The sequence below is a fragment of the Zonotrichia leucophrys genome, chromosome 19 (assembly GCF_028769735.1).
Source record: "Zonotrichia leucophrys gambelii isolate GWCS_2022_RI chromosome 19, RI_Zleu_2.0, whole genome shotgun sequence".
Lineage (NCBI taxonomy): Eukaryota > Metazoa > Chordata > Aves > Passeriformes > Passerellidae > Zonotrichia > Zonotrichia leucophrys.
The window spans coordinates 3245506-3525677 of NC_088188.1; the positions used below are offsets into that span (position 1 = coordinate 3245506).

At 51.6% G+C, this 280172-nt stretch overlaps 10 protein-coding genes and 1 non-coding gene across 16 annotated transcripts; 4 read left to right on the plus strand and 7 right to left on the minus strand.

Moving 5' to 3' along the window:
* Positions 1 to 14523: 14523 nt before the first annotated feature.
* GTF2IRD1 (GTF2I repeat domain containing 1) lies at positions 14524 to 84498 on the minus strand. 4 transcript variants are annotated; one of them, XM_064729044.1, is made up of 28 exons: positions 84366 to 84498; positions 63645 to 63773; positions 61475 to 61616; positions 58447 to 58593; positions 54723 to 54906; positions 52908 to 53224; positions 51727 to 51816; positions 50813 to 50896; positions 49278 to 49461; positions 48061 to 48086; positions 45390 to 45510; positions 42671 to 42708; positions 40995 to 41075; positions 39228 to 39317; positions 38608 to 38667; positions 38082 to 38147; positions 37295 to 37478; positions 36136 to 36194; positions 35135 to 35200; positions 34096 to 34179; positions 29092 to 29275; positions 28957 to 28985; positions 22918 to 22965; positions 18951 to 19028; positions 16768 to 16960; positions 16296 to 16333; positions 15485 to 15621; positions 14524 to 14774 (listed from the first exon to the last, which is right to left on the minus strand). In XM_064729044.1, exons 2-28 carry the CDS (start codon positions 63765 to 63767, stop codon positions 14700 to 14702), a joined length of 2928 nt encoding a protein of 975 aa, XP_064585114.1. In that variant the 5' UTR covers positions 63768 to 63773; positions 84366 to 84498; the 3' UTR covers positions 14524 to 14699. The 4 variants fall into 4 exon arrangements, with proteins under 4 accessions (XP_064585114.1, XP_064585117.1, XP_064585118.1 ...); XM_064729047.1 differs by having other exon boundaries at positions 14525 to 14774; positions 15566 to 15621; XM_064729048.1 differs by lacking the exon at positions 40995 to 41075 and having other exon boundaries at positions 14578 to 14774.
* A 12781-nt stretch (positions 84499 to 97279) lies between these two features.
* On the plus strand, positions 97280 to 109605 carry MKS1 (MKS transition zone complex subunit 1). The gene is made up of 17 exons (XM_064729319.1): positions 97280 to 97377; positions 97450 to 97663; positions 98460 to 98615; positions 99008 to 99105; positions 99270 to 99398; positions 99717 to 99821; positions 100490 to 100598; positions 101474 to 101530; positions 102426 to 102468; positions 102951 to 103013; positions 104068 to 104138; positions 104920 to 104983; positions 106450 to 106557; positions 107076 to 107209; positions 108284 to 108366; positions 108474 to 108571; positions 109001 to 109605. Exons 1-17 carry the CDS (start codon positions 97280 to 97282, stop codon positions 109105 to 109107), a joined length of 1737 nt encoding a protein of 578 aa, XP_064585389.1. The 3' UTR covers positions 109108 to 109605.
* Positions 109606 to 118084: 8479 nt separating this feature from the next.
* STX1A (syntaxin 1A) lies at positions 118085 to 189803 on the plus strand. Its single transcript, XM_064729446.1, has 10 exons — positions 118085 to 118173; positions 137898 to 137975; positions 139272 to 139371; positions 173486 to 173560; positions 177246 to 177319; positions 178041 to 178149; positions 183120 to 183193; positions 183518 to 183655; positions 185291 to 185401; positions 186805 to 189803. Exons 1-10 carry the CDS (start codon positions 118144 to 118146, stop codon positions 186880 to 186882), a joined length of 867 nt encoding a protein of 288 aa, XP_064585516.1. The 5' UTR covers positions 118085 to 118143; the 3' UTR covers positions 186883 to 189803.
* A 358-nt stretch (positions 189804 to 190161) lies between these two features.
* On the minus strand, positions 190162 to 196525 carry BUD23 (BUD23 rRNA methyltransferase and ribosome maturation factor). The gene is made up of 12 exons (XM_064729447.1): positions 196408 to 196525; positions 196162 to 196199; positions 195827 to 195922; positions 195555 to 195637; positions 195379 to 195475; positions 194277 to 194373; positions 193475 to 193525; positions 192584 to 192669; positions 192318 to 192363; positions 191738 to 191796; positions 190666 to 190755; positions 190162 to 190533 (listed from the first exon to the last, which is right to left on the minus strand). Exons 1-12 carry the CDS (start codon positions 196453 to 196455, stop codon positions 190479 to 190481), a joined length of 846 nt encoding a protein of 281 aa, XP_064585517.1. The 5' UTR covers positions 196456 to 196525; the 3' UTR covers positions 190162 to 190478.
* LOC135456025 (small Cajal body-specific RNA 20) lies at positions 191158 to 191291 on the minus strand. Its single transcript, XR_010442455.1, has one exon. It is a non-coding gene; the product is annotated as a small Cajal body-specific RNA 20 (non-coding RNA).
* A 45-nt stretch (positions 196526 to 196570) lies between the features above and the next one.
* Positions 196571 to 199303, plus strand: DNAJC30 (DnaJ heat shock protein family (Hsp40) member C30). The gene has a single exon (XM_064729448.1). It carries the CDS (start codon positions 196602 to 196604, stop codon positions 197241 to 197243), a length of 642 nt encoding a protein of 213 aa, XP_064585518.1. The 5' UTR covers positions 196571 to 196601; the 3' UTR covers positions 197244 to 199303.
* A 5049-nt stretch (positions 199304 to 204352) lies between these two features.
* On the minus strand, positions 204353 to 207086 carry VPS37D (VPS37D subunit of ESCRT-I). 2 transcript variants are annotated; one of them, XM_064729179.1, is made up of 5 exons: positions 206884 to 207086; positions 205870 to 206041; positions 205301 to 205383; positions 205018 to 205167; positions 204353 to 204942 (listed from the first exon to the last, which is right to left on the minus strand). In XM_064729179.1, the coding sequence occupies exons 1-5, from the start codon at positions 207004 to 207006 to the stop codon at positions 204697 to 204699; spliced, it is 774 nt and encodes a 257-aa protein (XP_064585249.1). In that variant the 5' UTR covers positions 207007 to 207086; the 3' UTR covers positions 204353 to 204696. The 2 variants fall into 2 exon arrangements, with proteins under 2 accessions (XP_064585249.1, XP_064585250.1); XM_064729180.1 differs by having other exon boundaries at positions 204353 to 205167; positions 206884 to 207066.
* Positions 207087 to 208508: 1422 nt separating this feature from the next.
* LOC135455852 (fibrinogen-like protein 1-like protein) lies at positions 208509 to 215967 on the minus strand. Its single transcript, XM_064729382.1, has 4 exons — positions 215842 to 215967; positions 213542 to 213685; positions 211139 to 211201; positions 208509 to 209559 (listed from the first exon to the last, which is right to left on the minus strand). Exons 1-4 carry the CDS (start codon positions 215843 to 215845, stop codon positions 208925 to 208927), a joined length of 846 nt encoding a protein of 281 aa, XP_064585452.1. The 5' UTR covers positions 215846 to 215967; the 3' UTR covers positions 208509 to 208924.
* Positions 215968 to 219818: 3851 nt separating this feature from the next.
* Positions 219819 to 221932, plus strand: LOC135455895 (fibrinogen-like protein 1-like protein). The gene is made up of 2 exons (XM_064729433.1): positions 219819 to 219932; positions 221292 to 221932. The coding sequence occupies exons 1-2, from the start codon at positions 219875 to 219877 to the stop codon at positions 221930 to 221932; spliced, it is 699 nt and encodes a 232-aa protein (XP_064585503.1). The 5' UTR covers positions 219819 to 219874.
* Positions 221933 to 223902: 1970 nt separating this feature from the next.
* LOC135455803 (fibrinogen-like protein 1-like protein) lies at positions 223903 to 229388 on the minus strand. 2 transcript variants are annotated; one of them, XM_064729280.1, is made up of 5 exons: positions 229230 to 229346; positions 229003 to 229147; positions 226189 to 226339; positions 225567 to 225695; positions 223903 to 225000 (listed from the first exon to the last, which is right to left on the minus strand). In XM_064729280.1, exons 3-5 carry the CDS (start codon positions 226190 to 226192, stop codon positions 224372 to 224374), a joined length of 762 nt encoding a protein of 253 aa, XP_064585350.1. In that variant the 5' UTR covers positions 226193 to 226339; positions 229003 to 229147; positions 229230 to 229346; the 3' UTR covers positions 223903 to 224371. The 2 variants fall into 2 exon arrangements, with proteins under 2 accessions (XP_064585350.1, XP_064585349.1); XM_064729279.1 differs by having other exon boundaries at positions 229003 to 229388.
* On the minus strand, positions 228750 to 233330 carry SPACA6 (sperm acrosome associated 6). The gene is made up of 9 exons (XM_064729571.1): positions 233105 to 233330; positions 232511 to 232582; positions 232127 to 232195; positions 231959 to 231982; positions 231795 to 231872; positions 231234 to 231337; positions 229857 to 230010; positions 229003 to 229147; positions 228750 to 228771 (listed from the first exon to the last, which is right to left on the minus strand). The coding sequence occupies exons 1-9, from the start codon at positions 233328 to 233330 to the stop codon at positions 228750 to 228752; spliced, it is 894 nt and encodes a 297-aa protein (XP_064585641.1).
* Between the last annotated feature and the right edge of the window lie 46842 nt (positions 233331 to 280172).

Consider the following 280172-nt stretch of genomic DNA (forward strand, 5'->3'; position numbering starts at 1 on the left):
CCTCCACCCTTCCATCCTTGAGAGCTTTCTCACCCCCATCTCTGTCCAGGCCCCGGGCCTACCGCATGGCTGCCCCTCCCCCACCCAGCAGCAAGGCTGGACAGGGGAGGGTGATCTGACCTCTTCGCAGCGACGTCCCAAGAGAGCCTGCCAAGGGCAGTGCCCTGCTTTTTAACCCCTGTGTATTCTCGGAGGTGTGTCCAAACTTCACTGGCTACACCAGGTGTCAGTATGAAACTCAGAACATCCATTGGTTTGACCACAGCATCCCAGAATTCCCACTCCTTCCTGGTCAAACCACCACAATCCATTTTGAAGATGAGCCACGTGGCTGGTAGTCATGGGAGAGGACTCCCAGTGCTGTAATTTTTCCTTATTTGGTCTTTTTGTTGTATTTTTTATTTGTATTTTTAAAATTTTCAAAAGTGAGCAGTTGTTTCTCACAAGGGGCAGGCAGCAACACCTGTAAATCTGAGCGTGAGACAGCTGGGCTGTACATTGAACAAAAGACTTTGGTACTCCACTGGCTGCTTCTCCATGAAGCCAGTGTCCATAAAGGAGACAGAGGTGTCCTGCAACTTTATTCAAATAAAGGGAGAGAGGCCTTGGGCCCTTTCTCACTTGCGGTCTTGGAGGGCACAGCCTCCTTTTATCCTAAACTCCCAGCGCCTTCTTCCTTTCCCTATTGGCCGAGGTATTAGGAAGATACAACCTTCCTGAACCATCTACCATATATGCCTCCTTGAATCTGTCATTTTTCCCCAAAATTCAGAAACTCAAGCTTGTGCAGACCCACTTGACTGTTTCAGGAGTCAGGCTGTCTGGGCTTTGCAACAGTCCTGCTGCTTGAAGTTGGTAGAGACATTAAGACCCTTTTCAAAGCCGTTAACACCCATGCCTTCACCCACAGAATTGTTTGTAAAGACAGCACACATCTTCCCCAGCAGGGTTGTCCTCAAGGGCAGCACTGAACCCTGGATGGAGCTGCCTGGGAGTTTCCAGGGCAGCCAAGCCTTGCCACAACTGGGATGGAGTCTCTCACAACCCTTCAGCCTCCATTCCATAAGCTTTAGCCTTGGATAAGCAACTTGCTTTAAGCTGTGTAGGCTACAAAGATCTACAGGTAATATCTGTGCAGCCATGCTTGCTTGTGCACTGCTGGAAGGGTCTGGATACTGCAGGAAGGAATGGGTTGTAATGACTGCTGGAAAACAGTCCAAAACTGCATTCTTCTTTGCTGCTAAGACATAGTCTTACTTTGGCAACAGCTGAACTCTCCAAAAATAAAAATAAACATTTAAAAAAACCCCAAAACTACCCAAAGAGGGAAGCAAGACCTCACTCTTGACTGCATCATTACTTTTCGAGCCTTTCCCTAAAGCCAGAGGAAATAAGATCCTGTGGAGACACCCTCTGGCCATGCTGCCCGCCGAGCTGCATCTCACAACCTGGGACTGCTCTGAAAGATGTTGCAAAGGGATTCCTCAAAAATGCATTCAGTCTTCTGAATAAAAGCACAGATGCTGTTTATGCTGTTCTTTAGCGTCGTGGTGCACTACATTTTTAAAAAATTATTTGAATCAAAGCTCTCATTCTTTAATTAAACTTCATTTAGTTGCCATCTGCCTGGGATCAAAATGGCTTCGTGTTTTGCAGCTCTTAATGAGGATTGTTATTGGATTTGTAAACACATAAACACCATCCCCAGCCCCCTCCGAAATACCAAAGAGTTTGAAAGGTGATAAATCAGAAACACGGCTCAAGCGTTAGGAGCTGTATCTTCACTCATCTAATTGTAATTGCCAGGAAAATTAATCCACAAACACCAGAGGTCTATGTCATAAAAGGAGACAGAAGAGTGCTCTCACCTGTGTTCAGCTGTCTCGATGGTTGTTTCTGTGGTCAGTAACACCTGGAAAGGTCCACGCCACTTCACCACCAGGGGTGCTTCATTCTACTCCTTAACTAGGACTAAATCCCTGGTTCGATGCTATGAACAGCAAAGTCCAGAGGCAGCATCTGTGCTAACTGGGCTTCCTGTCAATGAGATTTCACAAGAGACAGGATGCTGGCCACATATTGTTTTAAATACACATCACTTATTTCCGCACACCCCCCCTCCCCTGCACCATGTTGAGAATTAAAGAGGTAAGGAATTACAAACATCAATTCAAAGGGAGATAATTGAATATCTTCTCTGAGTGGCCCTTATTCTTGCCAAAGCTAATGGCAAAAGCCACCCCCATGGCATCTTCGTTTCTATCACCAGCTTCTAAAGATGTTTCTTTATTTCTCCATTAATCTGTTCTAATTGCCCTGAATTCTCAGGGTGCCACGGCTATGGAGATCCCACTGAAGTCTCAAAGCAGCCATAATCCCTTGAAGGCTCCCCCTATAAAATGAGTTCCCCTGTCCAAGTCCGCTGCCTTCACAATCCCGTATTCAGAAATCATTTGTTAATTGATCAAAAAGTTACTGAAGTCACTGGACACTCCCCTGGCCCCCCTGCCAGCCGGCACATAACTACCACTATCTAAGCCCTCTTGCCTGGAGCATCTCAGCAAAATACACCATCCCCGAGAGGACATACCGCCCAAGGTCATTTCCCCTGCCTTGCAGTCTCCTCTGCAGGCTGGCGTTGTTGGCATCCCTCAACAGCTCATTTTGCTAAAACAAAAACACTCACAGTAGTCCTGGAGAGTCCCAACGACTCCTCCCATTGAGCTATATCAATATTTGCAGTCTCAAAGTTCTCGGCATCTACTGTTTACTCTGCTTTGTAAATCAATTCTCCCCACTTTCTCCTGCTCTACCACCTTTAATTATCTCTGACTCCTCTGGTGGAAAAGACACCACCACCACTTCCCCCTCCCCGTGGCAACAGCGGAGCCACAGGAAGCAAAGGGAGGATCCCAGGGAGGATCACTCTGGCATAAGTGCTGCTATTTGAACATTTCCATTGACCAGCTGATTACCCACTGTCTCTTCTGAGCACTCTGCCTGATGTCACTTAACAGCTCTTACTTCTGCCCCTTATGGGAAATTCACCACCTCTAACAAGTCACTGATTGAGGTCTCATGAGCAGAGTTTTCCCTGCAAGTTAAACCTCTTTCCTCCCACTTTCCAAACTCACGTACTACTCCACATGCACTCATAAGACCTCTAGGCACACCATTTTTCAGTAAAAAGACAAAACAAGTTAGACAAAAATGAAACTCACTAATTTGCAGGATACTTTAACTAATATTTGATCTCTCACCAAGCCACTCGAACTGAAAACACAAATTACAAACATAAACAAACTGAAAATGCAAACACTTATGGTTTTAAATTTCATTGGTTTTCACACAGCTCCATCTCATGGATTGGTAGGTTCCTATTTAAAAAAAAAAAAAAGTGAAAATTTGGCCTACTAGACAGATTAATAAAAAGGAAAAAACCTCTTGTGGCTTACATAAAGTGACAGAGTCCCCCTGAAGAAATGGTTATCACATTTATGTGAGATTTTGCTGCTTGCAGTTTCTCTGCTTTCAAACAGTTTTTCTTATCTTTAATGCAGGGATGTTTGACATTCCTAGAAAAGATAAAAGAAACAAACTCCCTGGCAGGATATGCCTGAGTGAAACAGTTAATTGCAATAACTTATTCAGGTGGAGTTTTACTTTTTATTCTATGAAGTGCTTGTTGCATCACTTCTGTTGCTTCCCACAGGTCTTCAGTGAGGTTTCCTGTCAGGATCATTATCTTATCAGAGTGACCCCGAGAAAAGCTGGAAAGGCTCTTTTCCCAGTGCCTGAAGAAGGAGTCAGAGCTCTTCATTTCTTGGTCTCAAGGTTGTTTATTGTTCCTTATCTATAAAAAATTTTCTCCTGCCCTGCCCAGGTCCATCCAGCAGGACAGTTCCAGGCACTCTGCCTGCCCCCAGGGCAGTGTTATGTCTTTATACTAAAAACTACATGTACAATGTTTACAATTACTTTCCAATACCCATCACCTATGTTAGATAGTGAGCTTCTACTCTAAACCAATCTGTAAGTGCCAACATCACAGCAGAAGATGGAGGCCAAGAAGAAGGAGAAAGGCTGGACACCCCCAGATCCCTCCATCTTGCCCCCTGAACCCCCATACCAAAAACCCCAAAATCTACTTTTCCAAATGGTGATAACTTCACTTTTATTCTGCCTGAACTCTTGTGGCTTGCTGATCTTCATACAAGGTTGGTAATTTGCTCCATGGGTCATAATCAAACCCATAGGGGCATTTGGGGCTCTGTGCCGGGGTCTCTGAGCCCCCTGGCAGGGTCCTGGCTGCTCAGGATGTTGCCTGATAGATGAAGGACACAAAACTCGGGTAAGTTTTGTGCGGTGCTTTATTCAAGGGCCCGGGAGCCTGCGGACTAACGTCCCAAATCAGAGCCCCAATTTCACGTACAGGTGCTTCCCTTTTATATACATGCAATTCACAACAAAGTCTCCAAGAAACAGTGCCCCTTGCCAAGCGACAGACCCTTGTAATACATTCCTTAGTTCACAAACAAAATAATAAATCTTCTGCTTGTCTTATTGTATGCTGCCTCCAAACAGGTTAGCATTCTTACTTTCCTACACTGGTTTAAATGTTTATTAAGTTTCTAAGACTACCTGCTAAGTTACACACAGAACTCAACACATACTATCAACGGCTACAAAACTGTTTTTAACAAACCAATTCACACACAACTCATAGCTAAACTGTAATTAAACATTTTGCTAAATTTCATTTCTTTTTCCAACAAGGACAGCCAGAGGGATGCACTGGGTCCTGACAGTTTCCTCTTGAAAGGAATGAGGGACTTGTCTGTAGAAACAAACTGTGGGTCTGCTGAGAAATAAAGCCAGATACTGAGAGAGAAAAGAAACAATGGGAAGGATTCCACGGATTGATAAATGGAATGAGAGATTTACCTTTACAAAGAAACTGTAGGTCTGCTGAGAAATAAAACTGGATACTGAGAGATGAAAGAAACAATGGGAAGAACCATAAATACCATTAGGAATTCCACTGAGTGACACAAGGAAAAGACAAAGACATTAGAAGAGGGTCTTAGGTGTTTCCAGAGGTCTGTACCTCAGGCAATGGGGATAGAGAGAGGGACATGTGGCCAGGAAATTAGGAGAAAAATGAAGCTGCATGCACGAAAAATTTTGAGATATCCCATGGTGGAAATATACCAGATGAGACCCCAAATTTTCAGATGATTAATGTTGTTAATTTACAAATTAATCCACCAACACTAGAGGTTTGTGTCCAAAAAGGAGACAGAAGAGTCCTGTGACTTTATTCAAATAAAGGGAGAGGACATGGGGCATTTCCCCTGGGGTCTCTCAAATTTTTGGAGGATGCAGCCTCCTTTGTATCCTAATTTCCTGAGCATGTCCCTCTATCTTTCCCCATTGCCTGAGGTACTTGAGAGGTACAGACTTCCTGAAACACCTAAGACCCCCTTCTAATGTAAACCCCCCCACTTTGTCTTTTCCTCCTGTCACTCAGTGGAATTCCTTATGGTATTTATGGTTTTTCGCATTGTTTCTTTCATCTCTCAGTATCCAGTTTTATTTCTCAGCAGACCTACAGTTTCTTTGTAAAGGCAAATCTCTCTTTCCATTTATCAATCAGTGGAATCCCTCCCATTGTTTCTTTTCTCTCTCAGTATCTGGCTTTATTTACCAGCAGACCCATAGTTTGTTTCTAAAGACAAGTCCCTCATTCCTTCCATCATGGAGTGGCTCCAATTCAGCAATTCCCATAATCACATCATACACAAAACCCATGTGTAGAAACACTCTACCACTTCAGGATCAAGATTAGGGAGGCTGTGAGAATTAAAGCTGAGGGAGACCAGTAATGAAGTGCAATCTGACTTTTTTTCAAAGTAGGTCAGTATTTCTGGGTCACAATGTTACTGTTAAGCTTTGATTCATTCTTTCAACTTCCCTGCTCCACTTAGGTCTCCATAGAGTGTGCAAGTCTCACTTCACCCCTACCGTTTTATTTGGCCTTTGCTCTATTTCAGCAATGAAGTGTGAACCTCTGTCTGATGACATTCCCACTGCTAGTCCAGACCTCAGGATAATTTCTTTGAACAAAATCTTTACCACCTTGCCAGCTTTGTTGGTGCGACAAGGAAAAGCTTCTCTCCATCCTGAAAAAGCATCTGCTGGTACCCATTTTGTGCAGAAACCTCTGCAAAGTCTATTTGCCAATAGTCTCCAGCTCAATTTCCTTTCTGGACACAGTCCCAAGTGCAGGGTGCCCAATCTAATGTGCCTTCTTTAAACAGGTTGGACACTTTATAACAATGCTTTCATAGTGCCAGTCATTCATATGCTCAAAACTTGAGGTTTCAATACTTCTACCATAGAGTCTATTCCCCAGTGAGCAACCTTCTGTTGTTTCTCCACCATTTTATTCATGTGTTGGGGAATTATTATGTGTTTGCTGGGTGTAATTCACCGTCCTTCAGTACTCTTTTCAGCATCTAACAATTTTGCCAATTTCTCATCCTCAGCCTGGTAATCAGCAGCCTCCTTGTCCAAATCCTGGTAATTCTTAGGTGAGAAAAACAGGACGTCCCCACTGGCAGCCTCCTTGGCTGGTTTGTCTGCCAGGGCATTTCCAATATTTACTGGGATCTCTCTGAATTGATGAGCTTTACAATGCATTACTGCCACCTTTTGAGGTACCTGCCCCCCTTCTAACAACCTCTGTATTATTTTTCTATGTTTCACAGGTAATCCCTGAGAAGTTCATAGCTCCCTCTCTTTCCACGAGTTCATGTGGACCTCTCCAAAAGTAAATTTCGAAGCAGTCCGTATAATTACAGTCTGATCCTGTGAGAGACGTAATGCTCTTGTCAAATGCAATCAGTTCTGCTCTCTGGGCTGACATGTTGGGGTAACAGAGCCTTGGCCTCTGTTACCTTGTGCTGAGTTACCACCACATTCTCAGCTTTTCAGATTCCATTTTTCACACAGCTGGCCCATGAAGCTTCTTCTTCCATGAAGAGTTCCCAATTGTATGGAAAATCATGCTTTGAAAACCCAGTGTTCATTAAGGAGACAAGGAGACGGACAAGTCCTGCTACTTTATTTGAATAAAGGGAGAGAGGCCACCGAGGCACACACCCACTGGATTCTCTCTCTCGGGTTTCTGGCACACACCCTCCTTTTATCCCAAACTCCCGGCCGCATGTTGCCTTCTTCCTTTCCCCATTGGCCAACACACTAGGAAGGTACAGCCTTCCCAAACTGCTTACCACATGTCCCCCCTTTGAGCCTGATTTTACCCCAAAGTTCAGAACCTCAAGTTTGTGCAGACCCACTTGATTGTTTCAGGAGTCAGGCTGTCTGGGCTCTGCAACAAACCTGCTGCTTGAAGTTAGTAGAGACATTAAGACATTTCAAAGCCATTAACACCCACAGAATTGTTTGTAAAGAGGTTAGCACACATCTTCCCTATCAACCCCTCCTCTTAGTATTTCTCAATTTTTCTTTACAAACCCTAGACATTATTAACTTAAACTTTTTTAACAACCTGACATGGTATAAAGATTAACATTTCTAACATCCCTCCCAACTTTTCTGCATCGGGCCCCTGCAAGAGATGGGGCAAGTAGATACAGAGAAACAGAAAACAGTAAATACAGTGAATAAAGACATTAACAGCTCATATCAGCCCACTAATCACTAGAGCTCCTTGTAGATGATCCATGGCTACTGATAGCCAAGGACTCCCATCCTTTTCCTCCTGCTGAGAAGTCAAGATCTCTGGGGTTTTAGAGACCTTGACTCAAATATGATGGGCCCACCCCTGTTCAGCTCTCCTGACTGCTGTTCCTGCGGTCCTGGTTGGATGTTATCAACAGCAAGGTCCAAAGGCAGCATCTGTGCTAACTGGGCTTTCTGTCAATGAGATTTCAAGAGACACAGTGTCCTGGACATGTGCTGGTATACATCTTCCCTCTCCCTGACTCATTGAAAATTAATTCCAAGGGGAATGATTTCCTCAGTGTTTGGCTCTCACTTTTGCCCCAGCTAATGGCAAAAGCCATGCCCATGGCTTAGTTTCTGTCACCAGCTTCAAAGGTGTTTCTTTATTTGTCCATTCATCCTTTCTACTTGACCTGAATTCTCGGGGTGCCAGGGGGTATGGGGGTCGCACTGAAGTCTCAAAGCAGCCATAATTCCTTGAAGGGTCCCCCTGTAAAATCCAGCTCAGTCCATTGCCCCCACAATCTCGTCCCCTGGAATTACTTGTTCCAAAAAATACTTTAATAACCGACACAGTAGTTGCTGAAGTCACCAGAAATGCCTCTGGTCACCCTGCCAGCTGGCATACTGTTATGAGTGGAAAAGTTGCCCATTTTTTAAAGGCTGCAGAGTTCACAGGTTGAGCCAGCTGCTGCCAAGGTGGAGTTCTAACTGTTGGTTGTTGTAATCACCTGTTGTTAATAGTTTTGCATTAACTACCTGTTGCTGATGGTTGGGAATTTCCCTTTTTGTCGAGTATCCCCCTGCTGTTTCCTGGAGGATGGCACCCGGATGGTGAAGAGGAGGGGACATTGGGGTTGGCATGCAAATGAAGAAACCCCTCACCAAACCTAGCAAAAACCCCTAAAAACAATGAGCCAACACGGAATTGAGGGATCAAAGTGATGTCTAGATGTGAGGAACAGAATCCAGTGTCCACTAAGACCCTTTTTACCCCCACCATAACCTAAAAGATGTCGGCTGGAAAGAGGATCTCAAATGTCAAACCAAAAAATGGGGAATCTCCTGATGCTCCGGTGAGGATGGCAGCCCCAGCTCTGCCCACAGACCAGCAGACACAGCTGCATTTTCCTCCTTCTCTGTGCCACACCTGGGAGCAGCGGCGGTGTGTGTGTCACCCATCAGTTCTTCCCACCCGAACTGATTTTTAATAAAAGCATTAAAAAGGAGAAAGATCTCCTGCCCTGTTTATTTCAATACCACTACCAGAAGATATTTAAGCCCTGTTGTCCGGGGCATCTCAGCAGAATACAGCTTGCATCCTTGCACACATAGCCCAAGGTCACTCCCCCGCCTTGCACTCCCCTTTGCAGTCTGGCTATCAGCTTTAGCTGGGCAGCTCTCCTTAGCTTGTTTTGCTAAAACAAAAAGACCCAAGGTAGTACATCTTGAGGAAGGTCTCTGCCAATCTTCATTGACTCCCTCCGTGGATTTGTTTTAACATTTGCAGGGTCAAAGCTCCTGGCAACCCACTGGTTACTGTCCTTTATATAAATTCTCCCCTCTTTCTTCTGCCCCACCACTTTTCATTATCTCCAACACCTCTGGTGGAAAAGACAGCACCACTTCCCCCTCCCCTGTCCCCCCAGCAATGATTGGGGAGCAAAGGGAGGATCCCAGAGACCTCTGGCAAAAGTGCTGCTTTTTGAACATCTCCATTGGGCAGCTGATCACCTAGAGAGCCCAGACAGCCTGAATCCTGAAACAGACAAGTGGGTCTGCACAAGCTTGAGTTTCTGAATTTTCAGCTAAAATGACAGGTCCAATGGGGGGATATGGGGTGGGCAGTTTGGGAAGGCTGTACCTTCCTTGTACCTCAGCCAAAGGGGAAAGGAAGAGGGCAACATGCAGGCAGGGGTTTAGGATAAAAGGGGGCTGTGTCCTCCAAACCCTCCAGAGAGAAAACCCTGCAGGCCAAGTGACCTCTCTCCCTTAATTTGAATAAAATTGCAGAACTCCTTTGTCAGGAAAATTAATCCACGAGCACCAGAGGTTTATGTCCAAAAAGGAGACAGAGGAGTCCTGTAACTTTATTCTAATAAAGGGAGAGGTCATGGGGCATTCCCTGTGGGATAGCTCAAAATTTTTAGATGATGCAGCCTCATTTTTCTCCTAATTTCCTGGCTGCATTTCCCTCTCTCTTTCTCCATTGCCTGAGGTACCTGAGAGGTAGAGTTCCTGAAATGCCCAATACCCCCTTCTAGTGAATACCCCTCTTGTTTTTCTTTTTCCTTGTTTTTCCTTGTGTCCCTGTTCTTTTTCTCTAAATCCAAAGATGTAGCACAGTCTTGAGTCAGTAACAGTCCATGTCAATTAGGGGAATTCCTATGGAATTTATGGTTCTCCCCATTGCTTCTTTCACCTCTCCATTTTTGGCCTTATCTACCATCAGGCCCTCAGTGTGTTTGTAAAAACACCTCCCTCTCATTGCTTTCACCTTTACAGACACTGGCTTTTCATAGCCTGATTTTCTGCACACCTGCAGCTGGGAGAAAGTCTGTCACCCCCTCTCAGCCCCTTTTGAATGTTTTTTTATTCTTTTAACACCATGCATATATTTGTTCTGCAACTCAGGATTATTCTGCAAATCAAAAAAATGAATCAACATACACCTCCATTCCACTCCTTCTACAAAACAGCATTAGGTGCAAAATGGTCAGTCCCATTAATACGCCCCTTTTTGTGATAATTTAACTCATACAAGAGCCACCAAGGATGATAATATTAAACAAGTTGTTTTCATGTCAGGGGATCACATACACATCCCCCACCCCACACCTTTTCCAGTTCCTTAAAACACAACTCAAGGGGAGATTTGAGGAGTTCCTTCTCCCAGGAGCTATGAAGACAGTCCCACACCACATTTACCACCTTACGAAAAAAGCTTTCTACACCTTTAAAATATTTTTAAAAGCTCTTACATTTTTTTAAAATAACCTTTTACAACCTTTTAGTAACTTTTTACAACCTTTCCCAAGACTGAAATTGTGATATGGGCATTCCTGTGTTAGCTAGTGCATGATCTTACACAAGCCAGTACAGTTACAAAAACCTCTGAGCCCTGCAGTGCTTCTGTTAACCACTTACAGTTTTCCAATGAGCTGGGGACTTGTACTCCCTTAAAATACACTTTTCTAATTAGCTGGGGACTTGAAAACTTTTGATACACACTTATATAGTTTTACAATAATTTTTAATAGAAAATAACAAATTATATCATTACTTTTATAACCCAATTGTATTACAGAGCTCAATTTCTGGAGAGATTCTCTGCTGCAGCTTATGGTTAGATATAATTTTATACCCTCAATAATGCCTTAATAAAACCCAGAGGTTTTGCCTTGAATTCATTGGATTATAGGATCAAAGGATTTCCCTGAAAAAAGCTTTTGAGTCCTCCATCCTGTAAATCCACGGAGCGTCAAAAGCATTGTCGCATCTGGAGTCACAAGTAAATTGTTGTCAAAATCATCAGGATAAATCAAAAATCAATCAGGATAAATAAGACTCTCTAACACTTTCTTTTCAGTGTTAGGGAGTAAGGCATTACTTTATTCTTGGCCCAGAGGTGTGTGTGTGGCTGACAAAGTTCCAGCCTCCACACAGATGCTGATATGAGTTCTTTTCATTTATTTTTTATATTTTTAGCAAACAAAGATATTAATATTCCTAGGTTGTAAGTTACGTAATTATTTTCATTAATTAGCATTCTATCCTTTATTGCTTATTGATTTTGTACTCTTCATGCTAATTTGAGCCACATTCTTTAGTCCTCTTATCATCTTTTTCTAAGATAGGGGGTGTCCAACTTTGCAGGCCTTAATCTCTTCTGTATCTTCTGGTTACTCCAAGGTCCTAGAAGGGTTATAAATTTAAGATCCCATGTGTCCAATCTTCAGCTCCCTTTGGCTTTGTTTATTGAAGCTTGTCAGGGTTAGTTTTAGCAAACTTAACGTTTCAGTGATTTAATGATCAAAGTAACAATAAGAGCCTGTAAAGAAACTTAATTAGTGCTGGCTAAAAGTGGGCACTGCTTGGAGTTAATTAAAACAACTAATTAAATAAATAGGAAAGTTCTGTCTTCCAACAACAAGCAAGCACAGGCACCAGGGCAGGAGTTTCCCACCCCAGCCACAGAAAATGGAAAGTGGATGTTGTGGCCCTGCAACTCCTCAAAATCCCAGCAGGAATTATTGCTATCACTGCTCAAAATGCCTCTGTGACCAGAACCAGCAGTGTCCAGACCCAGCTGGGGGCACTGGAGGTGCCAGGTGGATGCAGATCCTCCCAGCCAAGCAGATGGAGCAGGGCACGAGCTGCCTTTAGTGAGAGGGGCTCCATATCATGGATCAGGAAACTTGGGGAAGAAAACCTGAGCCCAGTGTGGTGACTCAGCCTCAGTGGCACAGCCAGCCCTCCCCTGCCCCATCTTCCTCACCAGCTGTGAGCTGGAGATGCTGGGGAGAGGGGGAGAGTCTTTGCTCAGGTTCCATTTACAGCCCTTATGATCCCATTCAGCTCTCTGAACTAAATCATGAGTCCCCAGCACAGTTCCCATGCCCTAATTTAACTCCAGTGCTTGCATTCACCTCTGCCTTTTGGCAGCATCATCAGAGCCTGTGTGGGTACAGCACTCCAGCCCCCAGGCTGGCAGAGCCTCCAGCAGCAGCCCCAAACATCCCTGTCATTGCTAAAGCATGCCAACACCTTCAGTGTTATGGCATTGATAAACCATGTTATGGCATCTGACTTTTATGTCCTTAACACAAAAAAATAAAATATAATAATAAGTGTGGCCTCTTATGGGACATCTACTTGATGGGGTATAACCTGTGAATAAGCCCCTTTCAGACATTTGGGAAGACAAAATGAGTTTTTATCTCTGAATCATGTTTCCTAACTGGAGATGCCCCAGGTTTGAGTATCAGGCAGAAACAAGAAAGTCTCAGATTTTGATGCAACTACTCAGATGTTAAACTGTATTTCTAACTGGGGTCACTGATACAGACTTCACCACTTTTGTGCCATATCCTACATTTACTTGGGATTTTGTTATCTCATGTGATCATTTACATCTAACTCCAGAACAAATTCAAGTCCAGATCCAGGAAACTACAGCTGCCTTAAAACAAGTCTACTCCCCATCAAATAACACTTCCATGCCCTGTCCAAAGCCTTCTCCTGGCCTGAAGAGACACAGACTCAAACAGAGCAAACACATGTAAAACAAACAGAGCAGCAGATTCCACTCAGACAAACTGCCAGGAGTGATTTTGACCCTCTGTCTGCCACCATCCACCCACCAGGAGCCCACAGCTGCTGCTGCTGGTGGGGCAGCTTTGCTGTGACAAGCCTGTGGTGACCCATCCTGGAGGGACACTCAGCAATGGGCACCTCACAGTGATGCCTCATATCATGTTTATAATGACTCCAAAGCCCCAGGGTTTTTCCTTCACTGGTGGCTCAGGCTGGGCTGCATTTACCTGCACACGAGCCAGGATGTTTCTTCTTCTTCTTCTTGGTTTCTCACACTGACATTCCCACAGTGTCTCACCATTGCAGGGCTCTCAGCAGGCACAAAACACAAGTTAAACACATGCAGGGGGAAGTAACAGCTTTTGCTTCTGCAAACTCCAGGAATGGAATGGAAATATAAGGGCAGGAATGTCAAATTATATCCCTCAATTTATTGATTTGTTTATTATTTGGGGGAAGGTGGTCCAGGGTACATGGAGGAGTCTGGACCACCCCTGCATGCACTCAGCATTGCCACCAGCAGTGATCCAGTGTTGTGGAGCATCAGTGTGATCAGAACAGAAGGCTCAGGGGAACCTTCTACTTAAAACCACCTGAAATGTTGTACCCAGGCAGGCAGTGGTCTCTTCTCACAGGTAACAAGTGATACAACAAGAGGAAATGGCCTCAAGTTTTCCCAGGGGATGTTTAGATTTGGTATTAGGAAAAATGTCTTTGACAAAAGGGAGGTGAGGCATTGAAATAAACTGTCCAGGAAAGTGCAAGCATCACCATCATCCTGCCACCATTCAAGAAATACAGGGATGTGGTCCTCAGGCATATGGTTTAGTGGAGAATATAGCAGTGCTGGGTTCATGGTTGGACTCAATCTTACAGATGTTTCCCAAATTAAACAATTCCACTATTCTGTTGTGGAACTTACCTTCCCCAAAAGACATCAAAGCCTCCCATAACATCATAGAATGATAATCATAAAACCATAAATTATAAAGGACTTCAGTGGCTGAAAGTTTTGCCTGGTTCAAATGCCAGTTAAATGCACACAATCCAATGTTTCTGGGCCTTTCCAAGTCTGGCAGACTTGACACAGGAGGGCTTGGGGGGTTCTCACCTCTTTGGGGGGCTGAAACCTCCTTCCCCCTTAATCCAAATGCACTTGGGCTTCAGAGGAACTCATGGGTGCAGGTGACTGATGCTTGGGAGGGCTGGCTCCCTCCTGTCACCACTGCAGTTTGGTACCACTCCTCTGGCAGCTCTGTACATGAATTTTTACACCTTTGAGCTAAATTAAATGAAGCATTAAAACATTTCAGACCTCTTGGCTTCAGGCACTGATGACACTAAGGATTCACTGAGCTGCCAAAGCCCAACAGGGCAAGTCCAAGGGGTGCCCTTCTGCCCTTATCCTTACCTATAAATGTTATTTATCAATAAGATATGCAATAAAATAAGTACTTTTAAGAGCAAGGCAACACTTTTTATTTTTATTTAAAAAGGCCTTGATGGCAGGAATATAGTGTAAAAATCATTGGAAAAACTAAAAGGCATCGATACATATTGGAATATACACTTTTTACATAAATTACATTTATTTATTTTTTCTTTCATTTGAGGTTCTTATTTGATATTGAGGTCTAATAGTTAATAGGTCCTGGGATCTGGACGTTTAGACCACCATAGTCTAACATGTACATGTTCATGGGCCATTGCTGAAAGAGAGGGAGAGAAAAAAAAGGCAAAAGTCTCCGTTAGGACACAACACAAAACCATGCAAACATCAAATCTCTGACACGTTCCAACAACTGGCTGTTGCACCCACTTTCCAAGTAAGAGAAAAGAACCAACCCCAAACCAAAACACCACTAGCAAACTTGACAAAAACCCTTGAAAGTTTTTATTTCTCTTGTGCATTTTTGGGGAATTTTATTTGGTATCATCCGCAACTGAAGCCAAGCCCTGACGGAGTGCAGCTGTATGCATCTCCCTGACTTTATGTCCTATTTTTCCTGGTTTGTGGCATTCTAGAACTGCTCCCAGAACTGAGCTAGAGGTACACCCAGGCACAGACCCAAGGTGATGTCACCAGCACTCGTGTTTGAGCCCCGGGGATGGAGGGATTTGCCTGAGCCTGTCTCAGATGCAGCACCCACCAAAGCTGAGGCACACACTGCAGCAATGCAGGAGAGCCCCTGGGGGTGTCAGGCTCGCTCTGCTGACCTCCCCCAGACAAACCCTGCAGAACAAGACAGCCCCACAGGTGTGTCTCCTGCTTTGCCAAACCTGCTCGTGCCATTTTACAGCACACTTTAGAGGGTTTGTCAGGTGCAGGGGGGTGGTGACAGCTCGAGCAGAACAGATCAGCATCCTGAAGCAGAAAGATAGGTAGGCAGTAACCCCCCTAATATCTGGAAGGCTTTACCACAAGCGAGATCTGATTTGTTGATGATGTAGACTCCATATTGGAAGAAGAGGAAGAGGAAGAAGAGGAAGAGGAAGATACCGAGTTCCCTTCGGAGATCCTCTTCCGCTTCCGTTTGGGAACACTGATGTCTTTGTCTGCAAGGAGAGAGGGAAGGCATGAGGTGTCCAAGCCCTGAGAGTGGTCCCTAAATGTGGGGGCTCATTTTGCCACTGTGACCTTGCCCTCCACAGAGCATCCCCAGCTGTGCTGCCACTGGTGGCACAGGCTTGGCCTCCATGAGGGGCACAGAGCTGCCAGCTTTGCTCACGCTCTGGCATGCTCTGCCTTGCCACATCTCCCTTCTCTATCCATCCACCTCTTTCCATTGTAGTTATCTCTAGGACTGCTAATTCTGACACATTTGATTAAAACTGTCTGAGTTTTATCAGGATGATGGGACAGAGAGAGAAACACATTCCCAGTGATGACAGAAAACTTTGTTGCCTTAGAAATTCAACTGCTAAATGATGGCTCAAATTAAGGGCTTTAACCAGGGAATAAATTGCTCATGGTGAGTAAATTGCTAATGGGAGAGGGATAATCACATCCTCCAGAACAAGCTGAAAGTTTGAGCCAAACAGCCCAGTCTTCCCACAGCTCACAGAAGTGGAATCCTCCAAGAGGACAGTTTACTCTGGAACCGATGCTGAGCCTAACTTTTTTTGTAAGTAGGATCTTCCCCCCATCCTGCCCTGGGGACACAACTCCCATCCATTTTCTCTCCCACAGTGCCAGAAAAGCCACAGTTATGTCCTATCCCCTCCCTTACCTGTTTGTTTGGCCTCGGTGCAGATTTCAGCAAATGGCCTGTGGAAGAGACAAGGTGTGAGTCAGTGGTTTCACCTTGTGTGCCTGCCTGTGCTGGACACAGCCCAGACCCTGACCCTGAGCTGACTCCTCCAACACCCCCTTGTGTGGAGAGGGGACTTGGAACATCCTGGAGAGAAGCAACCTGAAAGAGCTCAGCTGGATCTCTGAGTTATCAGCCCCCATGCACCTTCCCAGCATCACCATCCCAAATCACAGTAGAAAGAGGGGACAAATTGGCCCTGTAACCCTTCAGTGTGCCCATCCATGGGCAGGCACCTCCCTGCAGCACAGACAGTGGATGCCAGGGATGGAGCAGGTCCATGTGGTGGCTCTGGTGGCCTCAGGGTGAGCTGCTCTGCTTATGGCTGAAGGAGCAAGGGCAACACTTAACAAATAGAAGCATCCCCCACCACAAAGCTGGGAAAACTTACTGGAGCTGGTTTATAATCACTATTCGGATGCTCTCCCGTGCCTTCAGGATCTTCTCCAGCCGGTGAATGTCGTAGGTGTTGGGGTTTCTGAACGGGATGTCGTCCGGCAGCCCCGTAACCTCCACAGAGTCAGGACTGTCCCTGATGAGTTTATAGGGCACCATGACAGGCCTGTTCAAGCCCAGAGCCTCTCCTGTAAGGGCAGAACAGAGGACAGCACAACAGCTTTACCCTGCAGTGTCAGAACCCAGGACATCCCTCTGGCTGCCCTGGACGGCTCCAGCCCCTGCCAGGGGGCTCAGAGACCTTGACACGCAGCCAAACACACCTGTGCCTTTGATTTTAACCCATGGAAACAATTACCAACCTTATATGAAGATTTACAAGCCACAAGAGTTTGAAAAGAGTGTAGTTAATTGATCACAGAGTGAAAAGCAGAATTTTGGGTTTTTAGAATGGGGGTTCAGAAGCCAAGACAGAGGAATCTGGGTGTGCCTTGTCCTTCTTTCTTCTTCTTAGCCTCCATCTTCTGCTGTGATGGTGGCACTTTAGGATTGATTTAGAGTAGAGACAGACTGTCTAACATAGGTGATAGGTATTGGAAAATTATTGTAAATAAAGTACAGGTAGTTTTTAGTATAAAAAGATAACACCGCCCTGAGGGTGTCAGTGTGCCACGGACCGACTTGCTAGACAGATCTCAGCAGGTCAGAAAAAGAATGTAATAGATAACAGAAAATAAACAACCTTGAGAACCAGAACCAAGGAATCCTGACTCCTTCTTTGATTTCGGGGTTGGGAAAAAGAGACTTTCTGACACCTTGGGGTCATCTCGAGCACAGAAACCCCGAGACGGCAGGGCTCCAGAACCAACAAACTGAAGGACCAAGAGCCCTGGGGGACATTGGGATGCCATGGCTGCTGTGGTGCCCAACCTTTACTGCAGCCACATCCCACTCATTTTACATGTACCTGCCCAATTTATTGTCTGCTCTGTTAGTCTCCATTTAGAATTCTGCCAGGAGCCTCAGGTGAGTTCAGAACACACACACTGCCACACTTGCCCAAGCCCATGGCTGGACCAGCAGCAGCAGCAGCATGCAAGACAGCCCAGGACAGAAGGGAAATGGAAGAGATTTGCCCATTTCCTCTTGTCTCTGTACATCAGCAGGTCTGGGGGTCACTGGGGTGGAGATCAAAGCCATCCTCATCATCACAGCACATCATCACATCACTCCTGCCCATTTCTCGAATCAATTTATCTCTTTAGCCTCCACATCCTATGGCAGTGATACACCTCAGTTTAATTCCTTGCTGCATTAAAAGTCTAGGTTTACTTCCTTGTGTACAAGTAAACCTGCTGCTCACCTCTCTGGGTACCCCTTCATTTCCTGCTCACTGGGGAGCAGAGAACACCCCTCACTCCTGTGCTGTTCTGACTGGAAGAGCATGGTCCCACCTTGCACCTCTGCAGCCCCAAAACCTGAAGCTGTTAGGGCTGCACAGCCACATTTCTGGCTTTCCTCCCACAGAGTTTATCCCATCAAAGGCTGACATCAGACTGAACCAATCCTGCTGCTGTGCTGCATTTTGCCATAACCCCTTCACCTCTCCAAGGACAAGCTGTCAACAAGAAGATAATGGTCCCACCTGCCAAGAGTGAGACACAGGGACCAACCCCCTGAACCTGACCATGAACTTAAGCTTCTTTGACCAATTTTCAAGCCCATCCTTCCTAGGAATCCCATTAATCCTCATCTCAATAACATTCCCAGCTCTCCTACTACCACCCCTAGACAATTCCAAATTACTAACCAACTTTCAACCCTCCAACTATGATTCATTAACCTAATCACAAAACAACTAATAACACCCCTAAACAAAAAAGGGCACAAATGAGCACTAATCCTAACATCCCTTATAACCTTCCTTCTACTCATCAACCTCCTGGGACTACTACCCTACACCTTCACCCCAACCACCCAACTATCCATAAACCTAGCCCTAGCCTTCCCCCTGTCCCTGGGGACAGGCTGTAACATGGAGCAGCAGGACAATATCTGTGCTGCAGCAGCTGCCATGGGCTTGGGCTATAAATAGAGGCCTTTGTGGAAATAATTTTAACTGCGGCTGCTCTCAGCAGAACCAGCCTCACCCTGAGATGCCTACAAGCAGAGACTCACCGTATTTTTCATTGAAAAGCTCCTTCACTTGCTCTCGCAGAATCACCTTCTCTCCAAGCCTGTTGGCATCATCCTCATCTGCAAAAGCAAGAAAGAACAGGGCTCAACTTCACTTGTTTCCTTCTGAGGCCCTGGAAAACCAATCTCACTGACACAGTGCAGGACAGCATCCCTGTCCCCCTGGGCCTGGGGACACCTCAGAGGTGCTGCTCTGTGCTTGCATCCTGCCACACCTTTCAGAGCTGGGCAAAGCAGCTCTAAAATGCTGCCAGGTCCCCTTTTGCCATGTGCTGCCACAGCTAAAAGCATTTTATATCCAATTTGCAGGGCTGTAAATGACTAGGAAAAATGCAAAGCAGTGAAGGCTCAAGCCCTCAGTGCCATGAATGCTCCCACAAGGGACATCAAGGAATGAGAGAGCACTTTTTTGGCTAAGCTCCTAAGTGAAGTATTGTTTTATAACATGCTATATAATCAGCTTGGCTTTCCTAGCTTTTTAAATTATCCTCATTGTGCCAAACAGCTTCTCTTCCATTCTCTCATGTCAAACAATGTGCCTAAGTCAGTAGATTTTTACACTCAGCTGTTTAGCATCCTCAGGAGGCTCCAGGACAAATGACTGGGGTCATTACCTCAACCTCTGACCTCGGGTCCAATGACCCTAAAACCCTACCCTGTCCCTTTAATGTCTTTTTTTTTCCCCAGAGGTATAAAGCACCAAGTGAACACACCTTATCTGCCTCTTGCTATGCTCACCCCAGCAAGCTGGGATGCACAAGGCAGGACCAGCTCAGGAATGGACTCCCCACTTTGTCTCCTCCCAAAGATCCTCCCCGCACCCAAGGCAGGCACTGTCCCCCAGGCTGGAAGCCACTGGGTGAAAATCGTGGAACCACTGCATGGTTTGGGTTAAAAAGGACCCTCTAGGACCATCCAGTTCCAAGTTCCTGCCATGGCCAGACACAGCAAGGTGTGCTCTGTGCAAGTGCTGGCTCAGATGATGGTGGAGGGTGGCTCAAAAGGGTAGAAAGAGGTGCTGGGAGGTGCTGCCCAAATCCCATCTTTAGTATTGGCATGCTCAGGTGTCTCAAACAACATTTATTCAGTCTTTTTGTTAATGCTTTGAGCCAAGAGGTTTGAACCCAGCCCTCAGGACATTTTGGGGGCAGAGGCTGCATTGTTCAGGCCCTTGTTCAAAGTCCCTTTCCAGCTCTCCTGGAGCCTCTTTAGGCACTGGAAGGGGCTCTAAGAATCTAGATTAAACTCTAGCTACTCTCTCTAAAGCCTTTTCTTCTCCAGGTGAACACTTCCAGCTGTCCCAGCCTGGCTCCAGAGCAGGAGTCTCCAGCTCTTGGGTGACTTTGTGTCCTCCTCTGGACTCATTCCAGCAGGTTCAGCTCTTTCTTGTGCTGGAGGCCTCAGCCAGATGCAGTGCTTCAGGTGGGGCCTACAAGAGCTATTCACAGTGGGCTTTCACAGCATCATGGTGATCCCTGCAAACTTTGGCATGAGGATCAAGGCATCCTCTGCTCCCAGTCTGCAGCTATGCATTTTCATTTTGAGCAATTACATGATTATGATTTTTTATTATTTTGAGCATTCATATGATTTTTGTTTTGGTTTCAAGCAAACACATGGCTGGAAGTTTAGTTTTAAATGCAAGGTGAAAATCCACTGCAAGTCGCCTGCATGGGACTGATGTCAGTGCAGAAAGACCCCATCCCACATCTCAGCCACTCTGTTGCTGTGGAGAGAAGCTGGCAACCTCAAACCTCTGCACCCTGCTACTGCAGGGTACAGCCTCAAAAAAGCCTCTTCTCCACATGGAAAACAATTGCTTTGCCTGGATATTACACATACACACACAAAATAAAAAAAAAAAAAAACAAAACCAAAACTAAAACCAAAAAACCCAAAAACAAAACCAGAAACAACCCAAGAACTTTCTGCAAAGAGAGCTCAGGGGCGCTTCAAATCTGGAAATGGCAACAAAGCAGCTTGAATGGCATGGAGCAAAACATAAATACAACAGATGGAGATTTCTAAGTGATGCCTTGCAGTGCCACTCTGGAGGCCATGGAGCACCAGAGGGGACAGCCCTGAGGGCTCCCTCTGTGACTTCCTTGTCATCACTGCTCAGTTTCTGGGCTGTACATACGTACCCGTATGGATGTGTAGATGGTAGCAGACAAAGACACACCAAAATTCAGTGTTCTCACTCATTTAATTCTCTGGGACTGAAAAATGCAGCAGGTCTTTCCTTTCTGCTCCTGCCCCAAGTGACCCAAGTGCAAGAAAAAAAGATCCCAAGGGATTTTGTTTTTTCCACCTTGAGGTGAACATTACTCCCAAATTCCCATTCAAGGACACAAGTAAATGTCATGAAAATCCTGGAACTGAGCATGCATAACAGTGAAGCCAAAGAGGAGCCCCTGGCCAGTGGCACTGCTCCCCAGGGACTTACCCCTCTGTGCCCAGGCAAGAGGGATCTCCATCTCCCTTTGACTTTACCCATGTGGGTTTGGAATCAATCAACTCAGGGAGTAAACTGAAGGAAGAAGTAAATCAAGGAAGCCACTAATGCTTCTGAAATGTGCTGAGTCCTTCCCATAAAGCAGGTTTATCCATGCTGCTGCCTTCAGCTCTGTGTTATCTTTTTTTTTATTAATTAAAATAGTAGCTAGTTGATTTTTTTTTCCCAATTCTACTTGCCTGAAGTCAGCACCTCTGACTTACATACAAGTGGTCACATTTTTAAAGCACCACTTACTTTTTTTTCTATAGGACTTGTCAGAGCTTAACATTTCTTTGAGAGACATCAAGCTACTTTTAGTAATTATAAAAACTGAGGTTTAAGTGTCTGCTGTTGGGCAATAGAATCCAAACCACTGCTTATTTCTTCTTGTGACTCAAAAAAACCCACACAAAACTAAATCCAAGCTATCCCATGGATAAATAATGGTTCTGTGTTCATGATGTCATGTGCAGAACCTGGATCTCAGCAGTGAAGCCACAGCAGAGTTGGGCACGGTACCCAATGGAGCTTTCTTCCTTTCCATGCCCTCAAACACTGCTCAGGGGGATGCCTGTCCTCTGCTGAGCCACAGCTCATGGAGTAACAGCCTCCTGTTACCCAAAGACTTGTCCTGAAGCCTGTTTCACCAGCAAAACTGTCACTGCCCAACACATCTCACTGAAAATATGGCTCAGATCCTTTCTGCAGCCAATGCAAGACTCAGCAAAGAGATGCTCAGCTGGCAGGCGGAGGGCAGGCTCATTACAGCAGCCTGCCCTGAATCCTAAGAGGAGTCTTTCCCCTCCAAGCTTCCATGGCTGCAGTTCAGTTATACCCGTGTGCAAATCCAGAATAAACGTGCTGACTTTCCTGAGGCTATTCTGCAGTAACTCAGGTTTAAATGCAGTTTGAATGAGCTTAACATATGTATGTTTTCAAAGCAGAGCTATAAACTTGTGGCAGCAGCAATTAACACCCAGACCCCCAGCCAACATCCCAGCTGGATCTGCTGTAGCTGTGCCATGCCCAGGTCAGCTCTTCCTCACTCCTCTACATCAGTCTGTCTTACATTCCTGGAGCCTTCACCAGCCCTGACCCAGAGTCTGTGTTAAAGCAAAGCAAAAACAACCCCAACCCAAGCTCTCCTTATGAATGGCAAGCGGATTTGTAAGAAATTAATTGCTGGGACACGTGGATGAGGATGAGAAGAACGTGGCAGGTTGGTTTGGCTGGAGTGATGGCAGCGATGCTCAGGGACTACAGCAGCAGTGCTTAGAAATGCAGAAAGGATTAATAGCAACAATAAAACACTGTATCATTCACTTCTGCACACCACAGAAAAAACAATACCTGAAATTTGGGGGGTTTAGACATTTTCATTCCCATATTAAAACACAAGTAAGAGCATTTCTTGTCTGCTACCATCTACGATGCACCAACTGAGCTACGTACCATTGAGAGCAGCATAGGCTTTTTCCAAAGATGTTATCCGTCTAGGGGCTACAGCACAAGGTAATGGGAGACAAAAAACAAAAAAAGAGAAAGAAAAAGAGATCCATGAGTGCTGCAGCTTGGTTTCTTGGTCACAAACAAAAGCAAAACCCAGGATTAAAGTTCCTCTGGCCCTTGGCACAGTTTAGGTAGCTAATAACTGCCTGGTACGTTATTTACTGGTGAGCTGGGCTCTCCACCTCATACCAGGACCTGCTTTGCTGGAATGTGCTTAAGCCTGCAAGCATCCCTTTGGCTCTCCTGAGCAGCTCAAGGTCCACATGTGCATAAGGATGCATGGCAGCATCTATGGCATGTGCCAGAGCAGCAGCTGCCTTGCACAGCTGTTCCAGTGCCAGAGAAGAAAAAAAAATCTCAGGTTAAAGCAGATGAAAAGCAAACAGGGAGATCATGACAGTTCTGCATCAATAGGAGAAATGGGAGAGAAAGGAATCCCTAAGGAGAGACTGGTGCTTGCCACTGACTCCAAAGTGATCAGTGACATAAAAAGAAATTAACTTCCTCTGGAAAACCAGCCAGGGAAGGGACTATGGCCTGGATTTGCATGATGGGCAAAAGGAGGAATGAGGTGGCTCACCCAGACACAGGGAGAGCTGTGGGGGGGTCAGGGCTGCAGCACCAGGGCAAGGAAGGGGCTCACAGGGGAGGCTCTTGATGCCAAACTGCATGAGCTGACACCAGCAAACAGAAGGGCACTTGGGAGACGTGTCCAAATCTCCTAAGCAGAGGCATAAGCAATGTGAGGTAGCTCCAAGTACCTAGCTCAAAGTACGTGTTCCCCATTTCAAGCAGGCTCAGGAGAGCAGCCACTGCAGCACAGAGCTCTGCTGGTCCCTGCAGGGGGAGGAGAGCCCTTCAGTTCAGCAGCTCAGAGGAACAGAAAAAACCTGTGGCTCTGCCCAGGGCAGCTGCAGGCACTGAGATCTGGGTGCAGACCCACAGGAGCTGGGGCTCTTCACCCCTGAGCTGCAGGAAGACAAATTCTGCCAAAAGCAGCTGCAGCAGTGCCACTCACTGCCATGCTGCAGGATCTGCCCCAAAATAAGAAATGATCTCTGCAGCTTGGTGCCCTAAATCTCTGGTGACACCCTGTGGGCAGCACCTGCTGCACTAAATGTGTGGCAATGCACAAAATTAGAGGGAAAATTAGAGAGTTTTAGGGAAAGCTGCAAAAGGCAGGCCTCAGATAGAGCAGAACTGTGAGAAGGGCTAAACAGCAGCCATGAGATTGGTCAGCAGAAAAATTATTTAAACTCTAGAAAAAGCAAGGGCAAATAGAACAATGGCCTGTGTACTAACACTTGTCTGAATAGCTCTCTAAGCTGCAGAAAGTTTATCTAGCAAGATACTAGGAAGGTTAAAGCTTAATAATGGAGCTCTGTGCGTTGTGTTTTAAGGCTTACAAGCAGGTATTGTATCTGAAATAAGCAAGCATTGTTTAACCAAAGGTACGTGTGCTTATAGTGGTTGGATAGAACTACTGTCAATGTGCTTTTGCTTTGTGTGATTGGTCAAGAAGCTTATAAAGTGAGTTGTAACATTGAGTTCTTGGTCTGCTGCCTGGATTGTGAGCTGCTGGCACCTTCCCATTGCCATAACCATGGAATGAGACTGATGCTGACAAATAAACAGCTCGAGGTGCTTTCCACAGCAGCCCCGTCTTGTCTGTAAATAACCCCCAGCTGGTGTCACTTATGCAGAGGGGAGGAGATGCAGATGGGCCATGCTGGTGCTGGGAAAGCCAAGCTGGAGTCCAAGAGTCCAAGCCAAGAGGGAGCAAGGTCCTGGCATGGCTTCTGTGAAGGTGAAATGCAGGCAGGAGCACGGGCAGGCTGCAGGCAGCAAGGGAGAGAGAGAACATATGGCAGGATCTTTCCAGTATGGCTCAGAACTGGTTGAGAAAAGGCAGCATGGCATTTCCTCTGCTTGGCAGCAACTCAAAGGCTTTTGCAGCATTTCAAGGTGCTGTCATGAAACTACCTTAAGAAAGGTAATTCAAGTTTCTTGTCCTGCTAACTCAAAGGTGGCATTTAGCCCTGAACCATAGGAAGCATCCCACCAGGTTCAGGGCAACTGTCCTGCAGGGATGGAGGGCACCCCAATGTGCCGGGGTGAAATGGCAGCCATCTGACTGACCCTGAAAAATGAGGGGGGCTGGGGTCTCAAGGACACAACAGGATGTGAGGGAGGTGGAGAGCAGGACAAGGAAAGAGCAGAGTGAACACAAGGCCTTGGATGAGCTGGGCAATGGTGCTGCCCTCTGGACAGCGAGGATGCCACACACAGAGGCAAATGGGAAAAGGAGAGCAAAGCTAGGGAAAGAAAAAGGTGACTGGAATCACAAACATGCTTATAAACAGGCTTTGAAGCTCCACAGCTATTCACAACTGCTTGAATTTTAACCCTCATAATTATCCATATATAAAAATATATATTTTTATACACAAACACACACATGTATTCAACCTGCCTTAATTTTCACCTTAGCCTAGAAACAGTGACCAGTTGAACACTCAAAAATAATCACCCCAGGCCTGGCTGGTGGGTTAAAAAGGGTTGGGGGGTGAAGGGAGATGGATATGGACTTTGAAAAGCAACCTGGTGATGGAGCAAGATGTGCTCAGCCCTCATCACAGCTTTCCTCTTTTCTATTTTTCTTGCTAGGAGTTTCCAATGCGAGGCACATCTCATCAAAGTCTTGAGGAGGATTGTGCTCTTGTGATTAAAAAAAGAAATAAATATATATATATATAAAGGATGCCTGGATGTGTGGGTTTTTAAATTAAATAACACTGCCTGCCCTACTTTATTAATTGGAGTATGGAAAATAATCTATCATGATGGTAGGGAGCTTGGGGAATAGGACAGATGGAGCTGGTCTACATTTTCAATCAAAGCACATTAAAATTAACATACAGAAAGATTTTTTTGTGTGTGTATGTGTGTGTGTGTGCTAGATTACTTATGCTTGTTAGTATTTTTCAAAGGCTCATATTAAAGCCAGTTTTGTATCTGTGCCTCAGGAAAGAAAAAAACAAAAGGATGAGCGTAGTGTTTATAGCACTAGAGCTTCACCCCTGCTCACTCACTCCTGTTTCATGCTGAAAGATCATGCTGCTTTCAAAAAGGGGTTTTGAAAGTCTCTTTTGCAGAGCAGAGCCCAGCAGTGTGGAGAAGAGGCACTGGGAATCAAAAGGAAAACCTCTGGATGCCAGGAGGGTTTGTGCTCCTGGGCTGCAGGCCCTGGGGAAGCCATGCAGGTGAAGGGCTGGCACTGGTGGCCTCAGGGCCATTGTCCCATCTTTGAGAGGCTGCAAACCCGCACTGCTGAAGGGCTTTTTTCCAAAAACGAGCCTCATTCCCTGTAAAATCCACCTCCTTCTGCAAACAGCATCCCTGCAGGCACACAGCCCCCAGCTGCTTCTGCACTAGAACTCCCCCATCTCCCATTCAAGGAAAAATACCAACATACAAATTACACATTATCTTGAGAAAAAGGCACATGAGGTGCTTAGATTGTATTGAAATTCTTTAACCTGTTTCTGTTACACTTAAAAAATGGGTGTCCCCAAAAGAAAGAGATCTGTGGTCCTGCAGTTACCAGGAATGCTCTTTGCAATTGTGCTGGTTTTGCAGCACAGCAATGCAGGAGATGCACAGCTTTAAAACATATTAAACCCCATAAAAGTTTAACTTAAAAGGTTAAAGGTTTAACCTAGAGGCAACTAAAATCACTCCACAGTGATTTTATTTTAAAATTACATTACATTTCCCTTTTTCCTAAATATATGTACACTTCACGTAATTTTTTAGCCAAAATTATCCACAAAACCCATTAGCTCTCCTCACATTTATGATGTTACCTCCTGAGCTTTCCAGCTTTTAGAGACCTGTGCAATGCCATCCCTGGGAGTAACTACTGCTTTCATTTTAACCCTCCTCTGTGAAATAAAAGTGATTTTCATTGACTTTATTTTAATGCCAAGCATGCTGCTGCTCTTCATTTTACATTACAGGGCTTCACTACACAACACTGAAGACTCTTTAATTTAAATTTTTAGTGACCTATGGCTAGTTGGAAATCATTCATTTTGTTAAGGCAGATGAAAAGCAATCAAAGCCAAGGTAGTGACTGCATCACTGTACTGCCACCAACCACTTTGGTGTAGTGGGGTGGAAAATCAAACAATGGGTTAATTGTTGCCTGTGGGGATTAGGGAGGGGCAAAATACAATCAGCTCTTTTCTGGAAGAAACATTCCAGTTGTAATCTGACTACTAAAAAATACTTATGAGTCCTGAAACTGTCTCTGAAGATTTGGCAAATATGGGAAATCGTCTATAACAAATTAAGATGTTAAGTAAGAAAAAACCCTCACCTGTATCTGCTCTTATTTAAAACCTCAGTGGGAGGAGAGGGAGTGAAGCACCCAGCCTGGCAGGGATGCTGTGACCTGCTGAGCCCACTTGGGTGCAGAAATACACATAAAATATGTGTTTGGGTTTGTGCTGGAAGGCTGGTCTGTGAGGGGACCATTCAGCTGGAGGAGGAGGGAAAAAATATTGTGCATTGAAAAGAAAATAAATTTCCTCTCCATCTCTTTTTCTCAGGCTGTGTCTCCCAGCCAGATAGCAGCCTGAAGTATTTCCCTTCTGATGTGCTCCCTTGTTAATAGTGTGATTTGTGTCAGATCAACATCTCTTAATAGAATTTTACTGTTTAAAGCAGAGGAATGGAAAAACAAGACATGGCTGGAGGAATGCACATACAGCCATGGAATTCTGTGGAAAACCAAAGTTCTGCAAATCTTGTGCTTCAGTGAGGGCTCATTTTAGGTCCAGCTGATGTGAACTGGCACATTTGGACTAAAAGATACAAGTCTAAGGCCAAGTTCCACAGAGGTCTTGGGGGACCTTGCTGTCCTTGGCTGGGCCCTAAACAGGAACACAGAATTGAACACATGGACCATGCCTGAATCTCCTAGAACTGAACACATGGATCATGCCTGAATTTCCTAGAAGTGAACAAACATGGACCATGCCTGAATCTCCTAGAATTGAACACATGGACCATGCCTGAAGCTTCCTAGAAGTGAACACATGGACCATGCCTGAATTTTACTGACAGCTCACCTTTTGTTAGAGCTCTAACACCTTTCTGCTATTCCCAATAAGGGCATATAAATGTTTTCCTGTCTGTCATATTTGCCTTTCCTAAATTGTGCCATTGCCATGGAGGCTGGCCAAGGAAATGGGAAGCCATGAATAAAGATGACAAGGTTCTTTGCACCCATCTGTGCTCTTCCAACAGTTGTAATTACAGACATTTAAAATCAAGACAGGTTTTTACCCACATTTCTGACAGCAACTCTCTTTCCTTTGCAGCCAAGAAATGAGAGACAGCTACTGCAGGGACTGACAGTGAAGGACATGGCTCTGGGATGATGGTTTGAGCAGCTGGGTATGGAGTGCACCCTGGACACCCTGTCCTCTCCTCTGCCATGCTATTTCATGCTATATCCCTGCTGTATCTGCCTGTGGAATGTTCAGGAGCTGGAGTGGACCTTCACTGCCATGCTACTGCAGCCCAGCATGGATCCTTGTGGTTAATCAAAACCTTCCCTCTCCACCCAACCCACCAGCTCGTTACAACACTGATTTATTTAAAGAAAACACTTAAGGAACTGGGTGCTTTCCTAAATACAGAAAACAGATCCTTGCCCTAGATTAGCTCTTGGAAAATGCCATCATTTCAGGGCAATAGCAGCAGTACTGATGGGTGCTGCTGAGGCCAACTGTCTCAGGCAACAAATGCACCCAACAACAACAAAACCAAAGTGGGAAAGCCCAGGAAAGTGAAGTAGAACAACCTTCCTCCAGCTGATAAAATTATTGCTTGCCATCCACAGTTTACAACTCCCTGAGCACCACTTAACACCTAGTCAATGCATTGCTTAGGCAAAATGGTATCATCTCTTACCGGGTTTGGGGATGAGTCCTTGAAAGGGCCTGTGAAAAAGAAGGAAAAAAAGGAGATTTAAAATGAAATAGTACCAAGAAGCAAGCATGCCTCCTCTCCCCCTCTCTGCTCCACAGGATGGCTGACACCTCTCACCTTGTCACAGTGAACTTGATTTTATCAGCAACAGCCAGGATCCTCTCCAGGTTCTGGGAGCCAAAGGTGCAGGGCTTCCTGAAGGGGATCCCAGGAGGCAGTCCCTCTATGATCACCGACCCTGGGTTGCTCTTAATGCGTTTGTAGGGCACTTGCACAGGGTATTTAATCCCCAAGGCCTCACCTAGGAGAGAAGTGAGTGGTAACTGAGTAGTGAGAATGCCAGGGATGCCATTTCTGCTGCATCTCTGGCTTTACCAGAGCCCTACCAAGGCACAGCACAGTGTGAGCAGGCTGCTAAGGCACCAGGTCAGCATTAAATCAAGGACCAGCATTTTCAGGCTGCCTCCATGATGGCAGTGGAGGGGTCCAAACACAGGCACAGAGCTCATGGGGCTGTGGAGATAAACTGTCCTGCATCATGGTGCCCATGCACTGCAGTGGGAGGGATGGGAAGCAGCTGCTCTTTGTTTTCAGATGTTATTTGGAGATAACTCCACAGCTGTGATCCCTCTCTTAGACCTGGCTGTGGGATTGAGGTTACATATTTCCTTGCAAGAACCTGGACAAGTCTTACCCCTGCTGGAACTTCAGTACATTGGTGACATCAATGTGTGGGGCAACAGAGCAAAAGGTTTTGAGAAAGGGGAAAAAGTAACCCAAGTCCTCCTGAAGGCCAGCTTTGCCATAAAGCAAACTAAGATCAAGGGACCTGCCTAGGAAATTCAGTTTGTAGGAGCAAAATGGCAAGATGGATGTTGTCAGATTCCAATGGATTTGGTCAACAAAACAGCTCTGTCCTCAGCAAAAAGGAAACAGGCTTTCCTTAGGTGCTGTTGGGTTTTGGAGGATACATATTGCAGATTACAGTCAGATTGTAAACCTTCTCTATCACATGGCATGGAAGAAGAATGGTTTTAGGTGGGGTCCTGAGCAACAACACGTTTTTGAACAAATAACAGGAGATTGTTCATGCAGTAGCCCTTGGTCAATCAGGACAGGATGCAAAGGATGTGCTCTGCACCACAGCTGGGGAGAATGGGCCTTCCTGGAGCCTCTGGCAGAAGGTACCTGGAGAGATTCCAGAACAACCCCTGGGCTCTGGAGCTGGGAATATGAAATATCTGAGGCCAGCTACACTCCAACTGATAGAGACACTGCCTGCTTATGAAGGGGTTTGAGCTGCCTCAGAAGTGACTGGCACCACAGCAGAGCTGCTTTTGGCACCTCAGCTACCAGTGCTGGGCTGGGTGCTCAAAGGGAAAGGCCCTGCAGCACACACTGATACTACAGGGACTGTGTGGATAGCACTGATCACACAGAGAGCTTGAACAGGAAATCCCAACCACCCTGGGATCCTGGGAGTCACCATGGACTGGCATGATGGTGAAAATTTTCAACTGTTGTCATCATCTGTGACGGTGTTCACAAGGGTCTCAGGTTGAGGGAAGAGACAAGGATCTGACTCCATGTTTCAGAAGGCTGATTTATTATTTTATGATATATATTGCATTAAAACTATACTAAAAGAATAGAAGAAAAGGTTTCATCAGAGGGCTAGCTAAGCTAAGAATAGAAAAGCAACAACGATAACAAAGGCAGCTGTCTCGGACTCTCTCTCAGAGCCAGGTGACTGTGATTGGCCATTAACTACAAACAAGCACATGAGACCAATCACAGATGCACCTGTTGCATTCCACAGCAGCAGATAACCATTGTTTACATTTTGTTCCTGAGGCCTCCCAGCTTCTCAGGAGGAAAAATCCTAAAGAAAGGATTTTTCATAAAAAGATGTCTACGACAATCATCAGTGAATAGAAGGTGCTGAGGAGGCCCCACCATACAACCAGATACCAGAAAATGAAAAGCAATCCACTCTCTCCACTGACACTTCTTGTCGTATTGTAGGGACTCAGAGAAAATGGAAAGCTGCCATATGGAGTCACATGGTGTGGAGTCACATGGTGAGTCACAGAAGCTGTCAAGGAACACTGTGGATCAAGTCAGGTTGCTGACTGAGCTGAAAGTTGTCCAGCTGCCTCTAGATAGTGCTGAGCAAGAGGAATGGCAGTGCTCTACCTCTGCACTGACACATGGATGGCAGCAAATGCTCTGGGGGGGTGCCTGGAATGGAAAATGACCAGTGGGCAGTACAGAGGGAAACCCACCTGGGCTGCTCAAGTGTGACAAGATATTACTGCCCAGTTAGAGAAGTCAGCTGTAAAACCTGTCATTTTAGATACAGAAATACAGGAGTCAGGCTACTGAGGAGTATCACAACAATGGGCAGGTGGATTGGGCTGCCAAGGTAAAGTATTTCTGGCAGATCTGGCCTGGCGACATAAGGGTGAATTATTTCTAGCTCAGTGACACCTGACACCTCAGGTCATCAAGGAAAAGCTGCAGCACACAGATGATTTCGTGATGGAGGTGTGGACTCAACCATGGTCACCATCTGCCAGTTATCCAAGAATGTGAAACATGAGCTGAGATCAAAGCAAGCCAAGTGGGTAAAGCCCCTGTGGGGGGCAGTGGTCTAAATATAATCATGGGGAACCTGCCAGATTGATTGCATCACGCTGCCTGAACCTGCCAAGGCAAGCACTGCGTGCTCACAGTGCTAGAAGGCACCAGTGGATGCTTGAGGACCTACCCTGGGCCTCACACCACATCCTGTGCCTTGAAAAGCAGGTCTTGTGGCAACAGGGCACACTGAAAGAATTGGGCTGGGCAATGGGACTCATTTCAAAAATATCCTCATTGATACCTGGGCCAGAAAGCTTGGGATTGGGTGGGTGTATCACACTGCCTATTGTGGCAGCAGCTCTCTGGCCACAGAAAGAAACAGATAATCTCCCAGGCATAGTGCTGGGAAAGGCTGTGAAATGATCAGAGAAAAGAGTGAGAAACAATTCCTAACTTGCTACACCTGTTGTTGTGAACATGTGGAATGTGTTAAGGAGATTTGTTCACCAAAGGGTGGGTTCTTAATTAGCCAGTGGTGATGGTGTTTGGATTGGACCAATAAGGTCCAGCTGTATTGTAACTGTCTATAAATGAGTAATGGGTTTCTTAATAAAGGTTATTATTCAGCCTTCTGAAATACATGGAGTCTATGCCAATTATTACCCAGCCAATAAGGTAAGCTTGCTTGCTAAGATACCTGATCACAGATCAGAGAATTAAGATCTAGATCTGAAAAGATCTTTGAGATAATCAAGTCCAACCTATGACCTAACACCACCTTATCAACTACACCATGGCACTAAGGGCCACATCCAATCTTTTTTTAAACACATCCAGGAATGCTGACTCCACCACCTTCCTGGGCAGCTCATTCCAATGCCCAATCACTCTTTCTGTGAAGAATTTTTTCCTAATGTCCAGCCTAAACTTCCTCTGGTGAAGCTTAAGACTGTGTCCTCTCATTCCGTCAGTAGCCTGGGAGAAGAGACCAACCCCACCTGGCTGCACCCTCCTGGTCAGGGGTTGTAGAGAGTGATGGAGTTTTCCCTGAGCCTCCTCTTCTCCAGGCTAAATAACCCCAGCTCACTCAGCCTCTCCTCACAGGGATTGTGTTTTTGACCCTTCACCAGCCTTATTGCCCTTCTCTGGATGGATTCAAGCATCTCAATCTCCTGCCTGGGGGACCCAGAATGGGACACAACACTCAAGGTGTGGCCTAACCAGTGCTGAAAACATGCAGCAGCCTCTGGGAAAACAGAATGGTACAATGCACTGTTAAAATTGACACTGACAGCAATGCCTGGGGAAACCTTCAAACATTGGGATCTACATTTAGCAAAGGCCACCTGGTTAGTTAATACCAATCAGGCTGGGCCTGCCCAATCAAAACCTCCATGTGTTGTAGAAGAGGATGAAGTCCCCATGGTGCATACAGAAAATATTGGGGAAGACAGTTTGGATTAGTCCTGCCTCAAGCAAAGGTAAACCTATCCATAGGATTGTATTTGCCCAAGGACCTGTGTGGACTTGGTGGGTGATGCAGAGGGGCAGGAAAACGTGATATGTCCCTTCAGGGAATTTGATTTTCGGGTGAGAGCAGTTTGTAATGTTGAACTGTATAACATGTAATGTTGAACTTTATAATACTGGTTGCTGAGTAACACTGCAGCCCTGTGGAAGACCTCTAGGATGGATAGAACCCATAATCATGGACTAAATGAACTCAACAAACATCTTGGCGGGATGGCAGTGACTATAGAAATTATATCTGTCCTTGTGGATATACACACACAAATACGTATATATAGTTGGAAAGTGTAGAATTTTGGCATGACGTAAGTGGTATAGAATGAGGGGTTCTGGCCAGGACAGGGTTAATTTTTGCAGTAGCCAGAAGAGGGCAAGGATAGGAGCTAGAGCTTATTTTCCATCACCTCACATCATTTTCCAGGAACGAGGGAAGGGGTCCCTTCTAGTCAAGTAAGAGTGGCAGGGGGAGTGGTCAGGTAGTGCTGGTTCCCTCTTGTTACTGATATTGTTGCTGTTACTGTTTGTTTTCTTATTCCATGACTGTTTCCAGTAAACTCATATCTCAATAGGTGATTTTTACCCTCTGTGCCTCCAAGTCTCCTCTCCAACCCACAGCAAGGGAAGGGAGAGGTGGAAGCACAAGAGAATGAGCAGTGCATGCTCTGCAATGCTTCAGTGGGAACACTAAGCTGGGGTATAACATTCCTAAACCTCACCATGGGGAAAATAGCATTTCCTTCTCTAGGCACAGGAGGAGAAGCATTTTCCTGTCCCCCAGTGCTCCCCATGGCCTGTTCCTATTTCCTTCCCAACCTCCCACAGCTCCTGCAGCAAACAGGGCCAAATCCCAGACCTGCCATTCCCTCCTGGCCCTCCTAAGTACCAGCAGCTCAAGGGGGAGATGAGAAAAAGTACCTGACAAGAAGGAATCAGGGGCACAGGGGAGAGATAAAGAGCAAAAAATTAGGAGGGAGTAAGGGGGGGAATAAAACAAGCCTGGATTCTCACCATATTTCTTATTGAACAGGTCCTGGACTTGTTCCCGCAGTGTATTAGCAATGTCTATTCTGGAAAGCCTGGCATCATAATTTTCTGTAAAATAAAGAAACAATTATAGATTTCTGCTGGTATATTAAAAGGCACTCTATGACTTTTAAGTAATGCCATTTTCTAATTATAGGAAAGCCCTTATCTTGCAATTAGCTAATCTGTGGAGTGGGTCATTCAAAGTCCTTAAAAATAATCTAAACAGAAATATGTTGGGTTATTTTTCCCTTGCCTGTTTGCTAAGAATAAAAGCCACGTGAAATCGAAGATTCAGTTGTGATAATTACTGGCATTAAAATATAACACACTCCAAAGCCTCTCAGAGAAACCAAAGGCTTTGAAAAAGCTCTCCATCCTTGTGCAAACCCTCACAGGCCCCTAGAGCCCAAGTAGAGATGCGTGAGCAAGGCAGCACTTGCCTGTCCAGCCCACAGGCTTCTCCCCACCACTCTGTCCCCCAGGGGAGCCACCATGCTGCTGCCAGCTAAACTCGAGTGGCTTTTATACAAACATCACACAGGTGGAAAAAGCCCCAGAAAAGGCAAACCCCTAGGCCTGGAAACTTAATTATGCATCTCACAAGGTCAGACAGGGAAATAAGCCAAGCTGGTTAATTAGGGCACCATGCAGAGCGCTTCAAACCTCTCCTTAGACCTGTGGGACTGCCTGTCCTGGCTGTTCATCTTGTGTTGTAGTTTCCTGTGGTCAGGACAGGGTTAATTTTTGCAGTAGCCAGGAGAGGGCAAGGCTAGGACCTAGAGCTTATTCTGAATCACCTCACATCATTTTCCAGGAATGAGGGAAGGAGTCCTTTCTGGTCAAGTAAGTGTGGCCATCCTCTCATCCCACCTCCTTCTCTCCTCCTTCCCAGCCTCCTCTTGCTCCGCTGCCAACCCCCCGAGCCCCAACACCTGCAGCCCTCCCTTCCCACATGTGTCCCATGCACCCCCAGAGCAGGCAGGGGCTGTTCCTCAGCCCCCACGTGTCTGCAGCCCCACACCTTGGAATCCCTGTCTCTTCACAGCGTCCTCCAGCAGCGCCTCGCTCGAGTCCCTCTCATCGGCAGCTGAGACAGGGGACACAAGAGGAGTTAGGAATCACAGCTCTGCCAAGGGGGACGCATGGGAGGGGGTTTCCAGCCAAAAAACAAGGTGGGGAAGGTTATGATGCTTGTATCCCCATTCATGTGTTCTGTATATGCTGGATATTATGTTCTGTGCCTTCAGGAGTGGCTCTGAAGAGTGAAAGTTTTGTTTGGGTTTTCTTATCAGCCTGGTGGGACACAGAGACAGGGCAGTACATGGGTGCTGCTTTTGCTTTTCACTTTGCTCTCTCGCTCTTGCTTCTGCTCATTAGTTAGTTTAGCTAAACAGTCCAAATTTCTTCCTGGACTGTTTCTCCTTTCCTTTTTGTAACCAACTCGAGCCTGCTCCAAACTGGGCCCTGGGAACACCGAGAGTTTGCACCTTCTGGCTGCAGCAGCTGCCCCAGCACAGGAGGGACTGAGAACAGAGCAACCACCCCCAAGAGAGACTTTCTGAATTTGTCATCTTTTTCAGAGCGGTGTCATCTGGTATTGTTCATTTTGTGTGCTGGAGGTGCTGTGCCTGTTAAATAAACAGGTTCTTTCCACTTCTCTCTGAGGAATTCTTCCTGAACTGGTTGGGGGAAGGGGCAGTGTGGGTTTCCTTTCTGGAGGGGCCCCTTTGGAGATTCTCTGCCAAATTTGCCCTAAACCAGCACAAAATTTGGCACCCAACGTGGGGCGCGAGAGAGAGTGGAAAAACCCTGTTTTGACTGCATTTTGGTTGCCATTACTCTGTGCTTGTATAAAGCAGTTAATAGCCATGCTTTTTGAATTCATAATGTCTACTGGGGTGAAGGCTTGCATGCATTTCTGGTCCCTAGGGTTTTCTGAGATCTTAAGGCTGTAGGAAACCACTCTCACTCCTCTCCTACCCAGACCTCAACAGCCCAGCTGGTGGGTGTCTCTCAGCCTACCTTTGGCTGCTGGGCTGTCTGACACCGACTCCTTTGCGCCCTCCGCCAGCAGCTCCGGTCTGGAAAACAGGGAGAAGCAGAGGGCATGTGAGTGACCTCCCTGGCAGGGACAAACTGCTGCTCCAGCATCCTCAGGACACCTCTCCCACAGCCACAAACCATTCACTTAGTCTGGTTAATGCTGTTTAAAAGGTCCTGCAACACAGCAGGAGAACTTTGGACATCGTTTTCATGCTGACAGGCTCTTTAATGAGCTGATGTGTCACTCCTTGGGATGAGATTAAGCAGCTGATGACTGAGCAGCTTAAGTCAGCAGCTGCAGACTGTCAGTGGATATGGTCCTGAACACTTCTTAGGGATGGGAGAAGCTGTGCTTCTTTCAACATGAAACTGACCCCAAAAATTGCCATTTGGGTACCTGATACTAAAGCTACATAGTGAGGTGATAGTAGGGCTTGATAACAAGGTGCACTGAAGCTGAGTCACAAAGGAATGGATCTGAGATCAGGACAGGGGGAAACCCTAAAATATGATTGGGCTGACCTGAGAGCTGCTGTTCTGACACCACAAAATCTCCATGCTCCCAATATTTATTTTCTGTTTCAGTCAGCTGAAAACTTTTGGGTGGGAAACTGCCCCCAAAATACCCAAGACATCCTAAAATCCATCTCTGCTGGATCTGTTCCATCTATCAGGGCAATGTTCTTGCATTACATTGGTAGTGGCTTTTCACAGCCCTCCCACAGTTCTTATGGCTCCCCAGCACAGGGTCAGCATCTTTTCTTGTGTCTGCAGCATCTTAAGTGCACATATGCACATCTGGACCTCATCTGGAGCCACTTTCTGTAGGAAAACCCTCCAGGCTTCCCAGCCCCTGTCCTTGCTCCACATCAGGGCACCCTGAAGTTTAAAGGCCTCTTCACCCATCCTGCTGAGGTGGCCAAATCTTTGCCAAAGCAGGTTAAAAACCCAGAAGACATGAAGTGACAGATGACAACACCATTGCTGCCTCCAACAAGGCAAGAACCCTTATCTGCTTCTAATCAAGCAAATTTATTGATAGTGACCAAGTGACGTGTGCTCCCCAGGACCCTGCACAGCAGCAGGAGCTCTGAGCACAAACATCCTCCCCAAGGCTCAGCCACCCCACCCTCCTTACCTTTTAATGACAAACTGGATGTTGTTGCTGGCTTGCAGGATCTTCTTCAGCTTTGCGATGCCGAAGCAGTTGGGGCGGCGCAGCAGGATGCCTTCTGGCAAGCCCACAACAAACAGGTCCTCAGGGTACATCAGGAACTTGGAGTAGGGGACTTTGACTGGCTCTGATATTCCTATGGCTTTCGCTGCATGGGGACCCAAGCTCATTAGTTTGCTGGACCTCCATGTCAGGTCTAAGCAACAGCAGTATGATATGTTGTGGAGGGATTCAAGAGGGTTTTGGGGAGTTTGTGGTTGCTCTGTGCCTTGTGGGGATGTCCCTGACACTGGCAGACATGAGATGAGGGACAGAGCCATGCAGTCACTGTGGGCCAGCTCTCAAAAACATGTGTGACCTTGCTTGTATTTTTTTTTTGAAATAATGTCTCTAAGCAGAGCATGCTGAATGCCAACCCCCACCACCAAGGTGCCACCACCTTTCCTGAGCCATGCAATGATCATTGTGGGTGGAAACACTCTCTGAGACTTCAAACAAGTGATGGGGGAACCACTTTGGACCTTCCCTCTGCAGCATAAAGGCAGCAATTCCTGGGCTGCAGCCAGTGAAACAACTTTAAGGAAATCAAGGGGAAGACCTGCAAGGCCTAAGGAGGTTTCAAATGCATTTGTGAGCCCAGCAGACAGCAGATGAACAAATCAGATTGCACCTTCACTCAGCTGCTGATTTGGAAATGGCCAATGACAAAGCCAACAGCTGGCATGATAAACATGTGTTAATGTTATCTTACCGTATCGTGAGTTGAACAAAATTTCAACTTGTTTCCTCAAATGACTTAAAATGTCTCCTATACCATCTGCAAAAAAAATCAAAAAACGAACAACAGTACAGAGAAATGCTCTGAGCAACCAGCTGCTTGCAGGGCAAGCACTGTGCAGGTGAGCAGCCCCTGCCTGACCTCTGGCAGAGACAGCCATTCAATCTCCATGCCCCAAAATCAGTGCTAGTTCTCTGACAGCAGCTTCCAAACTGATCTCTTAATAAGCAAGGGCAAGCATGCACCTGCTACAGAGCCATGCTAGCAGTCAGGAGGAAAAAAAAAAAATATATATATATAAGGAAAAGTAAATTCAAGCACAAGAGGAGAGGACAGAGCCAAAGAACACAACGGTGCCCTTCTGTGGCAGAGGTTTTGGAGGCTAAAGGCTAAAAGCTTTGATACATAGGAAGCTCACAAAACCCAACCTAAAATACATCTGTGTGCATCCATCCTTCTAAAATCCTGCAATGATGCTCAGAGCTCACCAAACACTCACCTGATCCCTCCATCTGCTTTTCCTCGTGTCGAGACTCCTCGCTGGAGCCCTTCTCTGCCTCTGCCAGGGAAGAAGAGGGTTAGCAGCAGCAAAATCAGACAAGACCTGAGCAGGAGTTCTCCAGGTGCTCTGCAGCCCCTCAACTGCTCCCTCCCCTCACTGAGCTCTGAGCAAGTGTCCCAGCAGAGGCTGGGCTGGTACCAGCATGCCAAGAGCTGCCCTGGCAGGATAAACCCAGTGCTTCCATACAAGAGAGCTGCCCACCCTTTGGCATGGGCTCCCTGGGAGAGGAGAGACCCAGCAGGGGCAAGGGCAGCCACAGGGCCAGCACAGATCCCACAGGGAAATTCCAGGGGTGCACTGGGCAAAGGAGTGAAGGTTTGCAGCATGCTGGGGCTGGAGAGAGGATGGGAAGGAGCAGCAGTGCCAGGAAACCCATCAGTTTATGCAGAAAACCCACCAGTTAGTCTGTCAGAGCTCCCAGCCTCACTGAGGCCAAGACTCTGGAACTGGGTCTCGAACTCCACCACTTTGCATCATACATGGTATTTACTCATCTTTGACACTTGCATGAACACCCCTCCTACCCTGCAGTCTCCCAGATGCTTCACTTCTGGTACCTGCTCCTGTTTCCAGGATGTATCTTGGCTCCTCTGAAGCCACGTGCGTGGGCACTGGGTCATGCATTTCCACCAAGGCAGGGGATCGGTCTGCGGACAAAAACCCAGAGCACCCTTTGTTCTGACACCAGTGAGACACTGTCCCCAAAACAGCCTTCAGAGGGCCCCAGCCATCAGCAAGGACTGAGTAAAGGGTCCCCCACTCCCAGGAGCCCCACATACCACCAGGAGATGCTCTGGGGATGCATCTGACTTCTTCCTCCCAGAACCACCCAGCGCTCATCCCTGACACAGACCTGACCTCTTGAAAGAAGAAAAAATCTCTTCCTAACCTCCACAGAAGGTGAAGAGCAAAACTGGTTCAAATTATTTACTTGGTTTAATTCCATCTAGACACTCAATTTTGACTTAAAAAGAGAATGCTGCTTGATTTAGCTACTACATGGGGTAGGAAAGGGTTCCACTAATGCTGCCTTTCTCCACAAAATCAACCCTCTTTTGGTTTCCCTTACATTCAACCTGTCTCCCCAAGTGCTAGGCTGTCCAATGTCCTCAAAGAGCCACCCAAACTCAGCTTTAAATGAAATTTCAACTAGTTTATATACTTCAATCAGGTTGCTTCTGACCTCACCGGATAAATAATCCCAATTTCACCAATTTCTCCCTGTAGGTGAGCACCTCTATTCTATTAATCCTCCTCCTTGCCTTCAGCTGTATTCCCTCTGATTGAACTCAATCTTGAAATAAGGCAAGAAAAGGTGGACTCTCGACTTGAGGTATGATCTCCCTGGCAGTGGCCAAGTGGAAATTCTTCCCACTCCTCCCATAGACCTCCAGCTTACCACGTATCAACTTTCTTCTCTTTCTTTAGCTGCCAAGTTGAAAAAAAATGTTTGATCTACCACTATACCTTGCTCCTTCTCCTTTCCCTCTAGTAACCATAGACAAGTCTATTCTACACCAATCCTGGAGTGACTCCTCAACTATCACCTTACTAAGGGGACTGCTACAATTTAGGTGCAACAACTGGTGTGGTAGGGCCTGGTGTCACTGCTGTCCCCAGAATCACTCACCCTCAGGCATGTTAGAGTTCTGTTGCTGCCCTCATTCTGTGGAGCTTATTAATTAATGGTTGTAAAGCACACTGAAAATGCAAACTGCTAACAATCCATTCATTAAACCCTGAGGATCATCCTACCATTTGCTGCACTGTCCAGGACAGGTAAATGGAAAACTGACTCTCTCAGCTGCCCCTCAATCACATCATCTCCATCACAAACCATTGTCACTGACCTCTCCGGGCAAAAATTTGGGGAATTTTCCCCATCAGTGTCAGCAATTCCAACACATTTTTAGCATGTGCTTAATATTAAACCTGCCTACTATTAGTTTTTATGAACTCTTCAAAACCAGGCTGATTTTCTAAATGAAGGACCTCTTCAAAAGCATCCTGTACTCAATACCTGAGATCCTCCACATGAAGCAAAGCAGCAAACCAGGCTCACTTTCTCCAGGGAAAAGGCAAGATAGGACAGCAATGAAGGAGAGAAAAAAACAACAAAGAACCCTAAAAGACCTTCCAACACTCCCAGGAAACCTCAACATGATGCCAGCTAAGGAAGACCATTGCAGGTACGTGAGGGAACCTTACATACTGGGAAATACCCTGCAAAAGCCTCTTCTCAAAGCAAAATGCTGAAACGTGATGCTGAAACATGAACCCTGCGTGGGCAGCAGCACTGCACCCAGAGCTCCCCCAGCAGCTACCTGGTACGGTGATCTGGATGATGTTCAGCTCGTCTGGTTCGATTTTGATCTGCCTGATCCCACCTAGCTCTCCTGAGGTACCTATGGGGAAAGGCAAGGGAAGGTGATGGGGTCTCTGGTGTTGAGATGACCCCGAGGTGTTAGAAAGTCTCTTTTTCCCAGCCCCAAGAACAAAGAAGTCAGGATTCCTCAGCTCTGGTTCTTAAGGTTGTTTATTTTCTGTTATCTATTGCATTTTTCCTCTGACCTGCTGAGATCTGTCTGGCAGGTCAGTCCATGACACATTGACACCTTTGGGGTGGTGTTACCTTTTTATATTAAAAATTACATGTACTTTATTTACAATAATTTTCCAATACCTATCACCTATGTTAGACAGTCTGTCTCTACTCTAAACTAATCCAGAAGTGCCACCATCACAGCAGAAGATGGAGGCTAAGAAGAAGGGGAAAGACAGAACATGCCCAGATTCCTCCATCTTGCCTCTTGAACTCCCATTCTAAATCCCCAAAATTCTACTTTTTCACCCAGTGATAAATTCACTATCATTCTATTCAAACTCTTGTGGCTTGTACATCTACATACAAAGTTGGTAATTGTTTCCATGGGCTAAAATCAAAGGCACAGGTGTTTGTGACTCCATGCCAAAGTCTCTGAGCTCCCTGCCAGGGTCTCAAGTCCTCCAGAGCAGTCAGAGCAATGTCCTGGGTTCTGACAGGAAGGCAGTCACCAACAGGATCCAGCAATCTGCCCAACACAGCACCAGGGCAGGGAAAGTGTGGCCAGCTGTCACTTCAGTACCAGCTGAGCTTGCCACAACAACAAGGCTTCAGACAAGTGGCCCAGCAGCACCAAGCCCACAGCATGCAGGTACCCAAAGGGACACCTGTGGGCCTGGCTGGAGGAGCTGCTGGTGCCCACAAACTGGCAGCTGGACCTTGTGAAATGCTCATTTCCTGGCTTTATTCACTTAAAATGAACTGGGCCACCAATGGGCCCAGAGGAGCTGTCTCCAGTGGGTGGCTCCCAGCAATTTTAATGCTCCCAAACTCATGCCTGAAACTTGCCCCTGTTCTGACTGAAGCTGCATCACACCAAGATGAGACCAGCTGAACCCTGGTGAAGTTCAGTGTGGTTTGAACTCCAGTAGATGAAAGCCTGTGCTGACCAGCTGCCCCTGGAGTGTTCAGCCCAGCTTCCTCTTCTCTCAAGACAAATTTCCTCACTTTGGGTGGAATAGATCAACTGCAAGGCACTGAGTCCCAGCTTGCAGCTTGGAAAGGCAAGACAGCATGGCTTGGTGTGGTGTTTCAATGGGTTCAAGCCCCTAAATCTGTGGAAAAGCACTTCCTTTTCATCCATGATGCTCAGAATACCAACACTGCTGACTTCTCAGGGGTGGCTTTCAAAGGAATTCAGAAAGTGAAGACTTCTCTTAGCTTTGCATTTAAGCACATGCTTAAGTCTCATTATTTCAATTTGTGCATTTTTAGGCCCCAGCTGGAGGGTCAGAGGGTAAGAGGCTTCCCCTCTGCATCGATCAAATGGGGATAAAGTCCTTAGAGAACTGCACTGTGATGCAATCTAAAACTAAACATTCAAGTTCCTTTGCAGGCATCTTTCTCTAGTGTGCCCCCTATAACATATCTAGCAAGAGAAAATGAATTATTCCTCACCTGGTTCACAGCCTTCAGAAACATTACACTTCTCAGACCTGAAAGGGAAAGGCAGACAAGAAAGGTGGTCATGGTGTAAGAAAAGAGAGAGCTTAAAACCCAGTGGTGTGTGAACTGAGCCTGGCAGGAGGGAGAAATGCTGCCTGGCACCACAGAGGGTTGCAGGAGCTATAGAGGGGTCCCCAGGGCCACCACAGCCACAGCCCCAGCAGTGGCAGAGCATCCATGGCTGCAAGGTCTGTGAGCTTCTCTGCAAATGAGCCCTGCTCTCAAACCCACCCTGGTCCTGCACCCTTGCCTTGCTCTACACACCCATGGATGGAACTGCAGCAGAGAGCTCTGAAAACAAGAGAGGCTGTTTTTCAGCCCAAAACTTGGTTGGCTCTATCCCTTTGTGACAGAGAGCAGTGTATAAGTATTACTACAATGTGGTTACTCATGGAGGTAAAAAATAGGGAGAAAGGAAAAATCAATTGATTTGGTAAATATTTATTCTGTTCAAAGCTTTTCTTTACTGAAAAACTGGGCACTATCCCAAATTCCCATCTACAGTTAACTTCACATGCTCAGGAGTTTACACAACTTGTTCTGCATCCAAATGAGATTGTTTTGCATTCCCAGGATGCATGTGCTTTCCTGTCTCTCTCTTGAACAAGGACAACCACAGCTCTTTGGCAGTAAGGGACCTAAAGCACCACTCTGGAAAAAGCACTCCTGCATAATGTTGGTCCTTCAGGGGGAAGGAAAATCCTGGTGGCTCAGGAGGGATGTTCAAAAGCACTTCTCACTTGCCTAAACACACTCAGGAGCATCACCAGAACAAACCACAAAACAAGCCATGAGTGCTCCGGAAATGTTCTTCCTAAATGTGGGAAGGCAAAAGGGGTCATTGGTCTGGAAGGCATCTATACCACCTGGGAGCCTTGGGAAGGGCTTTAAACTCTCCCACTTCAGGTCAAAGCAAGGAAATGTGTGCATTTTCATCAAGGAAATCTGGGGGGAGGGCTCCTCTGGGGAGTGCACCACACCTCACAGTGTCTGGCTCTTCTGGAGCACTGGACACTGCACTTTCCCTGGAGCAGGACTCTGAGCTGGGGGGCCCATTCCTATGGACACACTCCTACTGAGGCACAGAGGTTCCTCATTTGCAGAAAGAAAATAAAACCAAGCTCCCACAAACCCTCCTTTGAAGATGAAGATACCCAGAGAGCTGGAGACAAACGCCAGCTCTGCAGACTGGGCAGCTCAAGAGGTCTCTGCCCTCTGAAGTTTTGTTATTTCATATTGGAGGCTCACTCATGGAGGTTCTGCTGTCCCAGACATGCTTTAGGGGCATGCAGCAGCCACAGCCAAGGGAGCAAACCTGAAACAGCACTGGGGAGAACCAGAAGAGACCCAACCTCAGGTTCATGTCATCAAAGAGCCAAGAAAGGACAGGAACCCAGGAGATGGCATGGATGGGACAAAGACAAGTTACCTTATTTCCCCATCCTCATCTGCACAGCTCAGCAACCACAGAGCTCTGTCTGAAGCCCAGCTGGTGGAGCTGTCAGTGCTGGGCAGTGAGGCTTTGTGCCAGAGAAGCTGAGGAGCATTCTTTACTCCACTTGTGTGAAGCAAGGCTGGGAGAAGGTTCCTTGTCTTATAGCAGTTCATAATGCTACAAACTGCTACCCTGCCTCTCTTCCTTTTAGAGGTTAAATTATACCTTGCTTCCACTGAGTTAAGAATGAAGGAAACTGGGCTATAAAGAGACAAACAGCTCCTGGATCTCCCAGTCTGGGTTGGAAAGCTGTATGCTATGTGATAATTGCTCCAGGTGCTGCCAGCATGTTTTGGACCTGTCTAGCTCATGGCACAGCTGTAACAGAAAGAGGTACTCTCATAAAACATCTCCTGCCCTGCTGGACTGCATAACCCCATCTTCATTAAATGTTAGGCTCCTTGTGAGCTTTCTAAACAAGCAACACTTAATGAGCAGGATGTTGTTACAGTGTGGGCTGAGGGTAAATCCTTTAGGTTATGCATTAACACCAGAGAGAATTCCAGCAGATAATCCCAGGCATGGCCCTCATTTCATCAGTTTTGCTCAAAATGAATGATTCCAAACTTTTGGCTTGCAAAAAGATGGGGCTGCTTGCCCTCCTCCTGTGCTGATCAAATGACTACCCCATTGCAGTGGGATTTTAGGCAGGTAGGAAAGCAGCACCAGTTTAGCTTCTCACCTTTCCATTATGGTCTTCCAACACCTCCCTGATGCTCCAGCTTACTGATCACACTCATGGCACCCTCCTGCACCCACTGTGTTATCTTATATATCAAGAGTTCTATTATCATTATAGTGCAAGGATTTCATATCACCAGAGCATCACACCTCCTCAAATGTTTCTCACAGGCATCTCCTCTAAGCACTGACTGTTCCTGGTCCTTGCACTTGTCATCTGACTTCAGATGCCACCAATCCACTCTTTTATACCACTGTTCTTATTGGCTACAGGTGTGGCCTGTTAACATCAGGCCTGCTCCTAATGTTTAGTGATTGGTCCAGCTGCAGCTTGTTGGGGAATAAGATTACAGTCTAAACCACCTTCATTTCCCACACTGTATCCCCCTACACCACTGGGCATTACTGATGAACACATCAGTGACCTGCTGTGCACATTAATGACTCTCTGAGGGATGTCACTTTACAGGGAACAGGGACAGAAGTCCCACTTACCTGCTGTTGGCCTGAGAGGTCCCCCCCAGTTCCAGCGTGGCCCCACGGTGAGGCTCGGGGGAGATCTCCCGGGGAGGGCTGGAGGGCTCCAGCTTGGTTGGATCTTTGGTAAATTTGCTTCCTGTTGCCAGGTGTGCAGAGTGGGTTTTGGGAGAAAAGCAAAACCAGGATTAGCAACTGGAGGTGCCAATGTTGCAGCTAGTTCCCCTCCTAGCCCCAGAGCTGAGGTCAGGGTAGGGGAGCAGGTTTTCAATTGTCACCTGCTTGCAAAGATGCTGATTCCACTGGGGTCACATGTTAAAATATTAGCAGGACATTTGTTTAAACCACTCCATAGCTATGAGTGTGCTGGGAAGGCCTGCCAAAAAAGAGCATCTCCAGAAAGGGCTGGCTGATAGGATAAGGATTCCAAGAGGTAGGAACTAAGGTCAGAAAACCCAGAAATATCCCACTGCTCTAGAAGCAAGCTCTGAAGTGGGGAGAGCCCTGCCCCAAGGGAGGGGATGTGCTGCACTGAATGCCAGCTTGGCAAAACACAGAGTAGCAGAGACACAGGCAGCCCTGTCTCACAGCTCCAAGCCCACCAAGCAGCAGGAGAAATCTCTGTCACAGTGATACAGAGAGGGACAGAAGCAACCTGCCACCATGAAAAACTTCCTCTCTCCCTTCCCTGCTCCTCAGCAGCCTGAAAGGAGCTGAAATGAAGCCTCATCAATGACCTTGGAGATGGTAAGAGTAATCTGAAGGCAGAGTAGGAAATAAAATCAGGCAGGGAAGTGAGCAAAGAGCTGAAGAATGAGAGAGTGAGACTCCATTGTGAGGCTGCAGAAACCACAAGGTGTCTTGTTAAACAGCTGTTATCAAAGCCCTTTGCTGGTCTCAAAGCACCATTAATGTATCCTCACCCTTCTAAAACATATTCCATCTATGGGAACCTGATACCACTTTCCTTTTTGTTCCAGCCTGTGAGAAAGGGCAGGGCTCTGGCAATAGGATCAGCAGAAACACAGAACCTTAAAAACACTATTTATCTACTGACAGTCCAAAAGGCTCCTTTTAATTTGTGCTTTCTATGAACCAAATCTTGTTCTTGCACCAGCACAGCCTGCCTGAAGCTGCTACCCAGGGGAGTAACAAAAATAGGTTTCCAAGCAGTGGTGGGTATTTTAATTAAAGGGTGAGCAAAACTTTATGGGGAAGCTTTGGGATACTTCACAAATGGCAACTTAAAATACAGCTCCACTCAGAAAAGAATGTCTTTGCAAAAATGGCACCTCCTGACTCAGCAGATGAGGGGTTTTTTTGCACAAGCTGATGTGCTGACACAAACCACAGAGTGCCAGGTTTAATGGGTTTTGCTTCTGGTAGCCCTGCAGGGAGCTGTCAGGAGAGTGGGGCTGTCACCCACCTCAGCTCTGCTGGGTTTGCTTCCTCATCTCCAAATATCCACTTGCATCTGCCTACCATGTAACCCACAAGCCCAGAGCACAGGTCTGGAGCTGCACATGTACATGATGCCTCCCCCAGACACCATGCAGGCATTATGCAGGAAAATTCAAGCACCCCAAAACACAGCTCAGTGCTCCATCCCTTGGGGATGGGCTAGAGCTTAAAGAAATCCTTTTCTTGAGGAAAAAAAAAAGCCATTTCCAGCTTTAGACGAAGAAATCCCCCATGTAGGTGGGACCCCCTCCAGGTTCTGCTGGTGGCTCCAGCCTGTTTTGGGTGGCCCCAATCTCACCAGGCTCAGGGAGGACTCTCAGGGCTGGGGCTGAGTGGGGCAAGAGTGATAACCTGGCTGGCAGAGATATCTGGGAAAAAGGTGTCTGGAGAGCTACCAGCATGTGCAGTTGGCAGCTTGGGGGGAAAAGGGGAAAAAACAAAACAACACCCCAAAACATGTCTGTACTCGTGAGCCAAGCCCAGGCAATCCAGGACCCAGGTGTGATAAATCTGGAGGCAATGCCATATTCCAGGTGTGTGTGAGGACACTGCTGCAGTGGGCTGAGTCTGACAGCATGGGTACCTGCCTCCTTGTATCTGCCAAGAAGCATTTATCATGGAAACACAGATTGGTTTGGGTTGAAAGAGACCTTAAACCACCTTGTTCCTCCCCTGCCATGGGCAGGGACACCTTCCACAATCTCAGATTGCTCCAAGCCCCATCCAGTCTGGCCTTGAACACTTTCAGGGATGGGGCAGCTGCAGCTTTTCTGGGAAATCTGTGCCAGGGCCTGCCCACCCTCACAGTAAAGAATTTGTCTGCCTTCTCCAGCTCAGAGAAAAAAGAAGTAAAAACACAGAGCAAAGAAAGTCAAAGAAAGAATAATTTACCAGTGAGGAACACAGCAGTAATTTTCTTCCTCTTGAAATTACAGATATTGCCTCTGCTGTGGCTCAGCCTGATTCAGGAGCCAGCCCAGCCTCACACACCAGGAATTCTCACTCAAACCTTCACAACTCAATTTTTCAGGGGAGTACAGAGCTTGCACTGATCCCAGGCAAAGGCAATCTCAGCATGTCCTGGTGTAGGGCACAGACAAGGCTTCTCCTTCTTCTAACTGCATGTGTCCTGCACTTCCTCTGCTTACAGTGACATTATTTCAACTCTGCTTCTCTGGATAACCTTTCAATTCTGTGGGCAATAAATCAAAGGATTTGGAGAACATACCTGTAAAAATTCTTTCGTCAAACATCCTAGGAGAGAAGGAAAAAAAAAGAATTAGAAATAGATGCTGCTAATGACTGAGTTGGAGGTTTAATTAATGAATAGCATTAAACCAAGTCAAACTAGTAATTTTTTTCATTCTCTAAAAATACTGAATGAATTTTTCAGCTAAAAAAAGGCCTTTTAGCCTGTTGTGCAGCCAAGCAGCCTTATGGCATATGCTTTTTAACTAAAGCACCTCTAAATCTGCTTATAAGTCATTGTCTTAATTTAACTTATTAAATGAAGCTGCAACTAAATCAGCTGGTTTTACAAAAAGAAACAGTGAGACCAAAGTAGCTGTTACTGGATCTTCAATTTCCAGTGCAGACTATTGGCCAGGGTGTCCCTTATCTCCTGAATATTTTATTTTGGTGCTACCCAAACTTTGCTCATAGGAGCAAAATACGTCCAAGCCACATCCCACAGCCTGATCCAGCCTGGACAAAGCAGGACAAAGTGGCTTCTCTACCAACTGACATCAGGAAAGCTAATCCCTTTCAGGATGCCTGAATTCCCTCAATGTTGCTGATTTTAGCCCCTTTGGGAGCCTTGTCTAGGATTTTTCTGTGCTGTAGTTTCACACCTGTAGGCATGGAACAACACAAGTGCTGCACAGGCAGGGACTGGATAAATCAATGTATTATAGAGCAGGTTTTCCTGACAGAGAAGCAAAGAGAGGTTGCACAGCACAGTGATAACTAGGAATATATCCACTCCTCCTACCCAGTGGAAAGGCAGACACCTGGATTCTTATCAGCAGATACAGAGGATGTGCACAAGTGATCAGTGAAAAACAAGGTGGATGGGAATCCCTGTGAGAGTATGACTGTTCCTCCCTCCACCCAGGGGCATTGCTCCCATCCACCAAACGTCACTGAAGGTGCTGTAACCACCTTCAAATGTTTGGGGTGGGTGGCACTGGCAAAGTTTGGTGCCCATGATCACTTAAAATGGTGGCAGAGCTTGGGGGTCATCATGGTACAGCCAGTTCTGCCACATCCTTGCAGAAAGGGAGAGAGATGAAAACTAGAGGTTTGCAGGGAGAAAGAGCTGTCTTATGGAATAGAGTGAAATGAGTTTTTGGTGTCAAAACAAACCCTGTGAGCATGGAGGGAGCACAGCTCAAACCCCTGACACCCTTGAGCCACACACTTCCTTTTGCTGTCCTTGCCACCCACCTTTTGATGACAAAATGGATGTTGTGCCTCTCCTCCAGGATCCTTTTGAGCTTGGGGACCCCATAGGTGCAAGGTCTTTTGAAAGGGATTTTGTCTGGGATGCCAATGATCTCCACAGCCTCGGGGTCACAGGCAATCTTCCTGTATGGCACAGGGACCATGTGGTCCAACCCCAAGGCTTCAGCTGCAAGATGAACACATGGCTTTCATTTACACCAGGGCTTTGTTTTCTACATATGCTAAAACAAAGGTGTGAGGGCTTGAACTCAAGCAGAGCAAATGCCTTTTTCCCTCTTCTCTGCTTGTCCCAGAAAGTGAGCTCCAGGAGCAGCTCTCCCATGGAAATGGGACAAAAAGGAAAGGAGCAGTAAACAGAGAAGTGTCTTCCAAAACTCCCAAACATACCCAGTGATGCTCAAACCAGGAGTGAGCTGGCCCAAATATCATTCCCAAACTCCTTGTGACCCACCCCAGCAGGTTTGTGAGCTCCATGATTCACAAGCTGCACAGCATGTGGAATCATAAAATTGTTAATGTTGGAAAAACCTTCTAAGATTGATTTCAGCTTTTAACCCAGCAGCAGCATGTTCACCAAACCATGTCCCCAAGTGCCAGGTCCATATGCTTTTTGGAACACTTCAAGGGATGGTGACTCCATCACTACCCTGGGCAGCCTGTGCCAGTGCATGACCATCCTTTCAGTGAAGAGATTTTCCCCAGTGTCCAATCTAAACCTTCCCTGGAGCAGCCTGAAGCAATTCCCTTTAATTCTATCACTTGTCACTTGGGAGAAGAAACTGAGTCCCACCTGGCTACAACCTCCTTCAGCTAATTGTAGGGAGTGGGAAGATCCCCCCTGAGCCTCCTTTTCTCCAGGCTGAGCCCCCACAGCTCCCTCAGCTGCTCCTCATCAGGCTCGTGCTGCAGACTCTTCCTAAGCTCTGTTACCTTTTGGACACACTCCAGCACATCTATAAATCACATGTTAAAGGCTTGTCTCCAGCCCATGCACAACTCACAGGTGACACAGCACTCATTTCCAGCCCATCTGTAACTCACAAATTACAGCCTGAGAGGGATGGCACAGCTGAAGGACCCAGCAGCCCCAAGTGATTTCCCAAGCTTCCACCTGCCCCACTGCCCATAGCAAAGGGAGCACCAACAACATAGGCAAGCCATGCAGATGGAGAAAAAAAGCAGCTGCAACAACAACCACCTTCTTTTTACCTGCCACATGTATGTAAAAGGGCCCCATGCCACCATTCCTGATGCCCGAGATTCAGCTTGCCACATTCCCAGACAGGGCTGTTTTACAGCCCAGTTATAAATTCCTTGACTATGGTGTGGGGCTCCAAACAGAAATATTGACATAACCTTCAGGAGACTGGAGCTGCTGAGCTAAATGTGTTAGGAAGAGCAGGGAGCTCTAGCATATGGCTTCTGCTGCTGTGTTAGGGAACAAAAATGATTGCTATATAATGATATGCAATCCACAAGCACTGCAGATGCATAATGGGATATTAACTCCTACTCACCATATCTGCTGTTAAAAAGAATTTGCACGCACTCCCTAAGGGTGTTGATGTCTTCAGTTTCTTTTATAAAACTGTCCCACTTATCTATCAAAACAAAATACAAGAAATAAGAAACTTCCATATGGTTCATACACAGCAGATGCACTTTTCTCCTGCAAAGTGCTGCGAAGCAGGAACAAGACTTCAAAAATTATTTCCCTGCTCCTGAGAGAATTTTGCCAGGCTAGTAGATAAGGTCTTGGTTTCTCCAACCCCTGACCTAAGCACTCTCCTTGGCACGTGCAGATTCCTAAGAAATGACCCCATAAAATTTCTCAGCCCTGGAATGAAAGACCCTCATGGACAGAGCCAACTTCACCTGGAATGAACCCTTGAAAGGTACAGACCTTTCACAAGTGCATCTTTTCTGTCTTCTCCTCTTTCCCAACCTTCCCACCCATATTTTTTTCTCCTCTTCAAAGCAGGCAGGGGATTTTAGGCTGCATTTCCCTTGGGTGCAGTGGAGGTGAGAAAATGGCAGTCTCCTCTCCACTGCTGATCCCCCCAGGCACTGCTGCAGAGTCCCACTGGGACTAGTGGCTTTCAGTAATTTGGAAATAATGCCAACTTTTCAGCAGGAATGTGCTGTTTGCAGCTGGGGCAAAACAGCCTTTCCCAAAGCCATGCCTTGGTCCCTGTGCAGGAAGCAGAGATGGGAATTCCCAGCCAGCCAGCAGTGCTAAATGACCACTAGCAGCATCTTGGCATGGCAGGGATGGACTGGAGCAGAGATGGTTCCAATGTGATTAATCCCCTCCAGCACTGCCAGGTCCCTGCAGAGCATGGAGAGGGCTGGGAGACTGCTGGAGAGAGATGTGGTGAGGGGAAACCTTGAATTCAGGAAAGCTGCCTTAGTGCTGGAGCAGGACACAGACCTGTCTTGTCATGGACGATGGAGAAGAGGATGCGCTTGGATGAGTGCACATTCTGGATCAGGGGACCCCCGGAGACTGATGATTTCTGTCCTGGACAAGAGGGGAGACAAGGAGAAAGGGCTGATGAGAGCCTGACCAGTGCTCCAGACACCACAAAAACACCCTGAGTGCTGTCCCCTGACACCCCTTCTGTGTCTCCTCTATGCACCCTGGCCTGTGACACCTGAGACAAGGAGAAAGGGCTGATGAGAGCCTGACCAGTGCTCCAGACACCACAGCAAGACCCTGAGTGCTGTCCCCTACCACCCCTTCTGTTTGTCCTCCATGCACCCTGGCCTGTGACACCTGGGTGTGGTGCTGGCCAGATCAACCCCTGCCATCCCCATTCCCTTTTGGGGAGATGCCCTTCTGGCCTGGTGGTGCAGCCCCTGTCATTTTGGGGCAAAACAGAGGTGTGCCTGCCATTTGGGGAAAAAAAAAAAGCCATTACCAGCTTCAGACAAAGAAATCTCCCACATAGGTGGGACCCCTTCTAGGTTCTCCTGGTTCTGCCAGAAACAGGCATACCTCTGTTTTTGCCCCAAATACAGAGGTGTGCCCTGACACTTAGGGCAAAATCAGAGGTGTGCCTGTCACTTGGGGCAAAACCAGAGGTGTGCCCTGCCACTTGCTGTAGGGGGATAGAACATAGAATGTAATCTTACCCCCTAAAGAGTTGCAGCTGAGCCAATTACTAAGGGTTAGGAGCAGGCCTGATGCTAACAGGCCACACCTGTAGCCAGTCAGAAGAGTGTTATAAAAGAGTAGACTGGTTGGCTGCTGTGAGGACAAGGAAGAGTCAGTGCCTAGAGGAGCTGCCTACAAGAAACATTAAGGAGGTACAAAGCTCTAGCAATATGGAACCCTTACAATGTAATGACAATAGAACTCTTGTACTATAAGACAACAACTTGGGGCAAAAACCAGAGGTGTGCCTGCCACTTGGGGCAAAATGAGAGGAGTATCCTGCTACAGGCACCCAGGGAAGGGCTGTGGCAGTGCAGCATGGCAGGGGCTCTGCTCACTCCCACACAGGCCAAGCTCTAGGCTGGTTTTCACCCCAGAAATTCCAACACCCCCAAGCAGGGCCAGGCGGGGCAGTGCCCCGGGCCCTGAGGGGAGAGCACACTCCAGGCTATTACCACAGCAGTCGCTGTACTCCTGTGAGGAAGGCACCTTCAGCTCTGCCGCCGGCCGGCCCAGCAGCGCCTCGCCCGCCGCCGCCGTGGGCCCGGGCAGGCCCGAGGACGCCTCCTGCTTGAGGTCGATGGCGACAGGGCCGGGCAGAGAGACGCCGTAGAGGAAGTTGGTGATGGCAATGGCTGAGGGGGCGTCCTGCGAGCTGGGTTTGGCCACGGGGCCGTTGTTGGCACCAGAGTCCCGGCTGCCCTTGGAGGCGAGGGAGGAACAAGTTAACTCGATGTTGGGGTTGGGCTCTCGGCTGGGCTCATCTGCTGGCCTGAGGGGAAGGAAGGGAGAAGAGGAGGGAAAAACAGGTTCCTTTGAGCCCACGGCAGTGCTAAGGTGCAACAAGAAAGGATGTGGGTGGGGAAGAAGAGCCATGCCTGGGAGGGTGGGACACCACCAGCTGCCAGGCTTCTTGTTGAGGAGCACCATTACAGGAGACCATTAGAGTACCTCTCCTATTTGGAGAGCTGAGAGAGTTGAGATTGTCCACTCTGAAGAAGAGAAGGCTCTAGGGAGAACATACTCTGGCCTCCCATTACCCAAAGGTACTGGAGAGCTGGAAAGGGACTTTTGACAAAGGCAGGGAGTTACAGGACAATGGGGAATGGTGTCAAACTGAAAGAGGGTTGGTTTGGATTGGATATTAGGAAGAAATTCTTCCCTGTGTGGGTGGTGAGGCCCTGTCACAGGTTGCCCAGGGAAGCTGGGGCTGCCCCATCCCTGGAAATGCTCAAGGCCAGGCTGGATGGGGCTTGGAGCAGCCTGGGATGGTGGAAGGCATCCCTGACCACAGCAAGGGCTTGGAACGAGATGATCTTTAAGGTCCCTTCCAACCCAAAACATTCTGTAGTTCTGTTCTGTGATTCACAAGTTACATCCATCACTCAAACTCCTGAGCATCTTCAGGCACCTAAATGGTTCTTGTCTTCTTAAAGTGGAGCTGGTTAGTCAAAGCTGGTTAGTTCAGAGCATTTTTTTTTAGCTAGGACCAAGCTGCACAGCTCCATGCCCGGTGCATTTAAGGGGTAAAACCTTTTATGACCACAAATCACTTGGCTCCATTGCCTATGCCAGCCCCCAGCACCCATGGCACATTCAAGGGGGAGCTCAGTCAGCCTGCAAATGAGTTTCAGACTGAAGAAACCAACGTGCTCCACATGAGACAGGGAGCCACAAGCTCACAGACAGCACAAATTCTGCGTGTCCTACTTTTAGCTGTCTCAGCCTGATTTTCCAGAAGCATCAAGCCTTTAGAGGAGGTATTTGGTCATGCTCAGCATTTTTCTGAATGGATCTGAGGTGCTGCCAGCAAGGCAAATGCAGGGGAAATGCACCTAAAACTACTGAACCCCTTGTATAAATGTGGCCAAAAGGGGGAGTTTGCTCTGCTGCAGTCCCCCACTTCCCTCCTTGCCTGGCATTAAAAAACCCATTTCAGCCTGGGAAGACACTTGCAGCATTTACCCTGGAAATCCCTCTGGAGACAGAAAGCACTTAGCTTACCGCAGTGGAAATTTTGGCAGAGACACATAAAAAGATGCAGTTAATGTGAATGTTTACACACACTTTTTATAGAAATGAGCCTGAAATGGACTCAAGCCCCCCAATACGAACAAATCTCTGTGCAAGGCTGCATTTGGCATGGCTGGACCCAGGTTTGTGGGTCCTGAGGAGAAGCTGGGACATGGGAGGGACCCTCCTGGCCTGTGCCACCATCCCAAGGGCTCGCTGCTCTCCTGCTCCTTGGAGGTCCCCAAAATTAAAATTACCTTTTTAGCCTGAAGCGGATGCTGTGGCTGTGCTCTAGGATGGCCATCAGGGATTTCACATCATACTCCAGGGGTTTCTTAAAGCTGATTCCCTCAGGCAAGCCAGTCACTGCCAGCGAGCCTGGCTCTTTCAGGAACCTCTCGTAGGGCAAAGGGACCACGCTGCTCTTCCCCATGGCTTCACCTGGGGAGGGGACAGAGTTACACACTGACAAACCCCCTGTGCCCCTCACCATGGCTGAGCTGGGCTGGAGCACTAAATGCAAGAGCAAGAAATACCAACAGGATCACTAGGAGAAAAAAACCCATTCCTACCTTCACACTTAGCATGCAAGGCACTCCAATTCCTTTCTAAAAGCACTAATTAATAAAAAGCTCATAAAAGCCAATAAACAGATGTCTCATCATTCAGGTTTCACAGTAGAATCCTCAGTTGGGGTCACTTGGCACAAGCCCACCCCTGGGACTGCCCAGCCATATGCCAGTGAGGTACATGGCCATCAGCAAGGTGGGAGGGAGCCAAGGGCTGACAAAGAAGGCAGACGAGCTCACAATGATTTTTATCTCATGCTTACTGAGATATTCTGGGAACCTCATTTCGAGTCAGTTTTCTTATTTTACCTCCTGGAAGAACGGAAAACAGTTTGATTGCTGTTGCTGTCAAGCAGCTTTGATTCACTTTGACAGACAAGGAAAAAAACCAAAACCAACAATCTCCCTCCATCCCACTATTCACAGACAGCTTGAACATTGATACATTTGACTGCACAGTCCCCTCCAGCTGCCCAGAACTCTCACTTGCTCCCTTCTACACTGGCAACACAGTCCCACCATGTGCCTCTGGCTCCATTTTACCTCTGCCACCAAAATCTCCCTAAGGAGTCAGGTACAAATTGCTTTTCCTTCCCTTGTAGCAGCATTGCCATTATATAGGGATTTTCTAAACCAGATAAATAGCCTGTGTGCCCAGACCAGGGCTGCTCTGCTATACTTTGCAGGCAAAACACCATCACAAAAACAGCCTGCTCTGAAGGATTTCAAAACCCTCAAGCCACTCTCTGGGGAAAAATTACTTTGGAAACCAACCCAAGCCACTGTGATCAATAAACATGGTGCTGAAAGCATGAAGCACAAGAAACAGCCATGCAGGAATGCAACCTGGCTGGCAAAGCAGTGTCCAGATGCAGAACATCTGGTGGGATGATACAGTGCCTGCACCTCCATCTCCAGGCTGAGGGGCAGGCAGAGGAGGTTATAGCACCTTTAAGTTATTGAGGGATTTTATACTGTGGATTTGCTTTCCAATCTTTTATTTTTTCCCCATCTTAAAAAAAAAAAAAAACCCAAAACCAAAAGATCTTACAGAAATACTGCAAATCTTGTGACACTGCCAGCAAGTCCTTGCTAAAAGTGATTTTTTTCACCATGTCCTTTGAAGGAATGCATTATAACTAACAATGTGCAACTTGCACAGGCCATTAAGGCTTCTTATAGGGAGGACTGATAATATTTTAATTAAGCAAATAACCAAAGTTTTAAAATAAGCCTCTGAACCATGACACCATGAGTTTACTTTCTGCAAGCTGACAGTTTCCCTGCCCCAATGTGCAGCTCTCCACCTCCCTTCATCACCTCTCTCCATGACTGGGAGAGGCTCCCAATGTCCACAGTGGCTCCTTATCAACCCAATGCTCAAGAAATCCCCAAACATATTTTTATGGGGACTGTGTTATTGTCAAGGTGACCTTCAGAAGCCTTGCACTGCTGCACAGAGACTCATGGTTTGGCCAAAGAGACAATAATCATCATTAATGCCTGTTTAATAGAAGCCACTGGTAATCAGTCATCCTGTTGGTGCAGAGATTACCAGGCTCTGGAGGGAATCTTTTTGACTGAGGATTTTAAAAGATTTTTTGTTTCCAATCCTTATTGATGAAAGGATAAAAAAAAAAAATCCTAAGAATTGCAATTGTTAAACTCTCACAGTCCTCTCAGTGTTACAAACAGAATCACCCTGGGGCATCTGCTGTCTCCTGTGTACTTCTCCCCACTCAACCAGGAGAAGCCTTTCCCAGTGGGAGTGAAGGGAGGGGAGCAGCAGCTTTGTCAGGTTTCACCACAGAGAGGCTCAAGGATGGAAACAGCTGACATTACTGAAGCAGCAGCAGAAAGAAAGGCAGAATTACGCCCAGTGCCAAAGCCAAAACTGCTGTCCCAAGGATGCTGGGCAGAGGACATGGCCAATGTGTCCCCACACACGTCCATACATCTTGAAACTGTAAAAAGCCATACTAATCATCCAATGGATGGGCTGCCTTGTTCATAAAGCCCATGCAGATGCACCTTGTTCAAGCTTTTCTAATGCAATTATATATTTATTGTGTGTCAGATTTTAATAATTCACATATTCCCAAGAGGACAGTGAAGTTTGGCACTGTACCTGCAGCAGGACAATGAGACCTGAAGCTTGGAGCAGCAAAAAACACCCTCCTCATTCTGTTCCCTTGGCTCTTCTGCACCATCCCTTCCTTCATCCTTGGGCCCAGCCTTTGGTAGGCAGCAATAGGATCTGATTGCTCCCATTAATGGGAATATTGCCTCTAAGTCCTTTAAGTGGCTTCAGAAAAATTCAGTGACTGCGTGTCCCAGGGGAGAAGGGATGCAAGCTCCCTTTTCCTGTCTGTGAAGCTTGTGGAAGATGCCAGCAACAGCCAGCAGCAGCAAATCCTGCATGTGAGCCCAGTGTGGCTGGTGGCAGCTCCTGTTGTGTGGGAATGCCCATTCCCAGGTCACATCCACAACCAGGGGCACTCAGGGAGCCCTGCACAGCCCCAGCAGGGCTCTACATGAATCTCAGATGGTGATGGGGAGCCAGAAACAAACAAACACCCAGTTCTGCAGCTGGTGCAGCCACAGGGCCTGCACTCCCTAAAGCATCACACAGAACTAACACAACCTCTCAGCAGTATGGGGGAATAACTGGGGCTCTGTTTACCCAAGCCAGATTTGCTTTTCCTACCCTGACTAGCACAGCTGTAGAGGTGCTGCCAGGGGATGAGCCAGCAGCATGGCCACTACTGCCAGCCACTCCATAGGGGTTCCAGTGCATCCTTGTCAGTGAGAAGGTGCTGCTGCTGCTCAAGCCACTGCAGATTGGGCCTGGAAGGAGCTCTGCAACCCACTGGGTTCCATACCAGCAGCCATATGGTCATCTATATTTAATTGCAAAAGCTTTATTGCTGGGGATGATGCATGTGCTGGAACGGCACCACCTCGTCTCTGGAAGTTGGGGCTGCTGGGCCACATGCTAGAAAATAATCTGTTTTCTTCTTAAATAGACTTGCCAGGGAAAAGAGAGAGTGAATCTGAAGATCTCCAACACAGGGCTATGAAAACTGCTGTGGATGCAGTGGCAGGGATAAAGGCATGCTTGGAAATCACATCAGAGGCTTCCCCTGGTCAGGGGACACAAAGGATGCTTCATTCAGCACAGGGATTTTTTTGGCTCAGTTTGGGGCACTGGAAAACGAAGAAGCAGTGGCCAAACCCCATCTCACTGCAGTGCTAACCCTGTACAGGAGCACATTTCACCATTTCACCAGGCACCTGCTCCCACACCGAGGAGCTGGCCTGGCATGAAAGCCACAGCTGGTGGCAGTGCTGGGCAGCTCAGCGAGCCCCAGGGACATTCCATATCCCCAAAGGGAAGCATGAAGGTTCTTACTATAAAGCACATCAAACACTTCCTCTACCATCTTCCTGAGGAGGTACACATCTGATCCCTGGTCCGGGGACACCCTGAGCACCCTTTGCCCGCACTCCTTTGCCTTCTTCTGCACCTCTGCGTCCTGCTCCTTCCTCTGCTGGATTCCTGAGGGGGAGAGGAGAAAACAGGAGTCACTGTGGTGACAATGCAAGTGTCCCAGCCCTCACACCCACCTCAGCCCCTAGCATGGATGATCCCAGCAGCCCCAACATGCAGGGAAAGGTACTGGCAATAGGCAGTGGTGCCAGCACTCATCCGGTGCCTGCCCCGTTTTCCCTGGCTTTTCCCACTCAGCCAGACTGAAACAGTTATGACTAATTGGGCAGTCCATTTCTAGTCTCTGGTTTCAATCTGCTTAGCCTTCAATCTCTCAGGAAAAGAAAATCCGCCTTTCTTGGAGGCTTTTTTACCCTTCAGCATCACATAGCTCAGTAATACCAGCTATTTCCTGCTAATTTCCCCCATTAAACCTCAAATAAAGCATATCTTCAGCATTGACTTCTTTGCATCTCTAAATGCACAGAAAATTAAACACTACAAATGCATTATTGCTGTTCTATCCACAGTAATTTGCAAGGGATTTTCGGTGACAAAGGACTAATTCCTTCATCATCCTCGACAGACTCCTACTGGCAGTCGGGCCTGGATGCTGCCTGGGTGCTCAAGGAGCTCACAGATCCTTCTGTGGAAAAAGTCCATGTCTGGGACAGCACAGGGAGTGCTCAAGAGCAACATGGGACACACACAGAACTGGACACAGCAAAGTAAACAGCCATGCCACCCCTGGAAAGCTCCACAGGACTCCCACAGCATGGCAAAACAGGCTCTGGTAAACTTTTTTGGGGTATTTTACCAAGGTTGTGAAATGCATCTACATCATCCAAGTGCTGCCTCTCCCTCCTGCACTGACATTAACTCTGATCACTGTCAGTTCCCCCCTGCATCATGAGAGGCAGGACCAGAGGCTCAGATAAAGGAGGGTGCTCTGTGTCCCAGAGAGATAAGAGGCTTCTTACATCTCCAAGTGATGTCTGCTTTAGATTAATTCCAATCTTTCAAAGAGGGCAGCAAGAAATCAGAGGCACTTCCAGGAATATTTTCCACTGTGTGCCAGTTGTAAGGGGTTTATAGAGTGGAGTTGAGTCTGGGCCTGTATAATTCAAGACAGAGTTATCACATTTCACCCTGTCTGCAGCATCATCCCCTTTACTCAAACCCCATCCTCAAGACTGCTGTTTTCAACCAGACATGACTATTTCTTTTTGACAAAAGTATAAATGAAACCAAAGAGAGGGGAATCAGGATCTAGTGCCAGGTGCTTTGCCCCTGGCACAGCAGTAGGACATCAACCAGGATATATCACAGAATCAGAGAACAAGTTTGGGTCAAAAGAGACTTTAAAGACCATCTGATTCCACCTTCCACTAGACCAGATTGCTCCAAGCCCTGTCCAGCTTGGCCTTGAACACTTCCAGAGATGGAGCAGCTGCAGCTTCTCTGGGCAACCAATCCAAATAGCTCCTAACACCCAAAAGAAGAATTCCTTACTAACACCTAACCTAAATCTCTCCCATTTTAGTTTAAAATTATTATTCTCCCTTGTTCTATTCATTATCTGCCTGGGCAAAAAGTCACTCTTCCTCTTTTTCATAAGTCCCCTTTAGTACTGGATGGGGCTCTCAGGATTCTCTTCTCCAGACTGAACAACCTCTCTCAGCCTGAGGAAACACAAGGGATTTCCCTCCCTTCGGCCACCCCACTGCCATCCACATCTTGAGGGTGGTTGCAGAGCTGCCCATGAATGAAGAAACATCTCCCAAATGCCTCCTGTCCTGCAGAACACAGTGGAGGATAACTAACCAGGATGTGAGAGGATGGAATGGTGGAGCTGGCCAGCAGCTGCCCAGGGCAGCAGGACGAGGGGCTGGGCAGAGCCATGGCAGAGAGCTGCTCCTGTAGAGCCCTGCACTGAACAACCCAGAGACCTGGGCAGCTTCAGGTGTCACCAGAGCAAACCCTTCCTGAACAATCTCTCCAATGGATTAAGCACCCATGTGGTTTCTGTCAACACCATGTATTTCTCATCACTGGCATCCCACTGCAGAACAGATCTGGGTCTGGTGTCCTCAGCACCACCAAAAACAGATCCCATTCCAGTTTCTACACTGAGTGAGGAAAGCAGAAGTTAGCATGCTGGGGATGATGCTGTCCAAGAAACAAAGTCCACATTCACAGAATGGCTCCTACCCTCCCTTCAGCTCCCAGACTGTTTTTTGGAAACTGGCAGAGGTACAGAGCTGGGACAGAAGGCCTGCAACACACAGGTATCCCTCAGATCCTTGGTGAATCTGATCTGACACTGGGGAAACACAGCTCCTGCTCAAGATATCCTGTCACCACTGCTCATCCCTCAAAAACACAAGCAACTCCACAACAACAACAACCAATCCATTCCTGTTTTTCCAACACCAAGAAAAAAGCCTTGGACCAAGAAAATCTTTCTGCTCCTGGGAGGATCTTCAGGACAAACTATTTCTGCTAAGTCCTCAAAAACCACTGCTGGAGGCTAACAGCAGCAGGGCAGCAGAGCCGCCATCCAGGCCTGAGCCACCTCAGGGATGCTTCAGGAGAGAAAATGAAGGGAAGGGAAGGGAAGGGAAGGGAAGGGAAGGGAAGGGAAGGGAAGGGAAGGGAAGGGAAGGGAAGGGAAGGGAAGGGAAGGGAAGGGAAGGGAAGGGAAGGGAAGGGAAGGGAAGGGAAGGGAAGGGAAGGGAAGGGAAGGGAAGGGAAGGGAAGGGAAGGGAAGGGAAGGGAAGGGACTCTGGCTGCAACTCCCTCCCAGTTCCTCCATCACTTCAAACACCCCTCATCCCCACGGACTGACAGACAGCACTGCGGTGCCCGCTCTGTGCTCAGCAGGAGTCACAGCTGGCACAGCTGGAGCGCCAACCTTGCCATGGAAGATGGAGCAGGTGCAGATACTCACTGCAAAACTTCTGGAAGTCAGCCTGGAGCTCCTTGCGGGCGCTGAGGAAGACCCTTCCCTTCTCAGTGCCCAGCACGAAGGCGCTCTCCTCGTGCACGGCGATGCAGGCGACCTCCGCGTTCAGCTTGGACAGAGCCGAGCACTGTTGGAGGCACCAGGTCAGCACAGCACAGCTGGGGCAGCTCCTTCCCACCCCTCCTTCCCACCCCTGCCATCTCCCAGTGGGTTTTATCCTTCCCATCAAAAGATTCTCCTATCAAAAGCAGTGTTCTGGTTTGTGTCAGAATTTCATGGGTTTACGGTGTCACCTAAAAAATTTCGGTGACTTTACAGCTCTACAAAAATACCCAGCTGGAAAACAAGAGCTATTTACCCATCGTTTTATTTCACTTTTTCCTAGCCTAAAAATAAACATTTTATTGCATTTCTTTAAAAGAAAACATTCCTGTAAAAAAAAAAAATCTAACAAAAAACCCACACCACAACCGATAACAATTTGCATTTTTCCACCAGCTCTAATGGAATAAGGAACACGGGAATCTTATTTCAGCTGCAGAACACTAATATGGTCAAAGTCCAGATTAGTGGAACGATTCTTCTTGTACAGTTATGCAAAACAACAAAGAGATGGAAAAAACTTCTTCCATTAATCCATTTTATGTAACATGCCCTTCCTGCTCTACATAATACACATGTATATGCATTTTTATTAGTATTTTTTATATTATAATAGTTACTCAGTGCTAGCAGCCTGAGTCATATTCCTATAGTTACAGCACTGGTGCTAGGTAGATGCTATCCCCAGGTCATCATTTAAATGGGTAAAAAAGTGGGAATTTTCCCAGCATTAGCCCTGGTTAGGCACACCAACAACCCCACAGAGGAGCTGGAGAATGCTGGCAGCCAGGGAGGGAGCAGGAGAGCAGGGGAGTTACATGGACCAACCCACCTAAGCTACCTCCAGCTCCCTGCACACACCTACAATGAGCTTCTCTTGTGTGGGCTTAAACCAGCTTCTCTGCTAGGTCATTTTACCTCCTGCTCACCTTCTTCAAGGAGGCATTGAATCAAATCCCACAAAACAGATATTTTTAAGAAGCCTCCTTTCAAAACCCAGTCACAAAGACAAATATTTTGCTCAAAAAGTCCAACACTCAAAAAATAAACACAAAAGCTAAGGTGTGTGAGATTTGGGTGCAGAACAAATCCAAACCCTAAGCCTGCTTGCTGACATGCATATGGCCCTGTGGTTTATTTACCAGGCAGCTCAGTGAGCACAGAGCCTGCCACTCTGAAGTGCTGGGATAAAGGCTGAATTTCAGGAGCAGCTTGGCTCCCTGGCCCCTGTGTAAGCTCCTAACAAGGACTGCATAATAATGAATATTCGTTAAGAAGCCAAACTATGGTAACATAATTTGTTGTACAGGATGGCAAGTATATAAATCATCAAAGCTGCTTGGGGTGTGTAGGCTCCAGGGAACCTGCTCCTTAGTGGGGTGGTGATGTCAAAGAGAAGGAAATTGGTATTAATGAAAAAACCTCTACCTGCATAGAGAGGAAAACATATCCCAGATAAATACATTACATATGACTTGACTTTAAAAAGAGAGAGCTATTTAGCACATCTCATTGCATTAGACATTTGTTACTACACATCCTCTTTCCCTTATTGATCACATTCACAGTTAAAAATAAGATTAGCTCTGGTCCATGAGACTTAATCCAGACAGTTATCTTGTTTATGTAAGCACGGCTGACTTAGGCAAGGCTTCCACTGGGAATTCTACGTCAAAAGACATGAAAGTTATTTTCTTTGTTCTCAGAGATAAAAAGCCATTGTTCTGCTGTTGTGTAAATGCTCACGGTAACATTGGTAAAACAGCAAGAAAAAAAAAAAGCCAACCACCCTTCAGCCAGTTGATACCAACATAAATATTAATGGGAAAACAATACACATCTGAGATTAACTTGTGCTGACTTTATGATCCTTATGGCTGTCAGGGCAGGAAAGGGTTTTTATTTCTCAGCAGTTCCCTGGGCTTTCCAGCAGCAGAGGAGAGCGGAATGAGCTCACCAGGCATCGTGTGCCAGCCCTGCACCCAGACAGCCTGGCTAAATGGAGGCCAAAGGAGGGAGGGGGATGGGGACAGGGGTGCCACCGGCCTCTTACCATGGAGTCTAAGGCAGACACTAAGCTGGTGATGATTTCGTCTCTCTGGGGAAAAACCATATTCCATTGGTCAGCTCTGGAGGTGGGGAGTGTCACATCTAAAGGCTTCCCTGCCAAGGCCATATTCACCTGAAAAGAGAAAAAAAAAAAATGAAAGAGCTGTGCATCACTGTTGCTAACAGAGAGCTGGAGCTGAGCACCACCACAGAAGCCTCAGTTCCATTGTGTGGTACAGGAGCAATGCTGGCACAGGAACACAGGGGAAACTGAGGCACGCAGAGAGGCCACAGCAGCCTGAGCCCCACAATCCCCATGAGTCCTCTGCTAAAGGCAGATAACTGCAGGAGCTGCTGAGCTGTAATCAAACCCTGGAGCCAATGCTGTGTGCACCAGCAGTGGCCAGATCACCTCTGCATTTGGAGCTCACCCTCGAGGAGATGCCACCACCACAGGGGCCACTGGAGCAGCTGCATGGTGGGACACCCCAGATTGCAGCCTGTGGCCATGCAAGCAGAGGATGTGGTGCTGAAGTGGGCACAGAGCACTCTGATGGCAGCTGTGAGCAGGGGTGATGGCTCTGTCCCCATGAAGACACCGTGCTGACTGTCCTTGTGCCTCCTGCTCTAAATCCTGGGCAAGAGGAGAGCCTGCCACCCAAAGTGTCCCTGAAACAGGTCAAAGTCACAGGGTGCTCTGAGATGCAGCTCATGGCAAGGGATTCCTTAATGAAATCACCCCACTCTGCAGCTCTTGTGTCAGGGGGAACAGGACAAGGTGCAGTGCAGAGACCACATACCTGAAAAAAGGCTCAGCCCAGAATCTCCATCCCCCACAGCCAAATGGGGAAAATGCTGTGACCCAGCCACAATGCAGCAGCAGCACCAGGTTCCTGCACCTCAGTGTTCATGTCTCATCTCAACTCATGGTAATGCCAGTGCTGCAGGAACACTGAGGCAAGGTGTCACCCCCAAAACACCCATGCTGGGACACCCACACTCGAGACAGCACCACCCCCAGCACCCAATACATCCCTCCCAGCTACCACCCCTCCATCTGCAGGGCACTGTTGCAGCACCCAGCCTTAATCCTGCCAATAAAGGGCAGCAAGTTAGCTCATAAACCACTTGAACCAGATCATAAATCATGTGCTCACAAATGGATGAAGGAGGCTAGAGAATCCCTAACAAGGCTGGATGGGCAGAAGGTGGGGAATATAGATGAAGCTGCCTGCACATAACTCAATTTACCACGCAGTCGATAACCACAGCTGCCCAGCCTCACTGAAAACATGGCTTAAAGGCACCAGCAAACCCCCAAATTCACCTTCCTGCCCTAGCTTGCACCTGTGTCCAAGCAGAAGGAATCTGAATGCAAAGTAGAGCTGTGCTGCCCCATGAAATTGGGGAAATGGTGGGGTTTGGCCCAAAATAACAAGCTCCCCCACACTGGCATCTCTGCAGGTGCCTGAGCACACACATGTTATGAAGAATCACAGAATGGTTTGGGTTGGAAGGGATTTAAAGCCCATCCCATTCCTACCCCCTGCCATGGCAGGGACACCCTCCACTGTCCCAGGTTGCTCCAAGCCCCATGCAATTTCCTTGAACACTTCCTGGATGGGACACACACAACTGCTCTGGACAAACTTCTATAAGGGTCTGCAACAAGCTAATGAAGAGGGGAGAGAAATCCCATTAAATAATAATGACCGAATTTCAGGAATTGCTCTGGATGAGCCCTCCAGGTTTTTCCCCATGTTGCCAGCTCTTGAAAGCAGCCAAGCAGTGCTGGGGCTCCACTGGCACCTGCAGATGGCAGAGCTGGAACCTCAGCCACACTAACAACCACCCAGGAAAATCCTTTTCCACCCATCTGACACTTTCTAACAAAGCTGATGGGCAACTCCTCCATGATAATCTTGGGAGGAAGGAACCTGGCCTGAATAGGCATCAGGAAATAAAGCAGGAAACCGAACATATGGTCCTGCAGCTGGGCACAGACCCCAGGTGTCCCCATGCTGGGGACAGGTCTGTGTCAGGCACCTCCAGCTTCACCATCACAGCAACACCAGGCAGCAATCTGCCCTAATCCAGCCCTGCAGCTTGTGCATGCAAGAATGGACAGACAGACAAGAGCCCATTTCATCTGCAAGCTCCCAAGCAGCTCTGCAGGAGCAGGGAACTTGGAATTCCCTATTTTCATGGATGCTGGGCTAATAAGAGATGCCCTGTTGCAGCTGGCAGGAAACAGGGAGGTGCTGGTGGTGCCACCAAGCTGAGCTGGGCACAGCCACTGCCCTGCTCCAGGGGGCATCACTCCCTTCCTCACTCCCCCGAGAATCTGCTTAGAAAACAGCACATTTTACTTTAAAAAACAGCAAAGTTTTGGATGCCTGTACACGTTTCTGAGTGCCCTATTTATTACTAAATATGGCTGTTGTCACATGGACATTCTGCTGCCTTCTAGCAGCATTTTGGAGCAGCAATCCCTGCCTTGGTGGGGCTGGTTGCATCCACTCAGAGAGCTGCACCAACCTGCTCAGCCATGGCCTCCCACAGGAATCAGCACTTCCAGGGAAGAGATGCTCCTCTCTTGGCTGCAAAAAGCAAAGCCACAAGCTGGGCCTGGCTGCAGAGAGGGAACCAATAGGAAATACAGGGATAACATCAATGGGAAATGGGGCAGGGTACCTGCATCCCCTTCCTGTCCTGCAGGAGATTGGGACAAAAAGAATCCCTTTCTCCTGGCTGATTGTTTAATAAGTAAAAGCAAGAATCACTCAACAAGAAAAAAAAATCCAAAACATAACAAAAAGATGACTCAAGTAACACAATGGGATTTTAAGGGATGGGGGGGACAATATTCCAGTAAAGCTTTTAATCATTTGTGGTCACAAAGAGCATGACAGCGGATTTAAGGAAGGGTGGAATAAAAGGGAGGAAAGAAAACTTCACCAGCAAGTGCTAGGCTTATTTAAATCAAATTAAGACACAGGGCTTGAAGTTGTTTGTCTAATTAAAGGGAAAGTCCTCTTTAGGAAAACTAGGGTAAACCATTCTTACAGCACTTCAGGCTGGCAGCAGGGAGCAGGGTGGGCAGGATGGGTGCAGAGCAGCCTGTCCCACTGAAACCCCACTCTGGGACACCCCCAAAGGGTTGGTGTCACCTTCCCCAGGGGTTCTGCTCCTGGGACAGCCCCATCACACCTCTGCAAACTGATCCTCAACCCCAGGAGCAATGGGGACCATTGCTCAAGGACCATCACACCACTGTCACAGGGCCAAAGCAAATATCTGCACATTGGTTTAACATTTTTTAGGTTTTTTTTTTAATTATCAAATTTTATTATTTTTTAAATTATTTCTCGTCCACAAAGTAATCTCAGGGGAACAGGGTGCTGTGTGCAACAGCTGGCACAGGATGTCATCTCCTGCTTGGCTCTTTCAACATCTCCCTTGATAATCCTGGGAAAGATTAGAAACTTGGCCCCGGGGTAGTTTCACTCATGAATCACCTGTGCTGCAGCAAAGGGAAAACCAGGCAGGCTCATGAACTGCTGAAAATGGGCCAGGGGCCCCCCAGCCCTGCACCCACAGCAGCCACATCCCCTCACCAGCCCCTCTAATGTTTCCATGGAGCAGCTGGGGAAAAAAAAAAAGGGGAAAGAAAAAACCTGACCACTGCACTGGTCCTGCCCACAGTTCCACACAATAGTGGCAGGAAATTATCCACTTATTCATTTTTCCAGGAAAATTCTAGCTGTTGCCTCAGTGGTTCTGATGAGATGGTGAGAGGCCCAAATGAACCAAACCCAGTTCCAGCAAAACAAAAAAAATAAAATACATATATACATGATTACTATATTATCTTAGGTGCCTGGTGAGCTGGAGCCATTTGAGCAAAAAGCTCTGGAAACCCCAGCAAGGGCAAAAGCCAGGGTAGGGACAGGCTTGAATTTCCATTTGTGCTTTTTTCTCATTGCTTAAGCAAGAACTGCTATCAGAGAGGCAGATGTGACCAAGGAGCACTGTGACAGGGTCCCATGTTTGCCAAACATCTGTCCTTGGGTTTTCTGCTGCAGCAGTGGGGATACCTGCTCCACATGGGCAATTTGCTTTAACCCACCTGTCCTGCCAGCTAAACCCTAAAATCCCTTACACCCAACTCAGTGCCAGCCTTCAGCCTCTGTGGCCACATCATCATCATCATCATCATCTCCATCTCGAGCAGATCATGCCCATGCCAGGATGGTTTGCTGTGTCCCTAAGAGGTAGCTGGTGAGGGCTCCATGAGCACCAATGGCGGTGGTACAGCAGATATAACTGTGCTCCAGGGCGCTCACAAAATGCCCAGAAATACTCTCAGCTGTCTGAACACCCTGAAAAGCCCAAAGCCATGCCCTGTGTGTGGGTGCCCTGCAGCACAGCCCTCCTGGGACAAGAAAGGAGCTCTGGATTTTGTGGGACCCCAGGTGCTGTGCTGGTGTGAGCAGCATCTGCTGAGGACACATGTGATCCCCTAAATGTGGGTGTCCATGCACCCCCAGCCCCAAACCTGGTCCAACTGCTGCCACATCTCTCCACACATCCAAAAATTCCCTTTTATTTTGCTATGTTTCACAGAATCACAGGATGAATTAGGTTGGAAAAGACCTTTAAGATCATGAAGTCCAACCTATGACTTAACACCTCCTCATCAACTAAACCATGGCACTGAGTGCCTTGTCCAGTCTTTTTTTAGACACATCCAGGGACAGTGACTCTACCACCTCCCCAGGCAGACAATTCCAGTATCCAATCACTCTCCTGCAAAGAATTTTTTCCAGATATCCAACCTAAACTTCCCCTGGTACAGCATAAGACTGTGTCCTCTCATTGTGTCAGTGCTGTCTGGAGAGAGACCAACCCCACCTGGGCACAGGCACCTTTCAGGGCGTTGTAGAGTGATGAGGGCAGCCCTGAGTCTCCTTTTGTCCAGGCTGAGCACCTCCAGCTCCCTCAGGGCTTCCTCACTGGGCCTGTCCCCAGCCCCTCTCCAGCCTTGTTGCCTCCTCTGGATGTGCTCCAGCCCCTCCATGTCCTTTCCAAGCTGAGGGGCCAGAGCTGGGCACAGCACTCAGGTGTGCCCTCAGCAGTGCCCAGTGCAGGGGCAGAATGAGCTCCCTGCTCCTGCTGGCCACACCATTCCTGATCCAGGCCAGGAGCCATTGGCCTTCTTGGCCACCAGGGCACTCTGCTGGCTCACGTTCAGTCACTGTTGAGCAGCACCCCCAGGTCCCTTTCTGCCTGGGCACTGTCCAGCCACAGCATCCCCAGCCTTGAGCATTGCAGGGGGTTATTGTGGCGAAAATGCAGGACTGGCACTTGGATTTGTTAAACTTTGTGTTGTTGGACTAAGCCCATCCATCCAGCCTGTTCAGATTCCTTTGCAGAGCCCTCCCATTCTCCAACAGATGGACACAGACTCTCAGCTTGGTGTCACCTGCAGATTTACTGGTGATGGACTCAATCCCCTCATCCAGATCATCAGTGAGGATGTTGAACACAGCTGGCCCCAGCACAGAGCCCTGAGGGACACCATTGGTGCCTGGCCCCAGCTGGATGCAGCACCATTCACCACCACTCTCTGGGCCCATCCAGCCAGGGCTGAACCCAGCACAGAGTGCTCCTGTCCCAGCTCTTCCAGGACTGAAAGGTGTCAAGCCTACATCAGCTTTTCAAGGTGATACCTTTCTCCAAAGACTGAAGGCAGCAGAGCTGGGGGACAAACACCCTCTGGGGCAGTCTGGGTCACTGATGCCAGCACAGTGAGGATGCAAGCACTGCTTTGTGCTGCATCCCCTCTGTGCTCACAGCTCTTACCTCACTGCCCATTGGCTCTCCCAAACCCTCTATCTCCCCTCCCTGTTTCTTTCCAAGTGGGTAGTACAGGGCAGAGCAAGCTCTCATGACCAAACACCTCCTCCCCTGTTTTATTTTACCCACAAATCCCAAGGCACCTGCTGGAAAAGCTCCTCACACACACACAGGCACTGCAACGTTCACCAGCATTGCTGCCTCAGCTCTGCTTTCCTGGATAATCTGGCACCTGCTGTGGTTTAGTCCCCCTTATAAAAGAAGCAAAGAGCAAACTGGGGGCTCCCACAGGGAAAAGTGTCTACCACAGGAATTTCACTTTCCATCTCCAACCAGGGCATAGCACTCTGCAGCCACCTTGATTTCCTTAAGCCCAGCCGAGGTGCATATCTTAATATAACATAATAAAATTATAGCAGGCTTCTGTCTAGTGCAAAGAGAGATAGAAGAGGATCAAGTGCCCTTCAGAAGCTGTATCTCATCTCCCCCAGGATAAACACTTCCATGGCATGGCAGCTGCAGGGGGATCACTGTGCCTGTGGAGCTCCAGCAGCACTGCTTTCAGCTCCACACAAGTTTCCATGCTGCAATCTCACAGCAGGCAGGCACAGAAGCTCTTGCTTCCAGCAACTGTTTCTTCATTTATTAAAGAAATTTTAAAGAAAAACAAGGCGGAAAAAAGTGTTAATTGGAGCATTCCCAGCATAGCAGGAAGGGATGCTGAAAACACTTTGCATGGAAGGCTGGACCCTGCCCCAGCAGCTCTGTGTGAATGGCTGGGGTCAGCAAGGCCAAGATGAGATCCAGGGTGGCTGGTGGGTGAGCAGAACCACCCAGCCTCAGGGACCTGGGTGCCTGCACAGCTCCCAGAGCTGAGCCTCCCTCCCCAAGGAGATGCCCAGCCCAAAATTCTGCCTGCACCAGGGAGCTCAGCACCCCTTCCCACAAAACCCCTCTGCCTGGCGGTTCCTAGAAGGAGAGACGCAGCTCCAGCACCTCCAACGCCAGGGCTCAGGTTGCACTTCCCAGAAGCAATGGGCATGGGGAAGCCAAAATTAGCAGGCTGATAATTCCAGCCCTTGGTACATCCCCTGGGCTGGTGGAAGGTGTCCCTGCCCATGCCGGGGGTGGGGTGGAACGAGGTGACCTTTAAGGTCCCTTTCAAACCACATGATTCCATGGATCTGGGAGGATCCCCAGCTCCTGCACCACCATCACTGCTGGTCATTGCAAGAAGATGATGGCAAACCATGCTCAGTGAAAAAAAATGAGGTGAAATGAATTCAGAAGTCATGGGACAACCTGCAAGGCTGGTTTTGGGATTGCACCAGCCTTCCCAGCCCTGTACCCCCCTGCACCCCTCCATGAGCACTTGGGCCCCACCTTGCATGCCTGAGTGGGTGCTGGAGCAGGGGAAGGCAAGCAGACTCTGCTCCCTGCTCTGGTTCAGCAGTGCACACACTAACACTGGGGTTATTTAAAGCCCAGTTTTAACAGCATTCAGCTCCTGGTTGCGTGATCAGGATAAAAAATCGCAATCCTAATTCCTGGCCCCCGGTGCCTATGGCAACTGGTATCCGTCTCCTTGGAAACTAATCTCGTGGTATTTGAACAATGTACCAAGGGCCTTTAATCTCCCAAAGACTGTAAATCTTTATTCTAGCCTGCTCTCTTCCTACCCCAAGAGCCAATATAAAAAGCCTGTTGTTTTCCATGAAATCACTAAGAGCCTAACTTGAATTTTTTATTACACAGACACATGCTTTTTGGCTTTTTAAAAATATTTTTTCTCCCCACTAAATTAAGGAAAAATCCCATATATATGATGCCCCTGGTATTGCAGCCCTGACCCCACACCCTGGCAGGGGGTTTGCTTTCTCTGAACAATGCCCAATGCCATATGCTGGCTCTTGCTCAACTGGCATGTCCACCCTGTCTATCTAACCAGACATTGCTCTAGATTATCATCATTACTATTATTATTATTATTAATTATTATCTAGCAAAAAGCTATTCAAACTGCAAGGCTACTCAAGCAGCACCAACTCATTGCTGGGGACAATGAGCCCACAAGAGGATGCTCCATCCCAGTCCCCCAAAAGCTGTTGGGCTCCTCATCTTGCTCCTCAGCACTCAACCCCAACGCTTTTTTCTTTTGCAAAGCTGCAGTTGATGGCACCAGCCCCTCCCCAGCTCCCAGACAGTGCTCATCACCCACTTTCTGCTCTGCACAGGCAATTAGTTTGCTCTGCATAAGGTGGTCCCTGACAGAGAGATGCCACATAATCTCATTATGTTTAATTTTATCTCTAGTATTTCTCTCTGGTTACTGGTGTCTCAGCACTGAGTATTCCGTGCGTTACAGGATGGGCTGTTTGCTAATCCAGGCTGGCTACATAAATAAACTCATTAAAAAAAAAAAAAAAGGCTTTTTAAAGGAGGATGAAAGGAGGCTCAGAGATGGGAGCATCCCATTCCCTGAGTTTCCCATTCCTGTCTGCTCCCCGCTCCTTTCTCCCTTATTTTATTTTATTTTAAGGGATGAGTCACAAAGGTGAGAGCAGGTCCTGGGTCACCCCAAGCCCAGAGCTGGGAGCACGTGTGCAGAGAGCTATTGCCACCCACAGCCTTGGTGCCTGCCCAGCGCCGGGCACCCTGCACAGGGCAGTGACTCACCCTGGCAGAGCAGCAGCCCTGGGTGAAGCCAAGCCTGCCCCCGCCCTGGTGTGACCCGTCGGGTGAGGCAGGCACTGACAGCGCTGCCTGGGAGCTGCAGCCAGCCAGGATCCCCATTTCCTGCCCAGGCAGCCTCTGGCCATGACAGCAGCCCCAAACCCTGCCCTTTCCCATGCAAACCCTGCCAGGGCTCCGTGCCACTGCTGCTGCCACAGCCAAACCCAGGCAGGGACATCACCTTCCATTGGGAGGCAAGAACAGGGGATGGCAGGGGGGCTGCCCAGCATCCCAGCTGGAGCAGCAACACCAGATCCTGCTCTGCAGCTGGTGAGCAAGGTGTCCCCACCAGTGTGGGGAGATTCTCCAATGGATGGAGGATAGATGTCACCCCCTCAGCTCCTGTGGGGAGATTCCCCAGTGTCCAATACATCTCGGGGGTACCCCACAAGATTATCCCCACATTCACAAAGGCTTGGCTTTTTTAACACTGAGCCCTGAGTGCCACAAGCCCAGCTGTGCTGATGGCAGCCAGCCAGGGACAGGGACAGATGGATGGGACAGACCCACACACAGAGAGCTGCTGTCCCAGCAACACCTCTGGCCCTGGGGGCTCTGAGGAACCAACACTGGCGCCTCCACCTGGGCAGGGCAGCCCTGGAGGGGTTTGCTGTGTGCCAGGGTCTCTCTGGTGCTCCCAGAGGGACTGGGCTGGCGAGTGTGCCAGCCTAGGGCAGATGCAGCAGGAGCGGCTCTGATGACAGCCCTGATCCCAGGGCTGGCCCCTGGGAGCCCTGTGGGGATGGCTCCAGGCTCTGGCCCCAAAACAAGCCAGGTCCTCTCCCACGTGTTCCTGCTGGGAGTCACGTCAGGACAAGGTGACCTGGCTGTTGATGCCTCCTCCTTCCAGGACTTGTCATCACTCAGGCTCGAGCCTGGGACAGCATTTGCCTTCCCTGACACCTCAACCCACCCCAGAGCCCTTCTTTCCCAGGGAGAAACTGGCCCAGACCAGCCCTGGTCCCCATAACCCCTGTTTGCCAGGGGGTCAGCTCAGCTCCCTGAACCTGCAGCCCCCAGCCCTGCCCCTGTCCTCTCACACTGCTTTGGAAAGGATTAGCCAGGGCAATCATTGGCAGAGGTGTCCCCCAACACCATGGGGCCAGCAGAGCCCAAGGTCTTGCAGAAACACATGTTCCCTCCTGCTAAATTCCAGCTTAATTCTCATTTCCATTGTGTTATGAAATACATTATCTATTGAAACTAAGTCAACAGTTGTTTGCATTTACGTGTAAACACAGTGAATATTAGGAGCGGGGCCAGCATTATATTTGCATCCAAAATGCTGCCTGCACTGCTCTCTCTCCCTGGCTCTTCTCCATTTTTGCAGCTAAAGACACAAGGATGCAGGAGATGGTGAAACCCAAGACCAGAGCAGCCCAAGAAGCAAGAAACCTCTTGTTTTCCTCTCTCTATTTTTATTTTTCTGCAGCAGGAGAAGAAACATCCTCTTAAGCCCCCATACCACATCGACACACACACCCCTTCATCTCAGGGCCAAGTTGAAACTGCTTCAAATTCCCAATGACACACATATCTTATCAGAGCTGCTTTGCATAATGCATAAATATTTATTTGCTTTTAATCCTGCAAAGCAAACCTGCCTTGTGGCACGTTTCCCTTAATCGGCAGCTCTGGCGCCCGACAAGAGAAGCATGTCCCAAATTCAGAGCCTACTTTGGATGCAGGGGCAGGGAAATAAGCACCCAAGGTCCAGTACCCACCACTCCTGGGGTGCCCAGGGCAGGATTGGGGTGCCAAAGCTGCCATAAAGCACCCTGGCTCCTTGCCTCCAGGCAAACGAAGAGCTTGGCTCAGGCACCTCATAAATAACAGAAAATAAATATATCTGCATCATGAAACCATGAGAGTGTGTGAGAGAGGTGGCTGGATGCTGACTGAGCTTCTGCATGGTGATGCTTCCAGGAGATGGAGCAGGGGGGGGTGGGTCTGGGCCCTCAAAAAAGAGATTTTGGGGGCTAGGTAAAGGAAAAGCACCTTGGGACAGGGAAGGTAGAGAGCATGTGGATTATTTTTGGGGTTCATGGCTTATATTTGGGGTTCATGGCTTATTTTGGGATTCACAGCTTAGTTTTTGTACAAGGGCTTGTTGAGTTGAAAAATGGGAACCCTTCAATGTGATCATCCATAGGGTGAGCAATGAGGGGATGAACCACCAGAAACCAACTCAGCCTCTCCATCACCCCAGTTCAGGACATTGCTGAGCACAGACCCAACCCCCATCAGGACTCACACAGCCTCACATGCCACAAAACTTGTAGGAACCAATAAAAAATGAGAATTCCCAAATATCAAATCACCCCAACACCAAAACTTGGCACAAGCACAGGAAGCAGCACACTCACCCTCATCCATCCCCACCCCACAGCAATCACAGCACTTGGACCCTTGGGATTGTGAATTCATTCCTCAATCAGCTCCTCTCAAATGGGTGGGAAGGAAAAGGCAAGAGGTGCAGCAAGGGGGTGAATTCTGTGCTCAGCTCTTCACTGCACATGCAGCCAGAGCAGGTAAACACAGAACTACTCCATAGTGGGCAGGTAAATATATAAATAGGATTTATTTCAGCCACTCTGCCTCATCCTCTGATAACCTGTTGACCCAGAGAGAGCCCCAAAAACTAATCCAAAGCAAAATGCTGTTTTTCCTCAAGATGGGAGGAAGCACCTTAACCTCTACCCAGGGTCAGTGATTTGGGACTGGGAGGAGAAACCAGCCCAGCCACCCTGAAGAGGCTTTGCCCAGGAGCTGAGGGTCATCTTGCATCTCTCCAGCAACTCCAAGGAGGGACACTGCTCCATCCCCATGAACACCTCCCCCAGACCCCACATCCACTGCCTTGCTACTGAGGACACAAAATCATCATTGGGAAGGCAGTTCCTGGCCTAAATGCCTATCACAGCATCACTGGAAAGGTGGGTTAGTAAAGGGGGAGGAGAGAAAACCCACACACAGAAAGGTTGAGAGGAATGGTGTTTGCAGGAAGGGTTTCCACAGGTATCACAATGGCTTCAGCACACACTGGGGGTACAGACTCAGCTTGGCACTCCCTGAACAGACCCAGGCACAAACAGCGTTGTGGGGAGGAGGAAGAAGACAGAGACCCCAGCAATGTGTCCTGGCTCACAGACAAGCAATGCTGTGTGCACCAGTGGTACAGTTTTGGTTTTGGGGAGTGTGGAGAATGGGGACATGGGGCAGCACATGAAGACAAGGAAGCCATCAGGCAGCACTAGAAAGAGTCACCCTCCTGCTGCTCTCCTCACCTGCACCCTGACAGGAGAATTTCCCCTTTTCCTCTCCTGGTCTTGCACCTCCAAAGTGCCAGCTCAAGCTGCCACCAGGCCCCAGCTTCCAGGGCCCATGGGGACAATGCCACAGCAAAGTCCATCCAGTCTGCACATGGACGAGACCCCCCACAAGATGCAAAAAGCCTCCTTGGATTCTGCAGCATCCACAGCAGCAGCTCCCCTGAGCAGAGACAATTCCACATTATTTTGAATGATCATGTTCAAAATAATAAAGGACGCCTACGTGCTCAGATGCATTGACAGCAATCCCAGCACCAGCCCAGGAGTTAAAAATAGCCCTTTGCAGGAGTGCCAGCCCTGACCACAGGCACCCCTGGCCCTGTGGGACACACACTCTCTCTGCTCTGCCCATTGGCATCACCACATCAGCTCCATGACACACTCAAAATCAGCAGGTCTTGAAATATTCATCTTGCTTTCAGGAAAAAGGAGAAAAAAATTAACCAAAAGGAGAAAAAAATACATTCAAGGACCCTATGCTGCTTGGGGAGAGAGAAGTAAATGAAGATGGGGAGAAAATTTATTGGGGTTTAAGCTCCAAACTGAGCAGGTGATGCTCAGAGAGCGCTGAGGTGCAGAGGGGAGCCAAGCATCACCCTTAACAGATGTGGAAACAGAGGAAACATCTGCATTACAGCAGTGGTACTGGAGCTGCCTTTTACCATGGAGAGCCTTGTGCAAGCAGCAATAGGGCTGGATCTCTGCAGGTGAAGTTCCCACAGAGATAAAGACTCTGGTTTCCAACAAGCAGTGGCATTGTACATAAATTACAACAGAAAATGTGGGGAAACAAAGAAGTTTCCAAGAGAGCGCACAACCCTCAGATGGGTGGCATAGGGAAAGCTGGGGGGAACTGTGGGAAGACAGTACCAGTGAGAAATGGGGCTGATCTCCCTCTCCCACCCTCCAAAGGAATAAACCTTTAGACAGGTGAGGGGGAAAATTAGCCCACCTACCCAATAAGTATTTGAGGGGCACAGATGGAGGTGGGGGCCATGGATGCAGCAGGAGCCTTGGGAAGGGCACAGGTGGGTGCTGGGTCCATCCCAGAGCCAGTTTTCACTTTGAGAGCTCATGTGGGACTGGATGCATCAGGCTGATCAGCTCATGACACCAGTCATGCTTGTCTCTCTTAAATGTCTTTTTTCTCCTCTCTCATTTTAAACAAACAAACAAAAAACCCCAAAACAGCCTGACACTAATTCTGGCAGGTTTAATAAATGTTTAATGTGCTGTTAAAGGTCACCACCCACTCACCTCTGCCTGTGGATCTGCAGTACCAGCACTGGGGCACTCTGCTCGGGCTATGCTGTTTTATAAGGGCAATAATGCCCTGATGCCCAGCCCAGCACCTCCCAAGGAGCTGTGGGGCAGGGCTGGCAGAGCTGGCACATGAGCCCCAGCTAACCCCCCACCTTTGATGGGACAGGGTGCCCAAAGCAGCTGTGGGTGCCCCAGGATCCCCTGGCTGTGCCCAAGGCCAGGTTGGAAATTGGGGCTTGGAGCAGCCTGGGACAGTGGAAGGTGTCCCTGCCATGGCAGGGGACTGGAACAAGATGATCTTTAATATTCCTTCCAACCCAAGCCATTCTATGGTTCCATGATTCAAGATCCTGGATGAACTTCATCTGAGGGCATGGAGGTGAACACATTTTGGGGGGCAAAAATTCCAAACTCTAGCTCAGGGTAAAATGCTGTCATTTCACTTAAAGGGTTTCTGGGCATTTTTCCCCAGGAAGACAAGATGAAATTACAGCCCAGCAGTTCCCCTAAAGGGTGCAGAACAATTTATTTCCAGTGATCCTCTCCTAATGAAGCCAATTTTTAACCTTGTCAGAAGGTGCATGCAGGCTGGGGGCAGTGGAGCAGCTCCCTTCCCCCCAGCCTGCCTTTCCCAGGATGAAATCCTCCAACCCAAACCCCAACTAGGATGTTTATTCAAGACCCAAACCCCAAAGGCATTTTAAACAAGCAAAGTTCCTCGCATATTTTGCTCACCAAGTGCAATCCTTCATGCCAGTGATTGCAAGTTTGCACCCAGGGGGGTTGGGGGGGTCACTGTTGTCACCAGGATGGTGTCCCACTGCTCAGGTGGGAGCAAGGATGACTCTGTGGGACCCAGGCACCTGGGGGCACCTTGTGGTGTCCTCAGAGCATTCCAACACCTCTGGGTCTCCACAGCTCAGCAGTGTGGTGGCCCAGTTTTTGGGAAGCTGGCCAATGACCCCCCATCACCCCAAGAGCCTCGCTGCACTCCAGTGGGAATTGGTCCTCACCAGCTGGAAGGGCTCAGCAGCTCACGTGCCAGCTGATTAAGAGGGAGGAAGCCATAAGAGAAAGTCCCTTCCCCATCCATAGCAGGCACTGGTGTTCCTCCTAGGACACATCTGACACAGGCAGCAGGAAGTGGCAGGGGAGCAGCAGTACAGCAGGCAGCTCCCACTGCTCCCTGCAGCAGCTCCTCAGCAGATGGTGGCTCATAACATCATTATGTTTACCTAACAAGATTGCTTTATTGTAGCCCTCCAACAATAAAGCCAGAGCATCTCAAAGCAGTGGCCAACGCCTGGGCTTTGACAATGCTGGTGCCAAAAAAATATATATGTAATTTTAGATCTTTATATAAATCGTGATTTTAGAGGTCACAGTAATACACTGATTTTTTTTTTCCCCATACTAAAACAGATGTGACTCACATGCAAGCAAAAAGACATACAATTCAATGCTTTAAATTCTTTTAAGTGCTGGGGTGGGGAGTTGCTGTAGCAATTTGGGTAATGCCAGGGGCACACAGAGCTCAACCCCCAATCCACCCAGAGCAGGACGCCAGAGACAGCGTTCCTCCTCCTGGCAAGGACTGTCATTCCCTGTCTGCACAGCAAACAGGGTCCCAGCCTCCTAAATAATAATGCAATACAAATAATAAAAGATAATTCCCACATATTTAATCATTACCAGAGCTCTGGGAAGAAATGATAATCAGGTCCCTACTAATTAGGGAGACATAATCCTGCCTTTCCTACAGGTTTTTCCATCCCTGTCTCCTACCCTGCAGTGAAACAAGGAGAAATCCAGCCCAGTGGGAAGGAGTGTAGCTTTGGTGGAAGCCTCAAAGAGATCCCAAAGCACAGCCACAGTGGGCACAGCCCCATCCTACCAATGCCAAAACACCCATCCCACTGGACTCAGTATCCACCCTACCATTTGTAAAGTTACAAATGCAACTTTATGGTATCTTTTGTGACTGTCCAAGAAGCAGCATCCATCCAGGGAAATCCCTTCCCTTGCCACCAACATCCCTGTGGGATCTCAGCCCTGCAGCAGGACAGCAGCTTGTCCCAAGCCTCACCCAAAAGCTTCCAGCCTCCTGCAGCACTCAGTGACAGTGGCAGCAGGGAGGGCAGTGCTGGCACTGGTGCCACCGACGAGCCTGGCACTGAGCCCTTATGAGGTGGACAGGGTTAATGGCTGGCATGAGATTGCTGCTCATTAGCAGCAGGGCTGGGTTTGTCCCTTTCATCTGTGCATCCTGTCAGCGTGGGAGCTCTGCCCAGCTCCAGGGAGCCACCTCCAGCTGGGTGAGATGGCCTGAGATGTCTGCACTGCCCAGGGCCACTCCTCTGGTGCTGCCAGGCTGGAGCCCAGCAGCAAACGAGCAGCCAGTGCCCCAAGGCAAGGTCACCTCTCACAGGTACTGAGCTGTAGGTGGCTTCCCAGGCAGGAGGCATCCACACAGACACAGCTGGAGCCAAAGACACAACGTGATCTCTGCCAAAACCTGGGCACAGAGAGGCACTCATCCCAGTAAAGGTGGGTGAAGCAACTTCCAGCACAGCAACCAGATAAAACCATGGGGATCTTTCTCACCCACTGGGGTGTTTTGTTTCCAGTGTCATCTTCTCTGGAAGACTCCCACTCTAAGTTTTCCCTAAGCCAGCTCAACTGCCCCTATGTTCTCCCAAACAACAGTTACCTGTGAAAAGCTTTGAAGGTTTTTAGCCAGGGAGAAGGAAGCCAAGGGCTCCTATAGAGCCACACCATGGCACAACCCATGGCAGGGACCCCATGGACCCATCCTGCTTCATCCAGGGAGCTGAACTGGGACTGAAAAGTGCTGCTGCCCATCAAGGCCCAGGTTCTATATTCTTCTCCCAGAAGCACATAAATCTGCAATCTCTGTGCATCCATTGCAGGGGGAGGTTTCTCCTCCAGAAGAAACCAAGCCAAGCAGGACACACAACTCTGGCAGCAACCAGCATCCACACATATCACCAAAAAGTTCAGTAAATTATCCAAAAATTAAAAATGGTTAAAACCATCCTGCCCAGCAGTTTTCTTCCCAGCCATCTCCACCAGGATCCACACCTCAAAGCACCTCTGGGCTCCCAGGTTTTAACTGTGGGGCTGTGGGAACAGATCAACAGCAGATCTGTGGTGCCCACCACAAGCCTTAGAGGCCACCTGGATGGCCCGGGGGCACTGCCAGACCCCAGCACACCCCATAGGGGATGTCACCCATGGCCAGGAGGCATCTGGGCTTGTCTCTTCCCTCTGCAGGCATGCAGGTGGGCTCTACACGGCACATTTCCAGGATCCGTCCTGGGTCCACACCAACCTACCCACTGGCATTTGCTCTGTTTAATGTCAGAGATGTAAAGAAAATGAAGATGGACATCTCAGCCCTCATATGAGAGGTGGAGATTGGCTTTGAGCAGGGACACGCTGGCAAAGGACAATGACATCCACGTGGTGATGCTCCTCACTGGTCCCCCACTTATTCCACCCAGATTAATTAATTACCTTTTTAAACCACTTAGACCAGCACAAAGCAGAGACAAGACAATGTAAAGCCAGAAAACTCCCACAGAAGCCGTTTGCATGGACAAATGTAAATACTGCTCAGCACCGTCAGCTCCTGAGGGGGGGTCCATGTGCCCAGTGCTTTTCTCCACAGCACCTCACTCAAGGGATGCTTTCCTTTGCTCCCACAGCAAGGAGAGCCTTGCTGTGCTCTGGGTGAGCTCCTAAGGTGGTGTTTGGCAGCAGCTCCTGGACCAGGATGGGACATGAGGTGGTCCCACATGTCCCAGCTGATTTGGGGGTCTCTGGCAGAAACATCCCAGCCCACTGCTCCACCACTCTTGGGATTGAAGCAAATTTAACCAAGGGAGCAGCACCAAGAAATGAAGCATCAAAACAGCGAGCCAGAAATCCCCATGACCACAATTCCTAAAGCCCACCTGGGGCCATTGCAGCTTCCTGCAGCTCTTGACTGCTTTTTAAAAACAACATTTCAAGAAATGCAAACTGAACATGCCCTGCGAAGGGACAGGGCTGCCACAGGGCAGAGCAGAGCCCTGGGAGGCTTCACTCCAGTCTCCAAAGAGCTGCCACCTCCTCTGCAAACCTCCAGCTGGGGCTGTCTCTACTCACAGCCCCACAGCTCTGGACACAACCCAGATGAACACCAGACCCCTTCCCCGGAGCTTCCAGCTGGGCTCTTCCCAATGAATGAGCCAAAAAACACATATTTAGCTCATGGATAGCTATCTCCATCTCGGGAGGGGCTCCCAGTAGGTCCTTCCCTGTCCTCAAGAAGGTCTCTGGTGGTGGCAAACCTCTGCTCCCCCTCAAAGCCCTGAAGAAGTTCTGTCATTACTGGCAAGGTGTTAACACAACCACACATGTGGCTAGAGGAGCAAAGCCAGAACAATTACACAGCCCGTCATCTGCCCATCATGCCCCTTCCCCAAACCATCACACACCCCTTGCACCTCAGCCCAGACATCCTGGAACAGCAGGATCCATTCACACATTTTCTTCCATGACAAACCATCATCATCTCCACTCACCACAGGCATCTGCAAATGGGCGCTGGCAGCACTCAGAATAACCAAACCATGCCCAACACCACTGCCCAAGATGGGGACAGCCAGCAGCAAGGCCAGGGGTCAGCCCTGCAGCCAACCTCCAGCTGGATCCCTGTGCATTCCCGCAGCCTGGCTGCTGGGGTGCTGCTGACAAAATTCCTGAAGGAAGTCCAGGGCATTGATAATTGCCAAAAAACATCTGAGCTATTTCCTGTGGGAGAAGCAGACGGGAATCCCCCATTAACTCCAGAGGCCAGAGGTTGTGTTTTGGCCTGGGACTTTGGGGGTTGGTGTTCTTCTCCTTCCTAGAAGCATCACTCCAGTTATATGTGATGCACACCATGTAGGACAACCAGACCTGTACCCTCTGTGCTGGCCCCAAAGCCCACCTTTCCTGTCACCTCCTGCCCCATGCAAGGTTCTTGTGAAAGGAAGGGCTGGGCTGCCAGTGTGGGCACTGTGTCTCAGCCAGGCAATAGAGACAGGTTGTTAAACGTGTCCTTGAGCAGCTTCCTGCTCATCTGCCCCAGCTCCTCATTAGCAAACCTGAACGAGCAGCCACAGCACCAGCAGCTCCTCCAGAGATGGGAAAGCCCTCTCAGGAGGGACAGCAGGAGCAGGCAGCAGCACCAGAGCAAATCCCTGGCATCATCCATTCATTCCTCAGCTTCTGCAAGCACCACGTGAGGGCAGCTGCCCGATCCCTTCTCCTGTCCAGAGTGCCAACACATCCCTGGCAGGCGGCACCCCAGAAATGTGGCTTTGAGAGGCTGTGCCAGCCTGGAGAGCCAGGGTGCAAGGGAAACCAGTGGCATGGCCCCAAAGCAGGGCACCCTGTCCCTCAGTGGCCACAGGGAGTCTGGCTCTGCAAGGAAGATTGGCTCTAAAGGGAACCAGTCTGGCTCTAAAGGGAGGAGAGCAGGGGACCCTCGGGTGCTGATAAAACCTGACACACTGCCCTGACACACAGCCCTGACACGCAGCTGCTGACACTGCTCCCATGGCAGCACGTGCTGCTGTGCCAGGCTTGCTGCTCTGCCTCAGGGGCTGCAGCACAGGCACAGGGACAGCCTTCGGCTGCCAGCAGGGTCAGCCCTCATCCTGGTGGTCCCATATTGCTGCAGCAGTTTCCACAGAAGGGGATTCTGCAGGCTCAGATGGGCAATGACCAGCTTAATGGGTCTGGGTGCATTGTGGGGGCCTCTGGAGAATTAAAGGCTCTCACATCCACAGGATTATTCCCCAGCTACAGCACTTCCAACAGCTCCTTCAGTGGGAGCAGCACCAAGAGCAGACACCCCGAAGCTCCCGTTATGCAAGGCCACCACTGATGTCCCCAGGTGCTCCAATGTCCACAGCATCACACTGACAGGTGACAGATGTGGCAGCAGGCTGGGTGACCAGCCTCAAAGTGCCCATAGCAGCTCTGCCATCGTGCTGAGTGGCACCATCACCTCCCGAAGTGCCCTTGCCTGGCAGTGCCCAGAGCCCACCAGGATTACCTGCACAGCACCGCCGGGTCCAAGCTCACTCCTGCACAAGGCACATTAATAGGATCACTCCAATTTACAGCTTATCCCAGATAAACCCACTGCCAGCCCCACACGCTGCAAGGACAAGGGCACCTGCTCCTCAGGGAGCAACTTTCTCCCTATCACAGCCATCCCTCAGCACCAAAAATCCTCCTCTCACCCTGCACAGGATGCCTGTTCCTTCAGGCCACGGTGCCCAGGCCAGTGACTGGTCTGGCCGAAGCCCCAAGTGCTCCACCAGCTCAGCACCGTTTCTATTTCCAGCAGCACTGCTGCCAATCCCCACACCAGCACAGAGGAGGCAGAGCCCTGCTTCCAGCTCCCCTCCTGCCTGGCACCGTCCAGCACAGCCAAGGCAGGAGGTGGTCACAGAAATGCCTTCAGGATGTGGGCCACCCCTGAGGGCCAGCCTGACATCCCTATCCCAGCTCCACTGCTCCCTGCACCCCCTCTGCAGCTCCTAATGCCCTCCCAGACTTGCTGCTTCCTGGCATCCCTTCACAGCCCCCACGGATCCCACCAACCCCAGGGCCCATCATCACCCCAGCATTCCCCCCACCAGCCCCAGTGACCCCACAGCTGCAATGAGCTCAACACCCCATCAGCTCCAATATCCCCAGCATCTCCAAGCCCTACAGATCTTCAGTATCCTTCCCAACCCTAATAACATCCAGAGCCCCTGACAAGCTCTACTGCCCTGCAGCACCCCCCAGCCTCACTGCCCCGCAGCATCCCCCAGCACCATCAGCTCCCAGTATTCCTACTGCCCCCCTGAACTCTCCGACACTGATGAGCCTGGCATTCCTCCCCCAGCATCCCTCCAGCCCCAATAATCTCAGCATCCCCTGCAGCAACCCCAACATCCCCCGTGCCTTGATGCCACACCGCATCCCCACAGCCCCATTAACCCCCACCTGCCCGAATGAATCCCCCAACCCTCAGCCCTAAAGAGCATCCCTCAGCCTTAAAGAGCCCAGCATGCCCCCCCACCCTAGTGCCGCCCCAACCCCGCAGCCCCATCATCTCCCCAGCAGTCCTGCTGCCCACTGACATCCCCCGAGGCTTGATGTGGTTCAGCAGCCCTGCAGCCGTACCCCCCTCCAGCAGTTCCGCTGCCCCTCTGCATCTCCCAGCGCTCACCCTACCCAATGTCCTGCGCTGCATCCTCAGCACCACCCTCCCCCCGGATCCCCAATGCTGCCCCGCACACCTCCTGCCCCACCACTCCCAACCACCCCCGAATCCTGCTGCCCCCCGCATCCCGCACCCCCAGCCCCACCGCTCCCCCATCGCACCGCGCACCCCCAGTGCCCCCGCCGCCGCTCCCCCCACAGGGCCGGCATTGGGGGTGGAGAGGGGACCCGTCAAGAGCGGAGGGGAGGCCAAAACTTTTCCTTACCGCGGGCGGTTGGGGCGCGGCGCCGCTGCCTCCCCCGGCGAGGCTGCGCGGGAGCGGCGGGAGCGGCGGGAGCGGCGGGGGCGGGCGGGCGGGGGCCGGGATGGAGCCGCCTCCCGCCGCCTCCCGCCGCTTCCCGGGCGGAGCCGGTACAACCCGACAGGGGCCTAGAGGAATGAAAAGAAGCCGAGAGGGGGGTGTTGGTTTTTTGGTGGTTTTTTTTTTCCTCTCCCCCCCCCCTCACCCCAAATCGGGCAGGGAGAGCAGTTCTTTGTTCTGTAATCCCAGTAAAAGTGCCAGCCATTCGCCCCGCCGCTAATCCCAACCCCGCGCAACGGCCGCATCCATTGGCTGCCCTTTCCACACGGGATTAACCAGCCCGAAATCGGGGAGGGGGGGCCGTGAAGGCCGGGGGAGCTCTGGAAGTCCTTTCATGCCGCGCCGGGGACGCGCACAGACCGTACCGGGCCACGCGGGCGCGGCCCCGGCGCGCCCCCGGCTCGGGGGTGCCGCGGGTGCGTGTCGCCACCTGTTGGTGCTGGCACGGCTGGGTTGGACCGGGTGCCGTGTGGATTGGCACCTCTTGGCACGGCTTGATCCGTGGGGACATGGTATAGAGTCATAGCATCGCATCATGGTTTGGGTTGGAAGGGACCTCAAAGATCATCTTGTTGCAAGCTCCCTGCCATGAGCAGGGACACCTTCCACTGTCCCAGGTTGCTCCAAGCCCCGTCCAACTTGGTCTTGAATACTTCTAGGGATGGGGCAGCTGCAGCTGCTCTGGGCAACCTGAGCCAGGGCCTCACTGCTCTCATAGGGAAGAAATTCTTCCCTGCCCTCTGGCAGTGTGAAGCCATACCCCTTTGTCCTTGCTCTCAAGCCCTTGCTCACAATCCCTCTCCAGCTCTCATGGAGCCCCTTTAGGCACTGTAAGGGTCTCTAAGTTCTCTAGGATCTCCCCAGAGCCTTCTCTTCTCCAGGCTGAACAACCCCAGCTCTCTCATCCTGTCTTCATTAGCAGAGGTGCTTCTGAGGCATGGCACAGCTCAGCTCAGCTCAGCTCAGTTCAGCTGCCTGGCCCTGCACAGCTCAGGTCTGCATGTCTTGGCTCAGCACAGCTCAGTTCAGCACAGTCTGGCCCTGCACAGCCCAGTTCAGCACAGCCTGACCCTGCACAGCTCAGTTCAGCACAGTCTGACCCTGCACAGCCCAGTTCAGCACAGCCTGGCCCTGCACAGCTCAGTTCAGCACAGCCTGGCCCTGCACAGCTCAGTTCAGCACAGCCTGGCCCTGCACAGCTCAGTTCAGCACAGCCTGGCCCTGCACAGCCCAGTTCAGCACAGCCTGGCCCTGCACAGCTCAGGTCTGCATGTTTTGGCTCAGCATAGCTTGGCATGGGGAAAGGAACCCACCAGGAGTGAGCGATGCTTCTCTGATTTCCTTGCTGCATGTTGACGAATGGCAAATTAAAATGAATGAAAAACTACTAAAAATAACTTGACATTATTTTAACCTCTGAAGTTTTAGAAGTACTTTTCCCTGGACGTATGTGTTAGGCAGCTGCTCCATTATCTGCCCTCTCCAGGGCCATGGGGAGAAGAAAGCATTTTAAGAGGAAACACTCTTTTTCCAGTTTCTGGAGGAGCATAGAAGGGGTTTTTCTGTGCTGTTGAGCAACATGCAAGCACCCAGCACCTCATGTGTCACTCCCCATGTCATCGAGTCTCAAACTCATTGCACTGGTAGCCATAGCCACAGGAGCCCAGCAAATCCCAGTAGGTTTCCAGTAGAATATTCAGGGCAAGACATGTGCCACTGGGTGGTCAGAGCTGGTCCCTAATTCATACCTGTGGTGCCTGGGACCATAAATGTGAGAACACACTTGCTGACAAATTAAACGACAGATCTTGCTGTGAAGAAAGAAATCAGGGCATCTTTTGGCTAATTAACTTTAAGCCAGCACCTCACCAGAAAAACAACCACCCAGCAAAATTAATTTAACTGGGTCACCAAGAACAGTATGTGGGAGCTGCCTGCACAGAACAGGCAGATTTCCGTGTCCTGCTTTTGCTGGTGCCCTCCAACACTTTCTCCAGTATACTGCCTACCCAAGCCTGTGGCCCTGAGTGGGGAAATCTGCATGATTAATGAAAAGAGGGTGAAAAAAGTATATTTTGATGCAACATCCCTGTGCTGTGGCTGCGCACATCCCCTGCTCTGTGCCCTCAAAGCACTGTGGCCCTACAGCAGCAGACAAAGGTTTGGGTAGCTTGGAGTTCCTGCCTTCAGCCACACTTGAGTCAGGGTAATGCCAGCATTTATAGGGAGCATTTGCAGATCAGTCAAAGGAACATGATTGGTGTCTGTATTGGGAGAATTTAGCATCCCCCAGCATGTGTTCAACTCATCCCCGCTGCAAATAGGCTGCAGCAACACTTTTCAGATCCTTTGAAAGGATGCTGCCCCTCAGACCTTGGCAAAGAGAGAGCCCAAGGTTCTTTGGCCAAAAGCAAGCAGCTGGCTTGCTGTAACATCCCAGGGAACCTTTTTGCCCTTTCCCTTCCTGCAGCAGAGCTGGTCCCAAGTCTGAGACCTGAATGCTGAGCATTGGGATATGGGTCTGTAACATCTGGCTTTGGGGTCTCATTTTTCTCCTCACCATTGGAGACCATGAGCTGAAATGAGGTTGGAGACCCATGGGTGCTACCTTTGGTCACCAGTGTATGAACAGGGAGCTCAGTCTATGTTCATACTCCTACCCGAGCAGGGGTAGGAGAGCTGGGGACAGGGAGAGGCCAAAATAATCCTGAAATTTAGAGAAGAAGCCTTGGAAGATGGTGGGAGGGAGAACAGGGCCACTTGAGGAGATCTTCTGGGGTTGTGGACTTCAGGGAGGAGGTGGACGATCCGGTGGGAGTACAAATGTTCCACAGGTGTTCCACTGAAACTGAATCCACTCAGGTTAGCTCAGCCCCCCATGCTGTGGGGATGCTCATGCTGATGAAAAGGAGACCTGGTCAGCTGGGGGACACATGCTATGGCTCAAATGTACTTTTGCATCTCTTTCCCACCAAGGAAGAAACCTGTCACAACAGGGTAAAAGTGGGAGCAGGATGTTTTATTTGGGGACCAAAAGAGCCCCAAAAAGCCATCCAGTGTGAGAGGGATGGTTTAATCTCCTCTATCTCAGCAATAAAAGACTTCCTTGTCACAGTGCCAACAAAAGAAAAGGCAACATCACCAGGAAACAATCCTATCTGCAGAACTCTTTTTTTATATAATTTGTTAATTAATGACTGCTGGGCATCACAAGGATTGTTGTTTTCTCTGATATGCTGATTTCTTCTGTCTCGGTGGAATTGGAGATCACAAAAATAAAATTAAAAAAGGAGAAAAGCTGCTTCTTCAGAAGCAGGAACAGGGGAAAAGTTTTAGTAAAGTCAGGAGAAATTTAATTGAAAGAATGAGTCTATTTCTTCTTCCTGAAGGGGTATTGTGTTCTTTTGCTATAGCAAATTGCTGGTTAAAGCGACCAAGACAAAACAAAATGGTTTTTAAATTATAGATCAAAGAGCAGGAAGTTTCTGGAAGCCTACCCCCACCTCATATTCCCAGGCAGGTCTCTGGTGAGCAGTGTGGCTGCAGGGGGCTGGCATCACCCAGAGTAGGGCTGGGAGATGCAAAAACCACATGAGGAAAAGCCTAGAGGAGAAAATACTGGGATCTGCATAACTGGGTGGGAGGCTTTGAGGTTTGTGGAGGGGGAAGGAGCTTCTCCAGCCATCATTTTCACTTGGAAGAGCAAGATTTTGCACTCAGAAATTGACCACCAGGTTTGGGGCTGTATTTGTAACAATTCCATCCTGTCCCAAGCCAGCTCCTACAAGGAGAGCCATGCTTCAAGGCAGCCCAGTGTAGTGTTAATTCTTTTGCAAGGTATATGCTACTGAGTAAAAATCAGCAAGGATTCCCTGCAAAACCCAAGCTGATATTTGTAGGTCCCAAATATATTTGTAGAAAGACCAGGAAAATGATTATCCTCTCTCCATTCCCTGCCCACTCTGGCTCAGTGATGGCTTACACTATTTGTTTTGCTCTGCCTTCCTGCACCTCACACACCTCATTGCCCACCAAGTGCCCACAGCCCTGCTGCTTTTTCAACCTGTAACTGCTCAAAGGGTTTGCTACACTGCAACAACAAAAAGGCTTTTCTAGCTGTCTTGTGGTCCATTGAATTATTTCCATGCTAGAGAGGCAGTGAAGTGCTACTGAACCAGAGCCTCTGAACAGTGTCCTGGGGAGCAGAGCAGGGAGATTTCCATGTTCTGACTTCCCCCATCCTTCTGACCCTCATGTCACCTGGCAGGAGTAAAGGGCCCTTTCCTAAGCTGATGTCACTGGGGTTGGTTTTGGCTCAGGAGTTCAGGGGATGGAGAATCCTGCACACACTCACCCAAGTACCAGCAAAATCCCAAGGGATTGGTTCTGGGTTCCTCTCTGCAGACTTCAGGCATTGTAAAGGGACAGGTGAGGCCCATCCCATGGAAATCCCACTCTGCCAGGCATCAGGGTTATCCACACACCATGTTTTGGCTGAGAGCATCACCTCCTCCTGACAGCAAGGGTCTAGGGGCTGTGCCTGCCTGCGTCCTGCCCAAGGTCAGGCTGTTCTTCATCCATTTTTAATCAAATCCGCAGCTGAGGTTACAGCCTCAGCCTTTGAAATCATGACAGAATTTCACAGTGTGGCTCCAGCTTTGCCTCTTGTCACCTTTCCCGTGGGACTGCAGCCCCAGCAAAGCTCCTTGCTCTCCCCTTCAAGGCTGCTTTCAGCCTTGGATTGCAACCCCCTGGCACTCTACCTGGCCAAGCCATCACACTGAAGGCCCACACCCCATTCCATGCTGGGAATGAACTAAGGGTGTCAGCTCTCTGCAGCCCTGGGGTGTTGGTGCTGGTGCCCCAGTGGTGCTGCTGGCCTGGCACAGCCCCCCCAGATTGGGGCTCCCACCCACCGGTGCCCTTGGAGCACTGATGCCAAGGGCAGGAGGCATTGACATTCCCCCAGGGTTCTCACTGTGCAAAAGTAAACTTAACGATGTTATCCACTGATCTGGTAATTAATACCCTGGATTCCTTTTGTTGGAATGAGCAAGGGCCAGGACATGCTGGGGGTTTTAATTAAGAGTTGGGCTGGAGAAGCACTTGCTCCCAGTTTTCCCTGGAAGGGGCTGTGCTGGGTGTGGGGTTGAGGTCTGGTGTGCATGGGGTGTCCAGTGCCCCATGTTGGGTGCCTCTGGAGTGGCCCCAGCCCTGCGCCCTCCATACCAACCCATACATCTGCTCGACATCTATGTGCCATGCCAGACCCCACTCGGTCTTTTTCTTAAGTGAAATGCTCTCAAGATCTTTAAATATTAGGCACAAAATGTTTTCCCTGTGCTGTGCTGTGCTCTGCAGCACCCATGCAGGGCAGGGAGCAGGCAGGAACGCTCTGCTCGGCAGAACCAAGGATGCCAGGGTCGTTTTGCTCCAAAACTGCTGTATCTGTAGTTGATCCCGCTGCTATTTTTAATACAGATGCCTTATTGAGATTCAAATGAATGTTTCAAATCCTTGCTCCTTTGCATAATTCTTTTTAATTAACACTTCAAAGGTTTGAACACAAGATCCATACTATTTCCCTAACGAAGTTGACTGAGCCTCCTTTCCCCCTAAGCCTCCTCGACACATTTCTGAGGGAGAAAGTCGGGGTTGGGGCTCTCTCCTGTGTCCCCTCTGCAGGGGCATGATGGTATTTGGGATCAGCCCCTGCAGAAACAGGAGCTAAAGGAGTAGAGGGGATCGATGGCTGCAGTGGCTGCCATCACTCACCCCTGCCACCAGCTTGACATACACTGGCAGCCTGAGCTTGGCACAGAAATCATGGTGTTTGAAGTGAAAATGGTCAAGCTCACTGCTCCACCATCCCCTGCCCCAGCCGGTGCTCTAAAATATTTTCACCCCACATCAAATAAAATCTCCCCAAAAGGAGCATCCATCTCCACAGTCACCTTTTGGTCACATTTTCAACCTTCCTGGCTCTCAAAAAACCCAGAGGCACCTTTCTTGCTTCTTAAATTGTACTTTGAAAATAAAATCTGGCATTGTCATACAATTGCATTCACTAGGAAGAGCTGTAGCTTTTCCTCAGCTATCCCCAGAGCTGGAAATGATAAAAGGTCCCAAGTGTGTAACAGAGACATAGGCACAAAAGAAAGAGCCCAGGTTCCATTCCCACCTTTTCCCCCACTGCTGTACCCACAGGGTCTCCCTTTCTTGAGTGGGAGCATCCTCACTTTGCAGGATTGAGACTCCAAGGAACAGCATGGTTTAACACATAGGAAAATAAGCTTCAGCTTTAATTTCTGCAAGTGCAGAAATGATTAGACACAACAAATGGTATAATTAGCAGGATTTAATAAGAGACTGTCCCTGACATGCAAAGGAAGTAGGCCTTTGTTCATCTACAAAAGACATTAATTTGCAAATACTCTCAATAATAATTTTTTGTTATTTAGACTGATATTTTGAAAGTCGCCAATAAAATGAGAAATCTGGACTAAGCATTCCAGTTGCCTTTCCAAGTGCAGGAATCCAGCTTTGATGTTCTTCTTGATAACATCTTTTTAGAGCCTTGACTGCATCAAATTAAATTCTGATTACTCTGATAGTGCAGTACAACTTCCAAATGTATTCAGGTAACTTTGTTCTGGAATGAAATAAGCTATTTTGACAAGGATGCTTGCTAGGCAGCAAAGAGATGGAGAGGAAAGAGCCACGTCAGGGATGCAGCACATCGTCAACCTCAATTTCAGCCCTGGGTCTGCTAGGCTGTGGTGCCGCAGCAAGCCAGGTCATTGGCACTGGGGGTTGTAGCAGGGAGGGGGGACACAGGCAGACTCTGCAGAAGCCAAATTACACCTTTGGTGGTTCACAAATCTGCCAGCACCAGAGCCCAGGGCTATTTGGCCCTTCCAGAGGTGATGCTCCTCAGAGCATGGACCATGGCTGGCCACAGGATATGTGTTGGTCCAGGACAGACACATCCCTGCAAAGATATCACCTCTGCATGCAGAAAGGCCACTTCATGTCTCTTGCTTACCTCAGTCCTGGTAAACTCAGCCTTAAATCACTGGTCCAGCTGTGGGCACAGGCACAGCATCCCAAGGATGTCCAAGGTGCAGGCTGGATCCCTGTGCAATCCTCACCCAGTCCATTAGCAGAAGTGCTGCTCCCTGGCCCAAGCTTCACTCCATGGCTGGATGTTAGGATGAAAATAAAGTGCAAATATTATTGTTGGCAGAGATTATTAGCTCCCCCACTGTGATTTAGGCATCTTTAAACTTCATGTTTTATTAATCCTCACTATACAATTAACGGCATCCAAATGTGATGTCTGCAAACAAAGGGATGCACTGCAGCATTATCTCTGTAAAATGCAGGGCTTGGCCACTTGATTGTAAATATTAAGGCATTATATAGTGGGGTTACACAAAAGATGGAGCTGGAGCCACCTGCCCTGAGCAGGGATGTGGTTCTGGTGACCTTTCCTTCCTGCCCATGAGTATTCCCCCCAGGGGAGGGCTGGCTCCATGGAAAACTCACTGTTTTCTTCCAGCTGTACCAGATAACACCTCCTGTCCCCAAAACCTGTCTTTTCAGATTGAGTGTTCCTGTAGGAGTTTTGGCTGCAAAAGGGAACTTTCTTGTTGTCCTGGAATCTGGTGTGGGGACAGCTCAGCAGCTGCTGCTGGAGTTATCCTCTCCCTCAGCAGCCAAGATGGAGCAGAGGGTCACAAACCTCCTTGAAGCCACTGTTCAGGGATGGGCTTTGTTAAGATCTGATAAGTGCCAGATGCCTCTGCCCAAATTAAGCTGCAAATGAGACCATATGTGAAAGTCATTAACATTGATTTTATTTAACAATAATTGTGAGGGAAAAAAACCAGAAAAGAGGAGTGGGAAAGAAAGGGGGGAGTGAGACATCAAGTAGAAGACAGTCACCACACATGGACCTTGCAGTATCTATTGGTCCTTCTTCACCCTGGGCTTCACTGCCCATCTGCAGCTCCTTAGGACCTCATGTGAGGGTAGCAGCCACCTCTGAAAAACAAGACAATGAATGTAGCACCATCATCAACCCTTGCCCCACACTAACATTGCCTGAGCCCCATGGGCTTTCTGCAGCTGGAAATTTCTTCCAAGCAAACTTCAACTGAATTCTTCTCCTTCCAGCTGCTGGAGGAGAGTGGAACCCATGGGAGCAGCCAGTGTCTTCAGCACCTACTGTAGAAATAAGCCACACAATGCCCCAGGGACCAGCCATTCTTGCACAGATATTTTAGATGCTGAGACCTTGCACTGCACAGGGCCCAAAAGCTGCTGGATAAATGGAAAGTCTCAAGTTTTTTATTCTTGGCAGAAATTTCTGCCCATCTTGAAAAAAGAAAACAGGAGGATATCATGGATCACACTGCACAGACACTGTTATAGCTTTGGAATAAGTCTGCAGTGGCCAATTTTCAGGGTGTTATTGTTAGTCACCTGTAATTTTCTTGGGGTCTCACTCTGGAATCAATCCATCTCCTGCAAACCTCACCAACTATTTGAAAAGAGTTTAAACCTTTCAGGTAATTCTGATTGTGGAGAATTTTATTTGAAGTCCAGAAAAAGGAGGAGCCAGGAAACAAGGAAGAAAGCATCCCAGGTTTTTCCCTATATCCTAAGACAGCTGGCAATGCATTTCTGAAAACACAGCAGGAGGAGATGGGTGTTTTGTTGCTGTGTGAGTGCTGCTGAGCAAGGGCATGGGCCACAGACAGTGAAGCACATTCCCAACTGAGAGAGGCTTTAGCATGGAAAAAGCACCAAGTGCCAACAGTGCTGCATATTTAATTCAGAGTAGTTCTACAGTTCTTATAAAGACTCAGAAGTTATAACATGGGGTCCTACTCATGTTCTCAGCTGAGAGGCACTTTCCTAGCTGGTAAGAAGAAGGAGCCAGAACTAGCATGTGCTCCTGCCACTGCCTTTCAATGCCTGCACAGGACCTTGAAGTGAAGGACAAAATTCAAGCAAAGCCATCTTGGTAATGTTTCTCAAGTCCTGACCCTGCAGCAGAAAGCCTGGAAGCTTCAAGATCCCCCCTTCTGCTCTGCATTTTGGCATGGGAGGTGGAATTAACCCCATCAGAGATGGTATTCTTATTTCTTTACAACCTGAAACACCTTGTGGGGCAGGAGATATGCCAGGAAGGAATCCCACTCCTCTGGCCCCAAAGCAGAGTTGTTCCTGGGGATCTCAGCAGCCCTGGCATTTAGGGAACACCGTGGCCTCTGCCCACAGAACCCTCACAGCCAGTGGGATGAGGAAATGGGATCCCAGCATTCAGCCAGTCACACTTGCTGCAGTGTAACCATACCTGGATTGGGGTCAGTAGCACCTCTGTAACCTTGTTTTCAGCTGTATTTATATCAATACCATTATGTGTGACAGTCCCTCCATCTGTCATGCTGCCATGATTGGTCACAGTGTCACCTGCTGTATCTGATTGTCACTGTGTAAAGGGAAATGTATCTGTGAATGTGCATGTGTCACAAGGAAATTGTGATGAAAAGTCATTGATATGGGGCTGACTAAAAGCATTTTATTAATGACCAAGTGATGATCTAATGGTAATTAATCAATGACTGAATGAAAATGAGAGAGTAATCAAATTATGAGCAATCAAGAATTGAATATTTGTTATACAGGGATTTGACCATGGTTTGAAGATTACTTAAATGATAGTGTAGACAATGGTTTAAATTATTATTTATGTGAAAATTTAGACAATGATTTAGTGCTCAAACACTCTGCTACCTACTCCAAATGTCATAATTAAGCTATAGCTGGTTATATAGAAGGTGCTGGCCCTGACAGCTGTGAGGACTTGCTCTTGAGAGGGCCCTGGAGACTCTCTGGTTGCCAGATGCATGAAAAAATCCACAGGACATCACTGAGGAGCAGGGCCCTCCATCCCACCACACCTCTGAGTCCCAGTGGGTGTGGCAGATGTGCAGCAGCCAAAGCTGGGCAAGCCAGAGCTCCCAGCACCGTGCTCTTCCCAGCCCCACAGAAAACACCGCCTCAGTCCCCTCCTGGGCTGCCCAGGTGACCCACAGAGAGGGCAGAGGGAAGGGCTGGTGCTGCAGCAGCACCTGGGTTTGTCAAGGCTGGACTGGGCACGTCCCAGTGCTAAGCCAGCCCTGCTGAAGGAGCACTCAGCACTGCCACGGTCTGCAGTGCTCTCTGGAGGAGATGTTCTCCATGCCTGGGCTTGGCAGCATCTTGGATGAGATGATCCACATTGCTCCAGGAGTGGCAGCTGCACAGGGTATTCAGGTCTGCTGTGGAGGACTTCTGCATTGATCCCTTGCTTTGAGTGAGGAGACCGGACCTTGCTCACCCTCAGGACTGTGCCTGCCTGCCCAGGACAACAGGCATGGTGTCCTCCCTGCCCTGACAGGTGGGGAAATACAGGCACAGAAAAGAGAGAGAGAGGGAGGAAAAAGTATATCACCAGTCTGTAGATCTTGCATTGGTCCTGCCACATGGTGTGTCCAGATCTGGGGCTGGGAGACAAAGAAAAGACAGAAGGAGAGGAAGGAGCAAGACAGGGTGGGGAGGGGGAAGGAGAGGATATCTACTGCCTTTATAATTCACCTGGGTTGCAAACTAGATTTTTCACCTGTTTTGTTGGTGCATGCACAGCCATTCTCCAGGTAGTGACTTGGGGTGGGGACTGAGCATGACTCTCGAGGCAGAGCAGGAAGCTGGCTCAGAACAGCGCTGCCCCACCTCTGCAGGATCCTCACTTTCCATCAGAACTTTCCTGTTTTAACAGGAAATATTTGAGATAAAACATGTTCAGGCCTGGTTGTCCACATTGCATCCAGATAGTTCTGGAATATTTCCAGTGAGGGACACTCCACATCCTCTTCTGAGCAGCCTGTTCAGTGCTTGGTGGCTCACACAGTGAAGTTCTGCCTCATGTGCAGGTGTAATTTCATGTGCATTGATTACTGCCCATTGCCTGTTTGCTTATTGCTCAGCACCACCAAGCAGAGGCAGACTCCATTCATCCTCTTTCCTTATCAAGAAAAATTTGCTCAAGATTAATTTCCTCCTCACTAATTTTTTTATAGTGGCTGTTTTCCAATGCCATTTGTGATAAATTCCTGTTGTCAATACACAGATTTCAATGGAAGAGTTTATTTCACAGCAGTAAAGTAACTGAATTCAAACAGAAAGGAATGAAAAAAACCCCAAAAGCTACCACTACTGCAGCCAAAAGTATGAGAGGTGTCCTCATGCATTTTTGTTTCTAATGTCAAATATCTTTGAAATCAACTAATCTCAAAAGCTTTTAAAGTTTTTATAGAAGGGGAAAGGGCTTGCTTCTGACACCATTTCTTTATGTTTGCAAGTCAGACTAATTAAAGGCTACTCACAGAAGGGATGATTTCTTAAGGGACAAAAGGATGCAAACAGCAAGGAAAACATGAATGGGACTGCAGTGGAACAGGAATATTTGAGACTGGGAAATACAAACATGTATATTCCTGACCCATGAAGCTTCAACACAAAGCCAAAAAGGTGTATAGATTTTATTACTAACATCTTTTGACAGATATTAGTTTCAACTGTCTGATATTAAATAGTATTAATTTTATACCTGTGCAGAAAAGGGGGTGTGAGGAAGCTGTATAGCCTGTATAGCTGGTGCACATGGATGAGATAACTTTTTACCCCTTGGTGTGCTTGGTTTGTGGAAACCACTCTGCATCCTGCAGAGAAGAAACAATGTCTTCTTTCTTAAAACAGACTGTCTGTGTTTAGAGAGCTCCTAAAATTGGCATGAGGGTACTGTTGGTGCCCATGAAGATGCAGGGACAGACCAGGAAGAGGGTCAGAAATACCCCAGAGAGGGGCAGGTTCAGGCGGCTCCTTACACACTGGTGTGGGCCTGGAGCTTGGATTGCTGGAGGTCCCTCAGCATTTCCTTGGGGCTGTTGGTTTGGGGGGGCTTTGTCCTGGGACCTCCTGTGGAGGGATGTGGCAGACCTCCCCTCACAGACAGGCTGTGTGTCCCTCACATGGAGGGATGCGGGAGACCCTTCCCTGGAGGCCCTGGGACACCCTGAGGGGCTGTGGGGACGCGCACACAGAAAGACATGGAGACCTCCATATGGAGGTCATGAGGACCCTCACATGGAGGCTGTGGGGAATCCCACCGGGGGCTGGGAGCCCTCATATGGTGAGGTGTGTGGGACCCTCCATTACCCAGAGTGATGTGTGGGACCCCCACTCACACAGAGTGGTGTATGGGACCCTCCATTATCCAGAGTAATGTGTGGGACCCTCCTTCACACATGGGGGTGTACGGGACCCTCCCTCACACAGAGTGATGTGTGGGACGCCCCCCCTCACACAGAAGGGTGTGTGGGACCCCCCCTCACACGAAGAGGTGTGTGGGAACCTCCCTCAGACAGAGGCTGGGGCAATGTTCCCAGGGGCTGGGAATCCTCACACAGAAGGATGTATGGGACCCTCCATTACCCAGAGTGGTGTGTGGGACCTTCTCTTACACAGTGATGTGTGGGACCCCCCTCACACAGAAGGGTGTGTGGGACCCCCCCTCACACGGAGAGATGCGTGGGACCCTCCCTCACCTGGAGGGGTGTGTGGGACTCTCCCTCACACGGAGGCTCTGGGGCGCCTCCCGGGCGGAGCTTTGCGGGCTCCGTGCGCGGAGCGGGCCCGGCTGTGCGGGAGGCTCCGGCCGCGCGGGGGCGCTGCCCGCCTGTGTACTCCGGTTTCCCCGGAGCGCGGCCATGGCGGGCGCGGCGCGGAGCGGGGGTAACGCCGTGTGCCGCTCCCGGGACCCCGCCGTATACCGCTCCCGGGACCCCGTCCGCAACCTGCGCCTACGGTGAGCGCCTGCCCGGCCCCAGCCCGGCTCCGGCGGCCCACACAGCCCTGACGCTCCGCTCCTTCCCCGCAGGGTCCGTATCCAGCGGGTCGCGCCGGCCGGGCCTCTCCTTCCGCGGGTGCCGCCGCTCGCCGGCCCCGAGCGGCCGGGCCGGGCCGACGGCGCCGGCGATGCGGGAGCGGTGCCGCTGCGGGTGACCGCGGCCTCTCGCGCAGGCGCCCCGAGACCCCCGGAGGACGAGGAGGAGGAGGTGGAGGTGGGGTGGCAGGAGAAGCTCTTCAGCCAGGTGGGTGCACGGACAGGGGGGCGGGAGGGACTTCGCGGAACGGGTCAGATCGGAGGGGATTACAGAGATATCCAGTCCGACTCCTCCGCTCAGGCAGGGACCCCACAGCACGCTGCTCAGGCTTGTGTCCTGAGCTGTGGCTTTGATATACCTCCCTGTGAGGGAGGCTCCACGCCCTCTTTGGTCAGCCTGGTCAGGGCTTGGTAACGGCACAGGGAAGAAGTTCTTCCTTGTGTTCAGGTGAACTTTCGGGTGAACATTAGTTCCTGCCCGTTCCACTTGTCCCATTGCTGATCCCCAAGGAGCAGAGCCTCGTCCATGCTCTGACCCCTCCTTGCAGACACTGACAGACAGGGATGAGGTACCCTCTCAATGTATTTTCTCGAGGCTGAACAGCCCCAGCTCCCTCAGCTTTTCATCGTAAGAAAGGTGTTCCTTGATGAGCTTTGTCACCCTCTGCTGAACCTGCTCCAGGAGCTCCATGTGTCTCCTGTCCTGCCCAGAACTGGACAGGCTGGGAAGAGTTTCCTGACACCCCTTTCTGTGCACCTCACTGTGGGGTTCCTTGTTCCAGGGTGAGCTACTGTGCCCAAAGCTTTCCAGGTGGGCATCAGTGCTGCTGCTGGCTGCCACATGCCTGAGCAGTGTTGGAGCTGCTCTGGAGCTTGGGTTGTATGCTAGGATTCCCAAAGAGTCTTGTCTCTGGTGTGGCTTTGGAAAAAAGCTGGAAAATACTTGTGGCTTTGCCAAAGCTGGTGAAAAGCAGCTGTTTGTGCCTTAACTGTGGTGCTGTCAGTTTGAGGTGGATCTGTACCTGAATGAGTCAGCCTGCCAGACTCCCCTGGACTGGCAGTACCATGAGGAGATCCGGAAGCTGGAGAAGGCTGGAGGTCGGAAGAACTCTCGCATCTTCACCTACACCGACCATGACCGATTCACCAACCTAGAGGAGGTACCAGCTCTTAGTTACTCTGTGTCTGTCACAACTTCCAGTCCTACTGCAGAGGGAGCATTTCTTGGTTCTCAGCTGGGCAGACACCCTGAGTGCAGGAGAACTGCTGCAAAGCAGTTTTCCCTGGTGCTCCAGACCTGGGGTGGGATGTCCTTGGTTCAGAGCGATGATCAGGACAGCCAGAGGGACTTGGCTCTGTAGGAGCACTGCTCTATAGGAACTTTGCTGGGTGGAGTGAGCTGTATTTTGTCACCAGAACAGTGAAGGAATTCTGCAGTCATTTACCAAGTTGTCCTTGCACATTGTTGTGTGCATATCTGTTCCCTCCTCTAAGAGGAGAGCTGTGTTTGGGAAACATGTCCAGTTCAGCTGGTTCCTGTCTGTTCTTCCAGCTCTGCCAGAAGGTAACTGACTTGGATCATGAAGAGCCATCGTATCTGGTCGAGAGGATGGCCAATGTGAGGAGGAGAAGACAGGACCGTAGGCCTGTGTGAGTTCAGATTCAGGCTTGGAGCTTGTTCATGCAGGTTTCATTGTGCCTGGTCCATGGGAGCTGGTGGCTTGTGCTGTGTCACACATATAATCCAGCACTATGACTCCTCATCATGGTGGGTTTGAGGTGAGCTGTGACTGGTGCTGTTCTCTCGTTGACAGAGAAGCAAGTTCTCTGAAGTCAAAAATCATCACCTGGGAACCTTCAGAAGAATTTATAAAGAACAATCATGTAATTAACACACCTGTCCAGACCATGTACATCATGGGGGACTTGGGACCTTATGGGAAGTAAGTAAAATCCTGAAGTGATCATAATTTTCCAAAAGAAAATCCATCTTTCCTCCTTACTCAAAACTGCTGTTTCTTTCATTAGTTAAGGGGGGAGAATTCCAAGAGCTCAGTTACATGGGCTGCAATTTCTTTCTGCCTCTTTCTTCAGTTGGGAGGTAGCTGTGGGTACATCCAAAAGGCTTCTAAACCAATGTAGGAAAGTGTGTATGTGTTCCCTTCTGTACCCCCAAGTTCCTTTACCAGCTCTGGTGTTCCAGAGCAAGAGAGTGTCCATGTTCTCTGTTCAGACTGTGTTTTCCTGCTGTCCCCCTTCAGGCTTGGTCAGAGGGAGTATGAAAATGTGCTTTGCACAATCAAGGTGGATGGCAATGGAGTGATCACAGTGAAGCCTGACTTCACTGGCACCAAAGGAGCCTACAGGTGAGTGGAGCAGGGCTGAGACCTCTCCTGGGACTGGGGGCTGAAGTGGCTGTTTCCTGCTCACCCTTTAGTGAAGTATTTCATTTATTTCAGAGATTTCTAGGGAAATATTATTGTGTGCTTACGCTCAGTATCACTGTGAGTGTGCTGTGTGGGGCTTTGTGGCAAATCTCTGGGGATGCAGGTTATCATGGAATGGTTTGGGTTGGATGGGGTCTCAAAGCCCATCTCATTCCACCCCCTGCCATGGGCAGGGACACTAAACCAGGCTGCTCCAAGCCCCATCCAGCCTTGGGCACTTGCAGGGATGGGGCAGCCACAGCTGCTCTGGGCACCCTGTGCCAGGGCCTCCCCACCCTAGGAGGGAAGAATTTCTTCCTAATACCCACCTAACCCTGCCCTCTGTCAGTTTGAAGCCATTCCCCCTTGTTCTATCACTACATCTCTTGTAAAATTACATTATGCATGTGATGGATGCAAGCAAGTTTTCCATTTTGAGGGAATGATGGTGGCAGGTCCTGGGAGTGAGGAGAGGGCTGTGAGTGCCCTTGTGTCACTGCACAGGCTGGGTAGAGGGGACACTGCTGGGTCAGGAGAGCCCCATTGGTACCTGTGCCTATTCTCTGCATAGTGGGGGAGTTTTTCCCTTGTGTTTTGGGGCTCTGCAGGATCGAGGTGGATGGAGAGAAGCGGGAGGTGTGGGAATACACCATTGAGAATGCATCTGCCCACGTGCAGCCAGAGGAGGAGGAGCGTGAGCAGCGTGTGTTCAGAGAAGTAAGTACTGCCCACAGAGCAATCACTGGTTCTGACAAACAGAGGCAGCTCAGATCATCATGGAGATGGAACTGCTGCTGCTCTGCACACCTGAAGGGACAACAGTGTCACTGCCCTGAGCCTCATCATCTCAGGGATCTGAGGGCTGCAGCAGATACTCTCTGCTTCGTGTCTTATTCCTTAAAGAGACCTTGTCTGTTGTTGTCCTGCCTCTGGCTGCAGTGCTTTAGGGAGTGAGAACTGATGCAAGAACCCACCCAACTCCATGCCTTCCTAGTGTCACCTGCCAGTGTTTTTCCTTCCCTTTTGAGCAGGAAAAACACTGCTCAATCTTCCTCTTGCTTAATCTTCCTCTTGCTGCCTGTATATTTATTAAATGATGTCTTGTTATCTGTAATGTCCCAGGATATTGGGATCCCATTTCACATCTTGGTTTTTCTAAATTGCCTTTTTGTCTCTTGACAGTTTATGAAAGTACTTTTTGGTTTAGATTTTTATTTGTGCATTTCGTTACTGGTTTTGTGGTCACCAAGGAAATCATGATTTCACTACACTGATCTCTGCCTGGCCATTTCCTTGGAATAGTCTGTACTTGTATTTTTCAGATATCATTTAAGATCTGATTCTTCAGAGCTTCTTTTCCCTTAAAACTGGCTTTGGAGAACCCAAGCTGAAGTTCTGTGCAGTGTTAGCAGTTATGCATCAGTGTTTTATTAGATACTTATATTCTCCATATGTGTTGTAAAAACCTCACATAAGCTAAGCCTGCTAATGACTTGAGTTTAAATGGTATACAGTTTAAGTTTTGCAGTACATAACAGCAGATATAATCAAAATGTCACTTTTGTTGTTGTTGTTGTTTTGTGTGTTCCCAGCTGTACGGGCGGCACAGGGATTACCTCAATGGGCTCGTGGGCTCAGACTTTGAAATGGTGAGTTCCAGAGGCACTGCCAGGGACTGCAGCTCTCTTGTCTTTGGGGTCTGCTGACCTGGCTCACACAGTTTGCACTTGCAGCACAGTCTCCAAAGAATGTTTTGCTCTGGAGCTTTTACCTTGTGGCTTCAAGCAGAAAATTGGGTCAGAAGGGACAAGTGGCAGAGGATTTGGGGTCTGCAGAGATCCAACCTGTCCGTTCAGGGCCTGCTGGACACTGCAGTCCCTGTGAGGCTGTGTGCAGTGTCTCAAGGCCTGTGATTCTGGTACTTTGAGAAGGAAGGAGGGTTTGTGTCTTCAGGGACAGTGATTGCTGTTAACTTCTTCAGTGTCAAACAGCTCTTTGTGCAAATAAACAGCCCCTCAGATTCTGACTCATGCAGTTTCCATTCTCACTGAGTTATCCAAACTGCAATCTCTTTTTGCTCAAATATTGTTTGACAATACAGTGAATACAAATCAGTGAAATACAATACAAAACAGGGAAAGTTGTGCTTTCCAGTGCTTTGATAGAGTGTCTCAGTGCTTCCCCCTGCTCCCTCATCTTGGTCAAATGCAGGAACATGACAGAAGCGGGACTGTGATTTCTGCAAGTGACTTCTCACTGTGTGTTTTATTGAGCTTGACATCTGTAAGAGATCTGTTTGCAGAACAGTAAATTCCTGCAGGCTGGGCTTTGGGGGGTTTGGTCTCTTAAGAGCCTCTTTCCAGAGGGACTGTTCACTTCTGGAAGGGATAGGACAAATCATGCCTTCTCCCTGGCCAGAACAGTAAATTATTCATGTCCAAAAACCCATTAAATGCCTATGTGAGATGCAGTTGGGAAGGAATTGCTGAGGTTTCACCAGTGGTTGGTGAGCTCTTTATCTTGTTTATCTGCTAATTTTTCCAGCCTCTTCCTGGTACTCTGAGACTTTTTGTGAATGGAGAAATAGGTGAGTCCTTATTCTAAACAGTAATGTGAGTGTGCTAGGATGGCTGAGGGTGTGATCCAAGGATTTTTGAATCCCTAGATTCAAGAGGCCCTAGAATCCTTTACTTCCTCCTTCTCCCTGTTTCCTGCAGACTAATCCCTTGAGAGGCATTTGCAGATTGGAGGTTACAAATGCTGTAGCTGTTCTAAGAAGGCATAGATCTCAAAAAAGGAGAGCAGATTGCTATAATATCTATTAATTTCCCAAAGAAGCCAATTAAATGTGTGAACTCCCTCATCTGGTTAGTGAAACAGAGACAGGGCAAGTCTGGAGGAGGAATCTTCTCTGTGGGTTATCTCCTGTTACTTTGAAGGCTTTTCCCAGCTTCCAGAAGTAGCTGATTTTCCTTGAGGTTATTGGTGGTGGCTCTCCCAAAAATCTACAGTGAATGCTGGTAGAATTTGTATGGAATCAAACAGCTGAAGTTCATTCTCTCTCCTCAGTTTCAGCTCAAGGCTATGAGTATGACAACCTTTATGTGCATTTCTTCCTGGAGCTGCCTGACCGTGAGTATTCACATTCCCAGCCACATCACAGCAGCTGAAGAGGTGAAACAGGCATCTGTTTCCCAGCTCTGCTGGGAGTCAGCAAAAATTAATGTTGAGGCTGGGATCTAGTCAGAGGCCTTGAGAGCTAAAATGGCAGAACTCAGCTCAGGCTGGGGTGTAGAGGTGGTGGTGACCAGTCTGTCCAAACTTCATTCCTTATCTTGCAGAGAGCAGCCTTCCTGTGCTCCCCACCACAGTGACCTTGGCTGATTTCAGTGCTTGCCATCATGCTTTGTGCTGATATTAACATATTAAATTTTGATGGATAAATAAGGCTCCCAGCACTTACATGCATATCCTGCTGCATGTTTAATTCTCCTGAAGCTATGGGTCTGCCTCCCCTCTCTGGGTATATCTGTCAAGATCCACTTCTGCTATTCAGTACATTTAGATAAGGCTCTGCTTTTCTCTTGACCTGAGTTGGTAATTTTCATGGTCAGGGTGTTCTAAAGAGCAGTGCTTGGAACAGGACAGGGAAAAGACATTTGAGGAACAGCTGAGAGAGCTGGGGGGGCTCAGCCTGGGGAAGAGGAGGCTCAGGGGGGACCTTCTCCCTCTACAACTCCCTGACAGGAGAGTGGAGCCAGCCACATATTTGTTAGTGGGATATAATTGATCTTTTTGGGCAGCATCACCTGCTTTCTCCCAGACAAGTAACAGGACAAGAGGAAACAGCCTCAAGTTGCACCAGGGAAAGTTCAGGCTGGACATGAGGAAGAAAGGGTGGTCAGGCATTGGAAGGAGCTGCCCAGGGCAGTTCCATCCCTGGAGGTGTCCAAGGAATGAGTGGATGTGGCACTCAATGCTCTGGCCTGGTAGACAAGGTGGGGATCAGTCACAGGTTGGATTTGATGATATTGGAGGGCTTTTCCAACCTTAATGATTCTGTGAATGTCAGGATGGGTGACCTTACCTTTTACCCCAGTCATCAGTCATCACATTCCCCTTTGAGCTGCTCTGGTTTGTGAGTTTGGCCTCACCCCAAGCCTTCACCTTCTCCTGTTCCCTGCAGAGTGGTCAAGCTCCCCGTTCCAGCAGCTCTCAGGAGTGACACAGACCTGTGCCACCAAGGCAGTGGGCTGGGTAAGGACACTTTCACACCTGCAGAGCAATTTGAACAGGCAGTTTCTGGAGTGGAACATGTGTAACAAACTACAGATTTATTCAGCAAATGTCCTGAGTTGGGGGCTCCTTTCAAGACCAGAGCATGTTTGGGATTCTCTTTATTCTTATTATGCTTGTCATTTTTTCAAGGGTCCAAATAAATTTTTTCACTCTCTCCAAATAAAACTGAACCAAATAAAACTACTCCCAAGCATTTTCTGGAATCTCACTTTTTTATTCATTCTTGCTGACTGATTGTCTTTGGAGCTTTGATTTTTGTGTTCTCCAATGCTCTGAGTTAACCAAGCATTGTTCCATCTTGCCTGGGGCAGGAATGTGCAGAGACTCTACGTTGATTTTGAATTTTATCAGCTTTTAAATGTATTTTATATGTTTTCATATTACAGAAATAGTTATCATACAACATTTTAGTAATACCATTGTTTGAGGTACTCTGCTTGGCTCAGCTCCTGTAAACTTTGAGGCTGCCCTGTAGTTATGCAATTGATTGAGTTTTCATTTGAGGTGTGTCACTCCCCTTTTCCATTATTCCCAACATCCTATTCCATCAGTGTGGCACTGGGGAATGTATGCAGGTCCATCCTGCAGTCACATGTTTGTTAGTGGGATGTAATTGATCTTTTTGGGCAGCATCACCTGCTTTCTACCACAAGTTCCTTTCTCCCAGCTCTCTATGCCCTCTGCAGTGCTGATAATGAAATTCTCCAGGAATCTGATCTTCTCCCTGTTCTTTCTCTAGGATAATGTGGCATACTTCTGCTACCCCTTCACTGTGGAGATGTTTTACACCCAAGAAGATGAAGGTGTGTTTCCCTGTTACTCTAAAATCCTTTGGTCCCACTGTAGCTGTCATGCTGTCTGTCCTGTTGGAGATGAAAGGATAGAGGGAAGTGTTTCTGGTTCAACAAAAGTTCACCCTGTCACCACGCAGCCCCTGGACACATCCTGAGTTTGCCCAGGAGTGCATTAGCATTTTTATGGATTCATTGATGTTGCCCTGTTCCTAGGCTGTAGGCAGCTTCAGCCACTTGGAAAACTGCTTGGATCTTGGCTTGTCTCTTTAAACCTGGAGTGCAGGGCTGTGGTGCTGTGCCTGCACAGAGCCCTGGGATGCTGCAGCTGGAGAACCAGGCAGCTTTTTTATACACAGCTAAAACTCTGTGCTGAGTCTTACATTTGTAGACGTGCTCAGTGACCTGTATAATCCCTAGATAGTTCATGTCACTTTGAAACTTCAGCTCTATTTTAAGCTGAGCTTCTGCCTGCTCCTGCTGCTTCTTCACCAATCCTATTGCTCTGTGGATGCAATTGCTGGGGACAGCACTGTGGCATGCCTTGCCACTTGAATCCAATGTACACTTTGGATCTGGGTATTCAACCAACACTAATGCATTTTCAGACTAGAAGAAACAAAATGATTTTGTTTCACTGTGAAAAAAAATGCTTGGAGAGATGTAGGAGAATCTAAGTTAATATTCCCCCAATAGCAGTGGGAAAGGTCAGAGATAAACAAGTTCTGCTGTTTGGCTTCAGATCATTCACAAAAGATTGTCTTGACTGCTCAAAGATAATTGACAGCCCAGTCTGGACTTGCTCTTAAAGAATTTTCCCCAATTTTTATCTTCAATAATTCTGTTTTCAGCCTCAAATCTGAGGGTTTAGCTTTTACAAGGGAAACTAATCGACCATAAATCTTTGTTAGTCATTGTAGAAGAATACAGAAAGGATTGTGGTGGAAGGGTGCTGGAGTGTGTTCAGAGAGGGAGCAGAACTGGGGGAAGGGTCTGGAGCACAAGGAATAGCTGAGGGAGCTGGGCAGACTCAGCCTGGAGAAAAGGAGGCTTGGGGAGGATCTTCTCACTCTCTGCAATTCCCTGACAGGAGGGTAGAGGGTTGGTCTCTACTCCCAGAGAGCAAGGGGCTGAGCAAGAGGAAACCTCAGGTTGCTCCAGGGGAGGTTCGGGCTGGACACTAGAAGGGATTTCTTCCCATAATGGGTGTCAGGCACTAAAAGGGGCTGCCCAGGGAGGTGATGGAGTCCCCATCTCTGGAGATGTCCAAGGAACAACTGGAAGTGGCACTCAGTGCTCTATACTGAGTGACAAGGTGGGGATTGGTCACAGATTGAACTCAATGATTTTGGAGGTCTTTTCCAAGCTAAATGATTCTCTGATTCTTTGGCTTCCTACCAGTGGGGTTGGGCATTTAGCATTCTTTTTCTCACTGATAGTCTCCTTCCCAAAGCTGTGACCTGCTCCCCATCTTGCAGACAGTCTCCCTCAGTGGCCTGTTCTCTACTTTGAGGTCCTCTCCCTGGATTTCTGGCAGAGGTATCGTGTGGAAGGATATGGCTCCTTGGTGCTGCCAACATCTCCAGGTAAAGCATCCTTGGGACACTGTGTTAATTGTCTGGGAGAATGAGCTGAGTGCTTCCTCTTGGGGAGTGATTCAGGCAGTCCCAGGGACTTGGTGTACTCAAGGGAGGATTCAGCTCTCTGGGGTACAGCAAGGAAGGATGTGAGGCACATCTGGAGCTGCTGCCCTTGATCTTTGATACTGCCATCTCAACATCTGGTGTGATAAAGCTCTGGTAATGCTGTGCATCCACCTGTACAATGGCAGTAATCCTCTGTGTCCCATGTGGGATCTGGGAGTGACCCCTGTGTGTTATGGGGAGATGCTGTTGGGCACAGGGTGCTTTCAGCACTGGCTGTGTGACTGGAAGGGGCTGACTCAATGGGAACATGCTTTTAGAACATTTCTGATACTGTGCAGTGTTTCCATTTCTAGACAGCTCTGGATTGGGTCAGCAGGTATCCACCTGCCTTTGCTGTCCTCTGTGACTGAATAAAGCACAGGTCACAGCTGCTAAGCTGTCCTCTTGTCCTGGGCCAGGTGTCCACATGCTCACCATCCCTACGTGGCGTCCCGTGGGTCTGGGACCTGTGGCTGAAATGAGGAGGTTTTTCATTGGGGGATCTCCTGAGCTGGAGGACTTGACCTACATCCGGATACCATCGACCTTCAAGGTGGGCTCAGCTGCAGGGGAGCCTCTTGCCAGGGTGGTGCATTTTGTTCTTGTGTTCAGGTGTCCCATGGTCAGCCTGGACCAGATTTGAGCAAAGATGAGCTGCTGGTCCTGTGCCTCTCACTAAAGAAATGTCTCCTCTGTGAGTCTTGTAATCCTGAGCAGAGGAATGAGCAAACACTGAGGCAGAGCTGTGCCTTCTGAGGGGTGAGCAGCTTAGAGAAGTAGGGGAGCATGGGCCAAAGCCTTGGCTTCCACTATCTGTTGTCAGGTCAGCATATGGTACCAGCTGTAGACTGCTCCTGGGTTTCTGTGAGGAATTTGGGTTGTTTTATGCCTGGAACAGCTTCCTGAAGCAAAAAGCTGATGGGTATGAGGCAGGTAGAAACTTCATTTTCTTGAGTAAGTTACAGAGGTGGCTGCTGGTGAATGAGCAGGGTGATGTTAGTGGCACCTTTATGTGGGAACAAGCCCTGAAGTGTGACACTGGTCACAGGGGTTCTTGGATGAGGGAAGAGACGAAAATGTTGACTCCCATGTTCAGAAGGCTTGATTTATTATTTTATGATATATATATATTACATTATAACTATACTAAAAAGAAATAGAAGGAAAAGGTTCACCTCTGAAGGCTAGCTAAGAATAGAATAGAAAAGAATGATAACAAAAGGCAGCTCACTCGGACTCTGTCTGAGATAGCTCGGCCTTGTTTAGCCATTAATTATAAACATCTAAGATGGGCCAATCAAAAATCCACCTGATGCATTCCACAGCAGCAGATAATCATTGTTTACCTTTTGTTTCTGAGGCCTCAGCTTCTCAGAATGGAAAAAATCCTAAGAAAGGATTTTCACAAAAAGATGTCTGCAACACTGAAGCAGTTGTTGAAACCCTGCCCCAGCACTGCACTGTCAGCTTGCAAGTGTTTAGGTCCTGCCCTCAACACAGCCTGGAACTGTGTGCCCTTCTTTCCAGCCTTGCAGGGAAGGGAGGGCTGTGCCCACAGGAGTTTGTGCTCTGGTGGAACACGCTTGTTTTCCCTGTGGGGTTGCTCTAACCTGTGCCATCCCTGCAGGGAAAGCGCTTGAGCCGCTTTGGTTTCCGGACAGAGACCACAGGGAGCGTCACCTTCCGCCTCTGCTGCCTGCAGCAGTCCAGGTGAGTGCAGCAGAGGGGTAAGAGCTCCATCAGCTCCATCAACTCCATCAGCTCCATCTCCTGTGCTGCTTTTGGCAGCCCTGAGCTGCTGGTGTGCTTCTGTGCAGAGCCTTCCTGGAGAACAGTGCCCTGAGACAGCGCATGCAGAGTGTCCTGGACCGAATGGGAGGCTTCAGCCAGCAGAGCTCTGTCTACAATGTTTTGGGTGAGGCCTTCAGTGTCATTGTGTCTTGGTGAGCTTTGGCTCCCTTTTTACAGAGTGGGCAGGGTATTTCAGGATAATCCATTACTGTGGGAGTGATAAAGTCCATGGCAGAGGGTAAATGTTTTGCTCTGAGCTGGAAGCTTCAGGAGGCATCAGCTCTGAGCGGGCAGGAGGGATAACCACTGTGTGAGGGCAGAGCCTGGCACTGGGCAGAGCTGGTGGCACCAAGGCACAGGCTCTCTCTGATTCCGTTGTGTGCAGAAATCAGAGAGCAGCAGGTGGAGCAGCACAGGTGCTTTGGTGGTGTAACCTATTCATAGAAAGGAGGATCCTGCAGCAGGAGAGATGATGTTCACTGAAAGGACACATCCCTCCCCTTCCCTGAGGCTGTCTCATGTGTTCTGGCCTGCTGTCACCTCTGTGTTGCAGAGGCTTTCCAGCGGGCGCGGCGCCGGATGCAGGAGGCGCGGGAGAGCCTTCCCCAGGACCTCATCAGCACCTCTGCCTCTGCTCTGCCCCAGCCACTGGAGCCATGAGCCTCACCTCTGCTGCTGCTTGGAGCACCTGGCATCCTCCCTCCAGCACAAGCTCCCAGCCCTCAGCAGGAGTCCCAGTGCTGGTGCCTGGAAGCTTCAGAAGCCCTTCCTTTGTTGCTTTCCTTGGATGAGGGAGAGAGCTTGTAACACCTCCAGACCCAGAATCTGCATTTCCACAGGTATCTGTGGAAGGAGCCCTGTTTTTTAAGGCCCTTTGTTACGAGGTTCTAACATACAGCCAGTTTTTCACCTTTCTTCGGAAATACTGGCATGGAACCTGTGAACCCTGTAGCACCTTTTCAGGGATTGAAAAGGAAATAATGAGAAAAATTGTAAATTTAGTTTTCTTCTTAGAGAAGAGGGTGATGTTGAAGGCCAAGGCATGGATGCTTTTTGAGATTAATGGAATGACTAGCTAACTTTTTGAGAAATGCTGATAATTGTTGTTAGCTGTTTTGTACAGGACAATCGATAGTAAAATTAATCTATCCACCTCTACCTTAAGACTGATTCATTCCTAGAGAGAGAGCTCTCTGCCACATGTAATACATGAAATTCAAGCAAAGGAAGACAAAAGGACAAAAGGATTACATTCTGCATTTTCTTGTGTGCCCATAAGGTCTGGCTCTGCAGTGGTGAGCAGGAGGTTTCTTTGTCCAGGAACACAATTGAAAACACACCTTCCCCTTAGCTCACCACAGAGCTTTGGGGGTTGGAAGGTTTGCAGACAGTGAGAGCAGTTGATAACATTTGCACAGCAGCTGAACTTTGAACTGTTCAAGCTGTTCATTTGAGGTTGATATTTGTTGGTGGTTCATTGTTGCATCTCTGATTGCAGAACACTGTGGTGCTTCCTGGGAAAGCTTGTATTTACCCACTCTTTACCAGTTTCTTCTGTTATTTTCTCTTTTTCTTTCCCTTATTTTTATTTCTGTCTCAAGTTCAGAGGAACATAGCTCCCTGCAGACTGACACTGCTGTGCTGGTTTGTGCACAAGTCACATTTCCATGTGTTTTCTGTTCCAAACAAACAATGGGAAGAGAAATCTCAAGCTCAGACCATGCAGGTTTGAATATGTCTGTGAATTTAGGATTCAGAGGCAGGATATGAAATATGAATTGGCCATCCTTCTTTTGCTCTGCATGTTCCTGCTTCACAGGGAACATGAGACACATGGTTGCAGCCACGTGTGTGGTTATTGGAACATCCCCTTATTCCCTGGTGTTCCATTATTTTCCTCACTCCCTTCTTGCCATTTTGAGGTTGTCCCAGTCTTCAGTGAGAAAACAAACTCCAAAAAGGAATCAGTAACTCTCAGAGTTTGTTGTAATTCCTTGACCTTTGCTGTAATTCCTAGATCTGTCTGGCAGCTTTAATCTATCTGGCAGTTGCAATTATAAGTGGATTTTTGTTCACCTTCCTTGCCTGTTGCCCCTCATTTTGATGGAGGAGGCTGCCAGGATGTGTTGGATGATGCTGGCCTGTGCAGCAGAGCAGTGTCCTTGGCTGGAGCTGGGTGATGTGCCTGGGGCTCATGTGAGCACTCTGCAGGTACCACATGTGGGGCTGGAGCAGCAGAACTGATCTCTGTGTTCTGTCATGGTCTGTGATGGCTGACCCAGGAGGAAAAGCATTCAGTGAGTATGCAGCACTTCTTATCTCTTCATTTTAATCATTATTCACATTGTGGCCTTGTGTGTTTATCACACTCTTCTGGGTGTTTTTGTGGTGCTGATCACCAACAGCTGAACTGCATTTCTCTGAAATGCTTCTCAGGATGGAGTTAAAATGTTACAAGAATAATTTTTTATCAATAAAGTAACAAAACACCTTTTTAATCAACATGATGCCAATGGCAAATCCTGTTAGAGTGGAATTTTCTGATTAGGTCAGGTTCCTGACTCATTGATCAGTTATTATGGCAGGATTTAGTGTCCTGAGTGTGAGATGCACTAACACGTACATAATTATATTATTTTGCTACTTAAAATTTTCCTCATGAGTTTCTTTATCCAGAGTTCTAAAATTCAAAATTACTAGAACCACGCAAGCAATTCTTCCAAAATAAGAGACTGCAGTTCCTGACTGTCATGGTTGCAGCTTCCTTGGCCTGGCAGAATGAAATGGTGCTGGTAAAAGCTGGTTTGAAGAGTCCCCTCAGCAAATGCCCTTTAAATTTGCACTTGTATAAATTAAACTAGCAAATTTCCATATACATGTACACATAGGAAAATGTCACTGATCTTTTAGTCACAGCTGGCATTTGTGCTCTGAGCCTGCCAAGGAATCTGGCTTGGAGAGGAGGGGTGCACAGCTGGAACTGGAGGTCACCAAATTGATTAGAGTGACGGAGGGAACACCTCTCCTATGAGGAGAGGTTGTGAGAATTGGAGTTGTTCAGCCTGGAAAAGACAAGAGTTTTGTTTCTTTAATTGGTGTTAGCTAATTGTGGCCTTCCAGTTCCTGAGAGGAGCTGACAAGAAGATGGGGAGAAACCATTCACAAGGGCCTGGAATGACAGGACAAGGGGGAATGGCTTCCCACTGACAGAGGGCAGGGTTAGGTGGGATATTGGGAAGAAATTCTTCCCTGTGAGGGTAGGGAGGCTTTGGCAGAGCATCTGTGGCTGCCCCATCCCTGCAAGAGGTCAAGGACAGCTTGAACAGGACTTGGAGCAACCTGGTCTAGTGGAAGGTGTCCCTGCCCATGGCAGGGGATTGGAATGAAGTGAATTTTAGTATCTCTTCCAATCCAAACTGTTCCATGAATCTATGATTTTATGACTGGAGTGGGGTTGTGCATTTACCAGGTGTGCACAGGGAGATTGAAGAGGAGATGGGCCCTGGGGACAGGCAGGAGGGGACACCAGTGTCCTCCCTGGAGCCATGAGGAGGTCACTGCTGGAACTGTCCCTACAGCTCTCACCAGAGGGGTGCTCATACAGGGAAACTCAACAGGAGAAGTGAGAGGAAGGACTGTTGTGGGGGCACAAGAGCTTGGGATGGGTGGGCACGAGTTAATGAGACAGGAGAGACCTGAACTGAAAGGGGATGGCAGGAGGAGCCTGCAGCAGGCACAGGCCAGGAATTGCTGCAGATTCTTGGGGGTCCCAGAGTGGGTCTGGCAGTGAGACTCGGGGGTCTGTGCATGGCTGGCAGCCCCCCAGCTCTGGCTACACCAGCTGCAGCAGCATAGCTGGGTTCTCTGGGGCTTTGTCTGCTTCTTCCTTTGAGCAGACTGGAGCTAGGATGGGTTTTTGAGAGCCAACTGAACTTCCAGCTGAATGGGCATCTGTCCAAGGCTGAACCCAGCAGTGCTTTGGGCTGCCTGGGGGCAGGACTCAGCCCAAAGGCCCTCAGGGCCTTCCAGGGTTGAATTGAATGAGCTGTGCAAACAAAAGGGAATGGCAGGAATGGTAGCTTGGTGAAGGAAAAGGATGTGGGCAGTTCACAGAGCCTGGGTGATGCAAATCAACATCCATTAGAAATTCCAGTGTAAATGTAACAGGAAAAAAAATCCTAGAGATGAGTCATTCACATGATTGGAACAGCTTCCCACCAAAGTCAGACTGCAGGAATGAGTTTTGGTCTCAGTGGAGGAAGGTTTGGGCTGTGATAACTCAAATCTGGGGACTTGCCAGGAAATCTCAAATGGTGCATTAGGCTTGGCCCCATCCCAGCACTGGGATGTGCACCAGGAGTTGCATCCTTCCTTTGTGAAGGACACTGGGATGTGGGGATGTGCACCAGGAGGGGATTTTGGGGAGGTCACTGGAATGTGCACCAGGAGGGGTGCTTGGGAAGGACCCTGGGTGTGCATCAAGAGGGATGTTTGGAGAGGATGGTGGGAATGTGCACCAGGACAGGTATTTGGGAAGGATGGTGGGAATGTGCACCAGGACAGGTATTTGGGAAGTCTGATGGGATGTGCACCAAGATGGGGGGGTTTGGGATGTGTGTAACTGCAGCAGGACCATGTGCCACAGAGATCCGTCCTGCCCCTGGCTGGTGTGGGAGGAGGGGAGGAGTATTTTATTTGCACCACAGGGTTTAAGTGGTCGTTATTAAATCCCCACTGGAGGTTGATTGTTGGATCAATATGTTTTAATTTTAGCCACGGGGTTGGAGTAGCAGAGGAAGGCTTCCAGCAGCAAAGGGAAGTTCTGGGCTGGTTTGCCTCTCACCCCCTGCTGCTGTTTTATTCATGCTCACTGTTCTCCCAAGGTGCAGCCCACATTCTCTGCAGTTAATGCCAATATTTCAATGCACAGCAGACTAAAGCTGACCTGAGCAAAATCCCACTTCATTGGATCAGTCAAGAAATAAATGTCCATGTGCCCTGGTCCTGCACTGAAATGATTGCTTTGGTTTGATTGAATATCCCTCACTGCTTTGGTTCGAGCGGGTTTTTAAGTGAACCCTAGTGCCGTGCAGGCTGAAGATGCTTCCCTTTCTCTCTCATCTGTCAAAATCATTTTCTAGAGTAACACAAAATATCAGAAGGGACTGACAGAATCAGACTTCTCTATAATTTATTCACAAGTTCTTGTACTAAAAATCATCTGACTTTCACAACAGTTGGCAGGATTTCTACAATGCGCGAAAGTGAAACTTGTCTTGGAGGTGTGTGATTCCAGGTTGTTTCAAGATTTCCAGATCTGAGAATGAGAGAATCAGCTTTTGGGAAGGTGGGGAAGGTGAGTTTCCCATGGCTTAATGTGACCTTAGAAATCCAGAAAGGTCAGGCTGAATATCAGGGTATAATGCACGAATTTCTTCAGGCAGTGTAACAGATGACAGATGCTCATCTGTGAAAAACCTGAGAAATGTTTTTCAACTTGTTCCTTACATAAAGGCAGAGAATACAGATCATCCCTATCACATGTTTTCTTTTTTCTGTAGGAAATTTTCCTGTGCAGGGCACTGGCAGTGGCAGCTTGCACCTGAGTGTGTTGTCAGGCTGCTGCTGGAGGCATGAGGAGGTGGAGGGAGCCTGTGATTCCTTTTAGGTGATTCTTGTTTCTCTGGGGTATTCCTGTCCCACTCTGCCACTCCCTGGGAAATCTTGTTCCCTCTGCTCATGTTCTTGTGAATGCCATGATGCTCTTACAGCTCTGGACATGGGATTGGGAATGAGAGATGAGACAAGCTGTAAAGAAGGGAATGTTCACTTTTCCTGCTGCTGCTGGAAATAATGAGCCCTTATAATGTCTGATTTTTTACACCACAGATGTGTTCAAAAGGCTGAATTGCCTCTCCTTCTCCTTGGTCACCTCTCTTTTTCCTTTGTTTACCATGTCCTGTCCCATTTTGACTTTTTCAGCCACTGCACACAGCTCTTCCCAATTTTCCACCCCCATCCAATGCCTTTCTGAATATCCTGCCTCAGCTTCTGCAAGTCATGGCACAGTTCCCCTTCCTCCCAACATCACCTCCCTGATTGCTGAGTGGGGACAGGAGTCCTGTCCCTGGAAAGACTCTAGTGCAGCATCTTCCCATCCTTGGACAAATGAGATTGCAGCCTGTGCTAGCTGTCCAAAAGCAACTTTTAATGTCTGTTGGCATGGAGACAAGCATTTGAGCAATTGGCACTGACATACCTGCTTCTCTTGAGCAGGGAGAGGGAACCTCCAGCTGGATCTACTTGCAACTATGGTCATATGGACCTTTCCCTGTGCTGCTCCTGCCCTCCCTGGCGTCTCCCTGTGGGCATTGAGTGGGATGGGGGGTGAGTCTTCCTTGCAGGGAGGTGTTGTGGAGTGGCCCATCCACCTCATCCCTTCCTTGCCTCTCAGATCCTCCTGAGCCACAGGACTTGGCCTGTGTTCTTGGCACAGAGAATGCCTCTCTGGCTCCCTCAGCACTGATGTGCTCTGTGACTCTGGTCGTCCATGAACGGCTTTCCAGCCTAATCCTCGACAAATAACTTCCAGCAGCTCTTCCAGGATCTCTGTCTTTTCCCTCCAAAGTGAATAGTGTCGCTGAAGTGCCAGCAGTGACTGAAAATGAATGAATGAGCAGCTTCAGGTGGTTTCTGATTCACAGCCAAGCTGCAGCTCAGGGCTGCACTCTGGATTTCCATCACGTTCACACTGTCAGCCTTACCCCAAGCCCAGCACTTGCTTTTCTCTGTGTTTCTGTTGAGGATTTATTCTGCACCCCCTTGTGTGTGTCTGAACTCTTCCATTGGCAGTTGTGGTTCTGTCTCTCCTGATAGAAGTCCTTGAGAATGACAGGATTGATTTTGGATCAGCTGCAGCTGCACCAGCCATCCTCTGCAGCCTCTGCTCAAAACACCTCTGTAATTCCTCATGTGTCTTTGGGTTTCTGTGCTGCATTTTGGGCTGCTTAACACCTGAAAGTCCATCCATACACCGAGTGCTGCAGGCACAGGCACTGTTCCAGCGAGCTGTGCCTCTGGCTCCCTGGATTTGCAAGCCTCTGTTGCCTGTAGCACAAGTGAGGAGCTGTGAACCCTCTCCATGAGCCCCTGCATGCCCAGGACTCTTGGCAGACCCATCACCCCACAGCCATGTCTCAACTCTTTGGGTCAGATCCTGCCACACTGAAGAGCCCTGCCTTGCAGAAGGCTGAGCTTGGAGAGCCAGAGCACGGAGAGTGTGGGACATTGGAACCATCTTGGGAGCAGCCTCTTCCCTCCACAGGTGCTGAGAGGCATTAGGGGAGGTGAAGCCCCATGGTGGGCACTGGAGGGCTGCTCTGACACCAGACAAGGTCTTTCCCTTGCAGTATGGTGGTGGCTTTGTACATCCTTCCATGGGTGAGACCATCCCTGGCGCTGGTGTGATTCACAGCAACAAGGTCTGTGTCAGTAAATCAGTGCAGCACCAGCAGGAGAAATGCTGTGCCATCACCTGAGCTGTGCCTTCACCTGAGCTGTGCCATCACCTGAGCTGTGCCCAGCACCTAAACTGTGCCCAGTGCTAAAGTTCCACCACTGAGACCTCTCAGCACAATGGGATCCTGCTCCTGCACTCCCAGCTGAGGTGCCCACAGGTATCCCTTGACATCAGGGCTCTTCAAAGGCACCTGGATGGTGGTGATCAAAAAAATCCTGTTCCTGTTCTACTTCTTGGCATGCACAGAGCAGGTTTTCAAGCTAATACATATATGGCTGGGAGCAGGAGTTTCAAATCTCTGGGAGGCAGATGGGCCCTTTCCCTGCAGGAAGCCTTGACCCCTGATGGTCCAAGGTCTCCAGGAAAGCCCAAGGACACAGAGTTTATTATGGGGATGTTTTAGAGAAAACCCCAAGGACACAGGGTTTATTATGGGGATGTTTTAGATTTATAAAGGGGATATTTTAGAGAGGAAGAAAAGGTGGTAAAGGGATGGATATAAGTAATTAGGGGAAGAACACACAAGGGATAATATGGGAATATTGGGGTGGCCCTGATGTAATGGGGTTGTGCTGGCCCAGGGGGATGAGCTCTTCCGGAGGAGCGGGAAGGGAGCCCGAACTCCGCCTCGGGGGTACCGGAGGTGCCGGGGGTGCCAGGGTTTCCGGGATACTGGGGGTACCGGGGCTACCGGGGGTGCCGGGGATACCGGAGCTGCCGGGGTTACCGGGGGTACCGGGGTTACTGGGGGTACCGGGGTTACCAGGAGTGCCGGGCGTACCGGAGGTGCTGGGGTTACCGGGGGTGCCGGAGACCGACTCCGCAGGTTCTGGCTGGAGCCGCCAGGGGGCGCCGCGCCCCAGAGGCGCGCTCGGAGCCCAGGCCGGGTTCACCTTTGGGGGAGAGAGGGGCAGTGCGGGGTAACCGGGGTTGTGAGGGCTAACCGGGGATGTGCGGCCTAACCAGAGCACTGCGGGGTAACCGGGGCTGTGCGGGAAAAACGGGGCACTGCGGGGGGAGCAGGGTTCTGTGGGGCGAGCGGGGCAGTGCGGGGTGAATTGGGTAGAGTGGAGCTGTGCAAGGGGGGCCGTGCGTGGTGTGTGGGACAGTGCACAGTGAGCGGGGCTGTGAGGGGTGAGCGGAGCCATGCGCGGTGAGTGAGGTGGTGTGTGGGGTGCTGTGTGGGGTGTGCGGGTCATGAGGCGTGAGTGGGGCTGGACACAGGGTGAGCTGCGTTGGGTTTTGCCATAACTCCCGCGGGGGCGACCCCAGCACCCCAGCCCCGGACACCTCAGGGATGCTGGACACTGTCGGACTGCGGGAACCGCGACCCGCGGCTGGATGCGACGGCTCCAGGACCTGCAGGGACCTGCAGGCCCCGGCTGTGGGAGATCCCGCAAACTGGCAGCATCTGTCTGAGCCCTGCTGGCACTTCTCTGCTCCCTGCGGGCCTGGTTTTGGGGTCCTCAGGATGGATCCCCCAACATGCCCTGCTTGTCCCCAGGCTGGGGGGCAGAGCCAGCCCGTCCTGTTGGTGCCACCAAACCTCGCTGTCTGCAGGAGCCCCAGCACCACTGCCACCGCCCCGGGGACACCCAGGGGTGACCCTGCTCTTGGGGCTGCCCTGCTGTGCATCCCTCCACACCCTTAAGAGCACGGCGATGTGATGTCCCACAGGTATGACCTCCCCAGGTGTGATCCCTCCCGATGTTATCCCCAGATGTGACTGTCTCCTGTGGCCCCCCAAGTGTGATGTCCCTTGGGTGTGACCTGTAGCTGCGACCTTCTCGCGTGGACCCCTCCCAATGTGACCCCTTCCCATAGACGAGACTCCCCCACGTCTGAGGTCCCCTGGGTGTGTGACCTGCAGCTGTGACACCTCATTTTCCCTCGGGCGCGACCCCCCCCCTCCGGGTGACATCCCCTTGTCACAGACGTGACCTTCCCAGCTGTGCCATCCCCTCCTCCGGTGGGCTCCCCGCGATGTGAGACCCCGCGTGCCGCCTCCCCTCAGTCTGACTAAGATGTGAGTGTCCCTGTGCCAGGTCCCCCTGCCGGTCCCCCCCGCCATGGCCGGGTCCCCGCCGTGTCCCCCGCCCCTCTCCGCAGCGCCGCACGCATGCTCGGCGCCCGCCCCTCCCCGCGCTCTGCCCGTTCCCAGCGGCAGCGGGGCAAGGATGAAGGACCGGACCGGGGAGCTGCGCGCGGTGAGTGCGGGGCGCAGCCGGGGCTCAGGGGGATGCGGGCAGCCCTCTGCCCCCATCGGGCACCGCCCGAAGCCGGCTGGGCCCCCCTCCCTGCGCAGGGGCCGCCCTGCCCTGAGCGGCGGCGGCGAGGGGGCTGGGCGGGGGCTGGCGGCAGGGGATGAGCCCCCCGGACATGGCCGGGATGTCGGGATTAGGGGTGGGGGGGTTCCCCCGGCTGCGCCGTCCGCACGCCGCGCACCGCTGCGGTTCTGCCCGGCTTCGGGCGCTGCGAGCGGCGATCTGCGCGGTGCCGGGGCCGCGGCGGCGGAGCAGCATCGCCGCTGGGAGGAGCGGATACGGACGTGTGTTTGTAGCGGTGCGGGCGGGGGCTGCCCGCGGGGCCGTGCCGTGCCGTGCCGTACTGTGCTTCCCGTGACCGTGCCGTGCCGTGTTCCCCGTGACCGTGCCGTGCTCCCCGGGACCGCGCCGCGCCCGCTCCCCTCCCGTTTTGCGTGCTCATCCTCCGGCGCAGCCGCTGCGGCGGGGCCGGGGGGCGCCTGCACCGCGCTGACCCCGGCGCCGTGACCCGGCCTGGCGGGGAGGCCTCGGGCTCCGTGTGCGGCCGGGGCCGGCCCTGTGCCCCGCTGAGGCCCCGAGGCCCCCGAGCCCGGGCCGCGGGCGGTGGGAGGCGGCGGCTGCGCGCACGGAGCATCGGTGGAAGGAGCCCCTGGTGCCCCTGGTGCCCATGGCCGGGCCCCTGCGGCACGCTCGGGGCTGCTGCCCACGCTGGGGCCGAGCCCTGGGCACAGCGGCAGGGGCCGGAGGGGCACAGCCCGAAATCCCGGAGCGCTGCTCCAGCCCCCGCCCCGTACCACCCCCGGTCCTCCCGCTAGTGCTTTTTCTTGTTTGTATGGTTTTTTCCTTTTTTTTTTTTTTTGGTGGATTATTTTTTACAATTACTTCACGGTTGGCGCTGCAGAGCCGCCTGGGATTGCAGGGGGTCTGTCCCGTGGGGAGGACTCTGCCATAGAGCGAGGGGCAGTGGGCACCACCGTGGTGCCCAGTCCGGTCGGGCATCAGAGCTGCCACCAGCATCACTTGGCTGCGAGTTTGGTTTGGTCTGAAAAACACCCGGAGGATGGGGCTGGGGTGATGCCAGCGAGGGGCTGAGGGGGCGATGTGCAGCTCTTGGGGTGACTGGGCAGCTCTGAATGCCCAGGGCTCGCTGTGGTTGCTGTGGATTCCGGAGGAGGAAGAGGCTCCCCCAAGAGCTGCCTCCCCACTCTGCCTGGAAAACACCCAAACATGGGGCTCTGTCTCCACCACCAGCACAGGCTGTGAAATGGGATTGGAAAGCAGGCTTTTTAATAATAATAGTAAAAAGAAGCCTCATGAATGTCCTTTTGGCAGCCGTTGCTGGCTGAGAAATGATGCCATGGAGTATTTTAAAATCTCTCTGTTCCTTTAAATACGCCTCAAGAAAAATAAAATGTGTTTTCGCCTCGCTCCTGCTGCTGCTCCTTATTCATCAGCCTCATGCTGAGGGTGCAGCATTCTTCCCGGGGACTCCTGGGGATGGAGCAATGCTTTTGAGCATCCAGTTACCCCGAATATGAGTGGGTGCCCCCTGGCAGCACTGCAGTGAGTGAGGCAGCGTGGATTTACACCCTTGGTGCTGGCAGACACCAGGGAGGAGCGAGATGCTGCAGTGGACACAGAGTCAGGAATGTTTGAACTTGTATCTGTTCTGCTTTGCCTCATTAATAGCCTGGATTGGTTCCCTCCATGTTAATACAGTGCTTAAATTCTGCCAGGGATGATAAAAAGGAAGGATTAATAAAAAAAGGGCTGGCATTGTTGGAGCAGAGGAGGGGATGCAGGGCGGTCACTGCTCTACAGAACAGCAACTCCATGTCTTAATGGGATTTTTAAAATGGTACTTGATATTCAAAATGCTAATCCCAGTTCTTTCCTGAGCCTCGGCTCTGGTTTGGATCAGACTTGCTGGAGCTTATTCAGTGCCCTTGTGGGAGCAGTGCCCCCAGCTGTGCTCTGGAGCAGGGATAGGAAATTTAACTTACAGATAAAACATGTCATCTTGTGGAAGGAGAGCTGCTGAGGATGGGCTGTGCAGGATGCCTTGGATGAGGCTGAGCAGAGCTTTGTTTACAGCTGTTTCTGTGCAGGTGTCACAGCTGTGGCTCTCAGTGGTGTTTCCTGCCCATCTGGGGTGAATCTGGAGCTGGTCCCGTTCCCCAGCACCCCCAGAAGCAGCCCTGGTGAGGTGGTGTGTGCTTGCAGGGCTGTGAGAGTCCTGTGGTGCTCCATCGTGCCAAAGAGCTGACAGCTCAGTCGGAGTGAGGCACTGGGATTTCCAGGATGTGACACAGGTCCAAATGGTTAAATAATTATGAATGGTGTTAGAGAGTGGGAGGAAGCAAGGGAGATGTGCCAGTGTTATAGGATCACAGAGAGGTTTAGGTTGGAAGGAACCATCCAGTTCCAACCCCCAGCCATGGGCAGGGCCCATTTTTTGGGGTGCACTTTCCCCCTGTGCCCGTTGTTCATCTCCACAGCAGTTTTGTGTGCATTTCTCCAGTGATGTTTGTGTGTTTGTGCCGTGCCACTGCCCTTCCCAGCTGGCTGAATCCTCACTCCTGACAGCCAAGTCCCTGCTCCCAGCGCTGCCTCCTGCCAGTGGGAGTAGTGGGAGATGGGAGTTAAAAATAAAAGGGGAGAGGAAGCGAGGTGGGCTCCAGGTTGGGCTCTGTGGGTGCACCCTGTCCCCTGCTGTGGCAGTGAAATCTGCAGCACTGCCCCAGGACTCACAGCCTGACCTCTCTCCATCCCTTCCTCTTCATTCCATCCTGTTCCTACTGAGGCTTTCTCTCCTGGGGGCAGGAATGTGAAGTCGAGCACAGTTGCTGTTTGCAGAGGTCAGGTCTTGTGTGACTCCATCTTTTCCAGAACCCCCCGGCTGCAGAAGTCCCTACAGACCTTGCAGATGAATACATTCACTGGTTCAGATGCCATCTTCCTTTCCCTTGTTAACCCTTTTCGTTGCCATAAGTGCTTTTGAGCTCTTCTGTTCATCCAGAAGGGCCACACTTGAATAATTCTGCTGTCCAGTGTATAATTCAGCTGTCCTGTGTCCCTGCCATTGGGAGTGGGGCTGTCACATGGCAGGTGACAGCCGGTGGCTGTGTCCCCAGCTCTGCCTCAGCTTGAGGGCTTTAGCATCACTGAAATGCTGGATTTTAGGGTGGGGAGGAGCAGAGCTGCCCTGGCAGGTCACACATCATGGCTGCCCTTGGAGCAGTCCTGATCCCACAAGCACTGTGGCAAGGAAGCTGCTGTGCCTGCTCCTGTGGGGTCCTGGAGCAGGGATGAGATGCTGCTGGACCTTCACTGCTCGGGTCTGCTGGGCAGCTGGGCAAGGAGGAACGTGACAGAGTGATGTAGATGAGCCCTGCATACTCCTGTGTGGGGTGTTCTTGTGTTCCTACATGCTCCTGTGTGAGATTTTGAGATGTTCTTGTGTTCCTGCATGTTCTTGTGTGGGATGTTCTTGTGTTCTTACATGCTCCACTGTGAGATGTTCTTGTGCCCCTTCATGGTCCTGTGTGGGATCTGCTTCTGTTCCTACATGATCCTGTGTGTGTGTGAGATGTTCTTGTGTTCCTACGTGCTCCTGTGTGGGATATTCTTGTGTTCCTACATGCTTCTGTGTTCCTACTTGCTCCTGTGTGAGATTTTGAGATGTTCTTGTGCTCCTACATGCTCCTCTGTGAGATGTTCTTGTTTTCCTACATGCTCCTGTGTGAGATGTTCGTGTTTTCCAACATGCTCCTGTGTGGGATGTTCTTGTGTTCCTCATTGCTCCTGTGTGGGATGTTCTTATGATCCTCCATGCTCCTGTGTGAGATGTTCCTACATCTCCTGCATGCTCCTGTGTGAAGTGTTGTGTTCCTACACGCTCCTGTGTGAGATGTTCTTGTCTTCCTACATGCTCCAGTATGATCTTCTTGTGTTCCTACATGCTCCTGTGTGGGGTGTTCTTGTGTTCCCACATGCTCCTGTATGGGATATTCCTGTGTTCCCCAGCAGTTGTGGGGTCCTGGGTGTCCCTGTGCCACAGGGACACTGTTGTCAGCAGTGGGTGCACACCATGGTAGGACAAGCCAAAAACTGGGAAAACCTTCTGTGCTTTAAACATAGCTGCAGACAAAGCCCAGGCTCTAGGTCACTCTCGGTGGTGTGTCTTGTCCCCAGCCTGGGGTGATGGACAGGGCTTGAGGGACAGACAGAGCTCAGAGGGGACACTGAGCCCCAGGGTCCCTTGGATGTGTTGGGGAGCCTCAGGTCTGGTGCATGGGGGTTTGGTGGTCCCACTGAAATCAACTTAAACACAGGAGTACTCTTGCCCCACTGAGACCTGGTGACAATCTGTGGGCACCAAAGAGTGATAAGAGTGCTGATAAGTGCAGCCAGATACATCAGCTGTGCCCTGAGTGTCTGGGAGGAGGGAGCCAAAAGGGTTCAGTCTCATTCCCACTGTTTTAATTCCAGTGTCTTTGTGTGTGAGCTGCTCGGAAGCTGTACAAATGTTTGTTTTGCCATGTATCTCCCCATTAACAAGATTTCTCAGGAAATATGCAAAATTATCACTACAGGCAGAACATGTACAGTAAGGCTCATTAAGCTAAGTACTGTGATAAATTGCTTCTTCCAGAAAATTATGTATATTAGCAAAAAAGGAGGAGAGTGAGCCCAGGTGGAAGGGCAGGAAGACAGAGTGTGTGGGATTGTTGTGGCTCCAGGTGACCTGGGCACACCTGCCTCAGGAGAGTGTCCTTGCACCATGGGATGATCCTGCAGGAGATGTGGGGAGGGGAGGGCAGGCAGAGGACAGCAGGGGAAATGGAGATGGAGCAGTGCTGTGTCAGGAGCAGAGCAGGCACAGAGCCAGAGAGGCTCTTTGCTCAGGGAAAATGTGAAACCAGGCGACTGTGGAAGCACAAGGAGTAGAAAGTTTTGCTGAACTGAGAGAAAAGGAGAGAGCAGGGGGGACATGTCACAGGCTGCACCTCTGCCTGTGCCCCTGCCTGCAGTGGCCAGAACCAGAGCTGCTCGTGGGAATGTGTGTCATGAACATCTTTTCATGAAAAATCCTTTCTTTAAGATTTTTCCTCCTGAGGAGCTGAGAGGCCTCAGGAACAAAAATGTAAACAATAATTATCTGCTGCTGTGGAATGCAACAGGTGCATCTGTGATTGGTCTCATGGGGTTGTTTGTAATTAATGGCCAATCACAGCCCAGTGGCTTGGACACAGAGCCTGAGCCACAAACCTTTGTTATTCATGCTTTCTTTTCTATTCTTAGCCAGCCTTCTGATGAGATCCTTTTCTTCTATTCTTTTAGTGTAGTTTTAATGTAATATATATCATAAAATAATAAATCAAGCCTTCTGAAACATGGAGTCAGATCCTCATCTCTTCCCTCATCCAAAAACCCCTGTGAACACCATCACAGAATGTGGGCACTGCTTTTGCCCCCCAGATCAGGGAGCAGACCTATGGCTGTGAGCAGGGGACAGGCTGTGGCATTGGGTGTGTCATGGGCTCACAGAGAGGTTTGGCTTGGAAAGGGCCTTCACAGAGCATGTGGTTCCATGAGCATGAACACCTTCACTAGACCAGATTGCTCTGAGCCTTCTTCCAGTCTGACCTTGAACACTTCCAGGGGTGGGGCTGACACAGCAGACAGACTTCAGGATCCTCAGGTCCCACATGAGAGATGTTCTGAAACACCTTTCACCCTTTTTCAGTGATACTCTGAGTATTTTCCGTAGTGATGCAGCTGCTCTCCCATTGCAGGAGTGGTGGAAGTAGTGAGGGCAGCCCAGGACATCTGCTGGCCAAAAGCTTGGGGACATCCAGAGGAGATCAGGAAGTCCTTCTGCTCCATCAGCCCTGGAGAGCTCAGGCTCAGGAAAAGATTCCCCTCAGTTGCCAAAGAACCTTCAAAGAACTATATCATCCAGTCCTACTGTCTGGGGTTGGGGTATCTTCCACTAGAGCGGCTCTGACTGGTTGTAGAATTCTAAATCTCCTGCCCAAATTGTGCTCATTTGCTCCCATGCCAGCATGTTCTTTGTACAGGAGAAAATTCTTCCTCCCTGCTGCCTCCTCCTCCTCAGGCATCCACAGGCCCCTCAGGATATACCTCAGCACAGGGGACAGACCTGGCTGTGCAGCATCAAATATTGCTGCAGGGTGGGTCTGAACTTTGTGTTAACAGTGCAGTTTTCCAGATTCTAGGAAATACTTAGAGACCCAGGTTTCTTTTCATGGGAAATAACTAAAAATAAAGTTTTCTGCTCAGTGTTCTGTGGCCACTTCTGTGCTGCTGTACTTCTGCAGATGTGTGCTACAGGTTTTCCAGTATGAGCTCTGCCTTTTTCTCTGCCATTTCTGGTCTTCCATCAGGTTCTGTCAGACTTTGGGTTTGGGTATGAAATGACTGTTTTGGTTTTCCAGAGGATCTTTGCCTTTTGGGAGGATCAGTGGCTCACTGGGATGGTGCTGAGGTTCTTTTACAGGGTCTAGGCAAGAGCACCAAAGGAATGTCATTGAGCTTTCATGAGCATGTGAGCAGCCTGGTTTGGTGAAAGTGTCCCTGCCCAGGCAGAGGGTTGGACTGGAGCATCCTTGAAGGTCCATTCCAGACCAGTATTCCATGAGTGCCTGTTTGTAGGTGAGGTGGTGGGGTTTGCAGGGTAACCATTGTGTGGCCTGTGTTGATCCCACAGCCACTGGAATTGTGGTGCTGTCCCTGTCACCTTCTCTGCCTGAGGCTTCCCTTATTTTTTCTCTGGCAGCTCTGGTCTGCACAGGAGCTGTAACCATGATGATGCCACTTAGAGGGTGTTAAAAATTAATTTCAGATTATTTAAGTCTGTTTTTAAGCAAATCATTCTCCAGCCATGACTGTAAATTTATAAAGTGCTGGCTGTAAAGTCTGGGTGCTTTTCCAGAAGGTGATAGTGCTGTCCATGTTTCAGGAGGAGGTCAGTGAGTTCAGAGTTCAGCTCATTGCCCTCTCCAGGACTGGTGTCACCTCTGGCACTTGCTCTTCAGAGTTAAGGAGAATTTTACCCAATTGCTTTTAAAACTGAGCTTAAGAGTGATCATGGTTCTGATAAAAGGCTTGGACTTTGTGCCAGAGGCTGGGAATTGTTTTTCAGGAATGCAAGCAAGCACCTAAGGACAAAACTATTGGAAGTCATGTTCTTCCTTGCACTGTTAGTGTTGGAAATTGGAAACACCACCTGACTCATGCAGTTGTTGCTGAATGCTGAAGTCTTCTGTACCTTGGACTTTTATTCATAAGAAAAAGTTGTTAATGGGAAGGTATGGGCTGGTTTTAGTGAATATTAGAATTACAGAATTGCTTAGGTTAGAAAACCCCTCTAAGATCCAACTGTTTCCCCAGCACTAACCCCAAGTGCCACAACTACACATCTGTTAAATCCATTTAGGGATGATGATTCCACCCCTGCCCTGTGCCTGGGCTGGACAGCCCTTTCCATGGAGAAATTTTCACCAGTATCCAACTGAATTTGCCCTGGCACAACTTGAGGGCATTTCCTCTTGTCCTGTCCCTTGTTCTCTGGGAGCAGAGCCTGATCCCCACCTGGTTCCACCCTCCTGTCAGGGCATTGTAGACAGTGAGGTCCCCCCTGAGCCTCCTTTTCTCCAGGCTGAGCCCCCCCAGCTGCTCCAGACCCTTCCCCAGCTCCATTCCTTTCCCTGAACACCCTCCAGCATCTCCATGACCTTCTTGTTGTGAGGGGCCCAGACTGACCCCAGGATTTGTGGTGCCCCAGCAGTGTCCAGCACAGGGGGACAATCCCTGCCCTGGTCCTGTGACACTTTATTTCTGATACAAACCAAGTGCCATTGGCCTCTTGCCCGCCTGGGCTTGTTGTCATCTTATTGCAGGGGTTCCATACTGTTGAGTCCTTATCACAACAGTTTCACACCTTGGTGTTTCTCATGGACAGCTCCTCAGAGCGCTGACTCTTCTTCACAAAGCCACCAATTTATCCCAGTTCCCTTCCCAACCAGCCACCCCACTCTTTTATAGCATCTTCTTCTCACTGGTTACAGCTGTGGCCTGGTAAAGTCAGGCCTGCTCCTAATCCTTGATAATTGGCCCAGCTGCAACTCCTTAGGGGTAAGATTACTTTCTACACCATCTTTATTTTCTTACATTCTATCCCCCTGCATGGGTTTATGTTCAGCTACTGCTGGCCAGCACCCCAAGGCCTTTCCTGTCTTTTCAGTGGCTCTGCTCCCAGCCTGGAGCACTCCATGGGTTGTTGTTACCGTAGTGTTGAATTTGGCCTCATTAAATGTCACAGAATTGGCTTTGGCCCTTTGATTCAGCCTGTCCATATCCCTCCTGCCCTCCAGCAGGTCAGCATCTCACCCAGCTGGGTGTCTTCTGCTGAGGGTGCCTCAATCCCCTTGTCCATGTCATTGATGAGGGATTGGCCCCAGCACTGATCCCTGGAGAACACCACTGGTGCCAGGCTGCCAGCTGGATTATTGCTGGAATAGGGCACAGCTGAGTTTGGGGCCTGTGTGCCATGGAATGGCCAATTTATCCTGGTGCTCAGCTGTATTAGATGGTCTGCAGAAAGGGCTGAGGTGGTTTCAGGCATGGTTTTGGGTGGTTCAGCTCTTCAGGGTTCTCTCCTGGGGGCACACCCTCTGGCTGTGCTTATCCTTATCCTCAGCCTTGGCACCACCTCCCTGGAAACCTTCAAGAACAGGACTTCAGCCCTGCTTGAAGGGCTTCTTTTGGCTGCTGCAGATGCCTAAAGCAAACCCTGAAATGTGGGGAGGTCAGGGTGATGCCTCAGGCTTTAGCTTTTCTATTTTTCACATTCTGTGCTGCTTTAGTGTGTGGGTCTGGGCTGCATAATAGGGGATGGTGAGCTCTGTGCACAGAGCAGGGAGACAAAACAATTCCTGCTCTAGCTGGGGACCAAGGACAAATGATCCAGATCTCAGGCCCAGGAGCATAAATAAGGTGGGCTAAAGAGAGAAAAACAATGAGGATGGGACTGGATGGGCTAAAGCTACAATAAGCAAATGGACCAAAACTTATAAACATGTGAGACCCCATACCGGTTGTGCGTTTTGTGAACATTTTGGGTTGTGCTGCCCAAGGTGGATCCATTGAGGCCTCCTAATAAATCCCTACTTTGTTCTTTGGCTCTGTCTAGCCCCTCTTCTAGGCCAGCCTTCCCAAGGCTTGAAGGGCAGCCCCAAGGTGAGGGACTCATTTGTTGGGTGGGAGATCTGTGGGTGCCCTGCTCCTTGTCCAGGTGGAGGTGTGCTGAGCTGCCCTTGTGTTCCCAGACATTTGAGCATCTGTACCTTCTCCTGTGTGTCCTTTGGGCTCTGTGAGATGCTGAGATGTCCGAGCTGCTCAGTTGTTGTGACCTTGTCCTTCCTTGCACAGCTGCATGCCAGAATGAGCTGCCCTGGCAGCTCTCAGTGTCAGTGCCACTGGCCTTGGGGGTTTTTATATAGGGGACAAAGTGACTGCTGCTGGGTGTTGAACCCCTGTGTGTTGAGTTTGCAGGGTCCCCAGGACGAGGGAGGAATTGATGAGTCTGACTCCATGTTCTTAGAAGGCTAATTTATTATGATATGATATGGTATTATGCATTATATTGTATTATACATTATATTGTATATTATAGAGTATATGATATATAATATATAAATTATTATAAAGTATATAATATATAATATAATAATTATATTATACATTGTATTATACAATATATATATCATATATTACATACTGTATTATATATCATATACTATATAATATTTCATATTATATTTTCTATTATATATTATATATAGTATGTAATATAATATTTTATACCTATATCATATAATATCATATATTATATTATATTATGCTATACTAAAACTATACTAAAGAATAGAGAAAGGATACATCAGAAGGCATAACAAGAATGATAATGAAAACTCGTGACTCGCCAGAGTCCTGACACAGCTGGCTGTGATTGGTCATTAAGAAAAAACAATTCACATGTTGGATAAACAATCTCCAGCCGCATTCCAAAGCAGCAAAACACAGGAGAAGCGAAATCAGATAATTATTTTCTTTTTTGTCTGAGGCTTCTCAGCTTCCCAGAAGAAGAATTGTGGGCAAAGAGGGATTTTCAGAAAATGTGACAGTGACACCCATGTGCCACTCTGTGTGGGGACACAATCCCAGCCATGACCCACAGCTGCTCGGAGGCAGCCCCAGGAGCAGCCCGTGCACCCTGCCATGGCACAAAAAGAACATAATTTCACAAAGCAAGCCAAGCCCAGATGGCTGGGATCTCTTCAGCTGGGCAGAGCAGCACGGAGGTGTTGGTAAATACAAACAAACAGATGCAGCCTGGGAGTGAAGGCGTGCAGCAGCCTCCTCATTCAGGGATGAGCCCTTTCTGTGCTTCACTGGGTGGTCCCTGGGAGGGGGGTGGCAGCTGGGGTGGCTTCTCCTGTCCCTGCTGCTTTTGTGAGGCTCTGCTAGGGTGGGAGGCAGGCAAGGGCTTGCTGCCTCTTTGGACACAGAAATTTCCCAGGAAAATGTGCCAGCAGGGCTTGGCAGAGGGCTGTGTTGGGTTCAGGTGTGCCCAGCAGGGACTGAGCCCCATTGTTCCTCTGCCCTGCCTGCACCAGCTCCCTGGGCATGGTCAGATCCACCTGCAGCACTCACAGGAGAGGACAGGAACCTTGGGGCTGTGTGTGTGACACTGCTGGGGTGACACAGAGCTGGTTGTGCCCCTCACTGCCCACCCTGACAGGAACCTGGAGCTGTGTGTGGCACTGCTGGGTGACAGAGACCTGGCTGTGTGTGACCGTGTTCACAGGGGTCTTAGGATGAGGGAAGAGACAAGGATCTGACTCTATATTTTAGAAGGCTTGATTGATTATTTTATGATATATATTACATTAAAACTATACTAAAAGAATAGAAGAAAGGATTTCTTCAGAAGGTTAGCTAAGAATAGAATAGCAAAGAATGATAACAAAAGCTTCTGTCTCAGACAGAGTCCGAGCCAGCTGACTGTGATTGGCCATTAATTACAAACAACCTCATGAGACCAATCCCAGATGCACCTGTTGCATTCCACAGCAGCAGATAATCATTGTTTACATTTTGTTCCTGAGGCCTCTCAGCTTCTCAGGAAGAAAAATCCTGAGAAAAAGATTTTCCATAAAAGATGTCTGCCACAGTTGTGCCCTCACAGCCCCCCTTACAGGAGAGGAACCTGGGGCTGCCTGTGACACTGCTGGGGTGACAGCTGAGTGTGCCCCTCACTGCCCACCCTGCCAGCTCTGCTGTTTGCAGGAGACCAAGCACCAATTCTTTTCAGGTGTTCTGTGCTCCTTTGCCTCTTTCAGAAAGTGCTTGGAGAGGGAATGGGCTGGAATGAATTTGTTAGCACGTGCTGGTTACAAAACCTCAAAGTAGAGCCGGGATGCTCCAGGGTTCTGGATGTCTTCCCATCTGCTGCTCCTTTTTGTTAGGGATGGTATCACAGTTTGCTTCTGCCTCCACTTGGGATTTTGGCCCTTGTGGAGGGCACTGTGAAGCCTGTGAGGCTCCAAAAGCTGCCAGAGTGTGGGAATCCACAAAATCAGAGGGTTTAGGGAAAGCTGCAAAAGGCAGGCTTCAGAGACAGCAGAACTATGGTTAGAGCTGAGCAGTAGCCATGAGATTGGTCAGCAGAAAAATTATTTTAAAAGTAGAAAAGCAAGGGCAAATAGAACAATGGTCTGTGTATTAATGCTTCTCTATAATAACTCCCTAAGCTACAGAAAAGTTTATCTAGTGAGATATTAGGAAGTTTGAAGCTTAATAATGGAGCTCTGTGCATTGTGTTTTAGGGCTCACAAGCAGGTATTGTATTCAAAATAAGCAAGCATTGTTTAACCAAAGGTACATGTGCTTATAGTGACTGGATGGAACTACTGTCAGTGTGCTTTTGCTTTGTGTGATTGGTCAAAAATCTTATAAAATAAGTTATAACATTGAGTTTTTTAGCCTGCTGTCTAGATTGTGAGCTGCTGGCATCTTCCCATTGTCATAACCATGTTGTTGTCTTATATATCAAGAGTTCTATTATCATTATAGTGCATGGGTTCCATAGCAGCAGAGTTTTGTGCCTCCTTGATGTTTCTCACAGGCAGCTCCTCTAAGCACTGACTGTTCCTGGTCCTCACAGCAGTCATCATCTACTCCAGATCCCGCCAATCCACTCTTTTATACCACTGTTCTTATTGGCTACAGGTGGAGCCTGTTAACATCAGGCCTGCTCCTAATCTTTAGTAATTGGTCCAGTTGCAACTCACTGGGGGATAAGATTACATTCTATACCACCTTCATATACCCATACTGTATTCCTCTACACCATGTAATGAGACTGATACTGGAAAATCAAACAGCTCAAGGCAGTTCCCAGCAGTGCCATCCCGTTGGTGATTTGTGCAGAGACCCCACCTGGTGATACTGGAGGAGCTCTGGGTGCCCTGCCCTCCCCATCCAGCCCCTGCTGCTCGATGGCACTGAAGGGCAGCAGCTCCCAGAGCCATTCCAGCTCCAGGACAGGGCCCACATGGTGCCACTGCTCAGCCTCTGGTGGACTGGAGAAATAAAAACCTTACAAAAGAAGGGTTATCCTCACCCACCCTGTGTGGGGGCAAAGCCTGGAAGCCCTGGGTCCTTGGTGCTGCCTGGCAGGGCCTGAGGCAGAGGTGAGGGGCACTGGGAGGATGCTGTGCCTGGCACTGTGAGTTCCCAGGCTGTCACAGACATCTTTTATCAAAAATCCTTTCCTTAGGATTTTTCCTCCTGAGAAGCTGAGAGGCCTCAGGAACAAAATGTAAACAATGATTATCTGCTGCTGTGGAATGCAACAGGTGCATCTGTGATTGGTCTTGTGTGGTTGTTTGTAATTAATGGCCAATCACAGTGAGCTGGCTCGGATACAGAGCCCGAGCCACAAACCTTTATCATTCTTTCTTTTTCTATTCTTAGCTAGCCTTCTGATGAAATCCTTTCTTCTATTCTTTTAGTATAGTTTTAGTGTAATATATATCATAAAATAATAAATCAGCCTTCTGAAACATGGAGTCAGATCCTCATCTCTTCCTTCAACCTGAGACCCCTGTGAACATGGTCACACCAGGCTGGGGAATTGTTTGCTGCTTGTGCTGAGCAGCACCTGCAGGTAGTTTTGACTGGGACAGGAGCTTTCTATGTGACTTTGGAAACCTGGGGTGCTCACAGCTGGGATGCATGAAGCCAAAACACTGTTATGTTTCCTTTCAAAACACGTTTCTTTTGTTGTTGTTTCTTTTTTTAAAGTTTTGGGCTCATTCCTACTTTTGTACTAGAATTAATCATGGGAGGACACCTTTTGGGGTAGAGCAGTGAGGGCCAGGGTGGAGGGAGCTGCAGGGAGCAGCTGATCCATCAGTGCTGCTCTTCCTGCATCCCCTCTGGCTCCAGTCCAAGGCACCCATCAGTGGATGTGGCTGCTGTGTGTGGCCCAGGGCTGGGGTGGTGGGGTGGGATGGGATGCTGTGCCTGACACAGGGGTGAGGATGGCACTGAGGGTGTTCCCAGTGACGTGGCTTGCACAGATGGTGCCCTTCTCCAGCCCGGAGTGACAAGTGACATGTGCCCTCCTGACCAGCAGGCTCCATCTGTGTAATTTCCTCTTCATGGGGCTTCTGGCTGGGCTCTGTGCTGCTCCCCCTGTCCAGTGCCTGCCCTAAATAACATCTCTGTGCCTGTCCCTCAGCCTCTGTGCTCCCAGGAGTGCTGTACCCTCAAGCATGAGTGCCTCTGGCAAGGCTGTGTGTCCCCTTCCTGCAGGATTTCGGTCCAGATAGGACCAGGCAGGGATGTGGCATCCTCTGTGCAATGAGGAAGGCCTGTTTTGGATGTGGAAGGGACAAGTAAGAGGTGACAGGGACAATAACATCTTGGCAGGCACTCTGCTCTCCTGCTGCTCTTCCTCTGCTGCCAGTCCCTGGCCTTCCTGGTTTCTGTGCAAGTCTTCATTTAAAATTAACAGTGGGAATACTCTGCTCATAGCCTTCAAAAAGGGGCTCAGAATTCTGGCAAATTGAGATCCTGCCAGAATGATGGCAAAAAATAAATGCTGGATAGGCTTGTGGGGAGGTTGTGTTGAAGGTTTTTCTGTACAAGGCTGCAGGGGCTGACTGGTGCTTCCCATCCAGTTCCACCCTCTGCATGGGCAGGGACACCTTTCACTGGTCCAGGTTGCTCCAAGCCCTGTCCAGCCTGGCTTTGGGCACTGCCAGGGATGGGGAAACCACGGCTTCTCTGGGCACCCTGTGCCAGCCCCTCTTGGTCTGATATTTTCCCCCATGTCCAGCCTCACTCCACCCTCAGACCAACACCATTGTCCTGTGCTGGGACAGAGCTGGAGGCAGCTCCAGGGTGACTCAGAGCAGAGGGGGAACATCCTCTCCTCTTGCACAGACTGCTGAGGATGAGCCCTGGGGATATTTGTCTTTCTGTGCTGCCAGTGCCCATGGCCAGGGCAAGCCCCATTTGTCACCCAGCAGAATCCCCCGATCCATGCTCCTTTCCTTTACTCCTTCCTGAGGATGCCCATCCTGTTGGGTGCATGGTGACGCAGCAGGAGCTGCAGGCAGGACAGGTGTCCCTCCATCTGGGAGTGGTGTGGATGTCCTTGTCCCTGACAGGGAGAGGCTTAGGAGATGAGGGAATAAAGATCCCCTGTCCTGTAAACACACATCCAGGATGTCACTCTGGTTTTTTAAGATTTTCTAAGCCTTCTGATGTTGACATTCTTGTAGCGAACTTTCTCACACACTTTCTGTAAATAACTCATTGTTTTGCATTCCTTTATGGAAGAAGAGAAAGTTGATGGACTGTTGGTTTGTCCAGTGTCATTGGAGAGGTGGCACTGTCACCCTCCAATGCACTGTCACTCTTGGAACACTATAAATGTTGGAGTCAGAAAATAAACTTCCCTTTTTCTTCACCTTGAGAACAGCAGTGTGTGCACTTGTGTTCTTTCGTGTCCTATAACAACACCAGGGTGGTGCTTGCATTGGCAGGTGCATCTTCCATCACTCCCAGTGTGTGTCCCCAGGGTCTGTTGGCATTTTCCAGCATCCTGGGGGGTGTAGGTGGGGGTCTGTGTGTTACTGCCCATCCAGTGGGCTCTCAGTACCACCCACCAGAGTGTGTGATGCTTCAGAGCTGTTGGTGCTTAAAATCAAGCACAGCACCAACCTGGCAGGCATGTGTGATGTGTAAGTGGAATGTGAACATGGGTGGTACTTGTGTCTCTGCAGCAGAGCTCTGTCCATGCATTCCTGGCTTTAGGATATGGCTCTTTGTGACCTCCTCGATGGTGAGCCCTCCTGCCATGTGCTGGGGGAATGCTTGGGATGCTCTGGGAGCAATGGAGCACATGTGGGCATTGCTCTGGAAGCAGCTTTTGACTCCAAGTGGAGCTGAGCTTACAGCCAGGCTTGGTGCTGGCTGAAGGGGTGGCACTGGGGCTGGGACAGTGACAGCTGTCACCGTGCTCAGATGGTTTGTGTAGGAGTAATGGGGGCAGGACGGTGGGGATGGATGGAGAGCAGAGATCTCTGCAGCCAGGTCTGGAACTTGGGGTTTATTGCAAAGGGCCTGGGTGCAGGGCCCTGCTGGGAGCTGCCAAACACAGCTCAGAGCAGGGCCCAGAGAAGAGAGGGGGAGAGAGGATGAGAGGGTGAGAGAGTAGGAGGGTAAGAGAGCAAAAGGGGTGAGAGAATAAACAGGGTAAGAGAGCGAGGTTCTCGTTACAATACCATAAATCTTCTTCTGTGCTGAATATTCTCATTCTTACTATCCAATCTAGTACAAGATACAAATCTTACAGCATGTACATACAGCCTATAAGAATCACTACATTATCACACTGTGTTACATTTTAAACCCTAAAAACTCCTCTTTGGGCCCCTTCTGCCAAGCTGCAGGGTCTGCTCTGACCCTTGGGCCTGTCTGCAAGCAGAGGGTGTTGTTCCATCAAAAGGGGATCACCTTCAGCAGCCACACCATTGTTTTCCAGTTGTTCAGTAACTGAGGGATCTCAAAGCTTGCTTTCATTTCAATCTCACTTATAGTTTCCATATTCTCAAAATCTTTTGCCAGACAATCATATTTATAAGGCTTTCCTGTTTCATCTTCCCCAGCAGTTTGGAGCAGTGGTGACACCGGCCAGGGGAGGGACTGGGCTGCCTGGTGGCACTGGCACACAGGAAGGATTTAAAAGAGCTCATGGCCAAACCCTGCCCCTGGCTCCAGGGAGGTGTGGGAGGGTTGGATGTGCTCCTGTACCCAGCTCTGCCCAAGCCTGAGCTGTGCTCTGGCTCTCCATGCTGCACTGACACTGCTGAAGGGATTGGGAGAGGCTGTGTGCACCTGCTGGGAGCAAACTGCAGAATTTTGGAAGCAAAAAGCTTCAAGTTAAAAATGCAGGGACTGTGCAGCCTCAGCCTGTCCCAGCACACAGGGAGCCAGTGGCACCAGTACAGTGACTGTCCCTGGGCTGGGCACTGCTGAGGCACCTCAAACCATGGGGCAGGAAGGTATTGAGGGGCTGGAGCATGTCCAGAGAAGGGAACAGAGCTGGGGAAGGGTCTGGAGCACCAGGAGGGGCTGAGGGAGCTGGGGCAGCTCAGCCTGGAGAAAAGGAGGCTCAGGAGGAACCTTCTTAACTCTCTACAGCTCCCTGACAGGAGGGTGGGGCCAGGTGAGGGTCACTCTTTTTTCCCAGGTTATCAAGTGGAAATGGCCTCGAGCTGCTCCAGGGAAGGTTTAGGTTGGATATTAAGCAAAATGTCTTCATGGAGGGGTTGTCACAGCCAGGAGCAGGCTGTGCAGGGCAGTGGTGGAGTCACCATCACTGGAGGGATTTAAATGGACCAGCCCATCCCCAGGCTGGAGCTTTGGCCATGCCCCAGCCTCACTGTGCCAGCAGCTCCTGGCCTCAGTGGCTGTGCCACAAAGGGGCACAATTTCAGACTTTAGGGCACAGTTTTCTGTGCCCATGGAGTGATGGGTAAGAGCAGCACCATGGCTGCTCTTCCTTGTTAGGGTGAGATTTTCACCAGAATTGGGGGAGCTCTCTGATCACAAAGGTAACCATGAATGGGATAACTGTGTGGGAGTGAGTTACCTGTTGTAGTGAGGTAGAAAAATCATAAAGAAAGGCTTCATAAAATCAAACCTTCCCTCCTAAAATCAGTGGCTGGCCTTGTCAGGCTCTTTCCAAGTTCCCATGTGAAAGCAATCCTGGTGTGAGCAGTTTGTTAACATAACAATCTGTTCCTGGGTGAAAGACAACTTGTACCTGTATAAACTGTTTTTACACCTTAGATAGAAAAATGAAAAGTATCTCTCACAAACTTTTCCTGTATGTACACGCTGGGGATTTGAGTGTGTTTGAGACCAATCAATAGAGGGTAACAATTTGTTACTGACCAATAATTAATTAACAAGAAAGCTACTGACCAATTGGAGTCACACACGAGGTCTGTAAAACTGTATATAAAGGAGTTATGTGAATAAAGAGGGGGATTTTTCCACCATGAAGAAAATGGAGTCCATGTGATTTATTCCATTAGTTACCCAGGCAAAAAGTGCCACAAGTGGTGGCAAGGCTGAAAGCTGAGTTCTGCAGATGATTCCACCCAAGTCAGTCACTGTAGGGTGGAAAGACAATTTTAGGGGGTAGGATGGATATTTTATCTGGCATATTTCTAAGTAAGAGGGCTCTCTCTGGAGTCTGTAGTGGCTGTCTCTCTGCAGAATGCAGAGGGGCCATGGGGTGGTGTGTAACTGCAATCATCATGAGATGAGCAGAGGCAGTCCAGTTTTAATAAATCTCCATTCCACTGGCTTCTTCTCTCTTGTAAAGATGGAGTGAGAGGAAACTTTCCCAACCTGTTAATTTTCCATTTCCCTCCGTCGTGTAACTGCTTTGGATGATAATCTTTTAAATGTCTCCTTATGTGCAGGACTGTAATTTTTCCTTCCCTTGAGAGCTTGCAGCCCCCGCCTTGCTGGGACAGGAGGTGTTTTCATCTCTGGTGACAATGACACACATGCTTCTGCAGACAAGGACAACCCCTCATTTGCCTGCTGTGACTTTACTAGTTCTGCTGTCTTATCTGTTTGCTCCCACCTTTCCTGCACTCTGCAGCACTCCTTTTATTTCCCCATCACAGCATCCCTTGTGTTTACCATCATGGCATCCCTTATGTTCTCCTGACATGGCATTCCTCATGTTTTTTCCCATTGCAGCATCTCTCACTTCCTAGTGCAGCTTTCCTCGTGTTTCCCACTGCAGCTTCCCTCCTGCTTTCTCCCGTGGCAGCATTCCTTGTGTTTCCTGTGACAGCATCCCTCATGTTTCCCATGACAGCATCCCTCGTGTTTTCCCATCATGGCATCGCCCAGGCTTTCTCCTGTGGCAGCATTCCTTGTGTTTCCCATGGCAGCATCCTTCATGTTTTCCTGTCACAGCATCCCTCGTGCTTTCCCATGGCAGCATCCCTCTTGTTTTCCTAGTCCAGCATTCCTTGTGTTTCCCATGGCAGCATCCTTCGTGTTTTCCTATCACAGCATCCCTCGTGCTTTCCCATCACAGCATCCCTCTTGTTTTCCCAGTCCAGCATTCTTTTTGCTTTCCCAGTCCAACATTCCTTGTGTTTCCCATGGCAGCATCCTTCGTGTTTTCCCATGGCAGCATTCCTTGTGTTTTCCCATCACAACATTCCTGGTGTTTTCCTATCACAGCATCCCTCATGTTTTCCCATCACAGCATCCCTCATTTTTCCCATTATAGCATCCCTCTTGTTTTCCCATCACAGCATCCCTCTTGTTTTCCCAGTCCAGCATTCATTGTGCTTTCCCAGTCTAATATTCCTTGTGTTTCCCAGTCCAATATTCCTTGGGTTTCCCCATGGCAGCATTCCTTTTGTTTTCCCATCACAGCATTCCTTGTGTTTCCCATCACAGAATCCCTCATTTTTCTCATGATAGCATCCCTCTTGTTTTCCCAGTCCAATATTCCTTGTGCTTTCCCATGGCAGCATTCCTTGTGTTTCCCATCACAGCATCCCTCATCTTTTCCCATCACAGCATTCCCTGTGTTTCCCAGTCCAGCATCCCTCATGTTTTCCATCATTTCCCTGCCTCGTGCTTTCCCACCCCACCCTGGTGTTTCCCATGGTGGAATCTGTGCTGTTTCCCATTCCTGCTCCTTGCAGAGCTGGTGAGCTCACACAGGGTGCCCTGGGAGCTCCCCCTCCTTGGCTGTGGGGTGTCCTTGGCTGTGTCCATGCTGTGCCATGGCTGCTGTGGTGTTTTGGCCATCCCTCCCAGCTGGATGTGGCTGTTCTCTGCTCTCCCAGAGTCCTGGGGGCTTGGAGTGGCAGTGCCTGGGGCGTTCCCCACTCTGCCCCAGCTCCTTGGAGCAGGTCAGCACAGGAGAAGGGGAAGGTTCCTCACAGGAGCTCTGAAATAGGGCTGGGAGCTCTGCAGGAAGCCCTGGCTGATGCCTCTCTCTCTCCGTGTTGTTTCAGGCCAAGGACAGTGATGATGATGATGAAGTCACCGTCAGTGTGGACCGGGACCGTTTCATGGATGAGTTCTTTGAGCAGGTGAGAGCTTTGTTCCTCCAGTGTGGCTTTGAGGCTGCTTCAGACCTTTCTGCTGGCACCAGGGTGGGTTGTGGATGCTCCAGGCTCCCTGTGCCCACTGGGGATGGGGATGAAGGTCCTGGTGCTGCTCAGCTGATGCTCAGGGTTGTGCTGAGTGCTGAACATCCTTGCACACCTGAGGCTGTGCTGCCCTGTGGATGTTTCCCTGCTCCTCCAGAACCCAGGCCATGGGAGCAGGGAAGCCTCACACCCAGCTCTCAGGCCTTTCCCCAGAGCACCTCTGCAGAGCAGAGCAGCAGTCTCTGCATGGATCATGGATTTAATTTTGTGCCTCCTGTTCCCAAACAAGAGGTTGTCTTCTGGCATGTGGGTGGCTGTAAGATCTGCTTGCTGATTTTTAGCACACCCTTAGCATGGCATGTGTGTGGGGGGTGTTAAAATGGATCTGTGCAGGCAATGGAGTGGGAACTGGGATAAATCTGATGTGCAGGTGGAGGAAGATGAGCAAAGGAGTGGTGTGAGCCCAAGGAGAAGGCTGAGTTAGAGGGTGAGCAGCCTGGCAGGTGGAGAGCACAGGAGAGGTTTCCCCTCTTGGGCAGTGCTGGTGTCTTGCTGTAGCACAGAAGGACAGGGAAAATGCCAAAATGGATCTTTGGGAAAATGTGGAATGGGGGGTGAGGATCAAATTGGGCATTTCTGGAGCTTTTTTGTGGAGCAAGGAGCCATGGGAGACTGAGCCATCACCAGCCTGGCTTGTGCAGTCTCAGCAGTGCTCTGCCAGTGGCACAGAGTCTGGGGATCATTCTGCTGCTGATTTATATAAATCCCAGAAGTTTCTCACAAATGAGAAAATGCCAGAATGGATCTTTTGGAAAATGTGGCCTTGTTGGAATGAGGGGTGAGGATCAAATTGGGCATTTCTGGAGCTTTTTTATGGAGAAGGAGCCATGGGGTCTGAGCACTACCTGGCTTGTGCAGTCTCAGCAGTGCTCTGCCAGTGGCACAGAGTCTGGGGATCATTCTGCTGCTGATTTATATAAATCCCAGAAGTTTCTCAGTGTATCACAAAGAATCCAGGACATACAGTCTGTATTACACTGCTGTGACTCAGAGCTGGCTGGTGGGATGAAGAAGGGCTGATTCCACAGTTCCAAACTGGAAAATATTTATCCAGGAGGATGTTTGCTGTGATTCAGACATGTCATGGCTGCTTTGGAATAGGGTATAATAATCCCTTCACTTTCCAAGAGTCCAGGTTCTGTCACAGACCACCTGTCTTGTTGTCTCACTTCACAGGTGGAAGAAATTCGAGGCTTCATTGATAAAATCTCGGAGAATGTGGAAGAAGTGAAAAGGAAGCACAGTGCCATTCTGGCTTCCCCCAACCCCGATGAAAGTGAGTGGGCCCCGTGTGTCCTGTGTGTCCTGTGTGCCCTGGTGGGTGGCTGGGGCCAGGCACAGTCCCCTGGGTCTGCAGGTGGTGCTGAGGGAGGGCTTGGGCTGGCCTGGTGACTGAGTGGTGGCTTTGAGAGCTGGAGAGGTGGTGAGAGCCCAGTGAGGGGATTTCTGCAAGGCTGGGGCAGTGTGGAGGCTGGCAAGAGCAGTGGCTGTTTCTGTGCTGGTTGTCTTGCCCTGGGCTGCCTGGGAAAGAGGAGTGGATCCTTATCCCAAAGAGTGGATAAAGCAGAACAGACCAAGTGTCACCTGCTTGGGCCCACAAATGTCACAGCTCCTGTTTGAGCCAGAGGTGGCAGCTGGAACCGTGCATCTCTGTCCTGGGGACAATTTATTGCTGTCTGGTCAAAGAGTTTATCCCTTCCAGATCTCTTCCTTCCAGAGAAAAGGTTTGCTGCCAGGAGCTGGAGTTGGGGATTTGAGCACCCAAAGGGTGTCAGCATTTGGGTGTCTGGGGGATCTGGCAGTGTTAGAACTGTGCATGCTGTGGTCCCCAGAGCTGGCTGGGGGGTGGTGAGGCCAGCAGAGGCTTTCCAGCTCCAGTGTCTGCACAGCCCTTACTGTGGAATGGCTGGATCTGAGGGCTGAGCCCTGCAGGGTGTGTTGGAGCCTGCCCAGGCTCACCTGCTGAGGGGCAGCCCTGGAACAGCTCTGTTGCCCCAAGCTCCACCCTCAGGGTGACACTGAGCCCAGGTGGGTCCCCTCTGTCCCCCTCCATCATCATGCTGGTGTCACTGGGGTGTTGGATGCTCCAGGCCACTGTAGCCCTCATTTTGGCAGAGGTGTTGCTTCCATGGGCTGAGCACTGCTTGTGTAATTTATAGAGGCTGGAAAGGTGAGACCAGGTCCCCTCTGCTCATCTACCCTCTTCCCATCCATTTCTCACTTGCCAGTGCAATTCCATGCCTGCTTGTGGAGTTCTGCTTGGAGGTCCCAGTAGGGTCCCCACACACACATTACCCTTCATCCATGTCAAATCAGTGGATTTTGTAATTACTTTAAAGGAATGGCTCTCCTAAATTATCTCAGGCTCCCCTCTCCTGGCAGCTGCTCCTCAGCTAAAATTTCCTTGGCCAAGCCTGGAATTGAGGGATTTTCTCAAGGGAGTTCCTATGTCTCAGGCTGTTGCTCAATCATCCTCCAGGCCCTGTGCTCTCACTGTGAGATGTTGCAGTGTTCCTGCTGCTCTGCTCCTGGCTGCTGCACTGGCATGGGGTTCACTTGGGGCTGCAAAGGCCACTCATGGCCTAAAAGCACAATCATCTATTTAAAAGTCTGAGATCTGCAGTGAACAAGATGTGCTGACATTCCCATGACTTCCAGAAGCATCCAGGACCTTGGAAGTGCTCCTGGTTTTACAGCATTCTTTTGCCTTGGTATTGTGGAGAATTGAGTTTGTTCATCAAGAATTGTTTGGACAGGAAGAGAGGAGCCACACATTGATCTGAAAGCAGTGATTTGTGGCATTGTGGTGTGCTCAGGAGGTGTGGTAGGGCTCAGCAGTGGACAGACTCAGAATCACAGAGTGCTTTGGGTTGGAAGAGAGCTTCAGAGATCATCCATGGGCAGGGACACCTTAAATCTACACCAGTGGACCATTTGCTCCAAGCCCTGTCCAATGTGCTCTTGAGCACTTCCACATCTTCTCTGGGCAGCCTTTGCCAGCCCCTCCTCACCCTCACAGTCTGACATTCCTTCCCCATGTCCAATCTGACCCCACTGCCCCTTGTCTCAGCCCTTGGACCATTCTGGTGGCCACCTCTGCTCTGCCAGGGCATTGTCTGTGCTGGCAGCCTCACCTCCACCCTCCTGTGCTCCTGAACCCACAGAGAACCTGCTCATTAATGCAGATTGGTAACCCAGGGCTGTGAATTTATTGAGATTAATTTGGAAATTCAGAAACACGTTCCCACAAGGCATGGCAGTGGGATGGAGACAAAGGACACCAAAATGTAGGTTGTGAGAGGCTAATTCTGGGATGTGCTCACTGGGGTTTGCTGTTTAACAGGGCAGGGAGTGACACCTGGGATGGACATCAGGGCAAGATGTTGCTCCCTGCAGGGATTTGGGATGCTGGAACAGCACCCTGCTTATTCTTAGTGATCTCCAAGTACTTTAGCATCATGTGGAAGATGCAATGAGGGGAAATGTTCCTACAGGAAATAAGAGAATGTCACGGACTTCTTATCCTTGTCTGGAGGCACATGTGCTGTGCAGCTTGGGTTGGTGTGGGTGTAGCTTTTCCATCACAGATAAAAACTCCTTCAACACCACCAGCAGGTCCCTCCTGGAGCTGGAGGACTTTGGGATGGGGCTTTAGATGGACCAGAGTGGGCTGGTGGTCTGGGAGATGTTTGGGCAGTGCTTGGGGTTGCTGTTGCAGGGATGGATGCAGAGGTGTGTGGTGGCTGCTGGTGAGTAGGTGCATTCTCAGGGTCAGTGATGGGAGAGAGGGACTCTGTGACCGTGTTCACAGGGGTCTCAGGTTGAGGGAAGAGATGAGGATCTGACTCCATGTTTCAGAAGGCTTGATTTATTATTTTATGATATATATTACATTAAAACTATACTAAAAGAATAGAAGAAAGGATTTCATCAGAAGGCTGGCTAAGAATAGAAAAGGAAAGAATGATAACAAAGGTTTGTGGCTCGGACTCTGTCCGAGACAGCCAGACTGTGAGTGGCCATTAATTGGAAACCTGCAACATGGGCCAATCACAGATGCACCTGTTGCATTCCACAGCAGCAGATAATCAATGTTTGCATTTGTTCCTGAGGCCTCTCAGCTTCTCAGGAGAAAAAACTCTAAGGAAAGGATTTTCCATAAAAGATGTCTGTGACAGGACTCCATGGGCACAATCCCACTGGAATCTGCTTTTTAGGTGGCTGTGCTCAGGCAGATGCAGCCCCTTGGTGTTCTTTGTTTGCAGGATCAGGTGAGGTCCAGTGTCTGTGTGAGACCTGGATTTGTGTCTGTGTGAGACCTGGACCTGCCCAGCGTGCGGAGGTGCAGGATCCATGGAGGGGCTCATCCTTCCCTTCCTGCTGATCCCTCTCCTGGCTGCACAGACTGCTTTTGGATCTGCCTTGCCCCTGCTGCCAGGGTTTATTTTGGAGCCCAGTGGGTGGGGAGCTGGCTGGCTTTGCTCTGAGGCAGGCAGGTGACAGCCTGTGGTTCCAGCAGGTTCAGTCTGGCTGAGGGGCACTGGAGGGTCTCCCCACCCAGTGGGCAGGGTCATGTTGGGACTGGGTGGGCTTGGAAACCTGAGGGGCTGTGTTCCTCCTTGGGCTGGGGCCATCACACCAGGTTTAAGTCACAGCTCCTGGTAAACCCATTCCTAAAATCCTTCCTGGTGAGTGCTGCGGCTGTTGCTGCTCCTGGCACTGCCATCAGCTGCTCCTGCTTGGTCCTTGGTGCAGGCCACATCCCAGAGGAGGTGGCCAATGCCACAAATCACTGATTTCAGATCAATGTGTGGCTCCTCTCTTCCTGTCCAAACAATTCTTGATGAACAAACTCAATTCTCCACAATACCAAGGCAAAGGAACACTGTAAAACAAAAGCAGGAGCACTTCCAAGGTCCTGGATGCTTCTGGAAGTCATGGGAATGTCAGCACATCTTGTTCGCTGCAGATCTCAGACTTTTTAAATAGATGATTGTGCTTTTAGGCCATGAGTGGCCTTTGCAGCCCCAAGTGGACCCCATGCCAGTGCAGCAGCCAGGAGCAGAGCAGCAGGAACACTGCAACATCTCACAGCCAGCAAGCAATGAAATCACATTTGCTGTTTCCCTGGAGTGGTCAGGAGGGGTTCTGTGCCATTCCTCTTCTCTGAGCACGGCATCCCTCCAGTGGCAGTGCTCCTGTGTCTCCAGCACTGGGTTATGTAACACAGCTGTCTGCTCCATGAATTGCCTCTGGGAACTGAAATCTTCAGATCCCAACTTGTGTCTCTCAGCCTGTCAGCTCAGCCCATCTCTGCAGGCTTTGGGAGGCCCAGTAAATACTTCAGACCTGGGAGCAGGTCCATTCCAGCTGCACCAGCACAGAAGGGGAGGTTCACTTCCATGGGGGCTTGACTTCCAGCTTCATCATTTTGGCTGTGCAGGCTCAGGGTGGTGGTGTTCAACACCAGGGCACAGGTGACTTTGTTCAGCCTTTCTGGCTGCTGGGAGCTCCTTGGAGAGTGGCCCCTGTTATTCCTAGCAGACCATTTTCTGGTGGAGAGATGTGTCAGGTAGGCAAGGAGACAAACTGTAGCTGCTCACCTCTGTCTGATGCTGTTGAGGTGTGGTGGTGTTCACAGGGGTCTGAGGATGAGGGAAGAGATGAGGATCTGACTCCATGTTTCAGAAAGCTGATTTATTATTTTATGATATATATTACATTAAAACTATACTAAAAGAATAGATGAAAGGATTTCATCAGAAGGGTGGCTAAGAATAGAAAAAGAATGATAACAAAGGCTTGTAGCTCAGACTCCCTGTCCAAGCCAGCTGACTGTGATTGGCCATTAATTAGAAACAACCACATGAGATGCCCCAGTCTGTGCTGGCCCTGGGAATTGCCCTGATCCATTTGCAGGACTTTGCCCTTGGCCTAGCTGGCTGTCAGGTTTTGGAGTGGCTTTGATGGACATTAAATTGTGAGGCCCAGGGAGGCTGGATGGTTCCCACAGCTCCTGCAGTGGGACTGAGGACACAGCAGTGCCCTGGTGATGTCCTGGTCCTCAGCAGGGTGGGCAGGGCATGGTGTGGCAGCAGAGCACAGCAGAGCAGCCACCCAAGGGACAGTGAGAGTGTGGCTCTCAGCATCTCTGTGTCCTGCTTCCCCTCTCCAGGCAGTCCCAAGGGAGTGTTCTCAGCTGTCCTGTGTGTGATGTAGAGACTGGAGGGGTGTTTGCTGCAGGTATGGGGGTTCCTCTGCCCACTGGGGGTGTCCAGGATCTCCCAAAGTGTCTGCCACCCCTCACTGGGCCTGGCCATCCCCAGCAGTGTGGTGCTGATGCCACCCCTGGCCCTTCTGGCAGTGCCTCACTGAGCTTGGGTTGCCTCAGGTGGCTCTGTCCTGCCCCTGTGTCACACAGATGCTTTGTCACCCTTGCAGACACTGCTCCAGCTCCTTCTTGGAGCAGTTTTGTCTCTCCTGCCTGTAATCCTTGTTGAAGGGCCTCTCTAGGACATACCCTCCAGTGACCTTCTCATTTCCAGCCTGAGTCTCTTTACAATCGATTTACACACCAATGTCAGCCCAGGAACAAATACATTTGCTTAAGGAGCTGTTTGCCCTTCTGGCTTCATCCTGGCAGGTCACCACAGCAGCTCAGGTGTTTTGTGTGGGCTTTGCACAACCCCAGCCTTCCCAGGCCCCTGCACCTGCCCCAGCTCTGGTTTTAATGAGGTGGATACCCCAGGTTTTGACCCAACTGCTGCTCAGTGTTTTTTGAGCTTTTCAGGCTGAGTTTCCCTTCACTTTCCCTGTGGGATCTGGGATCTGTCTGTGTGGGATGGGCTGGGGTCCCTTGTGTTTGGGTGTGGGTGCTGTGCTTGGGCAGCCTCAGGCAATGTGTGTTTGAGGGACATGGGCACAGCGAGGGCTGGCAGGTCCTGGTGACTCAGCTGTGCGTCACCCTGTGGGCACAGCTGTCCTGGGAGTGACCAGTCAGCCCTCCCCATGGTCTGTGGGAACAGGCTGGCAAAATGCCACCCTTCAGCCCTAAACCAGCCCAGTTCCTCCTGGCACTGCCCAGTGGGTGCCATGGGGTGCAGGGAGAATGGGGGTGAGCATGGGCTGGGAATGCTCAGGGCAGGGTGCCAGGGGTGCCTGGGCTGTGAATTTAGGGATGCTCATGCCATGGGTGTGTGGATGCTCAGGCCATGGTGCCAGGGATGCCTGGGCTGTGAATTTAGGGATGCTCTTGCAGTGGGTGCCAGGGATGCCTTGGCTGTGAATTTAGGGATGCTCATGCCATGGGTGTGGGGATGCTCAGGCCATGGTGCCAGGGATGCCTGGGCTGTGAGTTTGGGATGCTCAGGCCATGAGTGTGGGGATCTCATGCCATGGGGGTGCCAGAGGAGCCTGGGCCATGAATTTAGGGATGCTCAGGCCATGGGTGTCGGGATGTTCTTGCAATGGGTGCCAGGGATGCCTTGGCTGTGAATTTAGGGATGCTCAGGGCATGGGTGTGGGGATGCTGGTGCCATGAGTGCCAGGGATGCTCAGGCCATGGAAGCAGGGGTGCTCCTGCTGTTCCTCACCTTCCCTTTGCCACCACCTGCCTGAGCTGCCATGTCGTGCCCAGCGTGGTGGCACCCACTGCCAGCCCTTGGGTGCTACCCACAGGAACTGGACACATGGACTGCTGGAAAAATCCCAGCTTTACAGAGACAGGGCAACTGAGAGGTGTTTAAAAAGATTTTATTCCATTTTCAGTCTTGTTGAAGGGTGAGACATAAGAGATGTAAAACTCAACATCATTCTATCAGAAGCCAACCAATTTCCTGGTTACAATATCTTATAAGAGGTTTTTCAGCCTCTTAGCTTTTGCCACACAATGCTGCTAATTCTTCTAACACCAATCACCTATATTTTTACTCCATGTGGTCTTGCTACAATGGATCTTTCATAGTTCTAATTCTCTAAAATATCTAAAATATGTTCTTTTTTGCAAGGCCATAGTTTGAAACTTGCTGAAACTTGTTTCTAGTTCCATCTCTCTCTCAACAATGTCATCTCTATTCCATGTCCTTCCTAAGCCAGCACTCTCAGTTGCCCTGTCTCTGTAAAGCTGGGATTTTTCCAGAAATGCACTTCCTGTGCAGTGAGGCTACCTGGGACACCTCTGTCCTCTCTTCCTGTGCCCCTGTGGCTTTTTCTTTTGTTTCCCCTGAATATTTTATCCCAGGTGATGTTCCCTTTTACCGTGCAGTTCTCCTGCTCCATGATCATCAATATCCCTGATCACCAGCACCATTGATCCACCACACTGAGTGCAGTTAATATCAATTAACTGGAGTCTAATTCATGGCAACATGTTAAAAAAGAATCAAAATCAGCTGTTCTGTAATTATTTAGGGTTTAATTTTGCCCAAAGTGATGCTGGCTGGGGCTGTGTACAAATCACGAACGGGATGGGGTGGCTGTGGAACGTGCCTTGAGCTGTTTGATTTTCCAGCATCAGTCTCAAAACATGGTTATGACAATGGGAAGTTGCCACCAGCTCACATCCCAGGCAGCAGACTAAGAACTCAATGTTCCAACTCACTTTATAAGTTTTTTGACCAACCACTCAAAGCAAAAGCACATTGACAGTAGTTCTATCCAACCACTATAAGCACATGTACCTTTGGTTAAAAAATGCTTGCTTATTTTGAATACAATACCTGCTTGTATTAAAACACAATGCACAGAGCTCCATTATTAAGCGTCAATCTTTCTAATATCTTGCTAGATAAAGTTTTCTGTAGCTTAGAGAGTTATTCTAGACAAGCGTTAATACACAGACCATTGTTCTATTTGTCCTTGCTTTTCTACGGTTTAAATAATTTTTCTGCTGACCAATCTCATGGCTGCTGCTTAGCTCTAATCACAGTTCTGGTATCTCTGGGGTCTGCCTTTTGCAGCTTTCCCAAAACCCTCTGATTTTGTGGATTCCCACACCAAAGGTTTAGTGGCACTCCTGGAACTTGTGCTGTTGCTGCTGCTGGAAAACTTTATCTCCTTTGGGCAGCACTGCCCGTTGCACCCCAGAGCCTGTGGTGTGATGGGCAGTGAGGAGGTGACCATGGAGCAGGAGCCCATCCTTGGTGTGCCTGAGGTGCTGCTGCTCCCATCTCAGTGCAGGGGGACCCGTGGCTCCTTGGCTCTGTGTGACAGCAGCAGTGTCACAGTGCTCAGTGCCTGTTCTGTGTGCTGGGATGGAGTGGGAGCCCTGGAGGGGAGGGGACACGAGGCCATCACTGCCCTGAGCCTGTGGCACCCTTGTCTCTCTCTGCTGGTTCATGCTGTGTGTGTGACTTTGTAGGGGGACACAGTGTGGGTAAATGAAGGAGGTATAGAATGTAATCTTATCCCCCAATGAATTCCAGCTGGACCAATTACTAAAGATTAGGAGCAGGCCTGATGTTAACAGGCCACACCTGTAGCCAATAAGAGCAGTGGTATAAAAGAGTGGATTGGTGGGATCTGGTGTTGGTTGCTGCAAGGATCAGGAACAGTCAGTGTTTAGAGGAGCTGCCTGCAAGAAATATTGAGAAGGTGTGAAACTGGTGATATGGAATCCTTGCACTATAATGATAGTGGAACTATTGATATATAAGATGACAGAACTTTTGCTATATAAGACAACAACATTGCCCCCACTCCTGTGGTGGTTTTGAGTCCTGGCTGCTCCTTGAGCCCTGGCTGGGATCCACGTGGCTGAATGGGTGAGCTGAGGTGGCTGCTCAGGGAATCTCTTGGCCCTCTCCTGAGTCTTTGCATCCAGGGAAGAAAGAGAGAAAGGAGCCAAAATGTAGGGGGATATGGCAGCTGTGCCCCTTGCTGTTTGGACTGGCAGAGCTCAGCTCTCCTAGCCATCACTGGATGCATGGGCTGGGGCATGTGGTGTCCTCAGGCTGTCCTTGCCTCTTCCTGCTGGATTTGGAGTAGTTCCCAGCTGTGTACCAAGGGGAGAAGAAGAGGCAGAGATCCCTGTGTAGCCCCCAGGAGCCTTGCCCTGGTGGGCAGTGGTGTTGTCCCCAGCAGGTGGGATGCTGGGTGGCATTGGTGGCATCAGTGGCACAGCTTTGGGTGATGGTGTTTGCAGGGGTCCCAGGATGAGGGAAGAGATGAGGATCTGACTCCATGTTTCAGAAGGCTTGATTTATTGTTTTGTGATATATATTATATTAAAACTATACTAAAAGAATAGAAGAAAGGATTTCATCAGCAGGCTAGCTAGGAATAGAATAGGAAAGAATGATAACAAAGGCTTGTGGCTTGGACAGAGAGTCCAAGCCAGCTGACTGTGATTGGCCATTAATCAGAAACAACCACATGAGCCAATCACAGATGCACCTGTTGCATTCCACAGCAGCAGATAACCATTGTTTACATTTTGTTCCTGAGGCTTCTCAGGAGAAAAAATCCTAAGAGAAGGATTTTACATGAAAAGATGTCTGCGACACTCTGTGGCTTCCTGGGGGCTGCCTGTGCCTGCAGAGAGGGGCAGGGACCCCCAGGGTGGGGAGGATGCTCTGCAGCAAACCCCCTCCAGCCCCAGCAGTGTTCCTTCTGCAGCTGCTCCTGCTGAGTCCTTGTCTTGGTGCTGGCACTGGGATAATCCCTTCTCTGCAGAAATGGGTTTAGCAGGGCTGAGCTGAGCAAGCCCTAAATCCTTTTACTCTTTCCTGAGATTATTCTGACGTGTGGGAGAGTGCTGCTTTCTAGGCATGCTGAGAGCAGGAGCAGCAGGGTCTGCTCAGTGGAGCTGGGCAGCAGCACAGGCAGGAGGAGGAGGGTGGCCAGAAGTCCTGGCATCTCAGGGACCCCAGCATCACCCATGTGGGTGCACCAGGAGCTCCTGCCTTGGGCACATTCCAAGAACTGTTGGGTGTTTCTAATTAATGGTCAATCTCAGCCCAGCTGGCTCAGACACAGAGCCCGAGCCACGAACCTTTGTTATCATTCTTTTTCTATTCTTAGCCAGCCTTCTGAAGAAATCCTTTCTTCTATTCTTTTAGTATAGTTTTAATGTAATATATATCATAAAATAATAAACCAAGCCTTCTGAGACATGGAGTCAGATCCTTGACTCTTCCCTCAACCTGAGACCCCTGTGAACACGGTCACATTGGACAGGGCTGGAGCCTGCCAGAAATGGCTCCTCTGACCCCTTGGGCTGTGTTGTGTCTAGAAATGAGGGATCTCTGGACTGGTGGTGGGGTCCTCTGGTGTGGTAGCTGCAGGTGCTGCAGTCAGTTTGGCTGTCTGTGGTTTGCCAGCATCAACTGATGAGGAGAAATTGGGAGAGGAATGGAGGGGTGGATAGCCAGGATTCCCAGTGGGACACTGGACACAGGTTGGATGGTGATGTGACGAGCTCCAAGACACTCCTGGAGCCCTGAGAGTCTTGGCATGTGACGGTGTTCACAGGGGTCCGAGTATGAGGGATCTGACTCCCTGTTTCAGAAGGCTGATTTATTATTTTATGATATATATTACATTAAAACTATACTAAAAGAATAGAAAGGATTTTCTCAGAAGGCTAGCTAAGGATAGAATAAGAAGATGATAACAAAGGTTTGTGTCTTGGACTCTCTCTGAGCCAGCTGACTGTGATTGGCCATTAATTAAAAACATCCAGCATGGGCCAATCACAGATGCACCTGTTACATTCCACAGCAGCAGATAACCATTGTTTACATTTTGTTCCTGAGGCCTCTCAGCTTCTCAGGAGGAACAATCCTAAGAAAAGGATTTTTGATAAAAGATGTCTGTGACACTGGGCAGCAGCCAGGTGAGCCCAGCTGGAGAGTGGGTCTGACATCAGGGTGGCAGTGGGTGCCTGTCCCATCCCTGACTGATCAGTGCAGAGCAGAGTTCCTCACAAAACCAGCTCAGAGTGACCAGAATCTGACAGGGTCAGGCTGGGAATTGGCAGAACTGGTGAAATGAGCTGTTCTGCCTCAGCCCAGGGCAAACCTGGCACTGGGCACATCTGCCCTGCTGTCCCTGCCCTCCCCACCACTCTGTGAGCTGACTGGTCCCTTCAGGAGTGGGGCTACAGCTGCTTTGAGCTCAGGCCAAGCCAACTGCGCTTCTGGAGTGTTCCTGAGGTACAAGGGACCTTTTTCCTGCTGAATAGTGACAAAACAAAGACACCTGCAATAGGATGTCCAGGCTGGTGGTGCTAGCTCATGGCATGGCTATGGTGCTGTGCAGCACGTGGTTCTGCATCCAGTGTTCTACCCAGTGCTAAAAACAGCATTGAGCCTGAAGAAAAAAGGCTCAGGAAGGGCCTTCTTGTTCTCTAAACTCCCTGAAAGAATGTGGCAAGATGGGAGAAAATTTATTCACAGAAATTGTGGTCAGGCAGTGGAATAGGCTGTGAAGGGCAGTGGTGGAGTCACCGTCCCTGGAGGGGTTTAACACATGTGTGGATGTGGCTGTGGGGATATGGTCAGTGGTGGCAATGCTGGGTTAACTCCATGGTCTTGGAGGATTGCTCCCACCTGAATGATTCCATGATAATCCTGTTCCTTTTCAGAGGCAGTTCCCACAGTGCTGCTGTGTGTGTGACAGAATCCCTGCAGTAACCAAGCGTTTCACTGTTGTTCTAAATCCCTTCAGCGCTTGTTTTAGCAGAAAACATTCAGACAGCAAATATCCCCCATTTCCCCTTGAACTCCCCCCCAAATCCCAGTATTTTACAGCCTCACAGCACCACCCACACCGTGCATGAGGCTGCAGCCCACTCTCTCAGGGTCTGTGCCCACTGCCCCCTGCTCAGCCGCGGTTGGTGCGAGGGTGCCCCAGCGGCGAGGCTGCCGCGGCGTGGGTGCAGCACCAGCTGCACTCAGGGCTGGCAACAACCATCCCCTGCATCCCAGGAGGATGATTAATCACCGTGGGGGCACTGCTGCCCATTTGCTGTTACTGGAAACCCTGCAGAGAGCTGCTTGGAAGGGCTCTGCCTCCTGGAAGTGCCTGGGAGCTGCTGATCCGCAGCGGGTGCTGCTCGGGCGGCTGCCAGCCCAGGCTGAGCCTTCCTGCCTGCCCTGAGCCATCCAAGGGCTTGGAACCCCACTGGCAGAGCTGGCACACTGGTGTTCACCGGCCTGGCCACCCACACACCAACACATGGCCTGGGCATCTGTGGGACATTCTTGAGTAGCACTTGGACGTCCTGTTTCTCTGAATTTTTTCTCTGAATTTTTTCTCTGAATTACCAGGTTGGAGGAGACCTTCAAGATCATTGAGTCCAACCTCTAACACCTCAAGTGAACCCTGGCACCCAGTGCCACATCCAGGCTTTGTTAAACACACCCAGGGATGGGGACTCCACCACCACCCCTGGCAGAAGTTTCTGCTCAGTTTCCTGAGTTGGGCAGTGCTTGGTGGCATGAGCTGCCCAAAAGCTCAATCAGGATTTGGGATTTATTTTTGTTTTCCCTTGTAAGGCTCCTTTGGTGTCTCCTGGGTTGTCTCCATCCCCTCTGCCCAGCTTGAGCTGTTGGCAAAGGGACTGAGGGAGTGGGAGGATGTAGGGGTTGGTTTGATGCATGTTCCACAGCCCAGAGCAGTGTCTGTGTCCTGGCTGCTTCCCCACCATGAATGTGAGCATTATCTTAGGTCCTGGTGAGGCTGAGGCTGTTTGCTCAGAGACTTTGGGGTGAATTACAGCTTGTGTGGGTCTTGAATGGCAAGGGCTGGGCATGGTGTGAGTGAGCAATGGTTCTGGGTGTTAGGGCCACAGAGCTTCAGTCTACAAAAAAGAGAGATCCTGCTCCAGCTGAGGCTCTCTGTGAAGGCACAGCTTCCTTATGGACACGTTGCCATGCTCTGGTGTGGCATCCTCCATGCCTGCAGGGGGACATCCTGCCTCACCATGGTTCTCATCATGGGCTGCAGGAAAAGCTCTGCTCTGGTGCCTGAGCACCTCCAACCCCTCCTTCTGCCCTGGCCTCAGGGTCTGGAGGGCTTTTCCTCTCACATGTTCTCATTTCTTGCTCACAGCTGCTGTTGGACATTTGTTTGTAGGCACTGTCACTGATGGGCTCAGCTTGGCCAGACTGTCCTGCAGCCCTTTGGCACTGGCTGTGCCCTAAATGAGCAGCTCCTGGTGAGGGTATTGTGACAGAGAACACCCCTGTAGCTCCCCCAGCTCCCATAGTACTGGCTTTGGAAGTTCATTAATTCATGGCTTTTCAGAATGGTTTGGGTTGGAAGGGACTTAAGGACTAATCTTGTTCCACCTCCCACTGTCCCAGGTTGCTCCAAACCCCATCCAAGTTGACCTTGGGCACTTCCAGGGATCCAGGGCCAGCTGCAGCTTCTCTGGGCACCCTGTGCCAGGGCCTCACCACCCTCACTGGGAAGAATTTCTTCCTAATATGTAATCTCAATTTCTCCTCTTTTAGCTACCACGGCATGCCCTTCATTCCTCCCTCCATCCTTCTGCATCCTTTCCTGTTCTGTCATACCTGCTGCAAAGTCCTTTATTGGCCAGAGTTGAAAAAAATTCTAGAAAATTAGGAAAGGGTTGAGTCAGCATCTGATGCTTTTGTTCTTGTTTCCCACAGCTTGAATCAATAAGTTGAAATGTGAAACTCTGAGCTCTGTTTCCAAGAATAAATGTCAGCCTTTGGGAACTGAAGGACTGCACAGAGGTCACTGATGTCCCAGATCTCTTTTGGCAAATGGGAATTCAGCTAGAAAGTGGTTCTCTTTTCCACAGAGCTGCCATCCATCCATCCATCCATCCATCCATCCATCCATCCATCCATCCATCCATCCATCCATCCACCTCTGGCTATCCCCTGGTCTTTGCTGGCACCAGGGATTGTCCTGATCCAGGTCCATGACCTTGCCAGGCCTGGTTGAACCTCACAGGGTTCCCATGGACCCACTGCTCCAGCCTGTCCAGGTGTAAATAATAGATATGGAGAGCTACTGGAAAGTGAAATATCATGGAAAAGTGCTGCCATTCCAATGGGAGACTGCTGCTTATGAGCTGGAGATCATTCAGTAGGAGAAAGAACTCTCCCTGATGTGTCACTTGGCTTCTTTGCTGCTGAATTATCAGTGCTGGGATCCCCTGCCTGTGGTCTATGGGTGCTCACAGTGCATTGCAAATGCTCCATGAGCACAGGGTGGGATGGAGCTGTGAGCCTGCACCCCAGGGCGGCCCCAAAGGGAGATCCTGGCCTGGGGATGGGGCTGGATTCATGAGGTGTTGTTGAGAAAGTTTGACAAGAAAGTCTCACAGATATGTGTGCTTGGCAGAGAGTTTTTGAATGTAGAATCTGAAGAAGGAATGGAGATAGAAGCAAGTTTCGATATAGAAGAAAAGAATTGCTGAGCCAGTCTCACTGGATAACCAAGGAGGCAAAGGGTGTGTTAGTTAGAAGGGTTTTTATGGCTTAGAGCAAAGGATAAACCCACCCCAAACAAGAAGATATTTTTACCAAGCATAAAGACAGCACAGGCAAACAAGTCAGCAAATGTGGCAAGTAGAAAAAGGGTCCCAGAATTTTCCCCTGCAAGAAAACTGAGAAACAACTTCTAGCTTAAACTGTAATGTACTAACTTTGAGTGACTGGAGAATAGTAACATGAATATGATAATTACAGTAGTTATGATAGGCTGTAGATAATAGTTAAGGTATAGATTGGTTCTGCTGTATTAAGATGCTCAGCAAAGAAAAGTCTATAATGCATTGTAACCAAAAGAAAAGTATATAATGCATTTGCTACCTAAACTCAGGGTCTCCAGGCCTGCCTGAAGCTGGAGCTGACAGCTGTGGGCACAGCTCTGTCACCCACAACCCTGCACTGCTGTAACCTCTTGGATACAATAAACTGCGTTTTGGAGACTGCCTGGAGTCCCACATCTCTCATTCAGGCTCTTACAGGGTGTGGTGATGCTGAATGATTTTTCTCACACCTGAGACCTTCTACATAACATAGCTGGCTCGTGGATGCAATTCCTGCATCAGTGGAGTGCTGGGCTGCCCTTTCAGGGCCCTGTCATGTTGTTAACACGCTCCAGTTCCCCTCCAGTTGGTGATGGTGTGCTGTGTTTGGACCAGTCTCCTCTGGAGATGGTGACACAAGGACACGTGGGCTGGGGAGGTGTTACCAGAAATCCTGGCTTGTGACTGAGACAGGAGAGATGAGCTTGGGTTGATATTCCAGCCTCAGCAGCCTGAACAGGAGATGTTTACAGATGCTGGCTGATAGGGACAAAGAAATTAATCTGTCACTTGTGTTAGTGACAGGGACAGGCCATGGCTTAGCAGGGACCTTCTCACTCCCCACAATCCCTGACAGGAGGGGACAGTCAGGTGGGAGCTGGGCTGAAGGAGGACACAGCCTCAAGCTACAGCAGGGAAGGGACAGGTTGGATATTAGGGAGAAGTTTTTCACCAGAAGAATAATAAAGTACTGGAATTCTCTTTCCAGGGAGGTGATAGAATCACCATCTCTGGATGTGTTTAAAAAAGACTGGACATGGCACTGGGTGCTATAGTCTGGTTGAGGTGTTAGGGCACAGGTTGGACTCTCTGATCTTGGAGGTCTCTTCCAACCTCATCATTCTGTGATTGATTCTGTCATTCTGTGGGCTCTGGTCCCAGGGAACAAGGGATAGGACAAGAGGAAACAGCCTCAGTTGTACAATGGGATATTTAGATTGGCTGTTGAGGAAAATTTCATCATGGAAAAGGTTGTCCAGCCTTGGCAGAGGCTGTGCAGGGCAGTGCTGGAGCCCCCATTCCTGGGTGGGTTTAACAGATGTGTGGATGTGGCACTTTTGTGGACATGGGTTGGTAGTGGTGCCCTTGGCAGTGCTGGGGAATGGTTGAACTTCATCATCTCAGAGGGCTCTTCCAGCCTAATTGATTCTGTGATTGAGGAAATGGGATGAATTATTGATGTTTTGGGCATGATGGCTACAAAGGACCTGTCTGGGCAACACTAGAGCCAAACACTCTTGAAGGACAGTGTGGCTTGATAACAGCCTTGTCATTTCCCTTGTGGTGACATGTCACCTCCTGTGTCCCTCAGAGCCCTTTCTGCTGATCCTGCCTCAGTCCCTGGGGTCTGTCAGAGAGAAATTTGTTTTTTGAGAGCAAGCAACAAATCTTGAAATTGTTTTCAATGCCAGCAGAGCCTGCTTAATGGGTTTAAGCATCTTATCTCTCAGCACTGTTAATGAGTTTCCAGGCCCCACAGAGGTGGAGCAGAACTGTGTTTTTCTAATCAAGTTATCAGTTTATTAGCAAAAATGCAAATAAAAGAGTTGCTTTGGATGCAACTAAAAAAAAGGAGTTGTCTGGAGAAGCACTGAGCTTCATGGCATGGATAACAGGATCAGGAAGAATTGTCCAGTAAAGAAGGTGAAAGGCAGCTGGGATGTGGCCTCTCAGATGTCTGGGGCTCTCTCACAGATTTTTCTTCTTAATCATAGGAGGTTCTAAATGGTGGAAGCATTTATTGAGTCACTCAATGAATGTGGTAGAAGAGCTCACCAAGAGTTAATGGATGATTAATTAGCTTTGAGGTAAATAATTAATCAAGTGGTATAGAATCCAGCAGGTCAGGGCTTGGCTTGTGATCTGTAAATACTGATGTGTGTGCAGCTTAAGCCCATCCTGTGCAGATATTCTTCATTAGCAGCCTACTGTGAACCACTTCCCTGTGCACTTTTAACAGGGAAAGTGATCCATCATTGTTCTGGTGACTGCCAGGGTGGCCAGGGCTGGAAGGAGCCCTCAGGTAGCAGCACTTCAGATATTGGAGAGAAATTCTTCTCTGTGAGGGTGGGCAGGCCCTGGCACAGGTGCCCAGAGCAGCTGTGGCTGCCCCTGGATCCCTGGAAGTGCCCAAGGCTGGGCTGGACAGGGCAGAGGAAAAAGTTTCAAATCTGGTACCAGGTCAGATGGGGCTTGGAGCACTCTGGGACAGTGGAAGGTGTTCCTGCCCATGGCAGGGAGTGGAAGAAGAGGAGCTTTTGTGGTCCCTTCCAACCCAAACCACTCCAGGTCCATGGTTGTGCTGATCTGTGAGATGCCCTTGGTGCTGTTTTGGTGGGCACCATCTCCAGGTCCGCCATTGAGTGTGTTTGTGTGTGCACACAAGGATGTTTGTGCCATTTCCCATAACCCAAGGGCTGCTTGTTTGCTTTCCTGTCACCTCCACGGTCCCAGTCTGAACCTGGTGGAAGCATCTTCCTCTTGGGTCTGGTCAAAATTGCTGGGTCTCACAGAATGATAATATCACAGAGTGGTTGGTGTTGGAAGGGACCTTAAAAGCTCATCTTGTTCCACCCCTGCCATGGGCACCTTCCACTATCCCAGAGTGCTCCAAGCCCCGTCTGCTCTGCTTTGAAACCAGATTTGAAACTTTTTCCTCTGCCCTTCAAACTGCAGCCATGAAGGGAGCAGCTTCAGGGGAAAGTTATGATGGAAAATAACCAAATCCTGACCTTCCCACACACCAGAGTGAGCCTGTGCCAGTTCCAGTCTTTCTCTAGTGCCATGACATAAAACCATCCCTCATTCCCTGCCTGTGGGCAATGGTTTGAACACTGCTTGACTTTTTATTGCAATGTGAGAGGTTTTTGAGTTGCATCAGTATTTTAAAACTTGCAATAGTCTGTTGGATATTGCAGATGGACAGGTTGTGTCAAAGGGTTTCCAGTACCAACAATTATTGGTCTTTAGTCTCTTAAATTAAGGGTTGCCTTAGAAGATTGGTCATACAAAGGCTCAGGAGAAGGAGGACCTTAACCTCAGGTGAAGAGCCCTGGGCTCAAGAAGGAGCTGACCCTGAGGAGTCTCTGGAGCTCTGAGGGCAGCTGAGGCAGAATAGGTGCATTAGCATTTATCTAGAGCAAAAAAGCAGAGATGAGAAGACAGTGCAGTTTGTGTCTGTGGTTACTTCAGTTAGGCAGGGGATAGAAACCCACAGGTTTCTCCTAAGAAGTTTCTGGGTTGAAAGCAGAGCAGGGGCAGAGTGGCTGGACAGGGTTTTTCTGTGCTGCCTTTGCCTTTGGCTTGCTGAACACAAGCTGTGATGCTGCCTGCTCCTCTCAGCTGCAGGGAGCTGCTGTTCTCAGACTGACTGGTGTTCTCTTTGAAGCTTTTTGTTGGAGAAACAAGGCTGAAATTCGAAAACTGTCTGTCAGCCAAAGCCCTGGTGAAGAACCACGGCTGGAGTGACCTCTGCCAGCCCTTTCCTTTCCTTTCCTGTCCTTTTTAGCCTGGTGGGAAGGCTTTGAGGAGAGGTGGCAATGTCAAGGCTTGAAAGGCTCCTGTTTCCATGGGAGGAGCAGCAGAGCCAGTCAGGTGCTCCCTCTGCTCTCTGAGGGCAGCAGAGCCTCCTCCTTGTGTGGCAGAGAACATTGTCCCCTCTGTACCCCCGCTTGGAAGGAGCACCAGTCTCTGTGTCCCTTCTTGTCGCCCCACCCACTGTTTTGTGATGAAAAGCAACTCAAACCTCATGCTGATGCCTTGTCTTTGGGACCAGGTGAGCTCAGAGTCTCCTGTAAAAGCATCTCCTGTGCTGCTGTTGAAGGTGACTCTGCAGTGCCTCGGGTGATGATGTGGAGTGTGGCAGCATTGAGGGTAGGACAGTGGGGATGGATGGAGAGCAGAGATCTCTGAACCAGGTCAGGAACTTGGGGTTTATTGCAAAAGGCCTGAGTGCAGGGCCCTGCTGGGAGCTGCCAAACACAGCTCAGAGCAGAAAAGAGAAAAGAAAGGGGTAGAGAGGATGAGAGAGTAAGACAGTAAGAGGGTAAGGGAGTAAAAAATAAAGAGCGTAAAAAGGTAAGACAGCGAGGTTCCTGTTACAATACAATAAATCATCTTCTGTGTTGAATATTCCCATTCTCACTAACCAATCTAGTACAAGATACAAATCCTATAGCATTTACATACAACCTATAAGAATCACTACATTACCACACTGTGCTACATTTTAAACCCTAAAAACTCCTCTTTGGGCCCCTTCTGCCAAGCTCTAGGGTCTGCTCTGACCCTTGGGCCTGTCTGCAAGCAGAGGGTGTGTGGCAGTGTTCACAGGGATTTTCAGATTGGGGAAGAGACAAGGGTCTGACTCCATGTTTCAGAAGGCTTGATTTACTACTTTATATTATATATTACATTAAATCTATACTAAAAGAATAGAAGAAAAGGTTTCATCAGAAGGCTAGCTAAAAATAGAATAGCAAAGAATGATAACAAAGGTTTGTGGCCCAGGCTCTGTGTTCGAGCCAGCTGACTGTGACTGGCCATTAATTACAAACATCCAACATGGGCCAATCCCAGATGCACCTGTTGCATTCCACAGCAGCAGATAATCAATGTTTACATTTTGTTCCTGAGGCCTCTCAGCTTCTCAGGAGGAAAAATCCTAAGGAAAGGATTTTCCATAAAAGTTGTCTGTGACAAGGCTGTTGTTCCATCAGAAGGAGATCCCCTTCAGTGGCCACAGCATTGTTTTCCAGTTGTTCAGTAACTGAGGTATCTCAAAGCTTGCTTTCATTTCAATCTCACTTATAGTTTCCATATTCTCAAAATCTTTTGCCAGACAATCATATTTATAAGGCTTTCCTGTTTCATCTTCCCCAACAGTGGAGTAACATTTTTTTCCCATTGAGGGCTTAAAAGTTTTAAATAATGCTGATAAAAGCAGCATGTCCCTGTCTTTGACACCACTTCCTGATGAGGTTGGGTGTGTGAGAGGAGGTGGGATTTTTCTGTGCAGGTGTGGGCTTTAGGAGGATGCAGCTGAGTGACTCATGTGTGTTCAGCCCAAGGCAGAAAGTAGGACACGTTTATGCAAGGCATGTTAACATCTCTTAAAAAATGCCTCAGCTATAAGGAGTGCCTTATTCTTGGCATCCATCTGGGTTCTTGCAGAGACAGTGCTTAGAGTGGGTAAAGGCACCATGTGTGGATTATATATCTCACCATGACCAAAAGGAATCTGGAGCTCCCAATCTGGAAGATAATTCTGTGCTCCTGAGACTACTGCAAGGGCTTTTAATAGCTGCTGGTGCTACAGGAAAGCAGCCTGGTGGGAAAGCAAGTTGGAGAATGTAGGCAGAGCATCACCCACCTTATTTTCTTCTGAATTTTAAGAAGATCCTGCTTAGTTCCTGCTGTTCCTCTTCTGCAGTGGTGGAGCCACAGCAAATGGAGCTGCTCTCATGCTTTAGCTGGGGAAGGATGTGTAACATTTGCTCTTAATTGAAAAGAAAATGAAGTGACATTTCCACCCTTCGTCTCGTTCTTTTTTGGTTGCCCTGTTGTTCAGTTTCACATGAAAGAAATGCTGATAAAAGGGCTTGTCAGTGTTTGCCTTTGCAGCTCCATCTCCAGCTCTGAGCAGGGTGCTGGACACAGCCCCAAGGCCCCGGGGAGCTTCTGCTCTCACACCAGAGAAGCTCTGAGCTGCCTTTTCCAGCAGCCTGAAGTGAAGAAACTAGTCATTAACTTTACTAATGAAGGGCTTCCCCTGGGGACCAGCCTCTGAACCCCCCACTGGTGGGAAGGTGGTCACTGATATGGATGGAGCAGCTGGGAATGATGTCCCATCAGCTGTGAGCAGCAGAAAAATGGGGGAAAAAAATCCATATTTTTATGATTGAAGTAATTTTTCATGTGAAAAATCCATATTTTTGTGATGTAAAGAGGCTTTGCTGAGCCTCTGGCCAGGTGTTCCTGCAGTCAGCTGCTCTGGCACCTCAGCTGTGGGGAATGCTGCTGCTGCCTTGCTCCATCACCAGCAGGAGGACCATAACCCCATGATCCCCCAGCACTGGTGTTCCTGTTTCCAGTACAGTAGGAGACCAGCCTGGGGTCCCTGAAGGCACCAGGTTCTGAACTGCCCAGGTTGGTCTCAAGCACTTCCTGGAGTTTTGTGCAGCGACTGTGGCTTGGTGGGACCTGGGACTTGGAAAACTTTCCCTCCTTCTGTGTGCCTGGGGCTCCTCATGAACATTGCAGGATGGATGGAAATTGAAAATCCCCTCCTGATTTGCATACAGGCAAATTGCACCCAGCAGGGCTGGAGAGGACAGCCCCATGTGGCTGCCCCTGTGCCCTGAGCTGTTCTAGGATCAGTTCCTGGTGGGGAGATGTTCCTGGTGATGAGGTGTTCTTGGTGGGGAGATGTTTCTCCCTCCTTGGAGGGAGATGCTCCTGGTTGGGGTGAGATGTTCCTGCTGGTGAGGTGTTCCTGGTAATGGGATGTTCCTGCTGATGGGGAGATGTTCCTGCTGGTGTGAGATGTTCCTGGGGGTGAGATGCTCCTGCTGGTGATGAGATGCTCCTGCTGGTGGTATGGTCAGATGTGCTCTCTGACCTGCTCCTCCACAGGGAAATCTGGAGGGATCAAAGATCTGGAGCCCCTCTGCTCTGGAGACAGGCTGGGAGAGCTGGGGGTGTTCAGCCTGGAGGTGAGGAGTCTTTGGAGAGAGCCTAGAGCCCCTTCCAGCCTAAAGGGGGCTTAAAAATAGAGAGACTTTTTACAGGCAAATAGTGACAGAACAGAGGAGAACAGTTTTAATCTAAAAGAGGGGAGATCAGATTAGATTAGATATTAGGAAGAAGTTCTTGCCTGTGAGGGAGGTGAGGCCCTGGCAGAGGTTGCCCAGAGGAGCTGTGGCTGCCCCTGGATCCCTGGAATTGTCCAAGGCAAGGCTGGATGGGGCACTCTGGGATGGCAGGAGGTGTCCCTGTTGGACTGGATCCCTTTGCAGGTCCCTCCCATCCCTGGTGCTGTGATTCCCTGTGCAGGCTCCTGGTGCTCTGCTGAGCTGCTCCTGCTCTGCTCTGCCTGGCCAGGCTGGGATGTGCAGATCCTGCTGTGTCTGCTGGCAGGGGGCTGGCGGGGCAGCTTTCCCTGTGTGGGGTGGTTCCATGGCCTCCTCCAGGGCAGCTCTGGGGAGTTTCCTGGAGTTCTGCAAGCAAAGCCCCCTTCACTCAGCAGCCTGAGTGGGCAGTGCAGGCAGTGGGCCCCACAGCATGGGTGCTGATGCTGATCTGTGTGGGAGCCTTCTCCTGCATCCCCAGTGTCTCTCCCTGCCTCTGCTGCCTGTGTCAGAGCTGTGCCCTTGGCAGAGACCAAAATAGCTCCCACAGAGCTGCTGAAATGTCAGGAGGGAGCAGGCAGGGCTGGGCCACAGTGCTGCTGTGTGTGCAGTGGGGCAGTGCCCTGTGCTGTGGGGCACACATCCACGGCTGTGTTAAACCCATCAGTGGCTCCATCCCTGTCCTGGGCAGCTGGGCCAGGGCTTGACAGCATTTTAGGAACAAATATTCCCCAAAATCCAACCTAAATCTCCTCTGGCACAACTTAAGGCCATTTGCTGTCCCTTGTTCCCTGTGAGCAGAGCCTGACTCTCACCTGGCTGCACCCTCCTGTCAGGGACTTGGAGAAAGCAGGAAGGTCCCTCCTGAGCCTCCTTTTCTCCAGGCTGAGCCCCTCCAGCTCCCCCTCTCCTGGTGCTCCAGACCCTTCCCCATCACTGGTTATGAGATGCCTAAAACTGCACTCAGGATTGGAGGGAATGGGGAAGGCAAATCCTGCAAAGGAAGGAATCTGGAGAATGAATTGGCAGAGGAGAGTGAATTGCAGAGTGTGAAGATGGAGCCATAATTAAAGGAGACAGACAGCAAGAGGATCCAACATGAGAGGGGGGAGGAGGGTTTGGGGGAGCTGCAGGGATGTGGGGCTGGGAGAGAGTGGGAGGAGTAGGTGCTGAGGGGAGCACCAGGGACAGCACACAAAAATATTGCTGTGCTAGGGCTGGGCAGGGTGAGCCCTTGGCAGGTGTTCTCTGCAGTGCCAGCCCTGCATCCATCCTGTTCCCCCCTCCCATCCAGCCCAGGCCATCCTTGCATTGTTCTGAAGGAATTTGTGGCGTCTCTGTTATTTTCTGTTCATTCCAGTTGTGTGATTTCATCTTTGTTGTTAAAAATGTGCCTGGGTTTTCTCCCTCCTCCCTCCCCCTGTCAGAGGTCGCCTGCCCTGCAAGGAGCAAGGACACTGAGGGAAAATTGGGGTGGGGAAGAAAGCAAGGCTGGGTGGTGTGCTTGCTTTTGGGAATCCCTGTCCCCTCCTTTGCTGGATGGATGCAGATTTCCCTGCAGCGAATTGCTGAGATTTCCCTGCAGCGAATTGCTGAGATTTTCCTGCGGAGAATCCCTGAGATTTCCCCTGCAGTGAATTGCTGAGATTCCCCTGCAGTGAATTCCTGAGATTTCCCTGCAGTGAGTTCCTGAGCTTCCCCTGCAGTGAATGGCAGAGTGCTGGGAGGAGGCACTGATGATGATGATGATGATGACACAGCAGTGACGGTGACACAGCAGTGACGCTGCGCTGCCGCCGGGCTGGGGAGGAGAGGGAGCTGCAGCGAGCGTGCCAGGGAGCACGTCGGCACTGCCAGGGACTGCCGGGCATTGCTGGGCACTGACAGGGACTGCTGGGCATTGCTGGGCACTGGCAGGGACTGCTGGGCATTGCTGGGCTCTGCTGGGCACTGCCATGGCTGTGGGGGGGCAGTGCACATGGCTCACAGCTCCCACACCCCTCCAAGAGCGCTGGGAGCCCTGGCACGGGGCTCCCATGGCACACGGCTCCAGGTGCATGTGGCTCCCATGGCACACAGCTCCTCTGGCACACAGCTCCTGTGGCACACAGATTCCCATGGCTCACACCTCCCATATGCCTGCAGAGCACTGGGAGCCCTGGCACAGGGCTCACATCGTGCACAGATTCCATGGCACACAGTTGCTCTGGCACACAGCTCCTGTGGCACACAGCTCCCAGTGCATATGGCTCTGATTTCACACATCTCCCATGGCAGCTCCTCTGGCACAATATCTCCTGTGGCACACAGCTGCCATGGCACACATCTCCCATGGCACACTGCTCTTGTGGCACAGACCTCCCGCAGCACACAGTTCCCACACAGCTTCCCATGGCACGCAGCTCCCAGAGCGCACAAGCCCACGTGGCATGTGACTCCCCTGGCACACGGCTCCTGTGGCACGTGGCTCCCATGGCACACATCTCCTCTGCCACACAGTTCCCAATGCATGTGGCTTTCAAGGCCCACAGCTCCCATGGCACACTGCTCCTCTGGCTCACAGGTCCCGTGGCACACAGTTCTGTGGCACACAGCTCCCAGTGCATATGGCTCCAGTTTCACGCAGCTCCTCTGGCACATATCTCCTGTGGCACACAGCTCTTACAGCACATTACTGCCACAGCACACAGTTCCCACACAGCTCCCAAGGCAGACAGCTCTCAAACTGTTCATCTCTCACCCCACACAGCTCCCCTGGCACACAGCTCCCACAGCACATGGCTTCTGCAATTCCCATGTCACACAGCTCCCATAGCACAGGGCTCCTGTGGCACACAAGCCCACGTGGCATGTGACTCCCATGGCACACAGCTCCTGTGACACAGCTCTTGTGGCACACAGCTCCCATGGCACAGGGCTCCCACACAGCACACAGCTCCTCTGGCTCACAGGTCCCATGGCTCACAGCTCCTGTGGCACACAGTTCCTGTGACATGCAGCTCTTGTGACACATACGTCCTCTGGCACACAGCTCCCCATGCATGTGGCTTTCATGGCACACAGCTCCCGTGGCACACAGTTCTGTGGCACACGGCTCCCAGTGCATATGGCTCCAATTTCACACATCTCCCATGGCACACAGCTCCTCTGGCACGTATCTCCTGTGGCACACAGCTCCCACAGCACATTACTCCCACAGCACACAGTTCCCACACAGCTCCCAAGGTAGACAGATCTCAAATTGTTCATTTCCCTCCCCACATAGCTCCTCCAGCACACAGTTCCCACAGCAGGCAGCTCCCCTGGCACACAGTTCCCATGGCACAGGGCTCCTGTGCACACAGCTCCCAAGGCACACAGATTCTCTGGCACATGGCTCCCAGGGCACACAGCTCCTGTGGCATAAAGCTCCCACACAGCACCCAAAACGTGCAGCTCCTGTAGCAAACAGCTCCTGTCCCACACAGCTCCTGCAGATCCCACAGCACATGGCTTCTGCATTTCCCATGGCACAGGGCTCCCATGGCACACAGCTCCTGTGGCACATGGCTTCTGCAGTTCCCATGGCACGCAACTTCTGTGGCATAAAGCTCCTCTGGCATACAGCTCCCACAGCACACAAGCCCATGTGTATGTGACTCCCATGTCACACAGCTCCCATGGCACACAACTCCCACAGCACATATTTCCCATGGCACACATTTCCCATGGCACATATCACCTGTGGCACACATTTCCCATGGCACATGTGGCATGTGACCCCCGTGGCTCACAGCCCCCAGGCAGCACCTGGAGGGTGCAGGGTGGATGGATGGGGAGGTTCTGGGCACAGCTCTGTGCTGGGGGGCCTGGTCAGAGCCTGCCCAGCCTGCTGGGGGAGGGAGGTCCCCAGCCCGTGGCAGGTGTGTTCCCCTGCTCCAGAGCTGCATCAGGAACAAGTTGTTTGTGATTTTGGTGAATTAACAAGCAAAAGATTGAGGCAGTGAGTCAGGCTTGGGGTGAGGATCATGGAAGACGGCCCAGCACATGTAACTCCCAGGCAGGCTCAGAGCTGGCTCACTGCTGTGTTGGGAGCTGGGTGTGCAGGTGGGGATGGATGGACCAAACCCTGCCTTGCTGCTGCTGCCATTGTCTGCAAAAAATGTTGGGCTGGGCATCAGGAGGAGATGTTGTACCATGAGGGTGGTGAGGCCCTGGCACAGGGTGCCCAGAGCAGCTGTGGCTGCCCCATCCTTGGAAATGCTCTAGGCCAGGCTGGACAGGGCTTGGAGCAGCCTGGGGCAGTGGAAGGTGTCCCTGCCATGGCAGGGGGTTGCAATGAGATGAGCTTTAAGGTCCCTTCCAGCCCAAACCACCCTAAAAGTCCATGGCTATATGAAAAGATCCCTGAACAAGTACCCAGCACTCTGAAGTGGATTTTTTTCTCCTTTTTGACCTTTCCCTGAGAATGATCCATTTGGATCTCTCAAATTTACAGGGCAACCTGAGGGTTATACCTTCCTTCCAACTCGGAATTTTGGGCTATCCCATTTCCTTGAGTTAGTGGAGTCTGGAGAAGCTGCCAGACAAGCACTGATGGTGGCTGCAGCTGACAGTGACTGCAGGTGACAGTGGCTGCAGGGTGTCCTTAAAGCCCTTCCCAGCTACTGTGACCTGCCTCTGTGCTGTCCTTGCTGGGACCTGACAATTTCAATGATATAACAGTTCCCTGCACTTCAGTCAGTGTTTAAAAACATAAATAGTGCTCTTTTTTGTTTTGGGTTTTTTTTAGTTGTTTATTTTATTATTTTATTTTAGGTGGTTTTTTTTTTTTTTTTTGTTTGGTTCATTGTTTTTTGTTTTGTTTTGTGTTTTGTTTGTTAAGGAAAAAAAATCTGGATTCAGCACATTCAGGTGTCTGCATTCTTTGTGGGTGCATTGAGTCTTTATTTCACACTTAGTGCTTTGGTACCAACTGCAGCATCTCAAGGGCATTCCCAGCTGAAGCTCTGGGAGGTAGGACTGCTTTTGGTCAGTTTTTTTCTGCCAGTGCTATAAAAAGTTTTCAGCCAGAGGTAATACTTGCTCTTTACAATGGAAATATGCAACTCTAAAAATAAACTTTCCACAATTCCCCAGCTGGCTTCCTTTCTGCACAAAGCTCTGTGCTGTCTGTCCAAGTGGGCTCACTGAGGGTCACCTTGTGCAGGGGTGAGGGACATTCCTCCCTCCTGAGTCCCTCCATCAGGCCCTCCATCCATCCATCCATCCCATCCTTTGGGATGCTCAGTCATGGGGCCCCTCATGGGCACAGACTCACTCTCTCACGTGGAACAATTTATCCAGCATTTGGGCTGTGCCTGATGTTGGGAAGAGCCGTGGGATGTCCTAGGAGCCTGGTGAGGGATGGGTGAGGGGCTTCAGGGTACTGAAGTATGGGAATAATGCTGCCAAAAGCAGGAGAGCCTCAGGGAGGTGAACTGGGCCAAAGCAAGGTCCTGATCTGGGCTGGGGCAATCCACAGGGCCAGGACAGACTGGGGGATGGATGGATGGATGGATGGATGGATGGATGGATGGATGATGGATGGATGGATGGATGGATGGATGGATGCAGAAAAGGACTGGACGATTCTGCTGGGTGACAAATGGGGCTTGCCCTGGCCATGGGCACTGGTAGCACAGAAAGCCAGATGTCTCCTGGGCTCATCCTCAGCAGTGAGGGCAGCAGGACAGGGAGGGGATGTTCCCCCTCTACTCTGAGTCACCCTGGAGCTGCCTCCAGCTCTGTCCCAGCACAGGACAATGGTGTTGAGCTGAAGGTGGAGTCAGGTTGGACATGGGGGGAAAATGTCAGACCGAGAGGGGCTGGCACAGGGTGCCCAGAGAAGCTGTGGTTGCCCCATTCCTGGAAGTGTTTAAGGCCACATTGGACCAGGCTTGGAGCAGCCTGGACTAGTGAAATGTGTCACAGCCCATGGCAGTGGGTTGGACTGGATGACCTTTGAAGGTCACTTCCAACCCAAACCACCCTGTGAGTCCATGATCCTGTGATTAAAGCTTGGGACAAAAAGGAATTAAATTGCTCCAGACATCTCTGTTTATGAGACCAGTTCAAACCTTACAGAACTGCAATTGCTTGTCTGTGATCCCAAATTCAGCCTAGCTTGTGTTCCTCAGACCTGGAAGAAAGATTTGTTTTGATGAAGTGTGAAATATCTTTGTCACAGCCTGGGAGAAGGACCCTTCAAGGGCAGGACCCTTCAGTAGCAGGGTCACACAATCATCTGGATGATCCTGTCCTGCTCCTTGATATCAAGTGCTCACAGAATAAATTTAAAGCACTTTATCCTCCCTGCAGGCCTCAGTGTTTCTTACCACTTCTCTGTGCCTCCTACTCCTGGAGTTTCACTTGCTGTGGATTTACATTTGCCTGTGTTCTCCCATGGGTGGTGAGGGGGAGAATATTTTCCCACCTTCTCCCAGTGTCACAGAAACTGGAGCTGGGAGTCACAGGGAGCCATAAAACCCACCAGGAATGGCCTGAAGGACAAGCTGAAGTTTTCTTGAGATGCTTAAAGAAGAGCAGAACCTCTCAACTATTTTGGTGCATAAGTAAAGGAAAATGGGAGAATAATGCAGAAAGGACACAAACATATGGGAGAAACTTCCCTTTTTTTTTGGGAAATACATTATTTATCTTATGCTGAATAAATTCCAACATTCCAGCAGTAAATCAGTTTGTTGCTAAACAGTTGATACCAAAAATAGGCTCTGCTGGATTCAGTCTGCCTGAAGGTATCGATTGGGAAGTTTTCCAGGAGCTGAGTAAGACGGTGCCTTTGCCATTAGTGTTGATTTCCAATAATTTCTGGCATTCCTAGTGGGCACTGGGAGCTTGGGAGGTAGAAGAGCATTGATTCTAAAGAGAGGGGGAATGAGCTGGGTAATTATTGACTGATTAAACTGACCTTGCTTCTGAGTAAAACAATGGAGTATTCAAAGTGGAGTTCGATTGGGAGAACTAAGGAAGGTAAGACAATGAGTGTTGTAAAAATAGAGCAGAGGAGCTTTAGTTGGTACCTGTGTCCTCAGTGTCTGTGGGAGGGTTGGGGCAGATTTGGTCCATGTGAGCTCCAGCACTGCATCTCAAGTGCCTTGTGTCCATCCTGGAGCTGCCAGGGGTTGGTGTGTGGCTCCAAGCAGAGTGGGAGCAGGCAGTGGAGGGATTGGTTTCTGTAGTGCTGCCCTGGAGCTAACAGGATGAATGGAAGGAGAGCCATAGGCAAGGCAGAAGAAGGCCATGGGCAGGGAAGGAGTGTTTGCTCATCAGCCAGCTGATTGCTCCAGGAGAGCAGCTTTGGGATGATGCTGCAGGGCTGAGAAGCTCTGACAGATGGGCACATTTGCAGCATGTGGGAGCAGCCATCCACAGCCCTTTTCTTCCATGAATTTTATTTTTTATTTTTTGTTTATAATATTTTATATTTGTTTATTTTTGTTTTATTTTTATTATTTTTGTTTTATTTGGGTGCCCCTGCTGAGGGTGGAATGCAGGGGCTGAGCAGTTCTCTCCTGTCCCCCTTTGCTGCTTCCTATTCTATTATACCTGCTGCAAATGGTTGTGTTGGTCAGAGTTGAAAAACATTCTAGAAAATTACGAAAGTGTTGAGTCAGCATCTGATGTTTTTGTTCTCGTTTCCCACAGCTTGAATCAATAAGTTGTAATGTGAAACTCTGAGTTTTGTTTCCAAGAATAAATGTCAGCCTTTGGGAACTGAAGGACTGCACAGAGGTCACTGATGTCCCAGATTTCTTTTGGCAAATGGGACTTCAGCTAGAAAGTCCTTCTCCATGGAGCTGCTCTCCATCCATCCATCCATCCATCCATCCATCCATCCATCCATCCATCCATCCATCCATCCATCCATCATCCATCCATCCATCATCCATCCATCCATCCATCCATCCATCCATCCATCCACCCATCCATCCATCATCCATCCATCCACCATCCATCCTCCATCCATCCATCCATCCTTCATCCATCCATCCATCCATCCATCCATCCATCCATCCTCCATCCATCCATCCATCCATCCATCATTATCCATCCATCATCCATCCATCCATCCATCCATCCATCATCCATCCATCCATCCATCATCCATCCATCCATCCATCCATCCATCCATCCATCCATCCATCCATCCATCCATCATCCATCCATCCATCCATCCATCCATCCATCCATCCATCCATCCATCCATCCATCCATTCCCCAGTCTGTGCTGGCCCTGGAGATTGTCCTGACTCAAGTGCAGAATCTTTCTAGTCAATCTCATCTCTGGTACCTTTTAAAACAGATTTCATTTGTATTGCTTTAATGCCATGAAACACTATGGAAGATGTTTTTGCCAAATCTCTACAGTTCCTAGGAAGGATTCCTTATTATTTGCTCCCAGAGGCCAGATCCTTGTGGGACTTTTAGCTCTGTGCTTCCTCTTTGCATTCACCTTTAAAAGATACCCAACATTTCATAAATGAAAGTTCCTAGATAAACAAGAAAGCTTTATTTGTTTAAAATTTTCTTCAAGGAACTGTTCGCAGGATCTTCTTTCAATTTTTATTGGAAGAGCTAAATCTTTGCCAAAAAGATCCTTCCAGCTTTGCCAGGAAACTCAGCTGGGAATTAGCTTGGGATTGCACTTTTCTCAGTGATGTTTGTTGGTTATTGTCAGTAAAGACTTGAAGGTTGCTGAGGTGAAGTTTCTTAGTCCCAGCAAAGAGTCAGAGGCTGAGCACCTGGTAAGCAAAGTCACTGTGACCATGCTGTCCAGAGATAGTGACAGTACCTGTGAAGGGTGGAGGTCTGTGCCCGCCAGCACCTGCCTGCTCTCCTGCCTGCTCCTCCCTGCTGTTGCCTATTCCTGCCTGCTCCTGCCTGTTCCTGCCTATTCCTGCCTGCTCCTGCCTATTCCTGCCTATTCCTGCCTGCTCCTGCCTATTCCTGCCTATTCCTGCCTGCTCCTGCCTATTCCTGCCTATTCCTGCCTATTCCTGCCTATTTCTGCCTGCTCCTGCCTGCTCCTGCCTGCTCCTGCCTATTCCTGCATATTCCTGCCTGCTCCTGCCTGTTCCTGCCTGCTCCTGCCTATTCCTGCCTGCTCCTGCTTATTCCTGCCTATTCCTGCCTGCTCCTGCCTATTCCTGCCTGCTCCTGCCTTCTCCTGCCTATTCCTGCCGCTCCTGCCTATTCCTGCCTGCTTCTGCCTGCTCCTGCCTTCTCCTGCCTGCTCCTGCCTGTTCCTGCCTGCTCCTGCCTTCCTGTTCCCTCCTGCCTGCAGTGTCACCAGCCTGGGCTGATTGTCTGCTCTTTGTCAGACAGGGGCCTCATCAGCTGTTGGCAGAGGGAGGAGGAGGAGTTTGTGCCCTGCCTGCACCCCTGCCTGCTCCCTGCACTGCCTGGGCTCCCTCTCAGACAGGCCCTGTGGCTGCTCAGGACTGTAAGACTTGACCTTGGACCAAAGACTCCTTCCCTCTCCCAGCAGAGACTGGGGACATGTGGCCATGGGCATGGACATCTCTGCTCTCGCTGTGCTCAGTGCCAGTGGGAATGGAGAGGACATCCTATGGGATGTGGGGAGCTTGTCTCCTGCTCTGGAACATCCCCTGTGCCCCCTCAGTGCCCCTCTGGCATGAAGGGATGCTGGCCCTGGCACAGCAGTGTTGTGGTACTCCAGCTTCCCGTGGCTGTGTGTGCCTGGCTGGGAATGGTTAAATAATCTCAGTGAGTCACTTAAACAGACACCGTGCATGTGAAAATAATTGTCTGGGCAGCCTGTGCCTGCCAGGCCGCCAAGTAATCCTCACACGGCCTGTGACTCAAATCCAGCCAGAAGGAGTGTTCTTTGTGCTGCTCAGTTGGAAATGCTTGGAGGGAAGGCATCCAGCCCTATCCCTGTCCTCTCCTTCCACCAGTGGGGTCCTGTGGCCCTTGCTGGGTCCCTGAGTGGCCAGCACAGGCTGTGCTCTGCACTTGTCCTGTGTGTCCTCAGTGGCAGCTTCACAGCAGCATGTCACAGCTCATAATGGACCTTCAAGACCATCTCATATATCATATCTCATCCTCCTTCCATGGCAGGGACACCTTCCACTATCTCAGGTTGGTCAAGCCCTGTCCAGCCTGGCCTTGGACACTCCAGGGATCCAGGGGCAGCCACAGCTGCTCTGGGCACCCTGTGCCAGGGCCCCACCACCCTCACAGGGAGAAATCTCTTTCCAATATCCCATCTATCCATGTCCTCTGGCAGTGGAAGCCATTCCCTGTGTCCTGTCCCTCCATCCCTTGTCCCCAGTCCCTCTCCAGCTCTCCTGGAGCCCCTTTAGGCAATGGAAGGGACTCTGAGCTCTTCTCCAGGCTGAGCACCCCCAGCTCTCCCAGCCTGGCTCCAGCAGGGGCTCCAGCCCTCAGAGCATCTCTGTGACCTCCTCTGCACTTGCTCCAGTAGCTCCACATCCTTCCTGGGCTGGGGACTCCAGAGCTGGCAGCAGGTCTGCAGGTGAGGTCTCAGAGCAGAACAGAGGGGGGATCCTCAGCCTGAGCTGACAGGGAGAAGGGAAAGCACATGGCAGTGAGTGATGAGAAATTATTCTATAGAATTGAAGGATATGGGTGGGAATGGACCTTGGAGGCTCCTGGCCAGTCCCCTCCAGCCTTCACAGCCTTGTGCAGAACATCCATAAGGACAGACATCCACAGACATCCCACGGACATCCCTCAGCCTCTCTGCATCTCCTGTTTGACCACCATCATGGATGCTTTTCTTCTCAATATCTAATCTGCATTTGGCTTGCCCCAGCACTGCTTGTCCTCTTCCTGTGCACCCCAGGCTTCGGTAGGAAGCTGAATGTCACCTGCAGGGACCAGCAGGACACCTGGCCCAGGTGTCTCCACCCTCCTGCAGGGTGGTCTCACACAGCAGTAGGGACCCCTTTGGTTTTCCTCTTTCCAGGTGAACAATCCCAGCTCCCAGCCCATCCCTGTCACCATGGCCTCTTGTCTCCTGTTGTCTCCTGTGGTCTCCTCTACTCCTGGTCCTTGTCTGCTTACCCAGCCTGGATGGCTGCAGGGAATTACTCAGCCCAGGCTGGTTTATTTCTTTATTAAGAAATAATTTTAAATTCCTTATTACTACAGTTTTTAATTTCTTATTATAACAGTTTCTTATTTTTATTACTTTCCTGTTATTGGAAATTTTTATATTTCCTATAAATTCTTTCAAGTAATTCCTTCACATTACCATTTCTTATTATTTCTTTATTATTATAAGTTTTTTATTATATTTTCTTATTATTATAAGTTTTTTTTTACAAATGGGAAAAAAAATTAGTCACTTAAATGAGAACTTAAACTGAAGATGTCCTATTCCTGCCACTGCATTTGTGCCCTTCTCCAGCAAATATCCTGGGGTGAAGGACTTCACAGATGTGTTCCTTCTCTCCTCTTCCCAATAGTGCTGAAGCTTGTAGCTCAGGGATGGGGATGTTTATAGCTGCCAGAATGATAGGACCTTCCCCCAGAACATTCCCATCATCAGGATTTTCTAATTATGCCTGTGACTGGCAGCTGGCATCAGAACCATTGACATGAGTCAGTCAATATGCCTCAGCTCTATTAAACTAAGTTTTATTTAATTAAGTCTTGTTCTCATCAAAATCAAGAGGGAGTGTTGGGGTGGCAGCAGGGAGAGCTGCACTGGCAGACCCCAGGTGGGTCCCACTGATCTGGGTTTGCTGCTCCAGGGCCTCTGGCAGTTCCTGAAGCACAGATTGCTGAGGGGCACACCTGCAAATCCTGGCTGCTTTCAGGGCATGCTGGTTTCTGAGGGAGGAACCCGGATGTGATCACAGAGTCACAGGGATTGAAGGGAATTTGAAAGGTTCCACCCCCTGCCATGGCAGGGACACCTTCCACTGTCCCAGGCTGCTCCAAACCCCATCCAGCCTGGCCTTGGGCACTGCCAGGGATCCAGGGGCATCCACAGCTGCTCTGGGCACCTGTGCCAGGGCCTGCCCACCCTCATGGTCTGACATTTCCTCCCCATGTCTAACCTGACCTCATTCTTGTATTCTTGTTAAATTTAACACTTGTGTTGGGGCTCCAGAGCTGGAAGCAGCTGGAGGCCTCAGGAGTGTGAGGAGAGCATGGGGTGGTGGGAGTGCTCCCAGTCTGGACTGTGGGAGTGTTCCCAGTCTGGGGTGGAAATTTTCCAAGTCTGGATTGTGGGAATGCTCCCAGTCTGAATGTGGGAGGGTTCCCAGTCTGGATTGGGGGAGTGCTCCCAGACTGGATTGTGGGAGTGTTCCCATTCTGGGGATGCAAGTGCTCCCAGTCTGGGGGTGGAAATTTTCCCAGTCTGGATGTGGGAGTGCTCCCAGTCTAGACTGTGGGAGTTGGTTCCCAGTCTGGGAATTGGGAGTGTTTTTAGTCAGGGGTTGGAAATCCTTCCACTTTGGGGAGTTCTGGAGTTCTCTGCTTTTAACCCCCTGTGTTCTCAGAGGTGTATCCATGTCCTCAGTGGCCACACCAGGTGCCAATATTCAGATTTCAGCACTGATTGGTTTGACCACAAGCTCCCAAAAAACTTACTTCCTTTTCAAACCAGGACAGGGGGTTGAAGGGCTCCCAGCTCAGGTCTCTACACTCTGCAGGGCAGCAGGTTTCAGTGATGTCTGCAGCACACCCATGTTTGCTCTTTGCTCTCTCCCCAGAAACGAAAGAGGAGCTGGAGGAGCTGATGTCTGACATCAAGAAGACGGCGAACAAAGTGCGCTCCAAACTAAAGAGTGAGTGGTGACTAACTGAACTAAACTAAACTAAACTGAACTAAACTAAACCAAACTAAAGAGCCTGGCATGGAGCTCTTGGCTCTGCCTGGAGCACTCCTGTCCCAGGCTGGAAATCCTCCCAGGGATGAGCATCACCTTCCCTCCCTGCTGTACCCTCCTGATGCTTTTGTTTGCCCTTTTTGTCCCCTTGTGCCTCATTCCCAGAATGGGATTGAGGGAATGGGGCCAGGAGCAGCTGGTGGGCTCTGAGTGAGTCCTGTGCCTCACCTCTGGCAGGGCTTGGAGCCTGGGCAAGCCCCAGCTTGGCCAGAGGTTCTGTTCAGGTCTGGGTGGTGAGGAGGTGCTGCTGTGGGATGTGCTGCAGGGACATGATGGGATGTCACCTTCAGTTTCCACTACTGGAGGAGTCATTCAGTCTCTGAGGTGTGAGAACAAGGTGGCTGTCTGCCCACTGATGGTCAGGGTTGTGCTGGAGCACTCAGACAACCCAGAATTCCAAGACTGGGCCCCAGGGGACTGAGGGAGTCCCAGAGGATGGCAGCATCTTGAGACAGGGGGCAGGTCACCCTGGCACCTTGGATTTGCCTGAGGTGGTCTTGGACATCAGTCTGGGGTTTGGTTTGCACTGGTGCAGAGGACCTGGCTGGTTCTGAGGGGTAGGAGAGGAGCTGGTGCTTCCCCCAAGGCAGCAGTGTCCTCACTAATCCCAGTTTTTGTGGGAGTCTGGCAGTCATGCAGGACTGAGATATGCCCAGAGCCCTGTGTAAGGTCACCCCTGGTGTGGCCATGTCCTGTGTGAGGGCCAGCAGACCTGTACCCCTTGTTCCCATGCTCCCTTTGTCCTTCTAATACAAGATCTCACATAGAGCCAGGAAGGAGAGCCAGGAATATTTTATCTAATCCACAGTCCAAGGGATCCATTCCTATGGCCCTGGACACACTGGATCCCTGCTGATAAGGTTTGGCCTTAAAGAAAATCCTATTCCATAAGTATTTTGTTCAGTGTTTTTTAAGGGGCTTTGAGAGCCTGAAGGATTGCAGGACAGGCTGCTTTTGCCTGCTCCCAGAAAAGCCTCTGTGCTGTCATGTTTACCTGGAGCAGCAGATGCCTGGTGCTTGTGCTGTGTCCCACATTGCCTCCTGGCCAGCATGATCAATGACAGAAAACAGTCAGGGCTGATCAAAAACAACAGCTGCTGACAACAAACTGACTTCTTCAGGCCAGACATTACTCATGCAGGGCATAATTCTGATTGCCAGCTTCCTGGGAAAATGGGATTTTATTAGTTATCAGAAATGCCCAGTGTTTGCCAATAGCATTCCATGGGAATGGGGAGTGCTCTGTGTGGGTGTGCAGGAGGGACTGCTGGAATGCACTGAGCTGAGCTGGGGGTGAGCCCTGCTGCAGGAGGAGCCTGCCCTGTGCTGGGCTTGAGGGACTGATCCAGGATGGAAAATGCTGGGTCTGAGAGCTGTGGGACACCAGTGTAGGGAATGGGGTCTTCAGCCACACTCCAAGAGTGCCACCAGCTCACATGGCTGGTTCAGGTGGAGATGTGTGTCCCTGCACACTGGCACACTGGCCAGCCTGCTAATGGCAGCTTTCTTCCAAGTTTTATAATCCCCTGAAATTAAATCTTTGAGTTAGTTTGTCCTGAGCTGGCCTTGAGGAGCAGGTTTCATGAAATCCTGGAATGATGGCATGGTTTGAGTTGGAAAAGGCCTTAAAGGTAATCTCATTTCACCCCCTGCCATGGGCAGGGACACCTCCCACTGCTCCAGGCTGCTGCAAGCCCTGTCTGACCTGGCCTTGGGCACTGCCAGGGGTGGGGCAGGATTGCTGGTCCTGCTCTGTGCCAGCCCTGCAGTGTGACCGTGTTCACAGGGGTCTTGGGATGAGGGAAGAGATGAGGATCTGACTCCATGTTTCAGAAGGCTTGATTTATTATTTTATGATATATATTACATTAAAACTATACTAAAAGAATAGAAGAAAGGATTTCATCAGAAGGCTAACTCAGAATAGAAAAAGAATGATAACAAAGGTTTGTAGCTCAGGCTCTCGTGATTGGCCATTAATTAGAAACAACTACATGAGCCCAATCCCAGATGCACCTGTTGCATTCCACAGCAGCAGATAATCATTGTTTGCGTTTTGTTCCTGAGGCCTCCCAGCTTCTCAGGATGAAAAATCCTAAGGAAAGGATTTTTCATAAAATGTGTCTGCAACACTGCAGCCCACAGCCCCGTGGGACATGACCCTGCTCCTCCCTGCCATGGCCCTCAGGCTTTGGGCACTGAGGGTGACATGTCAATTAATGTTCCTAATTAAAGGGGCACATCCCTGTGCTGCTCCATGGCTGCCCAGCGCTCCTGCCAGCATGGGGGGTGCTCCCTGTGCCACTCCCAAGCACATGGAGGAGCTGCTGGGTTTTGGTTCCATGGAGGAGTTTTGAGGTTTGGTATTTTGCAGAGACACCTCAGCTCTGGATTTTCTCCTCCTGCCTCTCTGGTGGGAGCAGCTTTCCAATTTGTTTGGATACTGGCAATCAGACCTAAGCACCACATTGATTTTGTGTGGAAATCTTGGCTCACCATCCTGGGGGTGACAGTGCTGCCCCTTCAGCCCCAAATCACAGCCATAGGCCAGGCACCAGGTTTTTGCAGTCATGAAACAGAGCTTTGCTGCCAGGCTGAATGCTGGAGTCAGGATTTGGGAATTGCCCAGTCCCAGCTGCTCCTTGATCCAGTGTTTCACAGTCCGTTTGCCAAGCAATCCCTTTGCTTTGGTTAAGCACTGGAGCAGCCACTCTCTGGAGTGGCTGTGGAGTCACCATCCCTGGAAGTGTTCCAGAAATGAGCACATGTGGCATTTGGCACAGTGGCTTCATGGGCTTGAGGTAATCAGTGGAAGGTTGGATTTGATGATCTTGGAGGTCTTTTACGGCCTGAATCATTCTGTGATTGTTCTCCAAAGAGCACAGACTATTGGAATATTTACCAATATAGCCAGACAAGACGTGCCTGAGCTTGTCTGAACCAAACAGCAGCACTGTGGTGTTTCACCCCACAGACACTTTGGGCTGGCTGGGTGTGTGGTGTTTCACCCACAGACACTTTTGCCTGGCTGGGTGCTGCAGCTGGGCACATACAGACAAGTCCAGGCCTGCAGGAGCTCTGGTGGTGCTGGGATGGAGCTTCCCCCATAACAGGGGCTGCTCCTCAGGTTTCCCTCTGTGGAGAAGCTTTAAGGCGATGGTGAAGGAAAGGAGTTGGTTCTGATGGAGGGTTTGGATGCAGAGCTTTATTCTGGCCCACAGGCCTCTGAATGCAGCACCAGCCCCAACAGAACTCCCTGAGCCCGTGGTTGCTGCTCCTTTAACCCCAGGGAGAGGGGCAGGGAAGGGGCAGGGAGCCACCAAGCAGGGACAGGAGGGGAGAGACAAAGGGACAGAGGACACCTGGATGGCCCAATGCCCCCCAGGGGTAGAGGGCATCCTTTGGATCTGCCAATCACTCAGTGCCCTTCTGGAATGCCAGGACTGACAGACAGTGCTGGGAGGGGAAAGGAGACGTGACTGACACACCTGGCAGGGAATTATCAGGGGAGGGACCTGAGCTTCTGGGGTAAACCCTGAAATCACACCACAACAACAAACTGATGTGTCCTTGTGCCCTTCAGGCATTGAGCAGAGCATCGAACAAGAGGAGGGGCTGAACAGGTCTTCGGCCGACCTGCGGATAAGGAAAACCCAGGTGAGCCTCTAAACAGGGAGCTGAGGGGCAGCTAAGGGGTCCCAGAAGTGCTGGGAGAGGAGGCCTGTGTAGGGAGATAGAATGTAAGAAAATAAAGATCGTGTATAAAGTAATCTTACCTCTAAGGAGTTGCAGCTGGGCCAATTATCAAAGATAAGAGCAGGCCTGACTTGAGCAGGCCACAGCTGTGACCAGTGAGAAAAAGATGTTATAAAAGAGTGGGGTGGGTGGGTGAGAAAGGAACTGGAGTCAGCTGGCTGCTTTGTGAAAAAGAAAGAGTCAGTGCTCTGAGGAGCTGCCCATAAGAAACACCAAGATTATAAAAGAATAGAAGAGTTCTATTGAAATAATATATTATAAAAGAGTAGAATATATATTATATTAGAATAACATATAATTGATTCTATTGAAATTATATATTATAAAATAATAGAGGAAAGGATTTCATCAGAAGGCTAGCAAGGGGAGGAAAGTAATGATAATAAAATCTTGTGACTGACCAAGTCTGAGACAGCTGGACTGTGATTGGCCATTGATTACAAACAACCATATAAGACCAATCCCAGATGCACCTGTTGCATTCCGCAGCAGCAGATAACCATTGTTTACATTTAATTTCTGAGGCCTCTCAGCTTCTCAGGAGAACAGATCCTAGCCAAAGGATTTTTTATTAAACATGTCAGTGCCCCTCTGAGCCCGCTGTCCCCTTGTGTCCCCCCAGCACTCCACGCTGTCCCGCAAGTTCGTGGAGGTGATGTCGGAGTACAACGCCACGCAGACCGACTACCGGGAGCGCTGCAAGGGCCGGATCCAGCGGCAGCTGGAGATCAGTGAGTAACCCACCCTGCTGTGGGGCACTGCTGGGCTCTGTGGGCCATGTCCTCTACACTCCCAAGGGAGCAGAGCTGCTGCTGTCTCGGTTTGGATAGACAGGAGTCTGCTAAGGAAGGCAGGAGCCTCCCCTGAAATGGAGAATTTAAACCCTCCCCACCCCTGTGAATTGTTACAAATTTTAAATTAAGGGCTCTGAGGCAAAAATGGATACTGCAAATATGGGAGCAGGAAATAACAGTTCTTTAATAGGGAAAAGAAAAAAAATAAAAGGATAAAATAAACATTGCAGTACACTAGAACAACACTGACAGAGTCAGAACCCAACCTGACACCCTGTGGGTCAGGGTGTTGGCAGCAGTCCCATTGGAATTGTGGCTCAGCCCTCCTGCAGTGTCAGGGGTGGTTCTGCTGGAGCAGGGATCCTGTAGAGAAGGATGGATTCTTCCTCTGAAGATCCAGTGGGAGAAGAGGCAGCTGCTGTTCCTCTGGGGAATCCAGTGGAGAAGCTGTGCTGGTGTTCCAGAATCTCCAGATTATATCCATGTAGGAATGCTTGGCTCCTCCCTCTGGGCTCACATCTCCCAATGGGATGCTGTAGTTCTTATCAGCCATGCAGTGACATTCAATAGTCTGTTACCAGCAGATATCCCCTCCCCAGGGAGGTGTGAATGTGGTCACTCAAAGAGAGAGATAAGGCAAACTGCCCACTTGACAAAGGTAATCTGCCATACAGATGGTGATAGAATAAGTCTTGCCTTGCAATCTGGAACACTCCCACTGTCGCTACAGGACACAAAACAACACAAGCTCACACCACTGTTCTCAAGATGAAGGAACAGGGAAGTTTTTCTGCTGACTCCAACATTTATAGTTTTCCAAAAGTGACAGTGAATTGGAGGGTGACAGTGCCACCTCTCCAATGACACTGGACAAACCAACAATCCATCAAATTTCTCTTCCTCCATAAAAGAATGTAAAACAATAAGTTATTTACAGAAAGTGTGTGAGAAAGTTTGTTACAAGAATGTCAACATCAGAAAGCTTAGAAAATCTCATAAAATCAGGGTGACACTCCCACAGCTAGGCAGAGCTCCTGGGATGCACAGGAGGCGCTGGGAGTGGCTGGAACACGCCTTCTGTGGGGTGGGACCTTGAGTTCCTGTGGCAGCATGTATCCAGCAAATTACATCCCAAAATGCTGCAGAGAGAGCACAAGGATCACAAGGAGAGGGGTTCCTTCTGTGTTGGCAGCTAATTTTTATTCAAAGAAGCTCACAGGAATTCCTGATTCCTGTGGGTGCTTGTCTTTCCTCGGGGTGCTCTTCATGGATGAACTTAGCTAAACATGGACACAGGGAAGGGAATTCTTGGGATGGGAGCACTCCCTGCTCCTGATGGCCTCCCTTGCATGGGAGGAGCAGGAGCCTCAGTGCTGCCTCTCTGGGCCCAGGACTGATGGCTCTTAGCAACCATTGTGTTGTGGCCAAGGGGGGACCTCAGGTGACACCTGTGGGGCTGTGGCACCTCACCCAGGTGACACTGGGATCTCTGAGCCATCCAGAGCCCATCCCTTGGGAGCAGTCCAGTCCTGCCTCTCTAGAAACACTCTCCTGATGGTCCTTCTGGGCAGCCAGTGGTTCGTGGATGGTTTAGAGCCAAGGAGTGATCTCCCAGCAAAGAACCACCATGTAATCAGGGGAATACTCAAGGGGGAAGGCAGGCCATGCAGAGATTAAAGGAGATTTTTGCAAATAATCCCAGTGTCAGGCATGTTGTGGGGTTTGTGCTCAGAATGGAAGGCTCTGAATTTAGTAATTTTTTTTTCCTAAGAACCACATGGATGTTTTTTATCTCCTCCAGCAACTCACTGTGAACAATGACAGGAGATCTGTGAGTCAGCCTGATGTCCTTGGTGGTCACCTGTGGGAATTATTCTGGGAATCTGGGTGCTGTGGGAATTTCTGTGGAGGGCTGGAAGGACACACAGCTGTGCAAGCCTTAATCTTTGTTCAGATGAGTCTTTGTGATGCCTGGTACTCCCAGGGCTGCATGGGAAGGCTGGCTGACATTGGGCTCAACAAGAGCTTGCCAGTTTGCTGTAAAGCTGGATGGATGTGTCACTGCTCCAGCTGCCTGACTCATCCCTCAGCCACCATCACCCTGCAGTGACAGCTCAGGAGTGCCTTGTCATGTGAACAGCAATTGAAGGTATCCCTGTGCCTCCCTTTGAGAGAGGAGGCTTGGAAGGACTCAGCCTTGTCCTTGACTGGATGCAGACCTGAAAGAAGCCTCCGTCTTGTTTTCCTGCTGAATTTTGGGAGGGCTCTGCTGCTCTGCTTCAGTCCTGGAGATATATTCTTGTTTGTTATGGTGTTCACAGGGGTCTCAGGTTGAGGGAACAGATGAGGATCTGACTCCATGTTTCAGAAGGCTTGATTTATTATTTTATTATATATATATTACATTAAAACTATACTAAAAGAATAGAAGAAAGGATTTCATCAGAAGGCTAGCTAAGGATAGAATAGAAAAGAATGATAACAAAGGTTTGTGGCTCAGGCTCTCTGTCCGAGCCAGCTGACTGTGATTGGCCATTAATTAGAAACAACCACATGAGACCAATCACAGATGCACCTGTTGCATTCCACAGCAGCAAATCAATGTTTACATTTTGTTCCTGAGGCCTTTCAGCTTCTCAGGAGAAAAAATCCTAAGGAAAGGATTTTCCATAAAAGATGTCTGTGACAGTTGTTCTTGTGTCTGCCCTGTCCATCCTGCCAGGCTGTCAGTGCCTGCCAGAGCCTGCTGGGTGCAGGGACAGGGCAGCTCAGGAGCCCCATGGAGCAGTGTGTGCTCTGGGAGAGGTGTCCCTGTTCCTGACACCAAGGGACTCCTGTTCCCTTCAGGATGGAGCTGTGGAGGAGTGTGGGTATAGATAAGAGTATTTCTCATTGCTGCAGAAGAGGTGCAGAGCTGGGCTGGGGAGGGACACAGCCCTGTGCACAGCCCTGTGCCAGAGCTGGATTCCCTCATCAGGACAGTGGAAAAGATTTCCTGGCAAAAAGACTCATCCAAAGGTGTCACTATAGGACATGAAAGAACAAAAGCACACACTGCTGCTCTCAAGGGGAAGGAAAAAGGGAAGTTTATTTTCTGACTCCAACATTTATAGTGTTCCAAGAGTGACAGTGGATTGGAGGGTGACAGTGCCACCTCTCCAATGACACTGGACAGACCAACAGTCTATCAACTTTCTCCTCCTCCATAAAGGAATGCAAAACAATGAGTTATTTACAGAAAGTGTGTGAGAAAGTTTGCAACAACAATGTCAACATCTGAAGGCTTAGAAAATCTTAAAAAACCAGGGTGACATCAAGGAACAGCTTATGGATGTTTTACCAGGAGTGCTGCCTGGGCAGGGGCTCTGCTTGGCCTGGAGAGAGCTGCTCCTGCACAGGCTCTGGGGGACAGCTCAGCTGGGATGTGCCTGCACAGATCTCCACAACATCCTCAGTGCTGGGAGCTCTGACAGCAAAGCCAGTAAATCACTTGGGTTTTCAGTGTGAGAGCAGGAACTGCTCAGGTGCTCTGGGCAGGCTCCCCAGCACCAGCAAGTTTCTCCATCCTCACCACGCCTGGCTCTGCAAGTAGCACAGTGGCAGAGTTGGTGATGTGGAGTCCCTGCCCTGGGCTGCAGCCACCCCCTGGGGCTCCCCACAGCCCCCTCAGGATCTGTTCCCTTCTCCTTGTGTGGGCACTGCTGTGTCTGTGCTGTGTAACCATCAGCATCACCCTGCCCACCCAGAGCAGCTCTGAGGGCGTGCAGTGTGCAGGGTTGTGTGGCTGGATCCTCATCCTGATACCAGCCTGGGCAGGGCCAGAACTGAGCTGGGTGACAGCCAGGTGGGCCAGATTGTCCCTGTCACCTCACACACAGCTGGGCAGGACAGCATTACCCATCTCTCCATGAATTGTATGGATTTGTGTCTGTAGTGTTGAAAAGCCAGCTCCAGGCTGGGGAAGGTGCCTTGTCCTCAGTGTGAGCCCCAGCTGTGGCTCTGCAGGTGCCTGTGCAGGGATGCTGGAGAGCCCAGCTGAGCCCTCATTTGGCCATGGACCATTGGACTCCTTCAGCCCTGAGCTAATTCCCTATTTATAGACATCTGCATGCAGGGTTGGACAGACTGCCATCCAGTGTCAGCTGGGCTGTGGGACTGAGCTGTGGCACCAGAGGCTTCCCTGGGAGCTTCCCCCACACCCTGGCAGGGCTGCTCCTGCCCCATGCCTGGGAGATGGTCACTGGGGATGGTCAGTCTGTCCAGCTGGCCATTCCAGGGCCAAGGATGCGCCTTGAAGTCTCCTCAGTGGTTTCACATTCACCTGTCCCAGAGTTTGCAGTGACCTGGGCACTGCCTCTCTCTGTTCTCTCCCTGCCACCTTCGGGCTCACTTTGCTCCTCCATGCTCTTTGTCTTGTTGAGGATCTGACTCCATGTTTCAGAAGGCTTGATTTATTATTTTGTGATATATATTACATTGTAACTATACTAAAAGAATAGAAGAAAAGGTTTCATCAGAAGGCCAGCTAAGAATAGAATAGAAAGGAATGATAACAAAGGTTTGTGGCTCAGCTCTGTGTCAGAGCCAGCTGTGATTGGCCATTAATTAGGAACAACCAACCTTGGCCAATCACAGATGCACCTGTTGCATTCCACAGCAGCAGATAACCATTGTTGACATTTTGTTCCTGAGGCCTCTCAGCTTCTCAGGAGGAAAAATCCTAAGGAAATGATTTTCCATAAAAGATGTCTGTGACAAGGCTGTGAGAGAGCATCCCCCAAACAGCCCTGTGTGCTCCTGGGGCTGGAAGCTCTGCTCTGTTCCACTCGTGGGGGAATTTCCTTGGAACCTGTGGGACCTGTGGTGGGTTCAGGGGGCCCTTGGCTGACCTGTGTTGTGTGTTGCAGCTGGCAGGACCACCACCAGCGAGGAGCTGGAGGACATGCTGGAGAGTGGCAACCCGGCCATCTTCTCCTCTGGGGTAAGCTCTGCCCCAGCTGCAGCTGAGCCAGCCCCAGCAGCAGGGGTGGCTGCTGCATGTGCTGCCACGGGGGCCTCAGTACCAGTAATGAACACAGCCCATGCAGGAAGGGAGCCTGGGGGCTCAGGTCTGGCCTGAGGATCTGCTGGAGCAGCCTGAATCCAGCACCCTGCTGCAAACTGCCTGGCTGGGGGTGGTTGGAGGGGCCCTGCAGCTCCTGCTCATCCCTCTCTTGGTGCCCCCAGTCCCAGTCTGAGTCTTGGTGCTCAGACCCACTGGAGCTGGGTGTCAGCATGGTGCTCAGTGGCCTTGTTTTGTCTGCAGATCATCATGGATTCAAACATCACCAAGCAGGCTCTGAACGAGATTGAGACACGGCACAGCGAGATCATCAAGCTGGAGAACAGCATCCGAGAGCTGCACGACATGTTCATGGACATGGCCATGCTGGTGGAGAGCCAGGTGGGGAAAAGCTGCAGCCCAGGGCTCACCTGCAGGGGTTGGAGGGTGATGGGGGCTCCCTGTGCTGGGTGGGGAGGCTGGAGAACAGTGCTGCCCTGCCTGGGTGGGTGCTGAGAGGAAAAAACCACATCCAGGAGCAGCATGGCTCCCATGGGGCTGAGCTGGGCTCCCCAGGGCTGGGTGCTGTGTGTGTGTGTGGGGTGGGAGGCTCAGTGAGGGGCTCAGGAGGAGGGCAGGGGGTGGCTGCCGTGCAGGGGGAGGTTCCTTCACCTTCCCTGGAGCACCAGGCCCAGCTGGGTGAGCTCAGGTGGCCCCTGGGCTGTGCTGCCAGCCCCTGGCACCAGTCCCTTGAGCCAGGCACGGGCTCCTGTGTCATTGCTCACCCCCCTTCTTGCCTGCCATGCTGCCATGGCCCGAGGAGACGTCGGTGGCAGGTAAAGGCCCCCTGGTGCTGCATGCTCTGCTCTGCATGGCTGCTCCTGCATGGCTGCTGCTTGCATGGCACTGGGATGGACACCAGGACACCAATGGTCACCAGGGCACCATGGTGGTGGTGGCCTGTCCTGTCTGCAGTGGGGGACATATGTGGGGATCCATGATTCCATGCTCTGAGGGCTGGACAGTGCCAGCACCCTTTTCCTGTGGGTGAGAGGGTGCCAGCACCCTTGTCCTGTGGGTGACACGGTGCCAGCACCCTTGTCCTGTGGGTGAGAAGCTCAGAGCTGCTGGCACTGGGAATAGAAGGGCACTGGCCAGGCAGCAGGGCTGGCAGCTGTGCTCTGCCCTGGCATAGGTAGGAAGAAGCAGCTGCAGTTTTACACAAGTCAGGGAGCAGTTGGTGGGGCTCAGTGCTCAGCACCCCTGAGCCCCAAGGTTTGTCCTCCCTGTGCTGTCCAGCATTAGGTTGAGAATTGGGCATTGCAGAGTTGCTGGCTATGAGCCCATGGCTCTGTGGCCTCAGTTCCCTCCCTGTCATCCAGGAGGACACAGGGCTTCAAACCTCCCACTCCTGCCAGCCCTGTCCAGCTTTCAGACCTGGCCGTTTGCCTGCCTGGTCAGGATGGGGCCAAAGGAGGTGAACAAGGCTGGAGGAGCTCACCCCAACGCATGTCCGAGCTCCCAGTCCCAGCCTAGCCCTGCAGCAGGGACAGAGCAGGGCAGGGGTCCCTGTAGGGCTCTTCAGTCCTGGCCGGCCTTGCTGCAGACCCTCCTGCCCTTGGTGTGGTGCATGTGCGATGGGAGCGGCGGTCCCTGGTCCCTGCTCGTCTGTGGTTTCCTGGGCATCCCCCATGGTGCTGCTGGCACTGTCTTTGCTCCTGCCCTGCCTCCTGTTCCAGCAGCATGTGGTGTGGTGCTGGTGTAGATCGTGTTGGATAGAGAGGGATACTGGGCAGAGGGACTGGGCTGGGAGCTCCTTGTCCCTCACCCTTGCTCGTCTCCCTGCTGGGCTGTGCACAGCGCTGCTCTGGGACGGGGCGTGCAGTCCAGGGCAGGAAACACGCGGTGCCCGCAGGCAGCTGATGGTTCTCTCTGTGCAGGGCTGCTGGGCAGGGCAGCGTCCCCCCGGAGGCAGGCAGCGGCAGAGCAGGAGGGAGCTCAGCTCTGCGCGGCCGGGCGGGCTGTGTCCCCCTGCAGGGAGAGATGATTGACCGCATCGAGTACAACGTGGAGCACTCGGTGGACTACGTGGAGAGGGCGGTGTCCGACACCAAAAAGGCCGTGAAGTACCAGAGCAAAGCCAGACGGGTGAGTCACTGAAAATGCAGTGTTAGAGTGGTCGGTGCTGCTGCCTGTCCCCTGTCCCCAGCAAGCCTCTCCTGTCCAAAGGCAGGGCTGAGTTAACGTTCAGGCAATGCAGTCAAACCTCCATTCAAGATAGAGGCAAGAAAGGCTGTTTTGCAAGGGTTTATTTCAGCAGAGTAACACTGAAGCACAAACCTGGGGAAGGAGGGAGAACCATGTGGAGCAGGCAGCTTATAAAAGGGAAGGGGTGGGGGGCAGAGCCAAGGGCTGGGCAGAGGGGCCTGGTTTCCAGGGCTAGGGAATGGCCACCAGGGGTACCAAGCCAGTGACAGGGCAAGGAGAAACCCAAGGAAGTTGTGACACCAAGTCCATGGGGAGACGTTTCTTGAGGACACTCTGTGGTAAGCAGTTAATGTTTCCAGGCTGAGGGTTTGGGGATTGACCAAGGGGGGACAGTTCATGGGATGCTGGTCACGGCTCAGGTTGGGGCTCATCTGCCCCTGCCTGCACTGCTGACACCTCCATCCCAGCCACAGCCCTGGCTGGCTCCTTGCCTGCCCCTGGCAGCCTGGCACAGCTCTGTGGGTGCCCAGGGACCTCACTGCCTCACACCACTGGAGCAGCCAGCAGGTCCTGAGGGTTTGCAGATCTCCCAGCACAGACTGTGTGAAAGCTGACAATGAGCCATAGGGCAGGGGTGCTGCTTGGGGGGAGGAAAAGGGACAGGATGGACCCCTGGACCAGGCATGCTGTTGTGGGAAGATAAAATGTAAGAAAATAGTGCAGAAAGTAATCTCATCTCTGAGGAGTTGCAACTGTACTAATTACCAATTAGGAGCAAGGCTGCCCTTAACAGGCCACAGCTGTGTCCAGTGAAGATGAGTGCTGAAAAAGACTGAGCTGTGCTGGGAAGAGAGTTAGAGTTTGTTGGCTGTGCTGTGAAGAAGAAAGAGTCAGTGCTGTGAAAAGCTGCCCATGAGAAATCACCGAGAAAATATGGAGCTTTTGCAATAAGATAGCAACATACTGGGAGAGCCACAGCCTGTGCAAAATAAAAATAGGGAAAGGTCATGGGGTTTGGGTCAGAGTCTGAGCATAGTGCCAGCTGTCTGTCCTGCTCCTGTATCAGCTTAGGGACCTGGAGGCCAGCTCAGGGCAGAAGCAGGAACAGGGGTCTCCCTCTCTGCCCAGGACTGCCAGTGCTCTTCTGGCTCCCAGGGTGCTGCTCAGAGCCCACCACGGGCAAAGGGGGAGCAGGACAAACTGCCATTCTGAACACCTGGGTCCACCACGGGCAAAGGGGAGCAGGACAGACTGAAATTCTGAGCTCCTGGGTCACCCTGCCCCAACACTCACCATCTCCTCTCCCCTCTCTCCCTGCTGCTGCTGCTGGGCCACCTGAGCAGAAGAAGATCATGATCATAATCTGCTGTGTGATCCTGGGCATCGTCATCGCCTCCACCTTCGGCGGCATTTTCGGCTAGGCTGCCCCGGGACTGTCAGTGTGCGATGGACGGAGCCGCGCGTGCCGCGGGGCTGCAGCCGCCCGGAGCCCCCGCGCAGCCCCGGAGCCTCCCAGCAGCATTTCAGTTTCATGCATGGTTGTTTGTGACGCTGTGTGTGCGGTGCGGTGCGTCTGTGTGGAGGGAGCTCCGGCCCCGGGGCGGGCGGGGGCCGGCCCTGGTGATGGCTGCGAGGGGGACCCTGCTGGGGGAACCCGAGCTCTCATCACTGCTGCAGGCTGGGGGGAGGCTGGCACCGATGGGTGGGTGGGGGATTGCTGCTCATCCTGTGCTGGGCAGTGTGCGTGACAGGAGGGAGGGAGGGATGATGGGGTCAGGGGTCCTCGGGAGTGTGGTGCCCAGTCAGCCTTCCCAGCTTGCCCATCACCTCCAGCTCTCATGTCTGTCGGCCGCATCTGTGCTTGCAAACACCTTCCCTCGGGCTGCTTCTCTCCGGGGCCCTTCCCCAGGGGTGTGCTCTGCCCAGCCCTGCCTGGCCAGTGACTGTGTCTGGCTCTGGGGCTCCATCCCTGCCACTCCTCCCTCCCCACATGAGCCCTCGCCCCAGCAGGGTGCCAAAGGCTGGAGGAGCCTGATGGAGCAGTGTGGAATGAGGAGCTGCTGCCTGGGGCCATCACAGCTGCCTGGGGACAGGAACAGGGCACAGGGGGCCAGTGCTGCTCCTGGATGCTGGCCTGACAGGGCAGGGTGGCACAGAGAGTCCAAGGCCAGTGAATTTCCCTGGCTGCTCATCCTGCAGTGCTCTCAGCCCTGGCACACGGTGCCCTGGCTGCTCTTGCCCACAGGCTGGACTCTGCCTGCTGGGATTTGGGGCTGTTGCTGATACCCACAGCCCTGGCAGCACTCACCTGCAAGCAGGGCTGCTCCAGCCTTGCTTCTTCACACCCATGCTGGGGGTTAGAAGCAGTTGGGCTCTCTCCTGTTGTGGTGCCAGGAGCAGCCCTTGCTGCCTCCAGCCCCCTGCAAGCCAGGAGTGGCAGCCTCCCTGCTCCTGTACCCAGTCTGGCTCTGAACAGGCCAGTGCCCCACTGCCTGTTTGCCACCTCCTGGCACCGTGCCCTCCTGCTCAGCCACCCAGTGAGGCTCCTGCTCTCAGTGGGAGCTGTGGCACAGCCTGGGTGCCCTGTGCCCTCTGCCGTGCCCATGGCACAGCTGCAGCTGCTCTGGGGGTCTCACTGGCAGCTCAGGGGGGTCCAGTACTGCCACTGCCTGTTTGCCTCAGGCTAGGGCCAGGGCTCTGCCCTCACCTTCCTCTGCAGACCCCGGGGCTCTGGCTGGCCTGTGCACATGCCAAAGCACCCAAGGAGTCCCTGGGTAGGACTCGCTGCCACTCTGGGACAGGGGCTGGCTGCCAGGTGCTGGCAGCAGAAAAGGGACACTTGATAGCAGCCAGTATTCCAGCCTGGGGCAGTGTCACCTCCCAGCTCCCACCAGGCCAGGGCTGCTCCAAAGCTGGCAGGGTGCTGTGGCTCAGGCACTGGCTCTGTGTGTGCCACTGGGTGCCGGGGAGAGTGCTGCCTGCCCCAGGGCCAGCCCTGACACGGCTTCTCTGCCATTGTTACCCACAGAGCACCTGGTGCTTGCAGCTCCCTTGGCAAGGGGGTGCAGCCTGGTTCCCCACACTGCCCAGTCCCAGCCCCTCAGGGTGCAGCCATGGGAACAGCCCAGCCCAGAGCCCCCTTCTCTCACAGTCCCACAGCACTGAGGTGAGCTCCAGCACTGCAGCCTGCGGGCACTGAAGGGTTTGGGGCACCAGGACCGTGCAGGCAGGGCTAGGAGGCAGGCAGGGGCAGGGGCTCTGCTCCAGGGGAAAAGGGAGTAGCCATGCTCCTGTCCCTCAGCAGCTCCCTGCCACTGCCCTCCGTGCTTGCTCTGCCAGGCCAGCCAGAGCCCCAGGGCCCCTCCAGGAAGCAATAACACTGGGCAGGCAGGGAAACCCTCCTCCCAGGCTGCTGCCCTGCAGCCATGCTCCTGCCCTGCAGCCATGCCAACTGCTAGCACAAGGTGACTTCTTTTTCTTCCAGGCAGCGGCTTTAGTGGCACAAGCTCACCTGACATCAGGCCTGTGGCACCCCTGTCAAGGCACAAGGCCAGGAACTGCCTCGGGGGGGTTCTTGGCCCTTGCTCCTTGTTGGCACCACCACTGCCAGCAGCCCCCACAGCAGCAGGAGCCAGATGGGGCCAGTCAGGGCTGCTGGCACTTTGCTGGGATCCTGTGGGCAGCAGCAGTGCTGGGCTCCAAGGGCAGGGAGACGAGGAGCCACTGCTGCCCCACAGGCAGGCTCACACTGTCCTCGCTGTGAGGGGAGGGTGTTTTGGTGCAATAATTACCCCTGCACTACGGGAAGCCCCATTGAGTTCCTTTTCACCTACCTGTCGTTGCATGTACAGACCAAATCACCAAAAGTGTGGTTGTGCTTTGGGAAGACGTTTCACCTTTTCTTTCCAGCCCCCACCCTGCACCCGCTCGTCCTTTGGGTTCCACCACCTCTGTTCCAGGTGCCACCTGCCCTCCCCACGCCGGGAGCGTGTTGATGCAGTATTCCATGAGCAGTGTGGGGCACGCACAGCTTGCACTCGAACTGGGGATTGGGGTTTTTTTGGGTTCTTTTTTTTTTTTGTAATTAATGTACTTGAAGGCTTTCCGAGCCCCCCGTGGAGTTCTACTGTTGCTGTACTGTGAGCTAAGTGTCCTTGTTTTCTATGTGGATCTTGACCCTGGCTTGCTCTGTCTCACTGGGCTGGATGACACTGTATGTTGCCTCTCTTCTCCTTCCCTCTTTCCCTTCCTGCTAGCATTCCTTTCTTCTCCCGAGGCTTTGGGTGCAAAACAGCTTCCCATTTTGTGGAATTTTTATGTAGAATAAACATTTGTAACTGTACAGCTTTGGGTGGCACTTCTCCTTGTTTCAGGGGAAGAGGTGATGGGGGGGTCCAGTGAGCCCCAGCACCTTGGAAGCATTGAAGCAAACAGAGTGGGCTTGGTGCCAAGCACCAACAGGGTAGTGGAGTAACGCTTGAGTCAGGAGCAACTTTGTCCTCACTGAACTACACTTTGGGAGTGTGGCTCCTCTGCAGGCACAGGGGAAGCTGGCAAGGAATGAAGTACCTTTGTCCTCATGGATCCACACCTTGACAGTGTGGCTCCTCTGCAGGCAGAGGAAGTTGACAGGGAATGAGGTACCCTATTCCCACCTCAATATTCCCAGCACCAAGGGCAGGACACAGGACACCAGCAAACACTTGCAACTCTTTGACTCTTTAGTGAGGAACTAGGTATCACATCCTGGCTTACCTGGAGCTCAGCTGGCTCCCTGCACTCAGGAAGGTGATGATGGCACTGTAGAGCACTGCCAGAGCACTGTCAGCACCTTCAGCAGGAAAACAGGGCTGGAAGCTTTGCTGTTCGGCAGCACCTGAGCCAGTCTGTACCTTTAAGAGCCACAGTGAGCAGTCCCAGCAAGTCCCCAGGCGTGGGGTGCCATCTGTGCCATCCACAGGAGGCTCTCTGGAGGTACCCCCGTGCCACCTTGCATGGCAGCAGTGTCCAGAGCAGCTCAGAAGCGAGGGCGCCGTTTCCGCCCGGTGTATTTGGTGTCTGCCCGCACCTCCCTGTGGGAACAGCAGGAACAGCTCAGCCCCAGCTCAGGGCACTGGCAGGGGAGGGGAGCAGGGCTGTGCCAGGAGGCTGTGCCAGGAGGCTGGGCAGTGCCAGCCTCTGAGGCAGCATTCAGCTGGACTCACTTGCCCTGGCGCCGTCTGCGCTCCTTCTTCTCCAGGATCCAGTCCCTGCTTTTCTTCACAGACTTGCCCTTGACATTCCTGAACCGTGTCCTGTGGGGAGAGGGGACAGCAGCTGCAGAGGAACTGAGTGTGGGGACACATTTCTCTGCCCCACAGGATTGTCACCCAGAAGTAGTGAATTTCTCTCCCACCATCCTAGGCAAGAGGCTGAGCCAGCACGGGGCCAAACTCCAAACACTGGAGGAGGAGGTTGGGGTTGATTCCAGCCCTGGCTCAGAGCTGAGGGATCCTGACCCATGAGCTCCCCCATGTCACACCAGCACCATGCTGCTCTCTGGGGTCTCAGGGCATTACAGGCTCATGCACAACCACCTCCCCCTTGTCTGCTCTACTCCAAGCAAGACAGACAAAGTCAGGCTTCCTACAACATTCCCAGCTCTGCTGCTGCCCTCCAAGACCACACAGCCCTTAGGCTGAGTGAGCAGAGAACAGCAATGTAAGAGGCAGGAAAACATGACAGCCACAAGCTCCTGGCAGCCATGACAACTTTCCTCTGGTTTTTGTTCTGTCTCTCCCAAGGGCTGCAAGAGGGGCTCGTCCCTGCACCACTGCTGTGGGAAGAGACAGGGCCAGCAGCAGAAACCCCCAGGCCACTGCTAAGAGAAAAAAGGGAATGCCAGGACTCAGGCACAGCAGCCTGCTTCCATCATGAGCCCTGTAAACATTCCCTCTGCCACACCCTGGCATCAGCTGGAGAGCTGGACAGAAAGCACAGCTGGCTGACTGCTCAGATACAGCTCTAGGTAAGCACCAGAGCTCCAAGGAAGAGCCATGGGGAACAAAACAAGTTATTTCCCATGTCCCTTGGGAAGATAAAGCAGTTCTCTCCTGGGCTGCTGTGAGTTCTCCCTGTCCTTGCCCTCCCACTGTGGGAGTGTGGTTCCCAGCAAAGCTCAGCCCTGTCCTTCCCCTCCCCTTGCTTCTCCCCCAGCAGCAGTGTGGTTCCCAGTGAAGCTCAGCCCTCCAAGGCCCCCACTGTGCAGGGAGAACCTGCAGCTCACCCCCAGGGTACCTCTCATTGGTGAACTTTGCCTGCTGTGGCTCTTCACTGGCACACTCGGTACCAAGGCCCTGGAAAGCAAAATTGGGAAGTTGTGTTCTCCTCTGGACCAGGCACAGCCCTTCTAAACTAAGGGGAATTCAGGGATCTGCAAGGGCAAGGACCAGAGGCACAAACTGGTCTTCCAGAAATTATGACAAAAAAAGGCAGAGCAGCTTTAAAGAGGGAAGGGTTAGATTGGATATGGGAAGAAATTCTCCCCTGTGAGGGTGGGCAGGCCCTGGCAAGGCTGCCCAGAGCAGCTGTGGCTGCACCATCCCTGGAAATGCCCAAAGCCAGGTTGGACACGGCTTGGAGCAACCTGGGACAGTGGAAGTTGTCCCTGCCATGGCAGGGGGTGGAACAAGATGAGCTGGGAGGTCCCTTCCAACCCAAACCAGTCTGTGATGATGTGAGAGCAGGGCTTGGTGACTGCCAGAAAATGTATAAATGAAGTCACACCTGCACTCACTGAGCTGTTTGGCTCCCACACTGCCCACAGCTCCTCCACATCACCCAGGGCAGCAGCTCTGCTGCCTCATGAAAGCCTCACCTTTGGTAATGTGCCAGATGTCCCAACAAAGAGACAGAGGAAGAACCTGAAAGAACAAGGAGCATGAATGTGGGATTCAGCATGTAAATCTCAGTCCCCAGGCAAGACTGAGATGGTTTATAACAGAGTCAGAGCTAAGCTTTAAGCTCTGTCCAGAACTGAATAATGGGAGAGAGAACAGCTCAGGGAAAGGGAAAAACAAAAGGAAAAAAAAATAACATTGCCAAACCCAGGCTTCACCCCAAACACAGAGAACCAGGACTCACTTCTTGGCTTTGGCACTGTTGGGGTAATCCACCACCATTCCCCCTGTGAATCCAGCTCTCATGGCCTGGGCAGTGATGAGCTCCAGCTGGAAAAAGGAGCAGGTACAAAGTTAATGAGCAATCATCCCCCAGGAAAGGCCAAGAGAGCTCTGGGAGCACCACCCCAGGCTGGGCATTCCCAAGAGGGACAGCTCCTCCTCCTGCCGAGCTCTGCACCCCCACCCACACACCAATTCCTTGCCAGTTTAAGGCTCAGCCCAAGACAATCTATGCAACATGCATTTCTTCGAGCCATGTCTCATAAGCTTTTGGAGATTTATTTCACACCTAAGACAGCTCAGCTACCTTAGAAGGCATAAAATCAGCAGGATGGCTTTTGTGGTAGTGTTTTGTGGTAGTGCCTTTTAATAAAATGCAAAATAACAAAACTTTTTACAGAGAAAAACCGAGCTAGGTGCAAGAGGCCCTCCTGCCCCTGATAAAACACCTCACAAAAGCAATTAGTTTCTTTGTTCTCTTCTTTTTCTAGTAAATTGCTTAAGCAGGACTTTTTGGCTTTTGTCTAATTAGCTATTTTTAAGTTTGAGGTGAAGTCTTTTAAGTCTTATGGATTTTTTTTTTCCACTTAATTAAGAAGAAAAACTTCTAAGCTTATTTCCATTTTAAAGGGACAAAAAATAGTTTTGTCACTCCGACAACAAAGAGCACATAAATCTATAAATCCTATAAATTCCTGTAAATCTATGAAACAACAGAACCTGTACAAGGTATCCTCCTTACAGGTTATTTTTATGGGCTCCTGAAGAGCTCTAGAAGTGGCAGGGGGGACAGAAACAGTGCCTTGATGTGGAAGAACATTATTCAGAGCCCCAAACAGTAAATGATTGATACCTGCTCTGAGTTCTCGGGGTACAGCTGCAGCACAGCTCGGGATCCTCGGGCCTGGAGGAGACAGAGCAGGTCACACACCTGCCCCAGTGCAGGTGACCCCTCTGGGTCACCATCCCAGCCCCAAACATGAGCTCCCTCCTCCCCAAAACCTCCAGGACAAGGCTCCCAGGAGAGCTGCTCAGCCCACAGAGCCAGTGAGGCACAGGGGCTATCCCAGAATCATGAACTGCTAGGTTTGGAAAAGAAAAAGATCATCAAGTGCAACTTTGATGAGAAGCAGCATCAGGCAGGAAGGCAGTGGCTGCCCTCAGAGCAGCATTTACTTAAAACAACCTGCTTGAAGTATCTTCTGAAAAGCAAAGCCATAAAAGCAGCAGAGCCTTGGCTGGGGAGGGTGGTGTTGCAGACATCTTTTTATGAAAAATCCTTTCCTTAGGATTTTTTTCCTCCTGAGAAGCTGAGAGGCCTCATGAACAAAATGTAGCCATTGATTATCTGCTGCTGTGGAATGCAACAGGTGCATCTGTGATTGGCCTGTGTTGGGTGTTTGTAATTAATGGCCAGTCACAGCCCAGCTAGCTCAGACTCTCTGTCTGAGCCACAAACCTTTGTTATCATTCCTTTCTATTCTTAGCTTAGCCAGCCTTCTGAGATGAAACCTTTTCTTCTATTCTTTTAGTATAGTTTTAATGTAATATATATAATAAAATAATAAATCAAGCCTTCTGAAACATGGAGCCAGATTTCCATCTCTTCCCTCAACATGAGACCCCTGTGAACCCTGTCCCAGGGTGGCACTTACCAGGGCAGTGTAGAGAGTGGAGAAGAACCTGTAGAGGCGTTTGGGGGGGCTGTGGGACTTCTTGTCAGCGTTACAGAGCCACTGCACTGCAGAAATACTGAGAGGGAAAAGGAGACCCTCAGGAGAGAGTTATTAGTTCATTCACAGAGCCTGTCACCTCTCTTTGAGCTGAATTCCTGCACTAGGCATGTGCTGGGCCTCAGGGAAATCATTTCATTTCCTCTGTGTTGCTCTGCGTTCTGTTTTGCAGTTACACAAACCCCTCTGGAGACTCACAAAACTTAACAAGGTGCATAAGTTAAAGGACAAAAGCATCACCAAGCATCCCCTTTAGTCCAAGTGCTCAAGTCCTAGAATGACAGAATGGTTTGGGTTGGAAGAGACCTTAAAGCTCAGCTTGTTCCAGCCCTTGCCAGGGGCACAAACACCTCCCGCTATCCCAGGCTGCTCCAAGCTCTGTCCAGCCTGGCCTTGGGCACTTCCAGGGATGGGACAGCAAAGCTGCTCTGGGCAACCTGGAGACCTCACCACCCTCACAGGGAAGAATTTCCTCTCTGTATCTCACCTAAATGTTCCCCCTTTCAGCTTGAACCTTTTACTCCTGCTCCAAGCATTACAGCTCCTGAGCAGCACTGCAGAGCTCAGCTGTGCCCCTTGCCTGGCCAAGCAGGTTTTCCCAAAGAACAATTTAAACCAGAACTTTTGGCTCAGCAAAGGACAGCCCTTGCTTCTTTCCAGCTGTTTTCTGAGCAGGTGAGTCCCTCTGTCCCCTTGATCCAGGGATTGGCTTCTCTAAGCTCTGCCCCTTTATACTTTCTTCTCCTCCTTGGAGCAGCTCTCACCCACCCTGACAATATCCCCAGCTTTACTTTCTTCCCTTCAAGAAAACTCCTAGCTCAGCAGCACAAAAGGACAGGCATCCCCTGGAGAAGAGCTGTCACAAGCTGCTTCTACCACCCAGAGTTTTGGAGATTTGTCCTGGAGTGATGGAGCCAAGGCTGACAGGGCCAGTCCCTCTCAGCTGTGATTCACCAGGGGTTCACCTTGGGGACTGAGCAGTTCTGGGGGTGCCAGGGGAGCTCAGCCACAGGCACAGACTCACCTGATGCAGCCATCAAACATGCCAGGCCTGAAGGGAATGCCATGGCCCACATCTGCAAGGAGAAGGTCTCCTTCCACCTCCCTCTCCACGGCCACATCTGCACAGAACACAGCACAGCTCAGGCACTCAGCTGCCAGCCCTGGGGCCTCTGCGGGTCTCAGGGAGGTTGTGCTCACCCAGCATGGCAGGGCTGATGTCCATGCCAATCCAGTAGTGCCCCTCCTCAGAGATGTAATCCCCACTCAGCCCCGAGCCGCAGCTAGAGGGAGGAAAGGGGAAAGTGCTGAGCTCATGGGGCTGCTCTGAGGCTCTGCTGGCCACACACACCAACGTTACAGCAGCCTGCCCCTCTTCCCCAGCCCACAAAAGGCACTGGGACACCACCACCCCTTGCCCGTGCACCCTCCAGCCCCAGCTATGCCGTGGAACCGGGCAGAGCCCCGCTCACCCCACATCCAGCAGGAGGCAGGCACGGTCCTCGGGCAGCCCCAGCAGCTCCACGGCCCGCTCCGACATCTGCGACTGGATCTCCACCACGCGGGAGCTGCGGCACGGGACGGCACAGCGTGAGCGACGGGCGGGCGGCATCCCCGGCACTGCGGGACCCGACCCGCACCGCCCCCGGCAGGGCCCGAGCACCCCTCGCCTCCCTCAGGGCCCGACCCTGCCCCTCACTCCCGGCCCCCCCGCCCTCACGGCAGGGCCCCCAGGGGCTCCCGGCAGGGCCCAGGACTGACCCCCGGTGCCCGCCCCACCACAACCGCGGCGCTGATCCCGCCGTACTTCTGGGTGTATTTCCGTGCCTCGGCCTCATCGTAGAACTGCAACGAGAGAGCGGCGGGTGCCGTGAGGCCTGGACCCCCAAGACCTGCCGGGTTCCCCGTCAGACGTGCCCCGTTCCCACAGACGTTCCCGGTCCCCCTCCCCAGACATGCCCGCTTCCCCCCCAGACGAGTCCGGTTCCCCCTCAGACCTGCTCGGTTCCCGGTTCCCCCCTCAGACATTCCCGGTCCCTCACTCAGCGCTCACCAGCTCGGGCGGCCCGCGGTGCTCGGGCCGGCGGCCGCTGCCCGCCATGCTGCTGCTGCGTGACGTCACTGCCCGGCGCCCGCTCTGTACCCGCCCGGCGGGCGCTGTGCCTGCACACGTCACTCCCCCGCCGGTGACGCCGCAGTCCCGCGCGGCGGCGCTGCCGATGGCGGCGGGCGGGCGCTGAGGCCGCCATGGGCCCGGCGGCGCTCGGGCGGCTGCGGCCGCTCCTCTCCGCGGCCCCGCGGCCCGGCCGCGCTCCGTCGCCCTCCCGGGCCGCGCACACGGCCGGTGCCGGAGCCCCGCGGCCGCACCGCGATCTCTACGAGGTGCTGGGAGTGCCGTCCACGGCCACGGCGGCGCAGATCAAGACGGCGTACTACGAACAGTCCTTCCGCTTCCACCCCGACCGCAACGCGGGCAGCGCCGCCGCGGCCGCTCGCTTCGCCGCCGTCAGCGAAGCCTACCGGGTGCTGGGCAGCGCCGCGCTCCGCCGCAAGTACGACCGGGGGCTGCTGAGCGCCGCCGAGCTGCGGGACGCGCCCCGGCCCTCGGGCCGCGCTCCGGCCGCCGCCGCTCCGCCACCGCCCCGCGCCCCCGCCGCCCGCCCCGGGCCCGGCCCCGGCCCCGGCCCGACCCCCTTCGACTTCGACGCCTTCTACCGAGCGCACTACGGGGAGCAGCTGCAGCGGGAGCAGATCCTGCGGGCGCGGCGGGAGCAGCTGCGGCTCCAGCGGGAGGAGTACGCGGCACAGGGACGGCTCCGGGCCCTCTCGGATTTCTCCATCGGGCTCTTCTTCTTCCTGGGGGTTGCGCTCATCTACGGCCTCAAGTGACGCCAGAGGTCACTTGAGGTGTTGCTCGGGGTGTGCCCTGCACCGCCCCGCGTCTGCTGCTCGCGCTGTGACATTGCACCCTGCCAGCCTGACCTTCAGGCACACAGTGCCCAGGCTGGCACAGTCTGTGCCCTCTGGATGCCTCTGGGGACACAGCCTGCGCCAGGCCACTCAGAGTGACCTTGCAGGAGCTCGTGATGTGCCCCCTCAGCCAACACCTCCTGTGCAGTGCCTGGCAGGTGAGCACAGCCCTGGACTCTGGACTGGGATGTGTCCCCTCCTTGGCACAGCTGTGTGCCTGCTGAGATTAAAGGCTGTCAGAGGTGCTGTGTGTGTTCGGCTGTGCCTCTGGTTCTTGCTGCCGTCACAGCTGCTGGTGCCACATCTCTGGAGCTCTCTCTGGGTGGTGTCCCAGCTGCACCACCCTGTGAGAATGGCAGGTACAGGAGGCTGAGATCAGACCTGAAAAATGAAACCTGAGCCCATGCCCTGGTCAGTGTGTGACACTGCCTGGAGCTGTGTGACAGCACTTTGGTGTCTGCAGTCCTTTGTCCTGTCTGGGGCCTGCCAGAGCTTCACAGCACCCCTCCCTGTGAGGATTTTGGCTGTGGTGCACCTGTGAGCACCCAGTGCTGTTCTCTGTGTCTTACACGTGTCTGAGCATCATTTGCACAAGAGTATTTGCCTATTTAAACACTGAAGTGTTTCAAGAACTGAAGATTGTGTTTCTCAGAACCTTTTCTCCTTCCTTGGGTGAAGGTTCACCTGTGCTATGCTGCTGCTGCCTGGAGGGAGAGAAGCTCCCTGGCCATGGCCTGAGTGTGCCAAGGATTGTGTGGGGCACTGGGTTTGCTGTCAGAGGGGTGAGCAGGAGCCTGAGCCCTGTCCAGAGCCTGGGCTGTGTTTTGTCCCAGCACAGGAATGTCACAAGTGAATGAATGCCCAGTGTCTGCAGTGTGCATTTCTGTGACCCTGCTCAGAGCCTGGGGCAGGGCACAGAGGGACACACAGGGGCAAGGTGCAGTGGGGAAAGAGGGAAAGAATTCTACACAGCCAGACAAGAAGAGTCTGAAACCAGCCCAAAAGCTGGAAACAGCACAATAGACATGGCACAGCAGGAAACAAACCCCAGGAGGCTGCAGCTGGAGGAACCAGGGGATGGGGAACACCCTGGGGATGGGCAGCAGCCCCCCTGCACTCAGTGAGGAGAGGAGCAGAAGGGGCTGGGGTGGAACAGGCTGAGAGCTCAGGCCTCCTGCCACTCTCTGCAGGGAGGGCTGCTGGGATGGGGGAGGTGGGTGAGGGATGGCAAAGGGCACGGTGGCCCCTGAGGGGATGGGAAAGGCACATCTGAGCCCTTGGGCTGGGATGGGAGAGGGATGAGATCTGAGACACAGGTTCAGGCTGATGAGAGCAGTGGCTGCCAAGCTGTGAGCAAGCCCAGCTTGGGCTCCCACAGGGTTTAACCCTCCATGGGGTGAGGGCTTTGCTGCTGGCACGAGGCACCTCTGGGCACCTTCCCCGTGTGCAGGGCCAGACTGCTCCTTGGCCCCTCTCCTGCCTGTGCAGGATTGCTCTGGTTGCTCTCTGCCTGCTCTCAGCAGCTTGTGCCACCTCCAGCTGCTCATTAGAGCTCACTAGAGCTGGGGCTAAACTCAGCCCAGGGGCAGAGTGAGCTTTGCAGGGTCCTCCCTGGGTGTCAGTCTGTCCCTTCACTGGGATCACAGCACTGGGATGTCACTGTGGGAGACAGGAGCCTGCTGTGCCCTGCTAAAGGGAACTCTGGAGTTGGGGCTCTGGCACCTGCTGATGCATTTTCATGCTCATCTTCATTCTGTAAACAAATCACTCAGAAGATCAGAGGCAGCACTTTGGGCAGGCTTTGGCAGGAAGCATTACTCTGCAGGCTGGAAATGCCAGCAGTGTCCATGGCCCTCCTCTGGCTCCCACCCAAACAGGGGCTTTGGAGTTCCTACTGCTGGCTCCTCTCTTCCTCCTCAGGTCTCTGTGATGTATCTTGAATATTAAAGACATCCAGCCATAAATTGGTGACAAAATGACACATCTTTCTTGTGGTGGGCCTGGATGGTGAATACTCCTTGCACTTTCTGGAAAGCAGGGGTGAGGGACTGTGACCATGTTCACAGGGGTCTCATGTTGAGGGAAGAGAAGAGGATCTGACTCCATGTTTCGAAGGGTTGATTTATTATTTTATGATATATATTACATTAAAACTATACTAAAAGAATAGAAGAAAAGGTTGCATCAAAAGGCTAGATAAGCTAAGAAAAAAAAAGGAAAGAATGATAACAAAGGCAGCTGTCCCAGATTCTCTGTCCAAGCCACCTGACTGTGATTGGCCATTAATTACAAACATCCAACATGGAGCAATCCCAGATGCACCTGTTGCATTCCACAGCAGCAGATAATCAATGTTTACATTTTGTTCCTGAGGCCTCTCAGCTTCTCAGGGGGAAAAATCCTAAGGAAAGGATTTTTAATGAAAAGATGTCTGTGACAAGGGGCAGGCAGGAGTTTCACATCCTGACTTCAGCCAGTGAAGAAGAGGCCAGGGAGGGGAGCTCTGTGTGCCTTGCTGGGCGTGCAGCCTGCAGTCAGCTGGGCAGGGGGGCCCCTCTGGAGGTCTGTTCTGTGCTGCCTGGGTGACACCCAGGGGTGGCTGTGCCCTGGTGACACCCCCTGAGCTCTGGTGACATCCTCTGAGCTCTGCTCTGCTGCCTGGACAGGAGGGTGCTCTGCAGTGTCACCTTTGCCCTGTCAGGCCTGGCTGCTCCTCTGCTCTGGGAAGGACTTCAGGAGCTTGGGCACCAAGTGGCTGGAGCTGCTCCAAATGCCCAGCCTGCTTCCCAGCTCCCAGCATACCACTGTTCTGCCCATTTTTCTCCTTGTGTCAACAATGTCATGGCATTCTTGCTGTTCCCCAGTTGTTTCCTTGATGGAGAGGTGCCAGGAGAGCTGAGCACAGCCTGAGGGTGCCAGGGCTGTGAGCTGTACAGGGCTGGAAGATAAAGGACAGGATAAAGATGGAAGGAAGGATAAAGGAAGGTAAACCAGAGGATAAAGCTCGGTAATTCCCTGTGGCCTTTACATCTCAGCAGCCAGTATGGATCCCTGGGGACACTGACACACACAGGGGGTTGTTCCTGTGAGAACAGGAGCCCCCTTCCTGCAGCTGGGGCAAGGCAGCCATCAGCAGGGTCATGGCAGGGAGCAGCTGTGACCTCCTCCAAGTCCTTTTCCTGCCTTGGGGATGTGTCAAGTCCCTGCTGTGAGCTCCTCCAGGTCCTTTTCCTGCCTTGGGGATGTGTCCAGTCCCTGCAGCACAGCTCAGGAGCAGTCAGCAGCAGCAGCTGAGCTGTCCCCAGCCTCTCCTGGCCCAGGTGAGGTGGCAGTTTGAGCTGGGGACTTCACCATGAGCATCCCGAGGCCTTTGCTGGGAGGAGTGTGATGTTCACAGCAGGGATTTCTTCCTTCTCAGTCTCCAGCCCACTGGGGCCATTTTTACAGATATTCTACCACATCCTACCTCTCATTTCCTCACCCTGTGGCTCCCCATTTCACTGGCCTGCACCGATGTGTGTCCATGCTGGATGCTTGTCCTTTGCTCTCTTGTCCCTTGCACTGGGTTTTGCCAGCTGTGTGTCCCCAAAAGGATGACAGCTGTCCCAGGGTGGGTTGCTGGTGGGGCCTCAGCCATCATCCCATGGCCTGCACTGCTCTGCACCTTCACCCCAGGGCTTGTTTTGTGTTGCTCATTCCCACCCTTAAATCACTGACAGCAAAGGGAAGCACCAAAATCTGAGTAGTTAACAGATGGGAATTGGATGTGTGATAAGCTAAGGAAGTCTTAGGCACCAGGGAAACTTGAACAAGCTGAGGCCCTCCAAGCTCAGTGCAGACCCCACTCCCCACCCCTGCCCCAGCCCCTTTTCATGGGCTGACATCCCCACAACTGCAGGTTTGGGCTGCTGAGCTGCCCCCCTCAGCTGGTGGGTGCTGCAGCCTGGGAGTGTGGGGTCTCAGTGCCTCCTCAGGGCCTCCTGGAGCTGGGCTGCTTTGGGAAGGAAGGGGTCAAACCTGGCTGCAGATTGTGAGGGGCAGGAGCAGGGACTGCAGGCTGGGGAGCAGCACTGACGGGTGGCCATCAGCCTCCTCCCCCCAAAAGGGGCTGTGAGGGGACAGCCCCTGGGACAGCCCCAGCCCCACCTGTGTGGGCACAGCTCTGCAGCCCGGGGTTGCTGCTGGTGGCCCTGCCCTCCCAGGGAAGGGTTGCCACGGTTGGCAGCACCCGAGGAGGATGGGGACAGCTCCCCCTCCCTTCTGCAGCATCCCCTGAGGCCACTCCTTGGTTAATAGAGTTAATTGTTAATGGACAATTAACAGCCCCGTGCCTGCTCCAGGGGCCCCAGCTGGGGCACATTGGCACCTCCTTCTTGGCTGGTCCTAGCCCAGGTTTGTACCCCTTTGGCACCCCTTTTCCTGGGGCTCAGGGAGGAGTGGGGGCCACCCCTCTTCTCCCAGCTGTTGTGGCTCTCCTGGGCTGGGAATGCTCCTTGTCCGGCCTGGAGCCAGGGATGGGGGCACCCCCAGCTCCCTGCCCAGCTCTAGCTGCTCCCCAGCTGGCAGAGGGCAGCAAGGAATGCAGGTGCACACCCAGTGCCAACCTCTCCTCCTCCTCCTCCTCCCCAGGGGGAGCAGCAGCACCTTTACCCTCCTTGACTCCATCCTGCAGGGCAGGGAGAGGCACAGGGCAGGCAGGAGGGGCAGAGGGGTCACCCTGTGCACTGCCAGCCCCTGCCTGTGAGCCAGTGTCCCTGCCTGCCCCGTGTCCCCATCCTGCCGGCCTGGGCAGGGCCTGAGCTGTTGGTGCCAGTGGGCAGATGCCCCTCAATCCCAGGGGTACAGGGTGCACCCCCTGCCAGGATCACCCCTGGGGCCAGCCCCAAAGTGGACAGGACCAGCTGCAGGGTGCCAGGAGCCTCCCCAGGGCAGGGCCTCACCTGGCTTGGCACCTTCCCAAAGTTTCCCAAGGTTCTCCTCCCCTGAAGTGGGGTGGGGGCCAGCCCAGCAGGACCCTGGGGTTGCCAGGGCCTGCCCAGTGCTTCTGAACTTCCTGGGATGCTGCAGGGCTCCCATGGACTGACAGACAGACAGACAGACCATGGCAGCAGAGCTTTCCTTGGTGCTCAGGCTGTCACTCCTCATGCTGCAGCTCTCACAGACACACTCACCCTGCCCAGGCTGCAGGGGCAGCTCCTCACCCTGAGAGTCCCCACTCGTGGGGCCACTGGGGTGACTCAGGAACTGCAAGGGACCAAGGAAGTTTGTCCTGGAGCTGGTGGCACATCCACCCAGCCTGGGGCTGCAGAGCCCAGGGACATCTTCTTGCCTGGAGAGATGCACTGGGGGATCTGGATAGTTTTTGGGTGGTTTTGCTGCTCGTGCACCATCTCCTGCCTCAGTGCTGTGCCTGGTCCCCTGTGGCAGGGCAGTGGCAGTGGCAGTGACAGCACTGCCAGGTGAGCACAGAGCCTGGCTGGTGAACAGCCTTGCACTGCCAGGCTGAGCCCAAAGTGGGGCTTGGGAAAGCAGCAGGTGCTTTGTGAAACTCCAGATATTCCAGTGACTGCCACCTCCTCACATGCCAGTAAAGGCACAGTGCTGGTCCCCTATTTATCCCAGTTTTAAATCTGCTTTAACTGGTAATACTGGAATATTGGCCATAAATGAGGGCTGATATTTGACATAAAGCCAGATAGCCTCAGTGGGGGAGGGTGATCAAACACTGCAAGCTAATAACCTGTATTTTGGGGTGGTTTCTGGCCTGAGGCAGGACCTTCTGCTGCTTGGGATGATTTCCAATCAGTCTACAAAGCAGAGGCAAGATGCAGGCTGGGCAGGCAGTGAGGAAAGAGAAAAATAATTATACAGAGCCAGAGAGGGTCTGAGAGCACAAGAAGAGTCTGAAACCAACCCAAAAGCTGAATCCAGCACAATAGACATGGCACAGCAGGAAACAAACCCCAGGAGGCTGCAGCTGGAGGAACCAGGGGATGGGGAACACCCTGGGGATGGGCAGCAGCCCCCCTGCACTCAGTGAGGAGAGGAGCAGAAGGGGCTGGGGTGGAACAGGCTGAGAGCTCAGGCCTCCTGCCACTCTCTGCAGGGAGGGCTGCTGGGATGGGGGAGGTGGGTGAGGGATGGCAAAGGGCACGGTGGCCCCTGAGGGGATGGGAAAGGCACATCTGAGCCCTTGGGCTGGGATGGGAGAGGGATGAGATCTGAGACACAGGTTCAGGCTGATGAGAGCAGTGGCTGCCAAGCTGTGAGCAAGTGTCACAGACATATTTTATGAAAAATCCCTTTTGACAAGATTTTTCTCCTGAGAAGCTGAGAGGCTTCAGAAATGAAATGTAAACAATGATTATCTGTGGAATGCAACAGGTGCATCTTTGACTGGTCTCATGTGGTTGTTTCTAATTAATGGCCAATCACAGGCCAGCTGGCTCAGACTCTCTGGTCAGTCACAAGATTTTTTTATCATTCCATTCCTTTCCTTCCTTTGCTAGCCTTCTGATGAAATTCTTTCTTCTATTCTTTTAGTGTAGTCTTAGTATATAATTTTCTTTTAATATAATACCTATCATAAAATAATAAATGAGCCTTCTGAAACATGGAGCCAAGATTCTCATCTCTTCCCTCATCCTGGGACCCCTGTGAACACCACCACAGGCAAGCCCAGCTGGCCATGGGGTGTAACCCTCCATGGAGTGAGGGCTCTGCTGCTGGCACAAGGAATCTCTGGGCACCTTCCCGATGTGCAGGGCCAAGCTGCTCCTTGGCCCCTCTCCTGAGGGAAACACACACTCATGGCAGGCTCTGCCCCCCTTGCTGGAGCTCTCAACTTCCCCAGGGCAGTGATGTCCTGAGCCAAGTGCCAAGGAAAGGTCTGGGGCTTCTCAGGCTGGAGGGCTCTCCTTGGCTGCCAGTCACCTCCAAGCCTGGCAATGCCCCCTGGTAACCCTTCCCTGCCTCATTCTGCTGTTCACAGCCAGAGCAAAGGGCAGAGCACACACACAGAGCACGGAAAGAGGCTTTATTCAGGAACCATGTGGCACACCCAGTGCTCCTGTGCCTTTTCCCTGCTATCCCTCCCAGCTAAGCCCACTGACACCCCTCCAACCCACCCATCCCCAGTTCCTGTCCCATTCCTCCACCTGTGGATGCAGAGCCCTCCCCAATGCAGAACCCCTGCCCCAACCCCACACCTCCATCCCTGTATGAGCTCCCCCATGTGCCACCCCACAGACCCCTCGGAGCTGTGCCTACAGCACCCCAAACCCCTCCTGTTCCTGCCCTGGGTGCTGCTGCCCGGCCCCGGGAGGGGCAGGAGCGGGGCCATCCCCCCCTGCCCCATGCCCACCGTGCCCCGCTACCGGTGCGGCGGCTCCTGCTCCCGGGGCTGGGCGCTGGGCACGGGCACGGCTCCAGCGGGGCGCAGGGGAGAGCCCAGGCCGGGCACCTCGGAGCAGGGAGACGCTGGCTGCTGTGCCAGGGCTGGCAGATGGTGCTTGGGAGGCGCAGCGGGCACGGGGAAGGGCGCGGCAGCCTCCGAGGGGACGAGGACGGCGGGCACAAAGCCGTAGGACAGATCGAAGGGTTTGGGGGCTGCTCCGCTCTGCAAGGGGGCGAGGCGGGCCGGTGCCACGCTAGCCGGGGCACCTGGGCACCCCGCAGGGTCCTTCCTGCCCACCTGGTCCTTCTGCACCTGCTCCTTGTGCAGCAGCTCCTGCAGCTTCTCCAGCTGGGTCCGGCAGACGTGGGAGCGCGTGCGGCTCTGGCAGAACGACTCCAGGAAGGCCTCGAGGGGCAGCTCCTGGGCCAGGAACTGCTTTATCTGGGCCTGTGGGATGGGCAGTGGGGCTAGAAGGAGCACCCCTGGGCTCTTCTGCAGACCCTGGCACAGGGGAGGGCATGGAGAGGACCCCTGGCCCTGGTAAGGAAGGGACAGCAGCACAGGGGTCTCAATAACTCACCTCTGACTCTGCTTCGGAGGCATCAAGCTTGGCTTGGAGCTGGCCCAGGGCGCTCTGTGGGCTCCACTTCTCCAGGTAAACATCTGTGTGTCACAAGGGGATGGGGCTGCCAACCTTCCCCTGGATAACCTCGCTGCTGGGGGTGCTGAATTTCCCATCCCCAAGCATCCACTGCCCCCCTCCTTGCACTGAAACCCCTCCAAAACACACCCTGGAGCCACCTGCACACCAAGGCTTCCATCCCACCCTGGCTGCCCAGAGAATCTCTGGATGCCTCATCCTTGTAATTGTTCACACTGGGCTTGGAGCAACCTGCCCTAGGGAAGGTGTCCCTGCCCACAGCAGAGAATAGAACGAGATGATCTTTAAGGTGCCTTCCAACCGAAATGATTCTGTGATTCCATGGCTGTTCCCAGCTAAGGATGTGCTGTGTCACAGGGAGCATCATCCCCCACCACTCCTGAACCATCTCCCTGGGGTAGGGTCAAGAATGCTGAGCCCACCTGGACCCTCACATCAACAGGGCTTGCTGTGGATGTGCCTCAGCCCAGGGGCTGCTCCCCACTCACCCAGGCGCTGCTGCTTGTCCCAGCAGGCCTCTCGGATCTCCTGCAGCTCCTGGTACTTGATGGCCAGGGAAGCCTTCCCATCCTCCAGCCGCGGGCGCAGGGACAGATTCACCTTGGCCTGGGTGCAATTTGAAGCCAAACACATTTCCCGCTCCAGCTGGAGACTCTGGAACTGTGGGAATGGGATCGGGGCCGTGTGTGTCAGCAATGAGAGAAACGGGCAGAACCGGTCAGATCCAGCACCTTGCTGGGCGGGGGGCAGTGTCCATCCGGGGGTGAACCCCCTTTATCTGCACTGCCTCCATCCCTCTGCTTTGCCTGGTTAGGGGGTGAATCCCGGGGGAATGCAGCGGCTGCAGCCGGGCTACGCCACCTGGCTAAACCCGACCGCGGCAATCTCCGCAGGGAGAGCGCTCGGCAGAGGACACGGATGTCACGGCAGGGACACGCACCCTCCCCTGGCTGCGCACACCCCGCCCGCACTCGGGGCCACCCGGGGCAGGGGCTGGGATGAGGCCGGGAGCGATTCCACGATAACCTGAGCCCGATTCCGCAGCGCAGCCGGGAGGGCGCGGGGCTCATCCCGGCTGCGGGAAACGACACCGGGCTGGAGGGCGGGCGAAGCGCCGGGGCCTCGGCCCTGCTCGGGATGCTCGGGCAGCGCAGGGGGCTTGGTGGCCACGGGTTGGTGGCCCTGGGTTTGGTGGCCACAGGTTTGGTGGCCCGAGGTTTCGCACCGGGAGCCCCGCGCAGCCGCGGTCGGGCCGCCCGTGCGGAGGCTCCCCCGCCCCGCCGGTGGCTCTGCGGTTCCTCCGGAGCCCCCGGGATTGCGGGTGTCAGGATGAGGGCAGCGGGCGATGGGAACGGCGGGAGGTACCGGCCCCGCAGTGCCGGCTCCGGGCCGCGGGCGGCTCCGCCCTGCGCACCGGGACAGCCCCGGAGGAGCGAGCGGCGCCCGGCTGGAGCCCGCGGGCGGCGGGACAGCGGCCCCCGGCCCCCCGGCCCCGGCCGTACCTTCCTGCAGAGGCGGGCGGCGCGCTGCAGCCGCGGCTCGTCCTGCAGCAGCGCCCGGAGCTGCGCCGTGCTCAGCGCCCCGAGGCGGCGCGGGGAGCCGGGCGGCGCCGCGGGCCGGGACATGGGCCGGGATCGGGATCGGCTCCGGCACCGGCACCGGCACCGGGACCCCCGCCCCCGCCGCCGGCAGCCGAGCGCGCCGCCCCGCGCCCGCCGCCCCCGCCGGTCTTAAAGGAGCCGCAGAGGAGCGCGGAGAGATCCCGCACCGCTCCTGCACCGCACCTGTACCGCACCGCTCCGGCCGGGGACACGGGCACTGTTCTCGCTCCCCGCACCCCGCACCCGATGCGTGCAACCAGAACCCTCTGTGAGCACCCTGCTCCTCGCTGCACGGATCCTGCACCCCGCTCTGGGCACCCTGCTCCCGGCTGTGCACAACTTACACCCGCTGTGCGCACCTTCCACCCGCTGTGGGTACCCTGCTCCTCGCTACACAGATCCTGCTCCCCGCTCTGGGCAATCTGCACCCACTGTGGACAACCTGCACCCCGCTCTGGGCAACCTTTTCCCCCCTGTGAGCATCCTGCTCCCGCTGTGCACACCCTGCTCCCTGCTGTGGGCACCCTGCTCTCCACTGCACAGATCCTGCACCCTGCTCTGTGCATCCTGCACCATTAGTGCACACCCTGTACTCCCCACTGTGAAAATGTCTGGTGAGACCAAGCCAGGATCACTGTCACCCAAGGGCCCCACAGCCCTCTGGGCACATCCTGCACACCGAGTCCCTCCTGCCGCCACTGCAGTTTCATTCCTCATGCCCTGGGACAGCCTGGTGCCCTGTTAGCCACTGGCTCAGGAGAGGTGGGAGCCGTGGGACACCCTGTCACTGGGATACCCCATCACCAGAGCACCCTGTCACTGGGACACCCTGTCACCAGAGCACCCTGTCACCAGAGCCCCTGTCACTGGGACACCCTATCAGCGGGACACCCTATCCCTGTGGCACCCTGTCACCGGGACACACTATCAGTGGGACACACTATCACCGGGACACCTTTGTCACTGGGCCACCCTGTCATTGGGACACCCTGTCACCAGGGCGCCCTGTCATGGTGCATCTGTGCAGCCCCTTTGTCCCCTGAAGAAGCTGCCCCACTGGGACCAGGAACTGCTGCCACAAGGTCACTGAATGATGCAGGGATTCAGCAGCCTAGAAGAAAAATTCCAGGGCCCCTCTAACAGCCATGTCTCCTTGCTCTACCAGCTTCTAACCCTGGCTGCTCTTCCAGCCAACACAAATCCATGCTGGAGTTGCTCTGTGGATCCCCTCCCTGTGCTGTGCAGGTCACAGGGCCTTTATCACAGTGTAACTGGGTTTAATTTTCTTACATCCGTGAGAAACACTCAAGGCTCTCTCTCTCTCCAGGCTGAGTAACCTGGTTTAGTGGAAGGTGTCCCTACCCCTGGCAGGGGGCTTGGAATGAGATGGGTTTTAAGGTCCCTTCCAACCCAAACCAGGCTGTGATTCTATGGTAAGCCTCAAGACTCCAGTTCTGGCTTCTGACATGGGATTTATTGGGTCTCAGGGGAGAAGATCAGAGGTACAGAAGAGATGTCATTACTGAAGAATGAGCTCAAGCAAGCATGTTTATTGGATGCCTTATCAAACACTGCAGAGAGGCTCAGAGTACATGGAAATTTGGGGCATTGCTTTCTGTGAGTTCTGGAGACAGCAAGGAAACTGATGTAACTCCAGAGCTGTGTGTTTTCCTCCTACAGGGAAGGTACATGTGGAATCCACAAATTTCATCAGTGTTGTTTTAATTCTTGATTATGAACACAATAACAAGGAATCATTGGCAAGCACAGGGGAATGGAGCTGAGCAGAGGGGAGTCTGCAGATGGAGAGGGGGACTGTAAAGTGGCATTTCATTAAAGCCCTGCTACCCTTGTGCTCCTCGCTCTGCTCCAGAGAGGCTCACACTCTTAGGCCATGCAGAGCCTTTGCAGAGTGTCCTGTGGACAGGAGGAGGAGGAAGCACTAACAATAAGAAGCTGGTTTAATGAGGATAAGAGAGGATTTGCAGTTCCCCTTGCACAGGTTGCCCCATGTCAGGCCGCCCTTGTAATTCAGCCGCACGGAGTAACAGGACGAGTACCACCACCCTCCCTCATAGCTGTAGGCACAGTTCTTACTGTAGGTGTCCTGGTCCTGGTCCTTTGTGGAGAATTTCATGTTGTCGTGCATGTTGTTGGGGTTGTCTGAGGTCATGGCGTCGCCGGCCGTGCCGTTGTAGGAGCCCAGCCTGAGGCGGTAGCCGTGCTCCTCGTCCTCCACGCTGAACAGGTTGTAGTCTGCGAAGCTGAGGTTGTCTGCAGAGTCCTGGATGACAAACCTCACCTGGTAGACCTTCTGCTTGGCAATCTGGTGGATGTACTCGGTGCCCAGCCAGTACTCGGTGCGCACGTTCCCGAAGCCGAACTTGTAGGTGCTCCAGGCCTCGGCCCAGGTGACCGGGGTGTCCCTCTGGTTCCTCTGGATGACGGTCCAGCCCCCGTGGGTCACGTTCATCTCGCAGTACACCACCAGGTGGTGCAGCCCCTTGGGCTGGATGATGTACACGCCGCTGTGGCTTCCCCGCGGGATCTCACTGCAGTCCTTGGGCCACCCTGAGGCTGCAAACAAGAGATGGTTATTGAATCCCCCTGAGAGTGGGGCGTTTCTTTTGTGTCTGAATCCTTCTGCACACACATTCCTAGGCTGCATTCCTGCCATGTGCTCACAGGAGTAAATCAAAATCTTGCATGATCAATGACTTGATAAACTCTTACATGATCAGTGTAAGACGTTATCAAATCAGGATGCCATTGGCATGGGAGTAATGTGCTCTGACTCCAGTGATTCAGAAGGCTGAGCAATTGCTTTGTTAAGCTATATTATATTACACTATACTATGTTATTATATATAATAATATTATATTATAATATATATAATAATTATTATATATATAATATTATCTATATATTATATTATATATATATATATACTTATAATATAATATAATTATAATATTATATTAATATATTATATTATTACTGTACTATTATATTATACTATACTATACTCTGTACTACTCTATACTATACTAAAGAAAAACCCATGACCCTTTCAGTTATGACACAGCTTTGATCCAATTGGTCTCACAGTCCAAACAACCATCAGCAAAGTCCAATTAACAAATGTCTTTTGCTGAACAGTCTCCATAACACATCCCACATGTGCCAAACAACAGGAGCAGCAAGCAGAGATAAGGATTGTGTTAATTCCCTTCTCTCTCTGAGCTTTCTCACTGCCTTCCCCAGGAAAAATCCTGGGAGAGTGAATTATGTCTCTCTCTGTTCAAAGAGTTTGTGAATACCACAGGAGTTGAGCTTCACACCTTCCTGAGACAGGGTTCAAAGTGATGGGAACGCACTGTGAAAACGTCTGGTGAGACCAAGCTGGGATCTCTGTCACCCAGGGACCCCACCCAGGCTGGGCTGAGCCTCGGGGATTTGCCTGTGTGGTGCAGATGATGCATCACCACAGACAAATGCAAATCTGGGGGACAAAGTCACTTGCTGGTAGAACACAGAGGTTTAGTGCTCTGCCCCAGAGAGAGGGTGGCCGTGACATCCATATTTCCAACAATTAAATCAGCCCTTGGGACCTTAGCAGGGCAAAGCCATTGTTGCTCTCTGGCCTTACCCAAGGAGCTCTTTGGAGCTTTCCTGACTTGTTTGATTTGATTATGGCCTTTCCAATGTGTCTGTACCTCATACAACAAATAGCTGAGTGTACCTACACACCGCTGGGAAGGAATTTGCTCCACTTGCAGTGCCTCTGTCACCAGCTGTCCTCACCCAGGCAGGGCCGATCTTTGGCCTTAGGGGCCAGTGTTGACCCAGCCAGCTCAGTAACTCTGTCACATCCAACTGTGTACTGAAAATAGGAAAGTGACTAATCACCACTTCCCAGCAATGAAGCATCACTTTCCAGTTTGGAGTTTTATCTGGAAAATTCCCCATGCAAGAGCCCCTCATCAAGCACTGAGCCCAGGACACAGCTGCAGCAGAGTCCCCTGAGGTTGTAGCTGCAGCCCATCAGACAACCCACATATTCCTGGCAGTGCAGGGGTAAGACATGGGAGAGTTGTCTGAGGGCTCTTGGTGAGCCCAGTGATGGTGGAACCCCCAGGAGAGGCAGAGACTCACCATGGCTCACTGGAGGGTGGTGGGCGATGTCCCTGGCTTGCCGGACGTGTCCATCACCATCACCTAAATTAGCACAGGAGACAGGAGTGAGTGTGGAGGGGTTTGAGGGTCCCCAGGATGAGATGGGAATCTTGACTCCATGTTTCAGAAGGCTCATTTATTATTTTATGATATATATTATAGGAAAAGAAATTCATATACTAAAACTATACTAAGGGAAAGAGAAAGGAGATATCAGAAAGCTAGAAAAGAATGAATAATAAAATCTTGTGACTGACCAAGTCAAGACAAAACAATTAAAGTAAAAACAATTCACATGAGACCAATCAAAGATGCACCTGTTGGTAAACCATCTCCAGACCACATTCCACAGCCATCAGATAATTATTGTTTACATTTATTTTCTGAGGTTTCTCAGCTTCTCAGGAGAAAAGTCCTGGCAAAAGTATTTTTCAGAAAATATGTCAGTGACAGAGTGAGTGTGGGGAGTAGACATGTCAAAAGCCTGCTAGGAGAGCTCAATCTTCTCCAGATGATGTTTTCTGTTACTGGTGTTAATTCCAGAGGAATTCACCAATTTCAGATATCAGCAAGTTGGTAATTTGGGGGAATTTACATGGTGTTAGAGTGAGGCTGATGCTTTCTTGGTGGAAAGGATTTCGAGATACTGTGCAGGGGAAAACCCCTAATGGTGGTGGCAGAACTGGGAAGATGAGTGTCAGAGTGCAGCACCAGCAGTTAGACTTGGGAAGAAGAGGGATTAAAGAGAGGGGGAAGAAATGTGAGAGCAGACACAGGAAAACTGGCTCAGGTGCTGGGAGTTGGGAGAGGAGTCTGCTCAAAAGGGAATTTGAAGGATGTTGCTGGAAGAAAAGATGGTTTAGAATGAGTTAATGCAATTCTTCTGCAAGGACATCTCTGTATCCACTGATGGCTGTAAAACAGAAGGATCAGTCACAAGTTTATGGAATCACAAAAGCCATTCTTGTCCCCTCTCTACAACAGACAATTAACCCTGCAGCTGCTCAGGTGACATCCTCAGATACTGCTCCCTGCCTTCAGTCCCAGCTGGCACTGTCACCTCCTCCCTTGTGAACTGTTTGACTTGAGCCTCTTGCACTCTGCATAAGCCCTGACACACTCTGCCTGCCAGACTTCTGGCTTTCTCAATCTTGATATTGACTCTCTTTTTGACTCCCTTTGACTTTACAACCTGAGCCTGTGTGGAGTGGGAAACACTCATGACATGGCCTGGAGGAGTTTCCTACCATGACGTTGTTGTAAAACATCCTTCTGTTTTTCTACAGGCACGTGGAGCTGTTCACTCCTGTTTGTGTTGTAAGGCAGTCTGCCTCTGCTCCCTTCTGCTCTCATACCCATCCCTTTGTCAGCACTCCTCTCCAAGTCAGCCTTTGGAATGCTGCCTGTCTCTCCTGGTTTGCATCCATGCTGATATTTTCAGAGCACACCACAGTGCTATGGGTGAGAGATCACAAAATCAGAATATCCCAGGTAGGAAGGAAACCACAAGGGTCATCAACTCCAACTGCCTGCACAGGACAACCCCACAATCACACCATGTTCCTGAGAGCACTGTGGAGCCCAGAGCACACATTCTTTCTCTACTCAGACTTGCAGTTCTTGCTGAACCCTTGTTCAGGCTCAGTGCTCCCTGTGCTGGCAGTGTCCTGACAGGTGATCTGAAACCAAACACTTGGACCTTGAGCTCCTCTGCCAAGCACATTTCCAGTTCCCTTGGAAGGGAATCAGCTCTTTCTTGCATGCTACATCCCATCCACAGCCCCTGTGTTTTCCCTGAGCATCTCCTCAAGGGCTCCTCACTGCTCCTGGTACCTGTAGGACACTCTGTGCCATCACCTGGCTGATTGCCCTGGGCCAGTGCCACTGCCCAAACTCTTTGTATTAATTTCATTTATTTCCTCTTTGTATTGACTTCATTTATTTCCTCTTTGTATTAACTTAATTTATTTCCTCTTTGTATTGAGGTCTCCCTTGAATTCAGTTCTCCACTGATGATTTCCAGAGATGGGAGCTGTTCTCCCTGTCCTCAAAACACACAGGGAACATCTTTAACCCTTCTCCAAGGAAGAGCACATGGCTCACAACACTCTGGGTTTGGTCTTGCTGCCAATTTGTCCTTTCTATTCTGTCCCTTATGGACAGGATAACTTCATGCCATGCAGGAGATGAGACAGGCAGCAAGCAGAGGGGCACCCTAAGGTTACTCTTGCTCCAGTAGGACACTCTCAGACACTCTCAGATCAGTATTTAGTCCTTCCTTGGTGTGACAGAGGCATGGGCAGGCTGGTGAGGATGTGGGCTCTGTAGGATCTGACTGATCAGGACCTTGCTTGCCTCTCCCTGCTGCAGGGCCATACTTACCCAGCTGGGAGGGCTCTGGGGGAGCATTCATAATGTCATCCATGGTGCCATTGAGGAGGTACAAGTTCCTTATGTCAACATCAGGAAAAGATGCTGCCAGGGCCAGCAGGCAGGTCAAAAGCAGGAGACAAAGGCCCTGGGTAGCTGAAATGGGAAGAGATTGGAAGAAAGAGATCAGAACTCTTCTGTTGGAAAGCCACTAACCCCATTCAGAGTAAAACAGGAAAATGAAACTCTGTGTAGAGGTCCCTCAGAGCCATGAGCCCCATGCTGATGAGTTCATTTAGATGAGCTATCCTGTACACATTAGCAGGAGTCATTAGTGGTGGCACCTGCTGTAGTGGTATTTGCGATCAAAGAAGTGCCAAAACCTTGTCCAAACCCAAAGTGCCCATGATCAGAAATCCCTATAAAACTCAAGATTTGGGATAGACATTACAAGCAGGATAAACACAGAGGGACGAATCCTCTTTCTGCCCAGCTCCCATAGCACAGAATTCACAGAATCACAGAATTCACAGAATCCACAGAATCCCTGGGTTGCAAGAGACCTTAAAGATCATCGAGTCCAACCCAGCCCCAACACCTCAACCCAACCCTGGCACCCAGAGCCACATCCAGGCTTTGTTAAACACACCCAGGGATGGGGACTGCACCACCTCCCTGGGCAGCCATTCCAAAACTTTATCACCCTTTCTGTAAAAAACTTTTTCCTGATATCCAGCCTGTATTTCCCTTGCTGCAGCTTGAGGCTGTGTGCTCTGGGTCTGTCAGTGCTGCCTGGAGACAGAGCCCAGCCCCAGCTGAGCACAGGCCCCTTTCAGGGAGCTGCAGAGAGTGATAAGTTCACCCCTGAGTCTCCTTTTGTCCAGGCTGAGCACCCCCAGCTCCCTCAGGGCTTCCTCTCAGGGTTTGTGTTCCCAGCCCCTCTCCAGCCTCGTTGCCTCCTCTGGATGTTCTCCAGCCCCTCCATGTCCTTCCCAAGCTGAGGTGCCAGAGCTGGGCATAGCACTCAGGCGTGCCCTCAGCAGTGGTTTGAGCTGGGGCTGCCCTGGGGCTGTGGGCAGCAGGACCCTGGGGTGGGAACAGCCCCAGGCAGGGCTCTGTGTGTGCCAGCAGCATGGCAAAGGCAGCACAGCCCTCCAGGATCAGGGTCTGGGGTAAATGATGCCCTTTCTGTGCTTATGTTGGTTGTGTGGCTGCTTCAAGGTTTCCATATGAGGACAGCTGCTCTGGTCTGTTCTGGTTCAGAGCACTAGGAAAAAACACACTTTTGGCAGTATTCAAGCCAAGTAAAATAACAGAAGTTTGTCCTGATTCCTAAAGAGTGGGACACTGTGGAGCTGCCTGCCTGTGGAGAATTCTGCTCCTGATAAGACACTCACAGCTCACCTGGCAGATTACCAATGTGAGCCCCTCAGTGTTCAAAACCAAGCAGAGCCAACACCTATTGCATTTCCCAGGAGTACCTGGGTTTGGCACCATTCTCTGGGATGCCTGAGAAGGAAAATGATCATAGATGGCAGCCCAGAACCACCGTGTGGAATTGCAGCCACCCTAGAAACAAACACCCCATTCTGGGAATGCTGAGATGTCCCAACTTATAGTGCTGGTTACAGTTTTACAGCAAGTCTTCTAAACACACTTCAGTCCAACTGATTCACTTCTCAGCTCCTACATAACATTTTGGGTGTTGATATATTTGTGTTTAGGGACATGTTTAAGGATATTTTTCCTTGAGGCCCCCAGGGAAGAAATGCTCCCTGCCCTGCCAGTCCTTCCCTGGGACTGGTCCTGAAAACTCTGCATAGGAAGGAGATGCAAAGGAGGATCAGCCTCTTGTGGGTGCTGTGCTGGGGACAGCAATGTGCCATTGAGCATCTGACCTCCAGATCTGGGTACCTGTTCAATATCACACATTCAGCAGGAAAATCTAAAAAAAATCCCTTTTCTACTCTAGAGTATTTAACTCTTTCTTTAGAGAACTGAAAATTGCAAAGAATGGTGAATACAAAACTTGTAAAATGGTCTGTGTGGTGCTCCAGTACTACACTGGTATAACCTGGAAATAGCAGAGCATGCAGGCTCAGCCCAGGGCAGAGCAAGCACAGACAGGGACTCAGCACTAGGACATCCAGGGTGTGGGGAGGACTGACCCTGCAACAGCAGGGTCAGTGCTGGGATACCCTGTGAGCTGCAGGCACACAATGAGGTGCCATCCCATCCCATCCCATCCCATCCCATCCCATCCCATCCCATCCCATCCCATCCCATCCCATCCCATCCCACCCCACACTCACCCATGCTGTCTCTGTGGGCACCTGTGGAGCTCAGAGCTGGGTGCTTTTGGCCTGGCTGCAGGGGTGTCCAGCCTGAAAGTTATAGGGTTGGGCAGGGGAGGGGGTGGAGGCAATGAGACCCAAACCTCAGCACTTGTCCCCTGCTTGGCAGCAGGACCAGTGGCTCAGGGCTTATTTGCTCTCCACCATCAAGTGATCAGTCCTCAGGCACTGAAGTCACACAGGTGAAGAGCTTTCTCCAGGGGCAAAGCAAATAATTTGGTGGCAATAAGCAAATGCTTTGAAATGACCCCAATTCAGTGTGCAGTGTTTCCCCAGGGAATGACGTTCTTGGGGCATCTCCACAGGGCTCAACTGGTGAGCAAACACCCAGGTGACTTTCACCTCCTGGATGGAAATCAAACACCAGGCGTAAATCGCTCTCTTCAGAGCTGGCATTGAGCTCAGCAGCCCCTGGGAACCCCACAGACCCTTCAGGGAAGAGGCACTCCAGTGTTCTTGGGAAACTGAGCCCTGAATTTCACAAAGTCCAACTCCAGTGCCTCCTGACACCCCTGCCCTGCCACTGCCACACTGCCCCTTGTGCAACACCCACTGTGCCCCCCTGGCACCAATCTCAAGGGGGTTCTGGGCATCATGAAGTGCCACTGATGTCAAATGGTCTCACTTGGAGCCCCTCTCTGCTCTAGGGCACTCACACCGTGGATGTCTACAGATAATGCCAGACCTTTCTTTCAAATCTTTCTGGCTGCTGGGCTGCAGGAGCCCTCCTGACTGAGAACACTGCAGGCATCCATCCCAGGGAAAAGGGGAAGGAAGGGAAATTAGGTTTTAAAACATCAGCTTGAGTCTGTTCAAAGACAAAAAAAAAAAAAAAAAGTAGAGAAGTTGTGGGACCTCCATTCCCTGACATTCACAACTGACCCAGCCCTAGACAGCCCATTCAAGTTTGGCACTGAGGCCAAACCAGAGGCACCCAGACATCCCCCTGGTTTTGGACACCCTGTGTCTCCAGTTCTCTGCAGACCCCCTCCCCAGCCCTCACATCTCAGTGCTGGGCCCCCACAGCCAGCCCAGCTGGGGGATTTGCCCTTTCAGGGTTAACAGCTGCATGGCCTGTCCCACCCAGGGCCTTCCCCTGGGCCCATGAGGTTTAAACTCAGTTTAAACTCAGCCCCAGAGCTCCAGTCCTCATCTGAGCCACTCTGGGAGCACAAAAGGGGACTCCAGTCCCCTCTGTGTCCACTTTTTCTGGATGGATCTCAGACTTCCTCTGTGGATGGTTTATTTCCTGGATGGACTGCTCCCATCTCTGCCATAGCACCTTTCCAGCCCTGCCCTCTGCCCTGTGTCCCTTCACCAAGGATCCTGGATCCAGCTGGGTTTGCCTCACATGGAGCCCACACTCAGCCCTTCCCACTGTGCTTGGACCTGGCAGGACAGACTTCTCCTCCTCATCTCATCTCATCTCATCTCATCTCGCCTCGCCTCGCCTCGCCTCACCTCACCTCACCTCACCTCATCTCATCCTCATGTCATCATCTCATCTCATCTCATCTATCATTTCTTCCTCCTCTCCTTCTTGGCTCCCAATCTCTCACCAAGCTGGCACAGGTGACACTGAGGGGTTCAGATGGAACCTGACCATAGAATCATGGATTCATTAAGATTGGAAAAGACCTCTATGATCAGCATGTCCAGCTGTCAATCCAGCATCACTGTGCTCACCAACAAACCGCGTCCTCAAGTGTCATATCCACATTTCTTTTAATGTTTCCAGGGATGGTGACTCTACCACTGCCTTGGGCAGCCTATTCCCTCGACAACCTTCTCCATGAAGAAATTTTTCCAAATATCACATCTAAAACTCCCCTGGTGCAACTTGAGGAGTTGACTAATGACTATTGACTACAACTTGACTATTTTCTCACTAAATAGAAAGATTATGACTCTTTCTATTATCTTGGAGATGTCTGGGTGCCACTGTCCATCAAGGCCTGCAAGTGGCACTGCTTGATTCCCACAGCATGGAAAGTTTGGTGGGAACCTCAGCTTGACCCTGGATTGCTGTGAGGAGCAGGTGTGAAGCTGTGCCATGAAAAAAAGTCTGATCAGAAACCACCACAGAAGAAGAAGAAGGTAGAAGGGCCACATCTTTATCTTCTTAAATTTGACTTGAAGAGCTTATGGAGCTTCCTGAACCCTCTGGCAGGAAGAACAACCCTCCCTCCCAAAGCATTCCCCAGAGAGGATTTTGATCCAGAAGACAGAAATTCCTGATCAACATTTCTGAGACTGAAGGTGGATCTGTAGGGACTCACCAGGCCAAAGGCATGGATTGGGAAGGAGAGTGGCACAGGGACCCACAGACCCCTGTTTGTTACCTGGAGCCCTGGCTCAGAGCATAGGGTGCAGCTCTGGCTGCAGGACACTGGCTCCAGCCCCTGACTGATCCTAAACCTGCCAGTGCAGAGTTAGTAAGGGGGGATCTCTCTTGAGGACCTGTCCTCAGCTTTCCAAGGTCGTGCTTGGGACTGGTCACACAGACGTCTCCTCCTTTGCTGGTTTCTGTATATCCTTAAAAAGCTGGGTCTCTCCACTTCACTTTGATCACAGCCCTCTGGATTTGGCTCCAAGTGTGCAATTCACATGTAGTGTTTATGCAGGGACAGCCAATAACTGGAACTCCTCAGCATGGAGGGGCTGTTCTGCACTCTCTGGCTGCAAGCACACGTCTCCCTCCCCTCAGCTGTGCCGTCATGGGATCTGGAAACTGCTCCAGCCACACTCTGCAAGTGCCTCCTTGTGCCTCTAGAAATGATGAGTGTGAGCACACTGGGTGTGTGCAGTGCCTATAAAGGCAGCGTGGACAGCTCTGATGGGAGGCTGCTCCATTGGCTCCTGCTCTGCGCTGCTGTGCTGGGTGTGTCGTGATGGGTGAGTTTCCTGCTCAGCTCCACCTCACTGCAGTGTGGTGCTGGGCTCAAATGAGACCTCACGGGGTGAGTATGCAGGGAATGATGAGCAGGACAGCAGCTGTGAGTTTCCCTAGGAGGGCTGCCAGAGCAAAGCACCAAACATCACACACGCTTGGTGCCAGCCTGTGCCTGCTCCATGCTCCCTGTGCCATGTGTTCCAACATCCTGCCAAGGAGGGTTAATGTGACCTGAGCTTCCCCTTGTTCCTTTCCCTGCTTGACCAGTGCATGTGGCACGTGTGGCTGCTCAGGGACGCTGCACCAGGCACGGGGGCATCTCCCCAGGAGGTGAGTGAGTGCAGGGAGCAGGGGGTGCTGCTGGTCAGCACACAGGGTTTGGGTTTCAGGACATTTCCTCCTGTCTGCTCAGGAGCAGTGCAGCAGGAGCTGTGGTGATGTGTGGGAATCCACAAAATCAGAGGGTTTTGGGAAAGCTGCAAAAGGCAGGCCCCAGAGACACCAGAACTGTGATTAGAGCTAAGCAGCAGCCATGAGATTGGTCAGCAGAAAAATTATTTAAACTGTAGAAAAGCAAGGACAAATAGAACAATGGTCTGTGTATTAGCACTTGTCTAGAATAACTCTCTAAGCTACAGAAAAGTTTATCTAGTAAGATATTAAGAAGGTTGAAGCTTAATAATGGAGCTCTGTGCATTGTATTTTAAGGCTCACAAGCAGGTATTTTATTCAAAATAAGCAAGCTTTGTTTTACCCAAAGGTACATGTGCTTATAGTGGTTGGATAGAACTACTGTCAATGTGCTTTTGCTTTGTGTGATTGGTCAAAAAACTTATAAAGTGAGTTGTAAAATTGAGTTCTTGGTCTGCTGCCTGGATTGTGAGCTGATGGCATCTTCCCATTGTCATAACCATGGAATGAGAGTGATGCTGGAAAATCAAACAGCTCAAGGCACATTCCACAGCAGTGCCATCCCGTTGGTGATTTGTTCATCACTCCCTGCACTGTCAGTGATGGGCACTTTCCTCCCCAGGGCTCCAGGCTGGGACACCCTGGCTGCACCGGGACCTTGTGCTGCTGCCCATCCTGGTGGTGGCAATGCTGCTGCTCTGTGCCAGCGCCGGCCCCGCCGTGCCCGCGGCCAGCCCCCGCAGTGGTGAGTATGGGATGGGGCACAGGGGGCACAGGAGGCACAGGGGGCACAGGGGGGCACAGGGAGGCACAGGGGGGCACAGAGGGGCACAGGGGGGCACAGGGGGGCACAGGGGCACAGGGGGGCACAGAGGGGCACAGGGGGGCACAGGGGGGCACTGAGGGGCACTGAGGGGCACAGGGGGGCACAGAGGGGCACAGGGGGGCACTGAGGGGCACTGAGGGGCACAGGGGGGCACAGGGGGGCACAGAGGGGCAGAGCAGGATACTCAGGGCTGCTCTGTGCCAGGGAAGGGGAGCCAACACCCAAAGGGATGCACAGCACAGGAGCTCCTCACACACACAACCCCTGGGCCATGGCTTTTACAGCCATGTCACCTTCACCCCCTTGGTGGGTCCACACTGAAACCAACAGGGTTTTGCCAAAACACCACAGCTTAGAAGGGTTGCTGTGCCAAAACACCACAGCTTGGAAGGGTTACTGTGCCAAAACAGCTTGGAAGGGTTGCTGTGCCAAAACAGCTTGGAAGAGTTGCTGTGCCAAAACAGCTTGGAGGGGTTGCTGTGCCATGTTTTCGAGGCTCAGTTCTAGGAGAGATCCTCCTAGGTATTTGTTTAGGTCTTGTTGGATTGGGAACATCCTCTTCCTCCTTTTAAGGTAGGATTACAGTACCTGCAAGACCCCAGAGTTTCATGGGTTGAATTGGAATTACCCACAGCAAATTGTCTCACATCAGACACAAACCAAGAAAAACAAATTAGTTAGTTTGGCTAGTAAGTCATGAGAGATCAGATAAATTATAACAAGCTGGGGGAAGAGACCTCTATAAGACCAAGGCAGAACAAAGCCTTCTTATCCAATGCCATGAGTCCCAGGGAAAACATAAACCTGCTCCTCAGGTTTCCCTCTGTGGAGAAGCTTTAAGGTGATGGTGAAGGAAAGGAGTCGGTTCTGATGGAGGGTTTGGATGCAGAGCTTTATTCTGGCCCACAGGCCTCTGAATGCAGCACCAGCTCCTACAGAACTCCCTGAGCCCGTGGTTGCTGCTCCTTTAACCCCGGGTAGAGGGGCAGGGAAGGAGCTGGGAGCCACCAAGCAGGGACAGGAGGGGAGGGACAAAGGACACCTGGATGGCCCAATGCCCCCCAGGGGTAGAGGGCATCCTTTGGATCTGCCAATCACTCAGTGCCCGTCTGGAATGCCAGAACTGACAGACAGTGCTGGGAGGGGTCAGGGAGGGGAAAGGAGAGGTGAGTGACACACCTGGCAGGGAATTATCAGGGGAGGGGCCCGAAATAAACCCTGAAATCACAACCCAACAACAGACCTTCTCTGTCCCCCACCCCGTGTTTGCTGCTGCAGCCCCAGCGTTCCCCCCGGACTGCAGCCACCTCCGCAAGGGCAGCCCCAGCGGGGTGTACGTGATCCAGCCCGCCCGGTCCCCCCCGCGCGTGGTCTGGTGCGACATGGACACCGAGGGCAAGGGCTGGACCGTGGTGCAGAGGAACTCCCATGACACCGAGCTCACGTGGAAGCAATCCTGGACCACCTACAAGTACGGCTTTGGCAACGTGCACAGCGACTACTGGCTGGGCACCGAGTACCTGCACCTGCTGACGCAGCAGGGCACATACAAGGTGCGCTTCGTGGTGCGGGACAAAGCCAACGTCACCCACTACGCCGAGTACGACATCTTCAGAGTGGAGAACGAGGCCAGCGGGTACCCCCTGAGGCTGGGCAGGCACTCTGGAGATGGGGATGACTACCTGACCCTCTACCACCCCAAGAAGGGGGGCATTCATGACAACATGAAGTTCAGCACGGTCGACAAGGACCAGGACCAGTACAGCGGGAACTGTGCCAAGAGCTATGGGGGGTGGTGGTACAACAGGTGCCAGAATGTCCTGCTCAATGCCAAAAACTACATTGTGTGGCCAGGGTTCTGTGATAAAGGTGACTGTGCGTCCTCCCTCATCCTGGTCAAACCCACAGATGTGTGTTGACCGTGCCCAGCCCCCTGGGAGTGTGGGGGTGCCACCATCCCCAGCTCGGTGCCCCATTCCCATGCCAGTCCCAGTGCACATCCTGCTCTTCCCACAGCTCCTGTTCCCTCACCAGCCAAAACACAGCAGCCCTGGGGCTCAGGAGCCGTCACCCGGAGCGCTGGGCACACGGGCAGCTTTGCCCAGTGCCATGATGCTGGCTGGCACTGGGGCACGGGCACTGGTGTGGGGTGGGTGCACCCGCCCCCGTCCTGGGGAGGGGCACATGGTGCCAGCTCCCTTCCCCTGCAGTCGGTGACCCCTGCTTTGTCCAGGCCCTGCTCCCTCCCTGAGCCCCGCACACCCCACAGCTCTGCTATCCATGGTGGGAGGAATCAGCTGCAATAAACCCTGGAGCCAGACTGTGCTGCCTCATGTCTGCCTGCACAAGGTGTGGGGGGTCACTCTGCCCACTCTTCAGGGTGGCAGACTTGGGGGAAACTGTGTTAGGCAATACTCCTTTCAATGGCTTGTTCCAGCCTGGACTGTGGCTGTAAGGCTACAATCAGCCAACAGGGCCAGCAAAGCCCCGATCATGCACAACCCTCACTCACAGTTTGCCCCTGTTCATGGCTGGGTGGTTGCTTTGTGCTGATAAAGAGAAGAAACCACCACAACCTGGAGTGTGGAGAGGGCAGTGGACTCCCTGAGTGTGTGAGTGATGTGGGTCAGTCAGTCCCATTATTCCCTGCTGCAGACAGGGAACGTGTCTATGAAGGTCCCTTGTGATGCAGGGAAATTTGATCTTGGGGCCTGAAAGAACCCACAGCTCCTCTCCTCCCTCTGTGGAAGGAAAGCTGAGCCCAAGGAAGGTTTGTGGCTCAGAATGCTGAACACCATGGGACTCTAGAGCCAAAATCTGTGACCAAGGTCCCAGGGCACTTGCAGAGCTGTGGCAGTGCATTGTTCCTGAGGAGCCGTCAAGTTCACAAGGAGCATTCTTTGGCAGCCTTGGAGGCACCTGCAGGTGGGCAGCACTGCTTCCTGGGAAGATGGAGAGAGATATGAGGGTGCTGCTGGCTGAGAAAGGCTTCCCAGCTGGAGCTGAGCTGAGAGCAGCACTTCTGGACTAAGAGATGTGGCTGCTGGCTTAAAAAGGCATTGGTGCTCCAGCCTGGATGCACAGCCTAACAGAAGGGGAGAGGCTGGACAAGGGCTTGGGGCTCCTGGTAAACAACATTCCAGCCAGCAGGGAGCCCTGAGTGGTGCTGAGCTGCATTCCTGGGTCTCTGTTGGAAAGAGAATAGCTGCACTCAGTGATCCTTGTGGGTCCCTTCCAACTCAGAATATTCTGTGGATCTGTGATTGCAGCCAGTGAGACATCTGCTTTGTCAGCACTGCCAGACAACAGTGCAGCAGCCAAACATCCTCCCTCTGCTCAGCATCAGAAACCACACCACAGGTACCATGTCCACTGCTAAGCTGTCCAGTGCACAAGGTTATCACCACACCAGAGCACTTCCACACAGACCCAAGCTGATCCAGAATCTCGAAATTCTGGGATCCCTGCCCTGTCAGGCTGTCTCAGCTCTCACACCAGCCCAGACAGACCAGCCATGTGGTGCAGTGTGTCCTTGCAGTACCATTCCACTCTCCCAGTTCCCTCCCAGCACTCACAGGGTTAATGAGGCAGGATGACACTGGCCTGGCTTTCCAGGTCATGGCTGGCATGGTCCAACTGACCTGGTGCTTCCCTCACACCCTCTGCTTGCTGTTGGCTGTGTGATGCTACATTCCCTTTTTGGAAGATGCCCTACTTGGAATGCAACCCTCTTCTACAAGTGAAAGTTTTGTCTCTAATTCCTCACTTGAGCTGTATGAAAAAATCTTCCTTTGAAGACTTTTTCTTACTGCCCTAGAAGCCTCAGGTGTGTTTCTGGCAGGAAACAGGCAGCAGTTGCAAGGAGTTCCCAAAAAAATGAAGGACACTGTGCAGGTCTGAAAGTGATTTTATTCTGCAGGATGAACACGGACTGCAGCAGGGATGTGTTGTGGACATGGTCCACCCTGGGTTTAGTATAGCTTAGGTTAGGTTAGCTGGTGATGGTGGATACTTTTCTGCTGAAAACATCTGTACCCACAAAGCAAAAAGAGCTTAAGGCCATGCTGATCAGGAGGGGTTTAGGTTTCTGAGCACAGAGTTCTCTCCAGAACCAACATGCTTGGATACTGCAATATTTATAAAGATGCATTCTAATAATATTCCCCCCAAAACCCACCAAAAGTGAATGGCCAGAGACAGAGCCAGGAGCTTTGCTGCTTTTCAGGACAGGAGGAAAACAAAGCAGTTTTTGATACAGAGGAACAACCCTATTCACCCCCAAGGCCTCATCATGAAATGGGCCCCATCAGGGCACTGGCTGGGCCATGTGCTGCATGTGGACAGAGGGGGAAGGAGTTCTAGGGGTGTGGGGTTGGTTTGATGAGGATGGCTGAAGCTCTGCAGGTCCCCTTGCACAGCTTGCCCCACGTCAGCCCCCCCTTGACGTTCAGCTGCACAGAGTAACACGCCGAGTACCACCACCCACCCCCATAGCGTGAGGCACAGTTCCCTCTGTAAGTGTCCTGATCCCGATCCTTGGTGGAGAACTTCATGTTGTTGTGCACTTTCCTGGGATTGTCAGAATCCATGGCGTCCTCTGCTGTCCCTGAGTGCGCTCCCAGCCTCAGCCGGTAGCCCTGGGACTCATCATCCAGGCTGAATAGGTTGTAGTCTGCGAATTTCATGTTGTTTTCAGCATCCCAGATGACAAACCTGACCTGGTAGATTTTCTGCCTGGTGATCTGGTGGATGTACTCAGTGCCCAGCCAGAAGTCAGCGTGCACATTGCCAAAGCCGTGCTTGTAGGTGCTCCAGGACTCGGCCCAGGTGATGTCCGTGTTGTGCCGGTTCCTCTGGATGACGGTCCAGCCCCCGTCTGCCCCGCTCATCTCACAGAACACCATGATGGGGTGCAGCCCCGTGGGCTGGATGATGTATACACCACTGGGGCTGCCAGCCAGAACCTCGCTGCAGTCCCTGGGCCAAGCTGGGGCAGCACACAGGGGGACAGAACAAAACCTGGGCATCAGGACAAGATCCTGGTAGGAGGGAGATTCATCTGGCCAGGGCATGTGGGGGATAACCAGCTCTCCCAGGCCAGAGAGGTCTGGAGGTGAGAGTAGGTTGACCTCAACCCTCTGTTCCTTTTTCATAGGGAAGACCAACAGGAGTCAGCCCCATTGAAAGGCCCCAGACTGACTGAGCTATGTGGATTAGCAGCCCCAGAGGCTGAATACCAATGGGCTCCCCTGGGTCTCCTGACAAAGGAGCTGTGCCACTGCAGCAGGGCCATGCTGGGAGGGAGGTGAGGAGGATCTAGCCCCTCCCTGTGACTCAGGGAATGGGGAAAAACAATCCCTTCAAGCACAAAGCCACCCCTCCCAGCCTGCACAGTGCACACATACACAGAGCCCTGCAGCCTGTGCTGGGCACACCTTCACCATCCTCCATCCTGGAGCAGGACCAGGGTGAGGGACAGTGCACAGTCCTGCCCCACCCAAAGCTGGCTGAACACATGCACATAACACCAGATACCCAAGGGATGTTACCTACTGGTTCTCTTCAGAGCACTCAATGAAGTGTTGGAGGGAGATTTCTTGAAGGTGTTTAGGCTTTGTGTGTGCACACAATGGCCTGGTGAAGCCAAGATGAGCAGAGAAGCAAGGAACAGAAGACACTGAGCTGGTAAAAAGAGACAAGAAGAAAAGAAGAAATGTGACCATCCCTCCCACGGCACCAACATCACAGCTAACAGGAGCCTGTGAGGTGCAGGAGGGCACCAAACATGCTGGGCAGCATCAGGCTGCTCCCTGCAAGCTGCAAAGCTTACCAGAGGGGTCACAACCTGCCCTTTCCCCCTTGATCTGTGGTGGACAAGTCAAACACGGGGTAGTTTTGGGCAGAACAAAGCAGCCAACAACTGCCTGAGCCAAGTTTCACCCCTGCTCCCTGGAGCAGGGACCTGGCTGGGCTAAGCCAGAAGCCAGGGCATGAGCAGCTGGTGCTCAGAGGTGGCCAGTGGCCCTAAAGGGCACCGGTGCCACTGCTCCCCCTGTGCAGGAAGTGCACAGGGTGCAGGAAGCAGAGCATGGAGCCTCTCCCCCTGGCTGAGCTGCCCTAACTTTGCTCTCCCCATTGCTGGCAAGCAGTGCCCACTTCCCAGCCCTGTACTCACCCATTGCTCCCTGTGGAAATGCCCTCTGGAGCGCAGAGCTCTGCACTGGCCGGGCACACAGAAGGATTTGTAGTGCCCTCTGCACTGGGCGGGCTGAGTGAGTCCTGCCTCCCTTTTCTGCTGGAGGAGATCAGGTTGGTTTCCTTTGTGCCTGCAGAAAACACCAGCTGAGCTGGAGGTGCCTGTGGTTGTGGATTGCAAAGAAAAGAATTCCCGTGCCAGCAAGAATCCTTGGAATGGTCTCTCCTGTGAGTGCTGAGTGACTTGGATGGAATTTCCCCAAGGAACAGCATATTTGCAAACTTTGAAGAGCATTGCTCAGCAAACACTTGAATGCCACAGTGCCCAGCCAGGTGGAGAGCAAACACAGGTCTGTCCCTGCCTCCCACCACTGCAGCTGGTGCTGCCAGGTCAAGGGGCTCTTGTTTAATCTGCTCCAGCCCAGCCTGGCTTGGGGTGGGGCAGCAGAGCAGCCCCAAGGTCCCCATGGAGGGGAACTGCTGTGGGGCAGGGTTTGGAGCAGCTGGTGTGTTCTGGGGTGCATGAAACAGGAGAGTGGTCTGTATTTGGGGGAAGCAGGAGAAGTCTTGACTCCTCAGTGGGACACAGTCCTGCCCTGCAAGGAAGCAGCTGAAGGGCCTGATAAAAGGTTTCTGTAAGGCAGGTGAGACAGTTGTGGCCATGCAGGGTGAGAAGAAAGCATCTGCCCAGGAATGGAGTAAAAACAGGTGGATGGAGAGCAGCAATGGGGATCTGAGCATGTACAGAGGGGAGCTAAGCATGCTTGGAGGAAAAACAAGGGATTGAGTGTGCACAGAGGGGTGGTGAGGGATATCATGGTGGAGCCCATAGGAAATGAGCAATCACAGAAGGAACAGTGGGATCTGAGCATCTATGGAGGTCAGCAGAGGGAATCTGAGGTGAGAAAAAGAGGATGTGAGTTGTCCAGGGGAGAAAAGCCAGCACTAAAGAGATCCTGAAAGGATCAAAGGAGATCTGAGTACTCAAGAAGCGGAACAGACGAGATCTGGGTGCATACAGAGGGAAATGGAGGGCACAACAGTGTACAAGGGGAAAAATGGCAATGATCTGTTAGTGCAAGGAGAACAACAGAGGGATTCTAAGAGAGCACAACAAGGGGAATAAAGAGGATATGAAAGCAGCTGGATAGGAATGGAGTGCATCTGAGAGTGATTGGTGATTTTAAGTGAAGTGAATGAGAAAGAGGGGATCCAGAGGAGCACTCATAGGGAACAGAGAGAATTTGGAAATATGCAAAGGTATAGTTTGGTTTTAAGGCACTCAGAAAGAATGGCAGGGGCAGGCAGTGCACAAAAGTATAAATCTGATACAGCATCTGGCACAATAAATCTGGCTGTGTTCAGTGGGAACGTGTGAGATCACAAATTCCCCCAAACTGCAGTTTACCAGCATGGTCTAGCCCAGTCAAGTAAGAACTTACACAATCCAGGTTCACAAATAGTGTGGTTTAGGGAAGGAACAGGAAAGCAGGTTCAGGATGTTGGTGCTAACTGCACTATGGAATGTTAACATGTATTAATGACAGAAGGGATAGTAACAGGGATCAATTAGCTATAAATATATATTGACCCAGTTATATACACAAACTATTCCCAGGTCTGCACCAATACACGTGGAGGTGTGAAGCTCAACCAGAGGCATCCCTTCAGGGGAGAAGGAGAGACACTGTCCATCTGCTGATCTCAAGCAAGCAGACATGCTTTCCCCTCCTCTTTTTGCCCTGAGACTCCACTTTGATACCATAATATTTGGCCAGTTTTGCTCACATTGTTCTAGTGTTGGCCCTTGCTGGAGTCGGGGGCAGCCAAAGGGACCCATCCCTTGTGTTTCTTGACCACTCCCACTGATTCTTGCCCAATTTAAGGCAGCTCTAAAGCAAGTCTGTCAAGTTACTACCCTTCTCCCCCACCCTGCAGCATCACCACCACAGAGAGCTCTGCAGCTGGAATGCCCACCCAGGGAAAGGAAATGCTGCCCAGTACCGTGTTTTAATGTCTGCAAGCCCAAGAACCCAATATTTCTATCGCAAGCATAATCCAGGTTTTCAGAACTCTGTATTTCTATTTTAAGGCTAGCACAAGAAAAGCAACTGCAGAAATTTTGGTTCTCTGGGGTGGATCCATGTGCTACAGTGCCCTAGACTGAATCCAGGGGTCTGGAATCCTCCTGGGTACCCTGATGTCCACGTCTGCGGCGCATCTGACGGACACTGAGGCACTGCCAGCTGCCCCTGGGAGACAGAAGGAGGAATGGAGAAAGGGCGAGCAGGGAGGACACCCTATTCCCATCAGGGTGTATGTGGGGAGGACAGGGACACATGGGACATTTGGCTCAAGGGGCATCTGGGGGTTTCTCAGAGGGCCTAAGGGTGAAGCTATGGTATCCTGGGGACAACTGGGGTAACTGATTGTTACTGGAACCCCCAAAGTGACAGCAAGGGTTGTAGGGAAAACCAGGGAAAGTTGTAGGGTTTCAGGGGCAATTAGGGAATCTGGGGGAAGTAAAGGCAGCCTGGAGTGCTACTGGGTGCTACTGGAGATCCTGGAATGGGCCAGAGGGCAAAGGGAGCCCCAGGAGACATGGAGGGTCCTGTGAATTTAGGAGTCCTGGCAGTCTTTGGCCTACCCTTGGACACCTGGGTCCCCTGGTACTTGCAGGGAATCCTGAGGGACTGAGAATGCAGAGGGGATAGGGAGTCCCAAGCTGGTCTGAGAAGAGCTCCAGAAGCATGAGGGTTTTTAGAGTATAGTTCACCAGGTCAGGAGTACTCACACCAACAGCAGAACTAATGCCATGGAGCCAAAACCCAGAGCCAGCCCCAGGTATGGTATGTGGGTAGGTGTCTTGTCATCCGACTTCAGCACAGTGCTGAACAGAGTCTGCAGTCCTTTCTCTTCCTCCACGCTTCCCTCTGACACTGTGGAGAGCCAGCCCCCTCAGGTCATGCGCCCTGCACCCAGGGACCAGCTATCCCTGCAGCTCTTGCTCCAGCCACAGACCTCTCTGTCCCCAGTGACCCAGGCACCTGGGGGTCCCTGATCCACCCCACACGCTCCCAGGGGAGTCAGGCACCAGGGAACACATGTGCTGTTCACATTCTCTGAACAGAGAGAGACATAATTCTCTCTCCTAGGATTTTTCTTAGGGAAGGTAGTGAGAAGTTCCAAGAAGAGAAAACAGTTTTTATCTCTATTTGTTGTTCTTGTTGTTTAGCACATGTGGAATGTGTCATGGAGATTGTTTACTATGAGTCATTTGTTAATTTGACACTTGTGAGAGTTGTTTAGATTGATTAGCTGATTAAATTAAACCTGTGCCATGGGTGTTTCCAGACAGGCATGGGTTTTTCTTTGGTATCTTTTTGGTATAGTTTTAAATAGTATTGGTGTAATATACTATAGCTTAATAAAGCATTTCTTCAGCCTTCCGAAATCATGGTGTCAGAGCACATTATTCCTGCGTTGGGAGAACCCAGAACTGATAAACACATGCTCTAATCCACCTGCTCACCATGAACCAGGTGTCCTGGCACCCTGCTCACCCCCTTTCCGTGAAGCCAGGTGTCCCAAGTCCCACTCTGCTCCACCCTGCTCCCTGCCCCGGGGCTCTCAGGTGTCTGGGCTCACCATTGAGGTAGAAGAACTTGCGGATAATGGGCTTGGTTTGCTCCCCCAGGCGACAGGCAACGGTTCCTGGAGCAGGTTCCTCAATGGTCAGACTGAAGGGCTTCTCTGGATTCCCCTTGAGCTCCTTGAACAGTGCCATGTCCTGTGTGCGCAGCTGGGGCACAGGGGGACCCATCAGCACTGCCCAGAGCAGTGGGCACACAGAACTGCACACACAGAGGCACCTGTGTCCTGCGCGTGCTTGACATGTCCCCTTCGTGCTTCTTGTGCACACAGCTCCCATCCCACGTGCATGTACACCCAGCGTGCACACACAAGTCACCTCCTGCACATGCAGGAAGGACTTCTTCCCTGTGAGTGTGGTGAGGCCCTGTGTAGCAGAGCATCTCATCCCCTCAAGAGCCTATCTGTTGTTTGTTAGCCAGTCAGATAACTCAAACAGGACAATCTGTCTTGTAATGAGTTGTTTTTGCACCACTGGGTTGGCATCTCCCAACTGCCAATAAACACCTTTCTGTCAAGGTGAGACATGGAAGATAAGCTGGATTTCTGACTGACAGCAAGTCACTTTACAACTATAAAAGCCACAGCAAACTTCTTCTATAGGTTTTCCTGAAAATGTGTGGAATGTCTCACATAAATAGGGACACCTATTTCCCAGTTAATCCACCAGGGTTTGAGTGAAGGAATCTGTGTACATTATTGTCATTTTGGTGGTAAAGTTACATTTGGCTCCTATTCAATACTATTTCTTTTGCTAGCTTTAATATAGATACCTTGATATAGTGCACTGTTCTGTGTTATGCTGTAATCTATTAGTAGTTCTTTTAATTTTATACTGTGTAATAAGTAATTCTGATTAAGATCTTTCATCTCTTTTGCCTGTTCATTTGTTTATTAAATAATTCCTTTTTATAAATATATCTGATTTGCCATAATTCAGACTCGAGGGCCAAAATAATTCCTGAGATTTAAACTGTTGCCAAAATCTGAGGCTAAGGAAGGATTTACCTTCACCTGAACCTATCTCTCGGAAAGAGTTTAAATACACAAAGGAATCCTTTCTGACCCTCAGATTCAGCAGCAGGGCTTCTTTAACAAACTTTGCCTGAAGCTCCCACTCTGCCTACAACACCCTGGCACAGGTTGTGCAGGTCAAATGTGGTATCCTTGGAAGCATCCAAAGCCAGGTTGGTTGGGCCTTGAAGCAGCCTGGTCTGGTAGAAGGCGTCCACACCTTCCAGGGGATTGGAATGACATGAGATTTAAGGTGTTTTTCAACCCAGAGCATCCTGTGATGTTATGATTCTACATGTGCACACATGGATCTGAGAACATACATCTGCTCACACCCTTGCAGGACCACGTGTGACTCACATTTGGGGCAAACAACCAGGTGACAGGCACGCCGGGCGGGATGTGGAAAGGCACAGTGCAGCGCAGCACGATGGTTTCATCTGTGTAGGTCCACAGGTCCTGCACTGGGAGCATTGACAGGCTCGTGAGCTCCCATCTGCACATGCACTGGCAGACATGATGGTGCTCCTGTGCTGGCTGCAGGGATGGGCAGGTGCACTCAGCGTGGGACCGTGGGTGAGAAACACGGGGAGTCCCCAGAGATTTCTGTGGTGAAATCCTGTCTTCTGGATCAACTTTGCTCACTATGATTTCATTATAACACTGAACACACCTCCATCCCAAAAGCTATCTGCCCCCAGTGTATGACCACCTTACTGAGCACACATTCTGCATTTTTCTAGCTTAGACCTTTGAAAGCAAAGTTAGATCATTTGACCTCAATCAGGACCAGAAGTGTGACTGGAGTCACTCAAGTGCCACCAAACATAAAAAATAGCACAAAAATAACCTAAGAATGGGAGGAAGTTGAGGAAGATTTCCTTACCATTAACACAACAGCCTCTCATGGCCCCATCATACCTGGGCAGTCCAGGGCAAACTGACAGTCCACGAAGCGGCAGGTAGCACACTGGAACACACGGGCAGCTGGCTGGAATCCTGGGAAAGAGAGACTTGGTGGTCCCAGGGAAGTGGGAGATGTACGAGGAGACAGGGGAGGGCAAGACAGAAGGATGGGCACTCACCACAGGGTGGGACACAGGCTGGAACTGGTGGGGAGGAAGCAGCGTTAGACTGGGCATCACTGGGGACCCACATCCTTGTTATGAGCTGTCAGGATTCAGCCCTTGTCCAGCCCAGATGGGGTCCCTGGGAGTTTCTCTAGGACAGGGGTTCCCAGGGTGGACCCATACCTTTTTCCAGCTCGCTCAGCTTCTTCCAGATTCTGTTGACAGCTTCCTGCAGAGACTTGTTCAGGGACTCTGGCGTGTCCCAAATGTGCAGGTAAGACAATGTGCCCTCCCCCTGGTCCCCATAAACCTTTCCCAGACCCCACAGATCCTTTATATAACTCACTTTGACTCCATATATCCCTCCTGAAGTGAGATACTTTCCCAAATATCCTCTCAAACTCCCCAAGAAGCTGTATAACTTGAAACCCATCTATCCTCAGAATTCCCCAAATATCCCTTTACAGCTCCCAGGCTTTCATATATCCTCTATTTCACCTCCACACCATCCCTCTTCAAGGCCTCCACATCCCACCCCCCTTGTCCCATGTCCCTCAGCCTGCTCACTCTTCCATCGCTCCTCTAGAGAATACATGGCATCCATGACGATCTCCCGAAGCTCCTCACGCTGTCCTGATGCTGGAACCAGCACAGGGACACAGGAATCAGTACAGGGTTAGGGTTGGAGTTTCAGGGATGGGATGGTTCAGTAAGGTCTGGGGGTTTCTGGGGGTTTCTGAAGTCCTGAACAAGATTTAAGGGATACTGGGAAAGGTTCGGTGTCCCTGTGGATTCCTAAGGTCTTAGGTAGGGCCCCAGGGGCCCCCAGTGTGTCCTTGGTCACGGTTGTGGGATTCTCAGGGTTCCAGGCAGGTTTGGGATTCCCAAAAGTCCCTGGGGGCCAAATCAGGACTGAGAAGACCTTAGCTTGTCTGGGGTGGGTCCCTAGGGTCCCCAGCTTCCTGGAATCTTGCTCAATGTCAGTGTGAGGGCCTTGGTTGAAATGGGAAACCCCAGAGGGCTCTGGGGTGCAGTTCAGGGTGCGGATCCCCTTTGGGATGGATGTCCCTGGTGGAAAGGAGGGACAGGGATTCAGTCAGGACAGACGTCCTTGGGCAGGCTCCCTGTTGGGTTTGGTGTTCCTAGGGACTCATGACGTACCTACAGTGACAGAGGCAAGTGGTTTAGAAGCCTCAACAATGGCCTCAATGCATTTTTTATGTCTGAGCTCATCGACAAAGGCCCCAGTAATCTCATGGCAAAGCCGTGCCCGCTGAATAGGGGGCCCAAAGCAGAGCAGGCAGGGGTTAACCTCAGGGAGGCAGGGCATCAAGACCCACAGCCACAAGCTAAGGTTTCTACTATGCCAGGGGACTAAAACCAGCATCAGGGCCCAACACCACCACCCCATGACCCCAAACCTAGCACACAAGTGCCTGGCTTCCCTGGACAAAGGCAGGGTTCCAAGGTGGAACCTCGGCACCTGGGTCGCCATGGAACCAGGTAAGGCAGGAGGCCACACTCTAGCCAGCCACACTGACCTCACACCAGCCAAAGGTGTGGGCAGAACCCAGCAAGGAATGTGTAAGCCTCACATTTGAGCAGGATGAACTGAGCCCAAGGTGACAGCAGCCAAAGATGGCTGGGACTGTCCAGGACATGGTGTTTGTATGTCCAGAGGAGATTCTTCTGCCTCTCCTCTATATTGTACTCTTGAGTAGAGGAATGCACACCTGGTGTGATGCAAGGTATTACATTGTTCAGCTCTCCAAAACAGAGAGGAATAGAGAGAAAGAAACTACAAAACATTAACTACAAAGCAAAAGACTCAGAAAGCAGCTGTTGGTTTTACAGAGACAAGAGTTGCTGATGAAGGAAGCAACACATGAAAGTGTTTGCAGGTGAAAAACAAGCATGAGACTGAAGATTGGTGCAAAACCTCTAGAAGGCAGAAGATGCTGACCTGACCTGGCATGTGCCAAAACGTGATAAATGCAAGTTGCTTTTTCCATCCAGCTTGCAAATATTCTCTCTCATCCCTCTCCTGTTAATGATCACTGAGACAGTGACCCACAGCTGGCAGCCATGGTCACTATGCAGGTGTCTGACAAAGCACACGGTGACAAAAATGAGATGGTCCAACAGCCTAGGCTATTCAAACCCAATGCTTGCCAACTCTCTCCTGCAGGGCAGAAACTAAGGTGAACCCAGGAAATGTTGGAGACCTTGCCAGGTGCTGTAGATGCCACAACACCACCACTAGCAGAGAGCTTCCTGAGCTTCAGCTGGACTTGGGAGGGGATTTCCTAAAGCCTTGGCCCTTCCTGGCTGCCCCATTCTTCCCAACTGACTCACATTTGTTCTGTATTTGTGCTGTTCTCAGAATACTCTGCTGATGCACAGATCCCAAAGAACGTCTCAGTGATTGTGAAGAGGGTCCCAGCTCGAGCCATGTGAGTATCCATGAAGCTCGGGATTCCCTGGGAGGGATGTCAGGGTGTGAACTTCTTTTCTTTTCTGGATATGGGTTTGCAGAGGCACTTGGACTGCATCTGGTCAAAGCTACTGTTAATTTCCTTTTTCATGGGGTAGATTTCAATTTATCTGCTCCAAAGCAGACTCACACTGTTACGTTTGTAGGGATGTGGGGTTCAAACTCCAACACTGGTAAATCCTATGGTGATTCTTGGTTTTGTTCTTGGGATGATTGGGCTGAGAGCCAAGTCACAGATCCTGTTTCCTCCACATGAGGAGACTTCAGATTGTACAGCATGGGTTTAGAAAGGGTAGGTCATGTTTCACCAACCTGATCTCTTTTTATGACCAGGTGACCCTCCTGGTTGACACAGGAAAGGCTGTGGATGTTGTGTACCTGGACTCCAGCAAGGCCTTTGACACTGTCTCCCACAGCATGCTCTTGGAAAAACTGCAGCCCATGGCTGGGACAGGAGCACTCTGTGCTGGGTTCAGCCCTGGCTGGACGGGCCCAGAGAGTGGTGGTGAATGGTGCTGCATCCAGCTGGGGCCAGGCACCAATGGTGTCCCTCAGGGCTCTGTGCTGGGGCCAGCTCTGATCAATGTTTTTATTGACAACATGGATGAGGGGATTGAGTCTTTCATTAGTAAATCTGCAGGTGACACCAAGCTGGGAGCCTGTGTCCATCTGTTGGAAGGTAAGAGGGCTCTGCAGAGAGACTGGAATGGTTGGAGGGATGGGCAGAGTCCAATAGGATGAAGTTTAATAAATCCAAGTGCCAGTCCTGCATTTTGGCCACATTAACCCCCTGCAATGCTCAAGGCTGGGGATGCTGTGGCTGGACAGTGCCCAGGCAGAAAGGGACCTGGGGGTGCTGCTCAACAGTGACTGAACGTGAGCCAGCAGAGTGCCCTGGTGGCCAAGAAGGCCAATGGCTCCTGGCCTGGATCAGGAATGGTGTGGCCAGCAGGAGCAGGGAGCTCATTCTGCCCCTGCACTGGGCACTGCTGAGGGCACACCTGAGTGCCGTGTCCAGCTCTGGCCCCTCAGCTTGGAAAGGACATGGAGGGGCTGGAGCACATCCAGAGGAGGCAACGAGGCTGGAGAGGGGCTGGGAACACAAACCCTGTGAGGAAGCCCTGAGGGAGCTGGGGGTGCTCAGCCTGGACAAAAGGAGACTCAGGGCTGCCCTCATCACTCTACAACTCCCTGAAAGGTGCCTGTGCTCAGGTGGGGTTGGTCTCTTTCTCCAGGCAGCACTGACAGAACCAGACAGCAATTCTCAAGCTGCACCACGGGCTGGATATTAGGAAAGAAATCTTTAGGGAAGGAGTGATAAAGTACTGGAACAGTCTGCCCAGAGGCAGTGGAGAAACACGACTTTTTAGTTGTGTCAAGTTAATAAAAACTGTTGAAATTACAGACAGAGCCTTGTCTCACAGCCTGTCTCTCCCCGGGCTCCCTGCTGCTCCTTCAGCTCCTTCTCCCCTGCTCTGGCTCTGCCCCCGGGCTGAGCAGGTCGAGCCCCGGGCCGGGCCCTCAGGCCGCTGCTGCTCCCGCGGCGCCTGCGGGGCAGCCCTGAGGCTCCGGGCCGGCTGTGGGAGCAGGAGCAGCGCTGCAGAGCCCGCGGCCCTCACGGGCTGCGAAGGCACGGCCACGTGGCCATGGGGCCCGGCTGGCACTGCCGGCGCTGCTGCTCTCGGCTGCCGCCTGCAATCTTCACAGGCAGCCCTCATGCTGGCTCAGGAGCCGCTCGGAGCCGTGCCCGAGGGCTGGCCCCGACCCGCGGACCCCAAGGGCACTTGTCCCTTCATCTCTGCACTGCCACATTCCGAGCTCATTTGTCAGCTTCCTCCTGCCCTTCCTTTCTGCGGGGCAGCGTTAGGGGCCGGCCCAGCGGCTTTCCTCCCGCAAGGCTGCAGCCCCTTGCCCACAGCTCCCTGGCGGCAGCCAGAGCTGCTTTCAGCCGGGCAGCCCCGCCGTGTCCCGCAGCCCGGGCCGGCTCCTGCCCGCTGCCGGCGAGCCCCGACGGCTGGTTCCGGCCATCCCGGGCAAGAGCAGCTCCCTGGCCGGGGGAACACAGTGGGACATGGGGGGACACAGGGCAACACACGGAGGCCTCACGGCGGGCACCGCTTCCCCGTGTCCCCATTGCCGCAGAGCAGCGCCGTGTGCGGGGCTGGCACGGACCCGGGCACAGAGGAATGTCTGTGCTCTCACCGGACAAAGGACACAGCAGGGATGCTTCTCACAATGGTGTGTGGCAATAAAACCTCCCTGAAAGCGCAGCAAATTTTGCAAAATTGGCAGTTAATGGAGCAGTCAGTGCTACCTTGACAGCTCAGTAGCAAATCAAGGCAGCCCAAGGTAATTACAGGGCTCTGTAGACACCTAAAGTAGAATGCATAGTAAATGGCCGGTATTGAAGGGAAGAACTTGATTTGTCTTCCCCAACAGTCTTGGGGACATTGGAAGGAGAAATTATTTCATTGTCTCCTTTATGGACTGTCAACCTGACATAAAACCTGACTTGGAGAAAATTGTATAAAGACTTCACCCACGGAGACTTTTTGCCCTGAACTCCTGAGAACAAAGGAGTCTGTGCCCCAACAACCCCAGAGCTCGGCCAGGAGCTCATGCACAGCACCCCACTGCTTCCCTGGCAAAGGCTGATCCCAATGGATGCTCCAAACCAGGCCGTGGGTTTGCTGTGCCAAACCACCAAGTAGCCATGTCTCAATCCCCGGGGAAAGCAGCAGGTTGGTGATTCTCTCTCAGGGACTGAACTCTTGTGGGGCTGCTGGCCCCACCTGCAGCCTCTGCCCAGGAGCTGCTTGGGGGATCCCTCTCTTGCTGAGGAAACAAACACAAAGGTACCCTTGGCCTTCATCTGGGGCTTTGTGGTTGTTGCAGTGCCCTGCCCGTGGTGACTCACACTGACAGTTCACTGCACAGCAAAGCCAGGCTTGCTGCCCGCTCCACAATGCAAGAAGAAACTGAGAACATGAGATGCCACAGAACAGGACTCTGACACAGCAGCTGGACAAGTGGCTTAGCTCTAACTCAAGTCTTAAACGGATTAAAAGAAAAGTAGTGAGGCCTCTCCTGTCCTGCGAGACTTTCAAGCACCTTTCAGTCACTAAAGGGCTCCAAATGGGCTGGAGAGGGACTTGGCACAGGCGCCTTGAATGACAGGACAAGAGGCAATGGCTTCACACTGTGAGACAGCAGGGTTAGACTGGGTATTGGGAAGAAAATCTTCCTGAGAGGGTTGTGATGCCTTGGCACAGGTTGCCCAAAGAAATTGTGTCGGCCCATTCCTGAAAGTGTCCGGGCCAGGCTGGATGGGACTTGGAGCAACCTGGTCTAGTGGAAGGTGTTCCTGCCTATGGCAGGGGATTGGAATGAGAGGATCTTTGAGGTCCCCTCCAGCCCAAGCCATTCCATGACTCCATGAGTCTGTGACCCAATGTCTGGCAGGGATGACGTGTGCTGCCTAGCAACAGAATTGTGATGAAAAGGGGCAGGAGCAGAGCAGGCTCCAGTCCTTTGTTGGACAAGCGATGAGGAAGGAGCCTGCTGGCTACTCGTCATTTTTATCATTGCTTTTGTCAGCCTTTTCATTATACTTTTTATTATCCCTGACAGACCCAACTGGGCAGAAGGCTTGTGACACATCAGGGACAGAGTGTGTGCAGACATGGCAACATTCCTGGACACACTCAGCCTCTCCCAGATGCTTGATGTTGCCATTGGGATGCCCCACGAGGGGACTGTTCACTTTGCAGCCATGAGAAAACTGCTGCAGGCCGTGCTGGAGCACCTGGATGTGCAGTACCTGACCAGCCAGGAGCCGTGGCCAGGCCAGCTCAGTGGCCCTTCACTTGCTGATGTGGTTGCTGAAGTCAGAGAAGTTAAGAGTGAGATGGAGGAGTGCAAGAAACAGATGTCCAAGGTAGAGGCTCTCCCCAGCCCCCCGGGCACTCCCCCAGCAGACAGCCCCTCCCCACTTCCTCAGACAGCAGTGCTTGGCTCTGCCCTCACTGGCAGGGGCTCTTTGCTGTCTGGATGGGCTTCAGTGCTCTGGCACTGAGCCCCGCTGGGGCAGGTGGCACCGGGACTCTCCCTGCTCACCTGGCTGTGCCAAGGGCTGCCCGTGCCAGGGTGGGGCTCTTTGGGGTGTTGTGCCAAAAGACTTAATCAACCACCAGAAGGCCCAGCTGTGTGCAGACCACTGTGGTGGTGAAGTTGTTTCCCTCCTGACACCTCTCAAGGAGTTGCCTCTCTTACAGTTCCAGAGGGCAGAGAAGAGGAAGAAGGCCGAGGAGGCAGCGGATGAGGTGAACTGCTGCTGGGAGCAGGTTTTGGGTCTGAGACAGCAGCCCATACCCTCTGCTCTGCTGGCTGGATGCATGGAGTGTGCTGCCTGCCCCCACCATCCCGACAGTCCCCACAGGCCCTCCCCAGAGACTGACTCCCACCACCCCTCTCTACTAGGAAGTGTCTTCCTCCTTGGATGTCCCTGAGGAGATTGACATCATAAAGACAACACAGAACCAAAATGCACAGAAGATGAAGGAGCTGGCTGCCGCAGTAAGCTATGGGGTGACATCAGCTTTGGGCTCTCATGGGGAACTTCAGTGTGGCTCCCTGAGGCTAGGGTTTGGAGTGAGGGGCTGGGGAAAGGGTGGTGGCCCTGGGGCTTTCTGTGCAGCTGAAGAGCCCCCATGCTGAGACAACATGCTTGTGTGCCCTGACTCTACCGTCACTGGCCTTCCCAGATGAAGAAGATGGAGGAGGACATGAAAAATCTGAGGCAGGATATAGCCAAGTGGAAAGAAGAGAGCAGCAACGAGATCGCTCAGCAACTCGCGTAAGGGGGCAGGAGTGGGTTTCATACCCTGGGGGGCTGCAAGGGAGCCCAGGGTGTCTGGCAGCATCCTGGTGTGTGGGCGTGGGATGCCCAGCAGCCCTGCAGGGGTAACCCTGCCCTTGCCCCCATCTCTCTGGCCAGGGCTTTGCTGGAGGAGACAAGGCGTGAGCTCCAGAAGATGGAAGAGGAGCAGGAGATGAGGAAGGCCATGCTGGAGCAGCTGGTGGCTGAGACAGCCAACAAGGTGAACGAGCAGATGAGGTTTTGGGGGAGCAGTCCCACCACTCCTGGCTTGGTGCAGTAGTCCTGGTGGGGTTCCCAGCCATATTCCCCAACCGGCTGGGGCCACTGAGGCCCACAGCACGCAGGACTGATGGTTCCATTCATCCCATCTCTGAGCCAATTCTCTCTGCCCTTCCTGCAGCTGGCTGAGATAGAGGAGATGGTGGAGAGTGTGCAGGAGGAGGCGGAGAGGGTAAAGGCAGAGTGCTCCAACTGCACCTTCGACCTCAACGAGCATTTGGGGGAGCTCCTCAAGCGCTGCGAGAAACTCGAGGAGCAGATGGAATCCCTGGAGTCCCGGCAGATGGCTATGGGCAAGTTTGAGAAGATGATGAGGAACTGGGGCCAGGTAGGCAGCTGGCAGCATGGGGGAATGAGGACATCCCTTGGGGTAGACCCAAACTGCCCCAAAGGGGTCTGGACCAGTCAGCAGCATGGACAGAAATTAAAGCCTTGATGCAAACGTCCTGCTGGCACTGAGAGCTCATGGCCACTGGCTGAGTAATGCGGGTTTCCCCCTGTGGAGCAGCCAGACCCTCTTTGGTCAGCAACAAATGCTTTTCCTCCTTGGAGCAGGACCCAGAGCAGATACAGCAGCCCAATGATGTAATAGTTGAACAGATGCAAAGGGACTATGAGAAGCTCAGCATTGTTTCTGGGATCCTCCAGAAGGACTCTGAAAAAAAGCAGAAAGAAATCGAGGTGTGTGGCTGAAACCCATTTGAGGCCAGAGCATCCCCCAGGCAGACACCAGGCAGGAATCCCCAGGAATCTCCTGCCGGCCTTTTCAGCCCTGTGCTGGTCCCAAGTGTCTATCCTTGAGGTTTTTGGGCAGGGGGAGCAGGCTCTGTTCTCCTGGCCAGGATGCAGCTCCAACCTTACTGGGGTGTCATCATGTGTGTTCCTTTCTGTGCTGAAAGATGCTGTTCCAGTCTCTGGAGAAGCTGCAGAAGGAGAAAGCAGATCAGCAGGACTTGATGGCAGTGATGGACATGGTACAGTCTAGAGGGGCCTCTGTGCCAGCCCAGGGCTTCCCAGGCAGGGTGACAAATGCCCCTTGTCCCTTGGGGGCTGGGTGGCTGAACTGGTCTGGGGAGGGACAATTTCCCAAGCTCAGGGGGTCCCTCACCCTTCATATGGTGGCACCAAGCTCAGCAGGGTGATGGGGCGAATGGGGCCACAGCAGCCTGAAAGGGGCATGATGGCCTGCAGGAAGCACTCCTCCCTCTGCCCCTCACACGCTGGCCCTGCCTGCCGTTCCTCATCCCTCTCCAAACCGCTCTCCTGCCCTTCCCCTCTGCTAGAAGGCGGACAAAGCTGCCTTGGGCAGCAAAGTCAATCGCAGCCAGTTTGAGGCAAATATGGAGCGTCTGGATGAGAGGATGAAGGAGTTGCAGAGCCAGATTTCAGGCCAGGAGCAGCACTGGAACAATACGCAGCAGCAGCTCAGCGTTGTGGAGGAGGAGAAGGTGAGGGCTTCCTCGTCCCTACCACTTTGGGACTTGGCAGCCTGAGGCAGCATCCCTCTGAGGATCCCCCTCCAGGCTTTTCCCTGGAGAGCTCCATGTCACATCCTGGAGCAGCTGGCTGAGGCTGTGCACCTGTTCACAGCTGGATCGCCTGGAGCTGAAGACTTTCCGTAACCAAATGGTGGACACCTGGAAGAGAAGCATTGACGAGCTCAGGAATGAGATGAAGGAGGGTGACAGTGGTGCTGGGCTGAAGAAGTGAGTGCCATGGACATTCTGATGGCTTTGGGGACAGCGATGGCAACTGCTCCTCCCAGGCAGGGCTGTGACACGCAGTGCCCCAGAGCTGGGCCGTGCCCTGCCCTCCTGGCTGTGCACACGGGGGCACTTTGGTGCCAGAGAGGGGCTGAAAGCGCTGCAGGGGCTGCTTGGGATGGTGGCATGAGTGCCTGTGCCCTTCACCTGGCACCAGGCAGCACCTTGGGGATGGGCAGAAGCAGGCTCAAGAGCCCACGGTTCAGCCTGCAATGGCCGTGAGCCTGTGCAGTGAGCTGCCCAGCAGCTGGCTGCTGCAGGGAGCTGCTGCCTGTGTGCTGCAGGGCTGTGGGCCCAGGAGCTCAGCCAGCCCTCTTCCCTCACCCTCCTTAGGCAGCTGCCAGTGCCTTTCTCGTGCCTGTCCTGTGACCGCATGCTCAGCGTGCAGGTTCCTGGCCAGTGAGTAGCACCAGTGCCTCGGGGGCAGCGGGGCTGCCATGGGGGGAGATGGGTGCCAGCAGTGACCCGCTGTGCTGGCCACAGGGGTGACAGTGTCTGCTTGGGAGGGGCTGGTGTGGGGAGCCCCCTCTGCAGCCCTGCCCATCACCAGGGCCTGTGGGGGCTCATCCCAAGGGCTGCAGGCAGCGGGATGCCAGGGGCTACAATCCCATGGCTTTGGGCTGCTGCCGCCAACAGGAACAGGTTCTTTGTTCCCTGTCACACACCTGTGACTCCTGCCCTCCCCAGGTACCCCAAGACACTCCCGTATTTGCAGCCAATGCCCCCCAAAAGGGAGCCACCACCCAGCCAAAGGTAAGGGCCCTGAGGACACATCCCCAGCTCCTGGGGTGCAGGGTAGCCCTGACACAGCAAGGAGGGCTTTTCCCTGTGTGGGAGGGGCTTTTGCTTTCTGCCTGGGGCTCCTGCAGCAGGTGGACAGGAGCTGGCGGGGACATGCCCCTGCAGGCAGCACTGCCAGTCCCCTCCCTGGCACAGCAGGGTGATGCCCTGCATGCCACAGGGCTGGGCACTGAGTGTCCTCTGCCCCATCCCACAGGAGGCCACTGGTCCGTGGCGGTGGCTCTTTTGTGCCACAGAACTCTGGGGACCATCAGAGCAGCACTTTGAAACTGCCACCAATTCATGATTCTTTCCGGAACAAGTCATATCTGCAGGGACTTGTGACCCTCCCCAACAAGGTAGGGTGATGAAGGTGGGGACGTGGCATGTGTAGTGGGGGCTGGCAGGGCGATGCTGAGGATCCAGGGTGAATTTGTGCCTTCAGTTTCCTCGGGGAGAGCTGGTTTGGGAGGGTTGCTAGGGAATGCTGGAGTGGGCCCTGCATTTCACCCTGCTGCTCTTTCCTTCCCAGCCCAGAGTGACCCAGCTGCTGGGCAGGGGTGGCCACATCCCGAGGGACCAGCTTCCCATGGTGATCAGGACTCTGGATGAGCCAGGTGTGGCCCTGTCAGGGCACGGGGATCAGGGGCAGATGAGCCTGCTTGTCTGCTGGGTCTGCACCTGCTCCCTGGGGTCTCTGGCCAAGCAGGTGACCCTCCTGCTGCCCCGTGCTGAGCTGGCTGAGCTGACCCAGACGGGGCAGCCCCGGGCACTGGGGGCTCACCCTTGTCCCTGTCTCACCCCCAGTCCCGGCCACCTCACGGGATCCCCGGCCAGGCTCAGTGTCCCAACAAGGCACCAGGGCTCCTCCAACCACTCCAGCCCCGTGAGACTTCAGCAGCCCTCAAGCAGCTGGACAGGACTGGGAAGCCAGTGCTCCACCAGGGACGTTGTTTCAGCAGAGAGAAATGTCTGTGACAATTGTTGTTAGATAATTAGCATTTTCATTCTGTTTGGTTAATAAAAAACGTTCTGAAAGAGAGGCAGAGCCTTTTCCCACTGTCACTGAAAATACCGGGATAACTCAAACTGTCTTACACTAATTTTACTATTAGGAATCAGGCATTTATTCCCAGCACCAGGCTGCATGGGAATAGCTCCACTCACAATGTACACCCACTCCCTAAAGTTTTCACTACATATTTTTAGCAATATGACAGTAAAATGCAATAATTACTATTAAACTACTTAATAAAAATTTTTGGCAAAACTTATCATATTTTAAATCTAGGACCATTCAATTTTGCCAGCATTTTCTCTTGGGCTTGTTATTCTGGGTTACATTTGAAAGGTCACACATTTTGGTGCAGCAACTATTAGTGTCACTCCTGCACCGAGGTTGAGGCAAGAGAGAGGCAGGATTGTAGCAAAGGCACAAAAGGCTTTATTCAAAAGAACCACACGGTTTTTATAGAGTGGTACAACAGGTTCTATTCTATTGGCTAACTAACAGAAACATCTTTCTCACACACGGTCCTTGAGAGCAACAGAAAAATAAAGTAGAAAAACACACCTGCAAATGTTTTATGCTCAACGAGTTATCACATCTTTCCAAATCCCTAAAACTTCTCACAAGCCACTGTGAGGAACACTTACTGTTTCTCTCTCTCTGTCCCATGGCATTCACACATTAGGATGCTTTTCTCTGCCACCCCTTTAACAGCTTTTTCTGCCAGTCCGTTTCCCACACTAATTGACGTATTTCCAAATGGAAGAGCTTTGCAATGCACGACAGCCACTTTGGCTGGTACCTGAACACTTTCTAGTAAGTGTCGGATAATGTCTCCACCTTTGACAGGAGATCCTTGTGCTGAAAGGAGCCCTCCTTTGTTCCAGAGAGCTCCAGGGGCATGGACTGCTCCAAATGCACACTTAGAATTAGCCCATATGCTCCCCTTCTTCCCTGTGACAGTTCCAGGCTGCCATAGACGGAGCAGCTCAGCCTTGTGTGCACAGGTGGTAAGAGGTAATGGGATGGCTTGGATTGGGCCCTACTGCCCACCCAAACTTCTGCTCTCCTTTGATCACAAAATTGCTCCCACTTGTGGACAATTCCCAGTCCGGATCTTCTCCCAGAGGATCTCCTCTGCTGCAGTGAAGCTGATGAACACTGTCATGTTGTGAGGCTTCTTTCTGGTACAGATCCCAGGAACGTGGCTGGCTGCAAGGCAGAGGTGTCTGCAGTTCCACATCATCCTGGCCCAACAGGACAACTTGGGGGTAACCAGTGGCCTCCTTTTTGTCCTAGAGCTGAGAGGACCAAGGGTGGAACATGAAGAGTCATCTTTTGGCCCATGGTCCATTGTGGACTTCTTGTATTAAAATGCAGTTGCTGCTACAAGTCAAAGGCAGTTAAGGGACATCCCTTAACTGACACTGCCCACTTGTTTGGAAAAATATCCTATGGCCCTTTTCCATGTCCATAACCTCTGAGCTAACACCCGTAGTGCAACACGTCAGTGTTCATGAACAAACTGCTCAAGAGGCTTGGTCAAGTCAGGCAATGCCTGTGCAGGGCTGACATTAGAGCTCTCTTGGGCTCTCTCAAAGCCTCTGCCATTCTGGAGTCCACTCCAGCACCTCCTTGGTGCAGCACCTCCTTGGGCAATTCTCAGGGCTTCATATAAAGGTCTTACCATAGGCCAGAATTAGGAATCAGATCCCAGACCAACCACCCATTCCTAGAAATGTTCTTGACTTGCAAACAGACCCTGGCTCTGGAGTTTGGCTCTGTCCTTTTGGTTCCAGGGTTTTGCTGTCCCTGGGAAATGGTGAACCTTAGATAGGTAACATGCTCTTTTGCACTCTGGGCCTTCTTCTTGGAGTTCCTGTATCAAGTAAAGGATCACCTACATACCCTAGCAAAGCCATATCCTCATTCCCCTTCTCCCATACTGAATTGGCTGCTGCAGCCCTGGCCAGCTCTTTGAACTCCAGAACCTCTCCAGGAGTGGGGAACTGCCCCACTATGGGGATTTACAACAGGCAGATCCTTTACAGCCCCTTGCTCTAAGGCACCAGATACAAGGCACAACAGGAACCGGGCAGAGAAGATAGGAGGCCTTTCTGTCTTGATGTTCCATAAGGAACAGTTTATTCCAGGGGAAAAGAGATGAAGCAAAGAGTGCTAGGCCGTCCTGAGTAGGGGTTTTATACAGCTCCAAATGAGGAGGTGCATACAAACAGCTAACCAACAGGGAATCCTCAGGGGAGCAGTGAGGGGGTTCCATCAAGTGTCTGGGGCCAGTTGGGGCAGGAGGGTGGGGAGGATGGCTCACATGGGCCAATGGGGCTTCCAGGAGGAGGGGAATTCCAAAGGGGTGCTGCAGACTGGGATTGGCCCAAGGGTTGAGTGGCACAGAAGGTTCCGGAATCAAGGGCTGGGTTACCTTGACAGGCAGGAAAAGAGGTGGAACAAGGGCTGGGGAATGGCATGAGGGACAGCTTTGAGGGAGGGTAAAACACAGGGGTAAACCAGCTCGGGGAGAACATGGGGGTAAAAAAGGACGAACCATTTAACAAGGAATCAGTAAAATAAATTTGAACTGCAGCACCATACCTCCAATCTTGTGCCTATTGGTTCTTGTCTTGGGGTGACAGTATGAGACTGTGTCCCCTGTTGTGTGCTTTATGCCCAGACATGGGTCCTGTAACTTTAAGCTAGGTCTGAGAGAGGGGTGGAAAGCCGGTGGAATTCTTTTGGTGTGGTGTTCACCCATCCTCCCCAGGCTCGCTCAGCTGTGTTGTGCAGCACAGACAGAGGGAGGACATCTGGGCTTTTGGCTTCTTGTTCTTTGATAATGCAAGAAGGTTTTCCAGCACTGTGGCACCTTCTCCTGGAACTGTTTGGCTTTGTCCCGGCCCAAAACACCGGAACATCTCCGGGAGCCCTGTGCCACGGCCGCAGGGGAGGCCCTGGGATGCCCATCCCGGCTCTGGGCTGCTGGAGCCGAGCCACACCTACAGAAAGAGCTCTGAATCCTCCAGCTTTGTCTGCAGAAGGTTTGAAGATCTAACATTATTCGTTCTTTTTCCCGTGCCTGCCTGCACTCTGTGTGTTAAATAAACAGCTTTTTTCACTTTCCTCCAAAAAATTCCTTGCTGTGGGTGGCAGGGAGTGCCCAAACCTGTTTTCTTTAGAGGGGATGTTTCCTCCTAACTTGTCTCCAATTCAGACATTTCTCAAACAATGTGGGGTGATTTTTTCACCCTAGAGGAAGAACATTCCACTTCAATTGGGTTTCATGGCCTATCAAGGAACTTTCCATTCAAGAAACAAGAGCTGACTTTCAGTTTCAAGGGCAATGCAGAAAAAAAGGATCCTTAACATCCACAACAGTAGACACATCAGGACTCATCAGATTCCTTAAATGGGGTACAAAGGACTTTTATGAGGACTTGCTACCACTGGGTCTAAGTCTCACACTATTTCATTGACAGCTCTGACATCTTGTACTGGCCTGTGTTCCTTAGTATGTGCTTCCTTTACCAGCAGGAGAGGAGTCCTATATTGTGACTCACATTCCCTTAGTGATCCATCTTGCAAACTTTAGCAATTCATTCTTCTAACCCTCTTCTAGCTTCTAACTTCAACGAATATTTTTCTGCCTAACCAGTCCTCCGTCAGGCTCCAACTGAATCCTTACTGGTTCCACTGCTTTGGATTTCCCTGGAATTCCATCGCTCCACACCAACACAGTGACAGTGTTTTCCACCCCCTCCCACCAGGGATGTGCAGGATGGAAAGACTGATCCAGCATTCCCTGCTGACATTGCCCTCTCCAAGCCTCTGTCCCCACTTTTGCCATTACCACAATTCTTCCACCTGGAGTTAACAGTGTGTCTGAAATTCCCTTACTAAAATCCCAGGGCTCTTTGCCATGAGCTCACTGGATGGGGGCATCAGAGGATCTCCCTGAAAAATCTCTGGAGGGCACTGGAGTCCTCTCGATCCTGTGAATCCATGGAGCAAAAGAAGGAGGAAAGTTCCATCTGGGTCATTAGAAACTGTCACCAAAACTAGGATAAATGAAATCCTCAAGCACTGTCATTTTAGTATTAGTGAGTTAGGCATTATTTTATTCTGGTCAGGGTGTGTGGAGGGGATAGTTCCACATACACACACACACAAAACTTTTGTCTTAGTTGACTATTTTTAGCAAACAAAGGAATCAACGGTCATTCATTCTAAATCACATAATTCCAAGACTCCATTAATCTATGACTTCATGAGTCTGGGACCCACTGGTTCCCAGGTGTGGATTAGGAAGCGTTGCCTGGCAATGGGAGTTGTGTTGAGGAGGGGCATCAGCAGGGCAGTCTCCAGTCCTGCAAGGGATGAGGAAGGAGCCTGCTGGCTACTCGTCCTTTTAAATATCGAATTTGTTCATTGCTTCTCTCAAGCCTTTTGTTCATCTCTTTTGTCATCCATTTTGCTCATCCCTGACAGACCCAAGTGGGCAGAAGGCTTGTGACAAACCAGGCACAGAGAGTGTGCAGACATGGCAGCATCCCTGGACACACTGAGCCTCTCCCAGATGCTGGATCTCGCCATCGGGATGCCCAACAATGGCGCCGTCCATTTTGCAGCCATGCGAAGACTGCTGCAGGCCGTGCTGGAGCACCTGGACGTGCAGTACCTGAGCAGTGAGGAGCCATGGCCAGGCCAGCACAGTGGCCCCTCACTTGCTGATGTGGCCGCTAACATCAAAAAGATGAAGAAAGACAATGACGAGTTCAAGAAGCACATGTCCAAGGTAGAGGCTCTCCCCAGCCCCTGGGCACTCCCCCAGCAGACAGCCCCTCCCCACTTCCTCAGACAGCAGTGCTTGGCTCTGCCCTCACTGCCCTGGCAGAGCCGCTGGCAGGGGCTCTTTGCTGTCTGGATGGGCTTCAGTGCTCTGGCACTGAGCCCCGCTGGGGCAGGTGGCACCGGGACTCTCCCTGCTCACCTGGCTGTGCCAAGGGCTGCCCGTGCCAGGGTGGGGCTCTTTGGGGTGTTGCTGCCCTGGCCATCACCTCTGACATCCCTGGTTCTGGGCCTGTTTCACAGCTTATTCGTGAGGAGATTGGTGCCATAAAGGCAGAAGCTTCCCGCATGTCAGAGGACTTTAAGAAGTTCCAGGAGGCCCAGGTGTGTGCAGACCACTGTGGTTCTAAGGTCATGTTTCCTAAACACCCTCCCCAGAGACTTGTGTCTGACAATTCTTTCTCCTAGACCACTGAGAGTTCCCAGCACCTGGAGGAGATTGAATTGATAAAGGCTAGCCAGCGTTATGTGACAGAGGAAATGAAGAAGGTCCTGATGTCACGGGACGAGGTGAGCTGCTGCTGGCAGCGAGTTCTGGGTCTGAGAGCGCAGCCCGTGCCCTCTGCTCTGCTGGCTGGAGGCTCAGCACCCTTGGCCCTGCTCGATGCAGGGACCGTGCTGCCTGCAGAGCCCTGCCAGCCTGGCTGAGCCCGGCCCTGCCCTGTCCCCGGTGCTCCACAAACCACAGCAGGGGCCAAGGGCTTGCGGGGCCCCACTGACCCTGCCAGAGGCTCACTGCCACCACTGCTCTCTCCTAGGACATGGCTCTCGTCAAGGACCTCCGTGAAGAGGTTGAAAGGCTAAAGACAGCACACATCATCATGGAAGATGACATAAAGAAGCTTAAGGACTCCCTTGCCTTAGTGAGTTGTTGGGTTGTATAATCTTTGGGCTCTCATGGGGAACTTCAATGTGACTCCAAGAGCGGGGTTTGGGATCAGACTCTCAGGACCAGGTGGAGGACTCTGGGGCTGTCCATGCAGCCAAAGGGCCCCCACGCTGGGACAACATGATGTCTGTGCCCTGACGCTACCATCACGGGCCTTTCCAGATGAAGAAACTGGAGGCAGAGCTTAAAAAGCTGAAGGAAGATTTCGCCATGTGGAAAGAAGAGAACAGGAAGGAGATCTCTCAGCAAATTGAGTAAGGGGACAGGAGTGGGTTCATACCCTGGGGGTCTGGCAGCATCCTGGTTTGTGGGCATGGGATGCCCAGCAGCCCTGCAGGGGTAACCCCGCCCTTGCCCCCATCTCTCTGGCCAGGGCTTTGCGGCAGGAGACAAAGGCACAGCTGAAGAAGATGGGAGAGTATCAGGAGATGAAGTATGCCATGCTGGAGGAGCTGGTGACTGAGACAGCCGACCAGCTGAGCGAGCAGGTGAGGTCCTGGGGGAGCACTCCTGACACTCCTGGCTCAGTCCTGTTGGAGGTCCATGCCACATCCTCATGCTGTCTTGTGCTTTGCTGTAATCCTATGGGTGACCCAAACGGCCCAAATTGGCCTGGATCCGCCAGCAGCATGGAGGGAAATTAAAGCCTTGCTGCAAACGTCCTCTTGGCATGGTGGGCTCATGGCCAATGGCTGAGTAATGTGGGTCTGCGCCTGCGGAGCAGCCTGGTCCTCTTAGGTCTAACCCTCCCCCTTATGTTCTTTCATCCCTGGGGCAGGATCAGCAGCTGAGACAGGCTATGGAAGACAAGTTTTCAGACATTCAAAGAGACTATGAGAAACTCAGCTTTGCCTCAAAGAGCCTCCAAAAGGACTCTCAACACAAGCAGAGAGACATGGAGGTGTGTGGCTGGAACCCATCCCGTTTGGTGACAAACCATCCCCCAAGATGAATCCAGCCGAGGGATCCAAGGAATCTCCTACTGCCATCCTCACAGCCGTGTGCTTGTTCCAAGTGCATTTCCCCAAAGTTTTTTGGGTAGGGGGAGAGGGGTGCGCTACCAGCTCCTGGGGTGTGCCCCAACCTTGCTGTGGTGTCATCACGTGTGTTCCTTTCTGTGCTGAAAGATGCTGGTCCAGTCTCTGGAGAAGCTGCAGAAGGAGAAAGCAGAACAGAAGGACATGAATGCTGCAATGGACACGGTACAGTCCCTTGGGGGCCTCTGTGCCAGCCCAGGGCTTCCCAGGCAGGGTGACAAATGCCCCTTGTCCCTTGGGGGCTGGGTGGCTGAACTGGTCTGGGGAGGGACAATTTCCCAAGCTCAGGGGGTCCCTCACCCTTCACATGGTGGCACCAGGCTCAGCAGGGTGATGGGGCAAATGGGGCCACAGCAGCCTGAAAGGGGCATGATGGCCTGCAGGAAGCACTCCTCCCGCTGCCCCTCACACGCTGGCCCTGCCTGCCGTTCCTCATCCCTTTCCAAACCGCTCTCCTGCCCTTCCCCTCTGCTAGAAAGCGGACAAAGCTGCCTTGGACAGCAAAGTGAATCACAGCCAGTTTCAAGAGAACATGGAGGAGCTGGATGAGAGGATGGAGGACTTGCAGAGCCAGATTTCAGGCCAGGAGCAGCACTGGAATAAGATGCAGCAACAGTTCAGCGACGCAATGGATGAGAAGGTGAGGGGTACCTTGTCCCCACCACAAGGAACTGGCACCTCTGGGACTTGGCAGCCTGAGGCAGCATCCCTCTGAGGATCCCCCTCCAGGCTTTTCCCTGGAGAGCTCCATGTCACATCCTGGAGCAGCTGGCTGAGGCTGTGCACCTGTTCACAGCTGGATCGCCTGGAGCTGAGAACTTTCCGTAAACACCTGGAGGACTCCTGGATCCGGAACCTGGAGGAACTTGAGAAAAGACTGTTGCGTGAAAGCGCCGCTGGGCTGAAGAAGTGAGTGCCACGGACATTCTGATGGCTTTGGGGACAGCGATGGCAACTGCTCCTCCCAGGCAGGGCTGTGACACGCAGTGCCCCAGAGCTGGGCCGTGCCCTGCCCTCCTGGCTGTGCACACGGGGGCACTTTGGTGCCAGAGAGGGGCTGAAAGCGCTGCAGGGGCTGCTTGGGATGGTGGCATGGGTGCCTGTGCCCTTCACCCGGCACCAGGCAGCACCTTGGGGATGGGCAGAAGCAGGCTCAAGAGCCCACGGTTCAGCCTGCAATGGCCGTGAGCCTGTGCAGTGAGCTGCCCAGCAGCTGGCTGCTGCAGGGAGCTGCTGCCTGTGTGCTGCAGGGCTGTGGGCCCAGGAGCTCAGCCAGCCCTCTTCCCTCACCCTCCTTAGGCAGCTGCCAGTGCCTTTCTCGTGCCTGTCCTGTGACCGCATGCTCAGCGTGCAGGTTCCTGGCCAGTGAGTAGCACCAGTGCCTCGGGGGCAGCGGGGCTGCCATGGGGGGAGATGGGTGCCAGCAGTGACCCGCTGTGCTGGCCACAGGGGTGACAGTGTCTGCTTGGGAGGGGCTGGTGTGGGGAGCCCCCTCTGCAGCCCTGCCCATCACCAGGGCCTGTGGGGGCTCATCCCAAGGGCTGCAGGCAGCGGGATGCCAGGGGCTACAATCCCATGGCTTTGGGCTGAAGCCTCCAACAGGAACAGGTTCATTGTTCCCTGTCACACACCTGTGACTCCTGCCCTCCCCAGGTACCCCGAGACACTCCCGTATTTGCAGCCGATGCCCCCCGGCAGGGCGCCCTCTCCCAGCCAAAGGTAAGGGCCCTGAGGACACATCCCCAGCTCCTGGGGTGCAGGGTAGCCCCGACACAGCAAGGAGGGCTTTTCCCTGTGTGGGAGGGGCTTTTGCTTTCTGCCTGGGGCTCCTGCAGCAGGTGGACAGGAGCTGGCAGGGACATGCCCCTGCAGGCAGCACTGCCAGTCCCCTCCCTGGCACAGCAGGGTGATGCCCTGCATGCCACAGGGCTGGGCACTGAGTGTCCTCTGCCCCATCCCACAGGAGGCCACTGGTCCGTGGCGGTGGCTTTTATGTGCCACAGAGCTCTGGGGACCATCAGAGCAGCCCTTTCAGACTGCCAGCCATTCAGGATTCTCCCCGGACCAGTGCATATCTGCAGGGACTTGTGACCCTCCCCAACAAGGTAGGGTGATGAAGGTGGGGACGTGGCATGTGTAGTGGGGGCTGGCAGGGCGATGCTGAGGATCCAGGGTGAATTTGGGCCTTCAGTTTCCTCGGAGAGAGCTGGTTTGGGAGGGTTGCTAGGGAATGCTGGAGTGGGCCCTGCATTTCACCCTGCTGCTCTTTCCTTCCCAGCCCAGAGTGACCCAGCTGCTGGGCAGGGGTGGCCACATCCCGAGGGACCAGCTTCCCATGGTGATCAGGACTCTGGATGAGCCAGGTGTGGCCCTGTCAGGGCACGGGGATCAGGGGCAGATGAGCCTGCTTGTCTGCTGGGTCTGCACCTGCTCCCTGGGGTCTCTGGCCAAGCAGGTGACCCTCCTGCTGCCCCGTGCTGAGCTGGCTGAGCTGACCCAGACGGGGCAGCCCCGGGCACTGGGGGCTCACCCTTGTCCCTGTCTCACCCCCAGTCCCGGCCACCTCACGGGATCCCCGGCCAGGCTCAGGGCCCCAACAAGGCACCAGGACACCGGGACTCCGCCAGCCACTCCAGCCTCGTGAGACTTCAGCAGCCCTCAAGCAGCTGGACAGGACTGGGAAGCCAGTGCTCCACCAGGGACGTTGTTTCAGCGCAGAGAAAACTCTGTGACAATTGTTGTCAGAAAAATAATATTTTCATTCTGTTTGGTGAATAAAAAAACTTTTTTATTCAAAGAATAAAAAAGAGAGGCAGAGCCTTTTCCCACTGTCACTGAAAATACCGGGATAACTCAAACTGTCTTACACTAATTTTACTATTTGGACTCAGCATTTCTTTTTTCCCAGCACCGGGCTGCATGGCAATAGCTCCACTCACAATGCACACCCGCTCGCTAAACTTTTCCCTACATATTTTTAGCAAAGAAATTAGTGTTCATTGCCTATAAATTTCAGATTTCTCTTCATTAATTTATATTTTCTCTTCCATTTCTTTTTGACTTCTCAATTCTCATGCTGTTGCCTGATAAAGAATTGCTTGCTCCTGGTGGGCTCCATACTATGCTCATTTTGCCAAGTCCATGGAACCACACCATCAAAAGCAGGATAAACACTTACCAAGGAAGGGAGTAAACCTACAACCCATTGATCAATGGTTTCACCAATTAAATAACTGGCCAGCTATACCAACTTTTCTCCTCATTTGCAAAGAAGCACCATTTCACCACGGGGTCAGATATGACGGTGGGTTCACCAACCATCCAGGACCACTAAATGACTCAGTTTTCAGCTTTGTTCACTGAAGCTATCAAGGGTTAGTTTAGCAGAATCAAAAGTTTCCCTGATTTTCCCAATGAAAATTTAATAACACCCTCTGAAGAGACGTATACCTACCTGCTGGCTACGAATTGAAGTTAGACTGCTAAAGACTAATTTTAAAAATCAATTATAAGTATACATTGAAATCCCTTGTTGTAGTGTGTCGTTTTTTCTATTGCTCCCCCATTTTATGTATTGCCTTCCCCGTTTTTCAATGTAAAATGGTTCTGCCCTCCCCAGTTTTCCCGCCATAGCCCTCCTGACAGTTTTGTTGCTATGGTTACCCCTGCCCCTGGTTTTGTCAGTCAGTTAAGTTATTTAATTTCTCCTCCCTTATTCCTCCTTAGAAGTAAACTTTTCCTCCTCCCCGGGCCCTGTCAATCACCCCCCACTCCTCCTAGTTTTCTAAAACCTTCTTCTCTCTGGGGGTTGTGGTTGGCTGTGGTCCCGGGGCCCCTTCTTTACTTTGTATTTATTGGATGTTTCTGTATGCCCATTATGTTAAGTTCCTCCCTATACCTTTCCCTATTGGTCTGTTGTGGATCCCTCCCTTATCCACCCCCTATCTTTAAAACCCTGCTTCTCCCTCCCCTCGGGGCCATTTGCTGGTTGGTGCCATTTGCTGGTTGGTGCTCCTGTGACATCAAATAAACCGACCTTCACCCCCAGCAAGTGTCCGACTCCTTCCTCTCGTCCCGTCAGCGCCGTGAGTCCAGTCCGCGATCCAGCTCAGCCCAAGACGCCAAGGGGGGCTGGCATTCTATGCAGCTGAGGTGTCGGCCACAGACCATCAGCTAGCCGGACTTCGCCTTAGTGGCCACATGCGCCCCGCCGCAATCCCTGAAACCTGCTGAAGAGCTTTGAAGCAGGAAGCACTAGGGGTGAACAGAGCAGAGTTTGGAAAGGGGAGAGTGGGGCTGGATGGCTGCTGTTGAAGGGAAGAACTTGGTTTGTCTTCCCCAACAGTCTTGGGGATATTGGAAGGAGAAATTATTTCACTGTGTTCTTTATGGACTGTCGAGCTGACATAAAACCTGACTTGGAGGAAAATGTCCAAGGGCTTCACCCACGGAGACTTTTTGCCCTGAACTCCTGAGAACAAAGGAGTCTGTGCCCCAACAACCCCAGAGCTCGGCCAGGAGCTCATGCACAGCACCCCACTGCTTCCCTGGCATTGGCTGATCCCAATGGATGCTCCAAACCAGGCCGTGGGTTTGCTGTGCCAAACCACCAAGTAGCCATGTCTCAATCCCCGGGGAAAGCAGCAGGTTGGTGATTCTCTCTCAGGGACTGAACTCTTGTGGGGCTGCTGGCCCCACCTGCAGCCTCTGCCCAGGAGCTGCTTGGGGGATCCCTCTCTTGCTGAGGAAACAAACACAAAGGTACCCTTGGCCTTCATCTGGGGCTTTGTGGTTGTTGCAGTGCCCTGCCCGTGGTGACTCACACTGACAGTTCACTGCACAGCAAAGCCAGGCTTGCTGCCCGCTCCACAATGCAAGAAGAAACTGAGAACATGAGATGCCACAGAACAGGACTCTGACACAGCAGCTGGACAAGTGGCTTAGCTCTAACTCAAGTCTTAAACGGATTAAAAGAAAAGTAGTGAGGCCTCTCCTGTCCTGCGAGACTTTCAAGCACCTTTCAGTCACTAAAGGGCTCCAAATGGGCTGGAGAGGGACTTGGCACAGGCGCCTTGAATGACAGGACAAGAGGCAATGGCTTCACACTGTGAGACAGCAGGGTTAGACTGGGTATTGGGAAGAAAATCTTCCTGAGAGGGTTGTGATGCCTTGGCACAGGTTGCCCAAAGAAATTGTGTCGGCCCATTCCTGAAAGTGTCCGGGGCCAGGCTGGATGGGACTTGGAGCAACCTGGTCTAGTGGAAGGTGTTCCTGCCTATGGCAGGGGATTGGAATGAGAGGATCTTTGAGGTCCCCTCCAGCCCAAGCCATTCCATGACTCCATGAGTCTGTGACCCAATGTCTGGCAGGGATGACGTGTGCTGCCTAGCAACAGAATTGTGATGAAAAGGGGCAGGAGCAGAGCAGGCTCCAGTCCTTTGTTGGACAAGCGATGAGGAAGGAGCCTGCTGGCTACTCGTCATTTTTATCATTGCTTTTGTCAGCCTTTTCATTATACTTTTTATTATCCCTGACAGACCCAACTGGGCAGAAGGCTTGTGACACATCAGGGACAGAGTGTGTGCAGACATGGCAACATTCCTGGACACACTCAGCCTCTCCCAGATGCTTGATGTTGCCATTGGGATGCCCCACGAGGGGACTGTTCACTTTGCAGCCATGAGAAAACTGCTGCAGGCCGTGCTGGAGCACCTGGATGTGCAGTACCTGACCAGCCAGGAGCCGTGGCCAGGCCAGCTCAGTGGCCCCTCACTTGCTGATGTGGTTGCTGAAGTCAGAGAAGTTAAGAGTGAGATGGAGGAGTGCAAGAAACAGATGTCCAAGGTAGAGGCTCTCCCCAGCCCCCCGGGCACTCCCCCAGCAGACAGCCCCTCCCCACTTCCTCAGACAGCAGTGCTTGGCTCTGCCCTCACTGCCCTGGCAGAGCCGCTGGCAGGGGCTCTTTGCTGTCTGGATGGGCTTCAGTGCTCTGGCACTGAGCCCCGCTGGGGCAGGTGGCACCGGGACTCTCCCTGCTCACCTGGCTGTGCCAAGGGCTGCCCGTGCCAGGGTGGGGCTCTTTGGGGTGTTGTGCCAAAAGACTTAATCAACCACCAGAAGGCCCAGGTGTGTGCAGACCACTGTGGTGGTGAAGTTGTTTCCCTCCTGACACCTCTCAAGGAGTTGCCTCTCTTACAGTTCCAGAGGGCAGAGAAGAGGAAGAAGGCCGAGGAGGCAGCGGATGAGGTGAACTGCTGCTGGGAGCAGGTTTTGGGTCTGAGACAGCAGCCCATACCCTCTGCTCTGCTGGCTGGATGCATGGAGTGTGCTGCCTGCCCCCACCATCCCGACAGTCCCCACAGGCCCTCCCCAGAGACTGACTCCCACCACCCCTCTCTACTAGGAAGTGTCTTCCTCCTTGGATGTCCCTGAGGAGATTGACATCATAAAGACAACACAGAACCAAAATGCACAGAAGATGAAGGAGCTGGCTGCCGCAGTAAGCTATGGGGTGACATCAGCTTTGGGCTCTCATGGGCAACTTCAGTGTGGCTCCCTGAGGCTAGGGTTTGGAGTGAGGGGCTGGGGAAAGGGTGGTGGCCCTGGGGCTTTCTGTGCAGCTGAAGAGCCCCCATGCTGAGACAACATGCTTGTGTGCCCTGACTCTACCGTCACTGGCCTTCCCAGATGAAGAAGATGGAGGAGGACATGAAAAATCTGAGGCAGGATATAGCCAAGTGGAAAGAAGAGAGCAGCAACGAGATCGCTCAGCAACTCGCGTAAGGGGGCAGGAGTGGGTTTCATACCCTGGGGGGCTGCAAGGGAGCCCAGGGGGTCTGGCAGCATCCTGGTGTGTGGGCGTGGGATGCCCAGCAGCCCTGCAGGGGTAACCCTGCCCTTGCCCCCATCTCTCTGGCCAGGGCTTTGCTGGAGGAGACAAGGCGTGAGCTCCAGAAGATGGAAGAGGAGCAGGAGATGAGGAAGGCCATGCTGGAGCAGCTGGTGGCTGAGACAGCCAACAAGGTGAACGAGCAGATGAGGTTTTGGGGGAGCAGTCCCACCACTCCTGGCTTGGTGCAGTAGTCCTGGTGGGGTTCCCAGCCATATTCCCCAACCGGCTGGGGCCACTGAGGCCCACAGCACGCAGGACTGATGGTTCCATTCATCCCATCTCTGAGCCAATTCTCTCTGCCCTTCCTGCAGCTGGCTGAGATAGAGGAGATGGTGGAGAGTGTGCAGGAGGAGGCGGAGAGGGTAAAGGCAGAGTGCTCCAACTGCACCTTCGACCTCAACGAGCATTTGGGGGAGCTCCTCAAGCGCTGCGAGAAACTCGAGGAGCAGATGGAATCCCTGGAGTCCCGGCAGATGGCTATGGGCAAGTTTGAGAAGATGATGAGGAACTGGGGCCAGGTAGGCAGCTGGCAGCATGGGGGAATGAGGACATCCCTTGGGGTAGACCCAAACTGCCCCAAAGGGGTCTGGACCAGTCAGCAGCATGGACAGAAATTAAAGCCTTGATGCAAACGTCCTGCTGGCACTGAGAGCTCATGGCCACTGGCTGAGTAATGCGGGTTTCCCCCTGTGGAGCAGCCAGACCCTCTTTGGTCAGCAACAAATGCTTTTCCTCCTTGGAGCAGGACCCAGAGCAGATACAGCAGCCCAATGATGTAATAGTTGAACAGATGCAAAGGGACTATGAGAAGCTCAGCATTGTTTCTGGGATCCTCCAGAAGGACTCTGAAAAAAAGCAGAAAGAAATCGAGGTGTGTGGCTGAAACCCATTTGAGGCCAGAGCATCCCCCAGGCAGACACCAGGCAGGAATCCCCAGGAATCTCCTGCCGGCCTTTTCAGCCCTGTGCTGGTCCCAAGTGCCTTTCCTTGAGGTTTTTGGGCAGGGGGAGCAGGTTCTGTTCTCCTGGCCAGGATGCAGCTCCAACCTTACTGAGGTGTCATCATGTGTGTTCCTTTCTGTGCTGAAAGATGCTGTTCCAGTCTCTGGAGAAGCTGCAGAAGGAGAAAGCAGATCAGCAGGACTTGATGGCAGTGATGGACATGGTACAGTCTAGAGGGGCCTCTGTGCCAGCCCAGGGCTTCCCAGGCAGGGTGACAAATGCCCCTTGTCCCTTGGGGGCTGGGTGGCTGAACTGGTCTGGGGAGGGACAATTTCCCAAGCTCAGGGGGTCCCTCACCCTTCATATGGTGGCACCAAGCTCAGCAGGGTGATGGGGCAAATGGGGCCACAGCAGCCTGAAAGGGGCATGATGGCCTGCAGGAAGCACTCCTCCCGCTGCCCCTCACACGCTGGCCCTGCCTGCCGTTCCTCATCCCTCTCCAAACCGCTCTCCTGCCCTTCCCCTCTGCTAGAAGGCGGACAAAGCTGCCTTGGGCAGCAAAGTCAATCGCAGCCAGTTTGAGGCAAATATGGAGCGTCTGGATGAGAGGATGAAGGAGTTGCAGAGCCAGATTTCAGGCCAGGAGCAGCACTGGAACAATACGCAGCAGCAGCTCAGCGTTGTGGAGGAGGAGAAGGTGAGGGCTTCCTCGTCCCTACCACTTTGGGACTTGGCAGCCTGAGGCAGCATCCCTCTGAGGATCCCCCTCCAGGCTTTTCCCTGGAGAGCTCCATGTCACATCCTGGAGCAGCTGGCTGAGGCTGTGCACCTGTTCACAGCTGGATCGCCTGGAGCTGAAGACTTTCCGTAACCAAATGGTGGACACCTGGAAGAGAAGCATTGACGAGCTCAGGAATGAGATGAAGGAGGGTGACAGTGGTGCTGGGATTAAGAAGTGAGTGCCATGGACATTCTGATGGCTTTGGGGACAGCGATGGCAACTGCTCCTCCCAGGCAGGGATGTGACACGCAGTGCCCCAGAGCTGGGCCGTGCCCTGCCCTCCTGGCTGTGCACACGGGGGCACTTTGGTGCCAGAGAGGGGCTGAAAGCACTGCAGGGGCTGCTTGGGATGGTGGCATGGGTGCCTGTGCCCTTCACCCGGCACCAGGCAGCACCTTGGGGATGGGCAGAAGCAGGCTCAAGAGCCCACAGTTCAGCCTGCAATGGCCGTGAGCCTGTGCAGTGAGCTGCCCAGCAGCTGGCTGCTGCAGGGAGCTGCTGCCTGTGTGCTGCAGGGCTGTGGGCCCAGGAGCTCAGCCAGCCCTCTTCCCTCACCCTCCTTAGGCAGCTGCCAGTGCCTTTCTCGTGCCTGTCCTGTGACCGCATGCTCAGCGTGCAGGTTCCTGGCCAGTGAGTAGCACCAGTGCCTCGGGGGCAGCGGGGCTGCCATGGGGGGAGATGGGTGCCAGCAGTGACCCGCTGTGCTGGCCACAGGGGTGACAGTGTCTGCTTGGGAGGGGCTGGTGTGGGGAGCCCCCTCTGCAGCCCTGCCCATCACCAGGGCCTGTGGGGGCTCATCCCAAGGGCTGCAGGCAGCGGGATGCCAGGGGCTACAATCCCATGGCTTTGGGCTGCTGCCGCCAACAGGAACAGGTTCTTTGTCCTCTGTCACACGCCTGTGACTCCTGCCCTCCCCAGGTACCCCAAGACACTCCCGTATTTGAAGCCGATGCCCCCCAACAGGGAGCCACCACCCACCCAAAGGTAAGGGCCCTGAGGACACATCCCCAGCTCCTGGGGTGCAGGGTAGCCCCGACACAGCAAGGAGGGCTTTTCCCTGTGTGGGAGGGGCTTTTGCTTTCTGCCTGGGGCTCCTGCAGCAGGTGGACAGGAGCTGGCAGGGACATGCCCCTGCAGGCAGCACTGCCAGTCCCCTCCCTGGCACAGCAGGGTGATGCCCTGCATGCCACAGGGCTGGGCACTGAGTGTCCTCTGCCCCATCCCACAGGAGGCCACTGGTCCGTGGCGGTGGCTCTTTTGTGCCACAGAACTCTGGGGTCTATCAGAGCAGCACTTTGAAACTGCCACCAATTCATGATTCTCCCCGGAACAAGTCATATCTGCAGGGACTTGTGACCCTCCCCAACAAGGTAGGGTCATGAAGGTGGGGACGTGGCATGTGTAGTGGGGACTGGCAGGGCGATGCTGAGGATCCAGGGTGAATTTGTGCCTTCAGTTTCCTCGGGGAGAGCTGGTTTGGGAGGGTTGCTAGGGAATGCTGGAGTGGGCCCTGCATTTCACCCTGCTGCTCTTTCCTTCCCAGCCCAGAGTGACCCAGCTGCTGGGCAGGGGTGGCCACATCCCGAGGGACCAGCTTCCCATGGTGATCAGGACTCTGGATGAGCCAGGTGTGGCCCTGTCAGGGCACGGGGATCAGGGGCAGATGAGCCTGCTTGTCTGCTGGGTCTGCACCTGCTCCCTGGGGTCTCTGGCCAAGCAGGTGACCCTCCTGCTGCCCCGTGCTGAGCTGGCTGAGCTGACCCAGACGGGGCAGCCCCGGGCACTGGGGGCTCACCCTTGTCCCTGTCTCACCCCCAGTCCCGGCCACCTCACGGGATCCCCGGCCAGGCTCAGGGCCCCAACAAGGCACCAGGGCTCCTCCAACCACTCCAGCCCCGTGAGACTTCAGCAGCCCTCAAGCAGCTGGACAGGACTGGGAAGCCAGTGCTCCACCAGGGACGTTGTTTCAGCAGAGAGAAATGTCTGTGACAATTGTTGTTAGATAATTAGCATTTTCATTCTGTTTGGTTAATAAAAAACGTTCTGAAAGAGAGGCAGAGCCTTTTCCCACTGTCACTGAAAATACCGGGATAACTCAAACTGTCTTACACTAATTTTACTATTAGGAATCAGGCTTTTATTCCCAGCACCAGGCTGCATGGGAATAGCTCCACTCACAATGCACAACCACTCCCTAAACTTTTCACTACATATTTTTAGCAATACGACAGTAAAATGCAATAATTACTATTTAACTACTTAATAAAATTTTTTGGCAAAACTTATCATATTTTAAATCTAGGGCCATTCAATTTTGCCAGCATTTTGTCTTGGGCTTGTTATTCTGGGTTACATTTGAAAGGTCACACATTTTGGTGCAGCAACTATTAGTGTCACTCTTGCACCGAGGTTGAGGCAAGAGAGAGGCAGGATTGTAGCAAAGGCACAAAAGGCTTTATTCAAAAGAACCACACGGTTTTTATAGAGTGGTACAACAGGTTCTATTCTATTGCCTAACTAACAGAAACATCTTTCTCACACACGGTCCTTGAGAGCAACAGAAAAATAAAGTAGAAAAACACACCTGCAAATTTTTTATGCTCCACGAATTATCACATCTTTCCAAATCCCTAAAACTTCTCACAAGTCACTGTGAGGAACACTTACTGTTTCTCTCTCTTTCTCATCTCCTAATGTGTGGATCCCATGGCATCCACACATTAGGATGCTTTTCTCTGCCACCCCTTTAGCGACTTTATCTGCCAGTCCGTTTCCCACACTAATTGATGTATTTCCAAATGGAAGAGCTTTGCAATGCACGACAGCCACTTTGGCTGGTACCTGAACACTTTCTAGTACGTGTCTGATAATGTCTCCACCTTTGACAGGAGATCCTTGTGCTGAAAGGAGCCCTCCTTTGTTCCAGAGAGCTCCAGGGGCATGTACTGCTCCAAATGCACACTTAGAATTAGCCCATATGCTCCCCTTCTTCCCTGTGACAGTTCCAGGCTGCCATAGACGGAGCAGCTCAGCCTTGTGTGCACAGGTGGTAAGAAGTAATGGGATGGCTTGGATTGGGCCCTACTGCCCACCCAATCTTCTGCTCTCCTTTGATCACAAAATTGCTCCCACTTGTGGACAATTCCCAGTCCGGATCTTCTCCCAGAGGATCTCCTCTGCTGCAGTGAAGCTGATGAACACTGTCATGTTGTGAGGCTTCTTTCTGGTACAGATCCCAAGAACGTGGCTGGCTGCAAGGCAGAGGTGTCTGCAGTTCCACATCATCCTGGTCCAACAGGACAGCTTGGGGGTAACCAGTGGCCTCCTTTTTGTCCTAGAGCTGAGAGGACCAAGGGTGGAACATGAACAGTCATCTTTTGGCCCATGGTTCATTGTGGACTTCTTGTATTAAAATGCAGTTGCTGCTACAAGTCAAAGGCACTTAAGGGACATCCCTTAACTGACACTGTCCACTTGTTTGGAAAAATATCCTATGGCCCTTTTCCATGTCCATAACCTCTGAGCTAACACCCGTAGTGCAACACGTCAGTGTTCATGAACAAACTGCTCAAGAGGCTTGGTCAAGTCAGGCAATGCCTGTGCAGGGCTGACATTAGAGCTCTCTTGGGCTCTCTGAAAGCCTCTGCCATTCTGGAGTCCACTCCAGCACCTCCTTGGTGCAGCACCTCCTTGGGCAATTCTCAGGGCTTCATATAAAGGTCTTACCATAGGCCAGAATTAGGAATCAGATCCCAGACCAACCACCCATTCCTAGAAATGTTCTTGACTTGCAAACAGACTCTGGCTCTGGAGTTTGGCTCTGTCCTTTTGGTTCCTGTCCCTGGGAAATGGTGAACCTTAGATACGTAAGATACTCTTTTGCACTCTGGGCCTTCTTCTTGGATACCCTGTAACTGGCTTGTCCTAAAAAAGTTCAGGAAACTAAGAGTCATTTCAATGCATCCAGCTTGAGTTCCTGTATCAAGTAAAAGATCACCTATATACTCTAGCAAAGCCATATCCTCATTCTCCTTTTCCCATACCTCCAATCTTGCGCCTATTGGTTCTTGTCTTGGGGTGACAGTATGAGACGATGTCCCCTGTTGTGTGCTTTATGCCCAGACATGGGTCCTGTAACTTTAAGCTAGGTCTGAGAGAGGGGTGGAAAGCCGGTGGAATTCTTTTGGTGTGGTGTTCACCCATCCTCCCCAGGCTCGCTCAGCTGTGTTGTGCAGCACAGACAGAGGGAGGACATCCTGGCTTTTAGCTTCTTGTTCTTTGATAATGCAAGAAGGTTTTCCAGCACTGTGGCACCTTCTCCTGGAACTGTTTGGCTTTGTCCCGGCCCAAAACACCAGAACATCTCCGGGAGCCCTGTGCCACGGCCGCAGGGGAGGCCCTGGGATGCCCATCCCGGCTCTGGGCTGCTGGAGCCGAGCCACACCTACAGAAAGAGCTCTGAATCCTCCAGCTTTGTCTGCAGAAGGTTTGAAGATCTAATTTGTTCTTTTTCCCGTGCCGGCCTGCACTCTGTGTGTTAAATAAACAGCTTTTTTCACTTTCCTCCAAAAAATTCCTTGCTGTGGGTGGCAGGGAGTGCCCAAACCTGTTTTCTTTAGAGGGGATGTTTCCTCCTAACTTGTCTCCAATCCAGACATTTCTCAAACAATGTGGGGTGATTTTTTCACCCTAGAGGAAGAACATTCCACTTCAATTGGGTTTCATGGCCTATCAAGGAACTTTCCATTCAAGAAACAAGAGCTGACTTTCAGTTTCAAGGGCAATGCAGAAAAAAAGGATCCTTAACATCCACAACAGTAGACACATCAGGACTCATCAGATTCCTTAAATGGGGTAAAAAGGACTTTTATAAGGACTTGCTACCACTGGGTCTCAGTCTCACACTATTTCATTGACAGCTCTGGCTTCTTGTACTGGCCTGTGTTCCTTAGTATGTGCTTCCTTTACCAGCAGGAGAGGAGTCCTATATTGTGACTCACATTCCCTTAGTGATCCATCTTGCAAACTTTAGCAATTCATTCTTCTAACCCTCTTCTAGCTTCTAACTTCAACAAATATTTTTCTGCCTAACCAGTCCTCCGTCAGGCTCCAACTGAATCCTTACTGGTTCCACTGCTTTGGATTTCCCTGGAATTCCATCGCTCCACACCAACACAGTGACAGTGTTTTCCACCCCCTCCCAACAGGGATGTGCAGGATGGAAAGACTGATCCAGCATTCCCTGCTGACATTGCCCTCTCCGAGCCTCTGTCCCCACTTTTGCCATTACCACAATTCTTCCACCTGGAGTTAACAGTGTGACTGAAATTCCCTTACTAAAATCCCAGGGCTCTTTGCCATGAGCTCACTGGATGGGAGCATCAGAGGATCTCCCTGAAAAATCTCTGGAGGGCACTGGAGTCCTCTCGATCCTGTGAATCCATGGAGCAAAAGAAGGAGGAAAGTTCCATCTGGGTCATTAGAAACTGTCACCAAAACTTGGATAAATGAAATCCTCAAGCACTGTCATGTTAGTATTAGCGAGTTAGGCATTATTTTATTCTGGTCAGCGCATGTGGAGGGGATAGTTCCAGCCACACACACACACACACACACACAAAATTTTTTACTTAATTGTCTGTTTTTAGCACACAAAAGGATCAATGGTCATCCATTCTAATTCACATAATTCTCTTCATTATTTAGCATTCCAACCTCTATTGGTTAGAGCTTTCTTGCTTCTCATCCTAATTGGCCCATATTTTGGAGTCTGTTTTTTATTTTTCTCCAAGATAGAGAGTTTTCCAGCATATACTGAATTATCTTTATTAATCTCTTCTTTGTCTTCTGCTCTATGACAGAGCTCCTTGGCGGGCTATAAATTCTGCATTTTACATGTCCACTTCTCAGCTTTGTTCACTGAAGCTGTCAAGGGTTAGTTTAGCAAAACTGAAAGTTTCCCTGATTTTCCTAATCAAGCTCTAATAATAACACCCTCTGAAAAGAAGTACAGCTAACTTCTGGCTAAGAGTAGAACTTAGAATGCTAAAGACTAATTAACACAATTAATGAAAAGTTATGAAATTGCAAGCCCCTTAACTTGCTGTAGAGCTTTGGAGTAGGAAGTACTAGGGGTGAACAGAACATAGTTTGGAAAGGGGCTGGTTGGGTGGATGGCTGCGGTTTGAAGGGAAGAACTTGGTTTGTCTTCCCCAACAGTCTTGGGGATATTGCCAGGAGAAATTATTTCACTGTGTTCTTTAGGGACTGTCAACCTGACATAAAACCTGACTTGGAGGAAAATGTCCAAGGGCTCCACCCACGGAGACTTTTTGCCCTGAACTCCTGAGAACAAAGGAGTCTGTGCCCCAACAACCCCATAGCTCGGCCAGGAGCTCATGCACAGCACCCCACTGCTTCCCTGGCATTGGCTGATCCCAATGGATGCTCCAAACCAGGCTGTGGGTTTGCAGCAGTGGAGGAACTGGCTCAGATGTAACACAAATCTTAAACTGATCCAAAGAAAAACAATGAGGCTGGACTCTCCTGGCAGAACTTGGAGCACTTTTTGGGAAGTAAAAGGACTGTAAAAGGGCTGGAGGTGGACTTTGCACAAGGGCCTGGCATGGGAATGGCTTCACAATGAGAGAGGGGAGACATAGGTGGGATATTGGGAAGAAATTCTTTCCTGGGAGTGTGATGATGCCTTGACAGAGTCTGTCCCATTCCTGGAAGTGTCCAAGACCAGGTGAGATGGGATCTTGCAGCAACCTGGTCTAGTGGAAAATGTTCCTTTACCTGTCCCTGACAAGGGGTGAAATGAGATGATCTTTTAGATCCCTTCCAGCCCACGCCATTCCAAGAATCCATTAATCTATGACTTCATTGGACCCACTGACTTCATTGACCCAATGACTTCACTGGCTCCCAGGAGTGGAGTGGGGTGGGTTGCCTGGCAGCAGGAGTTGTGCTGAGTAGGGGCATCAGCAGAGCCGGCCTCAGTTCTGCCAGGGATTCGGAAGGAGAAGGACCCTGCTGGCTGCTCGTGCGTTCTATTGTCACTTTTCCTCATTGCTTCTCTCAACCCTTTTGTTCACCCTATTTGTCATCCATTTTGCTCGTTCCTAACAGACCCAACTGGGCAGAAGGCTTGCGACAAATCAGGGACAGAGAGTGTGCAGACATGGCAACATTTTTGAACACACTCAGCCTCTCCCAGATGCTGGATCTCGCCATCGGGATGCCCCAGGAGGGGACTGTTCACTTTGCAGCCATGAGAAAACTGATGCAGGCCGTGCTGGAGCACCTGGATGTGCAGTACCTGACCAGCCAGGAGCCGTGGCCAGGACACCTGAGTGGCCCCTCACTTGCTGATGTGGCCACTAACATGGAAAATATGAAGAAGGAGATGGAGGACTACAAGAAACAGATGTCTGAGGTACAAGCTCTCCCCAGCTCCTGGGCACTCCCCCAGCAGACAGCCCCTCCCCACTTCCTCAGACAGCAGTGCTTGGCTCTGCCCTCACTGCCCTGGCAGAGCTGCTGGCAGGGGCTCTTTGCTGTCTGGATGGGCTTCAGTGCTCTGGCACTGAGCCCCGCTGGGGCAGGTGGCACCGGGACTCTCCCTGCTCACCTGGCTGTGCCAAGGGCTGCCCGTGCCAGGGTGGGGCTCTTTGGGGTGTTGCTGCCCTGGCCATCACCTCTGACATCCCTGGTTCTGGGCCTGTTTCACAGGTTATTAATGACGTGATTGGTGGCATAAAGGCAGAACTTTCCCACTTCTCAGATGATATTAAGAAGATGCAGAGAGCCCAGGTTTGTGCACACCAGTGTGGTTGTGCTGGTCATGTGGCCTCCACTCCTTGTTGCTGATACCACTTTCTCCTACAGTCCTACATGACAGATGAAATCAAGAGGATCCAGGACCAGGTGAACTGCTGCTGGGAGCGAGTTCTGGGTCTGAGAGCGCAGCCCGTGCCCTCTGCTCTGCTGGCTGGAGGCTCAGCACCCTTGGCCCTGCTCGATGCAGGGACCGTGCTGCCTGCAGAGCCCTGCCAGCCTGGCTGAGCCCAGCCCTGCCCTTCCCCCGGTGCTCCACAAACCACAGCAGGGGCCAAGGGCTTGCGGGGCCCCACTGACCCTGCCAGAGGCTCACTGCCACCACTGCTCTCTCCTAGGACATGGAGCTCCGTGAGGAGGTTGACAGGATAAAGACAACACAGATCCGCATGGAAGGAGACGTAAAGAAGCTAAAGGAAACCCCTGCCTTAGTGAGTTGTTGGGTTGTGTAATCTTTGGGTTCTCTTGGGGAACTTCAGTGTGACTCCAAGAGCAGGGTTTGGGGTCAGGCTCTCAGTACTGCGTTGGGGCCCAGGGTCTTTCTGTGTATCTGAAGAGCCCCCATGCTGAGACAACATGATGTCTGTGCCCTGACTCTACCGTCACTGACCTTCCCAGATTAAGCAGCTGGGAGAGGACCTTAACAAGCTGAGGGAGGATGCAGCCAGGTGGAGAGAAGAGAGCAGAGACGAGATCTTTCAGCAAATTGAGTAAGGGGACAGGAGTGGGTTCATATCCTGGGGGTCTGGCAGCATCCTGGTTTGTGGGCATGGGATGCCCAGCAGCCCTGCAGGGCTCACCCTGCCCTTGCCCCCATCTCTCTGGCCAGGGCTTTGCGGCAGGAGACAAAGGCACAGCTGCAGAAGATAGATGAGCAGGAGATGAGATGTGCCAGGATGGAGGAGCTGGTGACTGCGACCATCAACAAAGTGAAGGAGCAGGTGAGGTCCTGGGGGAGCACTCCCATCACTCCTGGCTTGGTGCAGTAGTCCTGGTGGGGTTCCCAGCCATATTCCCCAACTTGCTGGGGCCACCCAGAAGTGCTCGTTCCATTCATCTCATCTCTGAGCCAATTAATTCCGTCTTTCCTGCAGCTTGGGGTGACAGAAACGGAGGAACTACAGGAGCAGGAAGAGGGGACTGGAGACTGTTGCACCTTCAACATTAGAGAGTGTGTGATGGAGCTCCTCAAGCGCTGCGAGAACCTCCAGGAGCAGGTGGAATCCCTGGAGTCTCAGCAGGTGGCCATGGGAAAGTGCAACAAAATGATGAGGAAATATGTCCAGGTAGGCAGCTGGCAGCATGGTGGACTGAGGACATCCCCGGGGGTAGACACAAATTGCCCCAAAGGGGCCTGAACCAGTCAGCAGCATGGACAGAAATTAAAGCCTTGATGCAAACGTCCTGCTGGCACTGAGAGCTCATGGCCACTCGCTGAGCAATGTGTCTGCCCCTGAGGAGCAGCCAACTCCCTTCTGCACAGTACATGGTTTTATCTTCCAAGGAGCTGGAGCGTGACCAGGAGCGGCTGCACTACGTGGAGGCTGCAGTTGTGCAGATGAAAGGAGACTGTGAGAAGCTCAGCTTTGTTTCTGGGAACCTGCAGAAAGACTCTGAACAAAAGCAGAAAGAAATCGAGGTGTGTGGCTGACACTCCTGTATTGTGTGATCCTCCCCAGACTTTCCTTGTGATTCCAGGCAGGGATCACCAGAATGTCTCCCTGCCGACCTTTTCAACCCTGTGCTGGTTCCAAGTGCCTTTCCTTGAGGTTTTTGGGCAGGGGGAGTGGATTCTGTTCTCCTGGACAGGATGCAGCTCCAACCTTGCTTGGTGTCATCATGTGTGTTCCTTTCTGTGCTGAAAGATGCTGGTCCAGTCTCTGCAGAAGCTGCAGAAGGAGAAAGCAGATCAGAAGGACATGTTGGCAGTGATGGACATGGTACAGTCTAGAGGGGCCTCTGTGCCAGCCCAGGGCTTCCCAGGCAGGGTGACAAATGCCCCTTGTCCCTTGGGGGCTGGGTGGCTGAAGTGGTCTGGGGAGGGACAATTTCCCAAGCTCAGGGGGTCCCTCACCCTTCATATGGTGGCACCAAGCTCAGCAGGGTGATGGGGCAAATGGGGCCACAGCAGCCTGAAAGGGGCATGATGGCCTGCAGGAAGCACTCCTCCCGCTGCCCCTCACACGCTGGCCCTGCCTGCCGTTCCTCATCCCTCTCCAAACTGCTCTCCTGCCCTTCCCCTCTGCTAGAAAGCAGACAAAGCTGCCTTGGGCAGCAAAGTCAATCACAGACAGCTTGAAGTAAATATGGAGCGTGTGGATGAGAGGATGCAGGAGTTGCAGAGCCAGATTTCAGGCCAGGAGCAGCACTGGAACAATACACAGAAGCAGATCGGCCATGTGGACGAGAAGAAGGTGAGGGGTTCCTCGTCCCCACCACGAGGAACCGGCACCTTTGTGACTTGGCAGCCTGAGGCAGTATCCCTCTGAGGATCCCCCTCCAGGCTTTTCCCTGGAGAGCTCCATGTCACATCCTGGAGCAGCTGGCTGAGGCTGTGCACCTGTTCACAGCTGGATCGCCTGGAGCTGAGAACTTTCAGGAACCAGATGGAGGAGACATGGAGCAGGAACCTGGAGGAGCTTGAGAATAGGATGTTGCGTGAATATGCTGCTGGGTATAAGAAGTGAGTGCCATGGACATTCTGATGGCTTTGGGGACAGCGATGGCAACTGCTCCTCCCAGGCAGGGCTGTGACACGCACTGCCCCAGAGCTGGGCCGTGCCCTGCCCTCCTGGCTGTGCACACGGGGGCACTTTGGTGCCAGAGAGGGGCTGAAAGCGCTGCAGGGGCTGCTTGGGATGGTGGCATGGGTGCCTGTGCCCTTCACCTGGCACCAGGCAGCACCTTGGGGATGGACAGAAGCAGGCTCAAGAGCCCACGGTTCAGCCTGCAATGGCCGTCAGCCTGTGCAATGAGCTGCCCAGCAGCTGGCTGCTGCAGGGAGCTGCTGCCTGTGTGCTGCAGGGCTGTGGGCCCAGGAGCTCAGCCAGCCCTCTTCCCTCACCCTCCTTAGGCAGCTGCCAGTGCCTTTCTCGTGCCTGTCCTGTGACCGCATGCTCAGCGTGCAGGTTCCTGGCCAGTGAGTAGCACCAGTGCCTCGGGGGCAGCGGGGCTGCCATGGGGGGAGATGGGTGCCAGCAGTGACCCGCTGTGCTGGCCACAGGGGTGACAGTGTCTGCTTGGGAGGGGCTGGTGTGGGGAGCCCCCTCTGCAGCCCTGCCCATCACCAGGGCCTGTGGGGGCTCATCCCAAGGGCTGCAGGCAGCGGGATGCCAGGGGCTACAATCCCATGGCTTTGGGCTGCTGCCGCCAACAGGAACAGGTTCTTTGTCCTCTGTCACACGCCTGTGACTCCTGCCCTCCCCAGGTACCCCGAGACACTCCCATATTTGCAGCCGATGCCCCCTAGCAAGGAGCCACCGCCCAGCCAAAGGTAAGGGCCCTGAGGACACATCCCCAGCTCCTGGGGTGCAGGGTAGCCCTGACACAGCAAGGAGGGCTCTGCACCTGGGCTGAGGCAGAGGAGCCCGTGGGGACTGGGCAGGGCAGGGGAGCAGAATGCAGCTGTGGAGGGCCAGTGCTTGCCCCAGGGCTGGGGGCTTTTGCATTCCTTGCCTTGCACTGCCCACCTCTCTGTCCCAGCGTAGCTGAAAGCACATCTGAGGAGCTGTGTCTGTTTTCAGTCTGAGGTCAGGCTTGATGGGGAGTTGTGTGCCTCCTGTGAAAGGAGTTCCCAAGGGAAATCCCTGCAGCTCGGCCAGCTCAGATCCTGCCAGCTGGTGTCCTGTGCACAGGGACCTTCCATAGCCATGGCCAGCACGCTGGGCCTTGGAGCCAGAGCCAGCAGATCAAACCTGGTGGGATGGGCTTGGGGCTCCTGCAGCAGGTGGACAGGAGCTGGCAGGGACATGCCCCTGCAGGCAGCACTGCCAGTCCCCTCCCTGGTGCAGTAGGGTGATGCCCTGCATGCCACAGGGCTGGGCACTGAGTGTCCTCTGCCCCATCCCACAGGAAGCCACTGGTCGGTTCCAGTGTCCCCCGTGTGCCGCAGAGCTCTGGGGACCATGGCAGCTCCATGATGCCAAACATTAAGGCTTACCCACAGAGAAGTGGTCTGCCACAGGCCTTCATGACAGCCCAGAGAAAGGTAGATATGATGAAGGTGGGGACACAGAATTGTGACTGAGGCATGATGGCATTGCTGACTATGCAGGGGGAATCTGTGCCTTCAGTCCCCAGGAAGATCTGGGTTGGGAGGATTATTGGGGGATGCTGGAGTGGGCCCTGCATTGCAGCCAACTGCCCTCTCCTTCTCAGCCCAGTGCGACCCTGCTGCAGCACGGTGAGGGACATGTCTTGAGGGGCCGCAATGACCACCTTCCTGTGCTGATCAGGAAACAGGCTGTGTCAGGTATGGCCCTGTTAGGGCGTGGGGGTTAACGAGGACAGGGGGCTGATTGTCTGCTAGGTACAGGCAGGAGGATGAGTAGGGCTCTGTGTACAGGTCTGGGAAGGCTGAGATGGGTATTTGGGTTCTAGACTGCTTTGGAAGGGGCAGAAGCAGAATGGTGGAGGACTAGCTCATGGGGCAACTGAGCTTGGATCTCTGACGGTCTGTCACTAGGCAGGTGACACTCATGCTGGCCCATCCTGGGCCAGCAGAGTTGCTCCAGCCAGTGGCTGGCCCTGGGAAGGTGGGGCTCACCCTCGCTTCCCCCCCAGGTGCTGCTGCCTCTCGACAGCCCCGGCCAGTCACATCTCCCAGGCTCGTCCCCTGGGCAGAAGAGCGCCTCCAGCCTGTCCCACCCTGCCAGACACCAACGGACCCTGGCCAGCTGGAGATCACTCCGCGCCCAGTGCTCGACCTGGGACATCTTGTGCGCTGCGACAAACGCCTGTGACAATGCCATCAGAAAATTGACTTTTTCCTTTATAAAGTTATTTAGTTATATATAGTTATTAATTTAATAAAAACTGTTGAAATTACAGACAGAGCCTTGTCTCACAGCCTGTCTCTCCCCGGGCTCCCTGCTGCTCCTTCAGCTCCTTCTCCCCTGCTCTGGCTCTGCCCCCGGGCTGAGCAGGTCGAGCCCCGGGCCGGGCCCTCAGGCCGCTGCTGCCCCCGCAGCGCCTGCGGGCCAGCCCTGAGGCTCCGGGCCGGCTGTGGGAGCAGGAGCAGCGCTGCAGAGCCCGCGGCCCTCACGGGCTGCGAAGGCACGGCCACGTGGCCATGGGGCCCGGCTGGCACTGCCGGCGCTGCTGCTCTCAGCTGCCGCCTGCAATCCTTACAAGCAGCCCTGATGCCGCCTCAGGAGCCGCTCGGAGCCGTGCCCGAGGGCTGGCCCCGACCCGCGGACCCCAAGGGCACTTGTCCCTTCATCTCTGCACTGCCACATTCCGAGCTCATTTGTCAGCTTCCTCCTGCCCTTCCTTTCTGCGGGGCAGCGTTAGGGGCCGGCCCAGCGGCTTTCCTCCCGCAAGGCTGCAGCCCCTTGCCCACAGCTCCCTGGCGGCAGCCAGAGCTGCTTTCCAGTCGGGCAGCCCCGCCGTGTCCCGCAGCCCGGGCCGGCTCCTGCCCGCTGCCGGCGAGCCCCGACGGCTGGTTCCGGCCGTCCCGGGCAAGAGCAGCTCCCTGGCCGGGGGAACACAGGGGGACATGGGGGGACACAGGGCAACACACGGGGGCCTCACGGCGGGCACCGCTTCCCCGTGTCCCCATTGCCGTAGAGCAGCGCCGTGTGCGGGGCTGGCACGGACCCGGGCACAGAGGAATGTCTGTGCTCTCACCAGAGAAAGGGCACTGCATATGTGTGGAAAAATTCACACTGCCAGAGGTTACGCCCAGAAGGCTGACTGAGGAGTCCTGTAACGTTATCCAAATGTAGTGAGAGGCCATGGAGCAGTTCCCATGGGGACCCTCAAATTGTTGAGGAATGCAGCCCACTTTTAATCGTATTTTCCCAGATTCATCACTGTCTTCCTTTCCTCATTGGCGCTGTGGTACCCATACAGACTTCACAAATCGCGTGGTCTATGTTCCACTCTACTATGCACTTTTCCCCTCCCCGCTTTTCTTTTTCTTTATATAACAAAACACTATTCATATTCATTGTTCTGTAATTCCAGTAATTTAACACAGCCTTGGATAGGTAAGGTCTGTGTCGATTAATAACATTTTCCAGAACTGATAATTTCCTCCATTATGTCTCTGTCTCTAAATCACTGGCCCTATCTACAAGCAGATTCACAGTCTGTTTGTAGAGACACATGCATTTTATACCTTTCACCAGGATGCTCCTCACGTTGTTTTTTGGCTATAAAACCCTGCTGAAAGCATTGCAAATTATGCAAAATGTGCGTTATGTAACAGTCAGTGGAACCTTGAGAGCTCAATAACAAGGCAAGGCAGCCCAAGGGAGTTATGGGGTCTCCGGCCGCCAAAAGTAGAACGTGCATATATCCCTGGCTAGTAACAGCTGATACCATCTTGAGCCATGCAGGAGCCGGCCCGGGCTGCGGGACACGGCGGGGCTGCCCGACTGGAAAGCAGCTCTGGCTGCCGCCAGGGAGCTGTGGGCAAGGGGCTGCAGCCTTGCGGGAGGAAAGCCGCTGGGCCGGCCCCTAACGCTGCCCCGCAGAAAGGAAGGGCAGGAGGAAGCTGACAAATGAGCTCGGAATGTGGCAGTGCAGAGATGAAGGGACAAGTGCCCTTGGGGTCCGCGGGTCGGGGCCAGCCCTCGGGCACGGCTCCGAGCGGCTCCTGAGGCGGCATCAGGGCTGCTTGTAAGGATTGCAGGCGGCAGCTGAGAGCAGCAGCGCCGGCAGTGCCAGCCGGGCCCCATGGCCACGTGGCCGTGCCTTCGCAGCCCGTGAGGGCCGCGGGCTCTGCAGCGCTGCTCCTGCTCCCACAGCCGGCCCGGAGCCTCAGGGCTGCCCCGCAGGCGCCGCGGGGGCAGCAGCGGCCTGAGGGCCCGGCCCGGGGCTCGACCTGCTCAGCCCGGGGGCAGAGCCAGAGCAGGGGAGAAGGAGCTGAAGGAGCAGCAGGGAGCCCGGGGAGAGACAGGCTGTGAGACAAGGCTCTGTCTGTAATTTCAACAGTTTTTATTAAATTAATAACTATATATAACTAAATAACTTTATAAAGGAAAAAGTCAATTTTCTGATGACAATTGTCACAGGCGTTTGTCGCAGCGTACAAGATGTCCCAGGTCGAGCACTGGGCGCGGAGTGATCTCCAGCTGGCCAGGGTCCGTTGGTGTCTGGCAGGGTGGGACAGGCTGGAGGCGCTCTTCTGCCCAGGGGACGAGCCTGGGAGATGTGACTGGCCGGGGCTGTCGAGAGGCAGCAGCACCTGGGGGGGAAGCGAGGGTGAGCCCCACCTTCCCAGGGCCAGCCACTGGCTGGAGCAACTCTGCTGGCCCAGGATGGGCCAGCATGAGTGTCACCTGCCTAGTGACAGACCGTCAGAGATCCAAGCTCAGTTGCCCCATGAGCTAGTCCTCCACCATTCTGCTTCTGCCCCTTCCAAAGCAGTCTAGAACCCAAATACCCATCTCAGCCTTCCCAGACCTGTACACAGAGCCCTACTCATCCTCCTGCCTGTACCTAGCAGACAATCAGCCCCCTGTCCTCGTTAATCCCCACGCCCTAACAGGGTCATACCTGAGGCACCCTGTGTCCTGATCAACAAAGGAACCTGGTCATTAGGGCCCCTCGAGACATGTCCCTCACCGTGCTGCAGCAGGGTCGCACTGGGCTGAGAAGGAGAGGGCAGTTGGCTGCAATGCAGGGCCCACTCCAGCATCCCCCAATAATCCTCCCAACCCAGATCTTCCTGGGGACTGAAGGCACAGATTCCCCCTGCATAGTCGACAATGCCATCAGGCCTCAGTCACCATTCTGTGTCCCCACCTTCATCATAGCTACCTTTTTCTGGGTTTTCGAGATGGTCTGTGCCGGACAACTTCTCTGTGGGGAAGCCTTGATGTTTGGCACCGTAGAGCTGCTGCTCTGATGGTTCCCAGAGCTCTGCGGCACACGGGGGACACTGGAACCAACCAGTGGCTTCCTGTGGGTTGGGGCAGAGGACACTCAGTGCCCAGCCCTGTGGCATGCAGGGCAGCACCCTGCTGCGCCAGGGAGGGGACTGGCAGTGCTGCCTGCAGGGGCATGTCCCCGCCAGCTCCTGTCCACCTGCTGCAGGAGCCCCAGGCAGAAAGCAAAAGCCCCTCCCACACAGGGAAAAGCCCTCCTTGCTGTGTCAGGGCTACCCTGCACCCCAGGAGCTGGGGATGTGTCCTCAGGGCTCTTACCTTTGGCTGGGCGGTGGCTCCTTACAGGAGGGCATCGGCTGCAAATATGGGAGTGTCTCGGGGTACCTGGGGAGGGCAGGAGTCACAGGCGTGTGACAGGGGACAAAGAACCTGTTCCTGTTGGAGGCAGCAGCCCAAAGACATGGGATTGTAGCCCCTGGCATCCCGCTGCCTGCAGCCCTTGGGATGAGCCCCCACAGGCCCTGGTGATGGCCAGGGCTGCAGAGGGGGCTCCCCACACCAGCCCCTCCCAAGCAGACACTGTCACCCCTGTGGCCAGCACAGCGGGTCACTGCTGGCACCCATCTTCCCCCATGGCAGCCCCGCTGCCCCTGAGGCACTGGTGCTACTCACTGGCCAGGAACCTGCACGCTGAGCATGCGGTCACAGGACAGGCACGAGAAAGGCACTGGCAGCTGCCTAAGGAGGGTGAGGGAAGAGGGCTGGCTGAGCTCCTGGGCCCACAGCCCTGCAGCACACAGGCAGCAGCTCCCTGCAGCAGCCAGCTGCTGGGCAGCTCATTGCACAGGCTGACGGCCATTGCAGGCTGAACTGTGGGCTCTTGAGCCTGCTTCTGCCCATCCCCAAGGTGCTGCCTGGTGCCAGGTGAAGGGCACAGGCACCCATGCCACCATCCCAAGCAGCCCCTGCAGCGCTTTCAGCCCCTCTCTGGCACCAAAGTGCCCCCGTGTGCACAGCCAGGAGGGCAGGGCACGGCCCAGCTCTGGGGCACTGCGTGTCACATCCCTGCCTGGGAGGAGCAGTTGCCATCGCTGTCCCCAAAGCCATCAGAATGTCCATGGCACTCACTTCTTATACCCAGCAGCATATTCACGCAACATCCTATTCTCAAGCTCCTCCAGGTTCCTGCTCCATGTCTCCTCCATCTGGTTCCTGAAAGTTCTCAGCTCCAGGCGATCCAGCTGTGAACAGGTGCACAGCCTCAGCCAGCTGCTCCAGGATGTGACATGGAGCTCTCCAGGGAAAAGCCTGGAGGAGGATCCTCAGAGGGATGCTGCCTCAGGCTGCCAAGTCCCAAAGGTGCCGGTTCCTCGTGGTGGGGACGAGGAACCCCTCACCTTCTTTTCTTCCACAAGACCGAGCTGCTGCTGTGTATTGTTCCAGTACTGCTCCTGGCCTGAAATCTGGCTCTGCAACTTCTGTATCCTCTCATCCAGACGCTCCATATTTACTTCAAATTGGCTGTGATTGACTTTGCTGCCCAAGGCAACTTTGTCCGCCTTCTAGCAGAGGGAAAGGGCAGGAGAGCAGTTTGGAGAGGGATGAGGAACGGCAGGCAGGGCCAGCGTGTGAGGGGCAGAGGGAGGAGTGCTTCCTGCAGGCCATCATGCCCCTTTCAGGCTGCTGTGGCCCCATTTGCCCCATCACCCTGCTGAGCTTGGTGCCACCATGTGAAGGGTGAGGGACCCCCTGAGCTTGGGAAATTGTCCCTCCCCAGACCAGTTCAGCCACCCAGCCCCCAAGGGACAAGGGGCATTTGTCACCCTGCCCGGGAGGCTGGTCTGGCACAGAGGCCCCCAAGGGACTGTACCATGTCCATCACTGCCATCATGTCCTGCTGATCTGCTTTCTCCTTCTGCAGCTTCTCCAGAGACTGGACCAGCATCTTTCAGCACAGAAAGGAACACACATGATGACACTACAGCAAGGTTGGAGCTGCATCCTGGCCAGGAGAACAGAACCTGCTCCCCCTGCCCAAAAACCTCAAGGAAAGGCACTTGGAACCAGCAGAGGGCTGAAAATGTCAGCAGGGAGATGTTCTTCTTATCCCTGCCTGGAATCACAAGGAAAGCCTGGGGGATGCTCTGACAGCAAACGAGTTTCAGCCACACACCTCGATTTCTTTCTGCTTTTGTTCAGAGTCTTTCTGCAGGTTCCCAGAAACAAAGCTGAGCTTCTCACAGTCTCCTTTCATCTGCACAACTGCAGCCTCCACGTAGTGCAGCCGCTCCTGGTCACGCTCCAGCTCCTTGGAAGAAAAAACCATGTACTGTGCAGAAGGGAGTTGGCTGCTCCTCAGGGGCAGACACATTGCTCAGCGAGTGGCCATGAGCTCTCAGTGCCAGCAGGACGTTTGCATCAAGGCTTTAATTTCTGTCCATGCTGCTGACTGGTTCAGGCCCCTTTGGGGCAATTTGTGTCTACCCCCGGGGATGTCCTCAGTCCACCATGCTGCCAGCTGCCTACCTGGACATATTTCCTCATCATTTTGTTGCACTTTCCCATGGCCACCTGCTGAGACTCCAGGGATTCCACCTGCTCCTGGAGGTTCTCGCAGCGCTTGAGGAGCTTCACCACACAGGCCCTGATGTTGAAGGTGCAACAGTCCTCAGTCCCCTCTTCCTGCTCCTCTAGGCCCTCAGTTTCTGTTTCACCAAGCTGCAGGAAAGACAGAATTAATTGGCTCAGAGATGAGATGAATGGAACGAACACTTCTGGGTGGCCCCAGCAAGTTGGGGAATATGGCTGGGATCCCCACCAGGACTACTGCACCAAGCCAGGAGTGATGGGAGTGCTCCACCAGAACCTCACCTGCTCCTTCACTTTGTTGATGGTCGCAGTCACCAGCTCCTCCATCCTGGCACTCCTCATCTCCTGCTGCTCTTCCATCTTCTGCAGCTGTGCCTTTGTCTCCTGCTGCAAAGCCCTGGCCAGAGAGATGGGGGCAAGGGTGGGGTTACCCCTGCAGGGCTGCTGGGCATCCCATGCCCACAAACCAGGATGCTGCCAGACCCCTTGGTCTCCCTTGCAGCCCCCCAGGGTATGAAACCCACTCCTGTCCCCTTACTCAATTTGCTGAGAGATCTCGTTGCTGCTCTCCTCCCTCCACCTGGCTGCATCCTCCCTCAGCTTGTTAAGGTCCTCTCCCATCTGCTTAATCTGGGAAGGTCAGTGATGGTAGAGTCAGGGCACAGACATCATGTTGTCTCAGCATGGGGGCCCTTCAGATACACAGAAAGACCCTGGGCCCCCAACTCTGACCCCAACCCTGCTCTTGGAGCCACATTGAAGTTCCCCATGAGAGCCCAAAGATTACACAACCCAACAACTCACTAAGGCAGGGGTCTCCTTTAGCTTCTTTACGTCTTCTTCCATGTGGATCTGTGTTGTCTTTATCCTGTCAACCTCCTCACGGAGCTCCATGTCCTAGGAGAGAGCAGTGGTGGCAGTGAGCCTCTGGCAGGGTCAGTGGGGCCCCGCAAGCCCTTGGCCCCTGCTGTGGTTTGTGGAGCACCGGGGAAAGGGCAGGGCTGGGCTCAGCCAGGCTGGCAGGGCTCTGCAGGCAGCACGGTCCCTGCATCGAGCAGGGCCAAGGGTGCTGAGCCTCCAGCCAGCAGAGCAGAGGGCACGGGCTGCGCTCTCAGACCCAGAACTCGCTCCCAGCAGCAGCACACCTGGTCCTGGATCTTCCTGATTTCCTCTGTCATGTAGGACTGTAGGAGAAAGTGGTATCAGCAACAAGGAGTGGAGGCCACATGACCAGCACAACCACACTGGTGTGCACAAACCTGGGCTCTCTGCATCTTCCTAACATCATCTGAGAGGTGGGAAAGTTCTGCCTTTATGCCACCAATCACGTCATTAACAACCTGTATATAACAGGCCCAGAACCAGGGATGTCAGAGGTGATGGCCAGGGCAGCAACACCCCAAAGAGCCCCACCCTGGCATGGGCAGCCCTTGGCACAGCCAGGTGAGCAGGGAGAGTCCCGGTGCCACCTGCCCCAGCGGGGCTCAGTGCCAGAGCACTGAAGCCCATCCAGACAGCAAAGAGCCCCTGCCAGCAGCTCTGCCAGGGCAGTGAGGGCAGAGCCAAGCACTGCTGTCTGAGGAAGTGGGGAGGGGCTGTCTGCTGGGGGAGTGCCCAGGGGCTGGGGAGAGCTTGTACCTCGGACATCTGTTTCTTGTAGTCCTCCATTTCCTTCTGCATATTTTCCATGTTAGTGGCCACATCAGCAAGTGAGGGGCCACTCAGGTGTCCTGGCCACGGCTCCTGGCTGCTCAGGTACTGCACATTCAGGTGCTGCAGCATGGCCTGCAGCAGTTTTCTCATGGCTGCAAAGTGAACAGTCCCTTCCTGGGGCATCCCGATGGCGAGATCCAGCATCTGGGAGAGGCTGAGTGTGTCCAGTGATGCCGCCATATGTGCACACTCTCTGTCCCTGATTTGTCACAAGCCTTCTGCCCAGTTGGGTCTGTCAGGGATGATCAAAATGGATGACAAACAGGGTGAACAAAAGGGTTGAGAGAAGCAATGAGGAAAAGCGACAGTAGAAAGGACGAGTAGCCAGCAGGCTCCTTCTCCTTCTGAATCCCTTGCAGGACTGAGGCCCCTCCTCAACACAACTGCTGTTGCCAGGCAACGCACCCCCCTCCACTCCTGGGAGCCAGTGGGTCCCATGAAGTCATAGATTAATGGAGTCTTGGAATGGCCTAAGCTGGAAGGGACCTAAAAGATCATCTTGACAGGGATAGGTAAAGGAACTTTTTCCACTAGACCAGGTTGCTGCAAGATCCCATCTCACCTGGTCTTGGACACTTCCAGGAATGGGGCAGACTCTGTCAAGGCATCATCACACTCACAGGAAAGAATTTCTTCCCAATATCCCACCTATGTCTCCCCTCTCTCATTGTGAAGCCATTCCCATGCCAGGCCCTTGTGCAAAGTCCACCTCCAGCCCTTTTACAGTCCTTTTACTTCCCAAAAAGTGCTCCAAGTTCTGCCAGGAGAGTCCAGCCTCATTGTTTTTCTTTGGATCAGACTAAGATTTGTGTTACATCTGAGCCAGTTCCTCCACTGCTGCAAACCCACGGCCTGGTTTGGAGCATCCATTGGGATCAGCCTTTGCCAGGGAAGCAGTGGGGTGCTGTGCATGAGCCCCTGGCTGAGCTCTGGGGTTGTTGGGGCACAGACTCCTTTGTTCTCAGGAGTTCAGGGCAAAAAGTCACCGTGGGTGAAGCCCTTGGACCTTTTCCCCCAAGTCAGGTTTTATGTCTGCTCGACAGTCCATAAGGAACACAATGAAATATTTTCTCCTGCCAATATCCCCAAGACTGTTGGGGAAGACAAACCAAGTTCTTCCCTTCAACACCTGCCTTTTACTATATGTTTTACTTTAGGTGTCCACAGAGCCCCATAATTACCTTGGGCCTCATTGATTTGTTACTGAGCTCTCAAGGTAGCACTGACTGTTCTATTAACTGCCAATTTTGCAAAATTTGCTACGCTTTCAGGCAGGTTTTATTGTCACACACCATTGTGAGAAGCATCCCTGCAGTGTCCTTTGTCCGGTGAGAGCAGAGACATTCCTCTCTGCCTGGTGAAATAAACAGGGCCAGGAGACTTCTTCTCCTTTTTAATGCCTTTATTAAAAGTGATCAGCTCAGGATTGG

Bases quoted from the DNA above. Each gene is read 5' to 3' on its own strand.
- GTF2IRD1 (XM_064729044.1), bottom strand. From the start codon at position 63,767: ATGGCCTTGGCAGGGAAGCCTTTAGATGTGACACTCCCCACCTCCAGA. The intron at 61,617-63,644 runs GTAAGAGGCCGG...TGCCTCCAACAG, and splicing joins TGTCTGCCTTAGACTCCATG to TGCTCGGCTCTGTCCAAGCT. The intron at 38,148-38,607 runs GTGAGTGTTTGG...TTTTTTTTGCAG, and splicing joins AAAGCAGATGGAGGGATCAG to ATGGTATAGGAGACATTTTA.
- MKS1 (XM_064729319.1), top strand. From the start codon at position 97,280: ATGGCGGGCGCGGCGCGGAGCGGGGGTAACGCCGTGTGCCGCTCCCGG. The intron at 104,139-104,919 runs GTAAGGACACTT...TTCTTTCTCTAG, and splicing joins CCACCAAGGCAGTGGGCTGG to GATAATGTGGCATACTTCTG. The intron at 106,558-107,075 runs GTAAAGCATCCT...GTCCTGGGCCAG, and splicing joins GGTGCTGCCAACATCTCCAG to GTGTCCACATGCTCACCATC.
- STX1A (XM_064729446.1), top strand. From the start codon at position 118,144: ATGAAGGACCGGACCGGGGAGCTGCGCGCG. The intron at 183,194-183,517 runs GTAAGCTCTGCC...TTTTGTCTGCAG, and splicing joins CGGCCATCTTCTCCTCTGGG to ATCATCATGGATTCAAACAT. The intron at 183,656-185,290 runs GTGGGGAAAAGC...GTCCCCCTGCAG, and splicing joins CCATGCTGGTGGAGAGCCAG to GGAGAGATGATTGACCGCAT.
- BUD23 (XM_064729447.1), bottom strand. From the start codon at position 196,455: ATGGCGGGCAGCGGCCGCCGGCCCGAGCACCGCGGGCCGCCCGAGCTG. The intron at 196,200-196,407 runs GTGAGCGCTGAG...CTCTCGTTGCAG, and splicing joins ACCGCGGGCCGCCCGAGCTG to TTCTACGATGAGGCCGAGGC. The intron at 192,670-193,474 runs GTATCAATCATT...TCCTTTTTCCAG, and splicing joins ACCCCGAGAACTCAGAGCAG to CTGGAGCTCATCACTGCCCA.
- DNAJC30 (XM_064729448.1), top strand. From the start codon at position 196,602: ATGGGCCCGGCGGCGCTCGGGCGGCTGCGGCCGCTCCTCTCCGCGGCC.
- VPS37D (XM_064729180.1), bottom strand. From the start codon at position 207,006: ATGTCCCGGCCCGCGGCGCCGCCCGGCTCCCCGCGCCGCCTCGGGGCG. The intron at 206,042-206,883 runs GTACGGCCGGGG...CCATTCCCACAG, and splicing joins CCGCCCGCCTCTGCAGGAAG to TTCCAGAGTCTCCAGCTGGA. The intron at 205,384-205,869 runs GTGAGTGGGGAG...TGTGACACACAG, and splicing joins GGACAAGCAGCAGCGCCTGG to ATGTTTACCTGGAGAAGTGG.
- LOC135455852 (XM_064729382.1), bottom strand. The intron at 211,202-213,541 runs GTAAGTATGGCC...GTGCTAATTTAG, and splicing joins CCCAGAGCCCTCCCAGCTGG to GTGATGGTGATGGACACGTC. The intron at 209,560-211,138 runs GTGAGTCTCTGC...TCTTGTTTGCAG, and splicing joins CCACCCTCCAGTGAGCCATG to CCTCAGGGTGGCCCAAGGAC.
- LOC135455895 (XM_064729433.1), top strand. From the start codon at position 219,875: ATGCTGCTGCTCTGTGCCAGCGCCGGCCCCGCCGTGCCCGCGGCCAGC. The intron at 219,933-221,291 runs GTGAGTATGGGA...TTGCTGCTGCAG, and splicing joins CGCGGCCAGCCCCCGCAGTG to CCCCAGCGTTCCCCCCGGAC.
- LOC135455803 (XM_064729279.1), bottom strand. The intron at 225,001-225,566 runs GTAGGTAACATC...GTGCTGCCCCAG, and splicing joins GAGTGCTCTGAAGAGAACCA to CTTGGCCCAGGGACTGCAGC.
- SPACA6 (XM_064729571.1), bottom strand. From the start codon at position 233,330: ATGCTGGTTTTAGTCCCCTGGCATAGTAGAAACCTTAGCTTGTGGCTG. The intron at 232,583-233,104 runs GTACGTCATGAG...TGCTGGTTCCAG, and splicing joins ACTTGCCTCTGTCACTGTAG to CATCAGGACAGCGTGAGGAG. The intron at 228,772-229,002 runs GTGAGTACTCCT...GGCCCATTCCAG, and splicing joins GCATTAGTTCTGCTGTTGGT to GATCTCCAGTAGCACCCAGT.